Source organism: Rutidosis leptorrhynchoides, chromosome 4 (genome assembly GCF_046630445.1).
Source record: "Rutidosis leptorrhynchoides isolate AG116_Rl617_1_P2 chromosome 4, CSIRO_AGI_Rlap_v1, whole genome shotgun sequence".
Lineage (NCBI taxonomy): Eukaryota > Viridiplantae > Streptophyta > Magnoliopsida > Asterales > Asteraceae > Rutidosis > Rutidosis leptorrhynchoides.
Genome location: NC_092336.1, coordinates 25,101,259 through 25,389,616, shown reverse-complemented (window position 1 = coordinate 25,389,616; position 288,358 = coordinate 25,101,259). Strand labels below are relative to the sequence as shown.

Genomic DNA, 288,358 nt, shown 5'->3' with positions numbered 1-288,358 from the left:
TGCATTCGTTTTTTGAAAAGACAATCTTTCATTACAACGAAAGTTGATGGCATGCATACCATTTTATAATATATCTATCTATAACGGATTTAATAATAATCTTGATGATCTCAACGAATCGAATGCAACGTCTTTTGAAATATGTCATGAATGACTCCAATTAATATCTTTAAAATGAGCAATTACACAGCGGAAGATTTCTTTCATACCTGAGAATAAACATGCTTTCAAGTGTCAACCAAAAGGTTGGTGAGTTCATTAGTTTAACATAAATAATCATTTCATAATTTTAATAGACCACAAGATTTCATATTTCCAATTCCCATAAACAAACGTCCCATACATAGAGACAAAAATATCATTCATATGGATTGAACACCTGGTAACCGACATTCACAATATATATATATAAGAATATCCCCATCATTCCGGGATCCTCCTTCGGACATGATATAAATTTCGAAGTACTAAAGCATCCGGTACTTTGCATGGGGCTTGTTGGGCCCGATAGATCTATCTTTAGAGTTCGCGTCAATTAGGGTGTCTGTTCCCTAATTCTTAGATTACCAGACTTAATAAAAAGGGCATATTCGATTTCGATCATTCAACCATATAATGTAGTTTCGATTACTTGTGTCTATTTCGTAAAACATTTATTAAAGCGCATGCATTCTCAGTCCCAAAAATGTAAAGAGTAAAAGGGAGCAAATGAAACTCACGCATATATATATTGTAAAACAGTAGTAAATCATTTGCATGTATTCTCAGCCCAAAAAATGTAAAGAGTAAAAGGGATTCAAATGAACTCACCATACTGTATTTTGTAGTAAAAATACATATGACGACATTGAACAAAATGTAGGTTTGGCCTTGGATTCACGAACCTATATCATTTGTTTATATATTAACACACATAATCGTAATTAAATAAGTTATATTTTTAAATTGTTAATATGCTCATTATATTAATAATTTATTAACTATATTCATTTGTATATTTTTAATACTTAAAAACTTATATTTACTTATATTTTTAAAGTATATGTTAAGTCATCTATTATAAATATTCTATTTTTGATATTTAGAAGTATCATCTCATGCGTTAAGATTTAATATATATTTATTTTCAGTATTAGAAATAAGTAGTTAATATTTATTTATTTTAAAAAAATAGATTATCAATGTTAATATATTTAGTTAAAAATATTTTTGTATTAGTAATAAGAATCATAAAATAATGATATTAGTATTAATATTAATAGTTGTGATAATAATGGTAGTCATAATATAAAATTTCTAATAATAATATGGTTAGTTTTAATGATAACAAAATATCAAGTTTTGTAAAGATGATAATAATTTTTAATATTACAATACTAATAATGATAATCATTTTATTAATACTTTTAATAATAATAATAATAATAGTACTAAAAATGATACTAATACAATATTAGCGATAATAATAATAGTGATAATAATAATGATACTATCATTTGTAATTATATTGATATTACTACTATTTAATGATAACATTAATAAATTGTAGTATGTTAATAATCATAATAACTAACTTGACAATAATAATAATAATTATAATATTCAATTTTATATTTACTCATAATAATACTAGTAATGATAATTAATATTAACAATAAATAATAATAATAATAATAATAATAATAATAATAATAATAATAATAATAATAAAAATAATTAGAAAATGAAATAGAAAGATATACCCTTTAATAAGTCATTCTAAAAAAATTTGCTCCGAACCAGGCTCGAACCCGAGACCTCCCGTATACTTCTTAACACCTCGACCAGTGAGCTGTTGCCCGTTTTTCAGTATTAATACCCCTTTTAATTTATATAAACCGAAATCATTTATTTCCTTTCTTCTTCAATTGTACAATTCGACCAGAGATCGATTCAACCACAATCATAATTGAACCTACGACATCAAAATGATTTCGAATTTTAATGAAGAACATATTCGTTGACTTTTAAGAATTACCTTTGACATTCAAAATTTGAGCTCGATATATTGAATTGGAACTTGATATCTTGCAGATAGATTCACTAGAGGATTCCTAACGTAATTGCATTCTTACATTTTGAAGTTTGATTTGTATTTGTGCTATTGATGAAAAGGTTGTACGAACAGAGGGAGTCGAGCTGCACTTTGATTTTTCTATTTAATTTCAATTAAACAAAACTGATAAAGGTAATTGTGATTGGTAATTCCTAATGTAAGATCGATTGGGATCCTCTAATAACTGGGTTTGATCTAGTTTTAATGAGAAGTCTATGGATTTATTTATGCAGACAAAAACAAAAAAAATAATATTGATAGTGATCTGTAAATAACTCGTACACTTATTTGGTATGGATTTCAACTAAATTTTTGGTTTTGTATATGTGACACTCGACAGGATCCTAATCAGGATCAAGAAAATTTGTAAAGTAGATAGAGACTTTAAATCAAACTTTTCCTTTTTGTAGTTTAGTTTTATAATTAATTATATTAATAACTAATAAATATATAAATAATAATAATATAAAAAAAATATTAATACTAATAGTGATAGTGATAGTAATAACAATAATGTTAATAATGATAATATCAAAATACTAATAAAGATAATGATAAAAGTAAATAAGATAATAATAATAATAATCATCTTAAATAAAAATGATGATTTTTAGTAATAAAAATAGTAATATAATAATCTTAATAATAACTAAAATTATAGTTCTATTATTAATTATCATATTAATAATGATAACAATAATATTAGTAAGGGTTACAAATTAAATATACTAAATTTCATATTATAATTTTATTAATCTTAATAATACTAATATTAATATTAATAATAACGAATGTAATAATAATATAACAATTATAATTGAACTTGTAATTACATTATATTAGTATTACAATTTATTAATTATGTAATATTATGATAACATTTATTGAATATTTAATATTTATTTATTTATATATATATATCTCTCAATATATTCATAATTATTAATATAAAGGATATCCTAGATATATTTATATTTATATATATATATTCATTTTAATAGTAACGTAATTATTCTGTATATTATTTTACATTCTTAATTCCAATTGATTAGAGGGTATTTTATTAATTCAAAATATTATATATACACTTATGTTTATACTTATATATTTATATATATGTATACATATTTATTTACACACAATTGTTCGTAAATCGTCAGGAATGGTCAAAAGTTAATTGAATATTTAAACATAGTTCCAAAACTTTAGAGACTCATCATTACAGACTTTGCTTATCGTGTCGGTATTATGTAAAGATTAAGTTTAAATTTGGTCGAAAATTCCCGGGTCATCACATAAAGTGTACCACAATTTACACAAACTATACTCTCGCAATCATCCAATTGCTTTAGTTTGTCAAATTTCACCTAGTCACTCATGTACCTAAGGGTTTCGCTTCGGTACCTTAAGTACAATGTAACCGCAACACAATCGGAGTCGAACACCATGCTAGTAGGTATAAGAGAGGCACCTAATGTCGCGTCATGTAGACTCAATTACCAACATACATCGAGGTCCAAAACACTCGATCTCAATGGTTCCAACCACCCGACTGAAATGTCCCGTTCATACTGATTATAAACGTTCCATATTAATTGATTTTGTTGCGAGGTTTTGACCTCTATATGAGACGTTTTTCAAAGACTGCATTCATTTTTAAAACAACCATAACCTTGGATTTAGTTTCCCCCGTTTACCAAATCGAACAACGCCTTTCCAAAGTGAAACCTTAAGCATGACCATTTCTCCAATTTCAAATTCTATATTTTTTCTTTTAGTGTCCGCGTAGCTCTTTTGTCGACTCTGGGCGGTTTTCAATCGTTGTTGAATTTGGATGATTTTCTCGGTAGTTTCTTGTATTATCTCCGGACCCGTAATCTGTCTATCCCCCACTTCATTCCAACAAATCGGAGACCTGGACTTTCTACCATAAAGTGCCTCAAACGACGCCATCTCAATACTAGAATGATAACTGTTGTTGTAGGAAAATTCTGCTAACGGTAGGTGTCGATCCTAACTGTTTCCGAAATCAATAACGCATGCTCATAGCATGTCTTCAAGCGTTTGTATCGTTCTTTCGCTCTGCCCATCAGTTTGTGGATGATAGGCAGTACTCATGTCTAGACGAGTCCCCAATGCTTGTTGCAACGTCTGCCAGAACCTTGAAACAAATCTACCATCCCTATCAGAGATAATAGAGACGGGTATTCCATGTCTGGAGACAACCTCCTTCAAATACAATCGCGCCAACTTCTCCATTTTGTCATCTTCTCTCATTGGCAGAAAGTGTGCTGACTTGGTGAGACGATCAACTATTACCCAAATAGTATCATAACCACTTGCAGTCCTTGGCAATTTAGTAATGAAATCCATGGTAATGTTTTCCCATTTCCATTCTGGGATTTCAGGTTGTTGTAGTAGACCTGATGGTTTCTGATGTTCAGCTTTGACCTTAGAACACGTCAAACATTCTCCTACATATTTAGCAATATCGGCTTTCATACCCGGCCACCAAAAGTGTTTCTTGAGATCTTTATACATCTTCCCCACTCCAGGATGTATTGAATATCTGGTTTTATGTGCTTCTTTAAGTACCATTTCTCTCACATCTCCAAACCTTGGTACCCAATAAAGTTGTTTTCATGACGAATATGAGTTGATAACTTGAGTTTTATCATCATTGAGTAATATAGATAAAAATAATTCGATTATTCGAAGAGTACGAATGAAACTATCACGGCAGAGTGAAATAAGAAAGACATGTTTCATCATATCTTTTGGCTAGTCATGGCTGAATCTAGAAAATAAGGTGCGTCTTATCTTTTGACGTAGTCTGGTTTGAATTCCGGAATTCGAGGGATTTAAAGAAAATTTCGAAATCTAAAAGATTTGATTCTTCGGCGAATAAGGTAATTAAGATCTCTATAATTAAATACGGTGATCTGCCTCGATTACTCTGTCAGATATTTGCATTATAAATTTACCTTTTCCATTCCATTAGTTTCCACCACTTCTATACCTTCTTTCTCAGTTCATATATCTAAAAGATCATAATAATGCTTAATCCGGTTCTAATCCTTGTTCTTATTCTGACTATCGCAATAATCGTTCTTCTTTTCCAACTCCCACTGGAAGAATCTGTTTATTTCTACTATGCTCTAGGGATCATTGTAGTTATAATCCTCCCGTGTCTTTATATTGCTATACGCACTGATATCCACAGTTTGTAATTTCGGTGTTGTTGTTGGGCTGTATATTCTCCCTTATTTTGGATCTCTTTGCCTTTTTATTATTTTCCCGACCTCTTGTAAAGCGAGCAACGGTCCAGAATTCATAGATATGAACTTCGAAATGAACATAGTTAATGTTCTAAGAAAGAAATGGTAATAGCACGATCTTGATTTGCCAAATTACCAGAATATCCGGAAAAGATAGAACTATCAAGAAAATATGTCCTTGATATGTTTATATATCAGATAAAATGTAAGAGTCGTGTAACATGGCGCATGATGACATTATAATCTGTGAATCATCATATCTCATTTAGAAACTCAGCATGACTTACTGTAATATAATCACGTTGATCAAGTGTCATTATATGATACTAACTCATGCATCAGTTCCCAACATTACTTCAATAACATTCATATTTTAAGCTCGAAATTTTACAGAATATAGAAACTAACAGTTTCTATATGATGTAATACTGATAGCACAAAGAAATTAATGATTTCAGATAAGAATAGTTATAAGAATATCTCCAGAAATATGGAGGATATTTATAATGAAAGATACGATAATATCTCGAAATATCTAAGATCAGAGGATGATAGAAACTATTGTCTGCAAGAGTTTAGAGTAAGGAGCAAGATATACGCTAAAGATTTCAGCATGCATTGATTCATTTGGATTCTTTGAAGTCAAACTTATTCTTTGTGATTTGTCCACGGCTTTCTTCATAGTTTCGCATAATCTGCTTTTCGATACTAAATTTTCTATTAAATGTTTCCAATATAATGATACACAGAAAGCACGAAGAGGTATATAATTTCGGACGAGAATATTTATGAAAATATCCTCAGAAATATCGAAGATATTGATGATGATATTTTGGAATTTCTAAGTTCGATGGTTGATGAAGAAAGATTTTCCGCAAGATTTTAACATGATTTCGGAGTAAGATATTCTATAAAGATTTCAACGGATCCAGAATTATCTGGATTCTTTGAATATAGGGTATGGTCTTTGTATTTGGCCTTGGTCTCCTTCATAGTTTGCTCAATCTGTTTTTCAGTACCAAATTTTCTATCGACCGTTCCTAACATTCCCTTCTTTATTATCAAAATTTTGACCGTTTAGACCATCTACCATTTTTCTGTTTCCTCTGCATTTAATGCTACGATATTTGAATCATCGGTTATCAATCCGAGGTGGTTTCAGGAGAATTGTATTTTTAGATGATTAAACGCTGATGGTACTATGGTGGAATATAAAAGGTTCCCCGGTAACAATAAAAGAGCGCACATATATATATCAAGGTTATAATAAGGTTGTTTCGAACGAAAAGTCAAAGTTGACTTGTTGAAGCTGTGACAAAATTGGCTACTTTGAAAAGGGATCGCAAAGTTATTTTTGGGTAATAATAACACTAAAGGAAATAGCACAACTACGTGTTAAACGTTTACTCAGTTTCTTAGATTTTTTCAGATGCATAACTAAATGCATCAATCTCTTCTTACGGAGATGAAGTGCGGTTGGTTTCTCCTCCCGATTGAGGTGTTTTCAATAATTACGAAAGGTTTGAACGCAGATTGTAATCATCAAGATACAAATGAGGTTTAAAATGAAATCAAGTGGCAAACTTGAAAAATTGTTTAGTTTCATATATTATAATCAATATTATAATTCATTTTAATTGTCCACTGTTGATAGTCCATAGTTCAAAGTCCACAGTTGACAGTCCAATAATTCATATATAGTTTAATATATAATATTTAAATTAGTTAATACATATCATGACCCGTGTACATGTCTCAGACTCGATCACAACTCAAAGTATATATATTATTGTAGAATCAACCTCAACCCTGTATAGAGAACTCGATCATTACTGCATATAGAGTGTCTATGGTGATTCCAAATAATATATATAGATGCGTTGATATGATATGTCAAAACCTTGTATACGTGTCCCGATATTTAAATTGCGTATAATAAATAACAGAATTTAAATGACGATAAATTAAATGCGTAAAGTAAATAACAGAAATTAAATAACGATAAATAAAATTGCGATAATTAAATTGCGATAAATAAACTGCGATAACTAAAATGTAATCAGTTAGCTAGGAATAGTTTGCTAGGAACAATTAGCGTGGATTCTTAACAAAATTTCAATTAGTTAATTCGTTTGTTTCTAATAACTTTTATTTTGTCCAATGTTTTCTTCATTATGCCACTTGTTGGATTGTGGTAAATCAAAATCCAAATATGAAATTGAAATAAAAAAATGGTTATTCTGCGGTGAACGGATTTGTATCTCTGTAGATGTAAGTAGGATAGTAAATGGATGTTGAATTAGATTCGAAGAATGTACAGTATAACCTATTAAAGTGAAATCTAAATATTCCTCGGGTATTACCTACCCGTTAAAATATTTTCACCATTAACAGTTTATACGAAAGAATTTTTAATTACAATCTTTATGAAAATATACTTACAGATATATTTTTCTTCAAATGTAATCATAGATTTAATGAGTTAATATAATATTAATCTCATTTGATTTACCGTTAGAACTAGAATATATAATCTCTAAAACATTGAAGATTACATAATCGTCATGTCGAACAAAGATAAATGATGTAGAACGATTCGCAGATTGTTGATTATGCTCGAGGTACATAATTAGATGTTGAGGTGTATGATGTGAACTTGAGTTGTTGGTGGTACTGGTATTGATGTTGGTGCTGGTGATGTTGCTGAAGCTGGTACGTTTTGTACCATATTCTCCAAATTGATTACTAGAGCGCGAAGTTCATTGACTTCTTGTATTACTCCGGAATGATTGTCGGTCGGAACGAGCGGATGAATAAGGTTTAGAATCTGAGTTATGATATAGTCGTGGTGAGATATTCGAGAAATGAGGGTGAAAATGGTGTTACGAACAGGTTCCCAGGTAAGTGCTTCAGGTTCTTCGCCAAAAGGTGAATTCGGTTAGTGGAAGGGATCGCCTTCTGCGCGTCTCCATTGATTAAGTCGACTACGAATCCATCAGATGAATTGGGGATGGATGATTGGTTGATTCATTCTGCTGACGTTGCTTCCGGAGCTTAGATGACTATCCATTCAGAATAACTATCGGGATAACTATCGGAATAGCTGTCGGAATCCGAGGGACTCGAACTAGTTGAAGGATTCATCTCATACGATCAGATGAAGGATTTTCGATAAGAAATATATTATAGGATGTAGATTAGTATCCTGCAATACATAATTTACATATGCATATGTAATACTAAAATCTCATAAGTTACGGAGGAATCTACGGAAGCTGTCAGGTAAAGATAACAATAACAGATACGCTAAGATATGAATTAGCAGATACGCTAAGATATGAATTTTGTCTATACACTATTCATGCAGTCAATGCAATAAGATGTGTCTAGACTAAGAATAATAAGCAGGTAATTTACTAAGGATGATAAACAAATGATTTCTAAAAAAAAATGATAAGCAAAACTTTTGACATGCAGACACGGTCGAAGTCCAGACTCACTAATGCATCCTAACGACTTATCAGTTAGACACACTAATGCAGACCCGGTTCACTAAGACCACCGCTCTGATACCAACTGAAAGGACCCGTCCTAATCCATCCGGACGAAGTCCATATCGATTATAAACGATTCACAACAGTTGATTACATCGCGAGGTATTTGACCTCTATATGATACATTTCACAAACATTGCATTCGTTTTTGAAAAGACAATCTTTCATTACAACGAAAGTTGATGGCATGCATACCATTTTATAATATATCTATCTATAACAGATTTAATAATAATCTTGATGATCTCAACGACTCGAATGCAACGTCTTTTGAAATATGTCATGAATGACTCCAATTAATATCTTTAAAATGAGCAATTACACAGCGGAAGATTTCTTTCATACCTGAGAATAAACATGCTTTCAAGTGTCAACCAAAAGGTTGGTGAGTTCATTAGTTTAACATAAATAATCATTTCATAATTTTAATAGACCACAAGATTTCATATTTCCAATTCCCATAAACAAACGTCCCATACATAGAGACAAAAATATCATTCATATGGATTGAACACCTGGTAACCGACATTCACAATATATATATAAGAATATCCCCATCATTCCGGGATCCTCCTTCGGACATGATATAAATTTCAAAGTACTAAAGCATCCGGTACTTTGCATGGGGCTTGTTGGGCCCGATAGATCTATCTTTAGAGTTCGCGTCAATTAGGGTGTCTGTTCCCTAATTCTTAGATTACCAGACTTAATAAAAAGGGCATATTCGATTTCGATCATTCAACCATATAATGTAGTTTCGATTACTTGTGTCTATTTCGTAAAACATTTATAAAAGCGCATGCATTCTCAGTCCCAAAAATGTAAAGAGTAAAAGGGAGCAAATGAAACTCACGCATATATATATTGTAAAACAGTAGTAAATCATTTGCATGTATTCTCAGCCCAAAAATGTAAAGAGTAAAAGGGATTCAAATGAACTCACCATACTGTATTTTGTAGTAAAAATACATATGACGACATTGAACAAAATGTAGGTTTGGCCTCGGATTCACGAACCTATATCATTTGTTTATATATTAACACACATAATCGTAATTAAATAAGTTATATTTTTAAATTGTTAATATGCTCATTATATTAATAATTTATTAACTATATTCATTTGTATATTTTTAATACTTAAAAACTTATATTTACTTATATTTTTAAAGTATATGTTAAGTCATCTATTATAAATATTCTATTTTTGATATTTAGAAGTATCATCTCATGCGTTAAGATTTAATATATATTTATTTTCAGTATTAGAAATAAGTAGTTAATATTTATTTATTTTAAAAAAATAGATTATCAATGTTAATATATTTAGTTAAAAATATTTTTGTATTAGTAATAAGAATCATAAAATAATGATATTAGTATTAATATTAATAGTTGTGATAATAATGGTAGTCATAATATAAAATTTCTAATAATAATATGGTTAGTTTTAATGATAACAAAATATCAAGTTTTGTAAAGATGATAATAATTTTTAATATTACAATACTAATAATGATAATCATTTTATTAATACTTTTATTAATAATAATAATAATAGTACTAAAAATGATACTAATACAATATTAGCGATAATAATAATAGTGATAATAATAATGATACTATCATTTGTAATTATATTGATATTACTACTATTTAATGATAACATTAATAAATTGTAGTATGTTAATAATCATAATAACTAACTTGACAATAATAATAATAATTATAATATTCAATTTTATATTTACTCATAATAATACTAGTAATGATAATTAATATTAACAATAAATAATAATAATAATAATAATAATAATAATAATAATAATAATAATAATAAAAATAATTAGAAAATGAAATAGAAAGATATACCCTTTAATAAGTCATTCTAAAAAAATTTGCTCCGAACCAGGCTCGAACCCGAGACCTCCCGTATACTTCTTAACACCTCGACCAGTGAGCTGTTGCCCATTTTTCAGTATTAATACCCCTTTTAATTTATATAAACCGAAATCATTTATTTCCTTTCTTCTTCAATTGTACAATTCGACCAGAGATCGATTCAACCACAATCATAACCTATGGAATTTGTTTTTGGATTTAAAATTATAAACCGAAAGCTTACACGATTGCTCAATCCTATTAAAATAATCAAAGAACGAAAATCAGAAGCTGAAACAGACACTGTAGGGTTCGTATAAACTTGGAATCGAATTTGAAATTTTTGGAAGTTTCAGCTCAAGATTTCTAAATGAAGTAAGTTCTAAATCATAGTTAGAAACTGTCTGAATCCTTAATTGAACCTACGACATCAAAATGATTTCGAATTTTAATGAAGAACATATTCGTTGACTTTTAAGAATTACCTTTGACATTCAAAATTTGAGCTCGATATATTGAATTGGAACTTGATATCTTGCAGATAGATTCACTAGAGGATTCCTAACGTAATTACATTCTTACATTTTGAAGTTTGATTTGTATTTGTGCTATTGATGAAAAGGTTGTACGAACAGAGGGAGTCGAGCTGCACTTTGATTTTTCTATTTAATTTCAATTAAACAAAACTGATAAAGGTAATTGTGATTGGTAATTCCTAATGTAAGATCGATTGGGATCCTCTAATAACTGGGTTTGATCTAGTTTTAATGAGAAGTCTATGGATTTATTTATGCAGACAAAAACAAAAAAAAAAAAATATTGATAGTGATCTGTAAATAACTCGTACACTTATTTGGTATGGATTTCAACTAAATTTTTGGTTTTGTATCTGTGACACTCGACAGGATCCTAATCAGGATCAAGAAAATTTGTAAAGTAGATAGAGACTTTAAATCAAACTTTTCCTTTTTGTAGTTTAGTTTTATAATTAATTATATTAATAACTAATAAATATATAAATAATAATAATATAAAAAAAATATTAATACTAATAGTGATAGTGATAGTAATAACAATAATGTTAATAATGATAATATCAAAATACTAATAAAGATAATGATAAAAGTAAATAAGATAATAATAATAATAATCATCTTAAATAAAAATGATGATTTTTAGTAATAAAAATAGTAATATAATAATCTTAATAATAACTAAAATTATAGTTCTATTATTAATTATCATATTAATAATGATAACAATAATATTAGTAAGGGTTACAAATTAAATATACTAAATTTCATATTATAATTTTATTAATCTTAATAATACTAATATTAATATTAATAATAACGAATGTAATAATAATATAACAATTATAATTGAACTTGTAATTACATTATATTAGTATTACAATTTATTAATTATGTAATATTATGATAACATTTATTGAATATTTAATATTTATTTATTTATATATATATATCTCTCAATATATTCATAATTATTAATATAAAGGATATCCTAGATATATTTATATTTATATATATATTCATTTTAATAGTAACGTAATTATTCTGTATATTATTTTACATTCTTAATTCCAATTGATTAGAGGGTATTTTATTAATTCAAAATATTACATATACACTTATGTTTATACTTATATATTTATATATATGTATACATATTTATTTACACACAATTGTTCGTAAATCGTCAGGAATGGTCAAAAGTTAATTGAATATTTAAACATAGTTCCAAAACTTTAGAGACTCATCATTACAGACTTTGCTTATCGTGTCGGTATTATGTAAAGATTAAGTTTAAATTTGGTCGAAAATTCCCGGGTCATCACATAAAGTGTACCACAATTTACACAAACTATACTCTCGCAATCATCCAATTGCTTTAGTTTGTCAAATTTCACCTAGTCACTCATGTACCTAAGGGTTTCGCTTCGGTACCCTAAGTACAATGTAACCGCAACACAATCGGAGTCGAACACCATGCTAGTAGGTATAAGAGAGGCACCTAATGTCGCGTCATGTAGACTCAATTACCAACATACATCGAGGTCCAAAACACTCGATCTCAATGGTTCCAACCACCCGACTGAAATGTCCCGTTCATACTGATTATAAACGTTCCATATTAATTGATTTTGTTGCGAGGTTTTGACCTCTATATGAGACGTTTTTCAAAGACTGCATTCATTTTTAAAACAACCATAACCTTGGATTTAGTTTCCCCCGTTTACCAAATCGAACAACGCCTTTCCAAGGTGAAACCTTAAGCATGACCATTTCTCCAATTTAAAATTCTATATCTTTTCTTTTACTGTCCGCGTAGCTCTTTTGTCGACTCTGGGCGGTTTTCAATCGTTGTTGAATTTGGATGATTTTCTCGGTAGTTTCTTGTATTATCTCCGGACCCGTAATCTATCTATCCCCCACTTCATTCCAACAAATCGGAGACCTGCACTTTCTACCATAAAGTGCCTCAAACGACGCCATCTCAATACTAGAATGATAACTGTTGTTGTAGGAAAATTCTGCTAACGGTATGTGTCGATCCTAACTATTTCCGAAATCAATAACGCATGCTCATAGCATGTCTTCAAGTGTTTGTATCGTTCTTTCGCTCTGCCCATCAGTTTGTGGATGATAGGCAGTACTCATGTCTAGACGAGTCCCCAATGCTTGTTGCAACGTCTGCCAGAACCTTGAAACAAATCTACCATCCCTATCAGAGATAATAGAGACGGGTATTCCATGTCTGGAGACAACCTCCTTCAAATACAATCACGCCAACTTCTCCATTTTGTCATCTTCTCTCATTGGCAGGAAGTGTGCTGACTTGGTGAGACGATCAACTATTACCCAAATAGTATCATAACCACTTGCAGTCCTTGGCAATTTAGTAATGAAATCCATGGTAATGTTTTCCCATTTCCATTCCGGGATTTCAGGTTGTTGTAGTAGACCTGATGGTTTCTGATGTTCAGCTTTGACCTTAGAACACGTCAAACATGCTCCTACATATTTAGCAATATCGGCTTTCATACCCGGCCACCAAAATGTTTCTTGAGATCTTTATACATCTTCCCCACTCCAGGATGTATTGAATATCTGGTTTTATGTGCTTCTTTAAGTACCATTTCTCTCACATCTCCAAACCTTGGTACCCAAATTCTATCAGCCCTATATCGGGTTCCGTCTTCCCGATTATTAAGATGTTTCTCTGATCCTTTGGGTATCTCATTCTTCAACTTTTCTTCTTTTACAACCCCCTATTGCGCCTCCTTTATTTGAGTAGTAAGGTTAGTACGAATAATTATATTCATAGCTTTTACCCGTATAGGTTCTCTGTCCTTTCTACTCAAAGCGTCGGCTATCACATTCGCCTTCCCCGGGTGGTATCGAATCTCAAAATCATAATCATTCAACAGTTCAATCCACCTGCGTTGTCTCATATTCAGTTGCTTCTGATTAAATATATGTTGGAGACTTTTGTGGTCGGTATATATAATACTTTTGACCCCATATAAATAATGCCTCCAAGTCTTTAATGCAAAAACAACATCACCCAATTCCAAATCGTGAGTTGTATAATTTTGCTCGTGAATCTTCAATTGTCTAGATGCATAAGCAATCACCTTCGTTCGTTGCATTAATACACAACCGAGACCTTACTTTGATGCGTCACAATAAATCACAAAATCATCATTCCCTTCAGGAAATGACAATATAGGTGCCGTAGTTAGCTTTTTCTTCAATAACTGAAACGCCTTCTCTTATTCATCCTTCCATTCAAATTTCTTCCCTTTATGCGTTAGTGCAGTCAAGGGTTTTGCTATTTTGGAGAAATCTTGGATGAATCTTCTGTAGTAACCAGCCAATCCTAAAAATTGACGTATATGCTTCGGAGTTTTTGGGGTTTCCCACTTTTCAACGGTTTCGATCTTTGCCGGGTCAACCTGGATACCTTCTTTGTTCACTATGTGACTGAGGAATTGAACTTCTTCCAACCAAAATGCACACTTTGAAAACTTACCGTACAGTTTTTCTTTCCTCAATATACTTCTAGCAGTTTTCTCAAATGTTGTTCGGCTGTTGATCATTATTTGAGTAAAAAAGTATGTCATCGATGAAAACAATGACAAACTTGTCAAGATATGGCCCACACACTCGGTTCATAAGGTCCATGAACACAGCTGGTTTTTGGAATATCATCCTCCTTAACTCGTAATGACCATAACGCGTCCTAAAAGCAATTTTTGGAATATCATCCTCCTTTACTCGCATTTGATGATATCCAGAACGTAAATCGATTTTCGAATAAACCGACGAGCCTTGTAGTTGATCAAATAAGTCGTCAATTCTCGGCAGTGGATAATGGTTTTTGATGGTAAGTTTATTTAACTCTCTGTAGTCAATACACAACCTAAATGTACCATCCTTCTTCTTGACAAACAAAATAGGAGCTCTCCATGGTGATGTGCTTGGTCGAATGAAACCACGTTCTAATAGTTCTTGCAGATGGCTTTGCAGTTCTTTCATCTCGCTGGGTGCGAGTCTGTAAGGAGCACGAGCTATTGGTGCAGCTCCTGGTACAAGATCTATTTGAAATTCAATAGATCGATGTAGAGGTAGTCCCGGTAATTCTTTCGAAAATACATCGGGAAATTCTTTTGCGACGGGAACATCATTGATGCTCTTTTCTTCAGTTTGTACTTTCTCGACGTGTGCTAGAACAGCATAGCAACCTTTTCTTATTAGTTTTTGTGCCTTCAAATTACTAATAAGATGTAGCTTCGTGTTGTCCTTTTCTCCGTACACCATTAAGGGTTCTCCTTCTTCTCGTACAATGCGAATTGCATTTTTGTAACATACGATCTCTGCTTTCATCTCCTTCAGCCAGTCCATGCCAACTATTACATCAAAACTCCCTAACTCTACTGGTATCAAATCAATCTTAAATATTTCGCTACCCAGTTTAATTTCTCGATTCCGGCATATATAATCTGCTGAAATTAATTTACCGTTTGCTAATTCGAGTAAAAATTTACTATCCAACGACGTCAATGGACAACTTAATTTAGCACAAAAATCTCTACTCATATAGCTTCTATCCGCACCCGAATCAAATAAAACGTAAGCAGATTTATTGTCAATAAGAAACGTACCCGTAACAAGCTCCGGGTCTTCCCGTGCCTCTGCCGCATTAATATTGAAAACTCTTCCGCGGCCTTGTCCATTCGTGTTCTCCTGGTTCGGGCAATTTCTAATAATGTGGCCCGGTTTTCCACATTTATAACAAACTACATTGACATAACTTGCTCCGACACTACTTGCTCCGCCATTACTCGTTCCGACACCATTTTTTCCTTTCGTTCTGTTAATCCCTGGTCCGTAGACCTCACACTTCGCCGTGCTATGACCATTTCTTTTACACTTGTTGCAAAATTTGGTGCAGAACCCCTAGTGATACTTTTCACACCTTTGGCATAGCTGCTTCTGATTGTTGTTGTTGTCGTTGTTATTGTTATTGGGATGATTGTTGTAGTTGTTGTTGTTGTTGTTGTTGTTGTGCCGTTTGTTATTGTTGCGATTGATGTTGCGATTGTTGGGATAGTTGTTGTTGTTTTGGTGACTCTTATCACCGTTTTCCTCCCACTTTCTTTTGACTAACTTCACGTTGGCCTCTTCGGCCGCCTGTTCTTTAATTCTTCCCTCAATTTGGTTCACTAGTTTGTGAGCCATTCTACATGCCTTTTGTATGGAGGCAGGATCGTGTGAACTTATATCTTCTTGGATTCTCTCCGGTAACCCTTTCACAAACGCGTCGATCTTCTCTTCCTCATCTTCGAACGCTCTCGGACACATTAGGCACAATTATGTAAATTGTCTTTCGTACGAAGTAATATCGAATCCCTGTGTTCGTAACCCTATAAGTTCTGACTTGAGCTTATTGACCTCGGTTCTGGGACGGTACTTCTCGTTCATCAAGTGCTTGAATGCTGACCACGGTAGCGCGTAAGCATCATCTTGTCCCACTTGCTCTAGATAGGTATTCCACCATGTTAACGCAATACCTGTGAAGGTATGCGTAGCGTACTTCACTTTGTCTCCTTCAGCACACTTACTTATGGCAAACACCGATTCAACTTTCTCGGCCTACCGTTTCAATCCGATTGGTCCTTCGGTCTCATCAAATTCTGAAGGTTTGCAGGCAGTGAATTCCTTGTAGGAACATCCTACATGATTTCTTGCGCCGTTAGCTGTATTGCTAGATTCAGAGTTATTGTTGGTATGTAGCGCAGCCTGTACTGCGGCTATGTTTGAAGCAAGAAAGGCACAAAATTCCTCTTCGCTCATATTCAAGGTGTGTCGAGTAGTCGGTGCCATTTCCTTCAAAATAGTCAAATGAAACAATTTAATCATACAGAATATTAAGAGTAGTCAATAGTATCTCGTAGCATAATATGAACTCATTTATAAAAGCTTTTTCTTCATATTAGCGTTTTATAAGTTTAAATTCGGGTACTACCTACCCGTTAAGTTCATACATAGTAGCTAATATACAATTCAACTACTACAGTTTCATATGAAAAACTGATTATAATAATATATCACATACAAATATTCTTCAAACTTACAACTTCGCTATATTACATATAACATGAAATATAGTACACTATGATACAGGACAGTTTTAAAGATAAATCTAGTTAATACGCAAGTTGTTCAGCAAAGGAAATAAAGACACGTAATTCATAAGTCCAGAAACAAGTCATGCATTCTGGTTTTACTAAGACGACTTCCCATCCTTGGTCTTGTAGAAAATAACCGTTATGACCATTAGCTAGGCAGCATGTTGTAATGTCATCAAAAGGACGAGGGTTTCGTAATGTCCAACAGCCCCGTAATAATCTAAAAACCTTGTTTCTCACCCCAACTACTGAATCCGTCACTTGTGGGAAAGTTTTATTTAAAAGCTGCAATTCGATGTTCTTTTTCTCACTTTGGTAAGAAGCGAACATCACTAACCCGTAAGCATAACATGCTTCTTTATGTTGTATGTTAGAAGCTCTTTCTAATTCTTGAAATCCTATGTTGGGATATGTTGAGTCAAAATAGGTTCTTAACCTGTAACGTAAAATTGCATTTGGGTTCCCTGCATTTAACGCTTTAAAGAAAATACGGCGTAACTTAAAGTCTCCCTAATGTGATATACCACACCTATCAAAGGAAAGCCTTTTATAAACTAAGGCATTTCTGGAAAGTCTTTCAAATGTTTGACAAGTTAATTTCGCCATAACTAAATGTGCTGATGAATTCTGACCGACTCTAGACAAGATTTCCTCAATCATATCCTCTGGTAGGTCTTCTAAAATATTCGATTGTCTATCGTTAACGTCCATTTTGTTTTTATACTGTAAAATATACAAGGATTAGATTCGTAATAACAAACAATACAAGCAATTTTTACATAGAACATAAAAGTACAAGCACACTACAATACATTTACTACACAACATGCTCACACCCCTCTAATCTGAATCACTGGTTTCTTCTTCTTCGGACTTGGTTCTTTTTCCTAATCTTCTAGGGATATATGATGTTCCTCTAATACGAGTCATCATTTTCCACATTGGTTTAGAAAAACCTGGTGGTTTAGAGGTTCACGGGATATTGTCACGATATTGAAAATACGGGTGTTGACGGTACATATAAAGTTCATCGGGGTCGGAATCAAATTTCTCTATTTTGATGCCTTTTCCCTTATTATTTTCTTTTGCCTCATTAAATTGGGTCGGTGTAATTTCTATAACATCATCGGAATCCTCATCAGGATCCGATTCATCGGAAAATTGGTAATTTTCCCAATATTTTGCTTCCTTAGCGGAAACACCATTGACAATTATTAACTTTGGTCCATTGGTTGAGGATTTTCTTTTATTTGACCGATTTTATGTGGTTCCTACTATTCCCCCCTCCGGAACCTCTTCTTCTTCCAGTTCCTCTTCTTCTGGTTCCTCTTCTTCCGGTTCCTCTTCTTCCGGTTCCGTTTCCTCTTCTTTCGGTTCTTCGGGAACTTGTGAATCATGCCAATATATATTCGACTCTTCGTTATTATTAGGTGAGTCAATGAGATTTGTGCTATAGGTAGACATCTATCACATAATATCAAACATGTTAAGAGATTAATATATCACATAATATTTACATGTTAATAATATATAGTTTCCAACAAAAATGTTAAGCAATCATTTTTAAAGAAAACACAGTCTAAGTCCAGACTCACTAATGCATCCTAACAAACTCGATAAGACACACTAATACAAATTTTCTGATTCTCTAAGACCAACGCTCGGATACCAACTGAAATGTCCCGTTCATATTGATTATAAACGTTCCATATTAATTGATTTCGTTGCGAGGTTTTGACCTCTATATGAGACGTTTTTCAAAGACTGCATTCATTTTTAAAACAACCATAACCTTTATTTTATCAATAAAGGTTTTAAAAACATTACGTAGATTATCAAATAATGATAATCTAAAATATACTGTTTACACACGACCATTACATAATGGTTTACAATAGAAATATATTACATCGGCATATGTTTCTTGAATGCAGTTTTTACACAATATCATACAAACATGGACTCCAAATCTTGTCCTTATTTTAGTATGCAACAACGGAAGCTCTTAATATTCACCTGAGAATAAACATGCTTTAAACATCAACAAAAATGTTGGTGAGTTATAGATTTAACCTATATATATCAAATCGTAACAATAGACCACAAGATTTTATATTTCAATACACATCCCATACATAGAGATAAAAATCATTAATATGGTGAACACCTGATAACCGAAATTAACAAGATGCATATATAAGAATATCCCCATCATTCCGGGACACCCTTCGGATATGATATAAATTTTGAAGTACTAAAGTATCCAGTACTTTGGATGGGGTTTGTTAGGAACAATAGATCTATCTTTAGGATTCGCGTCAATTAAGGTGTCTGTTCCCTAATTCTTAGATTACCAGACTTAATAAAAAGGGGCATATTCGATTTCGATAATTCAACCATAGAATGTAGTTTCACGTACTTGTGTCTATTTTGTAAATCATTTATAAAACCTGCATGTATTCTCATCCCAAAAATATTAGATTTTAAAAGTGGGACTATAACTCACTTTCACAGATATTTCCTTCCTCGAAAATAAGACTAGGCCACAGATCGATTCACGAACCTATACAAATATGTACATATATATCAAAGTATGATCAAAATATAATTACAACCATTTTTATTATGTTTTAAAGATTTGAGTGTATTAAGTCAGCTGTCCTCGTTAGTAACCTACAACTAGTTGTCTACAGTTAGATGTACAGAAATAAATCGATATATATTATCTTGAATCAATCCACGACCCAGTGTATACACGTCTTAGGCTAGATCACAACTCAAAGTATATATATTTTTGGAATCAACCTCAACCCTGTATAGCTAACTCCAACATTACTGCATATAGAGTGTCTATGTTTGTTCCAAATAATATATATACATGGGTCGATATGATATGTCAAAACATTTGCATACGTGTCTATGGTATCTAAAGATTACATAATATATTAGAATACATGTATAATACAATATAAGTTAGCTAGGATATGATTTGTATAGATTTGTTAAACATTTCCCGTAGCTAAAAAGATCAAAAATATCCAATCTTGTTTTACCCATAACTTCTTCATTTTAAATCCGTTTTGAGTGAATAAAATTGCTATGGTTTCATATTGAACTCTAATTTAAGAATACAAACATAAAAAGTATAGGTTTATAGTTGAAAATTTATGTTACATGTCAATTACTAAAGAGGTAGTCATTTCCGTCGAAAGAACGACATCTTGATGACCATTTTGAAAAACATACTTTCACTTTGAGTTTAACCAAGATTTTTGGATATAGCTTCATGTTCATATGAAAAATCATTTTCCCAGAAGAACAACTTTTAAATCAAAGTTTATCATAGTTTTTAATTATCCAAACCAAAACACCCCCCGGTTTCACTACGATGGCGTATATCAGATTTTATGGTGTTCATCGTGTTTCTAGGTTTTAAATCATTAAGTTAGCATATCATATAGATATAGAACATGTGTTTAGTTGATTTTAAAAGTCAAGTTAGAAGGATTAACTTTTGTTTGCGAACAAGTTTAGAATTAACTAAACTATGTTCTAGTGATTACAAGTTTAAACCTTCGAATAAGATAACTTTATATGTATGAATCGAATGATGTTATGAACATCATTACTACCTCAAGTTTTCTGGATAAAACTAATGAAAATGAAAAAAATGGATCTAGCTTCAAAGGATCCTTGGATGGCTTGAAAGTTCTTGAAGCAGAATCATGACACGAAAACGGTTCAAGTAAGATTTTCACTCGAAATAAGATTGTTATAGTTGTAGAAATTGAATCAAAGTTTGAATATGAATATTACCTTGAATTAGAAAGATAACCTACTATAAATAACAAAGGTTCCTTGATCTTAGATGATTACTTGGAATGGATTAGAAAGCTTGGAAGTAAACTTGCAAACTTTGTAGTATTCTTGATTTTAATGAAACTATACTTATGGAATTTATGAAGAACACTTAGAACTTGAAGATGGAACTTGAGAGAGATCAATTAGATGAAGAAAATTGAAGAATTAAAGTGTTTGTAGGTGTTTTTGGTCGTTGGTATATGGATTAGATATAAAGGATATGTAATTTTGTTTTCATGTAAATAAGTCATGAATGATTACTAATATTTTTGTAATTTTATGAGATATTTCATGCTAGTTGCCAAATGATGGTTCCCACATATGTTAAATAACTCACATGGGCTGCTAAGAGCTGATCATTGGAGTGTATATATGATGTTTTAGCAGAGTAGTATATAAAATAGCTATATTTTTACAAGGAAATACTATTAAATACGATACAATTTTACACAAGATATTTATTTATTTAGAGAATGGATATACTTAAACCTTGCTAAAACACTTATAGGCAGTGTACCTAATCGTACAGTAGTGTAGTTTTTAGTAAGTCCGGTTCGTTCCACAGGGAATCTTTTTAAACAAAACTTAACGCTATATTAGTTTAATTTTATAAAAATACAAATATATATATAAGTAATATTATTATTATAAAGGGGAGTTTTTACCATTTAATGACCGGTTTGTCGATTTTAAAACTTTAGTCGCAGTTAAAACCAAATGTAAAATAATAAATAAATACAAGACTTAATTTAAAGCGTAAAGTAAATAACGATAATGAAATTGCGAATAATAAAAGTGCGATAAAATAAACTTGCGATAATTAAAAAGTACGATAATTAAAAGTGCAATTAAATACAATAACAATAAATAAAAATGCGATAATTAGAAGTGCAATTAAATATAAAATAAAGGAAATTAAATATGAAATAAAAGAATTATGCTTATTTAAACTTCCGTAATCATGATGGTTGACGTGTTGATTTTAGTTTTATGCCCATGGGTTAATTGTCCTTTGTCCTGGATTATTTAATATGTCCGTCTGGTTTTTGTCCATAACAGTCCATCAGTCATAAATATAAAGTGCGAGTATCCTCGTCAAATTATCCTTATACCCGAAGTTAAATATTCCAACTAATTGGGGACTTAAACTGTAACAAGATTTTAATACTTTGTTTAATAATTACACCAGGATGTCGACTGAGTGTAATCCAAGGTTTTAATATTTTGTTATCAATTATACCAAGTGTCCTTGTACATAATTTCACCCCTGTTTTAATTATTCTAGTGGCTATTAATCCATTCCCGTGTCCGGTTAAATGAACGATTATTCGTACATATAAATACCCCGCCCATCGTGTCCGATCGAGTGTATATGGTAATTTATAGGGACGCCCAATTGTAAATCTTTATATTAACATTAACAAACTATCATTTAGTTAAACAAATATAAAGCCCATTAATAGACCATAGTCTAATTTCCACAAGTGTCGTTCTTTTGTCCAAACCCCAATTATGGTACAAAGCCTAATTACCCAATTTTAGTAATTAGCCCAACATCATGATTACTTCGTTTTAAATAAGCATAATAATAACTTAGCTACGAGACATTAAATTAAAAAGGTTGAACATAACTTACAATGATTAAAAATAGCGTAGCGTTACACGGACAGAATTTCGACTTACACCCTTACAACATTCGCTAACATACCCTTATTATTAGGATTTAAAATTAAAACTAAAATTAAAATATAAATTATATATATATTTTTAAGTATATGAGAGAAGAAGAAAAAGGATGGATTTTGCGATCAGAATTCGGTTGCTTTTATAGGGAGTTTCAGAAATTGGGGCTCCGCGACTCGCGGCCCTTTTGGCCTTCAAACTCCGCGAGTCGCGGAGTTTGTAAATACAGCTCACACAAGTTTGGCTCTTTGTTTACCGACGGTTTTATAAATAAATATAATATATTAAATAATTATAAGAATTATTTAAATATTATATTATATTTATGTGCATAGTTGACTTGTAATTTTTAGTCCGTTGCGTCGAGCGTTGAGAGTTGACTCTGGTCCCGGTTCCGGATTTTTGAACGTCCTTGCGTACAATTTAATATCTTGTACTTTGCGTTTTGAATCTTGTACTCTTGTAATTTCGAGACGTTTCTTATCAATAATTGGAACCTCTTTGATTGTATTTTGTACTTTTGAGCTTTTTGGTCGTTTGCGTCTTCAATTCGTCGAATCTGTCTTTTGTCTTCACCTTTTATTATTTAAACGAATATCACTTGTAAATAGAACAATTGCAACTAAAAGCTTATCTTTCTTAAGGAATAATGCTATGAAATATATGTTCGTTTTTAGCATTATCAAATATTCCCACAGTTGAGCGTTGCTTGTCCTCAAGCAATATCGTCTTGAAATACTAGAATCGCTTCTTTATTCTTCACACTTTGTACGTCAGTGATTTCTATACGGCGGTATAAACAATGGTAGTAACGATATGGTTTACAGTCCCACATGACTATAAAAATTTAGATCCATTAAGAAAATTGGATCTTTATGAAAACATTTGATCTTTTGAAAATTAAATCTAGTTATTACCCTAGATAAGTTTTCCGGAATAACCCTTTACCGGTGTTTGCAAAATATTTTTGTGGGTTTGGTGGGTTTCATATTTGAAAATTTTAGCTCAAAACTTATGGTTTTGTGTCACCCACTTGCTAACCTTGTATTTGGGAAGCAACACATCCAGTTTACTTGTCCCGTATATTACCTTTCGGTAAACTACCGTCCGGTTGTAAAGGAAAGCGTTGAACAAGCAACTGTTAAGGCAATGTCTAATGACATGCATTTGATTATGGTCTATAACGTGTCGGGCGCAATTACTATCCTTGGTAGGAGCAATAGTAAAGCTCACCCTTATGATTTTTCGGTCTTGCACAAGGTCCTGTCTTTGACCATGCTATGCAACCACCGTTCTTACGGTTGACACCCGATTTAGTTCAGGTGACCTAATGAATTCCAGGTGAATTCCTAGGATTTTACGTTCAATGGTAATGAACGCATTGAAAATAGGGTTTTCAGAAAACAAATCGGTTTGTAATTTTGATCAAAATATTTTCTCGTTCAAGCTCGAGTTTAGATATCATTGAATTCCATGAGTTTGTAATTCTCAATCTTTAAGGTCAATCTCAAGGATTGAGTAATATCAGGCTTAAAAGATGATTTTTAATCTTTAAGGAGATTATCCTTTCTGGGGATCTGATTCATTAGTCTTATCCAGCTAATTTGCATGGTGCCCCCCCCATTGTACGAGATAAATCCTTCTCATGGTTAGGATAAATCTGACCACTTGGCGACCCTGTTTAATGCTGAGGTCCGTGGATTTCCTGCTGATTTTAGTGATGACTTTTCTAGATTTTTCGTCAACCTACAGCTGGTCTGGACGACAACTTCATGACCTAAATCAAGAAGCGCGTGTCTTTTTCGGAAGACTTTACTTCCTTTTAATGATGGAATTGATTCATCGTGTAGATCCATCTCTTCTTTTCTTTCATCGGGTAAAACAGTTTAGTTTAGTCCAAAGCAAAAGTATTTTCAGTTATTTGTTACAGATATATGTGACATATGTTTAAGATAACTTGGTAAATTTTCCCACACTTGGCTTTTATTTTCCTTTTTATCGTCCTCTATTCCATTTTAAATGAATTTTAACATTTTGGTTTGTTTCTCAATTTATGTCCTTTCTGAGGTAACAATAATTTCGGTGTTAAAACCTAGTTTTATTGTTCATAAATATGTATAAACATGATTTTGAGTTCATTTAATTGAAAAATTTTAAAAATTTTACTAGAATTGGGTAGTCAGTATATAAGACTAGGGCTGTTCTTTATTATCAGAGAGCACTAGATTCTAATACAACTACTGCTTTACTAGTATTTTTAATGGTAACCAAGTGTATAAAGTAAAAAATTTTAAAATTCGAAAGAATTTAACCCCTTCCCACACTTAAGATCTTGCAATGCCCTCATTTGCAAGAAATCAGTAACAATTTAAATTATTGAGGGTGATTTGTGTGAAATTGATTAAATTTTACCAAAGTTTCCAAACATATTGGCGTTTGTTTGCTGAATGATAAATGGTGCACATCATTTGTTCATTCCGTCTTGTTGTTATTTCACATATATTTTGCATCTTGTCGTCAAAATTAGTTGCTTTTACTGAACTTAATGCCAGTCTTTGAAAATGCGTTGTTTTATCCTGTTGTGTACATAAGATAAACTGCAAAGATATATACATATTTTTGAAGTTTGGTATATTACCCCACATTCAAAAATTATTAAAATCTAAGAATAAAAGTTAGAAAATTATAAAAACTATTACAATATTAACATAAGTATTAAACGTATCAATATTACAAATTACAAAATAAATAAAACTAAGTAGACTAGGGATGATACTGGTACCAATAGGGGTTCCATGCATAACCATAGGTGCTATAAAATGCTTCGGTAGGGTTATACGTAGGATACGGTGGTTGCATCTCTATAGACCAGGGAGGGAATATGGGTTTTGGAGTAGGAATATAGTTTCTACCTATATGTTGGCAATGAGCTATGATTTGGTTTTGATGAACTTGCCAATCTTCAAATGCTCTCTGTCTAGCATTTTTGTACTCCTGTGAAGCTATAAACCTTTGCATTTCTTGCATTTCATTTCCCCCTCCTACATTACCTTGCTGTTGGTTTCTCTCAACCTGTGGATGTCTACCATGGTATTGTACTGCGGCGTTATTTCGCCTCTTCAAAACTTTCGCACCATGGTATACATTTAAACCTATAGTATCGCGGGGTTCTGGTTCTTCGACTAATAATCCCCCCCGACTTATATCCACACCGAGATATTCAGCAATCAAAGTAATAAAAATACCACCTCCTATTATGCTATGTGGTCTCATCCCCCTAACCATAGCTGATAAATAATAACCCACACAATAAGGTATACTTACAGCGCTTTGTGGGTCTCGAATACACATATGGTAAAACAAATCCTGTTCATTTACCTTTTCCTTGTTCTTACCTCTTTGTGTAATCGAATTAGCTAAAAACCTATGAATCACTCTTAATTCAGCTCTATCTATATCCAAATAAGAGTAATTTCCCCCTTTGAATCGGTGATGGCTTGTCATTTGACTCCATACACCGTGTGTATCAAAATTTTCATCTATCTTTCTACCATTTAGTATCAACCCTCTACAATCGGCAGATGCTAACTCCTCAGGCGTATATATACGTAAAGCCTGAGCCATGTCTAGTAAAGACATGTGGCGCATCGAACCTCCTAACAAAAATCTAATAAAAGATCGATCGGTTAAACTAGCTACCCGATCATTTAATTCTATACTACATAACAATTCTTCACACCATACTTTATATACAGGTCTACGCATGGTGAATAAACGTACCCAGTCATTAAAAGTAGAATTACCATACCTCTGTACAAGTAATTCCCTAATTGGCCCGGCCAATTCTACAGCTTTTAATGGTCCCCATTCTATGACCCTAGGTACCTCAACAACCTTAGAATGAAGAGTATGCAAACCCCTTTGGTATTTTGGATAATCTATCCAAAGTCTGTCAAATCTTAGGTTCGGGTGCAAATCTTCCAAGTGCATATCAGAAAAGGTCATGACTGGATGAGGTATATCTTGCTTGTAGTAGTTATCCACCTCCTGTTGTTCTGCATTCTCAGCAGGAGCATTGCGAGCTTGGGATGAAAATTCACCCCTTTCAGTCTGCAAAACACATCAAACACAATTTTTGTGCATCCAAATATGCATTAGTGTCAGCAAAATCATCAATCAAAATAATTACAATGACATGATCAATTTATATCAAACTTAAGCTTATTTTCACATTTTTATCAAATCTACACCTTTTCAAATAAGCATATACGAAAATGTTCGCCAAGTTCATAAGCATTCAACTCAAATAACATGTCAAAATAATCATTACTAGCAATTAAACAAGTTTCAAATGGCATTATCTCTCAAAAATCAAGTTCATGAATTTTAGACTTGAAAAAGTCCACTTTAATTCTCAAAATCATGTTTAGGCTCAAAGTTTGGATCATTTAACTACCTAAACATGTTACACTACTTAATTTAGCAACAATTCATGACAAAAATCGGCCATAACCTGTTTATATCAAAAAGCCCCAAATTTGCTCAAGAACACAAACCCTAGATTACTTAAAATTTGAAGTTTAAGGCTTCTAATCATGTTAAATAGCATCAATCTAGGTTATACAAGCATAATACATAAACAATTTAAGCATAATTACACTAAAAAGCATCAAAATCAAATTGGGGAAAAAATTGCTCAAGAACACTAATTTTAGGATTAAATGGTGTTTAAGTGTAGAAATTTACCGTTTTTCTTGAGTAATTCCTTGATAGCATTCTTCTCAACATGATTTTAGTAAAAGATTTGATGATTAACGGTTAAAAATTGTGATTTTGGGGTGTTTTTGCGTGTATTTTCGGCAGTATTTCGCTGTATGTTCTGTTTTTGTGGTGTGGACTGATCAGTTCCTTGCGATATATTTTTTTTATGTATTTCGGTCCCTCCGCGAGTCGCGGAGATTTCCCCTTCAAACTCCGCGAGTCGCGGAGTTTTTTTTTTTTTTTTTTTTTTTATATATATCTTATACTAATTCAAACAATTGAGTAATTAATTTTAAAATTTTGTTTCCCTTGTTATTTAGGACGAGGTCGTTTCGGATCGATGTCCTAGTCCGTCCTTCGACAAAATTTTAAAATTTGTCTTTTTGTAGCGATTGTTTTTAAAGCTAAGATTTTTGGTTTTTTTTTTATGTTTTTGGCATACTTTAATTCAATAAGATTAAAAATAATGATAATAAAAGTTCTCGTCCCTCCCTCGGGTAAAGCAATTTCGGTTCAAAGACCTAGTCTTCAACTTACGACGAATTTTAAAAATCATATTTTTAACTTAATGAGATAAAGTAAATTTTTGTTTTTAAATTCACACAATTTAAATGTAAAATTCAAAATTAATATTAAAAATTCACACCAAACTTACAATTTAAAATGCATAAAATTAAAAATTCATATTTTATAAATTAAAAATTCTCACCAAACTTAATTTAAAAATTCATATTATAAATTCACACCAAACTTACAATTTAAAATGCATAACATTAAAAATTCACACCAAACTTATATTAATTTTTTTCAAATATTTACAATTTTAAAAATATTGTTTTTACAAAGTTTACAATATTAATTTAAGATTTATTTATTAATTTTAAAAACATGGTAAAAATAAAATTAAAAATCTTTTTGGCTTTTTATCCCACTTTAATCAATCAAATATTATCAAAAATATGCGCCCCTCTTTTCGGTAAAGTAATTTCGGTTCCAAGACCTAATTTAACTCATGACGAATTTTTGAAATATTTTGGGTTGATTGATTAAAGATATTTATACCTTAAGAATAAACGTTAAATTTCGCAGTGATGTAATAAATTTTTGAATGATATCAATAATTTCGGTCGCCAAACCTAATTTTATTCAATACCAATTTAATACTTTATAGCGAACAAATTAGCGTTTATTATCAACAGGTTAAAAATAAAAATTGAGACTGTACAGACTTACCTGTGAGATAGTATTCTTAGTTATATGATCTATCCCATTCATAAGATAGTCAGTTTAATTGGTTTTCCATAGCTACATAGGCGTAACCTCGAGCATTTAGTGTCTTTTCTTCTAAACATATGAACGGTCCGTCTCTGCATAAAGTAACAAATTCGGTGTTTGAATAGGTTTGATTATTTGAACATTTACCTCCATGTGACCATTTTCCGCATTTGTGACATCTTTCTAGGTGTCGTGCTCTTCTTTTCGCTGCGGATTTTGATTTTCCTTTACCAAATTGTAACTTATTATCTACGCATCTGGATTCTTTTCTAACTCCGTCCATTCTTTCTCTGATTACTGATACTATTTCACTCGGAAGTGTGTCATTATTACGTTTAGTGATCAAAGCGTGTAGCATTAGACCATGGTTTAGTTCACAGGTAGTCTTCATTTTGTAAAAACCTAAAAAAAATAAAAATTCAGAATGGGGGGAGAAGACTAGTTCTTTAGGGTCTGCTAGGGAAAGACCATTCGGATTCCATTTTCGAGAACTACACGAAAACAGATAATCTAACTCTAACAGAAATACATATTATCCTTTAAAGACTTGATTCTCCCCACACTTAGTTAGCTGTGGTGTCGAAATTATGATTAACTTCGTTGTCGACTTCCATCGGACTATCTATGTAGTGTTTAACTCTGTGACCATTAACTTTAAATTCAATCCCATTTGAATTTATTAATTCTATTGTTCCGTATGGGAAAACTCTTTTGACTATGAATGGTCCAGACCATCTTGATTTCAATTTTCCAAGAAATAGCTTGAATCGTGAATTGAAAAGAAGAACTCTGTCTCCTTCTTTAAATTCTTTTGAACTTCTGATTCTTTTATCATGCCATTTCTTCGTTCTCTCTTTATATATTAACGAATTTTCATATGCTTCATGTCTTAATTCTTCTAATTTGTTTAGTTGACTTAATCGTAGACGTCCGGCTTCATGTAAATCAAGATTACATGTCTTCAAAGCCCAAAATGCTTTGTGTTCAATTTCTACTGGAAGATGACATGCTTTTCCATAAACAAGTCTAAAAGGTGTGGTTCCAATTGGAGTTTTGTAGGCTGTTCTAAAAGCCCAGAGTGCATCCTCCAATTTAATGGACCATTCCTTCGGATTTGATCCTACGGTTTTCTCTAGAATTCGTTTTAAAGCTCGGTTGGTATTTTTAACTTGTCCACTTGTTTGTGGATGATATGCGTTGGAGATTTTATGAGTTACTCCATATCTTTTAAGAACTTTCTCAAGTTGATTATTACATAAATGAGTTCCCCGATCACTTATTAAAGCTTTCGGTGTTCCAAACCTTGCAAAAAGACGTTTTAAAAAGTTGACTACAACTCGTGCATCGTTAGTTGGGAGAGCTTGTGCTTCCGCCCATTTAGATACATAATCAATGGCTACGAGTATATATAGATTATTATGAGATTTTGGAAATGGACCCATAAAGTCAATACCCCAAATGTCAAATACTTCACATACTTGGATGACATTTTGTGGCATTTCATCACGTTGACTTATTTTTCCGGCCCTTTGACAAGCATCACAGGATTTGCAAAGAAGGTGTGCGTCTTTGTAAATTGTATGCCAATAGAATCCAGCATCATAAACTTTTCTTGCTGTTAGTTGAGGCCCATAATGCCCTCCTGTTGGTCCTGTGTGACAATGGTTTAAAATTTTACTAGCTTCATCTCCAAATACACATCGGCGTATTATTCCATCGGGACAACTTTTAAACAGATGTGGATCTTCCCAAAAATAGTGTTTTATATCACTGAAGAATTTCTTTCGTCTTTGGTACGATAATCCTTTTTCAAGGAATCCACAAACTAAGTAGTTTGCATAGTCTGCAAACCATGGAATTTCATTATAATCTATCTTCAATAGATATTCATCAGGAAAGTTGTCTTGTATGGCCGATTCATTTAGAACTTCTAATTCAGGATTTTCAAGACGAGAAAGATGATCAGCGGCGAGATTTTCTGCTCCTCTTTTATCTCGGATTTCAATATCAAACTCTTGTAAGAGTAAGATCCAACGGATTAATCTTGGTTTAGCATCTTGTTTCGAAAATAGGTATCTAAGAGCAGAATGGTCGGTATAGACCACCGTTTTTGCTAGAACGAGATATGATCGAAATTTATCAAAAGCAAAGACAATAGCAAGGAGTTCTTTTTCAGTAGTTGTATAGTTCGTTTATGCTCCTTGTAACGTCTTACTAGCATAATATATAGGTTGAAATCGTTTTTCAATCCTTTGTCCTAAAACTGCTCCCATTGCAAAATCACTTGCATCGCACATTAGTTCAAATGGTAGATTCCAATTTGGTGTTATCATGATCGGCGCATTAGTGAGTTTTTATTTAAGAATATTAAAAGATTTGATACACTCATCTGAAAAGATGAATGGAGCATCCTTTTCTAGAAGTTTATTCATAGGAGTGGCAATTTTAGAAAAATCTTTTATGAAACGTCGGTAAAAACCGGCATGCCCTAGAAAACTCCTAACTCCTCTAACATTGGTGGGATGTGGAAGTTTAGCAATTACATCTACTTTAGCTCTATCCACTTCAATTCCTTCTTTTGAAATTTTATGACCAAGAACGATGCCTTCTTTAACCATAAAATGGCATTTCTCCCAATTAAGAACTAGATTTGATTGTTCGCATCTAATAAGCATTCGTTCCAGATTAACTAGACATGATTCAAATGTATCACCGAAGACTGAAAAGTCATCCATGAAAACTTCCATGCATTCTTCTATCATGTCGTGAAAAATCGCCATCATGCACCTTTGAAAGGTTGCAGGGGCGTTGCAAAGTCCAAATGGCATGCGTTTGTAAGCAAAAGTACCATAAGGGCACATGAATGTGGTTTTCTCTTGATCTTCAGGTGCTATTGGAATTTGAAAATATCCAGAAAATCCATCTAGAAAATAATAGTAACTATTTCCGGCTAATCTTTCCAACATTTGATCTATGAAAGGTAAGAGAAAGTGATCTTTTCTGGTGGCGTCATTTAATTTTCTATAATCAATACACACACGCCATCCTGTTACAGTCCTAGTAGGAATAAGCTCATTTTTCTCATTTGTAATGACAGTCATGCCACCCTTCTTAGGCACGCATTGAACTGGGCTTACCCATGGACTATCAGAGATTGGATAAATTAGACCTGCGTCTAGCAGTTTAATAATCTCTTTCTTAACTACATCTTGCATATTAGGATTTAGTCTTCGTTGGCGTTGCACATACGTTTTATGACCTTCTTCCATAAGGATTTTATGTGTGCAATACGAAGGACTTATTCCTTTAATATCATGAATCTTCCATGCAATGGCTGGTTTATGAGCTTTCAACACAGAAATGAGTTGTGATTTCTCATTTTCAGTAAGAGAAGATGATATTATTACAGGTAATTCAGATTCACCATGTAAATAAGCGTATTCCAAATGGTTTGGAAGTGGCTTTAATTCTAATTTCGGAGGTTCTTCTATCGATGATTTGTATCGATATCTGTCTTCTTCTTTTAGCATTTGAATTTCTTCTGTTGTTGGTTCATATCCATTAGCTATAAGTGTAGCTAACATTTCAGCTTCATCAATTGGTTCATTACCTTCTCCTAAAGAACATTCTCCTGTTCCTTGTAATTCTGGAAATTTTTCTAATAATTCTGCATGTGCATCTATAGTTTGAATATAATAACATGTATCATCTGCAGATTGTGGTTGTTGCATTGCTCTATCAACTGAAAAGGTAACACTCTCATCCTCTATACTTAGGGTCAGTTTCTTACCGAACACGTCTATCATTGCTTTAGCCGTGTTTAAGAATGGTCTTCCTAATATGAGAGGAACTTGAGAATCTTCTTCCATGTCCAGAACAACAAAATCTACTGGAAATACTAAAGTACCAACTTTAACTAGCATGTTCTCCATTATCCCTCTAGGATATTTTACTGATCTATCGGCTAGTTGTATGCTTATTCTGGTTGGTTTCAATTCTCCAAGGTCTAGTTTAGCGTATAGTGAATATGGCATTAGATTTATACTAGCACCTAAGTCTGCCAATGCTTCTATTGAACTAAGACTACCCAGAAAACATGGAATTGTGAAACTTCCTGGATCAGATAGTTTTTCTGGTATCTTATTCAACAGCACTGCTGAACAATTAGCATTCATGGTAACAGCCGAGAGTTCTTCCATTTTCTTTCTATTTGAGATTAGATCTTTCAAGAATTTAGCATATCTAGGCATTCCTGAAATCACATCAATGAAAGGAAGATTTACATTTATATGTTTAAACATATCCAAGAATTTGGATTGCTCGGCTTCAAGTTTCTCTTTCTTCATTTTACTCGGGTAAGGAAGTGGTGGTTGGTATGGTTTAACATAAGGTTTAGCCTTAACTGTGTTATCTTCATTAACCTTTTCAACTACCGGTTCTTTTTCCTTATCTTGATTAGGTTGTGGTTCTTGTGGAGTAGGAATAGTTTCATCAGAAGTTACAGGTATTTCAGGTGGTTTAAGTGTTGTACCACTTCGTGTGCTAATGGCTTTAGCTGTTTCATTCAGGGGGTTAGCATTTGTATCACTAGGTAGACTTCCCGGTTTTCTTTCACCTATTAACCTTGCTAGGTTACTTACTTCTTGTTCCAGATTTTGAATAGAAGCTTGTTGATTTCTAAATGATTGAGCATTTTGTTCATTAGTTTGTTTCTGAGATGTGAAAAATTGCGTTTGAGTTTCAACTAGCTTCGTCATCATATCTTCTAAATTCGGCTTTTTATCATCGGTTTGTTGTGGTGGTTTGTTTTGAAAATTAGGTCTTTGCTGATTGTAAGTATTATTGGATACTTGTTGATTGCTAGGACCTTGTTGGTTGTTGTATGGAATATTTCGGTTATAATTCTGGTTTTGATTGTAAATCGGTCTTGGTGGTTGATAATTATTCTGATAATTATTTCCAGGCCTTTGGTTTATGTATGAAATATTCTCTCTTTGTTCCATTGTTAATTCAATACTGAGACAATCTTTTGTCAAATGTGGTCCTCCACACTGCTCACAACTAATTCGTATTGAGTGAATATCTTTAGTCATCTTTTCCATTCGTCTCTCGACAGCATCTATCTTTGCGGAAATGGAATCTAAGTCATGGCTAGAATAGGCTCTAGCTGCTTTAGATGATCTAACGATATCTTTTTCTTGGTGCCACTCATGTGAGTGGGAAGCAGTGTTATCAATAATTTTGTAAGCATCAGTTTTGGTTTTCTTCATAATAGAACCACCAGCTGCTATATCTATGTCTTTCCTTGTAGTGATGTCGCATCCTTGGTAGAATATTTGTACTATTTGACAGGTGTCTAAACCATGTTGCGGACATCCTCTTAACAACTTTCCATATCTAGTCCATGCCTCATATAGAGTTTCATTCGGCTTCTGTGTAAACATAACAATTTCTGCTTGAAGTCTTACGGCTTTAGATGCAGGAAAGAATTGTTTAAGAAAATTTTCAACTAAAACATCCCATGTATCAATCACCCCTTCAGGTAACGATTCCAACCAATCTTTGGCTTCTCCCTTTAAAGTCCAGGGAAATAACATGAGATATATCTGTTCATCCTCCACTTCTCGGATTTTAAATAGTGTGGAGATCCTATTAAAGGTACGTAGATGTTCATTTGGATCTTCCTTCGGCGCACCACTAAATTGGCATTGATTAGTCACCATGTGTAGAATTTGTCCTTTGATTTCATAATCTGGCGCATTAATGTCTGGATGAGTAATTGCGTGACCTTGGCCAGTGCGTTTAGCTCTCATTCGGTCTTCCATACTTAAAGGTTCCAGATTCTCCATAATTGAATTTGTTGAATCGGAATCACTAGAGGATTCTGATTTAATGGTTCGTTCCTCAACAATCTCTGTTTGAATGATTGGTGGTTCCGGATGAAAATTTAGTGGTTCAGGATCTACGAATCGTTCCTGAATATTCTCCGTATTCTCAATTGTGAGGTCGGGTTCAAAAAATGGATTATCGGAAATTTGAACTGAAGTACTTGGTCGACTGGATGACGATTCTAAAGAAAAATCAACGGTGGTAATATTTGCTAAATGTCTTGATCTAGTTACAGGTGGTGAACGTACAAAAGGTGGTGAACGTCTTGCTCGGTGCATTCACTGAATATCCTATTAGTTTTTAAAAGGAAAGAAAAATTATAATAAGTTATCCAATCAATAGACTTTTCTGATTTTGCCCACGTTTCGAATAGCCAAAAGATGCAGCAGAGGGGCAGGATTCGTTTGGTCTCAATATAATTGAGGACTGTTTGGCTCCAATAACCCGGTCCACGTACAAATCCAACTATTACTACGAACCAGAAAATTTTAATTTCTATCAATTTAACCACTTAAAATAAATTTTCGTAATTTTAAGAAATTTAGATAAGAAGTAGAATAAAACTCTATGTCCTAAAAACTAGAATAGCGAGAAATAAGAAAGAAAAAGAGTTCGTCGAAAAAGGTCGAAAAAGAAAAATGGTTAAAACATAAAAGGTGACGGAAAAATAAAAGAAACTTATAAAACTTAAAAATACTTGACTAACCTAACCTTATTACTACAACTAACTTAAAATTATAATCGCAAATTGAGATTACTAATTGGAATGATAATTGATACATAGGTAAAAGTCGTCTAAAAATATTAAAGCTTACAGGAAAAACTAAATCCCAAATGGAAATAACTTAAAAAGAAACTAAAACTTAAAAAGGCGTCGCAAAATTCTAAAGCACCTAAATCTTAGTCTAAAGAAAAAGCACTTAAGGAATTCTACGGCAAAGCCTAAAAATCTAGAAGTAAAAATAACTATGGCAAAAACAAAGTTTAAAACTAAATATGAGCGAAAAATACAAATATTACGCTAAAACAATTAAAAAGGGATAAAATATAAAAATATACAAAAAGTTGTAAAAAGTACAATTTTTTTATAAAAATATTATTTTTATATTATTTATTTTATAAAACTATTAATTTTACAATTTAATTAAACTAATTTAACTAAAATATAAATTAAATAAAAAGTAAAACTTTAAAATAAAACTAATTATAATAATAATAATAATTAGGGTTAATAATTATAATAATTAATAATTACCCGTAATAAATGCAGAATTAGGGTTCTGTCGCGTGTCAGAGTATCTCCGCGACTTGCGGTATTTCAAGCAGTAAACCCCGCGAGTCGCGGGGTTTCAAAATTCAACCGTGGAACAGTTTAAAACTGACGCGTTTTTTTTATTATATATTTTCTGTTTTATATTTTATGTTTATATCAAAATATTTGTATAAAAAAAACTTATATTTAAAAACTTAAATAAAAATAGAACTTCTTTATAAATTTAAAAATATCTTAAAAATATATTTATATATATAAAAATATTTTTTTTATATTTTCGAATATTTAAAAACGTATTTTTATAAAAACGGATTTTAATAAAAGTAAACTAAAAATTTTGTTTTTTTTTTTATATTAGCGTTGCGCTTCCGGCTTTTAAGCGATTCCCCGGCAGCGGCGCCAAAAATAACTTGATGTTTTAGCAGAGTAGTATATAAAATAGCTATATTTTTACTAGGAAATACTATTAAATACGATACAATTTTACACAAGATATTTATTTATTTAGAGAATGGATATACTTAAACCTTGCTACAACACTTATAGGCAGTGTACCTAATCGTACAGTAGTGTAGTTTTTAGTAAGTCCGGTTCGTTCCACAGGGAATCTTTTTAAACAAAGCTTAACGCTATATTAGTTTAATTTTATAAAAATACAAATATATATATATAAGTAATATTATTATTATAAAGGGGGGTTTTTACCGTTTAATGACCGGTTTGTCGATTTTAAAACTTTAGTCGCAGTTAAAACCAAATGTAAAATAATAAATAAATACAAGACTTAATTTAAAGCGTAAAGTAAATAACGATAATGAAATTGCGAATAATAAAAGTGCGATAAAATAAACTTGCGATAATTAAAAAGTACGATAATTAAAAGTGCAATTAAATACAATTACAATAAATAAAAATGCGATAATTAGAAGTGCAATTAAATATAAAATAAAGGAAATTAAATATGAAATAAAAGAATTATGCTTATTTAAACTTCCGTAATCATGATGGTTGACGTGTTGATTTTAGTTTTATGCCCATGGGTTAATTGTCCTTTGTCCTGGATTATTTAATATGTCCGTCTGGTTTTTGTCCATAACAGTCCATCAGTCATAAATATAAAGTGCGAGTATCCTCGTCAAATTATCCTTATACCCGAAGTTAAATATTCCAACTAATTGGGGACTTAAACTATAACAAGATTTTAATACTTTGTTTAATAATTACACCAGGATGTCGACTGAGTGTAACCCAAGGTTTTAATACTTTGTTATCAATTATTCCAAGTGTCCTTGTACATAATTTCACCCCTGTTTTAATAATTCTAGTGGCTATTAATCCATTCCCGTGTCCGGTTAAATGAATGATTATTCGTACATATAAATATCCCGCCCATCGTGTCCGATTGAGTGTATATGGTTATTTATAGTGACGACCAATTGTAAAGATTTATATTAAAATTAACAAACTATCATTTAGTTAAACAAATATAAAGCCCATTAATAGCCCATAGTCTAATTTCCACAAGTGTCGTTCTTTTGTCCAAACCCCAATTATGGTACAAAGCCCAATTACCCAATTTTAGTAATTAGCCCAACATCATGATTACTTCGTTTTAAATAAGCATAATAATAACTTAGCTACGAGACATTAAATTAAAAAGGTTGAACATAACTTACAATGATTAAAAATAGCGTAGCGTTACACGGACAGAATTTCGACTTACACCCTTACAACATTCGCTAACATACCCTTATTATTAGGATTTAAAATTAAAATTAAAATTAAAATATAAATTATATATATATTTTTAAGTATATGAGAGAAGAAGAAAAAGGATGGATTTTGCGATCAGAATTCGGTTGCTTTTATAGGGAGTTTCAGAAATTGGGGCTCCGCGACTCGCGGCCCTTTTGGCCTTCAAACTCCGCGAGTCGCGGAGTTTGTAAATACAGCTCACACAAGTTTGGCTCTTTGTTTACCGACGGTTTTATAAATAAATATAATATATTAAATAATTATAAGAATTATTTAAATATTATATTATATTTATGTGCATAGTTGACTTGTAATTTTTAGTCCGTTGCGTCGAGCGTTGAGAGTTGACTCTGGTCCCGGTTCCGGATTTTCGAACGTCCTTGCGTACAATTTAATATCTTGTACTTTGCGTTTTGAATCTTGTACTCTTGTAATTTCGAGACGTTTCTTATCAATAATTGGAACCTCTTTGATTGTATTTTGTACTTTTGAGCTTTTTGGTCGTTTGCGTCTTCAATTCGTCGAATCTGTCTTTTGTCTTCACCTTTTATTATTTAAACGAATATCACTTGTAAATAGAACAATTGCAACTAAAAGCTTGTCTTTCTTGAGGAATAATGCTATGAAATATATGTTCGTTTTTAGCATTATCAATATACCAATAGTACATACATCTAAAAGCTGTGTATTGTACGAGTACGAATACGGGTGCATACGAGTAGAATTGTTGATGAAACTGAACGAGGATGTAATTGTAAGCATTTTTGTTAAGTAGAAGTACTTTGATATGTGTCTTGAAGTCTTTCAAAAGTGTAAGAATACATATCAAAACACAACATGTATATACATTCTAATGGAGTCGTTAAGTCTTCGTTAGTCGTTACATGTAAGTGTTGTTTTGAAACCTTTAAGTTAACGATCTCAATTAATGTTGTTAACCCAATGTTTATTATATCAAATGAGATGTTAAATTATTATATTATCATGATATTATGATGTATGAATATCTCTTAATATGATATATACATTAAAATATCGTTACAACGATAATCGTTACATATAAGTCTCGTTTCGTAATTCTTGAGTTAGTAGTCTTGTTTTTACATATGTAGTTCATTGTTAACACACTTAATGATATATTTAAATATCATTTTCTCATGTTAAATATAGTGTATCAATATCTTAATATGATACATATGTATTTAGTAGACATTATCATAACGATAATCGTTATATATATCATTTCGAGTTTCTTAACTTAGTAATCTCATTTCTTATGTATATCACACATTGTTAATATATTTAGTGAGATACTTACTCATCATAATCTTATTTCAACCATATATATATGTCTATATATACCACAACATGTAGTTTTTATAATTTTGTAACGTTCGTGAATCGCTGGTCAACTTGGGTGATCAATTATCTATATGAAACTTATTTCATTTAATCAAGTCTTAAAAAGTTTGATTGCTTAACACGATGGAAACATTTAGTCATGTAAATATCAATCTCAATTAATATATATAAACATGGAAAAGTTCGGGTCACTACACCAACGAACCTCCCGGTTCATCAACTTTAACACGAGAGCGAACACGCTCTAACATCCGAACACCTAAGCCCACCCACATGGCTTGGTAGAAACATTTCCCAATACTAAGGAATGCTTGGTTGCACCAAGTCTTACGCCCTTCGCCCAACAATCAAAACGTTACCATAGGGTACTTCCATTAGGAACGTCACCCATGACGATAACATGCACAACACGATGCATTTAACATACTCCAACTCAAACGGCACATAATAAATAATCAAAGGTCATATTTATTAAAACCAAACGTACCTTAACGTCTCCTTACCACCCCCGTCCCCACTAACTCGGGACATTCGGACTTACGATGTCCCTCTTCTTGGCAATTGAAACATACTGTGTCATCTGTAGTGACCCGAACTTTTCCATGTTTATATATATTAATTGAGATTGATATTTACATGACTAAATGTTTCCAACGTGTTAAGCAATCAAACTTGTTAAGACTTGATTAAATGAAATAAGTTTCATATAGACAATTGATCACCCAAGTTGACCGGCGATTCACGAACATTACAAAATTGTGAAAACTACATGTTGTGGTATATATAGACATATATATATATATATATATATATATATATATATATATATATATATATATATATATATATATATATATATATATATATATATATATATATATATATATATATATATATATATATATATATATGGTTGACATGAGATTATGATGAGTAAGTATCTCACTAAGTATATTAACAATGTGTGATATACATAAGAAATGAGATTACTAAGTTAAGAAACTCGAAATGATATATATAACGATTATCGTTATGATAACGTCTACTAAATACATATGTATCATATTAAGATATTGATACACTATATTTAACATGATAAAATGATATTTAAATATATCATTAAGTGTGTTAACAATGAACTACATATGTAAAAACAAGACTACTAACTCAAGAATTACGAAACGAGACTTATATGTAACGATTATCGTTGTAACGATATTTTAATGTATATATCATATTAAGAGATATTCATACATCATAATATTATGATAATATAATAATTTAACATCTCATTTGATATAATAAACATTGGGTTAACAACATTAATTGAGATCGTTAACTTAAAGGTTTCAAAACAACACTTACATGTAACGACTAACGAAGACTTAACGAATCCATTAGATTGTATATACATGTTGTGTTTTAATATGTATTCATACACTTTTGAAAGACTTCAAGACACTTATCAAAATACTTCTACTTAACAAAAATGCTTACAATTACATCCTCGTTCAGTTTCATCAACAATTCTACTCGTATGCACCCGTATTCGTACTCGTACAATACACAGCTTTTAGATGTATGTACTATTGGTATATACACTCCAATTATCAGCTTTTAGCAGCCCATGTGACTCACCTAACACATGTGGGAACCATCATTTGGCAACTAGCATGAAATATCTCATAAAATTAAAAAAATATTAGTAATCATTCATGACTTATTTACATGAAAACAAAATTACATATCCTTTATATTTAATCCATATACCAACGACCAAAAACACCTACAAACACTTTCATTCTTCAATTTTATTCATCTAATTGATCTCTCTCAAGTTCCATCTTCAAGTTCTAAGTGTTCTTCATAAATTCCATAAGTATAGTTTCATAAAAATCAAGAATACTTCCAAGTTTGCAAGTCTACTTCCAACCTTTCTAATCCATTCCAAGTAATCATATAAGATCAAGGAACCTTTGTTATTTATAGTAGGTTATCTTTCTAATTCAATTTAATATTCATATTCAAACTTTGATTCAATTTCTACAACTATAACAATCTTATTTCGAGTGAAAATCTTACTTGAACTGTTTTCGTGTCATGATTCTGTTTCAAGAACTTTCAAGCCATCCAAGGATCCTTTGAAGCTAGATCCATTTTTCTCATTTCTAGTAGTTTTATCCAGAAAACTTGAGGTAATAATGATGTTCATAACATCATTCGATTCATACATATAAAGCTATCTTATTCGAAGGTTTAAACTTGTAATCACTAGAACATAGTTTGGTTAATTCTAAACTTGTTCGCAAACAAAAGTTAATCATTCTAACTTGACTTTTAAAATCAACTAAACACATGTTCTATATCTATATGATATGCTAACTTAATGATTTAAAACCTGGAAACACGATGAACACCATAAAATCGGATATACGCCGTCGTAGTGAAATCGGGGGCTGTTTTGGTTTGGATAATTAAAAACTATGATAAACTTTGATTTAAAAGTTGTTCTTCTGGGAAAATGATTTTTCATATGAATATGAAACTATATCTAAAAATCTTGGTTAAACTCAAAGTGAAAGTATGTTTTTGTAAAATGGTCATCAAGATGTCGTTCTTTCTACGAAAATGACTACCTCTTTAGTAATTGACATGTAACTTAAATTTCTGACTATAAACCTATACTTTTTCTGTTTGGATTATTAAATTAGAGTTCAATATGAAACCATAGCAATTTGATTCACTCAAAACGGATTTAAAATGAAGAAGTTATGGGTAAAACAAGATTGGATATTTTTGATCTTTTTAGCTACGGGAAATGTTTAACAAATCTATACAAATCATATCCTAGCTAACTTATATTGTATTATACATGTATTCTAATATATTATGTAATCTTGGGATACCATAGACACGTATGCAAATGTTTTGACATATCATATCGACCCATGTATATATATTATTTGGAACAACCATAGACACTCTGTATGCAGTAATGTTAGAGTTAGCTATACAGGGTTGAGGTTGATTCCAAAAATATATATACTTTGATTTGTGATCTAGCCTGAGACATGTATACACTGGGTCGTGGATTGATTCAAGATAATATATATCGATTTATTTCTGTACATTTAACTGTGGACAACTAGTTGTAGGTTACTAACGAGGACAGCTGACTTAATACACTCAAATCTTTAAAACATAATAAAAATGGTTGTAATTATATTTTGATCATACTTTGATATATATGTACATATTTGTATAGGTTCGTGAATCAATCCGTGGCCAAGTCTTATTTTCGAGGAAGGAAATATCTGTGAAAGTGAGTTATAGTCCCACTTTTAAAATCTAATATTTTTGGGATGAGAATACATGCAGGTTTTATAAATGATTTACAAAATAGACACAAGTACGTGAAACTACATTCTATGGGTGAATTATCGAAATCGAATATGCCCCTTTTTATTAAGTCTGGTAATCTAAGAATTAGGGAACAGACACCCTAATTGACGCGAATCCTAAAGATAGATCTATTGTTCCTAACAAACTCCATCCAAAGTACTGGATGCTTTAGTACTTCAAAATTTATATCATATCCGAAGGGTGTCCCGGAATGATGGGGATATTCTTATATATGCATCTTGTTAATGTCGGTTACCAGGTGTTCACCATATGAATGATTTTTATCTCTATGTATGGGATGTGTATTGAAATATGAAATCTTGTGGTCTATTGTTACGATTTGATATATATAGGTTAAACCTATAACTCACCAACATTTTTGTTGACGTTTAAAGCATGTTTATTCTCAGGTGAATACTAAGAGCTTCCGCTGTTGCATACTAAAATAAGGACAAGATTTGGAGTCCATGTTTGTATGATATTGTGTAAAAACTGCATTCAAGAAACATATGTCGATGTAATATATTTCTATTGTAAACCATTATGTAATGGTCGTGTGTAAACAGTATATTTTAGATTATCATTATTTGATAAACTACGTAATGTTTTTAAAACCTTTATTGATAAAATAAAGGTTATGGTTGTTTTAAAAATGAATGCAGTCTTTGAAAAACGTCTCATATAGAGGTCAAAACCTCGCAACGAAATCAATTAATATGGAACGTTTATTATCAATATGAACTGGACATTTCAGTTGGTATCAGAGCGTTGGTCTTAGAGAACCAGAAAATTTACATTAGTGTGTCTTATCGAGTTTGTTAGGATGCATTAGTGACTCTGGACTTCGACCGCGTTTTCTTTAAAAATAATTGCTTAACATTTTTGTTGGAAACTATATATTATTAACATGTAAATATTATGTGATATATTAATCTCTTAACATGTTTGATATTGTGTGATAGATGTCTACCTCTAGCACAAATCTCATTGACTCACCTAATAATAACGAAGAGTCGAATATATATTGGCAAGATTCACGAGTTCCCGAAGAACCGGAAGAAGAGGAAACGGAACTGGAAGAAGAGGAACCGGAAGAAGAGGAACCAGAAGAAGAGGAACCGGAAGAAGAAGAGGTTCCGGAGGGGGGAATAGTAGGAACCACACAAAACCGGTCAAATAAAAGAAAATCCTCAACCAATGGACCAAAGTTAATAATGGTCAATGGTGTTTCCGCTAAAGAAGCAAAATATTGGGAAAATTACCAATTTTTTGATGAATCGAATCCTGATGTGGATTCCGATGATGTTATAGAAATTACCCCGACCCAATTTAATGAGGCAAAAGAAAATAATAAGGGAAAAGGCATCAAAATAGAGAAATCTGATTCCGACCCCGATGAACTTTATATGTACCGTCAACACCCGTATTTTCAATATCGTGACAATAACCCGGGAACCTCTAAACCACCAGGTTTTTCTAAACCAATGTGGAAAACGACGACTCGTAGTAGAGGAACATCATATATCCCTAGAAGATTAGGAAAAAGAACCAAGTCCGAAGAAGAAGAAACCAGTTATTCAGATTAGAGGGGTGTGAGCATGTTGTGTAATAAATGTATTGTAGTGTGCTTGTACTTTTATGTTCTATGTAAAAATTGCTTGTATTGTTTGTTATTACGAATATAACAAATCTAATCCTTGTCTATTTTACAATATAAAAAACAAAATGGACGTTAAGGGTAGACAACCGAATATTTTAGAAGACCTACCAGAGGATATGATTGAGGATATCTTGTCTAGAGTCGGTCAGAATTCATCAGCACATTTTGTTATGGGGAAATTAACTTGTCAAACATTTGAAAGACTGATGTTATGCGAGGTGTATATAAAATAGCTTATATTTTACAAGGAAATACTATTAAATACGATACAATTTTACTCAAGATATTTATTTATTTATTGAATGAATATACTTAAACCTTGCTACAACACTTATAGGCAGTGTACCTAATCGTACAGTAGTGTAGTTTTTAGTAAGTCCGGTTCGTTCCACAGGGAAAATCTTTTAATCAAAGCTTAACGCTATATTAGTTTTATTTTATAAAAATACAAATATATATATAAGTAATATTATTATTATAAAGGGGGGTTTTTACCGTTTAATGACCGGTTTGTCGATTTTAAAAACTTTAGTCGCAGTTAAAACAAAATGTAAAATATTGAATAAATAAAAGACTTAATTTAAAGCGTAAAGTAAATAATGATAATGAAATTGCGATAAATAAAAGTGCGATAAAATAAACTTGCGATAATTAAAAAGTACGATAATTAAAAGTGCAATTAAATACAATAAAAAAAATAAAAGTGCGATAATTAGAAGTGTAATTAAATATAAAATAAAGAAAATTAAATATGAAATAAAAGAATTATGCTTATTTAAACTTCCGTAATCATGATGTTTGACGTGTTGATTTTAGTTTTATGCCCATGGGTTAATTGTCCTTTGTCCTGGATTATTTAATATGTCCGTCTGGTTTTTGTCCATAACAGTCCATCAGTCATAAATATAAAGTGCGAGTGTCCTCGTCAAATTATCCTTATACTCGAAGTTAAATATTCCAACTAATTGGGGACTTAAACTGTAACAAGATTTTAATACTTTGTTTAATAATTACACCAGGATGTCGACTGAGTGTAACCCAAGGTTTTAATACTTTGTTATCAATTATGCCAAGTGTCCTTGTACATAATTTCACCCCTGTTTTAATAATTCTAGTGGCTATTAATCCATTCACGTGTCCGGTTAAATGAACGATTATTCGTACATATAAATATCCCGCCCATCGTGTCCGATTGAGTGTATATGGTTATTTATAGGGACGTCCAATTGTAAATCTTTATATTAAAATTAACAAACTATCATTTAGTTAAACAAATATAAAGCCCATTAATAGCCCATAGTCTAATTTCCACAAGTGTCGTTCTTTTGTCTAAACCCCAATTATGGTACAAAGCCCAATTACCCAATTTTAGTAATTAGCCCAACATCATGATTACTTCGTTTTAAATAAGCATAATAATAACTTAGCTACGAGACATTAAATTAAAAAGGTTGAACATAACTTACAATGATTAAAAATAGCGTAGCGTTACACGGACAGAATTTCGACTTACACCCTTACAACATTCGCTAACACACCCTTATTATTATAAATTAAAATTAAAATTATAATATAAATATAAATATTATACGTTGAATGAGGAGAAGAAAAAGATGTGTTTTTGTGGTGCACCAAAGCTCGATTTTTATAGGCATGTGGGCTGGAACTGTGCACCATGCGATCGAATGGATTTATGCCTTCCAGGCTATGCGATCGCATGGCCAGCTGGGGAGACTCAAAAGTCTTTGTTTTTTTATGCCGACGGTTTTTAAATATAATATAATATATATATATTAATTTTAAGAATTAATTATATATTATATTATATTCATGTGCATAGTTGACTTGAAATTTTTAGTCCGTTGCGTCGAGCGTTGAGAGTTGACTCTGGTCCCGGTTCCGGATTTTCGAACGTCCTTGCGTACAATTTAATATCTTGTACTTTGCGTTTTGAATCTTGTACTCTTGTAATTTCGAGACGTTTCTTATCAATAATTGGAACCTCTTTGATTGTAATTTGTTCTTTTGAGCTTTTTGGTCGTTTGCGTCTTTAATTCGTCGAATCTTTCTTTTGTCTTCACCTTTTATTATTTAAACGAATATCACTTGTAAATAGAACAATTGCAACTAAAAGCTTGTCTTTCTTGAGGAATAATGCTATGAAATATATGTTCATTTTTAGCATTATCAAATATTCCCACACTTGAGCTTTGCTTGTCCTCAAGCAATATAGTCTTGAAATACTAGAATCACATCTTTATTCTTCACACTTTATACATCAGTGATTTCTTTACGGCGGTATAAACAATGGTAGTAACGTTGTGGTTTACAGTCCCACATGACTATAAAAATTTAGATCCTTTAAGAAATTGGATCTTTATGAAAACATTTGATCTTTTTGAAAATTCAATCTAGCTTTTACCCTAGATAAGTTTTCCGGAATAACCCTTCACCGGTGTTTGCAAAATATTTTTGTGGGTTTGGTGGGTTTCAGATTTGAAAATTTTAGCTCAAAACTTGTGGTTTTGTGTCACCCACTTGCTAACCTTGTATTGGGAAAGCAACACGTCCAGTATACTTGCTCCGTATATTACCTTTCGGTAAACTACCGTCCGGTTGTAAAGGAAAGCGTTTGAACAAGCAACTGTTAAGGCAATGTCCCCTGACATGCTTTTAATTATGGTCTATAATGTGTCGGACGCAATTACTATCCTTGGTAGGAGCAATAGTAAAGCCCACCCTTATGATTTTTCGGTCTGGCACAAGGTCCTGTCTTTGACCATGCTATGCAACCACCGTTCTTACGGTTGACACCCGATTTGGTTCAGATGACCTAATGAATTCCAGATGAATTCCTAGGATTTTACGTTCAATGGTAATGAACGCATTGAAAATGGGTTTTCAGAAAACAAATCGGTTTGTAATTTTATCAAAATATTTTCTCGTTCAAGCTCGAGTTTAGATGTCATTGAATTCCATGAGTTTGTAATTCTCAATCTTTAAGGTCAATCTCTAGGATTGAGTAATATCAGTCTTAAAAGCTGATTTTTGATCTTTAAAGGAGATTATCCTTTATGGAGATCTGATTTATTAGTCTTATCAAGCTAATTTGCACGGTGCCCCCATTGTACGAGATAAATCCTTCTCATGGTTTGGATAAATCTTACCACTTGGCGACCCTGTTTTATGCTGAGGTCCGTGGATTTCCTGCTGATTTTAGAGATGACTTTTCTAGATTTTTCATCAACCTACAGCTGGTCTGGACGACAACTTCATGACCTAAATCAAGAAGCGCGTTTCTTTTTCGAAAGACTTTACTTCCTTTTAACGATGGAATTGATTCATCGTGTAGATCCATCTCTTCTTTTCTTTCATCGGGTAAAACAGTTTAGTTTAGTCCAAAGCAAAAGTATCTTCAATTATTTGTTACAGAAATATGCGATATATGTTTAAGATAACTTGGTAATTATTCCCACACTTGGCTTTTATTTTCCTTTTTATTTTCCTCTATTCCATTTTAAATGAATTTTAACATTTTGGTTTGTTTCTCAATTTATATCCTTTCTGAGGTAACAATAATTTCGGTGTTAACACCTAGTTTTATCGTTCATAAATATGTGTAAACATGATTTTGAGTTCATTTAATTGAAAATTTTGAAAAAATTTACTAGAATTGGGTAGTCAGTATATAAGACTAGGGCTGTTCTTTATCAGAGAGCACTAGATTCTAATACAACTACTACTTTACTAGTATTTCTAATGGTAACCAAGTGTATAAAGTAAAAATTTTAAAATCCGAAAGAATTTAACCCCTTCCCACACTTAAGATCTTGCAATGCCCTCATTTGCAAGAAATCAGTAACAATTTAAATTATTGAGGGTGATTAGTGTGAAAATGATTAAATTTTACCAAAGTTTCCAAACATATTGACATTTGTTTGCTGAATGATAAATGGTGCATATCATTTGTTCATTCCGTCTGTTGTTACATCACATTTATCTTGTCGTCAAAATTAGTAGCTTTTGCTGAAGTTAATGCCAGTCTTTGAAAATGCGCTGTTTTACCCTGTTTTGTACAATTTACAATATACATACATACAAATATAAACATGCATGGCAATTTGAAATGGGACTTAATATCCCACTTTCAAATCCTAAATGTGAAATATTAGTACACAATAATAATAAAAATGATAAAGATTACATAAGTATATTCAATAACATAAGTTTAAACATGAATAAGTAAAAAGATAAAAACAAAAAAATCATATAAATAACCAAATGGAACCAAATCAGTCTGGATAGGGGTTCCAGTTCATCTCATCAGGTGGGTTCCATTATTGGTTATAGGTGTTCTGATAGGCTTGGTTATAGTCATACCGGTTAAAGGGTGGTCGGATATCGGGGCTGTGTGGCGGAAAATGAGCAGGTCGAGTAGGTACATAGTTATTTGGTACCTGATATGATAGCTGGCTCATGATTTGGTGCTGATGAACTACCCAACTATCGTGTTGGCGTCGCCTATAATCCTCGTATACTCGCTTGGAGTTCCACTGCTCATACATACTATGTCTGGCCGCGTTCGTCATTGCTTCCTCATCTATACGAACGTGGACGTCAAGAATAGCATCTCGAAAGACATCCCTAATGTCTTCCGCCTCCTCCATTTCCTCGTCTGAGCCTCTCTCTACCTGAGGATGAGATCCCTCATAGGGTACTGCCTGGTTACGTCTACTTTTCAATACCTTAGCACCCACATAAACTTTCAATCCTAAGGGCTCAACCTATTCTCTACAAAGCTGTAATGGACCCCCTTGGTTCCTATCAACACCTAAATACTCTCCAATGAGAGTAACAAAAATACCTCCTCCTATTATACTCCCGTCCTGCATTCCCTCTACCATTTTAGATAAATAAAAAGCAACACAGTAAGGGATAGTGACAAAGCTTCTAGGATCCTGAATACACTTTAGGTAGAATAAATCATGTAAGGTAATTTTTTCTTTATTGTGACCTCTCTGTGTAATTGAGTTAGCCAAAAATCTATGAATAATACGAAGCTCGGCTCTGTCAATATGTGTATAGGAGTGTCCTCCTACTCGTGTAAAAACATCAAAATGTGACATACGCCTCCAAATGGCGTCAGCGTCAAAGTTTCTATCTACCCTTTCACCATAATGAATCAAATTTGTACAATCGAGTAATAGCAACTCACCAGGAGTATATATCTGTAAGGCCCTAGCCATGTCCAGCATGGACATTCTGTACATCCTACCGCCAAGGATAAACCTAAGAAATCTTCTATCATCTATTCTAACTATATTTGTATCAAGTGATACAGTACTCATCAACTCAATACACCATTCCTTATATACAGGTCTACGAATGGTGAAAAGATGTTCCCAATCTGTAAAAGAAGAACTGCCATACCTTTGTACCAAAAGCTGTCTAACATGGTCAGCTAGATGGACCGTTTCCAAAGGGGCCCAATCGATTACCCTTGGCACCTCTACATTTTTTGTTACTAATTTGAATTTGTTCCTTTGATATGTCTCGTAATCTCTCCATCTCCTATCAAATCTTAGATTAGGATGCAGAGTGTGCTCAGGAATCGTTGGGAATTCTACTGGCGGCCTCATTGGGAATACTATGAATTCATCAACAAACTGTACCGGATCATAATAAGGTATGTGCTGATCAGGCTGTTGTTGTGGTTCTTGTTGTGGTTCTTGTTGTGGTTCTTGTTCGTGTTGCATTTCTGGTTCTGGTTCTGGTGCTGGTGTTGGTCGTCTAGATGATGATGCTCCTGAACCTCCCGTATCGGCTTTCTGCAAAACACATTAAACACAAAATTTGTGCATCCAAATATGCATTAGTGTTAGCAAAATAACAACTTAAAACAATCACTATAACATGTTAAATCAAAATTAAACTTATACACATTTTCACAATTTTTCACAATTCTACACTTTTCAAATAAGCACATATGAAAATGTATACAAAATTCATAAGCATTTAACTCAAATAACATGTCAAAATAGTCATTACTAATAATTAAACAAGTCTCAAATGGCAAATATATCAAATTAATCAAGTTCATGAATTTTGGACTTAAAAAGTCCACTTTAATCTCTAAAAATCATGTTTAGGATCAATGTTTGGATCATTTAACTATCTAAACATGTTACACTACTCAATTTAGCAATAATTCATGACAAAAATCGGCCATGACCTGTTTATATCAAAAAGTCCCAAATTGCTCAAGAACACAAACCCTAGATTTCTAAAAATTTTGAAGTTTTTGGCTTCAAATCATGTTAAATAGCATCAATCTAGGTTATACATGCATAAAATACTAACAATTTAACACTAATTACACTAGAAATTAACAAAATTGCATTAGGTAAAAAATTAGAATTTATCACAAAAACTAGCAAATTTATGAGTTTAGGGGTGTAATTTTTACCATTTTGCTGAAGAATGAGAATCTAGGCATGATTAGAGCAAGAAAAATGATGAATTACGGTGAAAAATGGCGAATTTTAGAGAGGATTTTGGGGTTGGTTCGTGTAAATGTGTGTGTTTGTGTTGAAGAACAGACTCGCTGTCTGTTTTGATCTGGCCAGAAATTTGCCTCCATGCGATCGCATGGAGGTATAGGGTGATTCCCAAGCGATCGCATGGGTACCCGGCTACAGTGTTTTGCCCTTTTTTTTTAAATATAACCTTATACTTTATAAAACTTATAATTAATTAAATTTTAAAAATTTATTTTTTCCTTTAGGAGCGAGGGTGTTTCGGATCGATGTCCTAGTCTGTCCCTTGACAAAATTTTTAAAATTTGTCAAATCAAAGCGCGGTTTTAAAAGTAAAGATTTTTGGGTTTTTTAATGTTTTTGGCATACTTTAATTCAATAAGATTAAAAATAATGATAATAAAAGTTCTCGTCCCTCCCTCGGGTAAAGCAATTTCGGTTCAACGACCTAGTCTTCAACTCACGACAAATTTTATGAAACATATTTTTAACTTAGCGAAATAAAGTAAATTTTTGTTTTTAAATTCACACCAAACTTAAATTTAAAATGCATAAAATTAAAAATTCACATCAAACTTAAATTTAAAATGCATAAAATTAAAAATTCACACCAAACTTAATTAAAAATTTATATTATAAATTCACACCAAACTTATATTATATTTTTGTTTTTATACATACAAACTTATATTAAAAAGATTAATTTTTCAAATATTCACAATTTTAAATATATTAATTTTAAAAAGTTTACAATATTATTTTAATTTTTATATATTAATTTTAAAACATGGTAAAAATAAAATTAAAAATCTTTTTGGCTTTTATCCCACTTTAATCAATCAAATATTATCAAAAATATACGCCCCTCTTTTCGGTAAAGTAATTTCGGTTCCATGACCTAATTTAACTCATGATAAATCTTTAAAATATTTTGGGTTGATTGATTAAAGATATTTATACCTTAAGAATAAACGTTAAATTTCGCAGTGATGTAATAAATTTTTGAATGATATCAATAATTTCGGTCGCCAAACCTAATTTTATTCAATACCAATTTAATACTTTATAGCAAACAAATTAGCGTTTATTATCAAAAGGTTAAAAATAAAAATAAAAAATAAAAACTGTACAGACTTACCTGTGAGATAGTATTCTTAGTTATATGATCTATCCCATTCATAAGATAGTCGGTTTAATTGGTTTTCCATAGCTACATAGGCGTAACCTCGAGCATTCAGTGTTTTTTCTTCTAAACATATGAACGGTCCGTCTCTGCATAAAGTAACAAATTCGGTGTTTGAATAGGTTTGATTATTTGAACATTTACCTCCATGTGACCATTTTCCGCATTTGTGACATCTTTCTAGGTGTCGTGCTCTTCTTTTCGCTGCAGATTTTGATTTTCCTTTACCAAATTGTAACTTATTATCTTCGCATCTGGATTCTTTTCTTACTTCGTCCAATCTTTCTCTGATTACTGATACTAGTTCACTCGGAAGTGTGTCATTATTACGTTTAGTGATCAAAGCGTGTAGCATTAGACCATGGTTTAGTTCACAGGAAGTCTTCATTTCCTAAAAAAATAAAAATTCAGAATGGGGGGAGAAGACTAGTTCTTTAGGGTCTGCTAGGGAAAGACCATTCGGGTTCCATTTTCGAGAACTACACGAAAACAGACAATCTAACTCTAACTGAAATACATATTATCCTTTAAAGGCTTGATTCTCCCCACACTTAGTTAGCTGTGGTATCGAAATTGTGATTAACTTCATTGTCGATTTCCATTGGACTATCTATGTAATGTTTAACTCTGTGACCATTAACCTTAAATTCCATCCCATTTGAATTTATTAATTCTATCGTTCCGTATGGAAAAACTCTTTTGACTATGAATGGTCCAGACCATCTTGATTTAATTTTTCAGGAAATAACTTGAATCGTGAATTGAAAAGAAGAACTCTGTCTCCTTCTTTAAATTCTTTTGAACTTCTGATTCTTTTATCATGCCATTTCTTTGTTCTTTCTTTATAGATTAATGAATTTTCGTATGCTTCATGTTGTGACGACCCCGTCAAAACACTTAACGGATCCGTCAGTTGGTCCCACAGCTTGATCGGACTTAAATGAATTAAATAAACAAAGTTGCATTCTTTTATTTCAAAAGTTTCCCAAAAAGGAAACAAGCCAAAATATGTAGTTTTAAACAACCAACCATAGTAATAAACCAAAAGTTGACACAAAACCTTGCCAACAAACCCACAAGTTTAAATTATCCAAAAATAGAATGCAAGCTTAAGTTTCATAAAATGTTTCATAAAATCTGCCCCAAATGCATGCAGACTCTTCTAAACACAGCGGAAGCATCACAAAACTCAAGTACCTGTAAAAACATGCAAGTAAACTGTCAACACAAAGGTTGAGTGAATTATAGGTTTAAATAAATAAGTAAACTTTAGACCACAAGATTTAAAAATGTTAGAAAACATTAAATATTATTCCATTATCAATGAGCCACCTGGTAACCACTTAACCATTTATTTACCCTTGCCAAACACAATAAAAATATACACTTGGACAGTGTATCTACAACAAATTACGAAGTACTAAACATTTCAATTATAAATTGCTAGCGCGACTAGCTCGAAATGGGGTTGTCAAACCCGATAGATCTATCCGTAGGATTCGAGTTCACCGGTAAAAACCAATGATTACAGTTACCAGACTAGGGAATATTTTTGTCCAACTCACAATGAATAATTAAATTTAACTGTTACTTGTGTCTAAACGTAAATGAAAATTCATGTAATCACATCCCAAAAATATACTTTGAAAAGTATGTAAAAACGGGACTATAACTCACCTTAAAAGCAATTGAAGAAACCACACAAACAAACGAACAGCAAATACAATAAAGTGATCAGGAACGATCACAACACCGACCTATAAATAAAGCAGATCGATATAAATAACTAACTTAGGTCAAGTCTTAGTATGATAGCTATTGTACATGTTGCAAGTTGACATAGAACAATACTCGACAAGCATCGGTTTGACTGGAACAGCGTACGGACACATACATTCTATTTATAGAAAGTTTCTATTTTTAGCAGGTTTCCATTTTTGGGAAGTTTCTATTTTAGGAAAGTTTCTATTTTTGGAAAGTTTCTATTTTGGAAAGTTTCTATTTTTGGAAAGTTTCCAAATTTAGAAAGTTCTATTTTTAGAAAGTTTTTAGGTTAGGAAAGTTTCCTTATTTAAAAAGTCAACAAAAGTCAACTGAAAGTCAAAGTCAACCGAAAGTCAACTCAAAAGTCAAACTTGGTCAAACATAGTCAACGTTAATTTGAAAAGTGTAAGTTATAATAATAACATAAGTTATAATGTTTATTAAAGTTAAAAGTGTATAATTATGTCATAACATAAGTTTAATTAAATAAAATGAATTATTAAAGTTAATATAAGTTGAAATGATATAATTAATATAACATAAGTATTTAATTAATTAATTAAATATTAGTCATAATATAAATATTATTAATTAATAATAAATTTTAAATCATATCATAAGTATTATTAATTAATAATGAATTATTAATCATATCATAAGTTTCTAAATATAATTATTAAATCATAAGTATTTAATAATTAAATCATAATTAAATAATAATTAAGTCTTATAATAATTAAATAATTATTTAATCTTCATTATAAGTCTTATAATAATATTCTTATAAAATAAATTTAATACTTATCATAAGTATTTTCCATTAATAATAAAAGTGTCATTAATCATAAGTTAAATTAAAATGTTAATTAAATCATAAATAATAATTAAATGATATAATAAATATTTATATCATAATTCTTAAATAATAATAATTACTTCTTTTATCATAAGTAATTAATTTATAATGAGTTTCATTATTTTTATCATAAGTTTTAGAATTAATCATAAGTTTTAATTCAAAAGTTCATCGGGTCGTATTTTGAGCCCCGGGTGTCGATTTCTGGCGAGCCTTATATGCATCTCCGCCTATTCAAACCACCCGACACAATGGTGCACTCAAGAACTCACCAAGAATAGTCTACAAGTCATGGTAATCAGCCATGACACCACTTGGACTTTCAATTTACTCAAAACCGTGTTTTAGTCGTACCGGGTGAACCGTGGCTCAGATTTAGGTGACCCGAACATGAAAGTTCGTCCCACCATCAGTCCTAACACACTAGCACACCCTAAAGACACCAACGAAGGTCACAAAGTCTGACCAAAACCTGTTTCATGTCAATCCACAATTCAATTTTAACAAAATAGTAATTTGATCATAACTAGGGCTCCGGGAATCAAAACGACATGAATCCGGAGTCTAAAATTAATGTCTTGATGAGAGGAACTCATTTACATACTTTATTTTAACATTTATCTCAGTCACAAACCCAGAATACACAAAATAGCTGCTGTCCAGAATTTAATAAACCGAAAACATGCAATTATGAGTACATCTATGCATACAAACACCATTACAATAATCCACAAACATCATACTACTAAATAAACATCAAAATACAGAAAATAAATGAAAAATTGAAAGTTCTAGGGTTAGGGTTTATACCCTAATCGAGAAACAAACAACGTAGTCGCGTAGAGAAAGACGAGAGGAATCCGATTATACTAGTTATCTCTTGATCCAAGCTTGAAAATTGATGAAGATGGTGGTTTATGGTGGTGATGGTGATGGCACAAAGAGGGAGAGGGAGGAGAAGGAAAGCAAAATTAATAAGTTTAGATTTTTAGGGAGATTTGCAAGTGTAAATGAAAAATAATAAAATGGAAAACAAAACACTCCCCCCCTCTAAGGGGATTCGGCCGAAAATATTAGTGGGGTGGGCCTCACTTGGTCCATCTCACTTAAATGTATATTCCTTGTGGCCCGAAAGCCCGAACGAGTCCCGAAACCCGAAAACGCACTTACGCGATTAAAAATTCGGAAAGATAACAAACGCGCGACGAAAAATAAATATAAATACACTATATAATAATATGATCTTAAAATATCATATTTAAAATATTTAGGATTTAAAAATCCCGAAAACGATTCCGTTGGTTTAAAAACCGAAAAGATTCGCCGGATGGAAATCCGCGAGACGTAGACACGTATAAATTAAAATATGAATACAAATATTCACATAACACATAATAATTAATATATATATATATATATTATTACAAAAATAATAATATTGGTCATAGAAATGACGTGGCACACTAACAGTTAACGGTCGTTAAATAATTAACTGAAAAAGATAACGGAAAAAGTAGGGTCGTGACAGTACCTTCCCGTTACGGAAATTTCGTCCCGAAATTTAAGCAGGCGCAGGGGTTGACTCGACATCTGAGAAAAAATGCGGGTATTTCTGCTTCATCTGGTCTTCACGCTCCCAAGTGAACTCGGGACCGCGTCTAGCGTTCCATCTGACCCGAACAATAGGAATTCTGCTCTGTTTAAGAGTCTTAACCTCTCGGTCCATGATTTCAACAGGCTCCTCAATAAAATGCAATTGCTTATCAACTTGAAGTTCCACCAAAGGAATAGTCTGATCAAATTCAGCCAAGCACTTCTTTAAATTCGAAATATGGAAAACATCGTGAACAGCACTGAGTTCTTGTGGCAATTTCAAACGATAAGCCACCGGTCCAACTCTTTCAATGATCTCAAAAGGTCCCACGAAACGAGGACTTAACTTCCCTCTTTTACCAAAACGGATTACGCCCTTCCAAGGCGAAACCTTTAACATAACACGATCACCAACTTGAAATTCAACATCTTTCCTTCCCTTATCGGCATAACTCTTTTGCCGACTTCTAGTAGTTCTCAACCTTTCTTTAATTTGTACAATCTTCTCAGTAGTCTCGTGAATAATCTCTGGACCTGTAAGTTGAGCATCCCCAACCTCATTCCAACAAATAGGAGACCTACATTTCCTACCGTACAAAGCTTCAAACGGTGCGGCTTTAATACTTGCGTGGTAACTGTTGTTATAAGAAAACTCAGCTAGCGGCAAATATTTATCCCACCCATTTTCAAAATCAATGACGCACGCTCGCAACATATCTTCTAATGTCTGAATGGTCCTTTCACTTTGACCATCCGTTTGAGGATGATAAGCGGTGCTCATATCCAACCTAGTACCCAAGGCTTCCTGTAAAGATCGCCAAAACCTCGACACAAATCGACTGTCTCGGTCGTAAATAATGGAAACAGGAACACCATGCCTAGAAACAATCTCTTTCAAATACAAACGGGTGAGTTTCTCCATCGAATCCGTTTCCCTAATCGACAAAAAGTGAGCTGACTTAGTGAGTCGATCTACAATCACCCAAATCGCATCATAGCCACCCGAAACTCTTGGTAACTTAGTAATAAAATCCATAGTGATACCTTCCCACTTCCACTCGGGAATTTCTGGTTGCACCAAAAGTCCAGACAGTTTTTGATGTTCAGCTTTGACCTTAGCACAGGTCAAACACTTAGTCACATACTTAGCTACATCACCTTTCAAATTATGCCACCAATACAGCTCCTTAAGATCCTGATACATCTTTCCTGAACCAGGATGAATAGAGTATCTAGACTTATGAGCCTCATCCAAAACAAGTTGTCGAAGACCTCCAAATTTCAGAACCCATAGACGTCCCGCAAAATACCTAGTACCATCAGCTCGTACTTCAAACTTCTTAGCTACCTTTTCTACATTCTCCTTCACGAAATTCTCCTCCTTTAAGGCTTCTTGTTGTGCCTCAAGAATCTGCCTAACGAGGTTTGATCTAACTGTCATATTCAAGGCCCTAACCCTGCGAGGTTCAGTCCTTTCTTTACGACTCAATGCTTCAGCCACAACATTGGCCTTACCCGGGTGATACAAAAGGTCACAATTATAATCATTCAACGTCTCAATCCATCTTCGTTGTCTCATGTTCAACTGTTTCTGATCGAGGATATGTTGAAGACTCTTGTGATCGGTGTACACAGTACTCTTAACAACATAAAGATAGTGTCTCCAAATTTTAAGCGCAAAAACAACAGCCCCCAACTCTAAATCATGAGTTGTATAGTTCTGTTCGTGAATCTTCAACTGTCGTGACGCATACGCAATAACCTTCTTTCATTGCATCAAAACGCAACCATAGCCTTGTCGCGATGCATCACAATAAACAACAAAATCGTCATTACCCTCCGGTAGTGACAAAATCGGAGCGGTAGTCAACTTCTTCTTCAAAATCTTAAAAGCATTCTCTTGTTCATCCTTCCACTCATACTTCTTCCCCTTATGCGTTAAAGCAGTCAGAGGTTTCGCAATACGAGAGAAATCCTGGATGAACCTTCGATAGTAACCTGCCAACCCTAAGAACTGACGAATCTGAGTAGGAGTTTTCGGGGTTTCCCACTTTTCAATCGCCTCAATTTTAGCAGGATCAACTTGTATTCCCTGTTTACTAACAATATGACCAAGGAACTGAACTTCTCTTAACCAAAAAGCACACTTAGAGAACTTAGCGTACAACTCTTCTTTCTTTAACAAATCAAGCACTAACCTCAAGTGTTCTTCGTGCTCTTCATCACTCTTGGAATAGATAAGGATGTCGTCGATGAAAACAATAACGAACTTGTCCAGATAGGGTCTACACACACGGTTCATGAGGTCCATGAACACAGCAGGTGCATTTGTCAATCCGAACGGCATAACAAGAAATTCAAAGTGACCGTAACGGGTGCGAAAAGCAGTTTTCGAAACATCAGATTCTTTAACACGCAACTGATGATAGCCAGAACGAAGATCAATTTTTGAATAAACAGACGAACCCTGAAGTTGATCGAACAGATCATCAATTCTCGGAAGAGGATAACGATTTTTAACAGTGAGCTTATTCAGTTCACGGTAATCAATGCATAAACGAAAAGAACCATCTTTCTTCTTAACAAACAGAACGGGAGCTCCCCAAGGGGACGAACTAGGACGAATAAAACCTTTGTCTAACAACTCACGGAGTTGACTCGACAATTCTTGAAGTTCGGAAGGCGCAAGACGATAAGGAGCACGTGCTACAGGAGCAGCGCCAGGAACAAGATCAATCTGAAATTCTACCACGCGTTGCGGCGGAAGGCCAGGTAAGTCATCGAGAAACACCTCGGGAAAATCCCTAACAATGTGAACATCATCAACGTTCTTTACTTCCTTACTAGGATCAACAACATGAGCAAGAATAGCATGACAGCCTTTGCGAAGATGTTTACGAACTTTCATACAGCTAATAAGGTTTAACTGTGTGCATTTCTTATCTCCAAAGACCATCAGTGGCTCTCCAATCACATCAGTAATACGAATAGCCTTATCATAACACACGATCTCAGCACGGTTTGCGGACAACCAATCCATACCAATAACAATATCAAAACTGCCAAGTTCAATCGGTATCAAATCTATCTCAAAATCCCTACCACCCAGATTAATGTTACACTTGCGATGTACAGTCTTAGCAGTAAGTTCCTTACCATTAGCTACTTCAACAACATAAGTATTGTCTAAGGGAGTTAACGGCGTTTTGATTCTCGGACTTAATTTACTCGACACGAAACTTAAATCAGCCCTCGAATCAAATAGTACATAAACTGATAAATCGTTGACTGAGAACGTACCAGTAACAAGCTTAGGATCTTCCTCCGCATCCTTAGCATTAATGTTGAACGCTCGGCCGCGTGCAGTCTCTGCAGTCTTCTTGTTGGGACAAGCATCTCGGAAATGCCCCGGCTTCCCACACTCATAACAAACCCTTTGATTACCTCCATTATTCGATTTCCCATTACCGTTACCGTTACCACCTCTATTACCAACATTATTATTATTACCACCAGTCGCGGGAGTAGCAGACCCCGGCAAAAGCACTGTACAATCTTTAGCAATGTGCCCTTGCTTAGAGCACCTCTTACAAGTAACTGTGCAGTAACCATCATGAGCTTTATAGCAATGAGGACACACACGCTGATTCTTGTTATTAGCACCTGAGGTATCCTGTTTCTTCTGCTGACCCTGGTTTTGATTGCGGTTGTTATCCCACTTTCGTTTCCCATTATCAGCCTTCTTGACAACCTCCTCACTAGTTTCAACAACTGTAGTCTTGCTTCTTCTCAACACCTTGTCATTAAGTTTGTGGGCCATAGACATAGCCGCCTCAATAGTCTGGGGTTCACTAGACTCAACCCCGTGTTCAATCTTCTCGGACAAACCATCAATGTAAGCCTCAATTTTGCGGTCCTCATCCGCATAAACCCTAGGACACAGCAAAGTTAACTCCAAAAACCTTCGTTCATAGGCATCTAACTCGGTGCCATGCATTTTCAAATTCTTGAGCTCAACCTCTAGCTTCTTAAGCTCACCCCGAGGTCTATAGCGGGTGATCAATCTTTCCTTAAAATCATTCCAGGCCAACCCATAAGCTATATCGCTTCCCAAACTACTAACCAGATTGTTCCACCATGTCAAGGCACTATCCTTGAGAGTGCAACTAGCGAAACTAACTTTGTCCTCTTCACGGACCCGACTGACCCTGAAAATAGATTCGATTTTCTCGAACCAACGAGTAAGCCCTATTGGTCCTTCCGTACCACTGAATTCTTGGGGTCGACCAGCCATAAAAGTTTTGTGTGAGCATCCCACGTTGTTGTTCAAATTGGCGTTAACATTAGCATTTGCTGCCATAGCAGCAACAATTTCTTCATTGATCAGGCGTTGCATACGCGCTTCAGTGGACTCTCTTGGGGGCATGATCTTCAAAATAGAATAACACATCCGTTAGTACCAAGAATAATACTAGTTTCATAAAGGAATAGATCAAAACACGAAAAGATTAACCATCATAAATAATGGTTAACAAACACTATGAGTAATAACATGACAGTTATGATTGTTATAGAAATAACCATCACATGCATACATATTTTATGATAACATCATACAACATACATAGCACCTAACATACATGAACATATATTACGCATAATATAACATGCCAAGAGCCACAACATCGGAAATAAAACATGATAATGATAATAGATGTCATAAAAATAACCATCCATACATACTGAAAAATATCCCATAACAAAATCTTAATAAAATCCTCGGCAAAACGCCGTACATAACCCACAATGTATGTATAAAAAGGACATTAAGTCTGATGAAATAGATAATCAATATGAATAATCACATCACATTCACTTAGAGCAGGTGTGATAAGCTGGTCCAGCATGAGTCTCGGCAGGATCCTCATACTTACGCAACTTCCCTTTCACAACATCCAACTCTTCTTTCAACACACGAACAGTGCTTTCGAGAGCCTCGAACTTAGCATTAACTTCTCGATCATGCTAACGGTTCTCATCCTCAACCCTATGCTTAAAAGTGATAAAGTTACCCATGTCGGCACGGATCTCGTCCATAACTTCATTATGTGGCAAAGTGCGCAAACAATCACTAAGGGCGTTAATATGTGTCACCTCATTATAAGCCCGGTTCATATGAGTAATGGTAGAAAAATAGTAATGAACAGGATCATCAATCTCTGGTTGATTAGCACGGCGTCTAGCAGGAGACGGTGAAGCAGGAGCAGCAACAGAGTTATCGCTCGAAGTCGACATCTGCAAACAGCAAAACCGCAAACCACATACCAAAAAGATATAAAAGCTAATAATATAACTTATACGAAATGAAATGCATATTAATGCTATAGCAAAAAGGTCGGGCTGTAGACTAGACTCTAATGCACCCTAAAAACCACGGGTTGACCACATTAAGACCGCCTAGTACCATACAACCAACGCTCTGATATCACATGTGACGACCCCGTCAAAACACTTAACGGATCCGTCAGTTGGTCCCACAGCTTGATCGGACTTAAATGAATTAAATAAACAAAGTTGCATTCTTTTATTTCAAAAGTTTCCCAAAAAGGAAACAAACCAAAATATGTAGTTTTAAACAACCAACCATAGTAATAAACCAAAAGTTGACACAAAACCTTGCCAACAAACCCACAAGTTTAAATTATCCAAAAATAGAATGCAAGCTTAAGTTTCATAAAATGTTTCATAAAATCTACCCCAAATGCATGCAGACTCTTCTAAACACAGCGGAAGCATCACAAAACTCAAGTACCTGTGAAAACATGCAAGTAAACTATCAACACAAAGGTTGAGTGAATTATAGGTTTAAATAAATAAGTAAACTTTACACCACAAGATTTAAAAATGTTAGAAAACATTAAACATTATTCCATTATCAATGAGCCACTTGGTTACCACTTAACCCTTTATTTACCCTTGCCAAACACAATAAAAATATACACTTGGACAGTGTATCTACAACAAATTACGAAGTACTAAACATTTCGATTATAAATTGTTAGCGCGACTAGCTCGAAATGGGGTTGTCAAACCCGATAGATCTATCCGTAGGATTCGCGTTCACCGGTAGAAACCAATAATTACAGTTACCAGACTAGGGAATATTTTTGTCCAACTCACAATGAATAATTAAATTTAACTGTTACTTGTGTCTAAACGTAAATGAAAATGCATGTAATCACATCCCAAAAATATACTTTGAAAAGAATGTAAAAATGGGACTATAACTCACCTTAAAAGCAACTGAAGAAACCACACAAACAAGCGAACAGCAAATAGAATAAAGTGATCAGGAACGATCACAACGCCTACCTATAAATAAAGCAGGTCGATATAAATAACTAACTTAGGTCAAGTCTTAGTATGATAGCTATTGTACATGTTGCAAGTAGACATAGAACAATACTCGGCAAGCATCGGTTTGACTGGAACAGCGTACGGACACATACATTCTATTTATAGAAAGTTTCTATTTTTAGCAGGTTTCCATTTTTGGGAAGTTTCTATTTTAGGAAAGTTTCTATTTTTGGAAAGTTTCTATTTTTGGAAAGTTTCTATTTTTGGAAAGTTTCCAAATTTAGAAAGTTCTATTTTTAGAAAGTTTTTAGGTTAGGAAAGTTTCCTTATTTAGAAAGTCAACAAAAGTCAACTGAAAGTCAAAGTCAACCGAAAGTCAACTCAAAAGTCAAACTTGGTCAAACATAGTCAACGTTAATTTAAAAAGTGTAAGTTATAATAATAACATAAGTTATAATGTTTATTAAAGTTAAACGTGTATAATTATGTCATAACATAAGTTTAATTAAATAAAATAAATTATTAAAGTTAATATAAGTTGAAATGATATAATTAATATAACATAAGTATTTAATTAATTAATTAAATATTAGTCATAATATAAATATTATTAATTAACAATAAATTTTAAATCATATCATAAGTATTATTAATTAATAATGAATTATTAATCATATCATAAGTTTCTAAATATAATTATTAAATCATAAGTATTTAATAATTAAATCATAATTAAATAATAATTAAGTCTTATAATAATTAAATAATTATTTAATCTTCATTATAAGTCTTATAATAATATTCTTATAAAATAAATTTAATACTTATCATAAGTATTTTCCATTAATAATAAAAGTGTCATTAATCATAAGTTAAATTAAAATGTTAATTAAATCATAAATAATAATTAAATGATATAATAAATATTTATATCTTAATTCTTAAATAATAATAATTACTTCTTTTATCATAAGTAATTAATTAATAATGAGTTTCATTATTTTTATCATAATTTTTAGAATTAATCATAAGTTTTAATTCAAAAGTTCATCGGGTCGTATTTTGAGCCCCGGGTGTCGATTTCTGGCAAGCCTTATATGCATCTCCGCCTATTCAAACCACCTGACACAATGGTGCACTCAAGAACTCACCAAGAACAGTCCACAAGTCGTGGTAATCAGCCATGACACCACTTGGACTTTCAATTTACTCAAAACCGTGTTTTAGTCGTACCGGGTGAACCGTGGCTCGGATTTAGGTGACCCGAACATGAAAGTTCGTCCCACCATCAGTCCTAACACACTAACACACCCTAAAGACACCAAGGAAGGTCACAAAGTCGGACCAAAACCTGTTTCATGTCAATCCACAATTCAATTTTAACAAAATAGTAATTTGATCATAACTAGGGCTCCGGGAATCGAAACGACATGAATCCGGAGTCTAAAATTAATGTCTTGATGAGAGGAACTCATTTACATACTTTATTTTAACATTTATCTCAGTCACAAACCCAGAATACACGAAATAGCTGCTGTCCAGAATTTAATAAACCGAAAACATGCAATTATGAGTACATCTATGCATACAAACACCATTACAATAATCCACAAACATCATACTACTAAATAAACATCAAAATACAGAAAATAAATGAAAAATTGAAAGTTCTAGGGTTAGGGTTTATACCCTAATCGAGAAACAAACAACGTAGTCGCGTAGAGAAAGACGAGAGGAATCCGATTATACTAGTTATCTCTTGATCCAAGCTTGAAAATTGATGAAGATGGTGGTTTATGGTGGTGATGGTGACGGCACAAAGAGGGAGAGGGAGGAGAAGGAGAGCAAAATTAATAAGTTTAGGTTTTTAGGGAGATTTGCAAGTGTAAATGAAAAATAATAAAATGGAAAACAAAACACTCCCCCCCCTATAAGGGGATTTGGCCGAAAATATTAGTGGGGTGGGCCCCACTTGGTCCATCTCACTTAAATGTATATTCCTTGTGGCCCGAAAGCTCGAACGAGTCCCGAAACGCGAAAACGCACTTACGCGATTAAAAATTCGGAAAGATAACAAACGCGCGACGAAAAATAAATATAAATACACTATATAATAATATGATCTTAAAATATCATATTTAAAATATTTAGGATTTAAAAATTCCGAAAACGCGTCCGTTGGTTTAAAAACCGAAAAGATTCGCCGGATGAAAATCCGCGAGACGTAGACACGTATAAATTAAAATATGAATACAAATATTCACATAACACATAATAATTAATATATATATATATATATTATTACAAAAATAATAATATAGGTCAAAGAAATGATGTGGCACACTAACAGTTAACGGTCGTTAAATAATTAACTAAAAAAGATAACGGAAAAAGTAGGGTCGTGACACATGTCTTAATTCTTCTAATTCGTTTAATTGACTTAATCGTAGACGTCCGGCTTCATGTAAATCAAGATTACATGTCTTCAAAGCCCAAAATGCTTTGTGTTCAATTTCTACTAGAAGATGACATGCTTTCCCATAAACGAGTCTAAAAGGTGTGGTTCCAATTGGAGTTTTGTAGGCTGTTCTAAAAGCCTAGAGTGCATCCTCCAATTTAATGGACCATTCCTTCGGATTTGATCCTACGGTTTTTTTCTAGAATACGTTTTAAAGCTCGGTTGGTATTTTCAACTTGTCCACTTGTTTGTGGATGATATGCGGTGGAGATTTTATGAGTTACTCCATATCTTTTGAGAACTTTCTCAAGTTGATTATTACAGAAATGAGTACCACCGATCACTTATTAAAGCTTTCGGTGTTCCAAACCTTGCAAAAAGACGTTTTAAAAAGTTGACTACAACTCGTGCATCGTTAGTTGGGAGAGCTTGTGCTTCCGCCCATTTAGATAGATAATCAATGGCTACGAGAATGTAGAGATTATTATGAGATTTTGGAAATGGACCCATAAAGTCAATACCCCAAATGTCAAATACTTCGCATACTTGAATGAAATTTTGTGGCATTTCATTACGTTGACTTATTTTTCCGGCCCTTTGACAAGCATCACAGGATTTGCAAAGAAGGTGTGCGTCTTTGTAAATTGTAGGCCAATAGAATCCAGCATCATAAACTTTTCTTGCTGTTAGTTGAGGCCCATAGTGCCCTCCTGTTGGTCCTGTGTGACAATGTTTTAAAATTTTACTAGCTTCATCTCCAAATACACATCGGCGTATTATTCCATCGGGACAACTTTTAAACAAATGTGGATCTTCCCAGAAATAGTGTTTTATATCACTGAAGAATTTCTTTTGTTTTTGGTACGATAATCCTTTTTCAAAGAATCCACATACTAAGTAGTTTGCATAGTCTGCAAACCATGGAATTTCATTATAATCTATCTTCAATAGATATTCATCAGGAAAGTTGTCTTGTATGGCCGATTCATTTAGAACTTCTAATTCAGGATTTTCAAATCGAGAAAGATGATCAGCGGCGAGATTTTCTGCTCCTCTTTTATCTCGGATTTCAATATCGAACTCTTGTAAGAGTAAGATCCAACGGATTAATCTTGGTTTGGCATCTTGTTTCGAAAATAGGTATCTAAGAGCAGAATGGTCGGTATAGACCACCGTTTTTGCTAGAACGAGATATGAACGAAATTTGTCAAAAGCAAAGACAATAGCAAGGAGTTCTTTTTCAGTAGTTGTGTAATTCGTTTGTGCTCCTTGTAACGTCTTACTAGCATAATATATAGGTTGAAATCGTTTTTCAATGCTTTGTCCTAAAACGGCTCCCATTGCAAAATCACTTGCATCACACATTAGTTCAAACGGTAAATTCCAATTCAGTGTTATCATGATCGGCTCATTAGTGAGTTTCTCTTTAAGAATATTAAAAGATTTGATGCATTCATCTGAAAAGATGAATGGAGCATCCTTTTCTAGGAGTTTACTCATAGGAGTGGCAATTTTAGAAAAATCTTTTATGAAACGTCGATAAAAACCGGCATGCCCTAGAAAACTCCTAACTCCTCTAACATTGGTGGGATGTGGAAGTTTAGCAATTACATCTACTTTAGCTCTATCCACTTCAATTCCTTCTTTTAAAATTTTATGTCCAAGAACGATGCCTTCTTTAACCATGAAACGGCATTTCTCCCAATTAAGTACTAGATTTGATTGTTCGCATCTAATAAGCATTCGTTCAAGATTAACTAGACATGATTCAAATGTATCACCGAAGACTGAAAAGTCATCCATGAAAACTTCCATGCATTCTTCTATCATGTCGTGAAAAATCGCCATCATGCACCTTTGAAAGGTTGCAGGGGCGTTGCAAATTCCAAATGGCATGCGTTTGTAAGCAAAAATACCATAAGGGCACGTGAACGTGGTTTTCTCTTGATCTTCGGGTGCTATTGGAATTTGAAAATATCCGGAAAATCCATCAAGAAAACAATAGTAACTGTGTCCGGCTAATCTTTCCAACATTTGATCAATAAAAGGTTAGGGAAAGTGATCTTTTCTGGTGGCGTCATTTAATTTCTATAATCAATACACACACCCTTCTGTTACAGTCCTAGTAGGAATAAGCTCATTTTTTTCATTTGTAATGACAGTCATGCCACCCTTCTTAGGCACGCATTGAACTGGGCTTACCCATGGACTATCAGAGATTGGATAAATTAAACATGCATCTAGCAGTTTAATAATTTCTTTTTTAACTACATCTTGCATTTTCGGATTTAGTCTTCATTGGCGTTGCACATACGTTTTATGACCTTCTTCTATAAGGATTTTATGTGTGCAATACGAAGGACTTATTCCTTTAATATCATGAATCTTCCATGCAATGGCTGGTTTATGAGCTTTCAACACAGAAATGAGTTGTGATTTTTCATTTTCAGTAAGAGAAGACGATATTATTACAGGTAATTCAGATTCACCATGTAAATAAGAGTATTCCAAATGGTTTGGAAGTGGCTTTAATTCTAATGTCGGTGGTTCTTCTATCGATGATTTATATCGATATCTGTCTTCTTCTTTTAGCATTTGAATTTCTTCTGTTGTTGGTTCATATCCATTAGCTATTAGTGTAGCTAACATTTCAGCTTCATCAATTGGTTCAATTCCTTCTCCTAAAGAACATTCTCCTGTTCCTTGTAATTCTGGAAATTCTTCTAATAATTCTGCATGTGAATCTATAGTTTGAATATAATAACATGTATCATCTGCAGATTGCGGTTGTTGCATTGCTCTATCAACTGAAAAGGTAACACTCTCATCCTCTATACTTAGGGTCAATTTCTTACCGAACACGTCTATCATTGCTTTAGCAGTGTTTAAGAATGGTCTTCCTAATATGAGAGGAACTTGAGAATCTTCTTCCATGTCCAGAACAACAAAATCTACTGGAAATACTAAAGTACCAACTTTAACTAGCATGTTCTCCATTATCCCTCTAGGATATTTTATTGATCTATCTGCTAGTTGTATACTTATTCTTGTTGGTTTCAATTCTCAAAGGTCTAGTTTAGCGTATAATGAATATGGCATTAAATTTATACTAGCACCTAAGTCTGCCAATGCTTCTATTGAACTAAGACTACCCAGAAAACATGGAATTGTGAAACTTCCTGGATCAGATAATTTTTCTGGTATCTTATTCAACAGCACTGCTGAACAATTAGCATTCATAGTAACAGCCGAGAGTTCTTCCATTTTCTTTCTATTTGAGATTAGATCTTTCAGAAATTTAGCATATCTAGGCATTCCTGAAATCACATCAATGAAAGAAAGATTTACATTTATCTGTTTAAACATATCCAAGAATTTGGATTGCTCGGCTTCAAGTTTCTCTTTTTTCGTTTTACTCGGGTAAGGAAGTGGTGGTTGGTATGGTTTAACATAAGGTTTAGCCTTAACTGTGTTATCTTCATTAACCTTTTTAACTACCGGTTCTTTTTCCTTATCTTGATCAGGTTGTGGTTCTTGTGGAGTAGGAATAGCTTCATCAGAAGTTACAGGTATTTCAGGTGGTTTAAGTGTTGTACCACTTCTTGTGGTAATGGCTTTAGCTGTTTCATTCCGGGGGTTAGCATTTGTATCACTAGGTAAACTTCCCGGTTTTCTTTCACCTATTAACCTTGCTAGGTTACTTACTTTTTGTTCCAAGTTTTGAATAGAAGCTTGTTGATTTCTAAATGCTTGAGCATTTTGTTCATTAGTTTGTTTTTGAGATGTGAAAAACTGCGTTTGAGTTTCAACTAGCTTTGTCATCATATCTTCTAAATTCGGCTTTTTATCATCGGTTTGTGGTGGTTTGTTTTGAAAATTAGGTCTTTGCTGATTGTAAGTATTATTGGATACTTGTTGATTGTTAGGACCTTGTTGGTTGTTGTATGGAATATTTCGATTATAATTCTGGTTTTGATTGTAAATTGGTCTTGGCGGTTGATAATTATTCTGATAATTATTTTCATGCCTTTGGTTTAGATATGAAACATTCTCTCTTTGTTCCATTGTTAATTCAATACTGAGACAATCTTTTGTCAAATGTGGTCCTCCACACTGCTCACAACTAATTCGTATTGAGTGGATATCTTTAGTCATCTTTTCCATTCGTCTCTCGACAGCATCTATCTTTGTGGAAATGGAATCTAGGTCATGGCTAGAATCGGCTCTAGCTGCTTTAGATGATCTAACGATATCTTTTTCTTGGTGCCACTCATGTGAGTGGGAAGCAGTGTTATCAATAATTTTGTAAGCATCAGTTTCGGTTTTCTTCATAATAGAACCACCAGCTGCTATATCGATGTCTTTTCTTGTAGTAATGTCGCATCCTTGGTAGAATATTTGTACTATTTGACAGGTGTCTAAACCATGTTGCGGACATCCTCTTAATAACTTTCCAAATCTTGTCCATGCCTCATATAGAGTTTCATTTGGCTTCTGTGTGAACGTAACAATTTATCCTTGAAGTCTTACGGCTTTAGATGCCGGAAAGAATTGTTTAAGAAATTTTTCAACTAAAACGTCCCATGTATCAATCGCCCCTTCAGGTAACGATTCCAACCAATCTTTAGCTTCTCCCTTTAAAGTCCAGGGAAATAACATGAGATATATCTGTTCATCCTCCACTTCTCGGATTTTAAATAGTGTGCAGATCCTATTAAAGGTACGAAGATGTTCATTTGGATCTTCCTTCGGCGCACCACTAAATTGGCATTGATTAGTCACCATGTGTAGAATTTGTCCTTTGATTTCATAATCTGGCGCATTAATGTCAGGATGAGTAATTGCGTGACCTTGGCCAGTGCGTTTAGCTCTCATTCGGTCTTCCATACTTAAATGTTCCAGATTCTCCATAATTGAATTTGTTGAATCGGAATCACTAGAGGATTCTGATTTAATGGTTCGTTCCTCAACAATCTCTGTTTGAATGATTGGTGGTTCTGGAGGAAAATTTAATGGTTCAGGATCTATGAATCATCCCTGAATATTCTCTGGATTCTCAATTGTGAGGTCGGGTTCAAAAAATGGATTATCAGAAATTTGAACTGGAGTACTTGGTTGACTGGATAACGATTCTAAAGAAAAATCAACGACGGTAATATTTGCTAGATGTCTTGATCTAGTTACAGGTGGTGAACGTACAAAAGGTGGTGAACGTCTTGCTCGGTGCATTCACTGAATATCCTATTAGTTTTTAAAAGGAAAGAAAAATTATATAAGTTATCCAATTAATAGACTTTTCTGATTTTGCCCACGTTTTGAATAGCCAAAAGATGCAGCAGAGGGGCAGGATTCGTTTGGTCTCAATATAATTGAGGACTGTTTTGCTCCAATAACCCGGTCCACGTACAAATCCAACTATTACTACGAACCAGAAAATTTTGATGTCTATCAATTTAACCACTTAAAATAAATTTTCGTAATTTTAAGAAGTATAGATAAGAAGTAGAAAAAAAATCTATGTCCTAAAACTAGAATAGCGAGAAATAAGAAAGGAAAAGAGTGCGTCGAAAAAGGTCGAAAAAGAAAAGATCGAAAAAAATAAAAGGCGTCGAAAAATAAGAAATAATAAAAAAAATGACTTATAGAACTTAAAAACACTCGACTAACCCAACCTTATTACTATCACTAACTTAAAATTATAATCGCAAATTGAGATTACTAATTGGAATGATAATTGATACATAGGTAAAAGGCGTCTAAAAATATTAAAGCTTACAAGTAAAACTATATCCCAAATGGCAATATCTTAAAAAGGTACTAAAACTTAAAAAGGCGTCGCAAAACTCTAAATCACCTAAATCTTAGTCTAAAAAAAAAAGTACTTAAGGGATTTTACGGGAAAGCCTAAAAATCTAGAAATAAAAATAACTATGGCAAAAACTATGAATTAAAAATAAATACGAGCGAAAAATACAAAAAATTACGCTAAAACAATTAAAAAGGGACAAAATATAAAAATATACTAAAAGTTGTAAAAAGTACAATTTTTTATAAAAATATTATTTTTATATTATTTATTTAATAAAACTATTAATTTTACAATTTAAATAAACTAATTTAACTAAATATAAAATAAATTAAAAACTAAAATTAAACTAAATAATAAAATATTAAAACCTAATTAGGGTTTATTAAATAATAATAATAATACACCGTAATTAATGCAGTTAGGGTTTCCTGTTGGCGTGTCAGACACTCTCATGCGATCGCATGAGTTTATGCCTTCGGGCTCATGCGATCGCATGAGCCAGGATTTTGGGCCAGGTTACGGGCTGCTACAGTAGCAAGCCCGAGAGTTTTTTTTTATTTTTTTTATTTTGCTGTGTTTATTTTTTCTGTTTTAAATATTTTTATAATATATTTTTATAAATTAAATAAAACTTATATTTTTATAAAATAAATATAAAGAAACTTTTATAGAACTTAAATATTTAACAAACTCTTAAAAATATTTATATTTTTGTTTTTCTTTTTATATTTTCGAATATATTAAAACGTATTTTTACAAAAGCGTATTTTAATAAAAGTAAATTAAAAATAAAAATCTTTTTTTTATTTAGCGTTGCGCTTCCGGCTTTTAAGCAAGAAAAATCCCCGGCAGCGGCGCCAAAAATACTTGATGTTATGCGAGGTGTATATAAAATAAATGTCGTGTGTAAACAGTATATTTTAGATTATCATTATTTGATAATCTACGTAATGTTTTTAAAACCTTTATTGATAAAATAAAGGTTATGGTTGTTTTAAAAATGAATGCAGTCTTTGAAAAACGTCTCATATAGAGGTCAAAACCTCGTAACGAAATCAATTAATATGGAACGTTTATTATCAATATGAACGGGACATTTCAGTTGGTATCAGAGCGTTGGTCTTAGAGAACCAGAAAATTTACATTAGTGTGTCTTATCAAGTTTGTTAGGATGCATTAGTGAGTCTGGACTTCGACCGTGTTTTCTTTAAAAATAATTGCTTAACATTTTTGTTGGAAACTATATATTATTAACATGTAAATATTATGTGATATATTAATCTCTTAACATGTTTGATATTGTGTGATAGATGTCTACCTCTAGCACAAATCTCATTGACTCACCTAATAATAACGAAGAGTCGAATATATATTGGCAAGATTCACGAGTTCCCGAAGAACCGGAAGAAGAGGAAACGGAACCGGAAGAAGAGGAACCGGAAGAAGAAGAGGTTCCGGAGGGGGGAATAGTAGGAACCACAGAAAACCGGTCAAATAAAAGAAAATCCTCAACCAATGGACCAAAGTTAATAATGGTCAATGGTGTTTCCGCTAAGGAAGCAAAATATTGGGAAAATTACCAATTTTTCGATGAATCGAATCCTGATGTGGATTTCGATGATATTATAGAAATTACCCCGACCCAATTTAATGAGGTAAAAGAAAATAATAAGGGAAAAGGCATCAAAATAGAGAAATCTGATTCCGACCCCGATGAACTTTATACGTACCGTCAACACCCGTATTTTCAATATCGTGACAATAACCCGGGAACCTCTAAACCACCAGGTTTTTCTAAAACAATGTGGAAAACGACGACTCGTATTAGAGGAACATCATATATCCCTAGAAGATTAGGAAAAAGAACCAAGTCCGAAGAAGAAGAAACCAGTGATTCAGATTAGAGGGGTGTGAGCATGTTGTGTAATAAATGTATTGTAGTGTGCTTGTACTTTTATGTTCTATGTAAAAATTGCTTGTATTGTTTGTTATTACGAATATAACAAATCTAATCCTTGTCTATTTTACAATATAAAAACAAAATGGACGTTAAGGGTAGACAACTGAATATTTTAGAAGACCTACCAGAGGATATGATTGAGGAAATCTTGTCTAGAGTCGGTCAGAATTCATCAGCACATTTAGTTATGGGGAAATTAACTTGTCAAACATTTGAAAGACTGATGTTATGCGAGGTGTATATAAAATAGCTTATATTTTACAAGGAAATACTATTAAATACGATACAATTTTACTCAAGATATTTATTTATTTATTGAATGGATATACTTAAACCTTGCTACAACACTTATAGGCAGTGTACCTAATCGTACAGTAGTGTAGTTTTTAGTAAGTCCGGTTCGTTCCACAGGGAAAATCTTTTAATCAAAGCTTAACGCTATATTAGTTTTATTTTATAAAAATACAAATATATATATAAGTAATATTATTATTATAAAGGGGGGTTTTTACCGTTTAATGACCGGTTTATCGATTTTAAAAACTTTAGTCGCAGTTAAAACAAAATGTAAAATATTGAATAAATAAAAGACTTAATTTAAAGCGTAAAGTAAATAATGATAATGAAATTGCGATAAATAAAAGTGCGATAAAATAAACTTGCGATAATTAAAAAGTACGATAATTAAAAGTGCAATTAAATACAATAACAAAAAATAAAAGTGCGATAATTAGAAGTGCAATTAAATATAAAATAAAGGAAATTAAATATGAAATAAAAGAATTATGCTTATTTAAACTTCCGTAATCATGATGTTTGACGTGTTGATTTTAGTTTTATGCCCATGGGTTAATTGTCCTTTGTCCTGGATTATTTAATATGTCCGTCTGGTTTTTGTCCATAACAGTCCATCAGTCATAAATATAAAGTGCGAGTGTCCTCGTCAAATTATCCTTATACCCGAAGTTAAATATTCCAACTAATTGGGGACTTAAACTGTAACAAGATTTTAATACTTTGTTTAATAATTACACCAGGATGTCGACTGAGTGTAACCCAAGGTTTTAATACTTTGTTATCAATTATGCCAAGTGTCCTTGTACATAATTTCACCCCTGTTTTAATAATTCTAGTGGCTATTAATCCATTCCCGTGTTCGGTTAAATGAACGATTATTCGTACATATAAATATCCCGCCTATCGTGTCCGATTGAGTGTATATGGTTATTTATAGGGACGTCCAATTGTAAATCTTTATATTAAAATTAACAAACTATCATTTAGTTAAACAAATATAAAGCCCATTAATAGCCCATAGTCTAATTTCCACAAGTGTCGTTCTTTTGTCCAAACCCCAATTATGGTACAAAGCCCAATTACCCAATTTTAGTAATTAGCCCAACATCATGATTACTTCGTTTTAAATAAGCATAATAATAACTTAGCTACGAGATATTAAATTAAAAAGGTTGAACATAACTTACAATGATTAAAAATAGCGTAGCGTTACACGGACAGAATTTCGACTTACACCCTTACAACATTCGCTAACACACCCTTATTATTATAAATTAAAATTAAAATTATAATATAAATATAAATATTATACGTTGAATGAGGAGAAGAAAAAGATGTGTTTTTGTGGTGCACCAAAGCTCGATTTTTATAGGCATGTGGGCTGGAACTGTGCACCATGCGATAGCATGGATTTATGCCTTCCAGGCCATGTGATTGCATGGCCAGCTGGGGAGACTCAAAAGTCTTTGTTTTTTTATGCCGACGGTTTTAAATATAATATAATATATATATTAATTTTAAGAATTAATTATATATTATATTATATTCATGTGCATAGTTGACTTGAAATTTTTAGTCCGTTGCGTCGAGCGTTGAGAGTTGACTCTGGTCCCGGTTCCGGATTTTCGAACGTCCTTGCGTACAATTTAATATCTTGTACTTTGCGTTTTGAATCTTGTACTCTTGTAATTTCGAGACGTTTCTTATCAATAATTGGAACCTCTTTGATTGTAATTTGTTCTTTTGAGCTTTTTGGTCGTTTGCGTCTTTAATTCGTCGAATCTGTCTTTTGTCTTCACCTTTTATTATTTAAATGAATATCACTTGTAAATAGAACAATTGCAACTAAAAGCTTGTCTTTCTTGAGGAATAATGCTATGAAATATATGTTCGTTTTTAGCATTATCAAAGACTTTCCAGAAATGCCTTAGTTTATAAAAGGCTTTCCTTTGATAGGTGGGGTATATCACATTGGGGAGACTTTAAGTTACGCCGTGTTTTCTTTAAAGCGTTAAATGCGGGGAACCCAAATGCAATTTTACGCTACGGGTTAAGAACCTATTTTGACTCAACATATCCCAACATAGGATTTCGAGAATTAGAAAGAGCTTCTAACATGCAACATAAAGAAGCATGTTATGCTTACGGGTTAGTGATGTTCGCTTCTTACCAAAGTGAGAAAAAGAACATCGGATTCTAGCTTTTAAATAAAACTTTCCCACAAGTGACGGATTCAGTAGTTGGGGTGAGAAACAAGGTTTTTAGATTATTACTGGGCTGTTGGACATTACGAAACCCTCGTCCTTTTGACGACATTACAACATGCTGCCTAGCTAATGGTCATAACGGTTATTTTCCACAAGACCAAGGATGGGAAGTCGTCTTAGTAAAACCAGAATGCATGACTTGTTTCTGGACTTATGAATTACGTGTCTTTATTTCCTTTGCTGAACAACTTGTGTATTAACTAAATTTATCTTCAAAACTGTCCTGTATCATAGTGTACTATATTTCATGTTATATGTAATATAGCGAAGTTGTAAGTTTGAAGAATATTTGTATGTGATATATTATTATAATCAGTTTTTCATATGGAATTGTAGTAGTTGAATTGTATATTAGCTACTAAGTATGAACTTAACGGGTAGGTAGTACCCGAATTTAAACTTATAAAACGCTAATATGAAGAAAAAGCTTTTATAAATGAGTTCATATTATGCTACGAGATACTATTGACTACTCTTAATATTCTGTATGATTAACTTGTTTCATTTGACTATTTTGAAGGAAATGGCACCGACTACTCGACACACCTTGAATATGAGCGAAGAGGAATTTCGTGCCTTTCTTGCTTCAAATATAGCCGTAGTACAGGCCGCGTTACATACCAACAATAACTCTGAATCTAGCAATACAGCTAACGGTGCAAGAAATCGTGTAGGATGCTCCTACAAGGAATTCACTGCCTGCAAACCTTCAGAATCTGATGGGACCGAAGGACCAATCGGATTGAAACGGTGGACCGAGAAAGTTGAATCGGTGTTTGCCATAAGTAAGTGTGCTGAAGGAGACAAAGTGAAGTACGCTACGCATACCTTTACAGGTATTGTGTTAACATGGTGGAATACCTATCTAGAGCAAGTGGGACAAGATGCTGCTTACGCGCTATCGTGGTCAGCATTCAAGCACTTGATGAACGAGAAGTACCGTCCCAGAACCGAGGTCAATAAGCTCAAGTCAGAACTTAGAGGGTTACGAACACAGGGATTCGATATTACTTCGTACGAAAGACGATTCACAGAATTGTGCCTATTGTGTCCGAGAGCGTTCGAAGATGAGGAAGAGAAGATCGACGCGTTTGTGAAAGGGTTACCAGAGAGAATCCAAGAAGATATAAGTTCACACGAGCCTGCCTCCATACAAAAGGCATGTAGAATGGCTCACAAACTAGTGAACCAGATTGAGGGAAGAATTAAAGAACAGGCGACCGAAGAGGCCAACGTGAAGCTAGTCAAAAGAAAGTGGGAGGAAAACGGTGATAAGAGTCACCAAAACAACAACAACTATCCCAACAATCGCAACATCAATCGCAACTACAACAAACGGCACAACAACAATCATCCCAACAACAATAACAACCGCAACAACAACAACAACAACAACAATCAGAAGCAGCTATGCCAAAGGTGTGAAAAGTATCACTCCGGGTTCTGCACCAAATTTTACAACAAGTGTAAAATAAATGGACATAGCGAGGCGAAGTGTGAGGTCTACGGACCAGGGGTTAACAGAACGAAAGGAAAAAATGGTGTCGGAACGAGTAATGGCGGAGCAAGTAGTGTCGGAGCAAGTTATGCCAATGTAGTTTATTATAAATGTGGAAAATTGGGCCACATTATTAGAAATTGCCCGAACCAGGAGAACACGAATGGACAAGGCCACGGAAGAGTTTTCAATATTAATGCGGCAGAGGCACAGGAAGACCCGGAGCTTGTTACGGGTACGTTTCTTATTGACAATAAATCTGCTTACATTTTATTTGATTCGGGTGCGGATAGAAGCTATATGAGTAGAGATTTTTGTGCTAAATTAAGTTGTCCATTGACGCCGTTGGATAGTAAATTTTTACTCGAATTAGCAAACGGTAAATTAATTTCAGCAGATTATATATGCCGGAATCGAGAAATTAAACTGGGTAGTGAAATATTTAAGATTGATTTGATACAAGTAGAGTTAGGGACTGGCTGAAGGAGATGAAAGCAGAGATCGTATGTTACAAAAATGTAATTCGCATTGTACGAGAAGAAGGAGAACCCTTAATGGTGTACGGAGAAAAGGGCAACACGAAGCTACATATTATTCGTAATTTGAAGGCACAAAAACTAATAAGAAAATGTTGATATGCTGTTCTAGCACACGTCGAGAAAGTACAAACTGAAGAAAAGAGCATCAATGATGTTCCCGTCGCAAAAGAATTTCCCGATGTATTTCCGAAAGAATTACCGGGACTACCTCCACATCGATCTGTTGAATTTCAAATAGATCTTGTACCAGGAGCTGCACCAATAGCTTGTGCTCCTTACAGACTCGCACCCAGCGAGATGAAAGAACTGCAAAGCCAACTGCAAGAACTATTAGAACGTGGTTTCATTCGACCAAGCACATCACCATGGGAAGCTCCTGTTTTGTTTGTCAAGAATAAAGATGGTACATTTAGGTTGTGTATTGACTACAGAGAGTTGAATAAACTTACCATCAAAAACCGTTATCCACTGCCGAGAATTGACGACTTATTTGATCAACTACAAGGCTCGTTGGTTTATTCGAAAATCGATTTACGTTCTGGATATCATCAAATGCGAGCAAAGGAGGATGATATTCCAAAAACTGCTTTTAGGACACGTTATGGTCATTACGAGTTTATGGTTATGCCGTTTGGATTGACTAACACACCAGCTGTGTTCATGGACCTTATGAACTGAGTGTGTGGGCCATATCTTGACAAGTTTGTCATTGTTTTCATCGATGCCATACTTATTTACTCAAAGAATGATCAAGAGCACGAAGAACAATTGAGAAAAGTGCTAGAAGTATTGAGGAAAGAAAAACTGTACGCTAAGTTTTCAAAGTGTGCATTTTGGTTGGAAGAAGTTCAATTCCTCGGTCACATAGTGAACAAAGAAGGTATCCAGGTGGACCCGGCAAAGATCGAAACCGTTGAAAAGTGGGAAACCCCAAAAACTTCGAAGCATATACGTCAATTTTTAGGATTGGCTGGTTACTACAGAAGATTCATCCAAGATTTCTCCAAAATAGAAAAACTCTTGACTGCATTAACGCATAAAGGGAAGAAATTTGAATGGAAGGATGAACAAGAGAAGACGTTTCAGTTATTGAAGAAAAAGCTAACTACGGCACCTATATTGTCATTGCCTGAAGGGAATGATGATTTTGTGATTTATTGTGACGCATTAAAGCAAGGTCTCGGTTGTGTATTAATGCAACGAACGAAGGTGATTGCTTATGCGTCTAGACAATTGAAGATTCACGAGCAAAATTATACAACTCGCGATTTGGAATTGGGTGCTGTTGTTTTTGTATTAAAGACTTGGAGGCATTATTTATATGGGGTCAAAAGTATTATATATACTGACCACAAAAGTCTCCAACATATATTTAATCAGAAGCAACTGAATATGAGACAACGTAGGTGGATTGAACTATTGAATGATTATGATTTTGAGATTCGATACCACCTGGGGAAGGCGAATGTGGTAGCCGACGCTTTGAGTAGAAAGGACAGAGAACCTATACGTGTAAAAGCTATGAATATAATTATTCGTACTAACCTTACTAATCAAATAAAGGAGGCACAATAGGGAGTTGTAAAAGAAGGAAAGTTGAAGAATGAGATACCCAAAGGATCAGAGAAACATCTTAATATTCGAGAAGATGAAACCCGATATAGGGCTGATAGAATTTGGGTACCAAGGTTTGGAGATGTGAGAGAAATGGTACTTAAAGAAGCACATAAAACCAGATATTCAATACATCCCGGAGCGGGGAAGATGTATAAAGATCTCAAGAAACACTTTTGGTGGCCTAGTATGAAAGCCGATATTGCTAAATATGTAGGAGAATATTTAACGTGTTCTAAGGTCAAAGCTGAACATCAGAAACCATCAGGTCTACTACAACAACCTGAAATCCCAGAATGGAAATGGGAAAACATTACCATGGATTTCATTACTAAATTGCCAAGGACTGCAAGTGGTTATGATACTATTTAGGTAATAGTTGATTGTCTCACCAAGTCAGCACACTTCCTGCTAATGATAGAAGATGACAAAATGGAGAAGTTGGCGCGATTGTATTTGAAGGAGGTTGTCTCCAGACATGGAATACCCGTCTCTATTATCTCTGATAGGGATGGTAGATTTGTTTCAAGGTTCTGACAGACGTTACAACAAGCATTGGGGACTCGTCTAGACATGAGTACTGCCTATCATCCACAAACTGATGGGCAGAGTGAAAAGACTATACAAACGCTTGAAGACATGCTACGAGCATGTGTTATTGATTTTGAAAACAGTTGGGATCGACACCTACCGTTAGCAGAATTTTTCTACAACAACAGTTATCATTCTAGTATTGAGATGGCGCCGTTTGAGGCACTTTATGGTAGAAAGTTCAGGTCTCCGATTTGTTGGAATGAAGTGGGGGATAGACAGATTACGGGTCTGGAGATAATACAAGAAACTACTAAGAAAATCATCCAAATTCAACAACGATTGAAAACCGCCCAGAGTCGACAAAAGAGCTACGCGGACAGTAAAAGAAAAGATATAGAGTTTGAAATTGGAGAAATGGTCATGCTTAAGGTTTCACCTTGGAAAGGCGTTGTTCGATTTGGTAAACGGGGGAAACTAAATCCAAGGTACATTTGACCATTCAAGATTATAGATCGTGTCGGACCAGTAGCTTACCAACTGGAGCTACCTCAACAACTCGCGGCTGTACATAACACTTTCCACGTCTCAAATTTGAAGAAATATTTTGCTAAATAAGATCTCACTATTCCGTTGGACGAAATCCAAATCAATGAAAAACTTCAATTCATTGAAGAACCCGTCGAAATAATGGATCGTGAGGTTAAGAGACTTAAGAAAAACAAGATATCGATTGTTAAGGTTCGATGGAATGCTCGTAGAGGACCCGAGTTCACCTGGGAGCGTGAAGATCAGATGAAGAAGAAATAACCTCATCTATTTCCAGAAGATTCGTCAACACCTTCAACAGCCTAAAATTTCGGGAACGGGTAGGTACTGTAGTGACCCGAACTTTTCCATGTTTATATATATTAATTGAGATTGATATTTACATAACTAAATTTTTCCAACGTGTTAAGCAATCAAACTTGTTAAGACTTGATTAAATGAAATAAGTTTCATATAGACAATTGATCACCCAAGTTGACCGGCGATTCACGAACGTTACAAAATTGTGAAAACTACATGTTGTGGTATATATAGACATATATATATGGTTGACATGAGATTATGATGAGTAAGTATCTCACTAAGTATATTAACAATGTGTGATATACATAATAAATGAGATTACTAAGTTAAGAAACTCGAAATGATATATATAACGATTATCGTTATGATAACGTCTACTAAATACATATGTATCATATTAAGATATTGATACACTATATTTAACATGATAAAATGATATTTAAATATATCATTAAGTGTGTTAACAATGAACTACATATGTAAAAACAAGACTACTAACTCAAGAATTACGAAACGAGACTTATATGTAACGATTATCGTTGTAACGATATTTTAATGTATATATCATATTAAGAGATATTCATACATCATAATATCATGATAATATAATAATTTAACATCTCATTTGATATAATAAACATTGGGTTAACAACATTAATTGAGATCGTTAACTTAAAGGTTTCAAAACAACACTTACATGTAACGACTAACAAAGACTTAACGAATCCATTAGAATGTATATACATGTTGTGTTTTAATATGTATTCATACACTTTTTAAAGACTTCAAGACACTTATCAAAATACTTCTACTTAACAAAAATGCTTACAATTACATCCTCGTTCAGTTTCATCAACAATTCTACTCGTATGCACCCGTATTCGTACTTGTACAATACACAGCTTTTAGATGTATGTACTATTGGTATATACACTCCAATGATCAGCTCTTAGCAGCCCATGTGAGTCACCTAACATATGTGGGAACCATTATTTGGAAACTAGCATGAAATATCTCATAAAATTACAAAAATATTAGTAATCATTCATGACTTATTTACATGAAAACAAAATTACATATCCTTTATATCTAATCCATATACCAACGACCAAAAACACCTACAAACACTTTAATTCTTCAATCTTCTTCATCTAATTGATCTCTCTCAAGTTCCATCTTCAAGTTCTAAGTGTTCTTCATAAATTCCATAAGTATAGTTTCATAAAAATCAAGAATACTACCAAGTTTGCAAGTCTACTTCCAATCTTTCTAATCCATTCCAAGTAATCATCTAAGATCAAGGAACCTTTGTTATTTACAGTAGATTATCTTTCTAATTCAAGGTAATATTCATATTCAAACTTTGATTCAATTTCTAAAACTATAACAATCTTATTTCGAGTGAAAATCTTACTTGAACTGTTTTCGTGTCATGATTCTGTTTCAAGAACTTTCAAGCCATCCAAGGATCCTTTGAAGCTAGATCCATTTTTCTCATTTCTAGTAGTTTTATCCAGAAAACTTGAGGTAATAATGATGTTCATAACATCATTCGATTCATACATATAAAGCTATCTTATTTGAAGGCTTAAACTTGTAATCACTAGAACATAGTTTAGTTAATTCTAAACTTGTTTGCAAACAAAAGTTAATCCTTCTAACTTGACTTTTAAAATCAACTAAACACATGTTATATATCTATATGATATGCTAACTTAATGATTTAAAACCTGGAAACACGATGAACACCATAAAATCGGATATACGCCGTCGTAGTGAAACCGGGGGCTGTTTTGGTTTGGATAATTAAAAACTATGATAAACTTTGATTTAAAAGTTGTTCTCCTGAGAAAATTATTTTTCATATGAACATGAAACTATATCCAAAAATCTTGGTTAAACTCAAAGTGAAAGTATGTTTTTTCAAAATGGTCATCAAGATGTCGTTCTTTCGACGGAAATGACTACCTTTTTAGTAATTGACATGTAACTTAAATTTCCGACTATAAACCTATAATTTTTCTGTTTGGATTCTTAAATTAGAGTTCAATATGAAACCATAGCAATTTGATTCACTCAAAACGGATTTAAAATGAAGAAGTTTGGGTAAAACAAAATTGGATATTTTTGATCTTTTTAGCTACGGGAAATGTTTAACAAATCTATACAAATCATATCCTAGCTAACTTATATTGTATTATACATGTATTCTAATATATTATGTAATCTTAGGATACCATAGACACGTATGCAAATGTTTTGACATATCATATCGACCCATGTATATATATTATTTGGAACAACCATAGACACTCTATATACAGTAATGTTGGAGTTAGCTATACAGGGTTGAGGTTGATTCCAAAAATATATATACTTTGAGTTGTGATCTAGCCTGAGACGTGTATACACTGGGTCGTGGATTGATTCAAGATAATATATATCGATTTATTTATGTACATCTAACTGTGGACAACTAGTTGTAGGTTACTAACGAGGATAGCTGACTTAATACACTTAAATCTTTAAAACATAATAAAAATGGTTGTAATTATATTTTGATCATACTTTGATATATATGTACATATTTGTATAGGTTCGTGAATCGATTCGTGGCCAAGTCTTATTTCTGAGGAAGGAAATATCTGTGAAAGTGGGTTATAGTCCCACTTTTAAAATCTAATATTTTTGGGATGAGAATACATGCATGTTTTATAAATGATTTACAAAATAGACACAAGTACGTGAAACTACATTCTATGGTTGAATTATCGAAATTGAATATGCCCCTTTTTTATTAAGTCTGGTAATCTAAGAATTAGGGAACAGACACCCAAATTGACGCGAATCCTAAAGATAGATCTATTGGGCCTAACAAACCCCATCCAAAGTACCAGATGCTTTAGTACTTCGAAATTTATATCATATCCGAAGGGTGTCCCGGAATGATGGGGATATTCTTATATATGCATCTTGTTAATGTCGGTTACCAGGTGTTCACCATATGAATGATTTTTATCTCTATGTATGGGATGTGTATTGAAATATGAAATCTTGTGGTCTATTGTTACGATTTGATATATATAGGTTAAACCTATAACTCACCAACATTTTTGTTGACGTTTAAAGCATGTTTATTCTCAGGTGAATATTAAGAGCTTCTGCTGTTGCATACTAAAATAAGGACAAGATTTGGAGTCCATGTTTGTATGATATTGTGTAAAAACTGCATTCAAGAAACATATGTCGATGTAATATATTTCTATTGTAAACCATTATGTAATGGTCATGTGTAAATAGTATATTTTAGATTATCATTATTTGATAATCTACGTAATGTTTTTAAAACCTTTATTGATAATATAAAGGTTATGGTTGTTTTAAAAATGAATGCAGTCTTTGAAAAACATCTCATATAGAGGTCAAAACATCGCAACGAAATCAATTAATATGGAACGTTTATTATCAATATGAACGGGACATTTCACCATCACCCTTTGGCACCGGACATTCCCAAGACTTGTGACCCCTCACGCCACAATTGTAACACCTAGATGCATTAGAATCCGATATACCCGTCCGTGTACCACCCGTGCTCACACTCGGACCCTTAGTCCTATTACTTGGAGCACCAAAAGAAACAACCCTTCTCTCACTTGAAGGTTCACCAACCTTCGATTGCGAATACGACTCGAAACCTCTAGCCGCGGTGAATAACTCCGCAAACGATTTCGCCTGAACTCTGCTAATCTTACTCCTCAAGTCATCATTCAAGGTTCGATAGAAATCTTGCATCAACAAATGAGCATTCCCCAAATACTCCGGGCAAAATCGAGCCTTCGTCATAAAGGTCGTCTTGAGAGTATTCAAGTCCATAGAACCTTGTTGCAAATTTCGCAACTCATTACGAATTTCCGACAAATCGGCTGAAATTCGAAACTCCTCGAAGAATTCCTTCTTAAATTCGTCCCACGACAAAGTCATAAACGTTTCGCCACCGACAAGATCAATCTTACCATTCAACCAATCCTTCGCCCTACCTCGCAACAAACTAGTAGCGAGTCTTGTCCTCTTCTCGGGAGGGCATTCAATAGTACGAAAACACCCTTCGACATCCGAGATCCAAGTTGTGCTCACCAAAGGATCCGGTTTCCCGTCATACATTGGGGGTTTAGTCCTCATGAAGCTCTTAAGACAACGCTCCATTTCACCACTACTTTGAAGTTCGGAATACTTCCTATCCATTTCTTCTCGAAACGCACTCATTTGCTCAGCAACGACGGCCGAAACTCTAGCGTTAAACTCCGCGTCGTTCGTCTCGATCCCATTTCCCATCGCCATTCTAAGGAATGCAAAGCGATTAGATCACGAACGTATAAAACCACACACACAACACCGCCCCATCTTCCTAAACACTCATCGTACATCACTTGTTAGACACGATTTGCACCCGTAATAAGGTTTGCAAGTCCTTATTACGCACACACACCGTATCAACTCGTTAGTACAACGACCGCCTCGCTCGATGATATAAATAAACACAAACAAAATTCTACGCGATATAAACATACGCGAGAATTATTATCACATCACAATAGCATATTAATAATATCCGCATTACTAATATAAACGTTAGTCAACCTATAAACATGGCACTAGCTAGAACCCATTCCGACCCGTAATCCTACAAGTCCCGCAACAAATTAAGCACACACAAAAGTCTAAGTCTAGACACCTATCTCAAGTCACCTAAATCCCTTAGACCATGCTCTGATACCACTTGTAACAACCTAACCCGATATACAAACGATCACGCGGAAATATCAATTAAAAAAAAATCTTTGTGCAGTAAATGGCGCGGCGCGCCATCCCCTTGCGCGGCGCGCAAAAGGGGCCTGGCAGCCCGCTGTCCAAAAAGTCCCAAAATGCGAAAATGTTTGACCACTTCCCGACGTATTTAGACAAAACGCTTTTCACAACATATTCATATATGAAAAACTAACACGTTCCATTCATAAAATAAGTTTTACGACACCGGGCCCACATATGCCCAATTTGCCCTTTTTGTACAAAATACAAACTTCGACCACATGACTTTTAATACAAAATGAAGCCGAGCATGGCGATTGGGGATACGCTACCCAATCCTAATTAATCTAAAAGCAAGCCTTCTAAAGCAACTACGCGAGCCACTAGTTCCCACGCTTACCCGATCCATCGTCTCCATGCAATCTATAAAAATGTAAACAACGAGAGGGTAAGCTAACGATTAGTGAGTGAGAATATACTACATACATATATATACATAAAATGGACACGCCACACAAATAACCAAATACCGCATACCGGAGCATCCAAGCATAAAGGCAAGCTAGTCTAAGCATACCGTAAGATCACTAAGCAACGAGCTAAAGATACATCAACAAAATATAAGTTCACCAAAAACGATGTGAACAATGCCAATAAGCTACACCCAGAGGGTTAGCTACATCATGACAATACAACATTATACGTATACAATATATATATATATATATATATATATATATATATATATATATATATATATATATATATATATATATATATATATATATATATATATATATATATATATATATATATATATATATATATATATATATATATATATATCGAATAACATAATTGCTTACGCTTACAACACAATAACCATGGTTAACCAAATCTTCGCAAGGGAATGACTTCGCAAAACAAGTCATCGATGTTCATAACAACCGTTAGCTTCCAAACACGGCTATGGCATGCTAACCCCCGAGGTATTCCAAAAACAGCTATGGCATCACCCCTAAGTGTTCCAAAAACGGATATGGCATCACTTGATCAATGTGTGAGTAAAACACGGCTATTACTCATAATCATGTGCACAAACACGGCTATGTGCAACAATTAATACGGGCAACAACGTGGGAGTAAAACACGGCTATTACTCACCACCATATGCACAAACACGGCTATGTGCATAATTATCAATTGGACAAAACGGCTATGTCCCACAACTATGGTCACAAAAACGGCTATGTGACACCATTACTACGGGCACATAAATCATATACATACATACATACATAGATATTCCACTCAGAATATTAACCCTTCGCCATTGGGGTTATATATTCCACATCACACGCCCATGTGATAACGTACACACAAAGTGTGCACCTCGCCAAGGTAGTCAACCAAAACGCACAACCGTGCCAATTGGACCTATACACAAGTCCAACAATTCCACCTATGTGAGAAGTGAGCTCTATAACCGAGAACCCCTTCACCCGACCCGCACCCATCCTACACATACATATGCATATAGGATATTAACACTCACCTTGTCGCCTTGAAGAATGCCACCGAATAATCCGCAATCGCCGATGGAATGTACCTATTCCATTTATCACATAACAAGTAACACAATTAGGGTGGATATACAAATCAACCCAAATTGACTACTAGTGCAATTTTAAACCCAAATGCACTTCCAACCATAAATCGCGCCCAAACTAATCAATAATCACTAACACAAGTAAGAATGGTCCTAATATGCCAAACAAACCCAATCATAGGTGTTAAACACCTATCTTGCCCAAAATGACACTTAAACCCTAATTTGACCCATAAGAAGTCAATATCACGCCATTAGCAAGTTTTGACACCAAAACATATTTAACTAGGTTTTATACTTCAACTTAATCCATTTTAAGTTTATAAACCTTATTAAATCGACAATTGGGTCATAATCATCACCAAACCCTAATTTTGACTCTAGTCAAAATTAGTCAACCCAAATTCACCTAAAGTGGTTCCAACACTTCCATAATCACTAAACCTAGTAATTAAACTCAAGATTAAAGCCTAATCAAGGCCAAATAGTCAACCAACCCAAAAACCACCAAGTGACAAGAATAACTAGTCACCATAAACCCATTTCATCATCTAAGAGGGTTTCACTACAAATCAAACTCAAACCCTAACTTGAATATCAAATCTAACAAATGTAATACGGAGTTTGAACTTACCAATACCACCAAAATGATGTCGTTGACGAGTAGAACAACTTTAAAACCCGAGCTTTGGTGAGAATCCAACTCCTTTTTCTCCAAATCAAGCTCTCTCTCACTAAAAGTGGGTTTCTCTTACTGGGGTTTGAAGAGAGTGTTTGTGTGGGTGAAATGTGATCCACAATGATCAATGGATCAGTTTTGATGACCCCAAACCGACCCCAAGAGAAAAGACCAAAGTACCCCTCATTTAAACCTTTTAAAAAAGCCGAAAATTGCATCAGACGGGATCGGAGCGCCGCTCCAACCTTCAGGTCAGTTTTCAGTAACTTGTTTTGGCCATAACTTTTTGACCGTAGCTCCGTTTTCGATGAATCAAATATCGTTGGAAACGTAATAAGATTTTCTTTCCAATGGTAAGGCATTGAAACATCAACACAAACTTTATTTAGGGTTGAAAAGATGCGTACACACCTTATCACTTCAGACAATGTCCAGTTTCCTTCGACGTTCGAGCAAGCAACACGTACGTGCTTCGTACACTTCATACACGCATCGTAAACCATAAATACATTATGTACAATAAATATTTGGGTCTTACAACTCTCCCCCACTTAAACTTGATCACGTCCTCGTGATCTTCACCACTTAACCAATCCGGACCTACTCAATGGTCCTCAATCATAAGTTCCAATCCGAACTTTCCTAGACAATTCTTCCCAATGAATCACCTTTAACAACTAAAATCGCCACCCGCGATTTATCAAAACCACCATCTGAGCACTAAAACCTGCTCTTTTCTCCATATCGGGAAAAACTCAACCAATCTCGTAACGAGATATCAATTCCTTAGCGTACCTTTACCAAGGACAACGCTAAAAGCGACCATGTCTCAACCTAAAGTCAACAATCTGAACGTTGAGGATCGAACCACATGAATCCTTACGGATTACACTTACCACTAAACATCCTTTGTAGTGCGCAATACAACCAATACGCCACTATCCTAACATCATAAGCAACGGTTAAAACCAAAAGCGTCCAAAACGACTATGGCAACGCAAATCCTAAGGTATACAAAATCGGCTATTGTCACACCCGTAACAACATGTGAGCGAAACAAGGCTATCGCATCACTAATCACACAACATGGTCCTCACGATCCCACCATTGGTGTATAAACCAACCGATAGATCACTCAACACCGGATGAAGTCAGCGGACCCCGTCAACGGTCATGCTTCACCGATATATCACTACTCCCATGATGAAGTCAGCGGATCCCGAACAGTCATGCTTCACCAATCACATACGCACTTTTAGCCTCGAACAATGAGTAGTGCAACATCGCGCTCTGCTACACTATAGTGAACCCAAACGGATACCACTAACCATCCACACAATCGAGCAAGAACTACCTATATCAAACATAGGTACAAATCAATAATTCTCTAAAAGAGAATCCGACACACACATCCCTTAACCGAGGGATTTCACCTTGCTCGCCAAACACGTCCATTATCTCTCAACGAGATTTACCACATTACCACCTCGGTGATAATTTCCAAATCCAAAATCATAAGTACAATTTAACCAAAATTGTACTCTACCACAAATCGACCAAAACTACGTCTCAACACAAGTTTCGGATTTACTAAAAGCGTCATCCGAAATCTCCCACCAAAACCTCCTCGTGCGGGAGTGTAACTCCCCCACTTGGAATTACGTTCCATAACCATATCTTGCTCCAACCTTGAGCCTACCAAGGATCTTAACCTATCCTTAAACACTTCGAACGAAAATTGTACCACAATTTACACAAACTATACTCTCGCAATCATCCAATTGCTTTAGTTTGTCAAATTTCACCTAGTCACTCATGTACCTAAGGGTTTCGCTTCGGTACCCTAAGTACAATGTAACTGCAACACAATCGGAGTCGAACACCACGCTAGTAGGTATAAGAGAGGCACCTAATGTCGCGTCATGTAGACTCCATTACCAGCATACATCGAGGTCCAAAACACTCTATCTCAATGGTTCCAACCACCTGAAGAACCTCCCGGTTCATCAACTTTAACATGAGAGCGAACACGCTCTAACATCCGAACACCTAAGCCCACCCACATGGCTTGGTAGAAACATTTCTCATCTAGTGTCGGGACCTAGGTTGGTCTAGTTAGTGTAAAGTATAAATTGGGTTTAGTGTGGGTTTGAATTACCACCCGAAGTGGTAATTGGGTTAAGCTCATTAGGAGATAAATGGGCGGGTCAAACGAGCATTATGTGATCCCTCGGCTAAGAGATGTTTGTGTCGGGTTCTCTTTTAGAGAATTATTATTTATATGCATATTGTGCCTATGTGTAATATAGGTGGTTACTTGCTCGGATTTGAGGACGGAGATCATGTTATACATGACTTGTGCGGGCATTCCAAGGTAAGTGGAATAATTATACGTGTATGTATATAGTGTATTTATTTGTGTACTATGGTATGAACTAAAGAGCCTGTAGTGCCATAGCATGTGCGAGTGTGTTATGATGTGAACCAAAGAGCCGGTAGCATCATGGTACGTGTGTTGTAGTGTGAACCAAAGAGCCAGTAGCACTATAGCACAAGTTGTTAAGGTGTGAACCAAAGAGTCGGTAGCACCTTAGCATGAGTATGACTCAGAGTTATGATGTGAACCAAAGAGCCAGTAGCATCATGACAAATGCATAGTGACGTGAACCAAAGAGCCGGTAGCGCCATAGCATGCGACGTGTGGTGTGAACCAAAGATCCTGTAGCACCATAGGGTGGGTATGGTTAACCATATTGTGTATGTGTAGTTTATTTAGCATTTTATATTGTGATGAATATATGTATATGTATAATTATTGCATTCACTAGTTGTTAGACTAGACGAGTAGGAGCACTTGGGCTCGATGGGGTAGCTTTTGGATGATTGGACATGGAATGGGAATTTGGTAGTCCCCGGGATTATGCTCTTGGTATTGGGTTGGGTTATTGAGTATTAACCCGTGTTTGTGTAATTGGATTATTATTACAAATGCTTTTGTAAGGTGTCATTTGGGTACCAAGGGCCATTGTAAGTTGTTAAACAAAATGTCACGATGTTATGTTTTTGGTTAAAACATAGTTGGAAATATTGTGTATTAATGTGACCTAACTTATAAAAAAAAAAAAAAAAAAGGTGCTTCGTTTTTGGTAAACGGATTTTGGGTTGTCACATAAAGCTTTGACCCCATAAAGATAATGTCTCCAAATCTTAAGTGCAAACACAACAGCTCCCAACTCTAAATCATGGGTTGTATAATTATGTTCGTGGATCTTCAACTGACGTGATGCGTACGCAATAACTTTCTTTCGTTGCATCAAAACACAACCAAAGCCCGGACGCAAAGCATCACAATAAACAACAAAGTCGTCATTACCCTCAGGCAGTGACAATATCAGAGCGGTAGTTAACTTCTTCTTCAGAGTTTGAAAAGCAGTCTCTTGTTCATCCTTCCACTCATACTTCTTCCCCTTGTGTGTTAAAGCGGTCAGAGGTTTCGCAATACGAGAGAAATCTTGAATGAACCTTCTATAGTAACCTGCCAACCCTAGAAACTGACGAACCTGAGTAGGAGTCTTCGGGATTTCCCACATCTTAATCGCCTCTATCTTGGCAGGATCAACTTGTATTCCCTGTTTACTAATAATATGTCTAAGGAATTGAACTTCTCTTAACCAGAAATCACACTTAGAAAAAAAATTAGCATACAGCTCTTCTTTTCTTAACAAATCATGCACTAATCTCAAATGCTCCTCGCGTTCTTGATCACTCTTGGAATAGATAAGAATATCGTCGATGAAAACAATAACGAATTGTCCAGATAAGGTCTGCACACACGGTTCATGAGGTCCATGAACAAAGCAGTGCGTTAGTCAATCTGAACGGCATAACAAGAAATTCGTAGTGACCATAACGGGTATGGAAAGTAGTTTTCAGAATATCAGTTTCTTTAACGCGCCATTGGTGATAACTAGAACGAAGATCAATCTTAGAATAAATGGACAAACCTTGGGGCTGATCGAACAGATCATCAATTCTCAGAAGAGGATAACAATTCTTAACAGTAAGCTTGTTCAACTCGGGATAACCAATACACCATCGGAACGAACCATCTTTCTTCTTAACAAACAAAACAGGAGCTCCCTAAGGGGACGAACTGGGATGAATGAAATATAGTTGCAATAATGAAGGAAGAAATATATGGAGTAGTTACATCGGTGGCATAGATATTTAAGGCAATTCTCTCAAAGGAGATAACGAGGATCATGGACTTCAAAATAAATTTTCATTACATTTCTGAAAGGAAGACGTACGAAAGGTGTGATATTTCAACGAGAGTGAACTTCCTTATACAATGAGCGAGGAAATCTAGGATTCATCCATATTCTTAAATTTATTTGCGGATGAAAAGAACACTATTCATGGGTTATAAAGAATGGCCGACTCCAGATGAGATGAATCTCCAAAAATAATTTCGTGCACCTCAAAGTATTGAATACTAGGATTGATGTTTATGAGGGTGTTGCGGTTAACAGCGAGTATTGAGAGTAGAAACTCCTCAAACGGTCTAGTGTAATATATATCCATGATACCCACTATAACAATAGTTGGGGTAGAAACCCACCTAGCACCTTTTCAACAATAGGGTGACCACCGAGTGTACCCCAAAAAATTGATTTATCGGTCCGCGTTTCGGCCATGTCCAACCATAAGAGGGAAAATTTTATGAGCGCAAAGACTTTCCAACAAATTTTATAAAACCGGCATCCAAAGTAGTGTAAGAGTTTCTATCAATGAACTTAATGGTAGGTTTCATCCTTAAATGGAGGATGAGAAGAACTGTGATCCAAACACTCTGTAGAGTGATGCGAAAATTTGATAAAATCAATCATAGGAGTTTTGAAAAAGCTTTAAACGTTTGATGTGACAACATAAACGGAACGAAGTTCTTAGTAAATTTAGAAGTATGTACAACGTGTACCATTTTATATAAAGCAAATTGACTTAGTCAAACAGCTCAATAAATGAGTGGTTTTTAAATAATTTTGAAGGTATGATTTAGTATATACTAGCCAAAATAGGTTAGGGTAAATTTATTCATTTGAGTCCATATGTACATATATGATTTTCTAAATTGTATGCATTACAAAATATTTCATTACTTCTATTCGCCCATAAATCTCGTGAGAACCGCCCAATTAAACAAATGTGTAAAACTCCCGATGATAAACAGAGTATCTGTATTTCAGAGGTTACAAGTTGAAGTAAGATCGTGGAAAATCGAGTAAAGGACTTGAATCGTCGTGCGACTTTTGACTAACAAATGTTACGAGGTCATGAAAACCAATGAATTAAATGTTGTTTTGAATATTATCAGGGCATAAGTCCTTGGGCTAAAACTGTTCCCGAGCGAAACTGTTGCTAACAAGCGAGTTAAGAAGGATAGAGCATGAGATAGATAATCTGGTTAGAATGAGCTTCTCGTATATCAACAAATAAGGTAATGAATATTTTCCTTACCCATGTAATAACATTGGAATTTTCTGAATGAGTGGTGTAAAAATTTTCTTTAACTCGCTTTCTATTCCTCATGTCACAATATTGGGACTTCTATATGAATTAACGTAATATAATCATGTTGGTCTGACGTCATTATATCATACTAATTCATAGTTCCATTCCAATAGCACTACATGAGGTCAGGACACGCGATCAACCTCAAATTTCCACACAATTTCTCTAAAACGACTTCTTAAACAATGTGCTAAGGATAGCACAAGAGACAAAAATATCAAAAGTAATGAATAAGAGTAACGATGATATAAAAATGTCTTTGAAGTATCAAGAGTCTTTATAAGTCAAGAATGACGTTTTTCGGTTCGAAAACCAAAGCACCAAGGCACAAAGGCACAAAGGCACGTAATATAACAAGAATGTTATATACCTAAACATAATTGCTGACATCGGAATGCCGAGCATTTAGAAGTCAAGGATAACATCTCGCGTGATATAACTCAAACGTTATATACATAACCATAATAGATGACATAGAAATATTGAGAATTTCAGAAGTCAAGAATGACATCCCTCGGTTCCACTATCCGAAGTGTTCTTATAAAGATAAACTCGCACGAGTCAGAGAATACGTTTAAATCGGAATGGGAGTTCCTCCCGTAATCAGAACATAAGGAGGAGATGTACGTATATGAAACAATATACATACCAATACGATACAAATAATCACATATAATAATATATTATAAGCCGTGCTGTAGACTAGACTCACTAATGCACCCTATTGACTCGGGTAACGACATCAATGCAGCCTAATTCCCTACAACCAAGGCTCTGATACCAACTGTGATGGCCCCGTCAAAACACTTAACGGCTCCGTCACTTGGTCCCACAGCTTGATCGAACTTTAAATGAATTTAATAAACAACATTGCATTCTTTTATTCAAAAAGTTTCCCTAAAAGGAAATTTAACAAAATATGTAGTTTAACAAACCCAACATATTAAATATGCAAAGTTGACATAAAACATTGTCAACGAAACACCCACAAGTTTAATTATTCAAAAAGAGAATGCAAGTTTAATGTTTCATAATTGTTTAACAAAATCTGCCCAAATGCATGCAGACTCTTCTAACACAGGTGAAGCATCAAACAAACTCAAGTTCCTGTGAAAACATGCGAGTAAACTGTCAACAAAAATGTTGAGTGAATTATAGGTTTAAATAATTGAATAAACTTTAGACCACAAGATTTAAAATGTTAGAAAACATTAAACATTATTCCATTATCAATGAGCCACCTGGTAACCACTTAACCCTTTGTTTACCCTTGCCAAACACAATAATAATATACACTGAACAAGTGTATCTACAACAAAATACGAAGTACTAAACATTCTGATTATAAATTACTAGCGCGACTAGCTTGAAATGGGGTTGTCAAACCCGATAGATCTATCCGTAGGATTCGCGTTCACCAGTAGAAACCAGTGATTATAGTTACCAGACTAGGGAATATTTTTGTTCAAATCATAACGAATAATTTAAATTTAATTGTCACTTGTGTCTAAACGTAAAATAAAATGCATGTAATCACATCCCAAAAATATACTTTGAAAAGTATGTAAAAACGGGACTATAAGTCACCTTAATAGCAAACGAAGTAACCACACAAATATGCGAACAGCAAATGAAGTAAAGTGATCAGGAATGATCACAACGCCGACCTATAAATAAAGCAGGTCGATATAAATAACTAACTTAGGTCAAGTCTTAGTATGATAGCTATTGTACATGTTGCAAGTAGACATAGAACAACACTCAACATGCATCGGTTTGATCGGAACAGCGTACGGACACACACTTTCTATTTTTATAAAGTTTCTATTTTTAGCAGGTTTCCATTTTTGGAAAGTTTCTATTTTAAGAAAGTTTCTATTTTTGGAAAGTTTCCATATTTAGAAAGTTTCTATATTTAGAAAGTTTATAAGTTAGGAAAGTTTCCTTAATTAGAAAGTCAACGCAAGTCAACTGAAAGTCAACTCAAAAGTCAACCTTGATCAAACATAGTCAACGTTAATTTTAAAAGTATAAGTTATATTAATAACATAGGTTATAATGTTAATTAAAGTCATATATGTATAATTATGTCATAACATAAGTTTAATTAAATTAAATTGAATTATTAAAGTTAACATAAGTTTAAATGATATAATTAATATAACATAAGTATTTAATTAGTTAATTAAATATTAGTCATAATATAAGTATTATTAATTAATAATAGATTTTAAATCATATCATAAGTATTATTAATTAATAATGAATTATTAATCATATCATAAGTTTCTAATTATAATTATTAAATCATAAGTATTTAATAATTAAATTATGATTAAATAATAACTAAGCCTTATAATAATTAAATAATTAATTAATCCTTATTATAAATCTTATTATGATAGTTTCATAATATAGGTTTAATACTTACCATAAGTATTTTTCATTAATAATAAAAGTATTATTAATCATAAGTTTAATTAAATCATAAGTAATTAATAAATGATATAATAAATATATATATCATAAGTCCTAAATTAAATTAATTACTTTTTATATCATAAGTAATTTATTAATAATTAAATTCATTATTTATATCATAAGCCATAATTAATAACCATAAGTTTTAATTAAAAGTTCATCGGGTCATAACTTGAGCCCCGGGAATCAGTTTTTGGCGAGTCTTATATATATCTTCGCCTAACCAACTCACCCGACACATTAGTGTGCTCAAGAACACCCCAAGAACAGCAAACAAGTCGTGACTTACAGCCATAAAATAACTTGTAGATTTAATCCGTTCAAAAACATGTTCTAGTCATACTGGTGATCCGTGGCTCGGATTTCGATAACCCGAACATGAAAGTTCATCCCATTATCAATCCTAACACACTAGTACACACTAAAGACTCTAAAAATTATCAAAAAGTCGGACCATACCTGTACCAATTCGTTTTCACAATTTAATCTCAACAAAACACCATTTTAAGCATATCTAGAGCTCCGGGAATCGAAATAACATGAATCCGGAGTCTAAAATTAATGTCGATGAGAGGAACTCATCTAACTACTTTAATTTCACTTTTATATTAGTTATATTTACTGAAAACAACAATCAAACTGGTGTCCCAAAATAATCAAACCGAAAACATGAATTAACGAGCACTTCTACGCATACAATCAACAATACAATAACATATAAGCATCATACTATCAATATAACATGTAAAAACAGAAAAATTAAAGAAAAATTGAAAAGCTAGGGTTAGGGTTTATACCCTAATCAAGAATCAAGATATATCGTTGCGTAGAGATCGAAGAGAGGAACGCGTTTATGTAATTGATATGATGATCCAAGCAATTTTAATTGATGATGATGTTGATGGTGTAGGGCGACAGCCAAAAAAAGAAAGGAGAAGAGGGATAGAAAATATTAGGGAATTAGGTTTTGTGAAAAGAATGGAATGGTGAAAATGAGAAACAAAGTGAGGCTCTCCCCCCCCCCTCTAATGGTTCGGCCGATTGGTGGGGTATGGGGTGGGCCCCATGGCCCAAAATTGAATAATGTGTAATTGCTTGTGGCCCAAAAGCTCGAACGAAACCCGAAACGCGAAAGCACGACTACGCGATTAATTATTCGGAGAGATAACAAATACGCGACGAAAAATATATATAAACGCTATATATAAATATATGACATTAAAATATCATATTTAGAATAATTAGGATTTAAAAATCCCAAAAGCTCGACCGTTGGTTTGAAAACCGAACAGATTCGCCGGATAGAAATCCACGATTCGTATAAACGTACGATTTAAAATATGAATACAAATATTCATTTAACACATAATAATTAATATATTATTACTAAAATAATAATATAGGTCATAGAAATGACGTGGCACGAATAACAGTTAACGATCGTTAAATAATTAACGGTAAAAGATAACGGAAAAAGTAGGGTCGTTACAGTACCTTCCCGTTACGGAAATTTCGTCCCGAAATTTAAACAGGTGCAGGGGTTAACTCAGCATCTGGGAACAAATGCGGGTACTTCTGCTTCATCTGATCTTCACGCTCCCAAGTGAACTCGGGGCCGCGTCTGGCGTTCCATCTAACCCGGACAATAGAAATTCTGCTTTGCTTGAGAGTCTTAACCTCTCGATCCATAATTTCAACAGGTTCCTCAATAAAATGAAGTTGCTTATCAACATGAAGTTCCTCCAGAGGAATAGTCTCATCGGCTTCGGCCAAACACTTCTTTAAATTCGATACATGAAAAATGTCATGAACAACACTGAGTTCTTGTAGCAATTTCAAACGATAAGCCACTGGTCCAACTCTCTCAATGATCTCAAACGGTCCAACAAAACGAGGACTCAACTTTCCCCTTTTACCAAAACGTATCACGCCCTTTCAAGGTGATACTTTCAACATAACACGGTCATCGACCTGAAATTCAATATCGTTCCTTCTCTTATTAGCATAACTCTTTTGCCTACTTCTGGCAGTTCTCAATCTTTCCTTAATCTGTACGATCTTCTCAGTAGTCTCATGAATAATTTATGGACCTGTGAGTTGAGCATCCCCAACCTCATTCCAACAGATAGGAGACCTACACTTCCTACCATACAGAGCTTCAAACGGTGCGGCTTTAATACTCACATGATAGCTGTTATTATAAGAAAATTTAGCTAGCGGCAAATATCTATCCCACCCATTACCAAAATCAATAACACACGCTCACAACATGTCTTCTAACGTTTGAATGGTCCTTTCACTCTGACCATCCGTCTGCGGATGATAAGCGGTGCTCATATCTAACTTAGTTCCTAAAGCTTACTGTAAGGATCGCCAAAACCTCGATATAAATCGACTGTCTCGGTCTGAAATGATTGATACAGGAACACCATGTCTAGAAACAATCTCCTTCAAATATAAACGAGTAAGCTTCTCCATCGAATCTGTTTCCTTAATCGAAAAAAAGTGAGCTGACTTAGTGAGTCGATCTACAATCACCCAAATGGTATCATAGCCACCCGTAACTCTCGGTAACTTCGTAATAAAATCCATTGTAATACCTTCCCATTTCCACTCGGGAATCTCAGGTTGCACCAACAGTCCAGACGGTTTTTGATGTTCAGCTTTAATCTTAGCATAAGTCAAACACTTAGCCACATAAGTAGCCACATCAGCTTTCAAATTAGGCCACCAATTGTAAGACCCAAATATTTATTGTACATAATGTATTTATGGTGTATGATGCGTGTATGAAGTGTACGTGTTGCTTGCTCGAACGTCGAAGGAAACTGGACGTTGTCCGAAGTGACAAGGTGTGTACGTATCTTTTCAACCCCAAATAAAGCTTGATTTGATGTTTCAAAGCCTTACCATTGGATAGAATATCTTATTACGTTTCCAACGATATTTGATTCATCGAAAAAGGAGTTACGGTCAAAAAGTTATGGCCAAAACAAGTTGCTGAAACCTATTTTGGGCTCGACCACAATTTCCAGTTATTTAGAGCGGCGCTCCACCTTCTGGCACGGCGCGCCGATTGCTGCAGAGGCAATTTTCAGCCTTTTTAAAAGGTTTAAATGAGGGGTACTTTGGTCTTTTCAATTAGGGTCAGTTTGGGGTCATCAAGACTGACCTAGAACTCCATTGGAGCTCATTTCTCACCCACACAAACACTCCCATCCTCAAACCCTAGAGAGAGATTGAGTTCTAGTGAGAGAGAACTCCATTTGGAGAAGAAGGAGGTTGTTTCGGGTCAAACCTCAAGCATTAAAGTTGTTCTACTCGTCAACGGCATCATTTTAGCGGTATTGGTAAGTTCTAACTCCGAATTTCATTGTTGATTTTGCTATTCAAAGTTAGGGTTTGAACTTGATTTGTTGATAAACCTATTTAGACTCATGAAGTGGGTTTATTGATGCTAGTAATCGGGTTTATTGTTAGTGTTGGTGGATTTTGGGTTGGTGAACAAATTGGTTATGTTTAGAACTTGAATTTGGGTTTAATCACTAGGTTTAGTGATTATGGAAGTATTGGAACCCATTTAGGGTTATTTGGTTGACTAATTTTGACTATGGGTCAAAATTAGGGTTTGGTGACGGTTATGACCCAATTGTCGATTTATAAGGTTTATAAACTTAAAATGGATTAAGTTGAAGTATAAAACCGAGTTAAATATGTTTTTGTGTCAAAACTTGCTAATGGCGTGTTATTGACTTCTTATGGGTCAAATTAGGGTTTAAGTGTCTTTATGGGAAAGATAGGTGTTTAACACCTATGATTGGGTTTAATTGGCGTATTAAGACCATTCTCACTTGTGTTAGTAATTATTGGTTAATTTTGGGCGCGGTTTGTACTTGGAAGTGCATTTGGGTCAAATTTGCACTAAGTGTCAAATTGGGTTGGTTTGTAAATCCAATCTAAGTGTGTTGTTAAATTTGTGATAATGGAATAGGTACTTTCCATTGACGAGTTGCAGATTATTCGGTAGCATTCTTCAAGGCGACAAGGTGAGTCGAATAATTATATGCGTATGTATATAATGTATCTATTTGTTGTAGCGTGAAAGGTGTAGTTGTGACGACCCGACCAAAACCGTTATTGACGGCGCCGTTAACTTAGGTCCCGTTGCGTGGTCGTAGTCCCTATATGAGACTCGTTTGACCAAAATTATGTCGCATTCATTTGAAAGGTACAAGACTTGCAAGTTTAGTTTACAAAACCGTTCGACAACAAGTCTAAGTTTACAAAAGTCATAAAGTATAAATGAAATAACTTGCGACATAATATAAGTTGAAAAACACAGTTGCTATAAATAGCGTAAGTATGTAAACAAAAGTTTGAATCCAAAAGTGCTATCCCTAGCGTATGTATGTATGTATGCTTGACCCCAAGCAAGAAATCAGAGTGTATGCATGTATGCTCGACTCCAAGCAAGTATGAGTGTACGCGGAAGCATGTATCAAATAGCCATGTATGAACCTGAGAAACATATAGAAAACTGTCAACGAAAAACGTTGGTGAAATCATAGGTGTATTAGTAAATGTTATATTTTGAACCACAAGATTTAGTATTCCCATAGTTGATTATCAAAATCGTTGCATTCCAAAAGTATTGTTCGCGAGCACCCAATTATCAAGACTTAACATTCCTTCCATTGTATACCCCATCACTTAGTGCTAGAACAAACACTGATTCTCGAAAATATATTTCATCCGTAGACGGTAGCGAACCGTCAGAGATGAGGGCTGTCAAACCCATATGGCCATATAACATAAGTTCTCGCTTACACCCGGCAAGTGTAACTAATGATAATCGAATTGAGGATTTTTGTTCTAACTCGCTGTGGAATGTTTGTTTTCCTTGTACTTGTGTTCAAAGTATAAAAGTAAGTAGTACAAAATGTAACAAAGTATATGTTTCTCAGCCCACAATTTAAAAGTATAAAAAGTTGTTGAAAAGGTGGGACTATGATCTCACCTCGAGTGCACGAGTATAAAAGTACTTCACAAAGTAACGTATGCATGAAAGTTGCTTAGCCTTGACCTAAACAAGTAAGTTGTGTCAATTAACCGATTACGACACAAGGTCGGGTGAAACGTGTTCAATTAGTCCTATGGCTCGTTACGACTCGATTAAGTATAGCATGTGAATCACGTTGTCAAGTTTCATACAAGAAACAAGTATAAAAGCATGTTAGAATGATTGTATAAAAGTTTGGTTAAGTTTGACTAAAAGTCAAACTTGGTCAAAGTCAACGAAAAAGTCAACGCGTTCGGGTCGGACCCCGAACTATTTTTCTGAGGTTTTTAATCATATATAAGCATGTTAGAACAAGTTACATGTGAATCGGAGGTCCATAGCATAGCAAACATTTTTCATAAAATGGAAAAGTTGGACAGAAGCTGGACGCGGCTTATGTCGCGCCGCGACCAGGGTTGCCGCGCCGCGGCCTTGGTCGTGGTCTGGTGTCTGTCAGTTACAAATGTTCAAGACTTGGTAAAACTTCAAACAAACGCAAAACGCAAACCGCAAACAATTAGAAGACGTATCTTATACCGTTGGAAAGCTCTTTTGACAAGGAACACAACTAAACACAAATCATCACACAAAAACATCATTTACAATAACCGAAAACTCGTCAATTGATCAAGAAAGGTTTATTTTCAAAGTTTCAAGTTCGTAAAACGTATTTTATGATTCGGGAATCCAATTTACACATACGATATGCCGTTTTGAAGGTAATGAAGCATACATTACTACTAAACACTAACAATTAACATTCCATGGCATTTAAGCATCCAAAAGTTCATGTCAAGAACTATCAAACCCTAGTCAAACATCACAAAATCATTAATCGGGTTTTTGAAGTTTTCTTAATCAACCTACGCATCAAAACGAAGCTAGTGATACTAGTAACACAATTAAAACATGCACTTTAACAATCTAACAACATTAACTCATCCCAAAATCAAGGATTAAGCACACCCATTTCAAGTTCATGCTAGTTACTCCAAAAACAACAAATCGAGCAAACCAAACATATATTCATGTTAGACTTGAGCCATAGACACTAACTAACACCATTTCAAATTAAAAACACGAATTTAGAGAAATCTAGAGTTTTAGAAATGTTACCCAAACGAGATGAAGTTGGTATCAAATTGTAGAGGATGAAGAGAGGATTCCAAATATGTAATTTGTTTTGAAGTTTGCTTCCAATCCCGAATTTAGATGATGATTCTATGAAGTTGGGGTTTGTGTGTGTTCTTGCTAGAGAGAAAAAGAGAGAGATGGAGGGATTGAATGGTGGTGAAATGGGTTGACTAGTTGACCTAGTCAACTAGTTTGCCCATTTGGCAACTCCGGTCCCTCGAGTTTCAAAGCGGGTGCGGGATTTAACCGATCGAATATTTTTAAAACGCTCGAGTAAATGTGTGATGTCAAAATTAAATAGCGGAAATATAATGAACGTTACTCACGGAAACTATTAATTTAAATACGAAAGATTATGTTTTAAAAAAAAAAAGACGGTGTTAAAATTAAATTTAACGGAAAAACGCGGGATGTTACATTATCCACACCTCAAAAGAAATTTCGTCCCGAAATTTAGTTGGAAGTAGTAGTTGTTGAATCTTACTCGAGACCTTGCGTTGTAAATTCTACGAATAAGTGAAGGTACGTCCTTGAGTATTTCCACGAATTTTGACGGTCGGGATCATATGTTGTTTTAAGGTTTGGCTTCCATGATTCATGGTTTCAACCGGTCCTCCTAGGAAGTGAGGTTTATCGTCGATAGTGAGTTCATCAAAGGAGATAACAAGTTCTCGTTTCGCAAAACACGTCTTTGAGTTGATACATCGAATGTAGGATAAACGGAGACCCAAAATGAGTCGGAAAAGTCTAAACGGCTAGCGACGGGTCCAAAACACCCCAAGAATTTAAAGGATCAAAATATCGCGGATTTAGCTTCCTACGTTTTCCCGAAACGGATTGCACCTTTCCAAGGTGCGACTCTTAACGTGACGCGGTTTTCCCACGTGGAATTTGAAATGTTTACGTCTAACATCGGCGTAGCTCTTGGTGATTACGAGTCGCGTAGGGTTTTACCTGAATATGAATAAATTTTCTCGGTTGCTCATGAATAACCTCGGCCCCGGTGAATTGATCATCGTTTACTTGGTTCGACAAAGGAGAATGACGTTTCCGGTCACATGTGGTTTCAAAAGGAGTGACGTTTAAAGCTCGAATGAAAATCATTGTAGTACGAGGATTCGGTCAAAGGAAAATACTTTTCTCAAGTAAATTTGAAGTTGGTAATACAAACTTGTATTATGGTTTCCAAGGTTTAAATCACATGTTTGTTCGGTCCGTCGGGTTGTGGATGGTACGCGGTACTCATGTCTAAACGCGGTCCCGAGGCTTTTTGTAAGTCTAGAAATGAAACGAGGATCTCGATCCGAAACGAGGTACATTTCCTTAAAGCATATCGAACAAGTTTGCTAGGAATGGAAAGCGTTAGCTAGGAAAAGTTTCTCAAGACATTCGCGTCGCGGAAGATTCGTCGGTTTCCAAAAACGTTCGTCGGAACTATTCACCCTCGAGGTGAATACTAGTATAACGTGGCGAGTCTCCCTCCATTGAGAATTTAAAATGAAAGATTTCCTGAACCAGAATTACGAGTATAAGGCGAGAGAAGTTTCCGCCTCGATGCGAGCATAACGAGTAAATTGTAGTTAGTCAACAAGACTGCGCGAGGACGAGCTAGTATACCCGTGTGACATACGGTTGAAGTCGAATGGAATCGGTAATTCATTCGGAAGCATAAATATAATTTGACAATAATTGAAGGTGTGTCCTCGGTATGGTTGTTATAAATATTCTCGGAGTTTTCGGATGTCCAAACCTGAAAAGATGAAGTCATGTACATGGCACATGGTGGTGTTTAGGTTGATCGAGTCTAACCACCATCACGCGTCACTAGAACTTTGGTATGTCTTACCGTAATATAACTACGTTGATCGAGTGTAGTTATATTATGCTAACTCATAACTCCATTCCCACATCACTCCATAGATTCAAGTTCGTGTCATCGCGAAAATCTAAAATGAACAAAATGTAACGACGTCTCAAACGTGACTCGTATTAAATCGAAATAGTTTCTACAACTCTAAAGAAGCGTTTCCCCGCGGGAAGTGTATAAATGATTGTTAACGTCAAATCGGTTCGAGTCAGACAATATTGTACTCAGGTATAAAAAGAGTAACGAATCATGATAACGAGTAGCACGCAACCGTAGCGATAAATGGTGATGACGATACTCACCTAGAGTAGTGATGGTAGTAACACCAAAAAGTAGATAGTAAGAAACACCAGTGGAGAACCGATAGTAAGTTGAAACGGTGGCAAATAACAATCCGGGAGACAGAGTTCCCGAACAAGTATGACTAATGAAGTCGTCGTCATCCATACGTGTATGAATCATGAATTTACGTGTGTTACCAAAAAGTGGCGGAATACGAGTTCGTACGATGAAGGTTGGGTACCATTAAAAAGTTTGCCTAAGAATGATTCAAGTATAATGCACAAGTAGTCAAGTAAGTGCTATCTATAGCAAATGTATGTCAGAATGCAAATGCTAACTATCCGGTTGTAGTCTAGACTCACTAATGCGTCCTAACGACTCTGTTAGACACACTAATGCACGTCCTAGTTCCCTACAACCAACGCTCTGATACCACTTGTGACGACCCGACCAAAACCGTTATTGACGGCGCCGTTAACTTAGGTCCCGTTGCGTGGTCGTAGTCCCTATATGAGACTCGTTTGACCAAAATTATGTCGCATTCATTTGAAAGGTACAAGACTTGCAAGTTTAGTTTACAAAACCGTTCGACAACAAGTCTAAGTTTACAAAAGTCATAAAGTATAAATGAAATAACTTGCGACATAATATAAGTTGAAAAACACAGTTGCTATAAATAGCGTAAGTATGTAAACAAAAGTTTGAATCCAAAAGTGCTATCCCTAGCGTATGTATGTATGTATGCTTGACCCCAAGCAAGAAATCAGAGTGTATGCATGTATGCTCGACTCCAAGCAAGTATGAGTGTACGCGGAAGCATGTATCAAATAGCCATGTATGAACCTGAGAAACATATAGAAAACTGTCAACGAAAAACGTTGGTGAAATCATAGGTGTATTAGTAAATGTTATATTTTGAACCACAAGATTTAGTATTCCCATAGTTGATTATCAAAATCGTTGCATTCCAAAAGTATTGTTCGCGAGCACCCAATTATCAAGACTTAACATTCCTTCCATTGTATACCCCATCACTTAGTGCTAGAACAAACACTGATTCTCGAAAATATATTTCATCCGTAGACGGTAGCGAACCGTCAGAGATGAGGGCTGTCAAACCCATATGGCCATATAACATAAGTTCTCGCTTACACCCGGCAAGTGTAACTAATGATAATCGAATTGAGGATTTTTGTTCTAACTCGCTGTGGAATGTTTGTTTTCCTTGTACTTGTGTTCAAAGTATAAAAGTAAGTAGTACAAAATGTAACAAAGTATATGTTTCTCAGCCCACAATTTAAAAGTATAAAAAGTTGTTGAAAAGGTGGGACTATGATCTCACCTCGAGTGCACGAGTATAAAAGTACTTCACAAAGTAACGTATGCATGAAAGTTGCTTAGCCTTGACCTAAACAAGTAAGTTGTGTCAATTAACCGATTACGACACAAGGTCGGGTGAAACGTGTTCAATTAGTCCTATGGCTCGTTACGACTCGATTAAGTATAGCATGTGAATCACGTTGTCAAGTTTCATACAAGAAACAAGTATAAAAGCATGTTAGAATGATTGTATAAAAGTTTGGTTAAGTTTGACTAAAAGTCAAACTTGGTCAAAGTCAACGAAAAAGTCAACGCGTTCGGGTCGGACCCCGAACTATTTTTCTGAGGTTTTTAATCATATATAAGCATGTTAGAACAAGTTACATGTGAATCGGAGGTCCATAGCATAGCAAACATTTTTCATAAAATGGAAAAGTTGGACAGAAGCTGGACGCGGCTTATGTCGCGCCGCGACCAGGGTTGCCGCGCCGCGGCCTTGGTCGTGGTCTGGTGTCTGTCAGTTACAAATGTTCAAGACTTGGTAAAACTTCAAACAAACGCAAAACGCAAACCGCAAACAATTAGAAGACGTATCTTATACCGTTGGAAAGCTCTTTTGACAAGGAACACAACTAAACACAAATCATCACACAAAAACATCATTTACAATAACCGAAAACTCGTCAATTGATCAAGAAAGGTTTATTTTCAAAGTTTCAAGTTCGTAAAACGTATTTTATGATTCGGGAATCCAATTTACACATACGATATGCCGTTTTGAAGGTAATGAAGCATACATTACTACTAAACACTAACAATTAACATTCCATGGCATTTAAGCATCCAAAAGTTCATGTCAAGAACTATCAAACCCTAGTCAAACATCACAAAATCATTAATCGGGTTTTTGAAGTTTTCTTAATCAACCTACGCATCAAAACGAAGCTAGTGATACTAGTAACACAATTAAAACATGCACTTTAACAATCTAACAACATTAACTCATCCCAAAATCAAGGATTAAGCACACCCATTTCAAGTTCATGCTAGTTACTCCAAAAACAACAAATCGAGCAAACCAAACATATATTCATGTTAGACTTGAGCCATAGACACTAACTAACACCATTTCAAATTAAAAACACGAATTTAGAGAAATCTAGAGTTTTAGAAATGTTACCCAAACGAGATGAAGTTGGTATCAAATTGTAGAGGATGAAGAGAGGATTCCAAATATGTAATTTGTTTTGAAGTTTGCTTCCAATCCCGAATTTAGATGATGATTCTATGAAGTTGGGGTTTGTGTGTGTTCTTGCTAGAGAGAAAAAGAGAGAGATGGAGGGATTGAATGGTGGTGAAATGGGTTGACTAGTTGACCTAGTCAACTAGTTTGCCCATTTGGCAACTCCGGTCCCTCGAGTTTCAAAGCGGGTGCGGGATTTAACCGATCGAATATTTTTAAAACGCTCGAGTAAATGTGTGATGTCAAAATTAAATAGCGGAAATATAATGAACGTTACTCACGGAAACTATTAATTTAAATACGAAAGATTATGTTTTAAAAAAAAAAAAAGACGGTGTTAAAATTAAATTTAACGGAAAAACGCGGGATGTTACAGTAGTGTCGAGGTGTTAAGACACCACGTTTCACGTGAAGAGTGTAGCATCGAGGTGTTAAGATGCCACTCGGGTGTAGCATCGAGGTGTTAAGATGCCACCTAGGAGTGTAGTGTCGAGGTGTTAAGACACCACTGCGTAAAATAATGAGTGTTGCATCGAGGTGTTAAGATGCCACTCGGGGTGATGTGCCGAGGTGTTAAGGTGCCACCCTAGGGGTTAGTGGTGCGAGGTGTTAAGTGCCCTAACGGATGTTATGAACACCGATGGCGTTTTCGCGAGCGCCGTTCCCTTGTACTATTGGTCAACCATGGTTATTTGTGTTGTAAGCGTATTATATTATTCGAGTTATATTCATATGCGGTTGTTATGCTAGCTTGTGGTATTGGAGATTTATAGCTTGTTATTGTGGCGATAAGCTAAATGTGTATGCTAGCGTATTTGCGGTTTGGTGTGTAAGTGTATGCAAGTAGGTATAATTATATATGTATTCGTATAATTATTGCATTCACTAAGCTTTGCTTACCCTCTCGTTGTTTACCATTTTATAGGTTCGGTTTTGGACAAGGGTAAGGGCATCGTTTTGGACTAGAGATCCCGCTTGATGCTAGGGAACGCTTTTGGCTTTAGTAGCTATTGGAGTTTGACCGATAGTTGGGTAGTTTAATCCCAAACGTCATGCTCATTGTGTAGTTTGGAACTTAAACTTTTTGGTGGTCGAAACTCGTAAATTGTATTAAACTCGTAAAACGGCCGATGTGGGGCCCGCTTGTAAAACATTGATTTTATATTTGAAACAGGTTAGTTTTACATATTTGGATGTATGGTAAAAAGCGTTTCGTCTAAAAGTGTCGGGAACTAGTCAATCTTTTTCGCATTTTGAGACTTTCCGGACAGACCCGAATGGCGCGCCGCGCGGCCATCCTGGCGCGCCGCGCCAGTTCACTGTGCAGTAATTTTTTTTTTTTATTTTGTATTTTCACGTGGTTTGTTCGCGGGTTGGTTTGGGTCGTTACAAGTGGTATCAGAGCATGGTCTAAGGGATTTAGGTGACTTGAGATAGGTGCCTAGACTTAAACTTTTGTCTGTGCTTAATTTGTTGTGGGACTTGTAGGAGTACGGGTCAGAATAAGTTATAGTTAGTGCCTTGTTTATAGGTGGACTAACGTTTATATTAGTAATGTGGATATTATTAATATACTTTTGTGTTGTGATAATAATTCTCGCGTGTGTTTATATCGTGTAGAATTTTGTTTGCGTTTATTTATATCATCAAGCGAGGCGGTCGTTGTGCTAACAAGTTGATACGGTGTGTATGCGTAACAAGGACTTGCAAACCTTATTACGGGTGCAAATCATATCTAACAAGTGATGTACGACGAGTGTTTAGCAAGATGGGACGGTGTTGTGCGTATGGTTTACACGCTCGTGATCTAATCGTTTGCATTCCTTAGAATGAAAACGGAAGATGGATGTGGAACGAGTGAGCCTATTCACGAAGGGAAGGATGAGTTAACGTTAAGGATTGAGGCTGAGTTCGAACGCTATATTTCGATTTTCGCCGACAAGGTTAAACAAGTTCTCCAAGAGTCATTCGAGGGAATAGTGACCGAGATGGTCCGAGACCAAGTGCCTAAGGTCGTGAAGGGAGAGTTAGAAAAGAGGTTTCCTAAACCTCAAGGTGTCGGTGACAAAGGAGCAACTATGGGGATTAAATATCATGCTCCAAAATTTGCGGATCACTCTTTGGGTAAGAGAAAGTTGGAATCAAGAGGTGCTCCTAGTAAGAGGGCGAGAAGTACGCCCGAAGGTGTTGAAAAAGTGAAGAAGAGGATTAAGGGAGGTTATGGGCCTACGTGCTTTAGGTGTGGAGGACGAGGTCATTTGGAACGGGATTGTACGAGTGTACCTTTAAGCACAATCAAGTGCTTTATTTTCCAAAAGAAGGGACACTGTAAGTCGGAGTGCTCCGAATCGTTTGTTGATCGGGTTAGGAGGTTAGAGCGTGACTATCTGAGGGTCAGTGAAGCGCAAGGGTCCAACGATGATGTTTCAGGTATTTTCGTCTTTGGTACAAATATGCCTTATTATTGTTTATTGTGTGCCGATGGATTCATGTATGTATTAGAGACTTAAACTTTGTTTCGTGGTCTAATTAGTCTCAAGTGAGTGTATGTTTCAAAGGTACCCATAAGGGTGCGGGATTAGTGAACTCGGTGAAGATTCGGTTTGTTAGCGATTTTGATGATAGTGCATTGGGATAGCTTTTGAGTCATTGACTCGTGGAAATGCGCCCTGGGGACGAATGCTTGGCGGTAATACGTAGTATTAGTATGGGTGGCATTCCTAATGGAAACACCCTATGATGACGTTTGTATTGATGGACAAGGGCGTAAGACTTGGTGCAACCAAGCATTTATTAGTGATGGGGTAAATGATTCTACTAGGCCATGAGAACGGACTTTGATATTAGGTTGTGAGCGCGGGTTCGCTTTTGTAGTGAAAGGGGTGAAACCCTTGAGAGCATGTGTGTATCGTTGACCGGATGCTTTCGTAGTGGTAACGGGTAGAAAGGATTTGATAGTTGGAAAAGTCTACCTTGCGGGTAGCGGTAATTTCGTTCTAAAAGGATACGTGTTATGTTGACATTGTGTCATCACTTTAGTGGCGCAATTGGGTGACGGTAGACGTTAGTATTTATTATTATAGAATTGAGCTCTCGAGAATTCAGGAAGAGGGACCGACGCCAAGTATGGTCGTGTACGACGGTAAATGGCGAAATCGTTTGACTTTGTAATCTTGACGATTTGATTTAGGAACGAGGTTCTACGTTGGGAAGTTGGTAGTGTTACATCAAAGAAATTGTGTCGACTTTATTAGGATTTATATTCCTACCGAGGAAATGTAATGGGATTTGAGAAAGGGTACGATGCCTCATTGTCGTATACTTTGGGTAGTAGTTACAAAATAGCCATTTTGTGTACTACGAGGAAATTAGATATATGTGTTTATCGTCGGGATTTATTGTTAAGGACGAATTCGCGAGAATTCAAGGACTATGACCAATGAGGATATTGGTTGTGTATGTTGATAAGTGGTCATTCCACGAGATGCTATTATTCGATGATGTGGTTACGAAGCGGAGTCCTAAGTGGGGGAGTTTGTACTCTTGCACGAAGGTGTTCTATTGCAGTGATATTTGGACGATGCTCGTAGGGATTCGAAGCTAGTGTTGAGACCTACATTGGTCTATTGTGGTAAAAGTACGATTTGGAATAAATTGTACTTATGGTTTTTGGATTTAAATTATCACCGCGGTGGTAAGGTGGTAAATCTCATTGGGAGATAATTTACGTGTTCGACGAGCAAGGTAAGATCCCTCGGTAAAGGGATGTGTATGCCGGATTCTCTTCTAGGGAATTATTGTTGTGTCTATGAGTAATGTGGGTGGTTCTTGGCTCGATTGTGATAGCCGTGTGGTTACCTTTGGGAATAGAGTAATGGGACTTTGAGAAAGGTTACGATGCCTCATTATCGTATACTTTGGGTGGTAGTTACACAATAGCCATTTTGTGAACTACAAGGTGATTATGTGGTGTTTATTTGGGGTTATCTCTATGTTGACCGCGTTTGACTTAAGATAGGTGATGAGGGTTATCCGAAAGGATTAGCTCTTCGTTAACCACTCGTGGTTGTGAGTGATAGCCGATTTTTACTCACACGTTGGTAAATAGTGATACGATAGCCGTGTTTCGCTCACATATGGTTGGTAGTGTTGCAATAGCCGTTTTTGCACACTACGGATATATCACGATAGCCGTTTTTGTACACCATGGGTTTCGTGTGAACTAACCTTCGCGTTGTTGGACTTGAGAACCACTGGTTGTTTTAAGCTCTGATGGTTCGGTCGTAAGGACCATGTTGTGTGATTAGTGATGTAATAGCCGTATTTTGCTCACGTAATTGGGTAGTTGCATATTAGCTATGTTTGCGCACTACTAAGTGTGTTAGATCGTAAGGATTCGTCTTTACTTGGTCTTCATCGTTTGGGTTGTTGACCTTAGGTCGATATTTGGTTGTTTTTAGCATTGTACTTGGAAAGGGTACGCTATAGGGTTGATATCTCGGTACGAGATCGGTTGAGTTTTTCCTGATGTATGGGGGATTGAGCAGGTTTTAGTGCTCGGATTTTAGTTTCGATAAAATTGCGGGTGATGATTTTAGTTGTTAAAGGCGATTCATTGGGAAGAATTGCTTAGAAAAGTCGGATTGGGACTTATAATTGAGGACCGTTGAGTAGTTCCGGATTGGTTAAGTGGAGAAGATCATGAGGACGTGATCGAGTTTAAGTGGGGGAGAGTTGTAAGACCCAAATATTTATTGTACATAATGTATTTATGGTGTATGATGCGTGTATGAAGTGTATGTATTGCTTGCTCGAACGTCGAAGGAAACTGGACGTTGTCCGAAGTGACAAGGTGTGTACGTATCTTTTCAACCCCAAATAAAGTTTTAGTTGATGTTTCAAAGCCTTACCATTGGATAGAATATCTTATTACGTTTCCAACGATATTTGATTCATCGAAAACGGAGTTACGGTCGAAAAGTTATGGCCAAAACAAGTTGCTGAAACCTGTTTTGGGCTCAACCACAATTTCCAGTTATTTGGAGCGGCGCTCCACCTTCTGGCGCGGCGCGCCGATTGCTGCAGAGGCAATTTTCAGCCTTTTTAAAAGGTTTAAATGAGGGGTACTTTGGTCTTTTCAATTAGGGTCGGTTTGGGGTCATCAAGACTGACCTAGAACTCCATTGGAGCTCATTTCTCACCCACACAAACACTCCCATCCTCAAACCCTAGAGAGAGATTGAGTTCTAGTGAGAGAGAACTCCATTTGGAGAAGAATGAGGTTGTTTCGGGTCAAACCTCAAGCATTAAAGTTGTTCTACTCGTCAACGGCATCATTTTGGCAGTATTGGTAAGCTCTAACTCCGAATTTCATTGTTGATTTTGCTATTCAAAGTTAGGGTTTGAACTTGATTTGTTGATAAACCCATTTAGACTCATGAAGTGGGTTTAGTGATGCTAGTAATCGGGTTTATTGTTAGTGTTGGTGGATTTTGGGTTGGTGAACAAATTGGTTATGTTTAGAACTTGAATTTGGGTTTAATCACTAGGTTTAGTGATTATGGAAGTATTGGAACCCATTTAGGGTTATTTGATTGACTAATTTTGACTATGGGTCAAAATTAGGGTTTGGTGACGGTTATGACCCAATTGTCGATTTATTAAGGTTTATAAACTTAAAATGGATTAAGTTGAAGTATAAAACCGAGTTAAATATGTTTTGGTGTCAAAACTTGCTAATGGCGTGTTATTGACTTCTTATGGGTCAAATTAGGGTTTAAGTGTCTTTATGGGAAAGATAGGTGTTTAACACCTATGATTGGGTTTAATTGGCGTATTAAGACCATTCTCACTTGTGTTAGTGATTATTGGTTAATTTTGGGTGTGGTTTGTACTTGGAAGTGCATTTGGGTCAAATTTGCACTAAGTGTCAAATTGGGTTGGTTTGTAAATCCAATCTAAGTGTGTTGTTGAATTTGTGATAATGGAATAGGTACTTTCCATTGACGAGTTGCAGATTATTCGGTAGCATTCTTCAAGGCGACAATGTGAGTGGAATAATTATATGCGTATGTATATAATGTATCTATTTGTTGTAGCGTGAAAGGTGTAGTGTCGAGGTGTTAAGACACCACGTTTCACGTGAAGAGTGTAGCATCGAGGTGTTAAGATGCCACTCGGGTGTAGCATCGAGGTGTTAAGATGCCACCTAGGAGTGTAGTGTCGAGGTGTTAAGACACCACTCCGTAAAATAATGAGTGTTGCATTGAGGTGTTAAGATGCCACTCGGGGTGATGTGCCGAGGTGTTAAGGTGCCACCCTAGGGGTTAGTGGTGCGAGGTGTTAAGTGCCCTAACGGATGTTATGAACACCGATGGCATTTTCGCGAGCACCGTTCATTTGTACTATTGGTCAACCATGGTTATTTGTGTTGTAAGCGTATTATATTATTCGAGTTATATTCATATGCGGTTGTTATGCTAGCTTGTGGTATTGGAGATTTATAGCTTGTTATTGTGACGATAAGCTAAATGTGTATGCTAGCGTATTTGCGGTTTGGTGTGTAAGTGTATGCAAGTAGGTATAATTATATATGTATTCGTATAATTATTGCATTCACTAAGCTTTGCTTACCCTCTCGTTGTTTATCATTTTATAGGTTCGGTTTTGGACAAGGGTAAGGGCATCGTTTTGGACTAGAGATCCCGCTTGATGCTAGGGAACGCTTTTGGCTTTAGTAGCTATTGGAGTTTGACCGATAGTTGGGTAGTTTAATCCCAAACGCTATGCTCATTGTGTAGTTTGGAACTTAAACTTTTTAGTGGTCGAAACTCGTAAATTGTATTAAACTCGTAAAACGGCCGATGTGGGCCCCGCTTGTAAAACATTGATTTTATATTTGAAACAGATTAGTTTTACATATTTGGATGTATGGTAAAAAGCGTTTCGTCTAAAAGTGTCGGGAACTAGTCAATCTTTTTCGCATTTTGAGACTTTCCGGACAGACCCGAATGGCGCGCCGCGCGGCCATCCTGGCGCGCCGCGCCAGTTCACTGTGCAGCAAATTTTTTTTTTTTATTTTGTATTTTCACGTGGTTTGTTCGCGGGTTGGTTTGGGTCGTTACACCAATACAGCTCCTTAAGATCATGATACATCTTTCCTGAACCATGATGAATAGAGTACCTAGACTTATGAGCCTCATCTAAAAAAAGTTGTCACAGATCACCATACTTCGGAACCTAAAGACGTCCCACAAAATATCTAGTACCATCTGCTCGTACCTCAAACTTCTTAGCCATGCCTCTGACATTCTCATTCACAAAATTCTCCTCCTTTAAGGCTTCTTGTTGTGCCTCAAGAATCTGCCTTGCGAAGTTAGTTCAAATCGTCATATTCAAAGCTCTAAATCTGCGGGGTTCAACCCTTTCTTTACGAATTAACGCATCAGCCACAACATTGGCCTTTCCCGGATGATATAAAAGTTCACAATCATAATCATTCAATGTCTCAACCCATCTTCGTTGCTTCATATTCAACTGTTTTTGGTCAAGAATATGTTGAAGACTTTTGTGATCAGTGTACACTGTACTTTTCACCCCATAAAGATAATGTCTCCAAATCTTAAGTGCAAATACAACAGCTCCCAACTCTAAATCATGTGTTGTATAACTCTGTTCGTGGATCTTCAACTGACGTGATGCGTACGCAATAACTTTCTTTCGTTGCATCAAAACACAACCAAAACCCTGACGCGAAGCATCACAATAAACAACAAAGTCGTCATTACCCTCAGACAGTGACAATATCGGAGCAGTAGTCAACTTCTTCTTCAGAGTTTGAAAAGCAGTCTCTTGTTCATCCTTCCACTCATACTTCTTCCCCTTGTGCGTTGAAGCGGTCAGAGGTTTCACAATACGAGAGAAATCTTGAATGAACCTTCTATAGTAACCTACCAATCCTAGAAACTGACGAACCTGAGTAGGAGTCTTCGGGATTTCCCACTTCTCAATCGCCTCTATCTTGGCAGGATCAACTTGTATTCCCTATTTACTAACAATATGTCCAAGGAATTGAACTTATCTTAACCAGAAATCACACTTAGAAAAAAAATTAGCATACAACTCTTCTTTTCTTAACAAATCAAGCACTAATCTCAAATGCTCCTCGCGTTCTTGATCACTCTTGGAATAGATAAGAATATCGTCGATGAAAATAATAAAGAATTTTCCAGATAAGGTCTACACACACGGTTCATGAGGTCCATGAACAAAGCAGTGCGTTAGTCAATCCGAACGGCATAACAAGAAATTCATAGTGACCATAACGGGTACGGAAAGCAGTTTTCAGAATATCAGTTTCTTTAATGCGCCATTGGTGATAACCAGAACGAAGATCAATCTTAGAATAAATGGACAAACCTTAGGGCTGATCGAACAGATCATCAATTCTCAAAAGAGGATAACAATTCTTAACAGTAATCTTGTTCAACTCGGGATAACCAATACACCATCGGAACGAACCATCTTTCTTCTTAACAAACAAAACAGGAGCTCTCCAAGGGGACGAACTGGGATGAATGAAATATAGTTGCAACAATGAAGGAAGAAATGTATGGAGTAGTTACATCGGTGGCATAGATATTTAAGGCAATTCTCTCAAAGGAGATAACGAGGATCATGGACTTCAAAGTAAATTTTCATTACATTTTTGAAAGGAAGACGTACGAAAGGTGTGATATCTCAACGAGAGTGAACTTCCTTGTACAATAAGCGAGGAAATCTAGGATTCATCCATATTCTTAAATTTATTTGCAGATGAAAAGAACGCGAATCATGGGTTATAAAGAATGGCCGACTCCAGATGAGATGAATCTCCAAAAATAATTTCGTACACCTCAAAGTATTGAATCCTAGGATTGATGTTTACTAGGGTGTTGCGGTTAACAGCGAGTATTGAGAGTAGAAACTCCTCAAACAGTCTAGTGTAATATATATCCATGATACCCACTATAACAATAGTTGGGGTAGAAACTCACCTAGCGCCTTTTCTACAATAGGGTGACCACCGAGTGTACCCCAAAAAATTGATTTATCGGTCCGTGTTTCGGCCATGTCCAACCATAAGGGGGAAAATTTTATGAGCGCAAAGAATTTCCAATAAATTTTATTAAACCGGCATCCAAAGTAGTGTAAGAGTTTCTATCAATGAACTTAATGGTAGGTTTCATCCTTAAATGGAGGATGAGAAGAACTGTGATCCAAACACTCTGTAGAGTGATGCGAAAATTTGATAAAATCAATCATAGGAGTTTTGAAAAAGCTTTAAACGTTTGATGTGACAACATAAACGGAACGAAGTTCTTAGTAAATTTAGAAGTATGTACAACGTGTACCATTTTATATAAAACAAATTGACTTAGTCAAACAGCTCAATAAATGAGTGGTTTTATAATAATTTTGAAGGTATGATTTAGTATATACTACCCAAAATAGGTAAGGGTAAATTTATTCATTTGAGTCCATACGTACATATATGATTTTATAAATTGTATGCATGACAAAATTTTTCATTACTTCTATTCGCCCATAAATCTCGTGAGAACCGCCCAATTAAACAAATGTGTAAAACTCCCGATGATAAACAGAGTATCTATATTTCAGAGGATACAAGTTGAAGTAAGATCGTGGAAGATCGAGTAAAGGACTTGAATTGTCGTGCGACTTTTGACTAACAAATGTTACGAGGTCATGAAAATCAATGAGTTAAATGTTCTTTTGACTATTATCAGGGCATAAGTCCTTGGGCCAAAACTGTTCCCGAGCGAAGCTGTTGCTAACAAGCGAGTTATGAAGGATAGAGCATGAGATAGATAATCTGGTTAGAACGAGCTTCTCGTATATCAACAAATAAGGTTATGAATATTTTCCTTACTCATGTAATAACATTGGAATTTTCTGAATGAGTGGGGTAAAAATTTTCTTTAACTTGCTTTCTATTCCTCATGTCACAATATTGGGACTTCTATATGAATTAACGTAATATAATCACGTTGGCCTGACGTCATTATATCATACTAATTCATAGTTCCATTCCAATAGCACTACATGAGGTCAGAACACGCGATCAACCTCGAATTTCCACACAATTTCTCTAAAACGACTTCTTAAACAATGTGCTAAGTGAAATGTCCCGTTCTTATTGATTAAAAACGTTCCATATTAATTGATTTCGTTGTGAGGTTTTGACCTCTATATGAGACGTTTTTCAAAGACTGCATTCATTTTTAAAACAAACCATAACCTTTATTTCATAAATAAAGGTTTAAAAAGCTTTAAGTAGATTATCAAATAATGATAATCTAAAATATCCTGTTTACACACGACCATTACATAATGGTTTACAATACAAATATGTTACATCGAAATCAGTTTCTTGAATGCAGTTTTTACACAATATCATACAAACATGGACTCCAAATCTTGTCCTTATTTTAGTATGCAACAGCGGAAGCTCTTAATATTCACCTGAGAATAAACATGCTTTAAACGTCAACAAAAATGTTGGTGAGTTATAGGTTTAACCTATATATATCAAATCGTAACAATAGACCACAAGATTTCATATTTCAATACACATCCCATACATAGAGATAAAAATCATTCATATGGTGAACACCTGGTAACCGACATTAACAAGATGCATATATAAGAATATCCCCATCATTCCGGGACACCCTTCGGATATGATATAAATTTCGAAGTACTAAAGCATCCGGTACTTTGGATGGGGCCTGTTGGGCCCGATAGATCTATCTTTAGGATTCGCGTCAATTAGGGTGTCTGTTCCCTAATTCTTAGATTACCAGACTTAATATAAAGGGGCATATTCGATTTCGATAATTCAACCATAGAATGTAGTTTCACGTACTTGTGTCTATTTTGTAAATCATTTATAAAACCTGCATGTATTCTCATCCCAAAAATATTAGATTTTAAAAGTGGGACTATAACTCACTTTCACAGATTTTTACTTCGTCGGGAAGTAAGACTTGGCCACTGGTTGATTCACGAACCTATAACAATATATACATATATATCAAAGTATGTTCAAAATATATTTACAACACTTTTAATATATTTTGATGTTTTAAGTTTATTAAGTCAGCTGTCCTCGTTAGTAACCTACAACTAGTTGTCCACAATTAGATGTACAGAAATAAATCGATAAATATTATCTTGAATCAATCCACGACCCAGTGTATACGTATCTCAGTATTGATCACAACTCAAACTATATATATTTTGGAATCAACCTCAACCCTGTATAGCTAACTCCAACATTCACATATAGAGTGTCTATGGTTGTTCCGAAATATATATAGATGTGTCGACATGATAGGTCGAAACATTGTATACGTGTCTATGGTATCTCAAGATTACATAATATACAATACAAGTTGATTAAGTTATGGTTGGAATAGACTTGTTACCAATTTTCACGTAGCTAAAATGAGAAAAATTATCCAATCTTGATTTACCCATAACTTCTTCATTTTAAATCCGTTTTGAGTGAATCCAATTGCTATGGTTTCATATTGAACTCTATTTTATGAATCTAAATAGAAAAAGTATAGGTTTATAGTCAGAAAAATAAGTTACAAGTCGTTTTTGTAAAGGTAGTCATTTCAGTCGAAAGAACGACGTCTAGATGACCATTTTAGAAAACATACTTCCACTTTGAGTTTAACCATAATTTTTGGATATAGTTTCATGTTCATAATAAAAATCATCTTCTCAGAATAACAACTTTTAAATCAAAGTTTATCATAGTTTTTAATTAACTAACCCAAAACAGCCCGCGGTGTTACTACGACGGCGTAAATCCGGTTTTACGGTGTTTTTCGTGTTTCCAGGTTTTAAATCATTAAGTTAGCATATAATATAGATATAGAACATGTGTTTAGTTGATTTTAAAAGTCAAGTTAGAAGGATTAACTTTTGTTTGCGAACAAGTTTAGAATTAACTAAACTAATGTTCTAGTGATTACAAGTTTAAACCTTCGAATAAGATAGCTTTATATGTATGAATTGAATGATGTTATGAACATCATTACTACCTTAAGTTCCTTGGATAAACCTACTGGAAAATAGAAAAATGGATCTAGCTTCAACGGATCCTTGGATGGCTCGAAGTTCTTGAAGCAGAATCATGACACGAAAACAAGTTCAAGTAAGATCATCACTTGAAACAAGATTGTTATAGTTATAGAAATTGAACTAAAGTTTGAATATGATTATTACCTTGTATTAGAATGATAACCTATTGTAATAAACAAAGATTTCTTGAGGTTGGATGATCACCTTACAAGATTGGAAGTGAGCTAGCAAACTTGAAAGTATTCTTGATTTTATGTAACTAGAACTTGTAAAATATATGAAGAACACTTAGAACTTGAAGATAGAACTTAAGAGAGATCAATTAGATGAAGAAAATTGAAGAATGAAAGTGTTTGTAGGTGTTTTTGGTCGTTGGTGTATGGATTAGATATAAAGGATATGTAATTTTGTTTTCATGTAAATAAGTCATGAATGATTACTCATATTTTTGTAATTTTATGAGATATTTCATGCTAGTTGCCAAATGATGGTTCCCATATGTGTTAGGTGACTCACATGGGCTGCTAAGAGCTCATCATTGGAGTGTATTTACCAATAGTACATACATCTAAAAGCTGTGTATTGTACGAGTACGAATACGGGTGCATACGAGTAAAATTGTTGATGAAACTGAACGAGGATGTAATTGTAAGCATTTTTGTTAAGTAGAAGTATTTTGATAAGTGTATTGAAGTCTTTCAAAAGTGTATGAATACATATTAAAACACTACATGTATATACATTTTAACTGAGTCGTTAAGTCATCGTTAGTCGTTACATGTAAATGTTGTTTTGAAACCTTTAGGTTAACGATCTTGTTGAATGTTGTTAACCCATTGTTTATTATAATAAATGAGATGTTAAATTATTATATTATCATGATATTATGATATATAATATATCTTAGTATGATGTATATACAGTTAAATGTCGTTACAACGATAATCGTTACATATATGTCTCGTTTCGAAATCATTAAGTTAGTAGTCTTATTTTTACATATGTATTTCATTGTTAATACACTTAATAATATATTTACTTATCATTTAACATAATTAGCCAAGTGTATCAATATCTTAATATGATTCATATGTACCTAGTAAGACGTTGTTATAACGATAATCGTTATATATATCGTTTTCGAGTTTCTTAAATTAATAGTCTCATTTTTATGTATATAACTCATTGTTAAAATACCTAATGAGATACATACTTATAATAAAAACATGTTAACTATATATATAACCATATATATGTCATTGTATAGTTTTTACAAGTTTTAACGTTCGTGAATCACCGGTCAACTTGGGTGGTCAATTGTCTATATGAAACATATTTCAATTAATCAAGTCTTAACAAGTTTGATTGCTTAACATGTTGGAAACATTTAATCATGTAAATATCAATCTCAATTAATATATATAAACATGGAAAAGTTCGGGTCACTACAGTACCTACCCGTTAAATAAATTTCGTCCCGAAATTTTAAGCTGTTGAAGGTGTTGACGAATATTCTGGAAATAGATGCGGGTATTTCTTCTTCATCTGATCTTCACGCTCCCAGGTGAACTCGGGTCCTCTACGAGCATTCCATTGAACCTTAACAATTGGTATCTTGTTTTGCTTAAGTCTTTTAACCTCACGATCCATTATTTCGACGGGTTCTTCGATGAATTGAAGTTTTTCGTTGATTTGGATTTCATCTAACGGAATAGTGAGATCTTCTTTAGCAAAACATTTCTTCAAATTCGAGACGTGGAAAGTGTTATGTACAGCCGCGAGTTGTTGAGGTAACTCAAGTCGGTAAGCTACTGGTCCGACACGATCAATAATCTTGAATGGTCCAATATACCTTGGATTTAATTTCCCTCGTTTACCAAATCGAACAACGCCTTTCCAAGGTGCAACTTTAAGCATGACCATCTCTCCAATTTCAAATTCTATATCTTTTCTTTTAATGTCAGCGTAGCTCTTTTGTCGACTTTGGGCGGTTTTCAACCGTTGTTGAATTTGGATGATCTTCTCGGTAGTTTCTTGTATAATCTCCGGACCCGTAATCTGTCTATCCCCCACTTCACTCTAACAAATCGGAGACCTGCACTTTCTACCATAAAGTGCTTCAAACGGCGCCATCTCAATGCTTGAATGGTAGCTGTTGTTGTAGGAAAATTCTGCTAACGGTAGATGTCGATCCCAACTGTTTCCGAAATTAATAACACATGCTCGTAGCATGTCTTCAAGCGTTTGTATCGTCCTTTCGCTCTGCCCATCAGTTTGTGGATGATAGGCAGTACTCATGTCTAGACGAGTTCCTAATGCTTGCTGTAATGTCTGCCAGAATCTTGAAATAAATCTGCCATCCCTATCAGAGATAATAGAGATTGGTATTCCATGTCTGGAGACGACTTCCTTCAAATACAGTCGTGCTAACTTCTCCATCTTGTCATCTTCTCTTATTGGCAGGAAGTGTGCTGATTTGGTGAGACGATCAACTATTACCCAAATAGTATCAAAACCACTTGCAGTCCTTGGTAATTTAGTGATGAAATCCATGGTAATGTTTTCCCATTTCCATTCCGGGATTTCGGGTTGTTGAAGTATACCTGATGGTTTCTGATGCTCAGCTTTGACCTTAGAACACGTCAAACATTCTCCTACGTATTTAGCAACATCGGCTTTCATACCCGGCCACCAAAAATGTTTCTTGAGATCCTTGTACATCTTCCCCGTTCCAGGATGTATTGAGTATCTAGTTTTATGAGCTTCTCTAAGTACCATTTCTCTCATATCTCCAAATTTTGGTACCCAAATCCTTTCAGCCCTATACCGGGTTCCGTCTTCCTGAATATTAAGATGCTTCTCCGATCCTTTGGGTATTTCATCCTTTAAATTTCCCTCTTTTAAAACTCCTTGTTGCGCCTCCTTTATTTGAGTAGTAAGGTTATTATAAATCATTATATTCATAGATTTTACTCGAATGGGTTCTCTGTCCTTCCTGCTCAAGGCATCGGCTACCACATTTGCCTTCCCCGGGTGGTAACGAATCTCAAAGTCGTAATCATTCAACAATTCAATCCACCTACGCTGCCTCATATTCAGTTGTTTCTGATTAAATATGTGTTGAAGACTTTTATGGTCGGTATATATAATACTTTTGACCCCATATAAGTAGTGCCTCCAAGTCTTTAATGCAAAAACAACCGCTCCTAATTCCAAATCATGCGTCGTATAATTTTGTTCGTGAATCTTCAATTGTCTGGACGCATAAGCAATCACCTTCGTTCGTTGCATTAATACACAACCGAGACCTTGCTTTGATGCGTCACAATAAATCACAAAATCATCATTCCCTTCAGGCAATGACAATATAGGTGCCTTAGTTAGCTTTTTCTTCAATAACTGAAACGCTTTCTCTTGTTCATCATTCCATTCAAATTTCTTCCCTTTATGCGTTAATGCAGTCAAGGGTTTTGCTATTCTGGAAAAATCTTGGATGAACCTTCTGTAGTAACCAGCTAGTCCTAAAAACTGGCGTATGTGTTTCGGAGTTTTCGGGGTTTCCCACTTTTCAACAGTTTCTATCTTTGCCGGATCCACCTTAATACCTTCTTTGTTCACTATGTGACCGAGGAATTGAACTTCTTCCAACCAAAATGCACACTTTGAAAACTTAGCGTACAATTCTTCCTTCCTCAATACTTCTAACACCTTTCTCAAATGTTCACAGTGTTCTTGGTCATTCTTTGAGTAAATAAGTATGTCATCAATGAAAACAATGACAAACTTGTCAAGGTATGGTCCACACACTCGGTTCATAAGGTCCATGAACACAGCTGGTGCATTAGTTAAACCAAACGGCATGACCATAAACTCGTAATGGCCGTAACGTGTTCTGAAAGCAGTCTTTGGAATATCATCTTCTTTCACCCGCATTTGATGATACCCGGAACGTAAGTCAATCTTTGAATAAACAGACGAGCCTTGTAGTTGATCAAATAAGTCATCGATTCTCGGTAGTGGGTAGCGGTTCTTGATGGTAAGTTTGTTCAACTCTCGGTAGTCGATACACAACCTGAATGTACCATCTTTCTTCTTGACAAACAAAACAGGAGCTCCCCACGGTGATGTGCTTGGTCGAATGAAACCACGCTCTAAAAGTTCTTGTAATTGGCTTTGCAGTTCTTTCATCTCGCTGGGTGCGAGTCTGTAAGGAGCACGAGCTATTGGTACAGCTCCTGGTACAAGATCTATTTGAAATTCAACAGATCGATGTGGGGGTAATCCCGGTAATTCTTTCGGAAATACATCGGGAAATTCTTTTGCAATGGGAACATCATTGATGCTCTTTTCTTCAGTTTGTACTTTCTCGACGTGTGCTAGAACAGCATAGCAACCTTTTCTTATTAGTTTTTGTGCCTTCAAATTACTAATAAGATGTAGCTTCGTGTTGCCCTTTTCTCCGTACACCATTAAGGGTTTTCCTTTTTCTCGTATAATGCGAATTGCATTTTTGTAACAGACGATCTCTGCTTTCACTTCTTTCAACCAGTCCATACCGATTATCACATCAAAACTCCCTAACTCTACTGGTATCAAATCAATCTTAAATGTTTCGCTAACCAGTTTAATTTCTCGATTCCGACATATATTATCTGCTGAAATTAATTTACCATTTGCTAATTCGAGTAAAAATTTACTATCCAAAGGCGTCAATGGACAACTTAATTTAGCACAAAAATCTCTACTCATATAGCTTCTATCCGCACCCGAATCAAATAAAACGTAAGCAGATTTATTGTCAATAAGAAACGTACCCGTAACAAGCTCCGGGTTTTCCTGTGCCTCTGCCGCATTAATATTGAAAACTCTTCCGCGGTCTTGTCCATTCGTGTTCTCCTGGTTCGGGCAATTTCTAATAATGTGGCCCGGTTTTCCACATTTATAACAAACTACATTGGCATAACTTGCACCGACACTACTTGCTCCACCATTACTCGTTCCGACACCATTTGTTCCTTTCGTTCTATTAACCCCTGGTCCGTAGACCTCACACTTCGCCGCGCTATGACCATTTCTTTTACACTTGTTGCAAAATTTGGTGCAGAACCCCGAGTGATACTTTTCACACCTTTGGCATAGCTGCTTCTGATTGTTGTTGTTGTTGCGGTTATTATTGTTGTTGGCATGATTGTTGTAGTTGCTGTTGTTGTTGTTGTTGTTGTTGTTGGGCCGTTTGTTGTAGTTGCGATTGATGTTGCGATTGTTGGGATAATTGTTGCGATTATTGTTGTAATTGCTGTTGTTGTTGTATTGGTGATTCTTATCACCGTTTTCCTCCCACTTTCTTTTGACTTGCTTCACATTGGCCTCTTCAGCAGTCTGTTCTTTAATTCTTTCTTCAATCTGGTTCACTAGTTTGTGAGCCATTCTACATGCCTGTTGTATAGAGGCGGGCTCGTGTGAACTTATATCTTCTTGGATTCTTTCCGGTAATCCTTTCACAAACGCGTCGATCTTCTCTTCCTCATCTTCGAATGCTCCCGGACACAATAGGCACAATTCTGTGAATCGTCTTTCGTACGTGGTAATATCAAATCCTTGGGTTCGTAACCCTCTAAGTTCTGTCTTGAGCTTATTGACCTCGGTTCTGGGACGGTACTTCTCATTCATCAAGTACTTGAATGCTGACCACGGTAGTGCGTACGCATCGTCTTGTCCCACTTGCTCTAGATAGGTATTCCACCATGTTAACGCAGAACCTGTGAAAGTATGCGTAGCGTACTTCACTTTATCCTCTTCAGTACACTTACTTATGGCAAACACCGATTCAACCTTCTCGGTCCACCGTTTCAATCCGATCGGTCCTTCGGTTCCATCAAATTCCAAAGGTTTGCAGGCAGTGAATTCTTTGTAGGTGCATCCTACACGATTTCCTGTACTGCTAGATCCAAGGTTATTGTTGGTATGTAGCGCAGCCTGTACTGCGGCTATGTTTGAAGCTAGAAAAGTACGGAATTCTTCTTCATTCATATTCACGGTGTGTCGAGTAGTAGGTGCCATTTCCTTCAAAATATTCAAATGGAACAAGTTAATCATACAGAATATTAAGAGTAGTTAGTAGTATTTCGTAGCATAATATGAACTCATTTATAAAAGCTTTTTCTTCATATTAGTGTTTTATAAGTTTAAATTCGGGTAGTACCTACCCGTTAAGTTCATACTTAGTAGCTAATATACAATTCAACTACTACAATTCTATATGAAAAACTGATTATAATAATATTTCGCGTTCAAACTTTTATACAATATTTTACAAACTTACAATACCGCTTATTTTACATAAAGCATGAAATATAGCACGCAATAACTTTGATACAAGATAGTTGTGAAGATAATTCTAGCTAGTACACAAGTCGTTCAGCAAAGGCAATAAAGACACGTAATTCATACGTCCAGAAACAAGTCATGCATTCTGGTTTTACTAGGATTACTTCCCATCCTTGGTCTTGTGGAACATAACCGTTATGGCCATTGATAAGACAGCGTGTTGTAACGTCGTCAAAAGGACGAGGGTTACGTAATGTCCAACAGTCCCGTAACAATCTAAAAATCTCATTTCTTACCCCAATTACCGACTCCGTCACTTGTGGAAACGTTTTGTTTAATAGTTGTAGCCCGATGTTCTTGTTCTCACTTTGGTGAGAAGCGAACATTACTAATCCGTAAGCATAACATGCTTCTTTATGTTGCATGTTAGCCGCTTTTTCTAAATCACGAAGTCCAATATTCGGATATATTGAGTCAAAATAATTTCTTAACCCGTTGCGTAAAATAGCATTTGGGTTCCCCGCAATATATGCGTCAAAGTAAACACATCGTAACTTATGGGTTTCCCAATGTGATATCCCCCATCTTTCAAACGAAAGTCTCTTATAAACCAAGACATTCTTGGAACGTTCTTCGAATGTCTTACAAACTGATCTCGCCTTAAATAGTTGTGCCGAGGAATTCTGACCGACTCTAGACAAGATTTCATCAATCATGTCTCCGGGTAGGTCTCTTAAAATATTGGGTTGTCTATCCATTTTGTGTTTTTAAACTGTAAAATAGACAAGAGTTAGATTCATAAAAAATACCTTATTAATACAAGCAATTTTTACATATATCATAAAGCATAAGCACACTATATTACATATATTACACCACACGAATACAACTATCTTATTCCGACTCGCTCATTTCTTCTTCTTCGGTTTTGGTTCGTTTTGCCAAGTTTCTAGGGATATATGATGTTCCCCTAATACTAACTGTCGTTGTCCACATTGGTTTAGAAAAACCTGGTGGTTTAGAGGTTCCCGGGTCATTGTTACAACTTAAGGACTTCGGGGGTTGACGATACATATAAAGTTCATCGGGGTTGGAATTAGATTTCTCTATTTTTATGCCCTTTCCCTTATTATTTTCTTTTGCCTTTTTAAATTCAGTTGGGGTAATTTCTATAACATCATCGGAATTCTCGTCGGAATCCGATTCATCGGAGAATTGGTAATCCTACCAATATTTTGCTTCCTTGGCGGAAACACCATTGACCATAATTAACCTTGGTCGGTTGGTTGAGGATTTTCTTTTACTTAACCGTTTTATTATTTCTCCCACCGGTTCTATTTCTTCATCCGGTTCCGATTCTTCTTCCGGTTCCGATTCTTCTTCCGGTTCCGACTCTTCTTCCGGTTCCTCTTCGGGAACTTGTGAATCAGTCCACGAATCATTCCAATTTACATTTGACTCTTCATTATTATTAGGTGAGTCAATGGTACTTGTTCTAGAGGTAGACATCTATCACATAATGTCAAACACGTTAAGAGATTAATATATCACATAATATTCATATGTTAAAAATATATAGTTTCCAACAAAAATGTTAAGCAATCATTTTTTAAAGAAAACACGGTCGAAGTCCAGAATCACTAATGCATCCTAACAAACTCGATAAGACACACTAATGCAAATTTTCTGGTTCTCTAAGACCAACGCTCGGATACCAACTGAAATGTCCCGTTCTTATTGATTAAAAACGTTCCATATTAATTGATTTCGTTGCGAGGTTTTGACCTCTATATGAGACGTTTTTCAAAGACTGCATTCATTTTTAAAACAAACCATAACCTTTATTTCATAAATAAAGGTTTAAAAAGCTTTACGTAGATTATCAAATAATGATAATCTAAAATATCCTGTTTACACACGACCATTACATAATGGTTTACAATACAAATATGTTACATCGAAATCAGTTTCTTGAATGCAGTTTTTACACAATATCATACAAACATGGACTCCAAATCTTGTCCTTATTTTAGTATGCAACAGCGGAAGCTCTTAATATTCACCTGAGAATAAACATGCTTTAAACGTCAACAAAAATGTTGGTGAGTTATAGGTTTAACCTATATATATCAAATCGTAACAATAGACCACAAGATTTCATATTTCAATACACATCCCATACATAGAGATAAAAATCATTCATATGGTGAACACCTGATAACCGACATTAACAAGATGCATATATAAGAATATCCCCATCATTCCGGGACACCCTTCGGATATGATATAAATTTCGAAGTACTAAAGCATCCGGTACTTTGGATGGGGCTTGTTGGGCCCGATAGATCTATCTTTAGGATTCGCGTCAATTAGGGTGTCTGTTCCCTAATTCTTAGATTACCAGACTTAATATAAAGGGGCATATTCAATTTCGATAATTCAACCATAGAATGTAGTTTCACGTACTTGTGTCTATTTTGTAAATCATTTATAAAACCTGCATGTATTCTCATCCCAAAAATATTAGATTTTAAAAGTGGGACTATAACTCACTTTCACAGATTTTTACTTCGTCGGGAAGTAAGACTTGGCCACTGGTTGATTCACGAACCTATAACAATATATACATATATATCAAAGTATGTTCAAAATATATTTACAACACTTTTAATATATTTTGATGTTTTAAGTTTATTAAGTCAGCTGTCCTCGTTAGTAACCTACAACTAGTTGTCCACAATTAGATGTACAGAAATAAATCGATAAATATTATCTTGAATCAATCCACGACCCAGTGTATACGTATCTCAGTATTGATCACAACTCAAACTATATATATTTTGGAATCAACCTCAACCCTGTATAGCTAACTCCAACATTCACATATAGAGTGTCTATGGTTGTTCCAAAATATATATAGATGTGTCGACATGATAGGTCGAAACATTGTATACGTGTCTATGGTATCTCAAGATTACATAATATACAATACAAGTTGATTAAGTTATGGTTGGAATAGACTTGTTACCAATTTTCACGTAGCTAAAATGAGAAAAATTATCCAATCTTGTTTTACCCATAACTTCTTCATTTTAAATCCGTTTTGAGTGAATCCAATTGCTATGGTTTCATATTGAACTCTATTTTATGAATCTAAATAGAAAAAGTATAGGTTTATAGTCGGAAAAATAAGTTACAAGTCGTTTTTGTAAAGGTAGTCATTTCAGTCGAAAGAACGACGTCTAGATGACCATTTTAGAAAACATACTTCCACTTTGAGTTTAACCATAATTTTTGGATATAGTTTCATGTTCATAATAAAAATCATCTTCTCAGAATAACAACTTTTAAATCAAAGTTTCTCATAGTTTTTAATTAACTAACCCAAAACAGCCCGCGGTGTTACTACGACGGCGTAAATCCGGTTTTACGGTGTTTTTCGTGTTTCCAGGTTTTAAATCATTAAGTTAGCATATAATATAGATATAGAACATGTGTTTAGTTGATTTTAAAAGTCAAGTTAGAAGGATTAACTTTTGTTTGCGAACAAGTTTAGAATTAACTAAACTATGTTCTAGTGATTACAAGTTTAAACCTTCGAATAAGATAGCTTTATATGTATGAATCGAATGATGTTATGAACATCATTACTACCTTAAGTTCCTTGGATAAACCTACTGGAAAAGAAAAAAATGGATCTAGCTTCAACGGATCCTTGGATGGCTCGAAGTTCTTGAAGCAGAATCATGACACGAAAACAAGTTCAAGTAAGATCATCACTTGAAATAAGATTGTTATAGTTATAGAAATTGAACCAAAGTTTGAATATGATTATTACCTTGTATTAGAATGATAACATACTGTAATAAACAAAGATTTCTTGAGGTTGGATGATCACCTTACAAGATTGGAAGTGAGCTAGCAAACTTGAAAGTATTCTTGATTTTATGTAACTAGAACTTGTAAAATATATGAATAACACTTAGAACTTGAAGATAGAACTTGAGAGAGATCAATTAGATGAAGAAAATTGAAGAATGAAAGTGTTTGTAGGTGTTTTTGGTCGTTGGTGTATGGATTAGATATAAAGGATATGTAATTTTGTTTTCATGTAAATAAGTCATGAATGATTACTCATATTTTTGTACTTTTATGAGATATTTCATGCTAGTTGCCAAATGATGGTTCCCACATGTGTTAGGTGACTCACATGGGCTGCTAAGAGCTGATCATTGGAGTGTATTTACCAATAGTACATACATCTAAAAGCTGTGTATTGTACGAGTACGAATACGGGTGCATACGAGTAAAATTGTTGATGAAACTGAATGAGGATGTAATTGTAAGCATTTTTGTTAAGTAGAAGTATTTTGATAAGTGTCTTGAAGTCTTTCAAAAGTGTATGAATACATATTAAAACACTACATGTATATACATTTTAACTGAGTCGTTAAGTCATCGTTAGTCGTTACATGTAAATGTTGTTTTGAAACCTTTAGGTTAACGATCTTGTTGAATGTTGTTAACCCATTGTTTATTATAACAAATGAGATGTTAAATTATTATATTATCATGATATTATGATATATAATATATCTTAGTATGATGTATATACAGTTAAATGTCGTTACAACGATAATCGTTACATATATGTCTCGTTTCGAAATCATTAAGTTAGTAGTCTTATTTTTACATATGTATTTCATTGTTAATACACTTAATAATATATTTACTTATCATTTAACATAATTAACCAAGTGTATCAATATCTTAATATGATTCATATGTACCTAGTAAGACGTTGTTATAACGATAATCGTTATATATATCGTTTTCGAGTTTCTTAAATTAATAGTCTCATTTTTATGTATATAACTCATTGTTAAAATACCTAATGAGATACATACTTATAATAAAAACATGTTAACTATATATATAACCATATATATGTCATTGTATAGTTTTTACAAGTTTTAACGTTCGTGAATCACCGGTCAACTTGGGTGGTCAATTGTCTATATGAAACATATTTCAATTAATCAAGTCTTAACAAGTTTGATTGCTTAACATGTTGGAAACATTTAATCATGTAAATATCAATCTCAATTAATATATATAAACATGGAAAAGTTCGGGTCACTACACTAAGGATAGCACAAGAGACAAAAACATCAAAAGTAATGAATAAGAGTAACGATGACTTAAAAATGTCTTTGAAGTATCAAGAGTCTTTAAAAGTCAAGAATGACGTTTTTCGGTTCGAAAACCAAAGCACCAAGGCACAAAGGCACGTAATATAACAAGAATGTTATATACCTAAACATAATTACTGACATCGAAATGCCGAGCATTTAGAAGTCAAGGATGACATCTCGCGTGATATAACTCAAACGTTATATACATAACCATAATAGATGACATAGAAATGTCGAGAATTTCAGAATTCAAGAATGACATCCCTCGGTTCCACTATCCAAAGTGTTCTTATAAAGATAAACTCGCACGAGTCAGAGAATACGTTTAAATTGGAATGGGAGTTCCTCCCGTAATCAGAACATAAGGAGGAGATGTACGTATATGAAACAATATACATACCAATACGATACAAATAATCACATATAATAATATATTATAGGCTGGGCTGTAGACTAGACTCACTAATGCACCCTATTAACTCGGGTAACGACATCAATGCAGCCTAATTCCCTACAACCAAGGCTCTGATACCAACTGTGATGGCCCTGTCAAAACACTTAACGGCTCCGTCACTTGGTCTTACAGCTTGATCGAACTTTAAATGAATTTAAAAAACAACATTGCATTCTTTTATTCAAAAAGTTTCCCTAAAAGGAAATTTAACAAAATATGTAGTTTAACAAACCCAACATATTAAATATGCAAAGTTGACATAAAACATTGTCAACGAAACACTCACAAGTTTAATTATTCAAAAAGAGAATGCAAGTTTAATGTTTCATAATTGTTTAACAAAATCTGCCCAAATGCATGCAGACTCTTCTAACACAGCGGAAGCATCAAACAAACTCAAGTACGTGTGAAAACATGCGAGTAAACTATCAACAAAAATGTTGAGTGAATTATAGGTTTAAATAATTGAATAAACTTTAGACCACAAGATTTAAAATGTTAGAAAACATTAAACATTATTCTATAATCAATGAGCCACCTGGTAACCACTTAATCCTTTGTTTACCCTTGCCAAACACAATAATAATATACACTGAACAAGTGTATCTACAACAAAATACGAAGTACTAAACATTCTGATTATAAATTGCTAGTGCGACTAGCTCGAAATAGGGTTGTCAAATCCGATAGATCTATCCGTAGGATTCGCATTCACCAGTAGAAACCAGTGATTATAGTTACCAGACTAGGGAATATTTTTGTTCAAATCATAACGAATAATTTAAATTTAATTGTCACTTGTGTCTAAACGTAAAATAAAATGCATGTAATCACATCCCAAAAATATACTTTGAAAAGTATGTAAAAACGAGACTATAAGTCACCTTAATAGCAAACGAAGTAACCACACAAATATGCGAACAGCAAATGAAGTAAAGTGATCAGGAATGATCACAACGCCGACCTATAAATAAAGTAGGTCGATATAAATAACTAACTTAGGTCAAGTCTTAGTATGATAGCTATTGTACATGTTGCAAGTAGACATAGAACAACACTCAACATGCATCAGTTTGATCGGAACAGCGTACGGACACACACTTTCTATTTTTATAAAGTTTCTATTTTTAGCAGGTTTCCATTTTTGGAAAGTTTCTATTTTTGGAAAGTTTCTATTTTAGGAAAGTTTCTATTTTAAGAAAGTTTCTATTTTGGAAAGTTTTCAAATTTAGAAAGTTTCCATATTTAGAAAGTTGCTATATTTAGAAAGTTTATAAGTTAGGAAAGTTTCCTTAATTAGAAAGTGAACAAAAGTCAACTGAAAGTCAAAGTCAACCGAAAGTCAACTCAAAAGTCAACCTTGGTCAAACATAGTCAAAGTTAATTTTAAAAGTATAAGTTATATTAATAACATAGGTTATAATGTTAATTAAAGTCATATATGTATAATTATGTCATAACATAAGTTTAAATAAATTAAATTGAATTATTAAAGTTAACATAAGTTTAAATGATATAATTAATATAACATAAGTATTTAATTAGTTAATTAAATATTAGTCATAATATAAGTATTATTAATTAATAATAGATTTTAAATCATATCATAAGTATTATTAATTAATAATGAATTATTAATCATATCATAAGTTTCTAATTATAATTATTAAATCATAAGTATTTAATAATTAAATTATGATTAAATAATAACTAAGCCTTATAATAATTAAATAATTAATTAATCCTTATTATAAGTCTTATTATAATAGTTTCATAATATAGGTTTAATACTTACCATAAGTATTTTTCATTAATAATAAAAGTATTATTAATCATAAGTTTAATTAAATCATAAGTAATTAATAAATGATATAATAAATATATATATCATAAGTCTTAAATTAAATTAATTACTTTTTATATCATAAGTAATTTATTAATAATGAAATTCATTATTAATATCATAAGTCATAATTAATAACCATAAGTTTTAATTAAAAGTTCATCGGGTCATAACTTGAGCCCTGAGAATCAGTTTTCGGCGAGTCTTATATATATCTTCGCCTAACCAACCCACCCGACACATTAGTATGCTCAATAACACCCCAATAACAGCAAACAAGTTGTGACTTACAGCCATGAAACAACTTGTAGCTTTAATCCATTCAAAAACATGTTCTAGTCATACCGGGTGATCCGTGGCTCGAATTTCGATGACCCGAACATGAAAGTCCATCCCATAATCAATCCTAACACACTAGTACACCCTAAATACTCCAAAAATTATCAAAAAGTCGGATCATACCTGTACCAATTCGTTTTCACAATTTAATCTCAACAAAACACCATTTTAAGCATATCTAGAGCTCCGGGAATCGAAATAACATGAATCCGGAGTCTAAAATTAATGTCTTGATGAGAGGAACTCATATAACAACTTTAATTTCACTTTTATATCAGTTATATTTACAGAAAACAACAATCAAACCGCTGTCCCAAAACAATCAAACCGAAAACATGAATTAACGAGCACTTCTACGCATACAATCAACAATACAATAACATATAAGCATCATACTATCAATATAACATGTAAAACAGAAAAATTAAAGAAAAATTGAAAAGCTTGGGTTAGGGTTTATACCCTAATCAAGAATCAAGATATATCGTTGCGTAGAGATCGAAGAGAGGAACGCGTTTGTGTAATTGATATGATGATCCAAGCAATTTTAATTGATGATGATGATGATGTTGATGGTGTAGGGCGATGGCCAAAAAAAAAGAAAGGAGAAGAGGGAGAGAAAATATTAGGGAATTAGGTTTTGTGAAAAGAATGGAATGGTGAAAATGAGAAACAAAGTGAGGCTCTCCCCCCTCTAAGGGTTTGGCCGCTTGGTGGGGTATGGGGTGGGCCCCATGGCCCAAAATTGAATAATGTGTAATTGCTTGTGGCCCGAAGGCTCGAACGAAACCCGAAACGCGAAAACAAGACTACGCGATTAATTATTCGGAGAGATAACAAATACGCGACGAAAAATACATATAAACACTATATATAAATATATGACATTAAAATATCATATTTAGAATAATTAGGATTTAAAAATCCCAAAAGCTCGACCGTTGGTTTGAAAACCGAAAAGATTCGTTGGATAGAAATCCACGATTCGTATAAACGTACGATTTAAAATATGAATACAAATATTCATTTAACACATAATAATTAATATATTATTACTAAAATAATAATATAGGTCATAGAAATGACGTGGCATGAATAACAGTTAACGGTCGTTAAATAATTAATGGTAAAAGATAACGGAAAAAGTAGGGTCGTTACACACTACAACACACGTACCATGATGCTACCGGCTCTTTGGTTCACATTATAACACACTCGCACATGCTATGGCACTACCGGCTCTTTGGTTCATACCATAGCACACAAATAAATACACTATATACATACACGTATAATTATTCTACTCACCTTAGAATGCCCGCACAAGTCATGTATAACACGATCTCCGTCCTCAAATCCGAGCAAGTAACCACCTATATCACACATTGACACAATATGCATATAAATAACAATTCTCTAAAAGAGAACCCGACACAAACATCCCTTAGCCGAGGGATCACATAATGCTCGTTTGACCCGACCATTTATCTCCTAATGAGCTCAACCCAATTACCACTTCGGGTGGTAATTCAAACCCACACTAATAAGTACAAGTTAACCCAATTTGTACTTTACACTAAATAGACCAACCTAGGTCCCGACACTAGATTACTACTTAGGTAGTGATCATTTCAAACCGTTATTAACACCAAAATCACAACACGTGCAATATTGACCCAAATTGCGGTTGACCACGTTTGACTTATGTTAAAGTACCATTTTAACCCAAAAATCACTTCCCATGATTACTTTCATTCAAAAACGCCATTTAACCCTTAACAAAAGTGTTTAACATCCATTTGACCAAAACTAGTGTCAACATCAAGTTTGACCCAATTCAATTTACCCATTTTGACGAAAGTCATAAAACGCCCCATAATCACTAATGGCTAGAGATTATATTTCCAAAACACCAATTAGCATCTAAATCAAGTATTTACATACCTGGTTCACCAAAACTTGACCCAAAACATAATTTGACACAAATCAAAGTCAATACCCATTTTGACTAGTGCACAAGTTCTTATGAACATCCCAAATCACCAATACACTTCCAATCTAGTGATTAAATACCCAAACCATGACAAATACTTCCAAATTCGTCATCAAACCCTAAACCCTCAATAATCGGGTTCACTTATACTAACAATACAACAAAACCCCCAATTTCATGAGAAATGGGGTTTATAACCCTAACTAGCTCAAACCCCAAACATGAACAAGAATCATAAACAACGAAATTCGGAGTTAGAACTTACCAACACTACCACAACGTAGCTGTGAATGAGGAGAACAACTTTAACTCTTGCACTCTAGACCGAATCACTCTTCTTCTTCCTCAAAACCCCAAATCTCTCTCTAAAACCTCATGTTTCTCACTCTAGGGTTTGGTGTGTGTGATGAGAATAAAAAGGAAGAAAATGAGGTTTGGATAAGGTTGAGATCAGTTTTATGGCCAAAAACCCGTTCATATGCGAAAAGATAATTATACCCCTCATTTAACCCTTTTTAAAATGTTGAAACATCACTTTCTGCAGTTATAGGCCGCAGCGCGGCTAAGTAGGTCGCGGCGCGGCTTAACACTAAAAATCAACATCGACACTTTTCAACAAACAGACCCTCAACTCACGCTTTAGCCCGCGGCGTGGCCTTTTGGCCCGCGGCGCGGCTCAGTGCTGGGTCTGATTCTGATTCTAAAGTACAGGGACTGAAATTGTCTAAGTCTGATTCTGATGTAAAATTTGAAAATGCACAAGTGTTAGGTTCACTTTTAGTGGCGCTTTTTGCTGCGCACATTTACTGACACTTTCAGAAACATTTTCTGATGTACAAAATTCAGGATCTTACACTTTATCACTTTCCTTGAGATATGGGAGTAACTCCTTTATGTTAGGATAAAGCCTACCAATTCAAAATTTTGAATACAAAATTGTTCAAATCACATTTGATGTGGTAAAGTTTGAAAAATATATATTGATGCTTAATATCAAATATATTGCAACTAAACACCGGCATGCTTAATATCAATTAATAAGACTCAAGTACATATTCCGTTTAAAACTTCTTAATTTATCTTCACAAGCTTTTGCCTCCACACCACCTTCGCTATTTGACTTTCAAACAAACAATATGATGTGGTACCATACTTATATCTTCAATACGTACATCAGCTTTTAATCCTATAAAGACTACCCCAACAATTACCTATTATCATATGCCTCGTTGATTGATAAATACATAATAATATACTTCATAATCATAATACATTATAAACAATAAAAAAACCATAAACTGTGACACCGCTAAAATTTTTTTTTTTTAATACGTGGCGGAAGCATTTATTTATTAATTACAAAATAAACATTAACTATTGCTAAGACAACCAGTGTCACGTGTCATTACAAAATACATGTTTATACGGAGAAGATGTAGTTACAATCAGTTTACAAAAGATTATTATTTTCATAAAGCAAGACAACATCAGAGTTGACTCCTGTCAAACATAACATCACCATGCCCGTCTTCTCCCAAAAGCAATATCTACAAGCTACAACCTGCAGGGAGGAGATGGAGGGGAGTTAGCACGAAGTTAAGTGAGTACGACTAACTACAGGCCATAGCATACAGAAGTGGTATAATAATCATGTCACATAGTCTAACACTCAAACATCACCCAGTAATGCAGTCTACAGAGACTCCGGCAGTTCGGCCAAACCATTAACCTCCAGTTGATCGGGCTGGGGTTTACCGGAAGTTCCTCCTACATATCGTGCTGCATAAATCATCCACACGCGACGAACGCGTCATTCAAACATATACTACACGGATGCAAATAGGCTACCACATGAGGAACCCAACCCGCAGGTTGATCTCTCCTATCGAATTAGGCTACCACAAGATAGGGACGCACTGGGTTCTAACAGACAAGCATCAACCAACATGCAGTCATCACAGGGAACTAACTAATTACAACAATAAGTATATTTAACAAGCATGTCAATCATAATATAACATGCTACTATATACTATATTCTCCAGTTAGTCCCACTCACCGATTACCAGCAAACGAGAAGGTATTCAGCTATCTAATCACTGAACCTTCTCTTTCTCCTTTTCTCCTGAGAAAACCATATACACAAGTTAGTTTCTGTTCGTTAACATCAAATAACACAATATAAAAATTTTCGTATCAAAAACTGTCAGCTAAAATTTTTTGCTTAACACTTGTGCACTTTCAAAATTTACATCATAAACATAAAAATACAAACGGGCAGCATAACGGCTAAAAATCAACACTTGGTAAAATATTCTGCCCTAAACACTCAGTCGGTCAACTGACTCTGACAGTCGGTCGACTGTAGACACAACCGGTCGACTGACCCTCCCAGTCGGTCGATTCATTTGGTATTACATCAATCGGACGAAGGTAAATCTCAGTCGGTCGGTTTACTCAACAGTCGGTCGGTTGTCTTCGTCGATCGGTCGTTCAACCCTCAGTCGGTCGACTGTCGACCGACAGTCGGCCGAGTGTGTTCATCTTCATCAGAAACTGAACAAAGGCTACGGACTTCACGATGAAATCCTCAAATCTCGATCTAGAGCTCGTTTTAAACACCAAAATCGACCACAACTTGTTCACTACTTGTTATAGACTCAAAACCCACAACAATTTGACCATAACAACACTTAAATCACTTGTTTTGATACAAATCTACACTTTTATGAAAACTAACACAAAACCTTAAATTTCTCAAAGATTAGAGCATGGAAGCTTGTGATTCTTACCTTAAAAGAATCAATGAATCACAAGGAACACAAAGATATGAACAATTTGAGCTCTAGCTAAAGATTAAGGATTAGGGTTTGATTGGTGGAGAAGATGAAGAACGGGTGTGGTTGGGAAGAGTCTGGAAAATGCAAGAAAGTGGATAGCACTAGTCACTTAATTTAGGATAATTCCCACACTGTGCAACACACGGGTATTTATCAGTTATCTGATATCTTTCGTACGTCGTTTGGCAACCCAAACGGAGTCCAAATTAAATAAACAAACTTGTTCTGTGACCCTTGTCACAAACTGGTCCTAACCACATCATCAATTAATCTTAAACATTAGATAAAAATAGAAGCATATAATAACACTACACTAACTTAAGGGCAAAATAGTAATCTTACAACTAGGCCGAATTAAGGATGTTACAAATCTACCCCCTTAAGAAGATTCCGTCCTCGGAATCTGGTCAAGGTCAAACAAATGGGGATAGCGCGCCCTCATTAACTCCTCGGTTTCCTACGTCAAGTTAGAACCTAAATTGTGCCGCCACTCCACTAATACCATTGGAATCTGTTTCTTTCTTAGCTTTGTGACTTTCATGTCCACTATTCTAACCGGATCTTCTACTAGTTTCTTAGTCAAGTCAACTTTCAAATCTTTCAATGGAAGAATCTGACTTTCATCGTCTACTTTGCACTTTCTCAGATAGCACACGTTGAACGTGTTGTGAATTCCTGCTAACTCTGATGGAAGATCTAAAACAACAGTTTGATCATTCAAAATTTCTTTGATAGGGAATGGTCCAATAAATCTCGGTGCTAGTTTACCACGTTTACCAAATCTGATTACCCCTTTTCACGGTGAAACTTTCAAGTATACACGATCACCTACATTAAATGTTACCGGACGTCTGCGCGGATCAGCATACATCTTTTTCCGGTCTCTGGCTGCTTTTAAATTCTCTCATGCAATTTCAACCTTTTCTGCAGTTAACTGAACAATTTCGGGACCTGCAAATTGTTTCTCACTTGCTTCTAACCAACATGTCGGAGTTCTACACTTACGACCATACAACATTTCATATGGCGGCATTCCAATACTCGAATGATACAAATGTTGTAAGCAAACTCTATCAGTGGAAGATACGAATCCCAAGAGCTACCATATTCTAAGACACACGCTCTCAACATGTCTTCTAATGTCTGAATCGTCCGTTCACTCTGACCGTCTGTCTGTAGATGATATGCTGTACTTAGATTCACACGTGTACCCAAATTCTATTGTAAATTGTTCTAGAAGTTCGATACAAACCTAGTATCTCTATCGGAAACTATTGACAATGGTATACCATGTCGACTAACGATCTCTTTCAGGTACAATTCTGCCAAATCACTTAACGAAGCTGTTTCACGAGTAGCTAAAAAGTGAGCACTCTTTGTTAAACGATCCACAATCACCCAGATCATGTCGTGTCCTTTCTGGGTTCGGGGTAACTTGGTTACAAAATCCATCGTTATATGATCCCATTTCCACTGAGGAATTTCTAACTGTCTTAGAGATCCATAGGGTTTCTGATGTTCTGCCTTAACTTGCGCACAAATATGACATTTTTTGACAAAATTTGCAACATCTGTCTTCATTGTCGGCCACCAATACAATGTTTTTAAGTCTCTATACATCTTTGTACTACCTGGATGCACTGATAATCTCGATTTATGCGCTTCGGTAAGGATTAATTCCCTCAAATCTCCAAGCATAGGCACCCAAATTCGATCTTTATAGGTCTTTAATCCTCTAGAATCATTGCATAGGTGAAATTTTCTTTTAGTCATTTGTTCAGTCTTTAGGTTTTCGTCATTCAAAGCTACTAACTGAACGGTTTTCAATCGATCAATCAAGTCTGAAACTATTTCAATTCTCATAAATCTAACATTTTCGATGGTTTTTTTGCGACTCGGAGCATCTGCGACCACATTTGCTTTACTCGGATGGTACTTAATCTCACAATCGTAGTCTTTAATCAATTCTAAACATCGACGTTGACGCAAATTTAATTCTTTCTGCAAAAAGATATATTGAAGACTCTTATGATCTGTATAGATTTCACAATGTGTACCATACAAATAATGTCTCCAAAGCTTCAAAGCAAACACAACTGCAGTTAACTCTAAATCGTAAGTAGGGTAGTTTCGTTCATGATTCTTCAACTGTCGTGAAGCATTGCATCAAAACACAACCCAGACCTGCACATGACGCATCGCAGTAGACCACAAAATCTTCTGTTCCCTCTGGTAAAGCTAAAACCGGCGCTTGACATAACAACTATTTGAGAGTCTGAAAAGCCTTTTCTTGTTCGTCAGTCCATCGAAAGGCGACATCTTTTCTAGTTAACTTATTCAACGAACCTGCTATTTTAGAGAAGTCTTTGATAAATCGGCGGTAATAACCTGCTAAACCCAGAAAACTCTTGATTTTTGTCGGCCTCTATCTTAGACTGATCTACTTTGATACCCTGTTCACATATCACATGACCCAGAAACTGTACTTCTCGCAACCAAAATTCACACTTGGAGAACTTAGCGTACAATTGTTCCTGTTTCAGAAGTTCTAACACCAACCTTAGATGCGTAGCATGATCTTTCTCGGTTTTTGAATATATTAAAATATCATCTGTAACGACCCGTCCTTATCCACCTACAACGAAGTCATCATCATCTGGTCCCATTGCGAGGTACTGACCTAAATATGCCATGAATGACTCCAAATAATATCTTTCAATTGAGCAAATGCACAGCGGAAGACTTAATTTGTACCTGAGAATAAACATGCTTAAAAGTGTCAACCAAAAGGTTGGTGAGTTCATAGGTTTATCATAACAATCATTTCAATATCTTAATAGACCACAAGATTTCATATTCATAAACGTTTTAATAAAAAAATTCTAAGTGGTTGAGCACTTGGTAACCATACTTAACAATTAATCAACGTCGCATATTCCCTTTATTATGAAATCTCACTACACCGTACCAAGTGTAGTCACCGAAACGAAGTACTGTGCAATCGTTGAATACTGGTCGTCCAGTCCGGTTGGGGTTGTCAGGCCCGATAGATCTATCAACAGGATTCGCGTTTATAATACCCATGTAAATAGTAGTTACCAAGCTACAGGGAAGTATGCCAGTGGTACAACTCAACGTAGAATATATTTTTAAGTACTTGTGTCTATTTCGTAAACATTTATAAAAGCAACGCATGTATTCTCAGCCCAAAAATATATATTGCAAAAGCAATTAAAAAGGGAGCAAATGAAACTCACCATACTGTATTTTGTAGTAAAAATACATAGGACGACATTGAACAAGTATAGGGTTGGCCTCGGATTCACGAACTTATATCATTTGTATATCTATTAACACACATAATTGAAATTGAACAAATTTATATCTTTTTTTATTAGTCATATCTTCTTTATATTAATAACTTATATGTTTCCTAAATATATTCATTTTATATATTTTAAATAAAAATATAGTTATGTTTTATGTATTAAGTATAGTTTTATATATCTAGTAGGTATTTGATAAAATAATATTAATAAATAATAAGTAAGATGTGTATCTTTTTATGATAATAATAATAATACTAGTAAGAATAATTATAATAATAATGACCATAATAACAATAATAATGTTAAAAATAATGATAATAATGATAATAATATTTTTAATGATAATACTAATACTTATAATAATAAAAATGATAATTTTTAATAAAAATACTTTTATCAATAATAATAATAATAATAATAATAATAATGATTTAAAAATGATAATTTTTATATAATAATAATAATAATAATAATAATATTACTACCTTAAAAGAGATTATAAGCTTCCATAAAAATAAAACATCTCTGCCCAGGTTCGAACACACGACCTCCCGTTCCCCTAGCATGTTACTGACCATCGATCTGTTTGTTTCTTTCTGTTTTAAATGACAGATTACTTTTATTTAACCCGTATGAAGCTGTTGCCTTTGATAACATACTAAACCCATTCTTATTTCGGCCCAACCGAATAAATTACGGCCCAAGTATGAAACTTCGGCCCAATTCGAAAATCCAAATAAAACAGTAGCCCAAATACAAAGAGATCCAAAAGGGAATCAAGGTTTACGGTTTAAAATAATTTCGTAACAGGAAAATAAATTGCAGCAGCCATGAATGACCTCACCCATCGTCTATATCGTATTTATCATTATAATCACATCATTTTCATCATCGTTATCATTATTATTTACCACATAAAATCATGATCCATTTATCCTTCCTTCATCATCATCATCCTAATCCTTATCATCAAAGTATCATCATCATAATCCTTAAGTTGGTTTCGTTTGTTGTGGGTTTCATACAGCAGCAATGAAAACAGCCCAATTAAACATAAAGGAGCCCAACAGAAACAAAAGGACTCGTCCCATTTTAATTCTTGTGGCTGTTTGATTCCCTCGTCAAAAACCCGTACAGGATCAACAATAATAATTGTGATATTCTTATGAAAGGAAATTATCACGTGGAAAAAGTGGGAGAGGTAGGGTTAGAATTTAGAAGATGTCGGCCAAAAAGGGAATAAAAGAAACCATGAAATCATCATTCCCATTTATCAATTCGTTATTATATTAATTACTCATTATCATCCTCATCTTTGTTATCACTTTTATCTATTATCCTCAATCATAACTCGCAGAAGAAAGAAGAGAAAAAGAATACAGCACCCATGTACAGCGGTTTGGTTTTTAATGATGGTGTTTAGTTTGATCAAAACAGAAAAGAATAAACTGCAGTTTGGTAGTGGTGAAGATGACCGGAATAATAGCAGGTTTTCATTGGGTGGGTTTCGAATAAAATAAAAGCATAACAGCAGAAACAGATGGTTCGTGATGGTTCTTGGTTTGGTTTGGCAAACGAATCATGAAACAAACAACAAAAATTAAATGGTTCAATGGTGGTACTCTAATGTGGTAGCGTGGGGGTACGTGATAGTACTATATTTTACTACGATATACGTTACAAATTACACAAGTTTTAATTATTTATTTACAAAATGAATATACCTAAACCTTGCTACAACACTATAGGCAGTGTACCTAATCGTAGAGTAGTATAGTTTTTAGTAAGTCCGGTTCGTTCCACAGGGAGCGGGCTTATTGCACACTATATTTTTAAACAATTATATTTGTACAAAATATATTATATTGATAATATATAAAAGGGGGTTTACCGTTTAATGACTGGTTTGTCGATTTTATATTTTAAGTTACAATTAAAACCTAATGCAAAATATAAATGACGATAATTAAAGTAGCGAAAAATAAATGACAATAAATAAATGACGTTAAATAAAATAGCGAGTAAATAAAAGTACAATGAAATATGAAATAAAATATATTATGCTTATTTAAACTTCCGTAACCATGATGGTTGGCGTGTTGATTTTAATTTTTTTTGCTCATGGGTTAATTGTCCTTTGTCCTGGATTATTTAATATGTCCGTCTGGTTTTTGTCCATAACAGTCCATCGGTCATAAATTTAAAGTGCGAGTGTCCTCATCAAATTATCCTTATACCCGAAGTCAAATATTCCAACTAATTGGGGACTTAAACTGTAACAAGGTTTTAATACTTTGTTTAATAATTACACCAGGATATCGACTGCATGTAACCCAAGGTTTTAATACTTTGTTATCAATTATGCCAAGTGTCCTTGCACATAATTTCACCCCTGTTTTAATAATTCCATAGATTATTAATCCATTCCCGTGTCCGGTTAAATGAACGATTATTCGTACATATAAATATCCCACCCATCGTATCCGATCGAGTGTATATGGTTATTTATAGGGACGTCCAATTGTAAATCTTTATATTAAAATTAACAAACTATCATTTAGTTAAACAAATATAAAGCCCATTAATAGCCCATAGTCTAATTTCCACAAGTGTCGTTCTTTTGTCCAAACCCCAATTAAGGTACAAAGCCCAATTACTCAATTTTAGTAATTTTTAGTCCAACATCATGATTACTTCGTCTTAAATAAGCATAATAATAACTTAAGTACGAGACATCAATTTAAAAAGGAGAACATAGCTTACATTGATTATTTATCACGTAGTGTTACACGGACAGAGCTCCGACTTTAAAACCCGTAAAATAACCTTTACATAACTCAAACTAATCTAATATAAAACTACCCTATACTATATTATATATATATATATATATATATATATATATATATATATATATATATATATATATATATATTTATTATTATTAGAGGAGTATTATTATTATTTTTTATGGCCAAAACTCGTTGCCTTTTATAGATGTGGTCTGATCCTGAGGCCCATGCGATCGCATGGGTTCTCAGTGTTAATCTCATGCGATCGCATGGCCAGTCTGGCCATGCCCAATTGCTTTGTTTGCTAGCTTGTCGACGTTATATTTAATTATATAATATAATATATATAATTTTATATAATTATATATATATTATATTATATTCTTGTGCATAGTAGACTCATAATTTTTGGTCCGTTGCGTCGGGCGTTGATAGTTGGCTCAGGTCCCGGTTCCGGATTTTTGAACGTCCTTTCGTATAATTTAATATCTTGTACTTTGCGTTCCGCAACTTGTACTTTTATCATTTTTAGACGTTTCTTATCAATAAATTGAACCACTTGGATTGTATCTCGTACATTTGAGCTTTTTGGTCATTTGCGTCTTCAAATTGTCGTTTTCGCCTTTTGTCTTCGCACTTATTTAATATAAACGATTACAACTTAAAATAGGACAATTACAACTAAATAATTTACATATTGGGAGGATATTGCTATTAAATATATGTTCATTTGGAGCACTATCAAATATCCCCACACTTGAACTTTGCTTGTCCTCAAGCAATACAGAACTTGAAATTAAATCACACTTCACTCGAATCACTTTTTTTTTTCTCACACTTTATACATCAGTGATTTTGATACGTCGGTATAAACAATGATAGTAACGATGTGGCTTACAGTCCCACATTACTATGAAAATTTAGATCCTTTAAGGAAATTGGATCTTTATGAAAACATTTGATCTTTTGAAAATTCAAGCTAGATTTTACCCTAGACAAGTTTTCCGGAATAACCCTTCACCAGTGTTGCAAAATATTTTTGTGGGTTTTGTGGGTTTCATATTTGAAAATTTTAGCTCAACATTTGCGGTTTTGTGTCACCCACTTGCTAACCTTGTATTAGGAAAGCAACACGTCCAGTTTACTTGTCCCGTATATTACCTTTCGGCAAACTACCGTTCGGTTGTAAAGGAAAGCGATGAACAAGAAACTGTTAAGGCAATATCTAATGACATGCATTTGTTCATGGTCTAAAACGTGTCGGATGCAATTACTATCCTTTGTAGGAGCAATAGTAAAGCTCACCTTGTAGTTTTCGGTCTGGCACAAGGTCCTGTCTTTGACCATGCTATGCAACCACCGTTCTTACGGTTGACACCCGATTTGGTTCAGGTGACCTAATGAATTCCAGGTGAATTCCTAGGATTTTACGTTCAATGGTAATGAACGCATTGAAAATGGGTTTTTAGAAAACAAATCGGTTTGTAATTTGATCAAAATATTTTCTCGTTCAAGCTCGAGTTTAGATATCATTGAATTCCATGAGTTTGAATTCTCAATCTTTAAGGTCAATCTCAAGGATTGAGTAATATCAGGCTTAAAAGCTGATTTTTAATCTTTTAAGGAGATTATCCTTTCTGGGGGTCTGATTCATTAGTCTTATCAAGCTAATTTGCACGGCGCCCTCCCCATTTTACGAGACAGATCCTCTCATGGTTAGGATAAGTCTGACCACTTGGCGACCCTGTTTGATGCTGAGGTCCGTGGATTTCCAGCTGATTTTTGAGATGACTTTTCTAGATTTTTCGTCAACCTACAACTGGTCTGGACGACAACTTCTTGACCTAAATCAAGAAGAGCGTGTCTTTTTCGGAAGACTTTACTTCCTTTTAATGATGGAATTGATTCATCGTGTAGATCCATCTTTTCTTTCAAAAGTATTATAATAAATCGGGTAAAACAGTTAATTTAGTCCAAAACAAAAGCACCTGCAATAAACTTTACAGAAACATGTGATAGATAGTTTTTAATTGAATAACTTGGTACATTCTCCCCACACTTGGCTTTTTTCATGCGTCTTTTTATATCTTAATAAATAAATTCAAGCGTTTTAGTTGTTTCTCAATTTATGTCATTTCCGAGGTAACAATAATTTCGGTATTAACACCTAGTTTTCATCGTTCATAAATATGTATAAACAAGATTTTGAATTCATTTATTTGAAATTTTTTTAAAATTTTCACAAAATTTGGCAAATAAACTAAGTGCAAACCCGAGAGAATTTATAACCCTTCCCCACACTTGAGATCATGCAATGCCCTCATTTGCATGAAATCAGACTCTAATTATAAATTCATGAGGGTGATTAGTGCAGAAAAGTAGTTAAAGATACCCAGTTTTGTAATTGCAAAGCTCGTCGAATGATAGATGGTGCACCTCATCGTTCATTCCTTCTTGTTTTATCACACATATTTTTCTTCAAAAACAGTTGCTTTTCTGAACTGTTTGCTAATTTTTGAAAATGCGTCTTTTACCCTAATCGTGCATTTTTATTAATGAGTTATGCACTAACCCGAACCCCTAATTTAACGTTAAGTGGGGTTAGACTTCCCCACACTTAGCTGACGACATGTGAAGTCGGTAGAATAAGTTCCACGAATTAGAATAGTGAGCCAGTTATTTACATCTCGGGTGGTATAAAATATATCAATGGGTTTAAAGTTTAGACCCACCCGATCGTCACTACTTAATTCTTTTTTAAGTGTAGCTTTTAGTAAATGGATATGTCTCTTTTCTGGTTCTTGGTCAAATGGATCGATATACACCGGCATACATATTTTTATTTGGTGGACAAATTCTAACATTTCCTTCCGTTCATTTTCGGGATCAAAGTGTTCACCTCTATTACCCAATTGGGTAAAATTTGAGATGTCATTATCTATTACAGCTCTTAGTTCATCTTCGGTGGATGACTCGTCTATTGAGAATATTGGGTTGGAAGGTTGTGGAATTGTGAATTTCGGGATCGAAGTAAATTCTTCTTCATTAATCGGTCCCACCATTTTGGTCTCGGGGGTAAAATTTTCAACGTTATCGTTTTCCCAAGAGTACCAATTTGTCACCCTTACTTCTTCTTCTTCATCCATTGATGGATCAATGATTTTGTCGGTAGAGGCTAATGTGTCGATATGTTGTGAAATTGGTAAAGCTGAATAAAAAGTATCATCGGGATAATTGGTGATTTCGGAGCTCTCGAATTCATCAAAATTCGATGATATGAGATTTTCTTGCACAATACTCCTCAGATCAACAGGTGTGTAATCTGATAGAGTTTCAGCTTGCCTATTTACAAACTCTCTCATTTGTTCATTTTGAGCATCAAGTTCTTCGAGTTTGATTTTCATATAATCTAAAGAATTTTCAGACACATAATTTTCCTCATCTTCTGGTTGTGGAGTTTGGAAATATTCTTGGGAATAATCCCAATTTGAATTGTATTCTTCATAATCGTTCCATTCAGGTTCCGTGGGTTCATAATTTTCCATAGAAACGTAATAATAACATTCCCATGTTGAGTGATAATCTCCACAGATTTCACAACCAGTTATTGTTTCGTCATTCGTGATCCAAGATTGACCGAACGAATTGTCATCAACACCCGTTTGAGAGTATTGATTAAATTGATTTCGGATGTCATAAAGAGTTTCCAAAATATTCTCGAGATTTTCCATAATGCGCTTATTACCAAATTTTAGCTACAATGTGGTGCATTTACTTAATTATCCTATTAGTTATAAAAATAAAAATTATATAAGTTATCAAATTAATAGACTTTTCTGCTTTTACCCACGTTTCGAATAGCCAATAGATGCAGCAGGGAGCCGGGACCCTTTAAATCGGAAGCTCACAACTCAGCCACTAACAAATCCAACTATTACTACGAAGTAGAAAATTTGGATGTCTATCAATTTAACCGCTTAAAATAATTTTTCGTTTTTGAAATTTTAGAGAAGAAATAGAAAATTCTATGTCCTAAAAACTAGATCGTCGAGAAATAAGAAAGAAAAAGAGCGCGTCGAAAAAGGTCGAAAAATAAAAATGTCGAAAAATAATAGGCGTCGAAAAATAAAAATAAGAAAGTAGTGCGTCGAAACTTAAAAAGGAACTAAAAACTAAGAATTAAAAGTTGCGTCTAAAAATATTAAAGCTTAAAAGAAAAACTATATCCCAAATGGCAATAACTTAAGAAGGTACTAAAATATAAAAACGGCGTCGCAAAATTCTAAAGCACCTAAATCTTAGTCTAAAGAAAAAGCACTTAAGGGATTTTACGGCAAAGCCTAAAAATCTAGAAATAAAAATAACTACGGCAAAAACTATATCTTAAAACTAAATACGAGCGAAAAATACAAAAATTACGCTAAAACAAATAAAAAGGTACAAAATATAAAAATAATCTTAAAGTTGTAAAGAGTACAATTTTTATAAAAATATTATTTTTATATTATTTATTTTATAAAAGTATTAGTTTTATAATTTATTAAAACTAATTCAACTAAAAATACAAATTAATTAAATAAAACTAAAACTAATAATTAAATAAACTAACCTAATTAGGGTTATAATAATAATAATTATAAATTAATTAAAACCCTAAACTATCGGCTGAGGTTACCAGGCCTGTCAACTCAAGCCATGCGATCGCATGGTTTGGAAGTTAAAATCTCATGCGATCGCATGAGGTAGGGTTTCGGGCCAGGAGCTGGGCTGCTACAGTGTTCGGGCCCGAGAGTTTTTATTTAATTTTTTTTTTCTAATTTTCTATTTTTATATAAATACAAAATATTTAAATAAAACTTATATTTTTATAAACTAAAATAAAAATAAAGAAACTTTATAAAACTTTTAACAAACACTTAAAAATATATAAATTTTTGTTTTTCTTTTTATATTTTTGGTTTTTTTTTGTTTTTTTTTATATTGTTTTTCTAAAAATGATATACAAATATATTTATAAAATATAGTGTTTCGCCGAATCCCCGGCAGCGGCGCCAAAAACTTAATGTGGTAGCGTGGGGGTACGTGATAGTACTATATTTTACTACGATATACGTTACAAATTACACAAGTTTTAATTATTTATTTACAAAATGAATATACCTAAACCTTGCTACAACACTATAGGCAGTGTACCTAATCGTAGAGTAGTATAGTTTTTAGTAAGTCCGGTTCGTTCCGCAGGGAGCGGGCTTATTGCACACTATATTTTTAAACAATTATATTTGTATAAAATATATTATATTGATAATATATAAAAGGGGGTTTACCGTTTAATGACTGGTTTGTCGATTTTATATTTTAAGTTACAATTAAAACCTAATGCAAAATATAAATGACGATAATTAAAGTAGCGAAAAATAAATGACAATAAATAAATGACGTTAAATAAAATAGTGAGTAAATAAAAGTACAATGAAATATGAAATAAAATATATTATGCTTATTTAAACTTCCGTAACCATGATGGTTGACGTGTTGATTTTAATTTTTTTTGCTCATGGGTTAATTGTCCTTTGTCCTGGATTATTTAATATGTCCGTCTGGTTTTTGTCCATAACAGTCCATCGGTCATAAATTTAAAGTGCGAGTGTCCTCGTCAAATTATCCTTATACCCGAAGTCAAATATTCCAACTAATTGGGGACTTAAACTGTAACAAGATTTTAATACTTTGTTTAATAATTACACCAGGATATCGACTGCGTGTAACCCAAGGTTTTAATACTTTGTTATCAATTATGTCAAGTGTCCTTGCACATAATTTCACCCCTGTTTTAATAATTCCATAGATTATTAATCCATTCCCGTGTCCGGTTAAATGAACGATTATTCGTACATATAAATATCCCACCCATCGTATCCGATCGAGTGTATATGGTTATTTATAGGGACATCCAATTGTAAATCTTTATATTAAAATTAACAAACTATCATTTAGTTAAACAAATATAAAGCCCATTAATAGCCCATAGTCTAATTTCCACAAGTGTCGTTCTTTTGTCCAAACCCCAATTAAGGTACAAAGCCTAATTACCCAATTTTAGTAATTTTTAGTCCAACATCATGATTACTTCGTCTTAAATAAGCATAATAATAACTTAAGTACGAGACATCAATTTAAAAAGGAGAACATAGCTTACATTGATTATTTATCACGTAGTGTTACACGGACAGAGCTCCGACTTTAAAACTCGTAAAATAACCTTTACATAACTCAAACTAATCTAATATAAAACTACCCTATACTATATTATATATATATATATATATATATATATATATATATTTATTATTATTAGAGGAGTATTATTATTATTTTTTATGGCCAAACCTCGTTGCCTTTTATAGATGTGGTCTGATCCTGAGGCCCATGCGATCGCATGGGTTCTCAGTGTTAATCTCATGCAATCGTATGGCCAGTCTGACCATGCCCAATTGCTTTGTTTGCTAGCTTGTCGACGTTATATTTAATTATATAATATAATATATATAATTTTATATAATTATATATATATTATATTATATTCTTGTGCATAGTAGACTCATAATTTTTGGTCCGTTGCGTCGGGCGTTGATAGTTGGCTCAGGTCCCGGTTCCGGATTTTTGAACGTCCTTTCGTATAATTTAATATCTTGTACTTTGCGTTCCGCAACTTGTACTTTTGTCATTTTTAGACGTTTCTTATCAATAAATTGAACCACTTGGATTGTATCTCGTACATTTGAGCTTTTTGGTCATTTGCGTCTTCAAATTGTCATTTTCGCCTTTTGTCTTCGCACTTATTTAATATAAACGATTACAACTTAAAATAGGACAATTACAACTAAATAATTTACATATTGGGAGGATATTGCTATTAAATATATGTTCATTTGGAGTACTATCATACTCGGACATAAAACAGAAACAAAAGTGGTTTTCGTTGTGGGGTTTAAAGATGTTTTGGTTTAATTATGTTTGAGTCGAACAGAAAGTTCGATAGTGGTAGTGATTCTTGATAGTTAGTGAGTTTAGGTTTGGCCGGAATATAATAAAATAGTCGTACGTATAGTTTGATCGAGAAAAGTTAATTGTTTGGGAGGTCTAGCTGTCGACAGAGACAAGAAGGCAGATAGGGTTTTGAGTGGTGGTTTAAGGTTGCAGTGGTGGTCATAGGTGGTTTGAGGGTTCATAAATGAGGATGAGAGAGGGATAGTAATGGTTGTCGTGAGGATACACGAAGAAATCTTGAATTCCAGTTATGAGTATGATCGAATATGAGTATGATTGAATGGGTTGTTGGTTTAAGTATCAAGTAAGAAAGAGGAAAAAGAAAAACAACAGTAGCAGATGATAGAGGTGATGATCATGGCTCTCAAAGTGCATGTATATATGTATATTATATACTTAGAGATAGTAGAAAGAATCAATCACATAACAAGATTCAAAAAGTTAGATTAAGACGTTGCTTTTTGAAACATAAGGTCACGAGTAGAATAGGAAGACAACAAAATCAGATAGTGATTTGTAACAACTTACTTGATATTATCCTATCTGTGTTCTTCCGGGTGTAGTAGAAGTATTACTTAGGTTGGTGATGGACTAACCTTACATACATATACTATATATATGTTAGATATTTTAGATTGAAAACAGTGACATGCCACTCAAATAATTTAGTTCACGAGATAGATTACTATGTCAAACAGTAAAGCCATCATTATCATTAAGGGTAAATAACTTTTGAATTGTTTAATGAACGTTCACACATGCATTGACAGAAATGTTTCGAGAATTCAATCTATGTCATACATGTTTTAAAAGGTAGAAGAATGTTGTTACACATGTGATGTTTTGTCACTATAAAAAGTTTTAATTAATCAATCAATTAATATTACACATTACAAGTCAATGTTACCAGTACTTTTCATTAGTTGCCTATGTTTTCGAGGTGTTAAAATTTGCATTTTTAAAAATTTGGTATTCCTATACTGACATTGATTAGTGTATAAAACTAATTTTAAAAAGTGGATCTGTAATTAGAGCTCAGTCCCAAATAATATGTACGGATTTTTAAAATTTAATTAATAGATTCCAAATATATATATATAATAAGGCTATATCTTATATAACTTATTTTCGAATCAACCTTTATTTTTAAGTTCTTATGAACTTTTATTACAACCTGATTAGAAATGATCGAACCCATATACTAGTATTATAATCGTTTAAAATACTTTATATATATATTATATATATATATATATATATATATATATATATATATATATATATATATATATATATATAGATTCATTTAAAATAACAACTTAATTATATCGTTTATTATTTTTCAATTTAGTTCTTACAATTAAATCCTATATAGTATTTCAAATTATAATTCAAATTACCTTATATATTTATATATATATATATATATATATATATATCTATTTACAAATAGTAGTTCGTGAATTGTCAAGAACAGTCGATGATCAATTGAATGTATGGAATAGTTCAAAACTTTTGAGACTCATCCTAACAGACTCTTCTTATCGTGTCGAAACTATATAAGATTAAATTTAAATTTGGTCGGAAATTTCCGGATCGTCACATCATCTATGAAAACAATTACAAACTTGTCGAGATACTGGCGACACACCCTATTCATTAAATCCATAAACACCGCTGGCGCGTTTGTTAACCCGAATGGCATAACTAAAAACTCATAATGACCATATCTTGTTCTAAACACTGTTTTCGGTATGTCGGTCTCTGCAACACGTACCTGATGATACCCTGAAATTAAATCAATCTTTGAAAAGTAAGAAGCACCCTGTAACTGATCGAATAAATCATCTATTCTCAGTAAGGGATACTTATTCTTTATTGTTCTCTTATTCAAATCACGGTAATCTATACACATACGAAGCGACCCATCTTTCTTTTTCACAAACAAAACAGGAGCACCCCACGGTGAAGAACTTGGTCGGATAAACCCTTTATCTAACAGTTCCTGAATCTGAGACATCATTTCTCGGATTTCTGACGGCGCTAATCTGTAAGGAGCTTTTGCAACTGGCGTAGCACCTGGAACCAAATCAATTTTATACTCTACTTCACGTACTGGAGGTAACCCTGGTAAATCATCTGGAAATACTTCTGGAAATTCTGACACAACGGGAATATCGGTCACCTGCTTCTTCTCTTTCTTAACATCAATCACATCGGCTAAGAATGAATCACACCCTTTCGTTATTGCCTTCTGAGCTTTCATTAGGGAAACCATAGAAAAGTTAAATCCACTGTGCTCTCCCCTGGCTATCACTCGGGATCCATCGGCCAAACGGAAAGAAATCATATTCTTATCACACTTAATATTAGCCCTATTAGCTCTTAACCAATTCATACCTATGACTACATCAAAGCTAGGTATAGGCATCAACAAACAAGTTAAAGGGAAGGAATGGCCGTCAATTTCGATGGCAATTCCAGACACAGATGATGTGCATGGAACCATTTTACCATCAGCTACTTCTATTCCCAAAGGCTCATCTAACATCCTAATAGGCAACTTCAACTTATCACAGAAGCCTAAGGACATAAAAGAACGATTTGCTCCAGAATCAAATAACACACGAGCTGGCAAGGAATTAACCAAGAACATACCGGTAATGACATCATCGGTAGCGGTTGCAGCGTCTACCGTCATCTGAAACGCCCTTGCCTCTGCTGTTGGAGGATTCTTTCTCTTCTGCCCGGCAGTAGAAGCAGAAGATCCCCCGGAAGTAACTGACCTCGCCCCTGACCCTGCCCCAGAACCGGCTCTTGACGTAGATGGACAATCCGCCGATCTATGACCTTCCTTATGGCAACTCCAACAAACATTTGACTTAAAAGAACAAGTTGTTGCTTCATGACCTTTCACTCCACATTTCAAACATCTTCGGGTCATTGGAGAACACGGTCCGGCATGAGTCGACTTACAAACATTACACCAATCAGGCTGACTTGAACCCGATCCACTTATTCCAGACTTACTCTTCTGTTTAAACCCACCTGACTTCTTACCAAGAAATCCTGATTGCTTACTTGACTGCTGACCAGACTGACCACCTGTTTGACCTTCTGATTTTCCTTCAAAAGATCCACCTTTTGAACTTTCTCTTTTCGCTGCCATTATATCACCTTCAGTAACTTTAGCCATCTCATGATCATGTGCCAATGTGGTTGCAAATCTCGCAAATGTTCTATATTCTAGCTTAATCACCCGCATAAAATGCTTAATCTTATCCTTTTCAGTCGGTACCCACTGTTGAACAAACCTTAACTTCTATGTAAAATCTCTGAAAACCTCATCAATTATCATACTTTCGGTCATTTTCATACTCAGGAACTCAGTTTTCAATCTTTCTATCTCATACTCAGAACAATACTGCTCACGAACCTTAGCAGCGAACTGTTCCCAAGTTATCTGACTGATCTGTTCTTTGGGTAAATATGCAGTAATAGAATTCCACCACTCCATTGCTTCACCTTTGAGAAGCCTACTAGCAAACAGTACCATAGATTCAGGCTCACAAAAACATGCTTCCAACGCTCTTTCTACTTCTCTTAGCCAATTAAGGGTCATTGTAGGGTTTGTGTGACCACTGTACTCAGGAGGTTTGCAGTCCATAAACTGTTTATAGGTACACTTCCTTCTTGTCTCAGGGACTTGAAATGGGTACATCATTTGATTAGGAAAAGTCTGGTTAAACGGAAATGACATTTGATAGCTTTGATAGGTATTTTGTGGAAATTGTGACTGAGAACTGCCACCGGCTTGATTATAAAAGTTAGGAGGAAAGGTTGTATTTAACGCATTGGTATTCGGGTTCCATTGCGCCCGTTCTTGTTCCAATTCCTTAATTTTCTCCTGAGCTTCTAGTAACCGACTTTGAAGTTCTATTACTTCTTGAGAAGTTTCTTCTTCTGAAGACACATGTCCATCTTCTTCAGGGGCTCTGAATGTACCAGTTCCAGGGGCAGCAGGGCCAGTAGCGTTAGCTTCGTTATCTGTCATTGTTGCACTACCACAACACTCACACCAAAGCTTAGTATAAATTCTGTTAGTACTAACAACTAACACATATCCTGTCCTAATACTCACTTAACCCATCCCCAGCATGTTATGTTTGACATGACTCTTCTAAGTTTGGGAACATGACATGTAGATCACAATGCACATACTGCCAAACTCAGCTCTGATACCAACTTGTGACACCGCTAAATTTTTTTATTTTTATTTTTTTAATACGTGGCGGAAGCATTTATTTATTAATTACAAAATAAACATTAACTATTGCTAAGACAACCAGTGTCACGTGTCATTACAAAATACATGTTTATACGGAGAAGATGTAGTTACAATCAGTTTACAAAAGATTATTATTTTCATAAAGCAAGACAACATCAGAGTTGACTCCTGTCAAACATAACATCACCATGCCCGTCTTCTCCCAAAAGCAATATCTACAAGCTACAACCTGCAGGGAGGAGATGGAGGGGAGTTAGCACGAAGCTAAGTGAGTACGACTAACTACAGGCCATAGCATACAGAAGTGTTATACTAATCATGTCACATAGTCTAACACTCAAACATCACCCAGTAATGCAGTCTACAGAGACTCCGGCGGTTCGGCCAAACCATTAACCTCCAGTTGATCGGGCTGGGGTTTACCGGAAGTTCCTCCTACATACCGTGCTGCATAAATCATCCACACGCGACGAACGCTTCATTCAAACATATACTACACGGATGCAAATAGGCTACCACATGAGGAACCCAACCCGCAGGTTGATCTCTCCTATCGAATTAGGCTACCACAAGATAGGGACGCACTGGGTTCCAACAGACAAGCATCAACCAACATGCAGTCATCACAGGGAACTAACTAATTACAACAATAAGTATATTTAACAAGCATGGTAATCATAATATAACATGCTACTATATACTATATTCTCCAGTTAGTCCCACTCACCGATTACCAGCAAACGAGAAGGTATTCAGCTATCTAATCACTGAAACTTCTCTTTCTCCTTTTCTCCTGAGAAAACCATATACACAAGTTAGTTTCTGTTCGTTAACATCAAATAACACAATATAAAAAATTTTGTATCAAAAACTGTCAGCTAAAAATTTTTGCTTAACACTTGTGCACTTTCAAAATTTACATCATAAACATCAAAATACAAACGGGCAGCATAACGGCTAAAAATCAACACTTGGTAAAATATTCTGCCATGAACACTCAGTCGGTCGACTGACTCTGACAGTCGGTCGACTGTAGACACAACCGGTCGACTGACCCTCCCAGTCGGTCGATTCATTTGGTATTACATCAATCGGCGGAAGGTAAATCTCAGTCGGTCGGTTTACTCAACAGTCGGTCGGTTGTCTTCGTCAATCGGTCGTTCAACCCTCAGTCGGTCGACTGTCGACCGACAGTCGGCCGAGTGTGTTCATCTTCATCAGAAACTGAACAAAGGCTACGGACTTCACGATGAAATCCTCAAATCTCGATCTAGAGCTCGTTTTAAACACCAAAATCGACCACAACTTGTTCACTACTTGTTATAGACTCAAAACCCACAACAATTTGACCATAACAACACTTAAATCACTTGTTTTGATACAAATCTACACTTTTATGAAAACTAACACAAAACCTTAAATTTCTCAAAGATTAGAGCATGGAAGCTTGTGATTCTTACCTTAAAAGAATCAGTGAATCACAAGGAACACAAAGATATGAACAATTTGAGCTCTAGCTAAAGATTAAGGATTAGGGTTTGATTGGTGGAGAAGATGAAGAACGGGTGTGGTTTGGGAAGAGTCTGGAAAATGCAAGAAAGTGGACAGCACTAGTCACTTAATTTAGGATAATTCCCACACTGTGCAACACACGGGTATTTATCAGTTATCTGATATTTTTCGTACGTCGTTTGGCAACCCAAACGGAGTCCAAATTAAATAAACAAACTTGTTCTGTGACCTTTGTCACAAACTGGTCCTAACCACATCATCAATTAATCTTAAACATTAGATAAAAATATAAGCATATAATAACGCTACACTAACTTAAGGGCAAAATAATAATCTTACAACTAGGCCCGATTGAGGATGTTACATAAACCATTTAAACAATAAATAGCATAAATACATTATAATATACAGATACAAATTTTAATGAAGAGGTAAAAGAAATAAGAAGATAGAAACAAAAGGGATTAGGTTATCCCGTATTCTTCAACCTCCGTCGTTGTTTCGATTATTCCGTCAACACCGGCGCCGATTAAATCGTCTTCTTCAACCTCCGCCGTGGAAGAAGTCTGGTTTTTCTTTTATGCCGCGAATGAATGATTTTGTGAAACCCCTATTTCATTTTTAAAGACCTGCTGGTTTCGTGGGTTTTACTGAATTATGATATTTTAAGAGAATATTAAACTATGATAGTACAGATAAACAATATTACACTGCCAAATTTTAAATGTTTAAAAATATAAATTAAAAAATCTTATTTAAAACCTTGGATTCCATTTATGCCAGTTGATGGTTAATAAAGTTAATACTCTTATAACAAACTTATAATGTAATCACACATGACACATATAAACTGTTCGATGTACATTTGTCTCAAATACAATTGTAAAAGTTCAAGTCATATGACTACTCGTTTACATAATTCACGCCAAAAATGAGTAAACGGATAACGCTTACATAACTCACACCTAAAATCCACATAAAAAAACTTAGGAAAAAACAACTCAAACGCTCATCTTTCAACAAACAAAATAGAAATGAGTCACTCAAAATTGGCTAGGTATACTGAATCAGTAGCTACTGGAAGCAGATGATAAAACATTGTATTCACAAACGTTTTTGAAAATTATTCAATCTCGTCTGCAATTGCTGGATCCCAGCTGCCTTTTTACAGAGAATAACATTCAATTTTGCAATATATTCATCAAGTTTTTTTTTTTTTTTTTTTTTTTTTTTTTTTTTTTTGAAAGGCAAGCCCCCCAAAGTGTAGCAAGTGAGGATTGAACTTGGGTCCCTTTGGAACTTTCCAAGCATCCTACCACCAAGCCAACCCCTTGGGGTTAATATATTCATCAAGTTGATTTCCTAGTTGATCTACTTCCACTAGCAAGTACATTTACTACACAAATGTATCTGACAAATTAAACATGGTAATAACGAAACTATTATAATAACAATAATCTAATAATCTGATTTTATTAAACAAAATGTGTAAGAGGCTGTAGGCATTTTTATACCCTTTAAGCTATTTTCAACCCATTGTACATTTGTAGATATTTCAGTTACCCAGGCCATTTGATCAATTTGTCTATTAATAACCCAAATCCACCCAAATTTGAGATTTGTCAAACACAAAGCCAACTCAAGGAAGCAAGTTCAACCCATTTAGTAAGTGGCCCAGTTCAAGTTACGTTTTTTAGCAGGATAACTTAAGTTAAAAAGTCAAATGTTATGTTGAATGCTAGAAAATCCCGAAAGAAGTTAAAAATTGAAAATGTGTGCTTTGACCCAATGCCTACGACCTGCTAAATTTTCCACCTCTAGAATAAACGGATGAATGGCTTACACCTCTAACGATATCCAGTCTCCTCTACATGTTTCCGGTGAGCAAAAACAGGATTTTCTTCTTCCTAATGTAAACCAAATTGGTCACACAATAATATAATTATAATATAATTAAATTAGGTATGATTTGCTTGCAACTTGTTATCAAATTTTGGATAAAAGAAGCTGAAAGTTACCTAGAGAAGGGCATTTAGATCATCGACAGCCTCAACAATAGGTTTCATCATAGTGGTTAAGCTTATATATGAATATACATAAAGATTTCCACGTGAACCCTGGAGCCTAAAGAAATAAAAGTCTAATAACGTACCAGCGTGTTCTCAAGTCAACCTCACTCGACCCGACCCATATGGCCATATCGCCACATAATCATTAACCTATTACCAACACACTAAGGTGTCTTCATGTTTTCATACTAAAATGACTAAACCCGACCCATATGGCCATATTGCCACAAACCCATTAACCTATTACCAACACACCCAAGTTGTCACTTCCACAAACTGCACAAGCCAATATGTAAACATTTAAGTAAACATTCAAAAACTTTTAACCCGTGTGATACATTCAGCTCTGACATGAGACAAACGGAGCCGTAAAATATTTTAATTTTGCCTGTCACACAAATTTTTTTTTTAAACTTTCCTTAACGTCTAACCAAACTGTTTTTCTAAGCCATAATACGTCTTAATATGAAATGAGCTATTTGTCACATTTTTAGATTTAATTCGATAGAATAAGATTATAGAGAATAAGGATAATGTGACTTCAAGAGGTGCTCCCAATGCCATTTGAAATTTATATCTACGAACAAGCATCGAGACTGCTACTATGGCCTGCAGACACAAGTATCTTAAAACGATTAAACTTTGATTTCCCACTATGAACTTTTAGAAGCATAAATCAGGGCATAGATAATTGGTCACCGTATATATAAATATTATTACCTCAAACGAAGCAAACATGTCGCCGACACCTTTCTTTTGTCCGTCACCAAAGGGCAAGTAACTGAAACAGGTCATAACAACGAACTTCTTAAGTTTGGAGACAAATTAACACAAGTACCTTTGAAGACAAGATTACATTAATGAATACCTGAAGTTTTTGTTGGTCTCGTTGGAATTAGGTCCATCCAAAGGCCACCTTTCGGGATTAAATTTATCCGCATCTACCCAAGGTGTCGGAGAACGATGAAGATTCCAAACAGAAATAAACAGGTCTTCACCCCTATCAATACATAAATAAGAAATTTAAGTTAATTTAATATTGTAATGACCCTAAAAAGTAAACATGGCAATTCTGACCCATTTACTTAAACATTATCAATTCCAATTATCTATTATCTCTAACAAGTCAAATGGGTAAAAACATGAAAATAGCTTAATTATGATATATTTGGGGGAAAAAGTTGTACGCACCTTACATGTTTCAACACATATGATAATGTAGTGACCCGAATTTTTCCATGATTATATATTAAACGAAAACTATATTTACATGATTAAATGTTTCCAACATGTTAAGCAATTAAACTTGTTAAGACTTGATTATTTGAAATAGGTTTCATGTAGACAATTGACCACCCAAATTGACCGGCGATTCACGAACGTTAAAAACTTGTAAAAACCATATGATATATATATATATATATATATATATATATATATATATATATATATATATATATATATATATATATATATATATATATATAGTTAACATGATATTATGATAAGTAAGTATCTCATTAGGTATATTAACAATGAGTTATATACATAATAATGAGACTACTAAGTTAAGAAACTCGAAACGATATATATAACGATTATCGTTATAACAACGTCTTACTAAATACATATGTATCATATTAAGATATTGTTACACTATATTTAACATGATAAAATGATAATTAAATATATTAGCAAGTGTGTTAACATTGAACTACATATGTAAAACAAGACTACTAACTTAAGAATTTCGAAACGAGACATATATGTTACGATTATCGTTGTAACAACATTTTAATGTATATATATCACATTAAGATATATTCATACATCATAATATCATGATAATGTAATAATTTAATATCTCATTAGATATAATAAACATTGGGTTAACAACATTAAATGAAATCGTTAACTTAAAGGTTTCAAAACAACACTTACATGTAACGACTAACGATGACTTAACGACTCCGTTAAAATGTATATACATGTAGTATATTAAGATGTATTAGTACACTTTTGAAAGACTTCAAGACATATATCAAAGTACTTCTACTTAACAAAAATGCTTACAATTGCATTCTCATTCATTTTCATCAACAATTCTACTTGTATGCACCCGTATTCGTACTCGTACAATACACAACTTCTAAATGTATTTACTATTGGTATATATACTCTAATTATCAGTTCTTAGTAGCCCTTAATGAGTCATCAAACATGTGGGAACCATCATTTGGAAACTAGCATGAAATATCTCACAAAATTATAAAAATATTATAAATCATTCATGAATTATTTACAAGAAAACAAACTCACACATCCTTTATATCTAATCCATATACCAACGACCAAAAATACATACAAACACTTTCATTCTTCAATTTTCTTCATCTAATTAATCTCTCTCAAGTTCTATCTTCAAGTTCTAAGTGTCCTTCATAAATTTTATAAGTTCTAGTTAAGTTCTAGTTTCATAAAATCAAGAATACTTTTAAGTTTGGAAGTCTACTACCAAGCTTTCTAATCCATTCCAAGTAATCATCTAAGATCAAGAAACATTTGTTATTTACAGTAGGTTATCATTCTAATTCAAGGTAATACTCATATTCAAACTTTGATTCAATTTCTATAACTATAACAATCTTAATTCGAGTAGAAATCTTACTAGAATTTGTTTTCGTGTCATGATTCTACTTCAAGAACTTTCAAGCTATCCAAGATCCTTTGAAGCTAAATCATTTCTTGTCACTTCCAGTAGATTTACCTACTAAACTTGAGGTAGTAATGATGTTCATAACATCATTCGATTCATATATATATAACTATCTTATTCGAAGATTTAAACTTGTAATAACTAGAACATAGTTTAGTTAATTCTAAACTTGTTCGCAAACAAAGTTAATCCTTCTAATTTGACTTTTAAAATCAACTATACACATGTTCTATATCTATATGATATGTTAACTTAATGATTTAAAACCTGGAAACACGAAGAACACCGTAAAACCGGACATACGCCGTCGTAGTGAAACCGGGGGCTGTTTTGGGTTAGATAATTAAAAACTATGATGCCAATGGGGCTTTGCCTCATTGGTCACCATGTTAACATGGTGTTCGAGGAGATCAAGGGTTCGAGTCTCGGGGGGGGGGGGGGGGGGGGGGGGGGATTTTCGTGAATTAACTCTAACCACTAACATTGCCTTTCAAAAAAAAAAAAATTAAAAACTATGATAAACTTTGATTTAAATGTTGTTCTTCTGGGAAAATGATTTTTCTTATGAACATGTAACTATATCCAAAAATCATGGTTAAACTCAAAGTTGAAATATGTTTTACAAAATGGTCATCAATACGTCGTTTTTTCGACTGAAATGACTTCCTCTACAAAAACGACTTGTAACCTGTATTTCCGACTATAAACCTATACTTTTTCTGTTTAGTTTCATAAAATACAGTTCAATATGAAACCATAGCAAGTTGATTCACTCAAAACGGATTTAAAACGAAGAAGTTATGGGTAAAACAAAATTGGTTAAAAATGGTTAATTTGACTACGGGATGAATTGACAAAAATTTATACTAACCATATCCTAACTAACTTATATTGTATTATACATGTATTCTAACATATATTATGTAATCTTGGGATACCATAGACACGTATACAATGTTTTGACATATCATATCGACCCATCTATATATATTATTTGGGAACAACCATAGACACTCTATATGCAGTAATGCTTGAGTTAGCTATACAGGGTTGAGGTTGATTCCAAAATAATATATATACTTTGAGTTGTGATCTAGCCTGAGACTTGTATACACTGGGTCGTGGATTGATTCGAGATAATATATCCAGATTTATTTCTGTACATCTAACTGTGGACAACTAGTTGTAGATTACTAACGTTGGACTGCTAACTTAACAAACTTAAATCGTTAAAACATAATAAAATTATTGTAAATATATTTCGATCATACTTTAATATATATGTATATATTTGTTATAGGTTCGTGAATCGACTCGTGGCCAAGTCTTATTTTCGACGAAGGAAAAATCTGTGAAAGTGAGTTATAGTCCCACTTTTAAAATCTAATATTTCTGGGATGAGAATACATGCAGTTTTATAAATGTTTTACAAAATAGACACAAGTACTTGAAAGTATATTCTATGATTGAATCATTATACCAGATATCACCCTTTCAGCTTGGTAGACTAAGAATTTGAGAACAGACCCCCAAATTGACGCGAATCCTGAAGATAGATCTATGGGCCTAACAAACCCCATCCATGTTATGGATGCTTTAGTACTTCGATTTTATATACAGATGAGTGTACCTGTATATTTGGGATATTCTAGATGCATTTGTTAATGTCGGTTACCAGGTGTTCATCATATGAATAATTTTTATGCAGATTGCATGTTGTTTATGAGAAATGGAAATAAAATCTTGTGGTCTATTATTACGAATTGATAAATATATAGGTTAAACCTATAACTCACCAACATTTTTGTTGACGTTTTAAGCATGTTTATTCTCAGTTGATTATTAAGAGCTTCCGCTGTTGCATGCTAATTTATGGACAAGAGTTGGAATCAGCATGCTTGTATAATATTGTTTAAAAACTGCATTCGAAGACATATATTGTTGTGTAATATTATTATAAACCATTATGTAATGGTCATGTGATAACGCTATATTTTAGATTATCATTATTTGATAATCGTCGTAATGTTTTTAAAACCTTTAACGATAAAATAAAGGTTATGGTTGTTTTAAAAATCGAATTTAGTCTTTGAAAAACGTCTCATATAGAGGTCAAAACCTCGCAACGAAATCAATTAATATGAAACGTTTATAATCATTATGAACGGAACATTTCAGATAAAAGTTTTCATTTTTAGCTCGTTACACAATTTGCCCTACCCGCTCTTATTGGACGAATACCTACTTCATTTGTTGAAAAATTATTGGCTGAAAATAGCGAACAAAACTCAATAAGACTATATCTTCCAATTTGCCCGTAAAGGACATACCCCAACCCAAACTTCAATAAATAATGCAGAGAACTGAAATATTGTTTAAAACAAGATTATTAACATAACATACTAAACAAAACAGAAGATAAATAATAGTGACAAAGACTATTTAATGGCCTATGGCTAACAACCCACAAAAAATCCAATTTTAGTGAGATTTGAAAGAAAAAAAAAAAAAAAACACTTAACCGTTGTTGACCACACAAACTGGATCCCCGGTTACTCAAGTGTCGTCAATACGCCTATCGAATTCTGGAAGTCCATTTGCTTTTCTCTCTTTTAGTTTCTTCCTCTCCTCATCCCTTTCTTTCCTAAGTCATTGTTCTACTGTTCTCTGAAACCATTATCTATCTATTAAACATGGAACCAACATCCACTTACCATAATTTTTTTTTTTTTTTTTTTTTTGAAAAGTAAACACATTATATATAGGAAAAATGTACAATATACGACATTAATGTTACAATTTGAACCAGATTCTACAGCTTCATTTTACAGTACATCGAATATATAGAATTTGAATACCATGAAACTTTACATTAATGTTTTCCATCTTATGACTGTTAACCTGGTTATCAAATTTGTATTAAAAACGAAACGTGTTGCATCGACTTTGTGAGTCAAATTGATCTTTTGAGCTTAAAAGTCAAACTCAAAATACAATATGCAAGCTAGCCCACAATAGATACACAAATGTAGGAACTTTGTGACGATCTCAAAGGTCTAACGAACTGCATAATAAGCAACAATTTAGAAATATAAACAAAGAATATAAATATATTTTCACCTATTAAAATAAATAATCCAAATCCAGATAATTCTCCATGCTTTCTATCTTGTGAAAAAGCTCTATCAATCAACAATCATACCTTCCGTATTCGATCTTGCTGCTGCATCTTTAACCTCTCACACAATCAATAGATCATATACAACATTCATATAGATTGATTATATGATGAGTAATCTACTTCACGATTCAAATATTCAAAAACAAATTAAGTTAAAAGATGAGAAAAGTACCTTAATTAGGGTTTTTTTAAGTGAATACATTAAATAAACTAAGAAATCAAAGACATACCAAATTACCAACTGATTTGATTTACTGAATCCAACAAATTATGTTGATGTGATTTCATTAACGGATTTATCATATTTCTAGGGTTTGCGTATCAACAATTGGGACAATTTAGGATTATCGTGAGACATAATTGGGGAAGAATTTGATGCGGTGCGTTTGTGGAGTATTGAACAAAAACCCTTCAATTTCAGAGGAACCCTAATTTTGTTGAAAGCATACAATTGGGACGATTTAGGATTATCGTGACACATAATTGGGGAAGAATTTGATGCGGTGCGTTTGTGGAGTATTGAACAAAAACCCTTCAATTTCAGAGGAACTCCTAATTTTTAAATGATCTCATTATTTCTTTAAGACTAATAGATACCAACACACTCATATAGGCATCTGCATCAAATCAATAAAGCACAAGTCAACAACTTTATGCAGGTCCACCTAGCGATGCCAACAAATAATCCCAATGTTAAAACACATTTCAATAACATTAATTACATAAAGAAAATCAACGTACCATCAAGTTAACCTCCTCATCTTTAAAATCAGTTTCATCTACATATGAAACCTTATATGAAGCTTTTGGTTATTTATTTGCACAAAGTTGTTAGTAGCGTGCAATCTAATTATAACCATCTTGTGGTGCATTGAAGAAACGACTTTGGAAGAAAAGAAGAGAGATGCGTTTTTTGATTGTTTATGTGGAACCCTAAAAACTGAGATAACTCCTTACGGGATACCCTAAAAACTGATGCGTTTTTTGTTGGTAAATTTTGGGTAAGTATCCAGTATTTTTTTTAAAAATTTAATTGTGTTATATTTCAGTAGGCTTATAACTACCTTTAGTGGTCTAGTTCAATATATTCAAATTGAAAGAACTAATAAAAGAGAGATGTGTTGTAGAAGATATAGGAGAGAAAGAGGTTGAAAAGAGGTGTGATGTATTTAATGTATATGTGTATTTTTGTAACTTACATTATGCACATATATATAGTACAAATTTTACTATCCATATTTGACTAATTACCATCCATATTTAACTACTAAATTTACAACACTCCCCCTTGGATGGTAATTTTTTTTTTTTTTAAAGAGCAATTAATACTGCCTCGTTAAAAACCTTGCTAAAGAAAACTCAGTGGGATAAAACTTTAGCTAATGGAAAAAGAGTGCAGCATAGAGTTGACTCCCCCTCAAGTAGACAACGCTGAGTCGTCACATCTTTTGAACTTGCCTCATGCCAATATTGTGAACGTATGTTTTGAAAACAGCGATTGACAGTGCTTTGGTATAAAGATCAGCAGAGTTGTTGATTGAACGTATCTCATTTTAATCTGGTTGTCTTTTACGAGATCTTGAGTATATGAGAAGAATCTGAGGTTTTCATCTGAAACTGTATCATCTAAATCTTTTATGTACAAGTTTGACCCATGTGATTTGTCTACAGTCTCCTTCATGGTTTGCTCAAACTGTTGTTTCAATTCCTATTCCCTTTCAGTCTTTTTCTGAGCCTTACCAATATACCATTCTTTTCCATCAAACTTATGACCGTTAAGACCGTTTATAGCTTTAGCGCCTCGTCAGCATTTATGTTTTGTTCTGTCATTTTTGATACTCTTCTTTCATTTGTACTATGTAAGCTGTATTATCTTCATAGATAGTTGTTGGGCTTTTATAGCGTTCTAGTCCACAAGAATCAATAATGATTTGTATCATTGATCTTAACTAAAATCATTCCCGAGTAGCTTCATGTAATGCAATCACTTCGGCATGATTTGATGATGTTGCAACAAGTGTTTGTTTTGAGAACGTCATGATATTGCGGTGCCTCCATTTAGGAATACATATCCAGTTTGAGATTTAGCTTTATGTAGATCAGATAAATAATCTGCATCTGTATAATCAAACAAATCTTGTTTCGAGTTGTTAGAATAAAATAATTATAAATCAGTAGTTCCCCAAAGGTATCAAACTATTTGTTTGATCCCATTCCAATGTCTTTTGGTAGGGGCTGAGCTGAACCTTGTCAACAAATTAACTGCAAAAGAAATGTCAGATCTTGTATAATTTGTAAGATACATAAGAGCCCCAATTGCACTAAAATATGGAACTTCTGAACAAAGAAGATCTTCATGATCTTCTAGAGGATGAAATGGATTAGTATCAATATTAAGATCTAACAACCATATGAGTACTTAATGGTTTTTGTCTTGTCCATATTAAAATATTTTAAAATCTTTTCGGTATAAGTTGTTTGATGTATAAGTAAGTCATTAGTTATATTCTCAATATGTAAATCAACGTAATACTTGATTTTTTTTTTATTTTAAAATCTTTCTTTAGAAGTTGAATGGCTTCATAGATTTCTTTATTTAAGATAATTGATATAAACAGCTATGATCACATATCCGAACATTATTTTTATAAAACACACGTGCAAATAAGTTTATATGTATACCCTTTTCTTATCAAGTAGTAATTTAATCGATTATACCACATACGTCCCGATTGTATAAACCCATTTAGAAATCTTTGTGATTTAATGGAATATATTCCCTTGGGTTTTGCATTAGATGCTTATGATACCTTAACCCTTCAGGTATATTCATATATATATCACTATTAAGTGATCCATACAGATAAGTAGTAACAACATCCATGAGATGCATTTAAATAACTACCAGGTTGATTAAGTATCTAATAAGTAATTATATTCATTATAGGAGGATAAGTTTTTCTCCTAATTCATTTCTGGTCTTTGTGGGAAATCTTGAGTTACAAGTCTAGTTTTGCCTTGTAACTTCATTTGCACATTTCTTTTCGGATAAAAATTCATTTGTATCCCATTGTTTCACATCTTTAAAAGTGATAACGATTGATCCAAAAACTTTTCTTTTATTGAGCGATTCTAATTCAGCTCGTATTGCTCCTTTCTGTTGAGTTCAATCACGTCTATTTTGATATTCAATGACAGATTTTGGTTCCAGATCATCTTCTTTATTCATGATGTCATTGTAACATTATATGAAAATATCTCATCAAGATTTTTCATTTCATTTCAGTTTCATAATATTGCATAATTTATTGTAATTTATGTATTTACATTTATCAATATCCTCTGCAGAAGGAGTATTGATTTGTGGTTCTTGTTGAACACTTTCTTTTACCTCATTATCAGTTGATTTTCTTTTTTGAGGATTTTTATCTTTGGAACCAATTGGTCTCCCACGTTTCTGCCGTAGCAAAGACTCATGAGTGACATTATTGCCAGCTTTTGTAATTTCAATTCTAGCTGAAGCATTTACTGCTGGTATATATGATTTAGTCACTTATTTTTTTGTATCTTTAAATGCATAAAGTAATTAATTTGTAAGTTCTTGCATATGCATTATATTTGAACTTTCTTTTCGCATTCTTTTGTGCGATGATCAATATTCCTTAATTGATGTTCACACCATGAAACATCATTTTATTTATATTTCATTTCTCCCCCTAATATAGGGAACAATGTTTCATTAAAGTGACAATCGACAAAACTTGCTGTAAAAACATCACCCGTCATGGGTTCAATATATCTTATGATTGAAGATGTTTCATATCTAACATATATTTCAATCCTTCTTTGAGGAACCATTTGTTGTGGTTGTTCAATTAAAAATACACTGCACAACCAAATGTTCTAAGATGGAAAATATTTGGTCTCCACCAAAATTAAGTTGGTAATGGAGAATATTTATAACTTGCACTTGATTTAATGCGAATTAATGTCACATCATGTAAATTTACATGTCCCCATATAAATATTGAGAGTTTTGTACTCATTTCTAATTGTCTAGTTATTAGCTGTAAGCGTTTATCTATTGATTCAGCTAAATCAATTTTGTGTATGCACATGAGCAACTGGATGTTCAACAACAATCCTTGTAGACATATAATAATCATTAAAAGCTTGAGATGTTAACTCACCAGCATTATCAAGTCTCATCCTTTTAATGGTGTAATCAGAATAATGTGTTCTTAATTTAATAATTTGTGCAAGAAACTTTGCAAATGCCATATTATGGCTTGATAACACACAAACATGAGACCATGCGTTAGATGCGTCTATTAGAAAAATGATCCACATGATGGATGAATTGGTCCATATATATACTCTTGAATTCTTTCAAGAAACATTGGTGATTATTTCTCAATGTGCTTTTCATTAATCGCCATATGTGATTTTCATTAATCACCATATGTGTTTTTCGTTAATCACTATATGTGCTTTTCATTAATCACTATATGTGCTTTTCATTAATCACCATATGTGATTTTCATTAATCACCATATGTGCTTTTAATCATATGTGCTACGCTTTTCGTCATATGCACTTTTTATTATATGCGCTTTTAATTATATGCGCTGCGCTTTTCATCATATGCGCTTTTTATCATATGCGCTTTTAATCATATGCGCTGCGCTTTTCATCATATGCGCTTTTTATCATATGCGCTTTTAATCCTATGCGCTTTTCGGTGCTACATAGATATTTCTCATTTTCGATTATCATTGACTGATAATCATATCCATTATGATATATATCAGAGAAACTTAACAAATTTCTCTTTGATTTGGGAGAAAACAAGACATTGTTTACCAAAAAATTCGTACCATTTGATAATATGAAATTTTTCCTTTTTCGTTCCTTATATCAAGTTTGCAAGAGCTGATATAGTATTTATAATTCCTTCATTTGATTTAAATCAATGAAATATTTCTTAGATTTGATCATAGTGTGTATGTTACTACTATCTGTAATACATAGGTCTTTACCATTTAATTGATGTTGTATTTCAGCAGGATTCATACTAAAACTTCAAATAAGATAAGCAAATAATGAGTTATATTTCAGCAAGATAATCAAATTATATTACCTGCAAACAAGTTATAATCTGAAGTACATAAAAGATAACACTTAATAAAACATATGCGTTATGGTCTAAAACCATTTATTTATGAGTGATACATAAAAAACAAAAAAAAACTAGGCATCTTAGAAAATTCAAACCATTCAAGTCTCAAGGTAGCTCAGGGTTAATTTAATCAAGATTTGTCAACAGATTCACTCTCGTTTTCTTTTCTTTTGGGACTTATTTGTAGAGCTAAACAAGATGTTCATGTATTCAAGAAATACTAGACTGATGATCCACGTTACCAGATCATTAATAAGAATCTCCGGAATTCTTATAAGAGCGTCTACTAATATCTTTAATTTTATTCTTTCATGGATCACCGTTATTATTATTATTTTTTTTTTTTTTGATAATTAATATCATATCTATCTTTGAGTATTTTCCATAATACACTTGGATTTTTGATCATATAATATGTAGATTCTAAGGACTCGTCAATATGTTTGCTAAGAAAAATACTTACTATTGCTTTCTCTTGTTCGGAATAATTGTTATTTTCATTCAGGGTTTCTAAAATACCGTTTGATTCGAGATGTTTTTCTACATTCATAACCCATGTTAAGTAGTTGTTCTCACTTGTTCTAAATGAGCAAATTTAAGCCTTTTCAAATTCGACATTTTCTATTATCAAAAAGATGAATAACATAAATTATAATCATAATCAACTTCTATTCATAGATAAATAATAAAATGAAATTAGAATCATTTTAAATTCATAAGTAGCAAACAACAGAATAATGGTATGATTACAAATAATAAAACCACAAGGGCAGGATAGAATATAGGTTCACCCGGTGGTATATTAGCAACAATGATGATAGTTAATATGACCAATACAATAGGAAAAATCATCCTTGTGTGAATCATTTTTACAAAAACTTTTTGAGAGTAGTAATCTGAAAAATGAAGATTGATTTGTGAAAATGTGAAAACGGAGATGTTTATTTTATATTTGAAAAAGATAGTTGTTGTAACGTCGTCAGTTGACGTTAACAACCGTTATGTATATATGACCGTTGTAACGTCGTTAGTTGACGTTAACGAATAAAGTCACTATATCAAAACGCGTATGAGTAATATAAAGGACAAGATTTTTTTTTCTTATTTTAACTTTTAAGATTTACTTTTAATAAAAATACAAACTACTTTTTCTTATTTTAACTTTTAAGATTTATACTTTTAATAAAAATACAAACTACTTTTTCTTATTTTAACTTTTAAGATTTACTTTTAATAAAAATACAAACTACTTTTTCTTATTTTAATTTTTAAGATTTACTTTTAATAAAAATACAAACTATTTTTTCTTATTTTAACTTTTAAGATTTACTTTTAAGAATAAACATTAGTATGCATGAAATAAATAATGATTAATTGCATAAGTAATCATAAATGTTAGATAACATATAAAGACCCCATCGTATTCGTATTGATCGGAATTAATCTCGACCCATGGTACCGTGTTGTCAAATGACGTGTTGCGTACATAAAGTACCGTGTTGTCAAATGACGTGTTGCGTACAATCATGAGGTCTTATTAACATAAATATAAATGTTAGTGAAGTTAATAAGAGTTAGATTACAGAAAATATAATTCAGGCGGTATAACCGACCATATATAACTTAAATAACATAAATATAAATGTTAGTGAAGTTAATAAAAGTTAGATTACAAAAATATAATTCATGCGGTATAACCGACCATATATAACTTAAATAACATAAATATAAATGTTAGTGAAGTTAATAAAAGTTATATTACAGAAATATAATTCAGGCGGTATAACCGACCATATATAACTTAAATAACATAAATATAAATGTTAGTGAAATTAATAAAAGTTAGATTACAGAAATATAATTCAGGCGGTATAAGCGACCATATATAACTTAAATAACATAAATATAAATGTTAGTGAAGTTAATAAAAGTTAGATAATTTCTTACCTTGATTAGTGACGTGTGCGTGCTTAGATAAACCTTGATTATACGGAGCACTTCGTGCTGATAACGTGTTATATTTCAGTAGGCTTATAACTACCTTTAGTGGCCTGGTTCAATATATTCAAATTGAAAGAACTAATAAAAGAGAGATGTGTTGTAGAAGATATAGGAGAGAAAGAGGTTGAAGAGAGGTGTGATGTATTTAATGTATATGTGTATTTTTGTAACTTACATTATGCACATATATATAGTACAAATTTTACTATCCATATTTGACTAATTACCATCCATATTTAACTACTAAATTTACAACAAATTGAAGTTATATGGGTATTTTAGGAATGGAGTGTATGTAAAATTGATTTATTAGTTAATATTATTAGTGGATGATTAATGATCGTTGGATTAAGGGGTATTGTAATGTAATTTTCTAATCTAACGGTTATTAAGGAGGTTTTGAAAACATTTATTAGCTAATCAAGACTCTCTTTTAATGTATAATATAGTGATTTAGAAGTTGAATGCATATAATAAGATATTTAAAAGTTAAATTCATATAATAAAAATTTACTAAAAGTTGCATTTTTAAACAATTTTTCCTATTTTCAATTTATTATAGGGTAGATTTATTATTCGATTTTGTAGCTTGTTTAATCTTAAAATTTGTTTTATGCAATATTATTGTTTTTTTTTTTCATTATAAAAATCTGAATTATTTCACAAACTTTTCAAATTAAAATTTTGATCTATTTTATCCGACCTTACATTATAGTATATAACGCTTTTCTATCAATCCATTCCCAAACAGGTAACCTAGCTGTACCTCCCATAGTTTTCTCTCAATTTTTTTTTTTTAAAGGCGTTTTCTCTCAATATTGATCGCTAGTTCTGTAATCAATGGACACACACGTATTGATCTTATTTATTGATGCTCCTAATTTTTATTCATGAATGTTTTTTTTGAAAGGCAATAAGAATTATATTAATAAATACTAGCAAGATGCTAGGATATTACATATCACACGACTCACCGACTACAAACTCGAATCGACTAACACATAAAACTAAACACGAATCTAACACGACTAGGTTAACTCATAAAACTAAACACGAATCTAACACGTCTAGGTTAACTGAGAGCCTACAACAACCACGATTCTAAAATCTCACATTCGAACCATACATCAAAGGAAACCACCTTGATAACCACGAACATATAACATGACCACTTCAGGGCAAGCACACGAAAGAAAGCGCGGAAACGAACTACAACTCAAATACCAGCATACCACACCATCGAACCCACGAAAATCTAAACCAAAAATCCAATCACGCAATCAAATCGAGTGGTGATAATGTCAAATGTCAAGTGATTAACAAAGAAATAACCCACGATTAAATTGACCACAACATGCTGCAGAATCAAAAACTTACGACTTGAACCAAAATACACACGATCTGAAACATATGTAAACAAACAGAAACCACCGTCGCAAGATCACCACCGTCTGCACCCACATGAACCCACGAGAGCTTGTTTGACTTTGATGAATGGTTCGTACCAAAAAACCCAAACCACGAAACAGAAACCGCGAATCGGCAAACAGAAACCACGAATCAGATACCACACCACTGAACCATTCATCAAACTTAAACCACGATTATGCAAACAGAAGCCACGAATTAGCAACCACAACCTGAAAGCGCGAACCTGCAAACACGAAACTCATGATGTTTCGCGAGGTGTATATAAAATAGCTTATATTTTACGCAGAAAATACTATTAAATACGATACAATTTTACACAAGATATTTATTTATTTATAGAATGGATATACTTAAACCTTGCTACAACACTTATAGGCAGTGTACCTAATCGTACAGTAGTGTAGTTTTTAGTAAGTCCGGTTCGTTCCACAGGGAAATCTTTAAGCAAAGCTCAACGCTATATTAGTTTACTTTTATAAAAATACAAATATATATATAAGTAATATTATTATTATAAAGAGGGGTTTTTACCGTTTAATGACCGGTTTGTCGATTTTAAAACTTTAGTCGCAGTTAAAACCTAATGTAAAATATAAAATAAATACAAGACTTTAAATTAAAGCGTAAAGTAAATAACGATAATGAAATTGCGAATAATAAAAATGCGATAAAATTAAATTGCGATAATTAAAAAGTACGATAATTAAAAGTGCGATAAAATAAAATAACAATAAATAAAAGTGCGATAATTAGAAGTGCAATTAAATATAAAATAAAGGAAATTAAATATGAAATAAAAGAATTATGCTTATTTAAACTTCCGTAATCATGATGTTTGACGTGTTGATTTTAGTTTTATGCCCTTGGGTTAATTGTCCTTTGTCCTGGATTATTCAATATGTCCGTCTGGTTTTTGTCCATAACAGTCCATCAGTCATAAATATAAATTGCAAGTGTCCTTGTCAAATTATTATTATACCCGAAGATAAATATTCCAACTAATTGGGGATTCGAATTGTAACAAGGTTTTAATACTTTGTTTAATGAATACACCAGGTTATCGACTGCGTGTAAACCAAGGTTTTACTACTTTGTTAACAATTACACCAATTACCCTTGAATGTAATTTCACCCCTGTTTTAATTATTCTAGTGGCTATTAATCCATTCCCGTGTCCGGTTAAATGAACGATTATTCGTACATATAAATACCCCGCCCATCGTGTCCGATCGAGTGTATATGGTAATTTATAGGGACGCCCAATTGTAAATCTTTATATTAACATTAACAAACTTTCATTTAGTTAAACAAATATAAAGCCCATTAATAGCCCATAGCCTAGTTTCTACAAGTGTCGTTCTTTTGTCCAAACCCCAATTATGGTACAAAGCCCAATTACCCAATTTTAGTAATTATCCCAACATCATGATTACTTCGTTTTAAACAAGCATAATAATAACTTAGCTACGAGACATTAATATAAAAAGGTTGAACATAACTTACAATGATTAAAAATAGCGTAGCGTTACACGGACAGAATTTCGACTTACACCCTTACAACATTCGCTAACATGACCTTATTATTAGAATTATAATTAAAATTAAAATATAAATTATAAATATAAATATATTACTTCGTATGAAGAGAAGAAAAAAAATGATGATGATATTTTGATCAGAATTCGGGTTGATTTATAGCCAGAGTCGAATTTTAGGGCTCCGCGACTCGCGGCAAAAAGCCCTTCAAACTCCGCGAGTCGCGGAGAGGTATTTTCATTTCACACCCCTGGAGTTTCTGGCTGCCGACGGTTTTTATTATATATATATAATATATATATAATTAATATAATTAATTATATATTATATTATATTTATATACATAGTTAACTTGTAATTTTTAGTCCGTTGCGTCGAGCGTTAAGAGTTGACTCTGGTCCCGGTTCCGGTTTTTCGAACGTCCTTGCGTACAATTTAATATCTTGTACTTTGCGTTTTGAATCTTGTACTCTTGTGATTTCGAGACGTTTCTTATCAATAATTGGAACCTTTTTGATTGTCTTTTGTTCTTTTGAGCTTTTTGGTCGTTTGCGTCTTCAAATCGTCGAATCTGTCTTTTGTCTTCACCTTTTATTATTTAAACGAATATCACTTGTAAATAGAACAATTGCAACTAAAAGCTTGTCTTTCTTGAGGAATAATGCTATGAAATATATGTTCGTTTTTAGCATTATCAAATATTCCCACACTTGAGCGTTGCTTGTCCTCAAGCAATATCGTCTTGAAATACTAGAATCACTTTTTTTTTTATTCTTCACACTTTGTACATCAGTGATTTCTATACGGCGGTATAAACAATGGTAGTAACGATATGGTTTACAGTCCCACATGACTATAAAAATTTAGATCCATTAAGGAAATTGGATCTTTATGAAAACATTTGATCTTTTGAAAATTTAATCTAGTTTTTACCCTAGATAAGTTTTCCGGAATAACCCTTTACCGGTGTTTGCAAAATATTTTTGTGGGTTTGGTGGGTTTCAGATTTGAAAATTTTAGCTCAAAACTTGCGGTTTTGTGTCACCCACTTGCTAACCTTGTATTTGGAAAGCAACACGTCCAGTTTTACTTGTCCCGTATATTACCTTTCGGCAAACTACCGTCCGGTTGTAAAGGAAAGCGTTGAACAAGCAACTGTTTAAGGCAATGTCCCGTGACATGCTTTTGATTATGGTCTATAACGTGTCGGACGCAATTACTATCCTTGGTAGGAGCAATAGTAGAGCTCACCCTTATAATTTGTCGGTCTGGCACAAGGTCCTGTCTTTGACCATGTTATGCAACCACCGTTCTTACGGTTGACACCCGATTTAGTTCAGGTGACCTAATGAATTCCAGGTGAATTCCTAGGATTTTACGTTCAATGGTAATGAACGCATTGAAAATAGGGTTTTCAGAAAACAAATCGGTTTGTAATTTTGATCAAAATATTTTCTCGTTCAAGCTCGAGTTTAGATATCATTGAATTCCATGAGTTTGAATTCTCAATCTTTAAGGTCAATCTCAAGGATTGAGTAATATCAGGCTTAAAAGCTGATTTTTGATCTTTAAGGAGATTATCCTTTCTGGGGATCTGATTCATTAGTCTTATCCAGCTAATTTGCACGGTGCCTCCCCATTGTACGAGATAAATCCTTCTCATGGTTAGGATAAATCTGACCACATGGCGACCCTGTTTAATGCTGAGGTCCGTGGATTTCCTGCTGATTTTAGTGATGACTTTTCTAGATTTTTCGTCAACCTACAGCTGGTCTGGACGACAACTTCATGACCTAAATCAAGAAGCGCGTGTCTTTTTCGGAAGACTTTACTTCCTTTTAATGATGGAATTGATTCATCGTGTAGATCCATCTCTTCTTTTCTTTCATTGGGTAAAACAGTTTAGTTTAGTTCAAAGCAAAAAGTATTTTCAGTTATTTGTTACAAATATATGTGGCATATGTTTAAAATAACTTGGTAAATTTTCCCACACTTGGCTTTTTATTTTTCTTTTTATCGTCCTCTATTCCATTTTAAATGAATTTTGACGTTTTAGTTTGTTTCTCAATTTATGTCCTTTTTGAGGTAACAATAATTTCGGTGTTAAAACCTAGTTTCATCGTTCATAAATATGTATAAACATGTTTTTGAATTCATTTAATTGAAAATTTTGAAAAATTTTACTAGAATTGGGTAGTCAGTATATAAGACCAGGGCTGTTCTTTTTTATCAGAGAGCACTAGATTCTAATACAACTACTGCTTTACTAGTATTTTAATGGTAACCAAGTGTTTAATAAAAATTTTTAAAATCCGAAAGAATTTAACCCCTTCCCACACTTAAGATCTTGCAATGCCCTCATTTGCAAGAAATCAGTAACAATTTAAATTATTGAGGGTGATTTGTGTGAAAATGATTAAATTTTTACCAAAGTTTCCAAATATATTGGCGTTTGTTTGCTGAATGATAAATGGTGCACGTCATTTGTTCATTCCGTCTTGTTGTTATTTCACATGTATTTTGCATCATTGTCGTCAAAATTACTTGCTTTTGCTGAACTTAATGCCAGTCTTTGAAAATGCGTTGTTTTACCCTGTTGTGTACATAAGATAAACTGCAAACATATATACATATTTTTGAAGTTTGGTATATTACCCCACATTCAAAAATTATTAAAATCTAAGAATAAAAGTTAGATAATTATAAAAATGATTACAATATTAACAAAAAATATTAAACATATCAATAATTACAAATTACAAAATAAAAATAAAAATAAGTAAACTAAGGATGATATTGGTACCAATAGGGGTTCCACGCATAACCATAAGTGCTATAGAATGCCTCGGCAGGGTCATACGTAGGATATGGTGGCTGCATCTCTATCGACCAAGGAGGGAAGACGGGTTTCGGAGTAGGAATATAGTTTCTACCTATGTGTTGGCAATGCGCTATGATCTGGTTCTGATGAACTTGCCAATCTTCAAATGCTCTCTGTCTAGCATTTTCGTATTCCTGAGAAGCTATAAACCTTTGCATTTCTTGCATCTGGTTCCCCCCTCCTACATTACCTTGTTCCTGGTTTCTCTCTACCTGTGGATGTCTACCATTGTATCGTACTGCGGCGTTATTTCGCCGCTTCAACACTTTCGCACCATGGTATACATTTAAACCTATAGTGTCGCGGGGTTCCGGCTCTTCTACTAATAATCCCCCCCGACTTATATCCACACCGAGATATTCACCAATCAAAGTAATAAAAATACCACCTCCTATTATGCTATGTGGACGCATCCCTCGAACCATAGCTGATAAATAATAACCCACACAATATGGTATACTTACAGCGCTGTGTGGGTCTCGAATACACATATGGTAAAACAAATCTTGTTCATTTACCTTTTCTTTGTTTTTACCCCTTTGTGTAATCGAGTTAGCTAAAAATCTATGTATTACTCTTAATTCGGCTCTATCTATATCCAAATAAGAGTAGTTTCCCCCTTTAAAACGGTGGTGGCTTGTCATTTGACTCCACACACCGTGTGTATCAAAATTCTCATCTATTTTCCTACCGTTTAGTATCAATCCTCTACAATCGGCAGACGCTAATTCCTCAGGCGTATATATACGTAAAGCCTGAGCCATGTCTAGTAAAGACATGTGGCGCATCGAACCGCCTAACAAAAATCTAACAAAAGAACGATCGGTTAAACTGGCTACCTGATCATTCAACTCTATACTACATAACAACTCTTCACACCATACTTTATATACAGGTCTGCGTATGGTGAATAAACATATCCAGTCATTAAAAGAAGAATTACCATACCTCTGTACCAGTAATTCCCTAATTGGCCCGGCCAATTCTACAGCTTCCAAGGGTCCCCATTCTATGACCCTTGGTACCTCAACAACCTTTGAATGAAGAGTATGCAAACCCCGTTGATATTTTGGATAATCTATCCAAAGTCTGTCAAATCGTAGGTTCGGGTGCAACTGTTCCAAGTGCATATCTGAAAAGGTCATGACTGGATGAGGTACATCCTGCTTGTAGTAGTTATCTACCTCCTGTTGTTCCAAGTTCTCAGCAGGAGCATGTCGGGCTTGGGATGAAGATTCACCCTTTTCAGTCTGCAAAACACATCAAACACAAATTTTGTGCATCCAAATATGCATTAGTGTCAGCAAAATCATCAATCAAAATAATTACAATGACATTATCAATTTATATCAAACTTAAGCTTATTTTCACATTTTTATCAAATCTACACTTTTTCAAATAAGCATATACGAAAATTTTCGCCAAGTTCATAAGCATTCAACTCAAATAACATGTCAAAATAATCATTACTAGCAAATAAACAAGTCTCAAATGGCATTATCTTTCAAAAATCAAGTTCATGAATTTTGGACTTGAAAAAGTCCACTTTAATTCTCAAAATCATGTTTAGGCTCAAAGTTTGGATCATTTAACTACCTAGACATGTTACACTACTCAATTTAGCAACAATTCATGACAAAAATCGGCCATAACCTGTTTATATCAAAAAGCCCCAAATTGCTCAAGAACACAAACCCTAGATTCTAAAGATTTTGAAGTTTTTGGCTTCAAATCATGTTAACAAGCATCAATCTAGGTTATACATGCATAATATACTAACAATTTAACACTAATTACACTAAAAATTAACAAAATTCAAATTATGAAAATATGCTCAAGAACACACTAAAATTCGGATTTAAAGGTGATTTGGGGTGTAATTGTACCTGTTTTCTTGAGTAGTTCCTAGATATCATCCTTCTCAACATGATTGTAGTGAAAAATTTGAAGATTAACGGTGAAAAATTGAGTTTTTGGGATGATTTTTGTGGGTTTTTTCGGGTTTTTTCGCAGCTATTTCGGGTGTTTATGTGTGTGTGTGAGTGATCAGTTCGAGCAGCTAGTTTTATTTTTTTTTCTGTAATTTGGTCCCTCCGCGAGTCGCGGAGGTTTTCACTGAAAACTCCGCGAGTCGCGGAGTTATTTTTTTTTTTTTTTTTTTTTTTTTTTTTTTTTTTTTTTTTTTTTATAATCTTTAACTTATAAAACAATTAAGAAATTAATTTTAAAATTTTGTTTCCCTTGTTATTTAGGACGAGGTCGTTTCGGATCGATGTCCTAGTCCGTCCCTCGACAAAATTTTAAAATTTGTCTTTTTGTAGCGATTGTTTTAAAAGCTAAGATTTTTGGGTTTTTTTAATGTTTTTGGCATACTTTAAATCAATAAGATTAAAAATAATGATAATAAAAGTTCTCGTCCCTCCCTCGGGTAAAGCAATTTCGGTTCAAAGACCTAGTCTTCAACTTACGACGAATTTTAAAAATCATATTCTTAACTTAATGAGATAAAGTAAATTTTTGTTTTTAAATTCACACAACATAAATATAAAATTCAAAATTAATATTAAAAATTAAAAATTCACACCAAACTTAAAATTTGAAATGCATAAAATTAAAATTTCATATTTTAAAAATTAAAAATTCAAACCAAACTTAATTTAAAAATTCATATTATAAATTTACACCAAACTTATATTAATTTTTCAAATATTTACAATTTTAAAAATATTGTTTTTATAAAGTTTACAATATTAATTTAAGGTTTAAATATTAAGATTAAAAACATAATAAAATTAAAAATCTTTTTGTCTTTTTATCCCACTTTAATTAATCAAATATTATCAAAAATATGCGCCCCTCTTTTCGGTAAAGTAATTTCGGTTCCAAGACCTAATTTAACTCATGACGAATTTTTGAAATATTTTGGGTTGATTGATTAAAGATATTTATACCTTAAGAATAAACGTTAAATTTCGCAGTGATGTAATAAATTTTTGAACAATATCAATAATTTCGGTCGCCAAACCTAATTTTATTTAATACCAATTTAATACTTTTTAGCGAACAAATTAGCGTTTATTATCAAAAGGTTAAAAATAAAAATAAAAATAAAAACTGTACAGACATACCTGTGAAATAGATTTCTTAGTTATATGATCTATTATATTCATAAGATAGTCGGTTTAATTGGTTTTCCATGGCTGCATAGGCGTAACCTCGAGCATTCATTGTCTTTTCTTCTAAACATATGAATGGTCCGTCTCTGCATAAAGTAACAAATTCGGTATTTGAATAGGTTTGATTATTTGAACATTTACCTCCATGTGACCATTTTCCGCATTTGTGACATTTTTCTAGGTGTCGTGCTCTTCTTTTCGCTGCGGATTTTGATTTTCCTTTACCAAATTGTAACTTATTATCTTCGCATCTGGATCCTTTTCTAACTCCGTCCATTCTTTCTCTGATTACTGATACTAATTCACTCGGGAGTATGTCATTATTACGTTTAGCGATCAAAGCGTGTAGCATTAGACCATGGTTTAGTTCACAGGCAGTCTTCATTACGTAAAAACCTAAAAAAAAAAAAATTCAGAATGGGGGGAGAAGACTAGTTCTTTAGGGTCTGCTAGGGAAAGACCATACGTGTTCCATTTTCGAGAACTACACGAAAACAGACAATCTAACTCTAACAGAAATACATATTATCCTTTAAAGACTTGATTCTCCCCACACTTAGTTAGCTGTGGTGTCGAAATTGTGATTAACTTCGTTGTCGACTTCCATCGGACCATGTATGTAATGTTTAACTCTGTGACCATTAACTTTAAATTCAATCCCATTTGAATTTATCAATTCTATCGTTCCGTATGGGAAAACTCTTTTGACTATGAATGGTCCAGACCATCTTGATTTCAATTTTCCAGGAAATAGCTTGAATCGTGAATTGAAAAGAAGAACTCTGTCTCCTTCTTTGAATTCTTTTGAACTTCTGATTCTTTTATCATGCCATTTCTTCGTTCTTTCTTTATATATTAACGAATTCTCGTATGCTTCATGTCTTAATTCTTCTAATTCGTTTAGTTGACTTAATCGTAGACGTCCGGCTTCATGTAAATCAAGATTACATGTCTTCAAAGCCCAAAATGCTTTGTGTTCAATTTCTAATGGAAGATGACATGCTTTTCCATACACAAGTCTAAAAGGTGTGGTTCCAATTGGAGTTTTGTAGGCTGTTCTAAAAGCCCAGAGTGCATCCTCCAATTTATTGGACCATTCCTTTGAATTTGATCCTACGGTTTTCTCTAGAATACGTTTTAAAGCTCGGTTGGTATTTTCAACTTGTCCACTTGTTTGTGGATGATATGCGGTGGAGATTTTATGAGTTACTCCATATCTTTTAAGAACTTTCTCAAGTTGATGATTACAGAAATGAGTACCCCGATCACTTATTAAAGCTTTCGGTGTTCCAAACCTTGCAAAAAGACGTTTCAAAAAGTTGACTACAACTCGTGCATCGTTAGTTGGGAGAGCTTGTGCTTCCGCCCATTTAGATACATAATCAATGGCTACGAGTATATATAGATTATTATGAGATTTTGGAAATGGACCCATAAAGTCAATACCCCAAATGTCAAATACTTCACATACTTGGATGACATTTTGTGGCATTTCATCACGTTGACTTATTCTTCCGGCCCTTTGACATGCATCACAGGATTTGCAAAGAAGGTGTGCGTCTTTGTAAATTGTAGGCCAATAGAATCCAGCTTCATAAACTTTTCTTGCTGTTAGTTGAGGCCCATAATGCCCTCCTGTTGGTCCTGTGTGACAATGGTTTAAAATTTTACTAGCTTCATCTCCAAATACGCATCGGCGTATTATTCCATCGGGACAACTTTTAAACAGATGTGGATCTTCCCAGAAATAGTGTTTTATATCACTGAAGAATTTCTTTCGTCTTTGGTACGATAATCCTTTTTCAAGGAATCCACAAACTAAGTAGTTTGCATAGTCTGCAAACCATGGGATTTCTTTATAATCTATCTTCAATAGATATTCATCAGGAAAGTTGTCTTGTATGGCCGATTCATTCAGAACTTCTAATTCGGGATTTTCAAGACGAGAAAGATGATCAGCGGCGAGATTTTCTGCTCCTTTTTTATCTCGGATTTCAATATCGAACTCTTGTAAGAGTAAAATCCAACGGATTAATCTTGGTTTAGCATCTTGTTTTGAAAATAGGTATCTAAGAGCAGAATGGTCGGTATAGACCACCGTTTTTGCTAGAACGAGATATGATCGAAATTTGTCAAAAGCAAAGACAATAGCAAGGAGTTCTTTTTCAGTAGTTGTATAGTTCGTTTGTGCTCCTTGTAATGTTTTACTAGCATAATATATCGGTTGAAATCGTTTTTCAATCCTTTGTCCTAAAACGGCTCCCATTGCAAAATCACTTGCATCGCACATTAGTTCAAATGGTAGATTCCAATTTGGTGTTATCATGATCGGCGCATTAGTGAGTTTTTCTTTAAGTATATTAAAAGATTTGATACACTCATCTGAAAAGATGAATGGCGCATCCTTTTCTAGGAGTTTATTCATAGGAGTGGCAATTTTAGAAAAATCTTTTATGAAACGTCGGTAAAAACCGGCATGCCCTAGAAAACTCCTAACTCCTCTAACATTGGTGGGATGTGGAAGTTTAGCAATTACATCTACTTTAGCTCTATCCACTTCAATTCCTTCTTTTGAAATTTTATGTCCAAGAACGATGCCTTCTTTAACCATGAAATGGCATTTCTCCCAATTAAGTACTAGATTTGATTTTTCGCATCTAATTAGCATTCGTTCCAGATTAACTAGACATGATTTAAATGTATCACCGAAGACTGAAAAGTCATCCATGAATACTTCCATGCATTCTTCTATCATGTCGTGAAAAATCGCCATCATACACCTTTGAAAGGTTGCAGGGGCGTTGCAAAGTCCAAATGGCATGCGTTTGTAAGCAAAAGTACCATAAGGGCACGTGAATGTGGTTTTCTCTTGGTCCTCGGGTGCTATTGGAATTTGAAAATATCCGGAAAATCCATCTAGAAAACAATAGTAACTATTTCCGGCTAATCTTTCCAACATTTGATCTATGAAAGGTAAGGGAAAGTGATCTTTTCTGGTGGCGTCATTTAATTTTCTATAATCAATACATACACGCCATCCTGTTACAGTCCTAGTAGGAATAAGCTCATTTTTCTCATTTGTGATAACAGTCATGCCACCCTTCTTAGGCACGCATTGAACTGGGCTTACCCATGGACTATCAGAGATTGGATATATTAAACCTGCATCTAGCAGTTTAATAATCTCTTTCTTAACTACATCTTGCATATTAGGATTTAGTCTTCGTTGGCGTTGCACACACGTTTTATGACCTTCTTCCATAAGGATTTTATGTGTGCAATACGAAGGACTTATTCCTTTAATATCATGAATCTTCCATGCAATGGCTGGTTTATGAGCTTTCAACACAGAAATGAGCTGTGATTTCTCATTTTCAGTAAGAGAAGACGATATTATTACAGGTAATTCAGATTCACCATGTAAATAAGCGTATTCCAAATGGTTTGGAAGTGGCTTTAACTCTAATTTTGGAGGTTCTTCTATCGATGATTTATATCGATATCTGTCTTCTTCTTTTAGCATTTGAATTTCTTCTGTTGTTGGTTCATATCCATTAGCTATAAGTGTAGCTAACATTTCAGCTTCTTCAATTGGTTCATTTCCTTCTCCTAAAGAACATTCTCCTGTTCCTTGTAATTCTGGAAATTCTTTTAATAATTCTGCATGTGCATCTATAGTTTGAATATAATAACATGTATCATCTGCAGATTGTGGTTGTTGCATTGCTCTATCAACTGAAAAAGTAACACTCTCATCCTCTATACTTAGGGTCAGTTTCTTACCGAACACGTCTATCATTGCTTTAGCCGTGTTTAAGAATGGTCTTCCTAATATGAGAGGAACTTGAGAATCTTCTTCCATGTCTAAAACAACAAAATCTACTGGGAATACTAAAGTACCAACTTTAACTAGCATGTTCTCCATTATCCCTCTAGGATATTTTATTGATCTATCGGCTAGTTGTATGCTTATTCTGGTTGGTTTCAATTCTCCAAGGTCTAGTTTAGCGTATAGTGAGTACGGCATTAGATTTATACTAGCACCTAAGTCTGCCAATGCTTCTATTGAACTAAGACTACCCAGAAAACATGGAATTGTGAAACTTCCTGGATCAGATAGTTTTTCTGGTATCTTATTCAACAGCACTGCTGAACAATTAGCATTCATAGTAACAGCCGAGAGTTCTTCCATTTTCTTTCTATTCGTGATTAGATCTTTCAAGAATTTAGCATACCTTGGCATTCCTGAAATCACATCAATGAAAGGAAGATTTACATTTATCTGTTTAAACATATCCAAGAATTTGGATTGCTCGGCTTCAAGTTTTTCCTTCTTCATTTTACTCGGGTAAGGAAGTGGTGGTTGGTATGGTTTAACATAAGGTTTATCCTTAACTGTGTTATCTTCATTAACCTTTTCAACTACCGGTTCTTTTTCCTTATCTTCATCGGGTTGTGGTTCTTGTGGAGTAGGAATAGTTTCATCAGAAGTTACAGGTATTTCAGGTGGTTTAAGTGTTGTACCACTTCTTGTGGTAATAGCTTTAGCTGTTTCGTTCCGGGGGTTAGCATTTGTATCGCTTGGTAGACTTCCCGGTTTTCTTTCACCTATTAACCTTGCTAGGTTACTTACTTCTTGTTCCAGATTTTGAATAGAAGCTTGTTGATTTCTAAATGCTTGAGCATTTTGTTCATTTGTTTGTTTTTGAGATGTGAAAAACTGCGTTTGAGTTTCAACTAGCTTCGTCATCATATCTTCTAAATTCGGCTTTTTATCATCGGTTTGTTGTGGTGGTTTGTTTTGAAAATTCGGTCTTTGCTGATTGTAAGTATTATTGGATACTTGTTGATTGCTAGGACCTTGTTGGTTGTTGTATGGAATATTTCGGTTATAATTCTGGTTTTGATTGTAAATCGGTCTTGGCGGTTGATAATTATTCTGATAATTATTTCCAGGCCTTTGGTTTATGTATGAAATATTCTCTCTTTGTTCCATTGTTAATTCAATACTGAGACAATCTTTTGTCAAATGTGGTCCTCCACACTGCTCACAACTAATTCGTATGGCATGAATATCTTTAGTCATCTTTTCCATTCGTCTCTCGAAAGCATCTATCTTTGCGGAAATGGAATCTAAGTCATGGCTAGAATCGGCTCTAGCTGCTTTAGATGATCTAATGATATTTTTTTCTTGGTGCCACTCATGTGAGTGGGAAGCAGTATTATCAATAATTTTGTAAGCATCAGTTTCGGTTTTCTTCATAATCGAACCACCAGCTGCTATATCTATATCTTTCCTTGTAGTGATGTCGCATCCTTGGTAAAATATTTGTACTATTTGACAGGTGTCTAAACCATGTTGCGGACATCCTCTTAACAACTTTCCATATCTTGTCCACGCCTCATATAGAGTTTCATTTGGCTTTTGTGTGAACGTAACAATTTCTGCTTGAAGTCTTACGGCTTTAGATGCAGGAAAGAATTGTTTAAGAAATTTATCAATTAAAACGTCCCATGTATCAATCGCCCCTTCAGGTAACGATTCCAACCAATCTTTGGCTTCTCCCTTTAAAGTCCAGGGAAATAACATGAGATATATCTGTTCATCCTCCACTTCTCGTATTTTAAATAGTGTGCAGATCCTATTAAAGGTACGTAGATGTTCATTTGGATCTTCCTTCGGCGCACCACTAAATTGGCATTGATTAGTCACCATGTGTAGAATTTGTCCTTTGATTTCATAATCTGGCGCATTAATGTCTGGATGAGTAATTGCGTGACCTTGGCCAGTGCGTTTAGCTCTCATTCGGTCTTCCATACTTAAAGGTTCCAGATTCTCCATAATTGAATTTGTTGACTCGGTATCACTAGATGGTTCTGATTTAATAGTTCGTTCCTCAACAATCTCTGTTTGAATGATTGGTGGTTCCGGAGGAAAGTTTAATGGTTCAGGATCTATGAACCGTTCCTGAATATTTTCTGGATTCTCAATTGTGAGGTTTGTTTCAAAAAATGGATTATCGGAAATTTGAACTGAAGTACTTGGTCGACTGGATGACGATTCTAAAGAAAAATCAACGGCGGTTATATTTGTTAAACGATGTCTTGATCGAGTTACAGGTGGTGAACGTACAAAAGGTGATGAACGTCTTGCTCGGTGCATTCACAGAATATCCTATTAGTTTTTAAAAGGAAAGAAAAATTATAATAAGTTATCCAATTAATAGACTTTTCTGATTTTGCCCACGTTTCGAATAGCCAAAAGATGCAGCAGAGGGGCAGGATTCGTTTGGTCTCAATATAATTGAGGACTGTTTGGCTCCAATAACCCGGTCCACGTACAAATCCAACTATTACTACGAACCAGAAAATTTTGATGTCTATTAATTTAACCACTTAAAATAAATTTTCGTAATTTTAAGAAATTTAGATAAGAAGTAGAATAAAATTCTAAGTCCTAAAAACTAGAATAGCGAGAAATAAGAGAGAAAAAGAGTTCGTCGAAAAAGGTCGAAAAAGAAAAATGGTTGAAAAATAAAAGGTGACGGAAAAATAAAAGAAACTTATAAAAACTTAAAAATACTTAACTAATTTAACCTTATTACTACAACTAACTTAAAATTATAATCGCAAATTGAAATTACTAATTGGAATGATAATTGATACATAGTAAAAGGTCTAAAAATATTAAAGCTTACAGGAAAAACTAAATCCCAAATGGAAATAACTTAAAAAGAAACTAAAACTTAAAAAGGCGTCGCAAAATTCTAAAGCACCTAAATCTTAGTCTAAAGAAAAAGCACTTAAGGAATTCTACGGCAAAGCCTAAAAATCTAGGAGTAAAAATAACTATAGTAAAAACTAAGTTTAAAATTAATTATGAGCTAAAAATTCAAAGGTTACGCTACAACGATTAAAAAGGTACAAAATATAAAAATATACAAAAAGTTGTAAAAAGTACAATTTTTATAAAAATATTATTTTTATATTATTTATTTTACTAAACTATTAATTTTACAATTTAATGAAAACTTATTAAAACTAAATACATAGATATAAAGTAAAAAGTAAAAAACTAAAATTAATAATAATAATAATAATAATTAAGTAATTAATAATAATAATAATAAATTAAAACCCGTGATTAGGGTTTTGTCCGTGTGTCAGAGAGCCTCCGCGAGTTGCGGCAAATAAAGAGGAAAACCCCGCGAGTCGCGGGGATCCAGAAATCAGTTGACAGGTAGTACTTTTTACGCGTTTTTCTTTTTTTATTTTTATTTATTTTTCTGTTTTCTGTTTTTTTTTTTTTATAAACGATTTTTAATAAAATTTATATTTTTATAAATTAAAATAAAGATAAAGAAACTTATAAAACTTAAATATTTAACAAAATCCTAAAAATACTTATATTTTTGTTTTTCTTTTTCTATTTTTGAATGATTAAAACGTAATTTTACAAAAATGACTTTTAATAAAAGTAACTAAAAATTTTTTTTTTTTTTTTATATTAGCGTTGCGCTTCCGGCTTTTAAGAGTAGGTCCCCGGCAGCGGCGCCAAAAATACTTGATGTTTCGCGAGGTGTATATAAAATAGCTTATATTTTACGCAGAAAATACTATTAAATACGATACAATTTTACACAAGATATTTATTTATTTATAGAATGGATATACTTAAACCTTGCTACAACACTTATAGGCAGTGTACCTAATCGTACAGTAGTGTAGTTTTTAGTAAGTCCGGTTCGTTCCACAGGGAAATCTTTAAGCAAAGCTCAACGCTATATTAGTTTACTTTTATAAAAATACAAATATATATATAAGTAATATTATTATTATAAAGAGGGGTTTTTACCGTTTAATGACCGGTTTGTCGATTTTAAAACTTTAGTCGCAGTTAAAACCTAATGTAAAATATAAAATAAATACAAGACTTTAAATTAAAGCGTAAAGTAAATAACGATAATGAAATTGCGAATAATAAAAATGCGATAAAATTAAATTGCGATAATTAAAAAGTACGATAATTAAAAGTGCGATAAAATAAAATAACAATAAATAAAAGTGCGATAATTAGAAGTGCAATTAAATATAAAATAAAGGAAATTAAATATGAAATAAAAGAATTATGCTTATTTAAACTTCCGTAATCATGATGTTTGACGTGTTGATTTTAGTTTTATGCCCTTGGGTTAATTGTCCTTTGTCCTGGATTATTCAATATGTCCGTCTGGTTTTTGTCCATAACAGTCCATCAGTCATAAATATAAATTGCAAGTGTCCTTGTCAAATTATTATTATACCCGAAGATAAATATTCCAACTAATTGGGGATTCGAATTGTAACAAGGTTTTAATACTTTGTTTAATGAATACACCAGGTTATCGACTGCGTGTAAACCAAGGTTTTACTACTTTGTTAACAATTACACCAATTACCCTTGAATGTAATTTCACCCCTGTTTTAATTATTCTAGTGGCTATTAATCCATTCCCGTGTCCGGTTAAATGAACGATTATTCGTACATATAAATACCCCGCCCATCGTGTCCGATCGAGTGTATATGGTAATTTATAGGGACGCCCAATTGTAAATCTTTATATTAACATTAACAAACTTTCATTTAGTTAAACAAATATAAAGCCCATTAATAGCCCATAGCCTAGTTTCTACAAGTGTCGTTCTTTTGTCCAAACCCCAATTATGGTACAAAGCCCAATTACCCAATTTTAGTAATTATCCCAACATCATGATTACTTCGTTTTAAACAAGCATAATAATAACTTAGCTACGAGACATTAATATAAAAAGGTTGAACATAACTTACAATGATTAAAAATAGCGTAGCGTTACACGGACAGAATTTCGACTTACACCCTTACAACATTCGCTAACATGACCTTATTATTAGAATTATAATTAAAATTAAAATATAAATTATAAATATAAATATATTACTTCGTATGAAGAGAAGAAAAAAAATGATGATGATATTTTGATCAGAATTCGGGTTGATTTATAGCCAGAGTCGAATTTTAGGGCTCCGCGACTCGCGGCAAAAAGCCCTTCAAACTCCGCGAGTCGCGGAGAGGTATTTTCATTTCACACCCCTGGAGTTTCTGGCTGCCGACGGTTTTTATTATATATATATAATATATATATAATTAATATAATTAATTATATATTATATTATATTTATATACATAGTTAACTTGTAATTTTTAGTCCGTTGCGTCGAGCGTTAAGAGTTGACTCTGGTCCCGGTTCCGGTTTTTCGAACGTCCTTGCGTACAATTTAATATCTTGTACTTTGCGTTTTGAATCTTGTACTCTTGTGATTTCGAGACGTTTCTTATCAATAATTGGAACCTTTTTGATTGTCTTTTGTTCTTTTGAGCTTTTTGGTCGTTTGCGTCTTCAAATCGTCGAATCTGTCTTTTGTCTTCACCTTTTATTATTTAAACGAATATCACTTGTAAATAGAACAATTGCAACTAAAAGCTTGTCTTTCTTGAGGAATAATGCTATGAAATATATGTTCGTTTTTAGCATTATCAACTCACCACCACGAACCTAAACCACGAACCAAACCACAAAAGTACCTGAAGTCAAAGGCAGGAAGACGGTGGAGGAGGAAAAGCTTGAACCAGACGGCAGCCGGATAAAGGAAGACGGATCACCAGCGAATCAAAAACCTCCGGCGAACAAGGTAAGGTCACACATCGCAAAGACCATACACTCGATTGGAACAAAAACCTAGAAAGATTATTACACGAGTAAAACAAAAGAGAAAAAAACAAAGAAGGGAAAACATGGAAAAAGAGGGAAGGAGAGAGTCCTCCGGACCGCCGGAGCAAACCGACTGCCGGAGGAGAGAAATTTGTGATGGCGGCGGCTAAGTTAAGCTAGGGTTTTTCTTGTTGAGAGAGAGAGGGGAAAGGTAAGAAAGTTATTCATGAATGTTTGTTGATTCAGAAATTATTAATGCTTCTAAATTTTTTTAACAATAATTTAAAATCACCCATGGAACTAAACCATCCACACGATCATCTCCTGCAGTTGCATAACCCGCCGTCAACTGTTGCTCTATAGGAAATCCGGACCAATCCGAAAACGGACAAAAATGTTTACAAAAGAGGGAGTTGACTCAAGATCCAAGTAACAATTAGAGATCATCTACAAGTCGTACTGAACTGGCAACAAACGCATCACCAAAAACTAATTATGCTTTCACAAACTTTAATGTTTTGTTATTCCTTTATTTAGCAGCAAGTTAGGATTCACTGACGGGGATCCATTACATGTGGAACCACCTTGTTATTCTTATATTTATTTCATTCAAAAGACTTCAATTGACTCCTCAACTTTGTTGGGTGAAAAGAAGGAACGTTATATTTCTAGCTCCAAATTTGAATCGTCTGATGGATTTATTGGTTGACAATAAGGGAAATTCATCAAGATACACTTTTTCAAAGTTTTTTTTTTAAACAAAATGCACTTGTTAAAATTAATTGCAAAAATACGTCAAAGGTTTCAACAATGTCGAGTTCCGGCTCAAAAATAGATTGGATTCATTTTATTTTCAGCCCAAAAAGAAAAAAAAGGTAGTAAAATTTGATTTGTTTTTGTGACCTAATAAAGTGTAGCCCCTTTTTTCTTCATATATGTGGTCACCATTTTTATTCAAGAAAAAACCCAATCAAGTGGAATTAAACCAAAACCAACATATCTCAACCAAGCGAGACGTAACACATAATTATGCATATTTGTGCTCGTCGGAAATAAAACTGACTCCCACTTGGCGTTAGATTGGACGCCCTGTAACAATTATTACGGATGTCAAATTTGGCCAAAGTGAAATCCCATTTCCATTTGAAGCGCTGCAATGGATGGTCTAAAGGATTTTATAAAAATATTTTGAATCGCTTGTGGGTGTAGTTTGCCGCATATTCATTTGTTTCGGAGGGGTCCGGTCCAACAACAATGCTCCTTATTTGGGTTCCGGTTTAAATGGGCTGCATAACTCTTTTGGGGAGCATTGGGCCAATTCCTTGGAGCGCAAGATAGGGTTTAGAAGTCCTAATCCTTTCCCAATTTGTTTTTATATTTTCTAGCTTTTGTTTTAGTATTTACATTCGATTGTTATTAATTGTTTTGAAATTAAGTTTTTACAGATTACGTTTATTAAATAAAGGGTTAAGGTTAATCAATAGCCTTATACTTTCATTTTTGTTCAAATGTAGACTATAATCTATATACCCAGGAAAATACTATTGTAGACTATGTACTTTGAAAAAGTGTGTTGATGTAAACCAACTTAAATTACTAACCTGATAAATAAGGCATTTGTTATATATGCTAACGTTGTTAATTTTTTCCGTAAAAATAGTCATGTGCAAAGAATGTGAGGGCATTTTATCCAAACCAGAAACATCAAACAACCAAATCGAAGATATGGCGGTTTCAAGCTCAAGATCTTGTGGGTTTCGTTCAGAAAGAGAGAGAAACGAAGATGGGAAGAGAACCCGAAGCCCCAGTGGGGCGGTGGTAGCATCGGAGGTGAAGATCGGAAATAAGAGAGAGAAACGAAGGGGTAGTGGTCTGATTCTGAAAACGAGGTGAATAATCAGTGGTTTTCGGTGATTCGATTATGATGAGGTTAGTTTCTGTTTTCTGGTGATCTGATTACACCCATCTCTTGCCGAATACCGATGAGGTTAGTTTATGTTTCCCAGATCTGTCCCTAATTTCGGCGATGTTTGAAAGGACCCGTCCTAATCCATCCGGACGAAGTCCATATTGATTATAAACGATTCACAACAGTTGATTACATCGCGAGGTACTTGACCTCTATATGATACATTTTACAAACATTGCATTCGTTTTGAAAAGACAATCTTTCATTACATCTGAAGTTGACAGACATGCATACCATTTCATAATATATCCAACTATAATTGACTAAATAATGATCTTGATAAACTCAACGACTCGAATGCGACGTCTTTTGAAATATGTCATGAATGACTCCAAGTAATATCTTTAAAATAATCAAATGCACAACGGAAGATTTCTTTCGTACCTGAGAATAAACATGCTTTAAAGTGTCAACCAAAAGGTTGGTGAGTTCATTAGTTTAACATAAATAATTATTTCCATCATTTTAATAGACCACAAGATTTTCATTTCTCATAAATAAACGTCCCATGCATAGAGACAAAATTATCATTCATATGGGTTGAACACCTGGTAATCGACATTCACAATATGCATATAAGAATATCCCCATCATTCTGGGATCCTCCTTCGGACATGATATAAATTTCGAAGTACTAAAGCATCCGGTACTTTGGATGGGGCTTGTTGGGCCCGATAGATCTATCTTTAGAGTTCGCGTCAATTAGGGTGTCTGTTCCCTAATTCTTAGATTACCAGACTTAATAAAAAGGGGCATATTCGATTAGATAATCCAACCACAGAATGTAGTTTTAAGTACTTGTGTCTATTTCGTAAAACAGTTATAAAAACAGCGCATGTATTCTCAGTCCCAAAAATATATATTGCAAAAGCATTTAAAAAGGGATTAATGAAACTCACCTAATGTATTTTGTAGTAAAAATACATATGACGACATTGAACAAGTATAGGGTTGGCCTCAGATTCACGAACCTATATCATTTGTATATTTATTAATATATATAATCGCAATTGAACAAATTCATATATTATAACTTATGTTACATATTATTTATATTCAATTTTGTGTACAAAAGTGATTAGTGTTTAGATAGTTTTATCAATATATATTTTCAGTTAGTTTTATAAAAATATACTTGATTTGTTATATATGAATATTTGCATAACATTCGTTAATATAATTAATACATACATTTATATAATATTACCTATAAATGTATTTTTATAGACATAATATTTATTTAGTAAACATATTAATAATGGTAATTAAAGGTTGTATTTGATCATAATAATATTAATAATAATCATAATAATAACGATAATAATAATAATAATAATAATAATAATAATAATAATAACAATAACAAAATTTATAAATAAAACTACCTTGAGAACTCCTCTAAAAAGAGAAAAACTGCCCAATACCGGGATTGAACCCGAGACCTCTCGTAACCGGACACAATACCCTGACCACTCTTCCGTCCCATTCCTTTTCTGATTCAAACTCAGTTTTATTAATTATAACCCGTTTTACTCTTTTTATCCTTTCTCTTCTTCTTCTTCGGGTATAAATCGAGTCAATCACACAATACTTTACAGGTTTTATTTGAATACGGATTTGAAACAGAGTTAAACTTCAACTGTGATTGGAATGATTCAGAGGAAAAGAATAACAGAGAAAAAAAAATAAAATAAAAAAATTAAAAACTGCTACTGCAGTAGCGTAGCCAAAAAGAAGAAAAAAAATATTGATTTTGATTTAGAGAAAGTTTTAGACAATATGTATAACATGAAAAAGATCTTAAATCACTCATGTAAACTTTCTCTATCATCAATTTAATCTAAAACACAAAATTGAAAACGAATTTCTTGATGAACACTTTCGTTGACTTTGAAAACTCGAAACTTTGACTCAACAATTCTAGCTCGTTTTGAAAAATTGGATCCTGAGATTTTGAAGAAAGATTTAGTAATATAATCCTAACAAAACTGCAGTTTTAGTTTTTGAAATTGGATTCAAATTCGAAGTTTTGGATGATTAAGTCACGTACAGGGGTGTCGACCTATTTTTAAAAATAAAGAAGTGAATTTCATCGATTTAACAGCTGTGAGTTATTGTAATTGATATTAGTAGTGAAAGGAAATTCGTCTGAATACATTACTACATGATTTGATCGATTTTATATGAAGATTGCAGTCGACATATGGAATCATCAGGTACACAAAGAAAAAGAAAAAAAAAATGAAAAGCTGAAAGAGATATCTAACTGATTCTTGTTTGTATATTGAATTAGATTGGTACGAATTGGAATTAGTTTACAGACAAGAACAAAATTGAACACCAGCAAGATCACGACTGCAAACAGATTGTGTCCTTTTTCTATATTCATATATTTATTAGTAGTATATATATATATGAATATTTATATATGTATTTATATATATAAATGTATATCTGTAATATATATATATATATATATATATATATATATATATATATATATATATATATATATATATATATATATATATATATATATATATATATATATATATATATATATATATATATATATATATATATAATCTGTATTAATAATACACATGTATTTATGATAATTTTATTACCACTAATAAGTGTATAAATAATAATAATAATAATACAATTTATAATATTGATAATGATATCAATCATTCTAATAATTAATAATTAATAATTAAATAATTTTAATAGTAATACTTAATAATATTAATACTAATTTTATTAATAATTATAATGAATAAATAATAACAATACTGATAATATTAATTATTAATGACATTGTTCATTGAAATATTAATAATAACATTTGATAATATTATAAATAGAATACTTAATAGCAATACTAATAATAATACAACACCAATAATATTAATGATAATAATAATGTTTAATAAAAATACTAGTATTGATCATAATTATTAACATTAGATAATAATAAATCAAATGCGTTATAATTTCAATGATAGTAATAATATTCTTACAACAACTATATTTTAATTTTTGTTTTATATTTATATATACTATTACTTATGTAATATTTAATATTCACATAATATTTTATATAGTAACTTTTATTGAATATTTATTATTTATACATTTCATATATATTACAATGTTTATTTAATAATAATTATACATAGAAGTCATATCTATTTATATATAGATTCATTTTAAATTACAACATAATTATTTGGTATTTTGTTTTACATATTCAATTTAAATTATGTTTTATTATTTCCAATATCATATATCCTTGCATTTACATATATATACATATTAATGTTCGTGAATCGTTGAGCATAGTCAAAAGGTAATTGATTACATGAATACAAATTTCAAAACTTTCGAACTCAACATTAAAGATTTTGCTTATCGTGTCGGGAACATATAAAGATTAAAGTTTAAATTTGGTCGGAAATTCCCGGGTCATCACAGTACCTACCCGTTAAAGAAATTTCGTCCCGAAATTTGAGTGAGGTCGTCATGGCTAACAATAAATATGTTTTCCTGACGATTAGGAGTTGATACATTGAGTTTTATCATCATTGAGTAGTATGGATACAAATAATTCGATTTTTTTTCGAAGAGTACGAATGAAGCTATCATCAAAGAGTGAAATAGGAAAGTAAATATTTATCTTAATTTTTGACAGAGTCAGGGTTGAATTTAGAAAATAAGGTGCGTCTTAACTTTCGACGTAATCTTGGTTGAATTCCGGAAATCAAGGGATTTAGAGAAAATCTTCTAAATCTAAAAGATTTGATTCTTCGGCGAATAAGAAAATTTAGATTTCTATAATTAAATGCGGTGATCTGCCTCGATTCCTCTGTCTGATATTTTCACTATAAATTTTACCTTTTCCATTCTATTAATTTTCACCACTTCAATACTCAATTCCCAAATTCAAAAGATCGTGAAATGCTTAATCCAGTTCTGATCCTTGTCCTTATCTTGATTATCGCAACAATCATTATCCTTTTCTAACTTCCACCGGAGGAATTCGTGTATTTCTACTATGCTTTAGGGATTATTGTATTTATAATCCTCCCGTGTCTTTATATTGCTATACACACTGATATCCACGATTTGTAATTTCGGTGTTGTTGTTGGGCTTTATATTTTCTCTTATATTTTGGAGCTCTTTGCCTTTTTATTATCCTCCCGACCTCTAGTAAAGCGAGTAATGGTCCAGAATTCGTAAGTATGGAGTTTCGAATAAACATCGTTTTCTAAATAAGAACTAATGTATTAGCACGATTTGATTTATCAAATTACCAGAATCACTGAGAATAGAACTATCAAGAAAATACTTTCTTGATATGTTCAGAAGTTAAGCATAATGAAAGAGTTATGTAACATGGCACGTGATGACGTTAGAATCTGTGAATCATCACGTCTCATTAGAAACTCTGCATGACTTACTGTAATATAATCACGTTGATCAAGTGTCATTATATTATACTAACTCATGCATCAGTTCCCAACATTACTTCAATAACATTCATATTTTTAAGCTTGAAAATTTACAGAATATAGAAACTAACAGTTTCTATATGATGTAACACTGATATCAGGAAGAGATTAATAATTTCATATAAGAATAGTTATGAAAATATCTTCAGAAATATGGAAGATATTTATAACGAAAGCTACGATGATGACTTGGAATATCTAAGATCAGATGATGATAGAAACTATTGTCTGCAAGGGTTTAGAGTAAGGAGTAAGATATTCACTAAAGACTTCAGCAGACATTAAATCATTTATTTTCTTTGAAGTCAAACTTATTCTTTATGATTTGTCCACGGCTTTCTTCATAGTTTCGCATAATCTGCTTTTTGGTACTAAATTTTCTATTGAATGTTTCCAATATAATGATACACAGGAAGCACGAAGAGGTATATATTTTCGTACGAGAATATTTATGAAAATATCCTCAGAAATATCGAAGATATTGATGATGATATTTTGGAATTTCTAAATTCAATGGTTGATGGAGAAAGATTTTCCGTAAGATTTTAACATGACTTCGAAGCAAGATATTCTCTAAAGATTTCAACGGATCTAGAATTACCTGAATTCTTTGAATATATGGTATGGTCCTTGTATTTGTCCTTGGTCTCCTTCGTGGTTAGCTCAATCTGTTTTCCAGTTCCAACTTTTCTGAGCTTTTCCAACATACTATTCTTTATCATCAAACTTCCGATGGTTAAGGTCGTTTACGGTTGTCTATGGTTTTTGCTGCTTCATTCAGCTTTTTCAACATTCAGAGTATTGATTTGTGACTGAGTGCTTTTCAGAATTTCAAAATGAGAGATCGTAATTCTAAGAGATAAATGTCATACATATAACTGTTGATGTAGATATGCTGTGAGTTTTCAAAGTACTGATTACTGATTCCTGGTAATTGTTATGGCAGTTCTCGTTACAAGATGCGGATGAATATATAATAAGGTTTCAATGAATAAATATAACGATTTATCGGAGAGATTTAAACCAAGAAGCAACGAGATTGCTGGTACGTCGGCTGGTAATATGGTAGAATATGAAAGGTTCTCCGGTAACAATAAAAGAGCACACATATATATCAACGTTATAATAAGGTTGTTTCGTACGAAAAGTCAAAGTTGTCTTGCTGGAGCTGTGACAAAATTGGCTATTTTGAAGAAGAACTGCAAAGTTATTTTGGGTGATAATAACACTAAAGAAATTAGCACAGCTATGTGTTAAACGTTTACTCAGTTTCCGAGAGTTTTTCAAGTGCATAACTATATGCATCAATCCTTTTCTTTCGTAGATGAAGTGCGGTTGGTTCATCATATCGATTGAAGTGTTTTCAAGAATCATGAAAGGTTTGAACGCAGATTGTAATTGTCAAGATACAAATGAGGTTTAAGATGAAATCAAGTGGCAAACTTGAAGAATTGTTTAGTTTCATATATTATAATCAATATTTTTAATTCATTTTAATTGTCCAATGTTATTAGCCCACAGTCGATAGTCCACAGTTAATAGTCTAATAATTTATATATAGTTTAATATATAATATTCGAATTAATTACTAAATATCGTGACCCGTATACATGTCTCAGACTCGATCACAACTCAAAGTATATATATTATTTGAGAATCAACCTCAACCCTGTATAGAGAACTCGATCATTACTGCATATAGAGTGTATATGGTGATTCCAAATAATATATATAGATGCATCGATATGATATGTCAAAACCTTGTATACGTGTCCTGATATTTAAAGTGCGTAAAATAAATAACAGAAATTAAATGACGATAAATAAAGTGCGTAAAGTAAATAACATAAATTAAATGACGATAAATAAAATTGCGAGAACGTAAATTGCGATAAATAAACTGCGATAAATAAATTGCGATAATTAAATGGTAATACGGAATTAACAGTTAGCTAGGAACAGTTAGCTAGGATTTTGTTAGCGTGGATTCTTAATAGAATTTCATATTGTTAATTAATCTGTTTCTAATCAATTTTTATTGTGTCCATTATTTCTTCGTTATGCCACTTGTTGGATTCTGATAGGTCAAAATCCAAATATGTAATTGGATGAATATGATTATTCTGTGGTGAACGGATTTGTATATCGGTGGATGTAAGTAGGATAGTATATGACTTGTTGAAACAGATTCGAAGAACGTACAATGTAACTTATTAATGTGAAATTTAAATAGTCCTCGGGTATTACCTACCCGTTAAAATATTTTCACCATTAACAGTTTGTACAAGAGAATTTTAAATTACAATCTTTATGAAAACATATATACATATATATTTTCTACAGATGTATTCATGGATTTAATGAGTTAATATGATATTAAACTCATTTGCTTTACCGTTAGAACAAGAATATATAATCTTTAAAACATTAGAGATTACATAATCGTCATATATAACGAAGATAAATGATATAGAACGTCATGTAGAACGATGATTATGCTCGAGATATAGGATGAGATGTTGAGGCATGGATTGTTGATGGTACTGGTGCTGTTACTGGTGGTACTGTTGGTACCGGTGATGTTGCTGAAGCTGGTACATTTTGCACCATATTTTCCAAGGCTACAACTCGGGCGCGAAGTTCGTTGACTTATTACTCCAGGATGATTGTCGGTCGGAACGAGCGGATGAATAAGGTTCAGAATTGTGGATAGAATATGATCTTGTCGAGTTACCCTGGAAATGAGACTGAAAATGGTGTCTCGAACAGGTTCGCCGGTAAACGCTTCAGGTTCATTGTCAAGAGGTGAATTCGGTTGATGGAAGGGATTGCCTTCTGTGCGTTTCCATTAATTAAGTCAACTACGAACCCATCAGATGAATTGATAATGGCTGATTGGTTGATTCATGCTGATGACGCTATTTTCGGAGCTTAGGTGAACATCTATGTCGGAATAGCTGTCGGAATAACTATCGGAATAGCTATCGGAATCTGAGGAACTCGAACTGGTTGCAGGATTCATCTCGTACGATCAGATGAAGGATTTTCGATAAGAAATAGATTATAGGATGTAGATTAGTACCCTGCAATACATAATTTACATATGCATATATAATACTAAAATCCCATAAGTTACGGAGGAATCTACGGAAGTTTTCAGTCAAAGTTACAGTAACAGATACGCAAGATATGAAGTAGCAGATACGCTAAGATATGAATTTTGTCTATACACTATTCATGCAGTCAATGCAGTAAAACGTGTCTAGACTAAGAATGATAAGCAAGTGATTCTCTAAGAATGATAAGCAGGTAATTTTTGACACCAAATGATAAGCAAAACTTTTGACATGCAGACACGGTCGAAGTCCAGACTCACTAATGCATTCTAACGACTTATCAGTTAGACACACTAATGCAGACATGGTTCGCTAAGACCACCGCTCTGATACCAACTGAAAGGACCCGTCCTAATCCATCCGGACAAAGTCCATATCGATTATAAACAATTCACAACAGTTGATTACATCGCGAGGTACTTGACCTCTATATGATACATTTTACAAACATTGCATTCGTTTTGAAAAGACAATCTTTCATTACATCTGAAGTTGACAGACATGCATACCATTTCATAATATATCCAACTATAATTGACTAAATAATGATCTTGATAAACTCAACGACTAGAATGCGACGTCTTTTGAAATATGTCATGAATGACTCCAAGTAATATCTTTAAAATAATCAAATGCACAGCGGAAGATTTCTTTCGTACCTGAGAATAAACATGCTTTAAAGTGTCAACCAAAAGGTTGGTGAGTTCATTAGTTTAACATAAATAATCATTTTCATCATTTTAATAGACCACAAGATTTTCATTTCTCATAAATAAACGTCCCATGCATAGAGACAAAATTATCATTCATATGGGTTGAACACCTGGTAATCGACATTCACAATATGCATATAAGAATATCCCCATTATTCCGGGATCCTCCTTCGGACATGATATAAATTTCGAAGTACTAAAGCATCCGGTACTTTGGATGGGGCTTGTTGGGCCCGATAGATCTATCTTTAGAGTTCGCGTCAATTAGGGTGTCTGTTCCCTAATTCTTAGATTACCAGACTTAATAAAAAGGGGCATATTCGATTAGATAATCCAACCACAGAATGTAGTTTTAAGTACTTGTGTCTATTTCGTAAAACAGTTATAAAAACAGCGCATGTAATCTCAGTCCCAAAAATATATATTGCAAAAGCATTTAAAAAGGGATTAATGAAACTCACCTAATGTATTTTGTAGTAAAAATACATATGACGACATTGAACAGGTATAGGGTTGGCCTCAGATTCACGAACCTATATCATTTGTATATTTATTAATATATATAATCGCAATTGAACAAATTCATATATTATAACTTATGTTACATATTATTTATATTCAATTTTGTGTACAAAAGTGATTAGTGTTTAGATAGTTTTATCAATATATATTTTCAGTTAGTTTTATAAAAATATACTTGATTTGTTATATATGAATATTTGCATAACATTCGTTAATATAATTAATACATACATTTATATAATATTACCTATAAATGTATTTTTTATATACATAATATTTATTTAGTAAACATATTAATAATGGTAATTAAAAGTTGTATTTGATCATAATAATATTAATAATAATCATAATAATAACGATAATAATAATAATAATAATAATAATAATAATAATAATAATAATAATAATAATAATAATAATAATAACAATAATAATAATAATAATAACAATAACAAAATTTATATATAAAACTACCTTGAGAACTCCTCTAAAAAGAGAAAAACTGCCCAATACCGGGATTGAACCCGAGACCTCTCGTAACCCGACACAATACCCTGACCACTCTTCCGTCCCATTCCTTTTCTGATTCAAACTCAGTTTTATTAATTATAACCCGTTTTACTCTTTTTATCCTTTCTCTTCTTCTTCTTCTGGTATAAATCGAGTCAATCACACAATACTTTACAGGTTTTATTTGAATATGGATTTGAAACAGAGTTAAACTTCAACTGTGATTGGAATGATTCAGAGGAAAAGAATAACAGAGAAAAAAAATAAAAAAATAAAAAATTAAAAACTGCTACTGCAGTAGCGTAGCCAAAAAGAAGAAAAAAAAATATTGATTTTGATTTAGAGAAAGTTTTAGACAATATGTATAACATGAAAAAGATCTTAAATCACTCATGTAAACTTTCTCTATCATCAATTTAATCTAAAACACAAAATTGAAAACGAATTTCTTGATGAACACTTCCGTTGACTTTGAAAACTCGAAACTTTGACTCAACAATTCTAGCTCGTTTTGAAAAATTGGATCCTGAGATTTTGAAGAAAGATTTAGTAATATAATCCTAACAAAACTGCAGTTTTAGTTTTTGAAATTGGATTCAAATTCGAAGTTTTGGATGATTAAGTCACGTACAGGGGTGTCGACCTGTTTTTAAAAATAAAGAAGTGAATTTCATCGATTTAACAGTTGTGAGTTGTTGTAATTGATATTAGTAGTGAAAGGAAATTCGTCTGAATACATTACTACATGATTTGATCGATTTTATATGAAGATTGCAGTCGACATATGGAATCATCAGGTACACAAAGAAAATAAAAAAAAATGAAAAGCTGAAAGAGATATCTAACTGATTCTTGTTTGTATATTGAATTAGATTGGTACGAATTGGAATTAGTTTACAGACAAGAACAAAATTGAACACCAGTAAGATCACGACTGCAAACAGATTGTGTCCTTTTTCTATATTCATATATTTATTAGTAGTATATATATATATATATATATATATATATATATGAATATTTATATATGTATTTATATATATAAATGTATATCTGTAATATATATATATATATATATATATATATATATATATATATATATATATATATATATATATATATATATATATATATATATATATATATATATATATATATATAAACTGTATTAATAATACACATGTATTTATGATAATTTTATTACCACTAATAAGTGTATAAATAATAATAATAATACAATTTATAATATTGATAATGATATCAATCATTCTAATAATTAATAATTAAATAATTTTAATAGTAATACTTAATAATATTAATACTAATTTTATTAATAATTATAATGAATAAATAATAACAATACTGATAATATTAATTATTAATGACATTGTTCATTGAAATATTAGTAATAACATTTGATAATATTATAAATAGAATACTTAATAGCAATACTAATAATAATACAACACCTATAATATTAATGATAATAATAATGTTAAATAAAAATACTAGTATTGATCATAATTATTAACATTAGATAATAATAAATCAAATGCGTTATAATTTCAATGATAGTAATAATATTCTTACAACAACTATATTTTAATTTTTGTTTTATATTTATATATACTATTACTTATGTAATATTTAATATTCACATAATATTTTATATAGTAACTTTTATTGAATATTTATTATTTATACCTTTCATATATATTACAATGTTTATTTAATAATAATTATACATAGAAGTCATATCTATTTATATATAGATTCATTTTAAATTACAACATAATTATTTGGTATTTTGTTTTACATATTCAATTTAAATTATGTTTTATTATTTCCAATATCATATATCCTTACATTTACATATATATACATATTAATGTTCGTGAATCGTCGAGCATAGTCAAAAGGTAATTGATTACATGAATACAAATTTCAAAACTTTCGAACTCAACATTAAAGATTTTGCTTATCGTGTCGGGAACATATAAAGATTAAAGTTTAAATTTGGTCGGAAATTCCCTGGTCATCACAATGTTGGTTGTAAAATCATATTTCCAGATCTGTTACCACCATCTCATCTTTGATTTATGCTACTGCTATTCTTCTATTTCTAATTTTTTTTTTAATATTGTTGTTGCGTACCCGATCTGAAGAATTTGGTTATGAATTTTAATGAAGTTGATGAATTGTGGTTTATGCGTTTTTACTTTGATGAATATGAATGTCAGATACTTGGTATCTGATTCGATTTAACGGACTTTTTAATATCCGTTAACTTTAGGGACTGCACATGTAAATTGAACAAACCACATGGACTGCAAGTGTATTGTTTTCAATTTTAAAAAATGACACATAATCAGTTTAACCGATCCGGCAGGTAATCAGTCACCTTTTGTTTACATTAGCACACTTTTCAAAGTATATAGCCTACAATAATATGTTTCTGAATATATAGTCTATACTATAACAAAAATGAAAGTATAAGACTATTTAGAAGTTTTAACTCTTAAATAAAAGAGCTGCATGCTTATGAGGTTACACAATATTCGTGAACCTGTTACAATTTCGATTGATTAGCTGCTTTAATTATTCCATTATCTGGTATCAATATTTATTTGGGTTTGGTAATTTTAAAGCAAATGATAAGAACGTGGACAAATGGGTCGGGCCAGACTCTTTAGGCAGCTAAACATATGTGTAAGTAGTGAATGTTATTTTTCATAGTACCAAATCTAACATACATGTTCAAATCAGATGTCACAATTTTTATTTTTTATTTATTTATTTTTGCATTATGGTACTCGGGGTTTGTAGTGGGTTTTTCTACCCAACCCATTCTAATATTTGAATTTTACACCATCGAATTTTCTGTGTACACCGGTACACCACCTTTTAATTTATGACTGCATTTTACAATATTAATTATAGAATACAATTAATAGATTAATGTTGTATAGTCATAGTCATATAGATTATTTGTCTTTCGTCGACACTATCTGTTCCAATATGTAGTGTTGGTGTTAAAAGTGTTGAGATCATCTTTTTATTTCATGCAACTAGATCTGCCGCAACCTTATGGAGTAGTAACTGTAAGCGAAAATACGGATCTTTGACTAAATGTAGACTCAATCAAGAGGCGGAAAATACTAAAACAAGCTTTAATCCAATAAACTATGCCTTTCGAGATCGAAGAATCAAACATGTACAATAGATTAGATCAACACCTAGAGTTGTTATTCGTGTTGGCTATGATTAGGAACGATTACCGATGATTATACGCGGATAGGGTATCTATATATGGAGTGTGTAACCTAACAATGCAACCCGTAACCAATATTTATATTGTTTGCTGTAACTGTGTGTCGGTCAACTACCATTGATAGATAGTTGATTAACTATTGATTAAACATTAACAAACCAGACATTTATCCAATAGTCAAAGCACAATCACAATAATGTTCGATAGCTAATGACTGAATTAACGTACAAAACATATAGAACTAGAGATTTACAATTATGCACCAACATCGAGTTTGGGCGGGTGTAGATTGGCCTTCATTTAGCCTGGTTGACGACATTTTTGTTTGGTTGGATTCATATTCGGGTTCCAGAAAAAGGTCTAAACTACCTTGCATATTATCTATTACTCTTTCATGGATATGGAGTCTACGAAATGATACCTTTTTTTGCACTAATTCCATTGAGAAAAGTGACTTGTATGATAATATTTGGCTCTTTGCTTTTTCTTGATTACAAGCTAGAAGTAAAGGGCACATTTTTACTAGTTGGTTGTTTGATTCAAAGTAATTTTCTTTGTTGTATTTGCTAGCTTCTTGTTACTTCTTTTTGTTTTTTAACAAGATCTTTTGCTAGGTCTGGACCGTTTCAATTCCACCTCGCATTTTTCAACATTGCTTGTAACTTCTTTACACGGGAAAAAAAAAAAAAAAAAGACCTTGCTTGTAACTTATAACGTGATGGGCCGGCTCAGTCTTTTGCCCTGATTTTTTTTTTTTAAAGAAATAGCATACACCATTAAAATGTTGCTACTCCGTAATCAACAAGAAATAATGATAAATAAACAAATAATCTTACGCATTTTATCTTATCTTTATGCATTTGATTATTGTTGCGTGTGAAAATTTAATCACTCCAAATTCAAACACAATGTTGGAAAAATATAGCAACGAAGGATAAAACAAATACATCAGCGGAGGATTAGATAACCACTCTCTTTCTTTGTTTTTTCTTCTAAATAAAAATTAGAATATTTTTTCTTCATGCTTGCCATGAAGTATCCACCAATGACACATTTCTCATATCGTTTGGGGTAAAGAGGAGGAGGTTTTACTTGGCCGTGCCCTTGAATCGGTTTCAAGGTTTCCTCCCGGGCAGCGATGGGAGCGGGGATATTATCGCTGCATCGGCATAGTCGAAACGAGAGATGATCGCAACGGGTGGTTTAGTCCCCCTCGGGTGATCCCAATCACTGTTCAAAAAAAAAAAAAAAGAATATTTTAAAATGTTGTAGATATTGTCGCCAACACGTAAAAAGGTACCCTTTATAATTTTTCTTATGCCTCGCTAACTTCAATATCTTTCAAAGAAAAAATTGAGTATCACTTTAAAATTAATATTCAACTGCTATTACATTAGTTAACTACAACCCACCAACATCTTCGCCACGACGCCACCACACTGGCTGGCCTGGTACGTTGCTCCTTTAAGTGAGTAAGAGAAGCGCTTTGCATATGTAGTTTTCTTTCATCGTGTTTGTCACCTCACCCTAGATTTGACTTCATTCGATTAATTATATACCTATATCTAAAAGACAAAATAAAATGAATAGTATTATTTCTTTTTCCACTTCTCGCAACCTTAACCCCCAACTTTTATTAAAATACAAATCGACCCCCACTTTAGACTCTTATATTATATATTATATACCTATATCTAACATACAAAATGGAATGAATAGCACTATTCCTTTTCCCACTTTTCACTTTTCACAAACTTAACCCCCAACTTTTATTAAAACACAAAACGACCCCCACTTTAGACTTATATTATATATTATATATTATATATTACATACCTATATCTAAAATACAAAATGGAATGAGTAGTACTATTCCTTTTCCCGCTTTTCGCAAAATTAACCCCCAACTTTTATTAAAATACAAATCGACCCCCACTTTATACTCTTACTAAAATATACAAATCGCACCCCCACTTTATCTTATACACCTATATCTAAAATGCAATATACCTATATCTGAAAGACAAAATGGAATGAATAGCACTATTCCTTTTCTCACTTTTCGCAAACTTAACCCCCAACTTTTATTAAAATACAAATCGACCCCCACTTTAGACTCTTATATTATATACCTATATCTAAAATACAAAATGGAATGAACAGCACTATTCCTTTTTCCACTTTCCGCACAATTAACCCCCAACTTTTATTAAAATACAAACCGACCCCCACTTTATACTCTTACTAAAATACAAATCGCACCCCCACTTTATATTATATACCTATATCTAAAATGCAATATACCTATATCCTAAAATACAAAATGAAATGAATAGTACTATTTCTTTTTCCACTTTTCGTAAAATTAACCCCCAACTTTTATTAAAATACAAATCGACCCCCACTTTATACTCTTACTAAAATACAAATCGCACCCCCACTTTATATTATATACCTATATCTAAAATGCAATATACCTATATCTAAAATACAAAATGGAATGAATAGTACTATTTATTTTCCCACTTTTCGCAAAATTAACCCCAACTTTTATTAAAATACAAATCGACCCCCACTTTATACTCTTACTAAATACAAATCGCACCCCCACTTTATATTATATTATATACCTATATCTAAAATGCAAAATGAAATGAATAGTACTACTCCTTTTCCCACTTTCCGCAAAATTAACCCTCAACTTTTATTAAAATACAAATCGACCCCCACTTTATACTCTTACTAAAATACAAATCGCACCCCCACTTTATACCTATATTTTTCCCCAAATTTCACAAACTTAACCCCTAACTTTTATTAAAATACAAATCGAACCCCCACTTTACTAACTTTTTTTTTACTAATATAAAATGCAAAATGAAATGAATAGTACTATTCCTTTTTCCACTTTTCGTAAAATTAACCCTCAACTTTTATTAAAATACAAATCGACCCCCACTTTATACTCTTACTAAAATACAAATCGCATCCCCACTTTATACCTATATTTTTTTCCCAAATTTCACAAACTTAACCCCTAACTTTTATTTAAATACAAATCGAACCCCCACTTTACTAACTTTTTTTTTACTAATATTCAATTTTCACAAACTTAACCCCCTAACTTTTATTAAAATACAAATCAAACTCCCACTTTATATGTATATTTTTTTTCAAATTTCACAAACTTAACCCCCTAACTTTTATTAAAATACAAATCAAACCCCCACTTTACTAACTTTTTTTTAAATAAAACCCGAACGCTAAAAGAAGCAACTTTCACAAAAGGAACAACCCTTCAATGTTAGATGTCGAAAAAAAATTCTTTTTTACAAAATAGATCAAGACTTTTTTTTTAACTCGCATTCAAAACGGAGCCCCCGGCTCGAAGCGAGGGCTCCACAACTAGTTTATATATCTAAAAGACATCTTAGAAATGAATAGTAACTTTTATAATTTTCACAAACATATCCCAAACTTTTTATTTTTTAATAATTATAATTCACACACACTCTTTCTAATATTTAAGTTTATAGTTTTTATAAACTTACCACAAACTTTTCTCATTTTATAAGTTAACCATTAAACTTCTCATTCATTATAAATCGATCACATAATTTTTCCTATCTAATAACCATTTATTATTATTATTATTATTATTATTATTATTATTATTATTATTATTATTATTATTATACCTTATATTTAAAAGGCATAGCACAAGTGAATAGTACCTTCAAAAGTTTTACAAACCACCCCCACTCTTTCACTTACTTACATTTTAATAGTAACCTCACAAGTTTCACAAACCACCCCCACTCTTTTACTTACTTACATTTTAGCCCCCAAAAAAAATATATAATAGTTACCTTTATGGTTTTTTACAAACATATCACAAATTTTTAACATTTTATACTTTAACCATTAAACTTCTCATTCATTATAAATCGACTACATATAATATCTAAAAGGCATAGCACAAGTGAATAGTACCTTCAAAAGTTTTACAAACCACCCCCACTCTTTTACTTACTTACATTTTATACTTTAACCATTAAACTTCTCATTCATTATACATCGACTACATTATATACCTATATCTAAAAGATAACGTGGAAATGAATAGTACTATTCCTTTTTCAATTTCCCCAAACTTAACACCCTAACTTTCAATATAATACAAATCGATCCCCCCACTTTATACGTATATTTTTTCCCCAAATTTCACAAGCTTAACCCCTTAACTTTTATTAAAATACAAATCGAACCCCCATTTTACTAACTTTTTTTTCCTTTCTAATATTCAATTTTCACAAACTTAACCCCCTAACTTTTATTAAAATACAAATCGAACCCCAACTTTATACGTAAATTTTTTTCAAATTTCACAAACTTAACCCACTAACTTTTATTAAAATACAAATCGAACCCTCACTTTACTAACTTTTTTTTAAGTGGAAATGAATAGTACTATTCCTTTTTCAATTTTCACAAACTTAACCCCTAACTTTCATTATAATACAAATCGAACCCCCACTTTATACGTATATTTTTTTCCCAAATTTCACAAGCTTAACCCCCTAACTTTTATTAAAATACAAATCGATCCCCCACTTTACTAACTTTTTTTTTTTTTACTAATATTCAATTTTCACAAACTTAACCCCCTAACTTTTATTAAAATACAAATCGAACCCCCACTTTATACGTAAATTTTTTTCAAATTTCACAAACTTAACCCACTAACTTTTATTAAAATACAAATCGAACCCCCACTTTACTAACTTTTTTTTTATAAATAAAACCCGAACGCTAAAAGAGGCAACTTTCACAAAAGGAACAACCCTTCAATGTTATGTCGAAAAAAATTCTTTTTTACAAAATAGATCAAGACTTTTTTTTTAACTCGCATTCAAAACGGAGCCCCCGGCGCGAAGCGAGGGCTCCACAACTAGTTAGTTCTATCTGAAAAGAACATATACATAGATGTATGCCGACTTAGCTATGTTTAGAATTTTTTTGATAAAAGTTGCAATATTTGTGTAAGATATACTTTGATTTTTAACAAAACATCTTAAATTGTAAGAAAATCTACTATATTCTATATTTAAAGGAAAGAAATGAATCTGGATATAATGAAGAGGCGTTTAAATAAGTAGAATTTGTTCTCATTATATATTACAATTATATCATTTGAGAACATGGAGTTAATGTTCACGAAAATATTATATTGGTTAAATGGTATTTTAGTCTTTTTATACCCCGGAATAGCTTCACGCTCTTCATTTCGCTAGAAGGTTCTGGCGATTTTAAGCGCCACCATCGTCTCCCTCGCCACCAATCATCTTCTCCATCGTCTCCATCTAGCTCCACCGTTCGAGACTACTCCCTCCGACAATTTTTGTTGTGTTTCCAACGATTTGTGCTTTTTTTTTGCGATTGTTTTCACCCTAGATTTTTTGCGATGGTTTATCTATGAGGTTTCTACCGTTTTCCTTTTTCCGATTCTCATATGCATGTTAACATCTAAATTTGTGTTTCAATTTCCGTATGTTTTTTTTGCTGCCAAATGTGTTTACCGAATTTTTGTTCGTCGTCAGTTGTTCTTATAACTCAAATCAACAATCAATAATCATTAATGATAAAAACCTTGAAAAGATAACACATATAAACCCCGAGTCAAACATTATAATTGAGCATCATTGTTCTAATGTTGACCTTGACTCAAAACTAAGAATAATTGTCATCATCATTATAAATGAATAAAAATAATATATATATATATATATATATATATATATATATATATATATATATATATATATATATATATATATATATATATATATATATATATATATATATATATATATATATATATATATATATATATATATAATTAAGTTAAAGATTTGCAAATGATAGACGACATCTTAGTGAGTGTATTGTTCAAAGTTTTTAAAAAAATTCAAGTATCTTTATTCTCTACCAATAAAGTAATATATATCTATTAAATCTTTTGATTGGTTAAAGGGTTTTGCTTAATAAACTGGTAATTTCTAAAAAAATTAACATTTTAATATCTAAGAAAATTTTATATTTATTAAACATAGTTTAATGTATGTTGCGTGAGCATACATTAACCAATTACTCATTTAAAGTACATATGAAATGGATAATTTATCTGAATAACATAAAATAAAATTATGAACATTCATTATTTATTTGAAGTATGGGATGGGATGTACTAAATAATACTCCGTATGAATATAATTATAATTATATATTATATTATGGATTTTATTTGTGTTTAAGTTTTTGTTTTTTCCCGACAAAAAAAAAATTATGATGCTTTTATTCGTAATGGAAACGCTTTTAAGTTAATTTGTTGTTCGTTACATAATGCCAACATCGAATACGACAAATTTCTCCACCCACTTTTTTTTCTTTTTCACACTTGTCCTCTTTTCTCCCACAACACAACAACTATAACACATCCCCTCAATTTCCGCCGTTGAAACAGCCGGAAAACCCCTTCATCGGACATAACAAACACAAATAAAAATCGAAACAGAATATCGCTACAATTTGTTTTGTCCGTTCTAACAAAATCAAATAAGAACTAAATATTCGTAAAAAACAACCCAAAACAAGTACACGAAATTACATAATCAGTGAATGAAATATATCTAGTTTCTTGACAAATCCTAATACAATGGACTAAAAAAAATAGGATTAACTAAGAAACTAAATATACGTCTTAATTAGAGACAACTAAAACGACAAATTACAATCCGTTTCAATCGAATTATATCATTTTTTTCCGACCATTGTAATCCAACTTTTCAAAGTAACGTATCGACAAAAGAGATAAAGATAGTTGTAACTCATCTTTTCCCCAACTACTTTTCACCGAATTATTAGTCTTCACCGGAACAACCGTAGACGGCTGTGTAGGCAAACACGACCACATGGATGTCGATGTAGCAGCCGCAACAGTCGAAGAAGACGACAATTTAGCAACAAAAACCGACGGTTTAGATAACGGTAATAAGTATTGAGAATGAAGACACTTGAAACCACCGAGTGCAAGTACAACCAAACGTAGTTGGTTAATGTTACACCCGAGGTTTACTGATGGTTGTGTACAGATCATCTCCCATAAACGTTCATCCCCGCTCGTCTTATGCCATATTTTACTCACGCATGCCGCCGTAGCTAATGTTTTCGCGTCAGCATGTTTAAATATTTCATGTAACAAGTTTTCGTCTAATAGAACCGATGCGATGTGATCGATAGGATCGTGTGTTTTGATCTTTTTGAGCATGATCGAATTGTTAAAACTCGCCGGAGCTGATCTTTTGACCATTTTGTTTATGAGGTTTTGATGTGAATGAATGAGATGGAGAAACCGAGGGTTTAAAAAGATTTAAGAAAATTGAAGGTTAACGAAGAGGACAACAATAGAAATGAATGCGTTTTGGTCGTCGGTGTGGTTTCGAGAAACTTAGTATTATGTCGTTTCTCTCTATTTCTTTTGTTTGTTTCTGGCAAAAGTCAAATTAACCATCGGTGGACAAACAATTATACTTGTTTTCTTTTCTAGTGATATTAAATTTAGCACTTTAAACAAAGTTATACCTAAGCATATAATCTTTCAAATGATTTATTTCATTAAATTAATATTTCTGTTTTGTTTACTTAAATGATAAGACACGCATCATACGTTATTTAATTATTAAAACTGTAGGATCGTGTAAAGAGGATTAAACGATCTTAGATTCAATAATGAGTGCGGAAAATCTCGTTATTGAATTTTATACTCAAAATCCAATGTAAACCTTTGATCTTAATGATAAAATCGACTTAGATATGTTAAAGATCGACTAATATGAATGCTAGAACACCAGGGTATCGAATTGTACGTGTAGGATATGTTAGGATTCGTAACCCTAACAATAAACCCATAATACCCAATATATACTCACAGCACGTGCAACCGTGCGGTTGCATCTTGCAACCGTGCGGTTGCCTGTTTAACCGTACGGTTGCATTCCTGCAATCGTGCGGTTGCAAATCAACAGAGAAAGTTTAAACGATAAAACATTTTAACATGACCATAATGAACTCGGGGACTAAATATGCACCAACAAAAACACTCGCAAAGATTGATAAATATTAGTTTTACCTTAAATTGAAATTACTTTTGAGAATTTATTCAAACGTAAAGGATTATGAGCTAAATTGAAATTAAGTTTGAGAATTTATTCAAAAGTAAAGGATTATGAATTAGTTTATGGCGAGATTTGGGATTATTTAGCTTTAAATCGGGTTTTGTTGTTGGGGTTAGTCGCTATTTTCGAGCCTTTGTCCATATTTTTTTGTATCTTTTTTCATTTTTTCTTTCCGAGAAAAAAAGTTATTATAAAGTTTTTATTTTTTCGCCAAAATAAAAAATAATACGAGTTTACAAATTAGAGTAAACTGAAAGGTTTAATATTTATTGGTTATTTTTTTCTACAATAAGAATTATTTTCAAAAGGTTAAGATGTCTCCATTTTTTAAAGCGTTTAACAAAGTGCCTTTAAAAAATCGTAAGTACAAAATGCTCCCATAGCATTTACCACGCATCCATGCTTGGTGCGTGATATTGCTCAATTTATATATTTATTCTCTCGCAATACCAGTCCTAGTTTACATGTTTGAGGTTCAATTGATGACTAATTTGAGGTTTAAGTAGTTATATTGGTGGAAGTTTGTGACAACCCGGAAATTTCCGAGTTAATTTAAACAAAAACTTTATATGATTTTCATTAAACTTCAACTGTTACCGACGATTCACGAATAACTGGTTATAAAAGATATGTAAATATAATTGTGTGTGTATATATATCATTATTTTTATCAGTATTATAATTATTATTATTAATAATAATCATTATCATTAACATAATTACTAATATATTATTAATATTATTAGTATTATCACTTTTACTTAAAGTGATAAAATTATTGATAAATTAATACAACTTACTATTAATAATATTGTTTTGATTATCAACATTATTATTAATAATTATCATTAACCTTGTTATTAATATTAATATTATTATTATTATAAGTATTATTGTTATATTTATCAATACTACAATCTATTGTTATTATAATCATTATTATTATTAATATCATTAATAATATTATTATTATCATGTTTATAATTAATATTATCAGTATTATAATACAATCTATTATTATTATCATTAATAATATTATTGTTAATACCATTTTTATAATTATTATTATCATTTTTATTATTATCATCATTATTATTAATTATTAATAAACTTATTACAATTATCATTATTATTAGGTTTATCATTATTATTATCATCTTCATTTACTATTATTAATATAATAACTATTAATTAGTATTATTATCATTAATATATATAAAAATATAATAATAATAATCAGATACCTAAATTAGGTATTATCTGCTTTTTTTTTCTGTTTCTCAATCGTGATCTTCCACAACCATTAAACAAACAATTAGGTCTACTGCATTACACGTTCGATTTACATTATCATCATCATTTATATATCTGGTATTTGCTGCAAATTGGAAATCAAAACAAGAAACCATAAAGAAATAAAAGCCGTCGGTCACTGTGTTGTTCCATTTTTTCAAAAGCTTCAAAACGAATCCCATTTTAAAATCTATAATTGCAGTCTTGTTAGGAATCATTTACTCAATCTATCTACAAAGTTTCACGATCCAATTCTTCAAAACGAGTTCGAATTTCAGAGTCAAACTTTAATTTTAAAAAGTCAACTGATTTGTTCTTCGTAAAATTCGAGTTCTTGTTGCAGTTTTCGGTTCAATTGATGATTGAGAAACATTCTAGGTGTGATTTAAAACATAGTTGGTGTTGAAATCTTTGGCCAAAACGTACAAAAAATTAAAATCAAATTTTTTTTTTCCATTTACGAAGCAGCAGCAGCTACTGCTATATTTTTTTTTTTGTTTTAATTAATTCAAATACCCACTAATTAATTCTGTATCGTTTTAAAATCCTAAAATCAATTATGTGTTCAAGTTTTGGCTAATGGATTTATTTTAGTCTACTTTAAAAAGAATAAGAAGAAGGTGAATCATATACAGAAAATAAATACGGCTTATAAGTAATAAAAGGGGGGGTTTAAATTAGAAAAGAGAAGCAGAGGGAATGGTTAAGGTGTTGGTTGTGTGAACGAGAGGTCTCGGGTTCGAGTCCCGTCTTGGACAATTTTTTTTAGAAGAAGCTCATTAAGGTAGTTTTCTCATTTATTATTATTATTATTATTATTATTATTATTATTATTATTATTATTATTATTATTATTATTATTATTATTATTATTATTATTATTATTATTATTATTACTACCAAACATCATTAAAGGTATTATTATTAATATCATTAGGATTATTAGTATTATTATTAACTATCATTTTACTTTTTAATTATTAGTAAAACTGTCATTTGTATTAAAATTATTATTATTACCATTATTATTATAATTATTAGTAAATCATTATTATGATTAAAATTATTATTATTATTATTTTGAAAACAATACAAACTATTATGATTATCATCGTTATTAGTATTAGTATCATTCTTAATAAATACTATTATTATCATAAGCATAATTAATATTATTAGTATGGTTATTATTAAAATTATTATCATTATTATCATTTTTACAAAATTATTATTTTTGCTATCATTAAAACTATATTATTATTATTATTATTATTATTATTATTATTATTATTATTATTATTATTATTATTATTATTATTATTATTATTATTATTATTATTTTAAAACCTTATTATTATTATCATCATTTCTACTACTAGTATTATTATTGTTATTACAAAACAATACAACTCTTTATGCATTATCATTATTTAAAATCATTTTATCAAACAAATACTTATACATAGAATATATATATATATATATATATATATATATATATATATATATATATATATATATATATACATATATATATATATATACATATATATATATATATATACATATATATATATATACATATATATATATATATATATATATACATATATATATATATATATATATATATATATATATATATATATATATATATAGAAATATATAACAAGTGAAATAACATATATAAACTTGTTTAATTACGATTACATGTTTTAATATATATGAAACTGATATAGGTTCGTGAATCCGAGGACAACTCTTTACTTGTTCAGTTTTATCATACGCATATCATACAAACTATCATATCGTGAGTTTTCATAGCTCCCTTTTTATCTATATTTTTGGGCTGAGAATACATGCGTAACTTTTATAACTGTTTTATACGTTAGACACAAGTACCAACTATTAAACTGTGATATGTTGGGCTATGACCAGCAAGTCCCCAACCAACAAGTATAAACGATAACTTGTTACGGGACAAACATGAAAGTCTAGTCTAAATATCAGTACCAACTATTAAACTATGCTATACCCGGCTATGTCCGACTAAGTCCCTACAGTGATATTTTTAATTGCTGCGGCATTCTTAATTATTGGGGATAGGCCTATCGGGAGTAATGTCCCCGATACATTTGACTAAGTCTTTGTATTACTTGATAATGAAATTAAACGACAAGGACAGAACAACTTGTCACGGGGCAAACAACGTTTAGTCTAAATATCACGCACTGGCATAACTTTTTGATCCTGCGGGAGATCAACTTGACTGGATCTGAGTGATCTACTTATGAAAACAAATCTTGTGGTCTAACACTATTACTGAAATCATTATTTATGACAAACCTATGAACTCACTCAACCTCGTGTTGACCTTTTTAAGCATGTTTATTCTCAGGTACTTAAATATTGCTTCCGCTGTATATCTACTGCTTTGATGATGATTGATTGCTATGCTTGGAGTCTTCATTACATATCATATCAATTAAAGACATATTTATCTTCCGCTGCGAAACTCAACAAAACGTCTCATGTAGAGTCGTTCTCGTTTATACAACTGTGATTTGATATAATTAGACACAAATACCCCAGGCCCTATTTGGGGGTGTCAAAGATTGGTATCAGAGCAGGTTGTTGTAGAGAACCAGGATTGCATCTTATGTGTGCCTTATACAATTAGGTACCTTAGCAATGTAGGACTACAACTTTTTCTGATCATAGTTCCTTTAATTGTTGCCTTTAACTATTAAATGCTACACTATGCCTTAGAAACTATGCTTATTAAATTCTTTAATATTTCTTAGAATGCCGAGCCAATCCGAGAACTCTGTCTACTCTCCAATTATGCCACCACATTCAAATGCGACACCTATTGATTCTGCTGACTCTGGCTCTAATCACTCACCGGTATATAAACCAACGAGTACTTCTGAATGGGAAGCTATTCAAAGCCTTCCTAACTACAATGGTGACTACTCAGGCTACGAGCCCAAAAAAGAGCTTATTGAGGAATCATCTAAAAACTTATCTCTAAAGAGAAAGCAAACCGAAACCGCTACTGCTGATGAAGCCGGTCCATCAAAAAGGGCTAGCTCACCATCTCGTGAAAACATCGCTCAGATAGAGGCGCGTCTAAATAACCTGGAGAAAGAAAACAAAATCTTGAAAGAGATCATCATAGAATCCTTCAAAACTCAAACCGAAAGGCTAGAAAAACTTGTAAAGTATAACACAGAAAAAGTGATGGAGAAGGTGATGAAAGTGAAGGACGATGAAGAACGCAATACCCGCTGGGGAAAACAATCTCTTGCCTATTTGAGAGAAGATGTTGACCTTAGATTTAAGATGGAGGAAGACCACATGAATAATCAACTTTCCATGAGGGACTACATGTACCATGTAATCAACAATGATGTTTCCAATCTTTATGATAACCTCGAGTATCTTTATGAGGAACAAAAGGAGAAGAATGAGAAAGTTGAAAAGTTTATGAAGAAGGTTGAGGACGAGAAAAAGAAATATGAAGACTACTTCAATCTTAATATTTCCTAGTTATTTTTTTTTCCTATTTTCTATCTATGCAAAGACTAGGCCTTAAACTATTTCTATCCCCGAATTGTGTAATAAGAAGGCTTGTTTAAAGCCTCGTTCTTAATAAAATAAAGTGTTTTGTTTATATCATATTCATCTTTATCCCACTTAATTTTTTTTTTCAAAGTTATGACCTATCAGATTTATCAAACTTCTATACACCCTTATGTTATTGAAGATAATGGTTTGTCCACCAACTCCTGCTACTACTCCAAACATTCACGTATCTTATGCCTTTATGCATCGGTTTGCGAACCGGAAAATGTCACTGGGTTATCACAGTATACGAATTAAAATTCTTTAATCAATATCTGGTTACAAACTTATTATTTATAATCTCAACACGTCATACCACCATTATTACATAAATGGAGGACACATCATACCTTATCATATCTTATCATATCTATCCCAATAGACCTTGTCTACCACTTTTCCTAAATTTCCTTCATAAATTACGGAAATTTTTTTGCTATAAATACGTATTCAAGGAGACGAATATATCATTCATTATTCAATACCCATGTCATATCAAACCCTATTCCAAACACATAATATGAATTTCTCGAACTCCTCGAGCTCCAACGGCAGCGTAACCGGAACAAACGAACCAATCAGCCATCATCTATTCTGGATGAATTGGGGATGGGTTCGTAGCCGACTCAATCAATGAAGGGAAGAAGAAGGTGATCCCTTCCACCAACCGAATTCACCTCTTGGCGAAGAACCTGAAGCACTTACCGGCGAACCAGTCCGAAACACCATTTTCTCTCTTCTTTCCAGGGTATCCCGTCACGAATATATAATATCGAAGATTCTAGATCTTATTCACCCCCTTGTTCTAACCGCCAATCATCCCGAAATAATAGAAGAAGTCAACGAGCTTCGCGCTCGAGTAGTGGCTCTGGAAAATCTGGTGCGAAACCTACGAACACCAGCAGTAGCACCTGCAGAATGACCAGTACCACCAGTACCATCATCACCACCAACAACAATATCCGCATCCCACGCCTCAACATCACACTCGGTACCTCGGATATCAACATCATACGCCCCAAAGATACCAAGGAATATTAGCAATAAAGAGTTAAAGATGTATTGACTCATTCTTCGTGAAGAATTATATATGCATACCTTATATATATATATATATATACATATATATATATATATATATATATATATATATATATATATGATTTGGAACAATAATAAATCTTGTCGTAATAAGCAATTACGTGAGAATCTCAACTAGTATGTACTACTTGGTTAATTCATATCACTAATATGCTATGATGTACACCCTTTATTAATGACTTAACAATTGTTAATCACTGCTTCAACACAATAAACTCCATTTCATAATAAATCAAGTGTAACGATGAATGTATTGATTCATAACTTCATTAGCGAAATATTTCGCGACAATTATGAAATCTCTAAGGTTTTGGAGATTATTTACTCTCGTTCCAAACTGCAAATCAGATGAGTTTAATATATATTAACTCATTAAATCCATGATTATATCTGAAGAATACATATATGAACGTATATCTTCATAAAGATTGTAAATTCTGTTGTACAAACTGTTAATTGTGAAAATATTTTAACGGGTAGGTAATACCCGAGAAATATTTACATCTCACATTAATACACTGTACATTCTTCAATTTCGATTCATAAATCATTAATTATACGCACTACCTTCACAATGATACACAATCATCTTCATACAAAATCAATTACACATTCTGAAATTAACATATCGGAATTCAAGTAAAGCTTTAGCAGGTGTTATCTTCCCAAAGATTACTACATTCATGAATTATATTCATTCGTATTCTGCAATGAATTATCACATCAAACCACCGAAATTATCATTCATCACTTTTAAAATCAATAACGCCTATTCGTTAACCATTAGATCCGTTGACGATTACAATCAGCGTTTAATCATCTAAAAATAAAATTTCTTGAAACCATCTCGGATTGATAACCAATGATTCAGAAATGGTCACATTAAATGCAGGGGAAACAAAAGAATTGTCCTCGTCATTGGATCTTAGAAATTCTAAGATATCATCGTATCCTTCGTTATAAATATCCTCTATATTTCTGACGATATCTTCATAATGATTCTTGTCCGCAATTAATTATCTCTTTCCGATATCTTTATTACATCATAAAGGAAACTGTATTAGTTTTTATATTCTGTAAAATTCAAGTTTAAATGATGAATGATTTGAAGTGGTGTTGGGAATTAAAGCACGAGTTAGTATAATATAATGACGTCAGGCCAACGTGATTATATTACAGTAAGTCATTCTAAATTTTTAAAGAAAGATGATGATTATAGACTTTATAATCATCATTTGTCATGTTATACGACTCTTACATTCTACTTAAATCTCTAAACATATCAAGAACATATTTTCTTGATAGTCCTATTTTTCCGGATGATAGTGCTCCAAACGAACATATATTTAGTCGTAATATCATCCCAATATGTAAAGTTTTTAGTTGTAATTATTCTATTTTTAAGTTGTAATCGTTTAAATAAATAAATGTGAAGACAAAGCACGAAGATTAAAGAATTGAAGAAAAAGTGCCACTAAAGCCTGAAAAGTGCCACTAAAGCCATAGTGCACTCAAAAGTGCCACTAAAAGTGAGCTAAAGACTTGCGCGGATTTTGGGAGTTAAGGAAAATAATTTTCTGTGCAAATTACAAATTGCAAAATGCAAAGTACAAGATATTAAATAGTACGAAAGGACGTTCGAAAATCCGGAACCGGGACCTGAGCCAACTATCAACGCCCGACTCAACGGACCAAAAATTACAAGTCTACTATACACAAGAATATAATATAATATTTAAATAATTATATAAATTATTTATATATTATATTAAATAACGTCGACAAAGAAGAAAACAAAGCAATGTGGCTGGATCCAGCTGGCCATACGATCGCATGGCCTGGAAGAGCAAATTCCATGCGATCGCATGGCTTCAGAAATCAGGCCACATCTATAAAAGGCGACGAGTTTGGCCAGTTTAAAGACACCAATTTTTATCATACTCCCTCTGTAATATAATAAATATAATATATATATATATATATATATATATATATATATATATATATATATATATATATATATAGTATAGTATAGGTTAGTTTTATATTAGATTAGTTTGGGTTATGTAAAGGTTATTTTACGGGTTTTGAAGTCGAAGCTCTGTCCATGTAACACTACGCGATAAATAATCAATGTAAGCTATGTTCTCCTTTTTAAATTAATGTCTCGTACTTAAGTTATTATTATGCTTATTTGAGCCGAAGTAATCGTGATGTTAGGCTAAATATTAAGATGGGGTAATTGGGCTTTGGACCATAATTGGTGTTTGGACAAAAGAACGACACTTGTGGAAATTAGACTATGGGCTATTAATGGGCTTTATATTAAATTAACGATACCTCATTAATTTAATATAAAGGTTACAATTTGACGTATCTATATATAACCACATACGCTTAATCGGATACGATGGGCGGGATATTTATAAATACAAATTATTGTTCATTTGACCGGACACGGGGATGGATTAATAGTCAATGGACTCATTAAAACAGGGGTGGATTACATCCAAGGATAATTGGTGTAATTGTTAACAAAGTATTAAAACCTTGGTTTACACACAGTCGATAACCTGGTGTATTCATTAAACAAAGTATTAACACCTTGTTACAGTTCGAATCCCCAATTAATTGGAATATTTGACTTCGGGTATAAGGTTAAATTTGCCGAGCATTTTATAATTATGACCGATGAACTATTATGGACAAAAACCAGATAGGTTTCAAATACATCCAGGACAAAGGACAATTAACCCAGGGTAATAAATAATCAAAACGTCAAACATCATGGTTACGGAAGTTTAAATAAGCATAATTATTATATTGTTATTTATTTTACGCACTTTAATTATTGTCATTTATATTTACGCTTAAGTTTTAAAATCGACAAACCGGTCATTAAACGGTAAACCCCATTTTATATATTATTACTACATATAATATATTTTGTACAAATATAATTGTTTAAAAATATAGTGTAAAATAAGTCGCCTCCCTGTGGAACGAACCGGATTTACTAAAAACTATACTACTCTATGATTTGGTACACTGCCTATAGTGTTGTAGCAAGGTTTAGGTATATCCCATCTTTAAATAAATAAATAACTTGTGTAAAATTGTATCGTATTTCGTCGTATTTCGTAGTAAACAATAATAGTATTTCGTATACACCTTGCAACACATCAAGTTTTTGGCGTCGCTGCCGGGGACTCAGCGAAACGCTATATTTTTAATATATATTTGTGTAAATATATTTATATATAAATTTTAGAAAAACAATATAAAATTAAAAAAAAAAAACCTGAAACCCAGGCCCATGCGGTCGCATGAGCTGGGTGCCTTAAAACCATGCAGTCACATGGCCTGATCTGACACGCTAGAAACCCTTATTCAGCATTTATTACGGGGTATTATTTATTATTATTATTATTTAGGGTTATTTATTTTAATATTTAGTTTTAGTTTTAATTTAATTTGTAATTTAAGTTTTAATTAGTTTTATAATTATAAAAAAATTAATACTTTTATAAAATATATAATATAAAAATAATATTTTTATAAAATTTGTATTTTTATCATTTTAAATACAATTTGTATTTTTACCGTTTATTCGTAATATTTGTATTTTTCGCTCGTAATTAGTTTTAAGTCATAGTTTTTGCCATAGTTATTTTTATTTCTAGATTTTTAGGCTTTGCTTTAAAATCCCTTAAGTACTTTTTCTTTAGACTAAGATTTAGGTGCTTTAGAATTTTGCGACGCCGTTTTATAAGTTTTAGTACCTTTTTAAGTTATTGCCGTTTTGGACATAGAATTTCTTTTAAGCTTTAATACCTTTATACGCAACCTTTAATTCTTAGTTTTAGACTTTTAAGTTTCGACGCGCTACGTTCTTTTTATTAATTTTCGACCTTTTATTTTTCGACGTTTTTCGACGCGATCTTTTTCTTTCTTATTTCTCGCCGCTCTAGTTTTTAGGACATAGAATTTTCTATTTCTTCTCTAAAATTTCTTTAAATTCCAAACAAAAAATTATTTTAAGCGGTTAAATTGATAGACATCCAAATTTTCTGGTTCGTAGTAATAGTTGGATTTGTTAGTGGCGAGTTGTGGGCTTCCGATTTAAAGGGTCCTGGCTACCTGCTACATCTATTGGCTATTCGAAACGTGGGCAAAAGCAAAAAAGTCTATTAATTTGATAACTTATATAATTTTTAGTTTTATAACTAATAGGATAATTAGTAAATGCACCACATTGTAGCTAAAATTTGGTAAAAAGTGTATTATGGAAAATTTTGAGAATATGTTGGAAACTCTTTCTGACATGCGAAATCAATTAAATCAATACTCTCAAACGAGTGTTGATGAAAATTCATTCGGTCAATCTTGGATCACGAATGACGAAACGATAACTGGTTATGAAATCTGTGGAGATTATCACTCAACATGGAAATGTTTTTATTACGTTCCTATGGAAAATTATGCACCCATAGAACCTGAATGGAATGATTATGAAGAATACAATTCAAATTGGGATTATTCCCAAGAATATATCCAAACTCAACAACCAGAAGACGAAGAACATTATGTGTTTGAAAATCTTTTAGACAATATGAAAATCAAACTCGAAGAACTCGATGCTCAAAATGAACAAATGAGAGAGTTTGTAAATCGGAAAGCTGAAACTCTATCAGATTACACACCTGTTGATCTGGGGAGTATTGTGCAAGAAAATCTCATATCATCAAATTTTGATGAATTCGAGAACTCCGAAATCACCAATTATCCCGATGATACTTTTTATTCAGCTTTACCAATTTCACAACATATCGACACATTAGCCTCTACCGACGAAATCATTGATCCATCAATGGATGAAGAAGAAGAAGTAAGGGTGACAAATTGGTACTCTTGGGAAAACGATAACGTTGAAAATTTTACCCCCGAGATCAAAGTGGAGGAACCGATAAGGACAGTTAATGAAGAAGAATTTGCTTCAATCCAGCCACAACCTTCCAACCCAATATTCTCAATAGACGAGTCATCTACCGAAGATGAACTACGAGCTGTAATAGATAATGACACCTCGGATTTCACCCAATTGGGTAATAGAGGTGAAAACTTTGATCCCGAGAATAAAAGGAAGAAAATGTTAGGAATTGTCCACCCTATAATATGTATGTCGGTGTATATCGATCCATTTGACCAAAAACCAGAAAAGAGACATATCCATTTACTAAAAACTACACTTAAAAAAGAATTAAGTAGTGATATTCGGATGGGTCTAAACTTTAAACCCATTGATATATTTTATACCACCCGAGATGTAAATAAGTGGCTCACTATTTTAATTCGTGGAACTTATTCTACCGACTTCACATGTTGTCAGCTAAGTGTGGGGAAGTCTAACCCCACTTAACGTTAAATTAGGGGTTCGAGTTAGTGCATAACTCATTAATAAAAATGTATGATGAGTTAGGGTAAAAGACGCATTTTCAAATATTAGCAAACAGTTCAGAAAAGTAACCGTTTTTGAAGAAAAACATGTGTGATAAAACAAGAAGGAATGAACGATGAGGCGCGCCATCTATCATTCGACGAGCTTTGTAATTACAAACTGGGTATTTTCAGTCACTTTTCTATACTAATCACCCTCATAAATTTATAATTAGAGTCTGATTTCATGCAAATGAGGGCATTGCATGATCTCAAGTGTGGAGAAGGGTTATAAATTCTCTCGGGTTTATACTTGGCTTATTTTCTAAATATTGTGAAAATTTTAAAAATTTTCAACTAAATGAATTCAAAATCATGTTTATACATATTTATGAACGATAAAACTAGGTGTTAATGTCGAAATTATTGTTACCTCGGAAAGGACATAAATTGAGAAACAAATAAAACACTTGAATTTATTTATTAGGATATAAAAAGACGCATGAAAAAAGCCAAGTGTGGGGAGAATGTACCAAGTTATTCAATTAAAAACTATCTATCACATGTTTCTGTAAAGTTTATTGTAGGTGCTTTTGTTTTGGACTAAATTAACTGTTTTACCCGATTTATTGTAATACTTTTAAAAGAATAGACGGATCTACACGATGAATCAATTCCATCATTAAAAGGAAGTAAAGTCTTCCAAAAAAAGACACGCGCTTCTTGATTTAGGTCAAGAAGTTGTCGTCCAGACCAGCTGTAGGTTGACGAAAAATCTAGAAAAGTCATCTCTAAAATCAGCAGGAAATCCACGGACCTCAGCATCAAACAGGGTCGCCAAGTGGTCAGACTTATCCTAACCATGAGAGAATCTGTCTCGTAAAATGGGGAGGGCGCCGTGCAAATTAGCTTGATAAGACTAATGAATCAGACCCCCAGAAAGGATAATCTCCTTAAAGATAAAAAAATCAGCTTTTAAGACTGATATTACTTAATCCTTGAGATTGACCTTAAAGATTGAGAGTTACAAACTCATGGAATTCAATGATATCTAAACTCGAGCTTGAACGAGAAAATATTTTGATCAAAATACAAACCGATTTGTTTTCTGAAAACCTATTTTCAATGCGTTCATTACCATTGAACGTAAAATCCTAGGAATTCACCTGGAATTCATTAGGTCACCTGAACCAAATCGGGTGTCAACCGTAAGAACGGTGGTTGCATAGCATGGTCGGAGACAGGACCTTGTGCCAGACCGAAAAATCATAGGATGATCTTTGCTATTGCTCCTACAAAGGATAGTACTAGCATCCGACACGTTTTTGGACCATAATCAAATGCATGTCATTAGACATTGCCTTAACAGTTGCTTGTTCAACGCTTTCCTTTACAACCGGATGGTAGTTTACCGAAAGGTAATATACGGAGCAAGTATACTGGACGTGTTGCTTTCCTAATACAAGGTTAGCAAGTGGGTGACACAAAACCATAAGTTTTGAGCTAAAATTTTCAAATCTGAAACCCACCAAACCCACAAAAATATTTTGCAAACACCGGTGAAGGGTTATTCCGAAAAACTTATCTAGGGTAAAAGCTAGAAAGATCAAATGTTTTCTAAAGATCCAATTTCCTTAAGGATCTAAATTTTTATAGTCATGTGGGACTGTAAACCACATCGTTACTATCATTGTTTATACCGCCGTATCAAAATCACTAATGTATAAAGTGTGAAGAATAAAGAAGTGATTCGTGTGATTTAATTTCAAGTTCTGTATTGCTTGAGGACAAGCAACGCTCAAGTGTGGGGATATTTGATAGTGCTCTAAACGAACATATATTTAGTCTCAATATCATCCCAATATGTAAAGTTTTTAGTTGTAATTATTCTATTTTTAAGTTGTAATCGTTTAAATAAATAAATGTGAAGACAAAGCACGAAGATTAAAGAATTGAAGAAAAAGTGCCACTAAAGCCTGAAAAGTGCCACTAAAGCCATAGTGCACTCAAAAGTGCCACTAAAAGTGAGTTAAAGACTTGCGCGAATTTTGGGAGTTAAGGAAAATAATTTTTTGTGCAAATTACAAATTGCAAAACGCAAAGTACAAGATATTAAATAGTACGAAAGGACGTTCAAAAATCCGGAACCGGGACCTGAGCCAACTATCAACGCCCGACTCAATGGACCAAAAATTACAAGTCTACTATGCACAAGAATATAATATAATATTTAAATAATTATATAAATTATTTATATATTATATATTATATTAAATAACGTCGACAAAGAAGAAAACAAAGCAATGTGGCTGGATCCAGCTGGCCATGCGATCGCATGGCCTGGAAGAGTAAATTCCATGCGATCGCAAGGCTTCAGAAATCAGGCCACATCTATAAAAGGCAACGAGTTTGGCCAGTTTAAAGACACCAATTTTTATCATACTCCCTCTGTAATATAATAAATATATCTATATATATATATATATATATATATATATATATATATATATATATATATATATATATATATATATATAGTATAGGTTAGTTTTATATTAGATTAGTTTGGGTTATGTAAATGTTATTTTACGGGTTTTGAAGTCGAAGCTCTGTCCATGTAACACTATGCGATAAATAATCAATGTAAGCTATGTTCTCCTTTTTAAATTAATATCTCGTACTTAAGTTATTATTATGCTTATTTGAGCCGAAGTAATCGTGATGTTAGGCTAAATATTAAGATGGGGTAATTGGGCTTTGGACCATAATTGGGGTTTGGACAAAAGAACGACACTTGTGGAAATTAGACTATGGGCTATTAATGGGCTTTATATTAAATTAACGATACCTTGTTAATTCAATATAAAGGTTACAATTTGACGTATCTATATATAACCACATACGCTTAATCGGATACGATGGGCGAGATATTTATAAATACAAATTATTGTTCATTTGACCGGACACGGGGATGGATTAATAGTCAATGGACTCATTAAAACAGGGGTGGATTACATTCAAGGGTAATTGGTATAATTGTTAACAAAGTATTAAAACCTTTGTTTACACACAGTCGATAACCTGGTGTATTCATTAAACAAAGTATTAAGACCTTGTTACAGTTCGAATCCCCAATTAATTGGAATATTTGACTTCGGGTATAAGGTTAAATTTGCCGAGCATTTTATAATTATGACCGATGAACTATTATGGACAAAAACCAGATAGGTTTCAATTACATCCAGGACAAAGGACAATTAACCCAGGGTAATAAATAATCAAAACGTCAAACATCATGGTTACGGAAGGTTAAATAAGCATAATTATTATATTGTTATTTATTTTATGCACTTTAATTATTGTCATTTATATTTACGCTTAAGTTTTAAAATCGACAAACCGATCATTAAACGGTAAACCCCCTTTTATATATTATTACTATATATAATATATTTTGTACAAATATAATTGTTTAAAAATATAGTGTAAAATAAGTCGTCTCCCTGTGGAACAAACCGGATTTACTAAAAATTATACTACTCTACGATTAGGTACACTGCCTATAGTGTTGTAGCAAGGTTTAGGTATATCCCATCTTTAAATAAATAAATAACTTGTGTAAAATTGTATCGTATTTCGTCGTATTTCGTAGTAAACTATAATAGTATTTCGTATACACCCCGCAACACATCACCGGATATTCTGGTAATTTGACAAATCAAATTGTGCTATTACCTTTCCCCCTGCTTTGTATATTATGATCATTCAAAACTTCATGCCTACGAATTCTGGACCGTTGCTTGCTTTACAAAAGCATGAAGCTTCGACATATAAGGGAAAATATAAAGCCCGATAACAACACCGAAATTACAAACCGTGTATATTAATGCGTATAGCAATATAAAGACACGGGAGAACTAAAAATACAATAAATCCTAGAGCATAATAGAAGTAAACAGACTCCTCTGGTGGGAGTTGGAAAAGAAGGATGATTGTGGCGATAACCAATATAAGGTCAAGAACAAGAACTGAATTGAGCATATTAACAAAACTTTTGGAAGTATGAATTGAGAAAGAAAGTATAGAAGTGGTGAAGATAATGAAACGGAAGAAGCTAATTTATATCAAAAATTCCAGACACAGCAATCGAGGCAATTCACCGCATTTAATTAAAGAAAATCCTAATTTTCGTAATTACCGGAGAATCAAATCTTATAAAGATTTCGAAGATTTCTTTAATTCCTTGAAATCTGAAAATCAATCGTAACTACGTCAAAAGTTAAGGTGAACATTTAATTTTCTCATTTACTCTTTTACAATAACTTCGTTTATACTCTTTCTATAATCGAATTACTTTATCCATATTATTTAATGTCGATAAAACTCTAATTCATCATTCTTGTTGTAAAGAATGACGATCTCTATCAAATTTCATGACTATGATTTTCATGAACTCCTCTCTGTTTTGTCTACCCTAATATTGCAGCATAAACGCTCAAGGTTTTAAATAAGCTCACAATTATTCATAACACATTTCATGTGTATTGAAATGCTTATATAGCGTCATCATTCCTTCTAAGGATAACCAAGTCAAATAACACTCTTATTAAATCCTTTAGATAACCTCCGCATTAATAATAAAATGCACTTCGTAAAATTTATGGATTTGTATGATTTAAACTCTTGAAACAAAACAATATTCTATCCGTTGGAATTCACGCAAGGCCCCGAGCATACCTGGGAACGTGTGTAGTGACCCGAACTTTTCCATGTTTATATATATTAATTGAGATTGATATTTACATGATTAAATGTTTCCAACATGTTAAGCAATCAAACTTGTTAAGACTTGATTAATTGAAATATGTTTCATATAGACAATTGACCACCCAAGTTGACCGGTGATTCACGAACGTTAAAACTTGTAAAAACTATACGATGACATATATATGGATATATATATAGTTAACATGATACTATGATAAGTAAACATATCATTAAGTATATTAACAATGAACTACATATGTAAAAACAAGACTACTAACTTAATGATTTTTAAACGAGACATATATGTAACGATTATCGTTGTAAAGACATTTAATGTATATATATCATATTAAGAGATATTCATACATGATAATATCATGATAATATAATAATTTAAAATCTCATTTGATATTATAAACATTGGGTTAACAACATTTAACAAGATCGTTAACCTAAAGGTTTCAAAACAACACTTACATGTAACGACTAACGATGACTTAACGACTCAGTTAAAATGTATATACATGTAGTGTTTTAATATGTATTTATACACTTTTGAAAGACTTCAATACACTTATCAAAATACTTCTACTTAACAAAAATGCTTACAATTACATCCTCGTTCAGTTTCATCAACAATTCTACTCGTATGCACCCGTATTCGTACTCGTACAATACACAGCTTTTAGATGTATGTACTATTGGTATATACACTCCAATGATCAGATCTTAGCAGCCCATGTGAGTCACCTAACACATGTGGGAACCATCATTTGGCAACTAGCATGAAATATCTCATAAAATTACAAAAATATGAGTAATCATTCATGACTTATTTACATGAAAACAAAATTACATATTCTTTATATCTAATCCATACACCAACGACCAAAAACACCTACAAACACTTTCATTCTTCAATTTTATTCATCTATTTGATCTCTCTCAAGTTCTATCTTCAAGTTCTAAGTGTTCTTCATATATTCTACAAGTTCTAGTTACATAAAATCAAGAATACTTTCAAGTTTGCTAGCTCACTTCCAATCTTGTAAGGTGATCATCCAACCTAAAGAAATCTTTGTTTCTTACAGTAGGTTATCATTCTAATACAAGGTAATAATCATATTCAAATTTTGGTTCAATTTCTATAACTATAACAATCTTATTTCAAGTGATGATCTTACTTGAACTTGTTTTCGTGTCATGATTCTGCTTCAAGAACTTCGAGCCATCCAAGGATCCGTTGAAGCTAGATCCATTTTTCTCTTTTACAGTAGGTTTATCCAAGGAACTTAAGGTAGTAATGATGTTCATAACATCATTCGATTCATACATATAAAGCTATCTTATTCAAAGGTTTAAACTTGTAATCACTAGAACATAGTTTAGTTAATTCTAAACTTGTTCGCAAACAAAAGTTAATCCTTCTAACTTGACTTTTAAAATCAAATAAACACATGTTCTATATCTATATGATATGCTAACTTAATGATTTAAAACCTGAAAACACGAAAAACACCGTAAAACCGGATTTACGCCGTCGTAGTAACACCGCGGGCTGTTTAGGGTTAGTTAATTAAAAACTATGATAAAATTTGATTTAAAAGTTGTTATTCTGAGAAAATGATTGTTATTATGAACATGAAACTATATCCAAAAATTATGGTTAAACTCAAAGTGGAAGCATGTTTTCTAAAATGGTCATCTAGACGTCGTTCTTTCGACTGAAATGACTACCTTTACAAAAATGACTTGTAACTTATTTTTCCGACTATAAACCTATACTTTTTCTGTTTAGATTCATAAAATTGAGTTCAATATAAAACCATAGCAATTTGATTCACTCAAAACGGATTTAAAATGAAGAAGTTATGGGTAAAACAAGATTGGATAATTTTTCTCATTTTAGCTACGTGAAAATTGGTAACAAATCTATTCCAACCATAACTTAATCAACTTGTATTGTATATTATGTAATCTTGAGATACCATAGACACGTATACAATGTTTTGACCTATCATGTCGACACATCTATATATATTTCGGAACAACCATAGACACTCTATATGTGAATGTTGGAGTTAGCTATACAGGGTTGAGGTTGATTCCAAAATATATATAGTTTGAGTTGTGATCAATACTGAGATACATATACACTGGGTCGTGGATTGATTCAAGATAATATTTATCGATTTATTTCTGTACATCTAACTGTGGACAACTAGTTGTAGGTTACTAACGAGGACAGCTGACTTAATAAACTTAAAACATCAAAATATATTAAAAATGTTGTAAATATATTTTGAACATACTTTGATATATATGTATATATTGTTATAGGTTCGTGAATCAACCAGTGGCCAAGTCTTACTTTCCGATGAAGTAAAAATCTGTGAAAGTGAGTTATAGTCCCACTTTTAAAATCTAATATTTTTGGGATGAGAATACATGCAGGTTTTATAAATGATTTACAAAATAGACACAAGTACGTGAAACTACATTCTATGGTTGAATTATCGAAATCGAATATGCCCCTTTTTATTAAGTCTGGTAATCTAAGAATTAGGGAACAGACACCCTAATTGACGTGAATCTTAAAGGTAGATCTATTGGGCCTAACAAACCCCATCCAAAGTACCGGATTCTTTAGTACTTCGAAATTTATATCATATCCGAAGGGTGTCCCGGAATGATGGGGATATTCTTAAATATGCATCTTGTTAATGTCGGTTACCAGGTGTTCACCATATGAATGATTTTTATCTCTATGTATGGGATGTGTATTGAAATATGAAATCTTGTGGTCTATTATTATGATTTGATATATATAGGTTAAACCTATAACTAACCAATAATTTTGTTGACGTTTTAAGCATGTTTATTCTCAGGTGATTATTAAGAGCTTCCGCTGTCGCATACTTAAATAAGGACGAGATTTGGACTCCATGCTTGTATGATATTGTGTAAAAACTGCATTCAAGAAACTTATTTTGTTGTAACATATTTGTATTGTAAACCATTATATAATGGTCGTGTGTAAACAGGATATTTTAGATTATCATTATTTGATAATCTACGTAAAGCTTTTTAAACCTTTATTGATGAAATAAAGGTTATGGTTTGTTTTAAAATGAATGAAGTCTTTGAAAAACGTCTCATATAGAGGTCAAAACCTCGCAACGAAATCAATTAATATGGAACGTTTTTAATCAATAAGAACGGGACATTTCAACGTGAAGACCAAATAAAATGAAAATATCCTCACCTGTTTACAAACAACGCCGATAGATGGCAACAACTAAAATTTCGGGACGAAATTTCTATTAACAGGGGGATACTGTGACAACCGGGAAATTTTCGAGTAAATTTAAACAAAAACTTTATATGATTTCATTAATCTTCAACTGTTACCGACGATTCACGAATAACTGGTTATAAAAGATATGTAAATATAATTGTGTGTGTATATACATCATTATTTTTATCAGTATTATAATTATTATTATTAATAATTATCATCATCATTAACATAATTACTAATATATTATTAATATTATTAGTATTATCACTTTTACTAAAAGTGATAAAATTATTAATAAATTAATACAACTTACTATTAATAATATTGTTTTGATTATCAACATTATTATTAATAATTATCATTAACCGTGTTATTAATATTAATATTATTATTATTATAAGTATTATTGTTATATTTATCAATACTACAATCTATTGTTATTATAATCATTATTATTATTAATATCATTAATAATATTATTATTATCATGTTTATAATTAATATTATCAGTATTATAATACAATCTATTATTATTATCATTAATAATATTATTGTTAATACCATTTTTATAATTATTATTATCATTTTTATTATCATCATCATTATTATTAATTATTAATAAACTTATTACAATTATCATTATTATTAGGTTTATCATTATTATTATCATCTTCATTTACTATTATTAATATAATAACTATTAATTAGTATTATTATCATTAATATATATAAAAAATATAATAATAATAATAATCAGATATCTAAATTAGGTATTATCTGCTTTTTTTTCTTTTCTGTTTCTCAATCGTGATCTTCCACAACCATTAAACAAATAATTAGGTCTACTGCATTACACGTTCGATTTACATTATCATCATCATTTATATATCTGGTATTTGCTGCAAATTGGAAATCTAAACAAGAAACCATAAAGAAATAAAAGCCGTCGGTCACTGTGTTGTTCCATTTTTTCAAAAGCTTCAAAACGAATCCCATTTTAAAATCTATAATTGCAGTCTTGTTAGGAATCATTTACTCAATCTATCTACAAAGTTTCACGATCCAATTCTTCAAAACGAGTTCGAATTTTAGAGTCAAACTTTAATTTTAAAAAGTCAACTGATTTGTTCTTCGTAAAATTCGAGTTCTTGTTGCAGTTTTCGGTTCAATTGATGATTGAGAAACATTCTAGGTGTGATTTGAAACATAGTTGGTGTTAAAATCTTTGGCCAAAATGTACTAAAAATTAAAATCAAATATTTTTTTTTCCATTTACGAAGCAGCAGCAGCTACTGCTATATTTTTTTATTTTTGTTTTAATTAATTCAAATACCCACTAATTAATTCTGTATCGTTTTAAAATCCTAAAATCAATTATGTATTCGAGTTTTGGTTAATGGATTTATTTTAGTCGACTTTGAAAAGAAGAAGAAGAAGGTGAATCATATACAGAAAATAAATACGGCTTATAAGTAATAAAAGGGGGGGTTTAAATTAGAAAAGAGAAGAAGAGGGAATGGTTAAGGTGTCGGTTGTGTGAACGAGAGGTCTCGGGTTCGAGTCCCGCCTTGGAAAATTTTTTTTAGAAGAAGATCATTAAGGTAGTTTTCTCATTTTTTATTATTATTATTATTATTATTATTATTATTATTATTATTATTATTATTATTATTATTATTATTATTATTATTATTATTATTATTATTATTATTACTACCAAACATCATTAAAGATATTATTATTAATATCATTAGGATTATTAGTATTATTATTAACTATCATTTTACTTTTTAATTATTAGTAAAACTGTCATTTGTATTAAAATTATTATTATTACCATTATTATTATAATTATTAGTAAATCATTATTATGATTAAAATTATTATTATTATTATTATTATTATTTTGAAAATAATACAAACTATTATGATTATCATCGTTATTAGTATTAGTATCATTCTTAATAAATACTATTATTATCATAAGCATAATTAATATTATTAGTATGGTTATTATTAAAATTATTATCATTATTATCATTTTTACAAAATTATTATTTTTGCTATCATTAAAACTATATTATTATAATTATTATTATAATTATTATTATTATTATTATTATTATTATTATTATTATTATTTTTATTATTATTATTATTATTATTATTATTATTATTATTATTATTATTATTATTATTATTATTATTATTATTACTATTTTAAAACCTTATTATTATTATCATTTCTACTACTAGTATTATTATTGTTATTACAAAACAATACAACTCTTTATGCATTATCAATATTTAAAATCATTTTATCAAACAAATACTTATACATAGAATACACACATATATATATATATATATATATATATATATATATATATATATATATATATATATATATATATATATATATATATATATATATATATATATATATATATAACAAGTGAAATAACATATATAAGCTTGTTCAATTACGATTACATGTTTTAATATATATGAAACTGATATAGGTTCGTGAATCCGAGGACAACTCTGTACTTGTTCAGTTCTATCATACGCATATCATACAAACTATCGTATCGTGAGTTTTCATAGCTCCCTTTTTATCTATATTTTTGGGCTGAGAATACATGCGTAACTTTTATAACTGTTTTATACGTTAGACACAAGTACCAACTATTAAACTGTGATACGTTGGGCTATGACCAGCAAGTCCGCAACCGACAAGTATAAACGATAACTTGTTACGGGGCAAACTTGAAAGTCTAGTCTAAATATCAGTACCAACTATTAAACTATGCTATACTCGGCTATGTCTGACTAAGTCCCTACAGTGATATTTTTAATTGCTGCGGCATTCTTAATTATTGGGGATAGGCCTATCGGGAGTAACGTCCCCGATACATTTGACTAAGTCTTTGTATTACTTGATAATGAAATTAAACGACAAGGACAGAACAACTTGTCACGGGGCAAACAACGTTTAGTCTAAATATCACGCACTGGCATAACTTTTTGATCCTGCGGGAGATCAACTTGACTGGATCTGAGTGATCTACTTATGAAAACAAATCTTGTGGTCTAACACTATTACTGAAATCATTATTTATGACAAACCTATGAACTCACTCAACCTCGTGTTGACCTTTTTAAGCATGTTTATTCTCAGGTACTTAAATATTGCTTCCGCTGTATATCTACTGCTTTGATGATGATTGCTTGCTATGCTTGGAGTCTTCATTACATATCATATCAATTAAAGACATATTTATCTTCCACTGCGAAACTCAACAAAACGTCTCATGTAGAGTCGTTCTCGTTTATACAACTGTGATTTGATATAATTAGACACAAATACCCCAGGCCCTATTTGGGGGTGTCAAAAAGTTGGAGAATAGTGTTCAAAGTTTAGTTCGCACGTAATTTCATCAATTTGTGGATAATTATTTGTCTATTGAAGATATAGTTTGTAATGGTTTTCTTGAAAGTTTAGTTGAATATTATCGAGCTCGGTACAAAATAATTAGGAGTTATCAATATCGTCATGGCATTTGGTGATTCGTTTTAGGGAAGTTTATAATTGTTTTGTGCCTTTTGTTGTGTTTTATCATTCCTGGAATTTAACAGAATTAGAGTGGTCCTCCTCTCCAAATGGTCCGTCGGGACTCTACCCCATCTGGACTTAGCTACTTTGATCATGCTCCAGAAAATTACAGAAGGCATATGGATCGGCGGTCCAGGTTGGTTCGACGGGACAAACAATACTCAATCATTAACAGAAGTCACATGGCCCAGCGATCCAGATTGGTCTGGCGGTCTAACATCTGTTTTCAAATTCAGCAGGTGGATTGTGGACCGGTGCTCAACGACGGGTTCCAGCAGTATATAAGGTAGTTTTATGGGTCATTTGAAGGGACAAGTTGTATTTTTTTTCCCACCACTTCGAGCTCCAGGCGATTTTTGGACGATTTTTAGGGTTTATTTGCATTTCCTTTTCATCTTGTAATCATAGTTAACAACATCTTGTGAGATTTGATCTTTATAACGATTGGTACTCTTGTTTATCTTTTCTTATTTACTTAAGTATGGGATCTACTTGTATTGATCATCTTTTTCATTTTTATTGCACTGTGCTAGGCTAAATATTTTGTGTGTTCACTTGATTGTGAACCTTTGATTGTGGATTGCTAATCATATGTAATATTATTGCGTTAATTTGACTTTTGATTGTTGTGTTCGACCAAAGACTCATCGTTGCTATCTTTGATATTTTACTCCAATCACATAGATTGTTGAGCGGTTAATGAGAGTAAATCCGTAATATACGGTTTGTGCTTCAACACATCTGGTGATCTAGACAGTTACGCGAGTATTTCCAAGAGATTGGTATATAAGTGTGATTGGTGATTAGTTGGTACTGAAACCCTAGAAATTATGTAATCATTTACGGGAGACCCTTGTGATTTGTGGTTCTACGAGAGTGGAACTGGGTTGAGTCTCACAGTCATTAGTCATGTATAGTTTGACTGACAAGGAAAGATCGATCAGAGTTGGTGGATTCTTGTTAGTTGAGGTTTCGTGATTATTTGGCCAGTAGTCATAAGACTATATACCTTATCAACAAAATAATCGGTTAAATTGTCATGCAATCCACGTTGAGGAGAATTATTTGAGTGAGCACCGTTGTTATCATTGTTTATTTCTTATTCTCTCATTTATGCTTTTCAAAACCACTCTTTCATTATTGAGAAAATTACCCCCTTATAGCTTAATTAATTGTGATTCAATCTAATAAACACATTACTTCTTGTGGATCAACTGGACTTACTTTTAACTAGCTACATATGACTGTAATTTGTTGCCCATTTGTGTGTTAGTAAATTGAACTTAATAAGTATAATAAACGCACATCAGTGCGTGATGCGTGTTAGCAAGATACTGACCAAAACAACTATTTTCCTCGCGAACAAACATCACGCACCGTGTGTGGGGGGTGTTACCCATATATACAACCACACCTTATTTACAAAAAAGCACACACCGTATCATATACGCATCATCAACTAAAACCTCATACACCCATCATCAACTTACCATCATCATCAACATACAATCATCATCAACAAATAGTTACGAACTTAAAATCATATACCCATCATCAATTAATCAACGTATTTATGAACCATTTGATATGTGGTTGGCCAGTATGTACAACAGTATTGTCTTATAGATATGTTCTTACAAACATTAGTGATTAAAAAACATATATGATTTTTTGTTCAAGATTTTCTGCCACCCTAACATATGATATCGTGTTAAAGTTTGAACTGAGGGTATTAGGATTTGGAACTATCAAACTATTTTTTAGAATGATTAACATTATAGATTAATGAAATGCGATATGGATTTACTAATCAAGTCAACAACAAGTGTCGATTTATTGGCGTCTTAACTGTCACTTAGAGCCTCACACTTTTTTTTTGTAACATACTTATTGGCCGAAGGTCCATTTGAAAGCAATCTCTCTATCCATAAAACATTTAGAGGAAAACCTTTCTCTACTGTTGGGGTGTTTCACTCTGGTTGAAGAAATGGATACTTTTTATTCTAGGATAGGGGAAAGATCGTCTACATCTTACCTCCTCCATACCTCACTTTCGTAGAATTGGATTTTGTTGTTGTTCAAATGCGAACACAGGGTTAATAAAAAACAACTTAACAATCTTTATTTATGACTGATTTTTTTTTTTTTTTTTTTTTGAAAGGCAAGGTTAGTTGTTAGACTCGAACCTGGGTCACTCTCGAATCCATAAAACATGGATACCAATGAAGCAAGGCCTCATTGGCTATTTATGACTGATATGGGATTTAGGAACTTAAAACGTGATGAGTACAAAACGGAAACAATGATATACATAAAACGATTGATAAATGATTTCAATCTTTCACAATTTCCAAAGACAAAATAATCTTACTGTGAATAAGCTCAAAGTTTTGTTCTCTAATCGATCATCATTCTTTGTTTTGAGGGTTTCAGGGTGATGATATTTATTGAAATTGTTTGGTTGCCAATTTAGAAACATATTATTAGTTATTACTAGGCAGGTTCAACATAGTTTTTAAAACAAATATGTGTTATTTACCTTTTTATTTTTTTTGAAAAGCAAACATATTTTAAAACTTTGAAAGAGTAAAGAAATACAACCATGAAATATAATACCTGACTCAGAACAAAATCTCATCTGGGACTCACACAAGATCCACGAATGTACAAGTAATGACCCAGAACCATCAAGAGGTAATACAAGCATTGTTTCAGTGGTACCCGGCCCATATGATCCTAGGCCCCACGCTTGCAAAGATGGAAAAGGAAAACCATGCAGGCTCGAATCCGAGTTCTGGCAAGCTGTAGGGGTTTATGGTGATGGTGTTTCGCTAGGCTCCAGGGGGCTACGGGGGACCACTGAATGGGTTGACAAAGTCAACACAGGGCTTGCATATCCCTGCCGAAACATATGTTTAGGAAAAGGAAGGAAGAGGTAATACACAATAGCAGATGCAGACTTAGCATCTAGCGACTCCTACCACCACTCCTTAATTTAAGTATGTTTCTGGATTCGTAAGCCACACATGCCACTCGATCTTTTTCAATTTCAACCTGCTTGCAATCTACTCGAAACTCTTCACTTGTATATTTCATTAAGGGCCGAATGGACATTCCAACATTTGTTACTAAAAACCTTTTTCTTTCGGTAGCTCCAAGTTAAATACCCAGATGACCACTCGAGCGCTTGCCATATTTTCGAGCCAATTTCAAACGCGGTATGGTTGATGTTACCTCAAAAAGCTTCACTTATGCTAAAGATTTGTTACATTTTCTAGACTCCACCACTTATACACACGAACCCAAACATTATACGCATACTTACAGAAGATTAACGCATGGTTTGGTGTTTCAACAACATCGTCACATAGGCTGCAACGGACCGAGTGTAAGTCCACTCCACGCTTATCCAATTCGGCAAGAATAGGGATTCTTCGCTTCCTTGCACGCCATATGAACACTTCGATCTTCTTGGGACTAAGTTATTCCTTCATCTTTCCAAATCGCCTCTTCCAAACATAAGTAACTTTTTCTCGATTAGCTTGGTTAATGCTCGAGTGGTTTCATCATAGTTTTTGATCTTTATTAATTGCTCCACCTACACACCAACACTAGTCCATATTTATTTACAAGAGTTTTTCCAGATGTCACAGAGGGTTGCGAAAAGAAGCAAAGTAAAGAGGAAAGTGTTAGCAAGTCATATCCACCTGGGTTCACTAATGTTCATAATGAACGAATGGGTCAAGAGTGTTCATTTGGATCGGTTAATTGCTGCACGTCTTTGAAAGGCATCGATGGTTCTCTTGTTAATGATCAACCTCCAAACGTCAGTAGCACTTTTGAGGACATTTTTGGGATTGGCGAGTTGTTGGGATACAATGTTAAAGGCTGTCAAAAGTTTCATGAATCGAGAAGGCGATATGTTCGGTTTTAAATGAAGATCATGTCTATTAATAGTTGCGGTTCCAAGCTTTTTTTGAAACGACAATGGATCAGGGAATTGTGTACGTCTTCAAATATTCAGTTCCTTGGTCTGCAAGAATCAAAAATGACTCGGTTGAAAATGACACGGTTAAGGTCTCTATGGGGTAATCATAATTTTGACTATGCGGTTAGTTTGGCTCGTGGTTTTTCTGGAGGTATTATTTCATTATGGGACCCTAATATGTTTATTAGAAGTGGTATTTGGTGTGACGAGAATTTCATAATTGTTAAAGGAAGATGGGTTCGGGAAGATTTAGAGGTGTTTATGGTGAACGTTTACGCTCCACAAAGTGTGAATGATAAGGCATTGTTATGGCAAAGGTTAACGAATTTTATGCAATCGAATGGTGGTAATTTCATTCTTTTTGGGGATTGGAACGCTGTGAGGGTTGAGAGAGAAAGATGTGGTTCGGAATTTTGTCCGAGAGATGCTCGTGGTTTCAATGATTTCATAGAGGATAATGCCCTTTATGAATTACCTCTAGGAGGTTTACAATTCACTTGGCGTAACAAAGCGGGAAATAAATTTAGTAAACTTGATCGTTTTTTCTTTACTAATAATATTCTTCACAACGTTGACGACATTATAGGTACAGTCTTACCACGTGGATACTCTGATCACTCCCCTATTTTGTTGTCTCAAAATACGATTGACTTTGGTCCTACTTATTTTAAAGTCTTTGCTTCCTGGTTCGCTCGAAAAGATTTTGGTGATTATGTTAGAAGTGTTTGGGATGCCATTAATTTAGACCAACAGTTAAACGTGGTTTTTAAGCTTCGGTTGTTAAAATTCAAACTAAAGGAGTGGATACATAAGACGCGGTCCGAAGAATCGAGTAAATTGATGGAGCTGGAGAAAAAAGTTAATGATCTAGATGAGCTTATTGATGCAGGACAGGCTGATAGTGTTAATGTTGACTTGCGAAATAAATTGTTTATTGAGAAAGAAGAGCTTATTAAGATGGGTGGTATTGATAAACTTCAGAAATCTCGGGTTATATGGGACGTAGAGGGCGACGAAAACACCAAATTTTTTCATTGCTCTTTAAAACACAAACGTCGACAGCAATCGATCAAGGGTTTTATGGTGGATGGTAATTGGGTTGTAGAGCCGAATGTCATCAAGAACATGCTCTTTGATTATTACAAATCTAAATTCGATAGAGTCGATTCGGGTGCTGAGTTCATGACGATTGAGCCTAATTATGTTTTAAATGTTTCCGAAGCTAATTTTATCGAAAGAGAAGTAGACGATGAGGAAATTAAAAGAGCCGTGTGGGATTGTGGTAGCTCAAAAGCTCCTGGTCCGGATGGGTTTACATTCAAATTCATTAAGGAATTCTGGGAGTTATTACACACGGATATTTGCAGGGACGTTCGAAATTTTTTCATTACTTCCACTCTACCGAATGGGTCGAATTCAGCCTTTTTTTCACTAATTCCTAAAGTAAAAAATCCAGCCCTCATCACTGATTTCCGTCCCATTTCGTTAGTCGGTTTTTTTTACAAGATTGTCACAAAGATCCTCACAAACAGATTACTTTTTGTTATTGATAAAATCATTAGTCCTGTTCAGTCTGCTTTCATTTCAGGTCGACAGATTCTAGATGGCCCTTTGATGCTTAGTGAAATCATGGCTTGGTTCACAAAGATGAAGAGAAAGATGCTGTTATTTAAAGTGGATTTCGAAAAGGCGTACGACTCTGTAAGTTGGGATTATTTATTGTTCATGTTACACAGCTTTGGTTTTGGTGACAAATGGTGCGGGTGGATTCTTGGCTGTCTTAATACTGCTAGAGCTTCGGTCCTTGTGAATGGTAGTCCGACTCGAGAATTCCCTCTTAAAAGAGGTTTAAGGCAAGGCGACCCGTTAAGCCCGTTTCTTTTCATCATGGTCATGGAAGGTCTCCATTTATCTTTTAAACGTGCTTTGGAGAGAAATTTAATTCGCGGTATAAAAGTGGGTAACGAAGAGATTCATCTTTCTCATTTTATGTACGCGGATGATGTTATTATCTTTTCGGATTGGAGTAGACGTGATCTTCACCGTATCATTCAAATTTTGGAGGTCTTTTACCTTGTTTCAGGTTTGAAGATTAATTTGGTCAAATCTCATGTTTTTGGTATAGGGGTGGACGATATTGAGGTTACTTCATTTGCTAATGAGGTAGGTTGTCGTGCGGGGTCGTTTCCTTCTACTTATCTTGGAGTTCCGATTGGTACAAAGATGAAGTTGGTAAGAAATTGGAACACTTTAGTTGATAAGTATAGAGCTAGACTTTCGTCTTGGAAAGCTAGTTTGATTTCATCGGGTGGGAGATTGACTCTTATCAAATCGGTAATGGGTAGCCTTGGTATTTATTTCTTGTCCTTGTTTAAATGTCCCGAAACTATTCTGAAGCGATTGGAGGCCATCCGGTCTAGATTTTTTTGGGGAGGTAACACATCTACTAGAAAAATGGCGTGGGTTAAGTGGAGTTTAATCTTGGCACCTTTCGATAAGGGTGGGTTGAATGTTGGTAGCCTTAAAGCTTTCAACCTAGCTTTGCTTAACAAATGGAGATGGAGATATCTTGTTAACCCGGGTGATCTTTGGGTTTCGATAATCAAAGCTATTCATGGGGTTCGGTTTGACATGTGTTCAGGAAGTTCGAGCAGCCCTTGGGCTGCAATTGTTTCGGCCTGTAATGATGCATCGTCTACTTCTTTACTTCCGAATGATTCGTTCCGCATGGAAGTCGGTAATGGTAGAGTGGTTAGTTTTTGGTTTGATACATGGTGCGGAAACTCCTGTTTTTTCTCTCGTTTCAATCGTTTATTCCATCTTGATTTAAATAAAAATGATACTATAGCCGATAAATGGAGTAATGGTGAGTGGGTTTGGACCTGGTCCAGAGCCGATTTAGGTGCACGAAATCGTCAACTTCTTGAAGAAATGCAAGTTCTGTTAAGTTCGTACCAGGTTAGTGATCGTGAAGATTTTTGGAAGTTTAGTCTCTCTTCGGATGGTTTGTATTCAGTTAAGGTGGCGAGGGAGTACATGGATCGCAACCTGTTGTCATCATCAAATGTGGATACGTTATGGTTCAAGTTCATTCCGAGAAAGGTAAATATTTTTTTGTGGCGATTGAGATTAGACACGCTTCCTATTCGTTGGAATCTTTCCGCAAAAGGAATAGATATTAGCTCCATTGTGTGCCCGATTTGTCGTAATGGGACGGAGACTAATGACCATCTTTTCTTTCATTGTTCGTTTGCAAAGGAGATTTGGGTCAAGATTCGAGTTTGGTTAAATTGCAATATGCCTACCTTTGTTTCTTGGGAGTCTTTTTTAAGCTGGATAGAAGGATTTCAGATTGGGAAGGGCAAGAAGGAGCGGATTATTGGGATCGTCGCTACGTTGTTATGGGCTCTTTGGTATTTTCGGAACGGTATTGTTTTTAATGATTCTTTTTGTACTAGAAGTAGCCTGTTTGATGTAATTAGATCTTTTTCTTTTCGTTGGATTAATAGTAGAGGCCATTTAGTTTCTAATTGGAACTTATGGTTATCTACGCCGTTGTAATATCCTTTAGCGCCTTGCTAAGGATCGTTTTTTTAATGTTATTCAGCTGTTTGCCGTTAAAAAAAAAAAAAAAAAATAAGCATAATAATTTTTAAATTTAAATTTGAATTTTTAATTTCACATTTTTAATTTAATACAGTACTTAACATTATAGAGGTATATATTTGCATAAGCAAATATATTTCATCATAGTTTTTAAGCTTTCAACCTTATCTTTATTTTTATACCGCCACATCAATAACTTATTATTAACATATTATCTATTAGACAAAATTAATCTTATATGCGATGAATAGTACTACTTGCATTTTCGCTTTTTACAAAACTAACTCCATAACTTTCATCAAAATACAAATCAAACCCCCACTTTATACCTATATTCTAAATTCTAAATTATTATTTATCCCATTACTAAAATTAAAAATACTGAATAATAACACCCAACACGCTTTACCGACTTGTACGCTGCTCTCAAACAGTTGGACCCACAGGGGCCACTACTGTGCTACAGTTAATATTTTTTTTTTTGGTCTCCAACGATAAAAGAAGCAACTTTCGTAAAAGAATCAACCCTTCAATGTTACCAAAAGATGTCGGAAAAAATTCTTTTTACAAAAGAATCAACTAACTTTTTTTTTCTTTTCTTCCTCAACGATAAAAAAGGCAACTTTCATAAAAGGAACAACCCTTCAATGCTACCAAAAGATATCGAAAAACATTATTTTTTACAAAATAGATCAACTAACTTTAAAAAAAAAAACCCGAACGCTAAAAGAATCAACTTTCATAAAAGGAACAACCCTTCAATGTTAGATGTCGAAAACAATTCTTTTTTACAAAATAGATCAACATTTTTTTTTAACTCGCATTCGTAACGAAGCTCCCGACACGAAGCGAGAGTTTCACAACTAGTTAACAAGTAATTATTACTCACTAAGCAATATTTTGGAAAAACACAAATGTTTTATTGAATGAATAGGACGTCTAACTTTTCAACCTTATTATCAAATACTTTTCAATAGAGAAAACTTAAAAGTGAATAATTAGTCAAAAAGTAATTTTGTCTACAATATCGTAAGCATGATGTCGATGTTACCTAAATTTCATACAATTTTCCTTTCGATATTATTTTGAGATGATATAAAATTTTGACTATTGAAAAACAATATTATTTTGAGATGATATTATTAGTGATGTGGGTTATTGCTCACTAAAAACATTAAATTGGTCGTTAAATTAACTTTGCCGAGTTAATGATCAAAATAGATTGGTCACTTCTCGTCCCTATAAAACTATCAGAGAATCTTATTAGAGGCCAGAATACTAAAATTGATCACTATAATGACAATCTCTTTGTTCACCAATATCGTATAGTGATCAAAATTTAGTGACAGCTTTTTAGTGGTAACTACATAGTTTATTAGTGACCAGTTAATAAGTCATTAAAAGATCGTCACAATAACCATTTTTTTATAGTGAAAATGGCGCTATTTATTCTATTTCTATTAGCTAGTCGTAATAAAATCCTACTATCTTTCAATCGATTCAGTTTATTCAAGTTAAGAATTTTCTTGTCTAAATTGACAACTAAACCTTATTCACATTGTGATTCGTAGAACCGAACCGAAAGTATATTATGTTTTCAGTTGGAATTTAGAATACGATTTTTATATTTCTCTAGTTTTGAATTTGGTTATGTTTTAACTCAAATTAACTTTCCATGTTGATACAATATTTATTCAAAAACGCACCAAAATTTAATCCACATTACATTGTCCCATTTTTACTTTTAAAAAGTTTGTTACCGGTAGTTGGTTATTTGCTTGCAAAACAAGTTTCACCTGACATGCATTTCGAATTCTGTTTTCAATGCATAACGGATCTATTAAATGAGGCAACAACAAACGTCGATTTATTGGCGACTTAATCGTCGTTTAGAGCCTAATTTGAACTATGCAGACTTTCAAATCCATGTAAATTTGATTACTCCATTTTCGTGGCGTCTTTTATAATTATTTTTATATTTATTTTTAATTTTTTAGTTTTTATTTTTATTTTTAGTATTCCTTATTTTTTTATTTATCTATTCATTATCCTTTATTTATTATCCATCGTTCTTTATTTATTACCCTTTATTTTTATTTTTTATCTTTTATATTTTGATTATTTTTATTTTTGATTATTTTTTATTTTCTCGGCCGGAGGTCCTCACGGTTAGAGAAACAACTTCTCTTCTATTCGAGGGTATAGAAAGAATTATCTACATCTCACCTTGTGATACCTCGCATGTAATACCCCAGCTTAACATGACCACAATATTGTCCGCTTTGCCCGCAGGCGCACGGATGTTTCTTGACAACCACACACGAGAAGCACTTTCTCAGGAGGTCACCCATCCTGGTAGTGCTCTTGCCTGAGCACGCTTAACCACAACGTACTCGTCCGCTCTGCCTGTGGTCCCAAAACGTATTGTGTCATTTAAGTGTGAGTATTACCTTATAATCACATGATCACTCATGTCTGTGGGCGATGTGGAATTTGCCTAGGGTGTTACATTCACCCCCCCTCGGGGACTCTTTGTCCTCGATGAGGTTTGCCCCACCATCCCCAACGGCAAATGAGTGGCTCTGATACCATTTGTAATATTCCAGCTTAATATGACCATAATATTTTCCGCTTTGCCCGCAGGCGCACGACTTTTTCTTGACAACCACACACGAGAAGCACTTTTCCAGGAGGTCACCCATCCTGGTAGTGCTCTCGCCCGAGCACGCTTAACCACAACGTACTCGCACATCTGCTCTGCCGTTGGTCCCAAAACGCGTTGTGTCATTTAAGCATGAGTATTACCTTATAATCTCATGATCACTCATGTCTGTGGGCGATGTGAGATTTGTCTAGAGTGTTAAATCGCATGTGCGAGATTGAGTATTGTTACTGTTGTTGTAATCCTTGATAAAATTAATATGAATAGAATAGTTTAAATATGTTTTTATTGTTATAATCTTATTAATTATTATATATCATAAATAAAATATTCACAGACAAGTTGAAAATGAATAATTTTTGTAAGTAAAAAATAGACAATAATTTTAGAAGAAAATAGTATATAATAAAATAAAAAAGAAAAAAAAACATTATATTGAAATCATTTTCAATTAAATTAAATTGTAGACATGTAATTTATTTATTTATTTATTTATCTATCTATGTACTAAAACTCACGGCCAAAATCGTCGTTTCAGTTCTATTTGATTGGCGTTTTGAGTTTGCGTTCACACTACATACGGTCCCTCAATTTTGGCTTAATTTACACAACGACCCCTCAAATTTCCACTTTTTTAGGGGTAGAAAACGTAAATATATAATTTTATTAAAATAAAAGAAAATAATTTCACCCAAATTTTTAACGGGCCTTATCTTCTCGCTCGGTCCGAGTTAAATTTTTCCGAGATCAACGTTCAACTCGAAAAAATCAAACGGAACCAACGGGACTAACTATATGCGAAACGGACATCGTTAAAAAAACACTAAATAGCGGGCCCTATATTCTCGCTCGATGCGAGTTAAATTTTTCCGAGACCACCGTTCAACTCGAAATAATTTTACGAACACAACGCGATTAACTATACGTGAAACGGACATCGTTAAAAAAACATTAAATATTTCGGGCTATATTTCATACATATACATACATGTCCAACAAACAACCCAACCTACTAGATATATTATGTAGTGACCCGAACTTTTCCATGTTTATATATATTAATTGAGATTGATGTTTACATGATTAAATGTTTCCAACATGTTAAGCAATCAAACTTGTTAAGACTTGATTAATTGAAATAGGTTTCATATAGACAATTGACCACCCAAGTTGACCGGTGATTCACGAACGTTAAAACTTGTAAAAAACTATATGATGACATATATATGGTTATATATATAGTTAACATGATATTATGATAAGTAAACATATCATTAATTATATTAACAATGAACTACATATGTAAAAACAAGACTACTAACTTAATGATTTTGAAACGAGACATATATGTAACGTTTATCGTTGTAACGACATTTAATGTATATATATCATATTAAGAGATATTCGTACATCATAATATCATGATAATATAATAATTTAAAATCTCTTTTGATATTATAAACATTGGGTTAACAACATTTAACAAGATCGTTAACCTAAAGGTTTCAAAACAACACTTACATGTAACGACTAACGATGACTTAACGACTCAGTTAAAATGTATATACATGTAGTGTTTTAATATGTATTTATACACTTTTGAAAGACTTCAATACACTTATCAAAATACTTCTACTTAACAAAAATGCTTACAATTACATTCTCGTTCAGTTTCATCAACAATTCTACTCGTATGCACCCGTATTCGTACTCGTACAATACACAGCTTTTAGATGTATGTACTATTGGTATATACACTCCAATGATCAGCTCTTAGCAGCCCATGTGAGTCACCTAACACATGTGGGAACCATCATTTGGCAACTAGCATGAAATATCTCATAAGATTACAAAAATATGAGTAATCATTCATGACTTATTTACATGAAAACAAAATTACATATCCTTTATATCTGATCCATACACCAACGACCAAAAACACCTACAAACACTTTCATTCTTCAATTTTCTTCATCTAATTGAACTTTCTCAAGTTCTATCTTCAAGTTCTAAGTGTTCTTCATAAATTCCAAAAGTTCTAGTTTCATAAAATCAAGAATACTTTCAAGTTTGCTAGCTCACTTCCAATCTTGTAAGGTGATCATCCAACCTCAAGAAATCTTTGTTTCTTACAGTAGGTTATCATTCTAATACAAGGTAATAATCATATTCAAACTTTGGTTCAATTTCTATAACTATAACAATCTTATTTCAAGTGATGATCTTACTTGAACTTGTTTTCGTGTCATGATTTTGCTTCAAGAACTTTGAGCCATCCAAGGATCCATTGAAGCTAGATCCATTTTTCTCTTTTCCAATAGGTTCATCCAAGGAACTTAAGGTAGTAATGATGTTCATAACATCATTCGATTCATACATATAAAGCTATCTTATTCGAAGGTTTAAACTTGTAATCACTAGAACATAGTTTAGTTAATTCTAAACTTGTTCGCAAACAAAAGTTAATCCTTCTAACTTGACTTTTAAAATCAACTAAACACATGTTCTATATCTATATGATATGCTAACTTAATGATTTAAAACCTGGAAACACGAAAAACACCGTAAAACCGGATTTACGCCGTCGTAGTAACACCGCGGGCTGTTTTGGGTTAGTTAATTAAAAACTATGATAAACTTTGATTTAAAAGTTGTTATTCTGAGAAAATGATTTTTATTATGAACATGAAACTATATCCAAAAATTATGGTTAAACTCAAAGTGGAAGTATGTTTTCTAAAATGGTCATCTAGACGTCGTTCTTTCGACTGAAATGACTACCTTTACAAAAACGACTTGTAACTTATTTTTCCGACTAGAAACCTATACTTTTTTGTTTAGATTCATAAAATAGAGTTCAATATGAAACCATAGCAATTTGATTCACTCAAAACGGATTTAAAATGAAGAAGTTATGGGTAAAACAAGATTGGATAATTTTTCTCATTTTAGCTACGTGAAAATTGGTAACAAATCTATTCCAACCATAACTTAATCAACTTGTATTATATATTATGTAATCTTGAGATACCATAGACACGTATACAATGTTTCGACCTATCATGTCGACACATCTATATATATTTCGGAACAACCATAGACACTCTATATGTGAATGTTGGAGTTAGCTATACAGGGTTGAGGTTGATTCCAAAATATATATAGTTTGAGTTGTGATCAATACTGAGATACGTATACACTGGGTCGTGGATTGATTCAAGATAATATTTATCGATTTATTTCTGTACATCTAACTGTGGACAACTAGTTGTAGGTTACTAACGAGGACAGCTGACTTAATAAACTTAAAACATCAAAATATATTAAAAGTGTTGTAAATATATTTTGAACATACTTTGATATATATGTATATATTGTTATAGGTTCGTGAATCAACCAGTGGCCAAGTCTTACTTCCCGACGAAGTAAAAATCTGTGAAAGTGAGTTATAGTCCCACTTTTAAAATCTAATATTTTTGGGATGAGAATACATGCAGGTTTTATAAATGATTTACAAAATAGACACAAGTACGTGAAACTACATTCTATGGTTGAATTATCGAAATCGAATATGCCCCTTTTTATTAAGTCTGGTAATCTAAGAATTAGGGAACAGACACCCTAATTGACGCGAATCCTAAAGATAGATCTATTGGGCCTAACAAACCCCATCCAAAGTACCGGATGCTTTAGTACTTCGAAATTTATATCATATCCGAAGGGTGTCCCGGAATGATGGGGATATTCTTATATATGCATCTTGTTATTGTCGGTTACCAGGTGTTCACCATATGAATGATTTTTATCTCTATGTATGGGATGTGTATTGAAATATGAAATCTTGTGGTCTATTGTTACGATTTGATATATATAGGTTAAACCTATAATTCACCAACATTTTTGTTGACGTTTTAAGCATGTTTATTCTCAGGTGATTATTAAGAGCTTCCGCTGTCGCATACTTAAATAAGGACAAGATTTGGAGTCCATGCTTGTATGATATTGTGTAAAAACTGCATTCAAGAAACTTATTTTGTTGTAACATATTTGTATTGTAAACCATTATGTAATGGTCGTGTGTAAACGGGATATTTTAGATTATCATTATTTGATAATCTACGTAAAGCTTTTTAAACCTTTATTGATGAAATAAAGGTTATGGTTTGTTTAAAAATGAATGCAGTCTTTGAAAAACGTCTCATATAGAGGTCAAAATCCTCGCAACGAAATCAATTAATATGGAACGTTTTTAATCAATAAGAACGGGACATTTCAGTTGGTATCCGAGCGTTGGTCTTAGAGAACCAGAAAATTTGCATTAGTGTGTCTTATCGAGTTTGTTAGGATGCATTAGTGAGTCTGGACTTCGACCGTGTTTTCTTTAAAAATGATTGCTTAACATTTTTGTTGGAAACTATATATTTTTAACATATGAATATTATGTGATATATTAATTTCTTAACGTGTTTGATATTATGTGATAGATGTCTACCTCTAGAACAAGTCCCATTGACTCACCTAATAATAATGAAGAGTCAAATGTAAATTGGAATGATTTGTGGACTGATTCACAAGTTCCCGAAGAGGAACCGGAAGAAGAGTCGGAACCGGAAGAAGAATCGGAACCGGAAGAAGAATCGGAACCGGATGAAGAAATAGAACCGGTGGGGGAAATAATAAAACGGTTAAGTAAAAGAAAATCCTCAACCAACCGACCAAAGTTAATTATGGTCAATGGTGTTTCCGCCAAGGAAGCAAAATATTGGAAGGATTACCAATTCTCCGATAAATCGGATTCCGACGAGAATTCCGATGATGTTATAGAAATTACCCCAACTGAATTTAAAAAGGCAAAAGAAAATAATAAGGGAAAGGGCATAAAAATAGAGAAATCTAATTCCAACCCCGATGAACTTTATATGTATCGTCAACCCCCGAAGTCCTTAAGTTGTAACAATGACCCGGGAACCTCTAAACCACCAGGTTTTTCTAAACCAATGTGGACAACGACGGCTCGTATTAGGGGAGCATCATATATCCCTAGAAACTTGGCAAAACGAACCAAAACCGAAGAAGAAGAAACGAGCGAGTCGGAATAAGATAGTTGTATTCGTGTGGTGTAATATATGGAATATAGTGTTCTTATGCTTTATGATATATGTAAAAATTGCTTGTATTAATAAGTATTTTTTTTTTTATGAATCTAACTCTTGTCTATTTTACAGTTTAAAAACACAAAATGGATAGACAACCCAATATTTTAAGAGACCTACCCGGAGACATGATTGATGAAATCTTGTCTAGAGTCGGCCAGAATTCTTCGGCACAACTATTTAAGGCGAGATCAGTTTGTAAGACATTCGAAGAACGTTCCAAGAATGTCTTGGTTTATAAGAGACTTTCGTTTGAAAGATGGGGGATATCACATTGGGAAACCCATAAGTTACGATGTGTTTACTTTGACGCATATATTGCGGGGAACCCAAATGCTATTTTACGCAACGGGTTAAGAAATTATTTTGACTCAATATATCCGAATATTGGACTTCGTGATTTAGAAAAAGCGGCTAACATGCAACATAAAGAAGCATGTTATGCTTACGGATTAGTAATGTTCGCTTCTCACCAAAGTGAGAACAAGAACATCGGGCTACAACTATTAAACAAAACGTTTCCACAAGTGACGGAGTCGGTAATTGGGGTAAGAAATGAGGTTTTTAGATTATTACGGGACTGTTGGACATTACGTAACCCTCGTCCCTTTGATGACGTTACAACACGCTGTCTTATCAACGGCCATAACGGTTATGTTGCACAAGACCAAGGATGGGAAGTAGTCCTAGTAAAACCAGAATGCATGACTTGTTTCTGGACGTATGAATTACGTGTCTTTATTGCCTTTGCTGAACGACTTGTGTACTAGCTAGAATTGTCTTCACAACTATCTTGTATCAAAGTTATTGTGTGCTATATTTCATGCTTTATGTAAAATAAGCGGTATTGTAAGTTTGTAAAATATTGTATAAAAGTTTGAACGCGAAATATTATTATAATCAGTTTTTCATATAGTATTGTAGTAGTTGAATTGTATATTAGCTACTAAGTATGAACTTAACGGGTAGGTACTACCCGAATTTAAACTTATAAAACGCTAATATGAAGAAAAAGCTTTTATAAATGAGTTCATATTATGCTACGAAATACTATTAACTACTCTTAATATTCTGTATGATTAACTTGTTCCATTTAACTATTTTGAAGGAAATGGCACCGACTACTCGACACACCGTGAATATGAATGAAGAGGAATTCCGTACTTTTCTAGCTTCAAACATAGCCGCAGTACAGGCTGCGCTACATACCAACAATAACCTTGGATCTAGCAGTACAGGAAATCGTGTAGGATGCACCTACAAAGAATTCACTGCCTGCAAACCTTTGGAATTTGATGGAACCGAAGGACCGATCGGATTGAAACGGTGGACCGAGAAGGTTGAATCGGTGTTTGCCATAAGTAAGTGTACTGAAGAGGACAAAGTAAAGTATGCTACGCATACCTTCACAGGTTCTGCGTTAACATGGTGGAATACCTATCTAGAGCAAGTGGGACAAGACGATGCGTACGCACTACCGTGGTCAGCATTCAAGCACTTGATGAACGAGAAGTACCGTCCCAGAACCGAGGTCAATAAGCTCAAGACAGAACTTAGAGGGTTACGAACCCAAGGATTTGATATTACCACGTACGAAAGACGATTCACAGAATTGTGCCTATTGTGTCCGGGAGCATTCGAAGATGAGGAAGAGAAGATCGACGCATTTGTGAAAGGATTACCGGAAAGAATCCAAGAAGATATAAGTTCACACGAGCCCGCCTCCATACAACAGGCATGTAGAATGGCTCACAAACTAGTGAACCAGATTGAAGAAAGAATTAAAGAACAGACTGCTGAAGAGGCCAATGTGAAGCAAGTCAAAAGAAAGTGGGAGGAAAACGGTGATAAGAATCACCAATACAACAACAACAGCAATTACAACAATAATCGCAACAATTATCCCAACAATCGCAACATCAATCGCAACTACAACAAACGGCCCAACAACAACAACAACAACAACAACAACAACAACAATCATCCCAACAACAATAATAACCGCAACAACAACAACAATCAGAAGCAACTATGCCAAAGGTGTGAAAATAATCACTCGGGGTTCTGCACCAAATTTTGCAACAAGTGTAAAAGAAATGGTCATAGCGCGGCGAAGTGTGAGGTCTACGGACCAGGGGTTAATAGAACGAAAGGAACAAATGGTGTCGGAACGAGTAATGGCGGAGCAAGTAGTGTCGGAACAAGTTATGCCAATGTAGTTTGTTATAAATGTGGAAAACCAGGCCACATTATTAGAAATTGCCCGAACCAGGAGAACACGAATGGACAAGGCCGTGGAAGAGTTTTCAATATTAATGCGGTAGAGGCACAGGAAGACCCGGAGCTTGTTACGGGTACGTTTCTTATTGACAATAAATCTGCTTACGTTTTATTTGATTCGGGTGCGGATAGAAGCTATATGAGTAGAGATTTTTGTGCTAAATTAAGTTGTCCATTGACGCCTTTGGATAGTAAATTTTTACTCGAATTAGCAAATGGTAAATTAATTTCAGCAGATAATATATGTCGGAATCGAGAAATTAAACTGGTTAGCGAAACATTTAAGATTGATTTGATACCAGTAGAGTTAGAGAGTTTTGATGTGATAATCGGTATGGACTGGTTGAAAGAAGTGAAAGCGGAGATCGTTTGTTACAAAAATGCAATTCGCATTATACGAGAAAAAGGAAAACCCTTAATGGTGTACGGAGAAAAGGGCAACACGAAGCTACATCTTATTAGTAATTTGAAGGCACAAAAACTAATAAGAAAAGGTTGCTATGCTGTTCTAGCACACGTCGAGAAAGTACAAACTGAAGAAAAGAGCATCAATGATGTTCCCATTGCAAAAGAATTTCCCGATGTATTTCCGAAAGAATTACCGGGATTACCCCCACATCGATCCGTTGAATTTCAAATAGATCTTGTACCAGGAGCTGCACCAATAGCTCGTGCTCCTTACAGACTCGCACCCAACGAGATGAAAGAACTGCAAAGCCAATTACAAGAACTTTTAGAGCGTGGTTTCATTCGACCAAGCACATCACCGTGGGGAGCTCCTGTTTTGTTTGTCAAGAAGAAAGATGGTACATTCAGGTTGTGTATCGACTACCGAGAGTTGAACAAACTTACCATCAAGAACCGCTACCCACTACCGAGAATCGACGACTTATTTGATCAACTACAAGGCTCGTCTGTTTATTCAAAGATCGACTTACGTTCCGGGTATCATCAAATGCGGGTGAAAGAAGATGATATTCCAAAGACTGCTTTCAGAACACGTTACGGTCATTACGAGTTTATGGTCATGCCGTTTGGTTTAACTAATGCACCAGCTGTGTTCATGGACCTTATGAACCGAGTGTGTGGACCATACCTTGACAAGTTTGTCATTGTTTTCATTGATGACATACTTATTTACTCAAAGAATGACCAAGAACACGGTGAACATTTGAGAAAGGTGTTAGAAGTATTGAGGAAGGAAGAATTGTACGCTTAGTTTTCAAAGTGTGCATTTTGGTTGGAAGAAGTTCAATTCCTCGGTCACATAGTGAACAAAGAAGGTATTAAGGTGGATCCGGCAAAGATAGAAACTGTTGAAAAGTGGGAAACCCCGAAAACTCCGAAACACATACGCCAGTTTTTAGGACTAGCTGGTTACTACAGAAGGTTCATCCAAGACTTTTCCAGAATAGCAAAACCCTTGACTGCATTAACGCATAAAGGGAAGAAATTTGAATGGAATGATGAACAAGAGAAAGCGTTTCAGTTATTGAAGAAAAAGCTAACTACGGCACCTATATTGTCATTGCCTGAAGGGAATGATGATTTTGTGATTTATTGTGACGCATCAAAGCAAGGTCTCGGTTGTGTATTAATGCAACGAACGAAGGTGATTGCTTATGCGTCTAGACAATTGAAGATTCACGAACAAAATTATACGACGCATGATTTGGAATTAGGCGCGGTTGTTTTTGCATTAAAGACTTGGAGGCACTACTTATATGGGGTCAAAAGTATTATATATACCGACCACAAAAGTCTTCAACACATATTTAATCAGAAACAACTGAATATGAGGCAGCGTAGGTGGATTGAATTATTGAATGATTACGATTTTGAGATTCGTTACCACCCGGGGAAGGCAAATGTGGTAGCCGATGCCTTGAGCAGGAAGGATAGAGAACCCATTCGAGTAAAATCTATGAATATAATGATTCATAATAACATTACTACTCAAATAAAGGAGGCGCAACAAGGAGTTTTAAAAGAGGGAAATTTAAAGGATGAAATACCCAAAGGATCGGAGAAGCATCTTAATATTCGGGAAGACGGAACCCGGTATAGGGCTGAAAGGATTTGGGTACCAAAATTTGGAGATATGAGAGAAATGGTACTTAGAGAAGCTCATAAAACCAGATACTCAATACATCCTGGAACGGGGAAGATGTACAAGGATCTCAAGAAACATTTTTGGTGGCCGGGTATGAAAGCCGATGTTGCTAAATACGTAGGAGAATGTTTGACGTGTTCTAAGGTCAAAGCTGAGCATCAGAAACCATCAGGTCTACTTCAACAACCCGAAATCCCGGAATGGAAATGGGAAAACATTACCATGGATTTCATCACTAAATTGCCAAGGACTGCAAGTGGTTTTGATACTATTTGGGTAATAGTTGATCGTCTCACCAAATCAGCACACTTCCTACCAATAAGAGAAGATGACAAGATGGAGAAGTTAGCACGACTGTATTTGAAGGAAGTCGTCTCCAGACATGGAATACCAATCTCTATTATCTCTGATAGGGATGGCAAATTTATTTCAAGATTCTGGCAGACATTACAGCAAGCATTAGGAACTCGTCTAGACATGAGTACTGCCTATCATCCACAAACTGATGGGCAGAGCGAAAGGACGATACAAACGCTTGAAGACATGCTACGAGCATGTGTTATTGATTTCGGAAACAGTTGGGATCGACATCTACCGTTAGCAGAATTTTCCTACAATAACAGCTACCATTCAAGCATTGAGATGGCGCCGTTTGAAGCACTTTATGGTAGAAAGTGCAGGTCTCCGATTTGTTGGAGTGAGGTGGGGGATAGACAGATTACGGGTCCGGAGATTATACAAGAAACTACCGAGAAGATCATCCAAATTCAACAACGGTTGAAAACCGCCCAAAGTCGACAAAAGAGCTACGCTGACATTAAAAGAAAAGATATAGAATTTGAAATTGGAGAGATGGTCATGCTTAAAGTTTCACCTTGGAAAGGCGTTGTTCGATTTGGTAAACGAGGGGAATTAAATCCAAGGTATATTGGACCATTCAAGATTATTGATCGTGTCGGACCAGTAGCTTACCGACTTGAGTTACCTCAACAACTCGCGGCTGTACATAACACTTTCCACGTCTCGAATTTGAAGAAATGTTTTGCTAAAGAAGATCTCACTATTCCGTTAGATGAAATCCAAATCAACGAAAAACTCCAATTCATCGAAGAACCCGTCGAAATAATGGATCGTGAGGTTAAAAGACTTAAGCAAAACAAGATACCAATTGTTAAGGTTCGATGGAATGCTCGTAGAGGACCCGAGTTCACCTGTGAGCGTGAAGATCAGATGAAGAAGAAATACCCGCATCTATTTCCAGAAGATTCGTCAACACCTTCAACAGCTTAAAATTTCGGGACGAAATTTATTTAACGGGTAGGTACTGTAGTGACCCGAACTTTTCCATGTTTATATATATTAATTGAGATTGATGTTTACATGATTAAATGTTTCCAACATGTTAAGCAATCAAACTTGTTAAGACTTGATTAATTGAAATAGGTTTCATATAGACAATTGACCACCCAAGTTGACCGGTGATTCACGAACGTTAAAACTTGTAAAAAACTATATGATGACATATATATGGTTATATATATAGTTAACATGATATTATGATAAGTAAACATATCATTAATTATATTAACAATGAACTACATATGTAAAAACAAGACTACTAACTTAATGATTTTGAAACGAGACATATATGTAACGTTTATCGTTGTAACGACATTTAATGTATATATATCATATTAAGAGATATTCGTACATCATAATATCATGATAATATAATAATTTAAAATCTATTTTGATATTATAAACATTGGGTTAACAACATTTAACAAGATCGTTAACCTAAAGGTTTCAAAACAACACTTACATGTAACGACTAACGATGACTTAACGACTCAGTTAAAATGTATATACATGTAGTGTTTTAATATGTATTTATACACTTTTGAAAGACTTCAATACACTTATCAAAATACTTCTACTTAACAAAAATGCTTACAATTACATTCTCGTTCAGTTTCATCAACAATTCTACTCGTATGCACCCGTATTCGTACTCGTACAATACACAGCTTTTAGATGTATGTACTATTGGTATATACACTCCAATGATCAGCTCTTAGCAGCCCATGTGAGTCACCTAACACATGTGGGAACCATCATTTGGCAACTAGCATGAAATATCTCATAAGATTACAAAAATATGAGTAATCATTCATGACTTATTTACATGAAAACAAAATTACATATCCTTTATATCTGATCCATACACCAACGACCAAAAACACCTACAAACACTTTCATTCTTCAATTTTCTTCATCTAATTGAACTTTCTCAAGTTCTATCTTCAAGTTCTAAGTGTTCTTCATAAATTCCAAAAGTTCTAGTTTCATAAAATCAAGAATACTTTCAAGTTTGCTAGCTCACTTCCAATCTTGTAAGGTGATCATCCAACCTCAAGAAATCTTTGTTTCTTACAGTAGGTTATCATTCTAATACAAGGTAATAATCATATTCAAACTTTGGTTCAATTTCTATAACTATAACAATCTTATTTCAAGTGATGATCTTACTTGAACTTGTTTTCGTGTCATGATTTTGCTTCAAGAACTTTGAGCCATCCAAGGATCCATTGAAGCTAGATCCATTTTTCTCTTTTCCAGTAGGTTCATCCAAGGAACTTAAGGTAGTAATGATGTTCATAACATCATTCGATTCATACATATAAAGCTATCTTATTCGAAGGTTTAAACTTGTAATCACTAGAACATAGTTTAGTTAATTCTAAACTTGTTCGCAAACAAAAGTTAATCCTTCTAACTTGACTTTTAAAATCAACTAAACACATGTTCTATATCTATATGATATGCTAACTTAATGATTTAAAACCTGGAAACACGAAAAACACCGTAAAACCGGATTTACGCCGTCGTAGTAACACCGCGGGCTGTTTTGGGTTAGTTAATTAAAAACTATGATAAACTTTGATTTAAAAGTTGTTATTCTGAGAAAATGATTTTTATTATGAACATGAAACTATATCCAAAAATTATGGTTAAACTCAAAGTGGAAGTATGTTTTCTAAAATGGTCATCTAGACGTCGTTCTTTCGACTGAAATGACTACCTTTACAAAAACGACTTGTAACTTATTTTTCCGACTAGAAACCTATACTTTTTTGTTTAGATTCATAAAATAGAGTTCAATATGAAACCATAGCAATTTGATTCACTCAAAACGGATTTAAAATGAAGAAGTTATGGGTAAAACAAGATTGGATAATTTTTCTCATTTTTGCTACGTGAAAATTGGTAACAAATCTATTCCAACCATAACTTAATCAACTTGTATTATATATTATGTAATCTTGAGATACCATAGACACGTATACAATGTTTCGACCTATCATGTCGACACATCTATATATATTTCGGAACAACCATAGACACTCTATATGTGAATGTTGGAGTTAGCTATACAGGGTTGAGGTTGATTCCAAAATATATATAGTTTGAGTTGTGATCAATACTGAGATACGTATACACTGGGTCGTGGATTGATTCAAGATAATATTTATCGATTTATTTCTGTACATCTAACTGTGGACAACTAGTTGTAGGTTACTAACGAGGACAGCTGACTTAATAAACTTAAAACATCAAAATATATTAAAAGTGTTGTAAATATATTTTGAACATACTTTGATATATATGTATATATTGTTATAGGTTCGTGAATCAACCAGTGGCCAAGTCTTACTTCCCGACGAAGTAAAAATCTGTGAAAGTGAGTTATAGTCCCACTTTTAAAATCTAATATTTTTGGGATGAGAATACATGCAGGTTTTATAAATGATTTACAAAATAGACACAAGTACGTGAAACTACATTCTATGGTTGAATTATCGAAATCGAATATGCCCCTTTTTATTAAGTCTGGTAATCTAAGAATTAGGGAACAGACACCCTAATTGACGCGAATCCTAAAGATAGATCTATTGGGCCTAACAAACCCCATCCAAAGTACCGGATGCTTTAGTACTTCGAAATTTATATCATATCCGAAGGGTGTCCCGGAATGATGGGGATATTCTTATATATGCATCTTGTTATTGTCGGTTACCAGGTGTTCACCATATGAATGATTTTTATCTCTATGTATGGGATGTGTATTGAAATATGAAATCTTGTGGTCTATTGTTACGATTTGATATATATAGGTTAAACCTATAATTCACCAACATTTTTGTTGACGTTTTAAGCATGTTTATTCTCAGGTGATTATTAAGAGCTTCCGCTGTCGCATACTTAAATAAGGACAAGATTTGGAGTCCATGCTTGTATGATATTGTGTAAAAACTGCATTCAAGAAACTTATTTTGTTGTAACATATTTGTATTGTAAACCATTATGTAATGGTCGTGTGTAAACGGGATATTTTAGATTATCATTATTTGATAATCTACGTAAAGCTTTTTAAACCTTTATTGATGAAATAAAGGTTATGGTTTGTTTAAAAATGAATGCAGTCTTTGAAAAACGTCTCATATAGAGGTCAAAACCTCGCAACGAAATCAATTAATATGGAACGTTTTTAATCAATAAGAACGGGACATTTCATATTAGGTACCAAACAACGTATATCCACATTCGACCGCGCGTTGAATACAACGGCAGCAACGTGCGATTGAATTTTTTCTAGTTAAAGAATCAAAGCAAAATCAAACGTATAACTTCGAATCAACTAAAAGAAAACCGAAACTTCATAATCACAATAAATTAACTTCAACGAGTACAAAAATCTGACTAATTATTAATCTGTTCATATAATTTATGAACTAGTTTATAACCCGCAAATTCGCGGAACTTAAACATAAAAATTATGCAAAGGACATCAATTTTGCAAATTGTTAATTTATTTGGCATGGTTCATTTTAATGTGCGAAAAGAAAACTGTGTATACTATAGGCCGAATCTTTTTGCCCGTACAATTCTTAGACAACGATTCATGTAGTCACTTTAATGTTGCTAGGATCTTTTATAAGTTGACTTTGTCGGTCACGATAATTCACAAGAACTCCAAAGGACCTTGCTGGGAACCATACTCGTTTAACTTGCAAAACTTATACATTTTCTGCTAACATTGTTTCAAATTTGTTGTTGTTGATGAAGTATTGTTTCACATTTATGTACAAATATTTTAGGAGTCAGTCACCCGCAATCTGTCCAAGCAATAAACCATAAGGATAGAATATCAAGCAAAACGGAGATTACAATTCATCAAAATACCTTTATTAAATTGTCTCTAATATCGAAGGTCAATGGATGCAACCCTGGGGTTTTTTATTTAGTACTACCAAAACTAATAATAACTAATGAGCACAAATCAAAAGTAGATCAAATTATAAATAAAGTTATTAAACAATATTTCGTTTAACAGAAAAACATCTCAAAAGCAGATCAAAAATTATGAATGCTTATTGTATTTACCTGCTCAATGTTGGTTGAGAATTCAAATTCTCCCCAGCATGCATCTTTATCAACAATGGTTACAAACTACCCTTTAAGATTAAAAGTGACATCTTACAACTGTCATTTACCAGGTCCTTTATAGAGGACACCAGAAAGACTTTCCGGAACCATCTTCAAATAATGAACATTCTCACACAGCAAGACCACCAAATTTTAGGAGAGCTAGTCTAGTAACAAAATAAAGTTAAAATTGAAGTAACAATGTCGACCCTCTTACCTGGAAACAGGTTGTTCTGAGATTACACTCCAAAAAGGTTAAATATATAATTTTGAGAACTTAAATAATGATGTAAAAGGCCATAGAGATGCATCCTTAGTGTGGCGCATTGTAATACCCTATAAGAATCGATTAACGGCATATTAACTCTGGTTCCACAGTTAACGGTCACGCCCTCTATATGAGACGTTTTCGAAAAACATTCGCATTATATTTCAAAAAGCAATGTCATTAAATGTAAAGTAATTTCCAAAAACAATTGTACTTAATGACCAACATAAATAATCTCAAATCATTATTTAAAGTAATAGTTTTCAATGCGAATGTAAATTCTTGAAATAAGAAATGAAAAATCATGCTCGACTTCAGTCCAGTGTATGCATCAAGCCAGCATATAAACATCAGATAGCGGAAGCAATACCTCTAAGGACCTGAGATAAAAACATGCAAAAGTCAACAAAAATGTTGAGTGAATCTACAGGTTTAGTAAAACATTTATCGTAAGTTAGGCCACGATGTTTCTTTGAAAGCATCGTAAAAATTATAGATTTATCATGAGCACTTGATTATAAGACTTTAACCTGCGGATAGCTCATTCGCTACGCGTCTTCCTTTTACCCTTTCTAAGCATACACCAATTAAGTGTACAAGTTACAAAAGAATAAGCACCCCGTGCGTTGGGGCGAGGTTTGTCAAACCTAACGGTACCGTCCCTATAAGTCGAGCTTACTAAAAGTAATTAATATAATCAAGCTAAGGGATTTTTGATCTGAACTCATATGTATATTCGTTTAAGTTACTCGTGCCTAATATGTAAAACATTTTAAATAGCATGTTATCTCATCCCACATGAAAAGTAAATTGGGACTGTAGACTCACCTTGAAAATGCACAGTAAACTCTTAGTAAAACAGTTCGGTAGTCGGACGATCACGACCGTAAAACGTAACCTAATTAAATAAGTTACCTTAAGTAAATACATAAGTCACACTATGTCAACCCATAGCGTACGCATAGTCCTAGTGCTCAGACTGACTCAACAAGTAAGCAAAAGTCAACTAGTCCAAGCAAGTCAACAAAAGTCAACCAAAGTCAAACCAAAAGTCAAACTTGGTCAAAGTGGTCAACTAAAGTCAATCATATCAGTAGGTCATGCAATCTTAGTCAACATGTCAATCCTAAGTCAACTAACATATTTTAGCTCACAGTTTGTCCAATACGCGTTCACAGTTTTATCGTTTAGCATAAAATTCATGCACAAGTTGCAAACAACGCACATAATTCAAAGCACACTGATATCGGTCAAAAAGTCACATTTTTACCCCCAATATTAAGCCCTAGAAGAATAAAGATTCAAACTTTGTCGGCAAAATTATCGCTTTTTCGGTTGATTTTGTAGATTAAGTAATTACGAAGGCGATGCAAAAAGAATCAAGTAAAACAGAGCTAAAACGAAAATTCTAGAGCGAAAATGGTGAAAGACAAGAAATTAAGTTACGATCCAGTGAATATCAGCTGACCAGGCAGACCAAACGGCTTGCCAAATGGCCTGCCAAACGGCCTTCCTGGCTCACAAACGGCCTGCCATACGCCGTGACCAAACGGCCTCTGTAAACGGCTTGAACGGGTAAACAGCCCCTGCAAACGGCCTGCCAAACGGCTTGCCAAACGGCCTGCCAGCCGTTTGCAGGCAAAATCCAAGTCTATTTAAAGGGCTTTCTCCATCCATTTCAACACACACTCAATTTGTAATTCACTTTATATTTTCAAGCTATTAGTTAGTTTTTAGTAGTAGTTAGCTTAGCTTTTTTTTTCGGAGGATATCCCGGCGAGTCCCTGCGATCTCGGGCAGATTTCTTCGGCCTTTTCAGGTTTTTATCCGAAATGCTTGTCTTTTGTATTAAACATGTGTTCTTACTTTTTATGTTTAATAATGCGTTCCGATATTACCATGATAGCTTAATTAATCTGTATGTTGCTATGATAGAAGTTTGGGTTAGCGTAATTATGTTAATTTAGTACGATTACTGTCGTATTACTGAACTAGGAAGTCTGATAGATTTGTATGCTAGCATCTTAAGGATTGACCAACCTAGGTTGTGATCAGGACTTGTCCACCTATATGAAATTAGCTACTTCATAGGATTAAGAACCCTGGTTATACTGTATCTGAAGATTCTATGAACTCGGTATGGCCGGAGTTCCCGAGAGGCATCTAATGCGCTTTTAGGACACGGAACTTAGGAATTGAGACATGAATGACCTAGTATGCCTATTGACTGTTCCGAAGAGACTTCTTAGGAGCTGTTAAGATCTAGTAAGTGCCTTCACTGTGTGACCCAAGCCTATTGCATGTTCTTGTTTGATTGTTGCCTTAGGAATAAGTCATATCAACTGATTAGGTATTTGTTAGGTTTCTATCTGCTTTACTTTCAGTATATCAACTGTAATGTTGTATAATGCTTGAACTGATATGATCTCATTAGTATGATGGAACGGTTGTTAGTTTTCATTTAAGGTTTTGCCAACTTAAACCGGCGGACTCCTTCCGTTTGTGATCAGTGTTCAATCAACACGGCACGTTGTTATTCAGTTAACCAAACTGATAATGAGGGTTAGGATTAGAGCTCAACTCACTAATAAACCTAGTACTTTACTGAGGATAACCTCCGAGGTATAGCTACCTTTCAATTATACAACCAAGTGACATACTTTTCACTGCTCAAAGAGAACTCTGAGAGTTCAGAGACAAGTAGGTTTGTGTAATTGGCTCATCCAACCTGATCTACATCATTTCAAACATAACCTTAACATAAAGCATAATTACCTTTCCCTAACCCAACACCGATATCTTGGTCAACATTTCCTTGATCTGCATACTCCGGATATCCTTTCACTTATTTACTTTTCCGCACTTAGGACTTTTAGCTTAAACCAACTACTATCCTTATCTAGGTAATTAAAATAAAAGACAATTATCCACTTGATTTTCAATTCGTTAATCTATTCAAAAACACGACACTAGGCTAACTTACACCTTCTACACCTTAGAAAGTAAAAGTAAATTTAGGCCACGCATAATATAAATAAACAAAACCACTGTGTGCTACCCTGATCAACTGAATCTGATGTCCTGCGGCCTAAGGACACCGCACGAATAAAACCGTCCATTTCAACCGTACCTTTGTAGTCACATCAGAGTTTTCTGGCACCGCTGCCGGGGATCGAATATTTTGATTGAGAAATATTTTAAACAGACAATTATACACGGACTTGGTTGTTGGATTTTTCGAACAGTCTCCAATTATATTGGAACCAAAAGGATCCTGCCTCTCCGTAGTCGGCCTGGCCACCTAGATACAAGTAATCTGTGAGAAATCCTATCAGTTGAAATATCCGATAAGGTTAGTGACCGAATTTCAAGAATAATTTTTTTTGTTAAATTATCGATCCTTTTAGTCAATTAATATTTTCTAAAAGTTACTTTTAAGTCTTTTTAAACAGAAAATCTAAAAAAATGGAACAACAAAATATCCTTGCTTCAATGCATAAGTCATGCTTGGAGGGAAGAGGAGGACCAATCACTTTAGGAACCGAAGGAATTCCTGAAATCAGTTCACACATGATTAAACTAGTCAGTATGATCTGTAAATTTCAAGGATTACCGACTGATGATCCGAACTTTCACTTAAACAAATTTATCAGTCTGGTTGACTCTTTTAAGGATGAAAACGAGAAGAATATTTTGAAACTTCATCTTTTTCAATATTCGCTGTCTGCACACGCTTTAGCATGGTTTGACGAACTTAACCCGAATTCAATACATTCATGGGAGGAACTAGCCACTAAATTTCTAAACAAATTTTATTCACCCTCTCTACAAACCTATTTAAGAAATGACATCACAAACTTTTCCAAAAAGAAAATGAGTCATTGTGTCTAGCATGGAATAGAGTAAAGATGATGCTTAAAAGATGTCCGAATCATTCGTTAAGTCGGACATACATAATCTGTATGCTTTACAATGGTTTGACCAAAGATGACAAGTCTCTCCTAGACATGGCCTCGCAAGGCAATTTCATGTCCCGAACAGCAGACGAAGCATGAAATCTCTTGGATACAATAGCCGCATAACAGGAAGATTGAAGCAATGAAGCTGCTGAGAAAGATGACATCTTCGCGCAAACAGTAAAAATGCTGGAAACCAGGTTACAAGATCTCACCCTCACTCTTCAAAGTTTACGAATTCCTAAAAACTCCGATGCTACTAGAACCAATTTAAGGTATCCTTACCCTAAATAAGCATATAAACAACAAAATAGCTTGGATCATAATATAATCTTCCCATTGCACAAACTTACTCTCCACTCTAAGAAAATATTAGTTGAATTTATGAAAAAACAATACATGATAAACTTTCAAGTCATAGAATGTCAAAATATGTTCGACACTTTGATAAAGACTTTTGAAGAATTAATAACCAATTTTCAGCTTACGCTTAAACGTTTAACCACTAAAGTTGATATAGAGTGTAGTGAGTTTGATACCCTAGTAATCACTAGAGGTGGAAAAGAAACAACTGTTAATATACCCATACAAGATTTTTTCGATAAGGAACCTGTGTCAATTGTAATGACCTGCCTTTTTCTGTTTACTTTCCGTTTAATTATTTTAAAGTCCGTTATTTAATTATAACATCTCCCGTTTACTCTACGTATTTAAGGTAATTCGTTTGGTTAATTTACGCACTCGTATTTAAACTTGAGGGACCAATGTTGCCAAGAGACCAAAGATTTGAGTAGGTCAACTAGTCAAACCCTTTCTCCTCCATTCATTCATCACCTCCTCTTTCTCCTAATACTTCCACTTTATGCTCTCAAACCCTCAAACATAAATTCATCATCTAAATTCAATCTAGCAAGTGTTCTTCAAAACAAATTACATAATTGGAATCCTTGCATCTTCCTCTTTGAATCCATACCAACTTCATCTCGTTTGGGTAACTTTCTAAAAATACTAAATTTCATGTTCTTGATCTTTTAAACTTAAAAGTGTGTTAATTAGTTTCTATGGCTCAAGTCTAACATGAATATGTGAATTATATGCTTGTTCTTGTCATTTTTGATGTAACTAGCTTAAACTTGAAACGTGACTTGATTATTCTTGAGATTTGGTTGATTATATGTTGTCAGATGTTAAAAGTGCATGTATTAAATGTGTTACTAGTATCACTAGCTACAATTTGATATGTAGGTTGACTTGGAAAAGCCTCATTAACATGATTAAGGATTTTATGATTGTTAGTTAGGGTTTGGTAGCCTTGAATGTGATTTTTTGATGCATTAAAAGCCTTGCAATGTTGTTTGTAAGTGTTTAGTAGTATTGTATGCGTAATTACCTACGAAATGGCGTATTATATGTGTGCATTTAATTCCCGAATCATCAATGTGCATTTATGATCTAGAATGCAATAAATGATGAATATTTAATGCGCATTTGGTTGTTGTAAATGTTGGATTGATTGATGAAATGTGCTTAGTTGTTTTCCTCGTCAAAATACCTTTCCAATAATATAAGATACATGTTTTAAGTGCTTTAGGTTCACAATTTATGTTTGATTGAAGTTTGGTTCGTGCACTTATGAAATTTCAGCAAAGCAGAACCTGTATACCAATTTGAACGCCATCCCAATCTTTGGACGCTGTCCAGACCTTCATTGTTGGACACCGTCCAGACATTTTGGACGCCATCCAAATGAACTGCAGAATTCTGATCAACTTGGTCATTTACCGTTTAATTCTAACTATGCTACGCACCTCCGATTAACATGTAACTTGTTCTAACATGCTCATATATGATAATATAACTCAGAGTAATTGTCCGAGACCCGACCCGAACGTGTTAATTTTTTCGTTGACTTTGACTTGACCAAAGTTGACTTTTATTCAAACTTAACCGAATACTTATGCAACTGTTCTAACATACTTTTATACTTGTATCTTGCATGAAACTTGACAATTTGACTCACTTGCTATATTAATCGAGTCGTAACAAGCCATAGGACTAATTGAACACTTTGACCGACTTCATGCTTTACCGATATTGATACAACCTATTGTTTAGGTCGAGACTAGCTTTCATTCTTGCACACGTTTACTTTGTGAAGTACATTTACATTCGTGCACTCAAGGTGAGATCATAGTCCCACTTTTAACTCTTTTATACTTATACTTGGGATGAGAAAAACATAAACATTTCGTTATACAAAGTGAACACAAGTACGAAAACAAACATTCCACGTACGAGTTAGAACAAAAATCCTCAAGTCCAATTATCATTAGTTACACTTGTAGGGTGTAAGTGAAAACTTATGTTGTGTGGCCATATGGGTTTAATGAACCCTCATTCGGATGAATGAAACGTATTTTCGGGATATAGTGTAGGTTCTAACTTCTAACACTATGATGCAGAGGTAATATTCAGTTAAGCCTTGGTAATTGGGTGCTCGTGATACAAACAACAACTTTTGGAATGTAAACGATTTGGATAATCACTTTATACTAAATCTTGTGGTTCAATACAATATACTTACTAAACCTATGATTTCACCAACGTTTTTGTTGACAGATTTTCTATGTTTTTCTTAGGTCCTTGAATGCTAAGTGATACATACTTCCGCACTCTCTTTTGATACTTGCTTGGATGTCGAGTATACATGCATACATGGAGCGTCTTTTGACTTTACTTAAAAATTGTGTCGCATAAGTTTCATTTGTACTTAAAACATTGTAACATAACTAGTTGTCAAGCTACACTTGTAATCCTTTAAACATCCTTACATTTGAAATGAATGCGACATTCTTTGGTCAAACTTTATTTTAAAGACTTATGACCACGTTACGAGACCTAAGTAGACGGCGCCGTCAATGACGATTTTGTCGGGTCGCTACAGATGGTAGCAGAGCGTTGGTTGTAGGGATTTAGAGCTCATTTGTGTCAACCCCTAGTCATAGGGTACATTAGTGAGTCTAGACTACAACCGGCATATAGACTTGAAGTAGGACTTGCTTGACTACTTGTGCATTTATACTTGAACTCTTCTATTCGTATCTAACTCTTACTTTATCTTAATCTCACGTTGTTTAATTTGATTGACACACCATCTTGACCTTCTGAGGTAATGTCGAATGCACATATGAATTAGGGTAATATAATTGCCGGGATTATATTACGGTGACTCATATGGACGTTCCGACATTATAACATAAAGAATTTAGGGCGAGTCAAGGAAAATTTCTATCTATCTTTATTCCATATCATGATTAGTATTATTGAGAATACTAATCAACGATATTCTTGTGTCTTGAAGGAACAATACCTCCTCACCGAGTTCCACGCAATGAAACTCCCGAACAAGCTCTTCAACGAATGATAGCCACCGCCGTAGATGCGGCCATGGCCGGTCACTCTTCCAACAACAATAACAACAATCACAACAATAACAACAATCATGGAGCCGGAAATTCAAATGAGGGATGCTCCTACAAAGCTTTCATCGGGTGCAAACCTCACACTTTCGATGGGACTGGAGGACCGGTTGCTCTTACCCGATGGTTTGAGAAAACGGAAGCTGTTTTTAGCATAAGCGGTTGCCGGGACCAAGACAAGGTCAAATATTCCACCCACACTTTCGCCGGTATCGCTCTCACATGGTGGAGTACGTATGTACAATCGGTGGGTACCGATGAAGCTCACGCTCTCTCTTGGTCCGATTTAAAAGAAAAGATGTTCACCGAATACTTTCCGCGCGAAGAGACCCGAAGGCTCGAAAGCGAGCTATGAAGTTTGAAAGCAGTCGGAAACGACCTCAAAGCTTATAATCAACGGTTTGCCAAGCTAGCTCTAATGTGTCCAAACCTTGTAAATCTCGAGCCTCTACGAGTTGAACTTTACATGGATGGCCTTCCTAAGGCATCAAACACGGGGTAATATCATCCAAACCCGTCAACCTACAAGAAGCTTTAAAGATGGCCTGCCAATTGATTGAAACGGTGGATGAAATCGTAGTATCGGCACCTAAGGCCGAGGATAAATCGGGTGGCAACAAAATAAAATGGGAAGCCACTCAATCAAGCAACAACAACAACAACAATAACTTCACCAAGAAACCCTTCACCTCGGACGGCAAGAAAGGTTATGCCGGAAATCTACCTTATTGCAACAAGTGCTACTAACATCATTTGGGTGAATGTGGCAAGCCATTTTGCATCAAGTGTCAAAGGAGTGGCCATGTGGCCCACGATTGTAGAAACACCGCTCCCGTCACTCAAAAGGGGCCCAATGCACCAAAACCGGGTGTTTGTTATGAATGTGGCCAACCGAGTCATTATAAGAACGCATACCCAAAGAAGAAAGCTAACTCCAATGCACGCAACCGAGCTTTCAACATTAACAACGAGGATGCCCGGGATGACAATGAATTAGTCACAGGTACGTTTCTTCTCAACAACTCATATGTCTCTTGCTTATTCAATTCGGGTGTCGATAAGAGTTTTGTATCCAAGACCTTGACTCATTCTTTTTGCACTCCACCACTTCCACTAGATACTACTTACACCATTGAAGTGGCCAACGGGAAACTATTGAGTGCCGAAAAATTTTATCGGGGGTGTACGTTAAACTTAATGGGTAAAGAGTTTGAAATTGACTTAATACCTATAGAACTAGGGAGCTTCGATGTAATAATTGGTATGGATTGATTAGCCAAAACAAAATCTCACATCCTTTGTGATCTCAAAGCAATTCAAATTCCTATCGAGAATGGTGAACCCTTGATTGTCTATGGCGATAAGAGTTGCACCGGACTCAACCTCGTCTCGTGCCTTAAAGTTGAAAAATACCTTCGTAAAGGTTGTTTCGCGATCCTAGCCCACGTTAAGAAATTCGAGACCGATGAGAATCATATCGATGATGTGCCAATTGTTAGTGACTTTTTCGATGTATTCCCCGACGAATTGCCGGGTCTTCCACCTCATCGACCGGTTGAATTCCAAATCGATCTAATTCCGGGAGCCACACCCGTAGCATGTGCACCGTATAGACTTGCTCCATCCGAAATGCAAGAATTGCAAAGTCAAATTCAAGAACTACTTGACCGTGGTTTTATCCAACCTAGCCATTCACCTTGGGGTGCTCTGATTTTATTCGTTAAGAAGAAAGATGGATCCCTACGAATGTACATCGATTGTCGTGAACTAAACAAATTAACGGTTAAGAACCGATATCCTCTTCCTCGCATCGACGACCTTTTCGATCAACTACAAGGATCTCGTGTATATTCAAAAATCGATCTCCGCTCGGGTTATCATCAACTAAGGGTTAAAGGGGAAGATGTCTCCAAAACTGCTTTTCAGACTCGTTATGGTAGTTACGAATTCCTTGTCATGCCATTTGGTCTAACTAATGCACCGGTGGTGTTCATGGATCTTATGAACCACGTGTGCAAACCGTATCTCGACAAGTTCGTTATTGTATTGATCGATGATATCTTGGTCTATTCTAAAAGCGAAGAAGAGCACGAACAACACCTTCGACTTGTGCTTGAACTCTTGAGACAAGAACGACTCTATGCCAAATTCTCCAAGTGTGAATTTTGGTTGAAGGAGGTTCAATTTCTTGGTCACGTTGTAAGCGATCAAGGTATTAAGGTCGATCCCTCAAAAATTGAAGCCATTAGCAAATGGAAAACCCCTACTACTCCTACTCACATTCGTCAATTCTTATGCCTCGCCGGGTACTATCGTAGATTCATCGAAAACTTCTCTTTGGTTGCACGTCCTCTAACCGCGTTAACTTACAAGGGAATGAAATTCATTTGGTCAACCGAGCAAGAATCCGCATTTCAAATCTTGAATAAAAAGTTAACCACTGCCCTATCTTGTCGCTTCCCGAAGGCAATAATGATTTTGTTGTATATTGCTGATGTGTGCGAGGTGTAGTACGAAATACTATTATATTTTATTACGAAATAATATTAAATACGATACAATTTTACACAAGTTATTTATTTATTTATAGAATGGATATACCTAAACCTTGCTACAACACTTATAGGCAGTGTACCTAATCGTAGAGTAGTGTAGTTTTTAGCAAGTTCGGTTCGTTCCACAGAGAGCTAGTGATTACGTACTATATTTTTATAGAACTATTTTTTTACAAAATATATATAATTATATATAGGTAGTAATATTATAAAAGGGGGGTTTTACCGTTTAATGACCGGTTTGTCGATTTTATATTTTAAGCGTAAAGATAAATGAAAATAATTAAAGTGCGTAAAATAAATAACAATGACGATATATAAAATTGTGAATAATAAAATGACAGTAATTAAAAGTACGATGAGAAATACGATAAAAGAATTATGCTTATTTAAACTTCCGTAATCATGATGTTTGACGTTTTGATTTTAATTTATTACTCTGGGTTAATTGTCCTTTGTCCTGACTTATTTGATACCTATCTGGGGTTTGCCCATAATAGTCCATCGATCATAATTATAATATGCTCGTCAAATTAACCTTATTCCCGAAGTTAAATATTCCAACTAATTAGGGATTCGAACTGTAACAAGGTTTTAATACTTTGTTAATAATTACACCAGGTTATCGACTGCGTGTAATCCAAGGTTTTAATACTTTGTTAACAATTACACCAATTATCCTTGTATGTAATCCACCCCTATTTTTATTAGTCCATGATATATTAATTTATTCACTTGGCCATAATGAATAATCAATTACCCAATCCAATTGATTAATTAAATAATTGTAAACGATGTCGTATAAATGTCACTAAATAGGACATTCGTAATCAATTTAATAATTATTAGATTAACTAATTTGAAGATAGGTTCGACATGTTCCAATGAGTTGTCATTCGATTAGACAATACCCCCCATCTATTAATAGTCCATAGTCCAATGTCCACAAGTGTCGGTCTTTTATCCAAACCCAAATTATGGTACAAAATCCAATAACCCCGTCTTAATATTTAGCCCAACATCACGATTACTTCGGCTCAAATAAGCATAATAATAACTTAGTTACGAGACATTAATTTAAAAAGGAAGAACATAGCTTACAGTGGTGATTAATAGCGTAGCGTTACACGGACAGAACTCCGACTTTAAAACCCGTAAAACATTCTTACAATAACCTTATGATTATTATTAAATTAAACTTAAAATTATAAATATAAATATATATATCGATAGATTGAAAGAAAGGATAAGAAAAAGGTGTGTCGAATTCGAGCAGAATGCGTGAGCTTTTATAGGCCCACTTTGAACTGTACAGCTCCGCGAGTGCGGTACTTTTGTGCCTTACAGCTCCGCGAGTGCGGAGCTTCGGATTCCAGCTTACCAAATTGAGTTAAACGTGGGCTGCTGAATATTATAATATATAATATAATAATATATAATTTTATATAATTATATATATATTATATTATATTCTTGTGCATAGTTGACTTGTAATTCTAGCTCCGTTGAGTCGTACGTTGATAGTTGGTTCATGTCTAGGTTCCGTATTTTCGAATGCCTTTTTGTATGATTTAATATCTTGTACTTTACGTTTCGCGACTTGTACTCTTGTCATTTTTAGGCGTTTCTCATCAATAAATTGAACCACTTGGATTGTACTTTGTACTTTTTAGCTTTTTGGTCATTTGCGTCTTCAAATCGTCATTTTCTTCTTTTGTCTTCGCACTTATTTATTTAAACTAATATTACATAAAAATAGAACAATTGCAACTAAAAGCTTTACATATTGGAAGGATATTGCTATGAAATATATGTTCATTTTTAGCATTATCAAATATCCCCACACTTGAACGTTGCTTGTCCTCAAGCAATACAGAACTTGAAATTAAAATCACACTTCACTCGAATTACTTTTTTTTATTCTCACACTTTGTACATCAGTGATTTTGATACGGTGGTATAAATAATGATAGTAACAATAGAACTATGGTTAAAGGTGGGTGTGCCATCCACAGTTGCCCCGGGTTCAGGTCAACGACACTTGTAATCAAATAGCCGATTTACTTTCGGTTTCCAAAGAAAAGTGCACATTTGAAAGGCGGTTTAAAGTCCCACGTGACTATGAAAATTTAGATCCTTAAAGAAATTGGATCTTTATGAAAATATTTGATCTTTTGAAAATTTAAGCTAGATTTTACCGTAGACAAGTTTTCCGGAATAACCCTTTACCGGTGTTTGCAAAATGTTTTTTAGGTTGTGTGGGTTTCAGATTTTAATATTTTAGCTCAAAACTTGCGGTTTTGTGTCACCCACTTGCTAACCTTGTATTGGGAAAGCAACACGTCCAGTATACTTGCTCCGTATATTACCTTTCGGTAAACTACCGTCCGGTTGTAAGGGAAAGCGTTGAACAAGCAACTGTTAAGGCAATGTCTAATGACATACTGATGTTCATGGTCCACAACGTGTCGGATGCAATTACTATCCTTTGTAGGAGCAATAGTAAAGATCACCCTATAGTTTTTCGGTCTGGAACCGTTCTTACGGTTGACACCCGATTTGGTTCAGGTGACCTAATGAATTCCGGTGAATTCTTAGGATTTAACGTTCAATGGTAATGAACACATTGAAAATAGATTTTTAGAAAACAAATCGGTTCTATGTTTGATCAAAATATTTTCTCGTTCAAGCTCGAGTTTAGATATCATCGAATTCCATGAGTATGAATTCTCACTTTTTAAGGTCAATCTCAAGAATTGAGTAATATCAGTCTTAAAAGCTGATTTTTAATCTTTAAGGAGATTATCCTTTCTGGGGGTCTGATTCATTAGTCTTATCAAGCTAAATTGCATGTTTAACAACCCGTCAAAGTACACTTGACGACCATCGTTATCTTGGTCCCACAGCTTGATCATAACTCTATATGAATTTAATAAATAACCTTGCATTCTTTATTTAAAAATGATTTCCTATAAAGGAAACCTACCAAAATATGTAAGTTTAGAGAAACCGTACATTATTACTTAACCAAAAGTTGACCAAAACAAAGTCAACAGCATCCACTATTAAATGTATCAAAATAGAATGCAAGTTAATGTTTAACAAAAGCTGCCATCATAAATATGCAGACTCTCTAAGCACAGCGGAAGCAATCTATCATGAACCTGAGAATAAAACATGCGAGTAACTGTCAACAAAAATGTTGAGTGAATTATAGGTTTAATATTGCAAACAATATTTAATTTAAACCATAAAAATTTATGTTTGAAAACATAAAAACTCCCTTTTGGACCACAAAATTATATGCTAGAAAACATATAAAAACATTATTCCATTTACCGTGAGCCACCTGGTAACCACTTAACCATTTATTTACCCTTGCCAAACGCAATAAATAATATACACCAAACAAGTGTATCTACAACAAATTACGAAGTACTAAACATTCCGATTATAAATTGCTAGCGCGACTAGCTCGAAATGGGGTTGTCAAACTCGATAGATCTATCCGTAGGATTAGCGTTCACTAGTAGAAACCAGTGATTACAGTTATCAGACTAGGGAATATTTTTGTTCAACTCACAATGAATAATTTAAACCAACTTCCACTTGTGTCCAAAATATAAAATAAATTGCATGTATTCTCATCCAAAAAGATTTAAAATAGGAAATGGGACTATAACTCACCTTAATAGTAATGAAGTACCCAACACAATTAAACGAACAACAAATGTAGTACAGTGATCAGGAATGATCACAACGCCGACGTATAAATAAAGCAGGTCGATATAAATAACTAACTTAGGTCAAGTCTTAGTATGATAGCTATTGTACATGTTGCAAGTAGTCATAGAACAATACTCAATATGCATCGGTTTGATCGGAACAACTTACGGACACACACTTTCTATTTTTAGAAAGTTTCTATTTTTAGCAGGTTTCCATTTTTGGAAAGTTTCTATTTTTGGAAAGTTTCTATTTTTGGAAGGTTTCTATTTTTGGAAAGTTTCTATTTTTTGAAAGTTTCCAAATTTAGAAAGTTGCTATTTTAGGAAAGTTTATAAGTTAGGGAAGTTTCCTTAATTAGAAAGTCAACAAAAGTCAACTGAAAGTCAAAGTCAATCGAAAGTCAACTCAAAAGTCAACCTTGGTCAAACATAGTCAACGTTAATTTTTAAAAGTGTAAGTTATAATAATAATGTAAGTTATAACGTTTATTAAAGTTAAATATGTCTAATTATGTCATAACATAAGTTTAATTAAATTAAAATGAATTATTAAAGTTAATATAAGTTTAAATGATATAATTAATATAACATAAGTATTTAATTAATTAATTAAATATTAGTCATAATATAAGTATTATTTATTAATAATAAATTTTAAATTATATCATAAGTATTATTAATTAATAATGAATTATTAATCATATCATAAGTTTCTAATTATAATCATTAAATCATAAGTATTTAATAATTAAATTATAATTAAATAATAACTAAGCCTTATAATAATTAAATAATTAATTAATCCTTATTATAAGTCTTATTATAATAATCTCATAATATAAGTTTAATACTTATCATAAGTATTTTCCATTAATAATGAAAGTATTATTAATCACAATTTTAATTAAAATGTTAATTAAATCATAAGTATTAATTAAATGATATAATAAATATATATCATAAGTCTTAAATAATAATAATAATAATTACTTTTTATATCATAAGTAATTAAATGATAATGAAATCCATTATTTATATCATAAGTTTAATAACAAATCCCAAGTTTTAAATCAAAAGTTCATCGGGTCGTATCTTGAGCCCCGGGTGTCGGTTTTCGGCGAGCCTTACATATATCTCTGTAACGACCCGGATTTTTCCGATCGTTTTATACTTATGAGATTAATATTTACATAAAATAAACCTTACCAACATGATAAGCAATCCAAACTGTTGAGACTTATGTTTTTGAAAAGAGTTTCACACAACGTTTGACCGTCCAACTTGACCGATGATATCACGAACTATATAACACACGATAATTATACGATTATGTATATGTACATATCTATACATATTTAACATGATTTAAGGATGGTTTAAAATTTCATTGTGAACTAACAACAATGAGTTATAAGTATACTTTGAGACCACTAACTTAAGTTTTCAAAACGATAACTATATGTAACGTTCTTTGACATATATACTTACGATTATGTGGAGTGCACACTTGTTTGAACTTATGTTGATTATGACGGGGGTTCGGGGGCAGCGCCCCCGATAAGCAGGGTCCAAGGGGTGGCAACCCCTGGAGGGGTCCAAGGGGCAGAGCCCCTGGCTGGGGTCGAGCTGCCAGGTCAGCTTGGAAATTTTTTTTTTGGGCTAACATTTGCTTTATTAAAAATGTCTTAAAATTTTATTTTGGCCCGGTTTGACCCAAAAATAAAAGCCCAGTTTTGAGCCTCTTTTACAGTTATAAACCCGTCCATATTTGAATTCTCGTTCCGATTCCTCAAAATTTCTACAAGTATATCTAGGGTATATGTAACCGTATCATACCCAGCTTCTATACGTATTTACTATTGGTATATACCAACAATAAACTTCAATGATCAGCCACTAGACATGATGTTACATGTGGGAACCAGCCATTTAACCTCATGTGTGACTTTTGTGCAAGAAAACAAACTAAATCTCCTATATATCCATCCCATAATCATGCTATTTTGCACACACACACACATACAATTTCATTTCCAATTTTATTTCGAGTTAATTCACTCCCTAATCTCTCTTCATTTACCTATTCAAGAACGTATCAATATAGTCATCCGATTTCAAGGAGATTACTTCCAATCTTTCAATCCCACTCCACCACTCTTTTGATTCCAAGATTTTTCTTACCTTTTCCAGTAGCTTTGTCCAAGTAACTTGAGGTAGTAACCTTATTCATAACCTTATTCGATTCATATTTATATAGCTATCTTATTTTGTGTTGTAAAATTTTAACAACAAGAACATAGTTTGAGTGATTTCAAACTTGTTCGCAAACTAAATAGATCCTTCTAATTTGATTTTAAAAAAAAAACACTTCAAGACCTGTAATATATCATATTATGACAAAATCGGATTAATCATATCTTGGCTAATTAACATAATATTTAATATATATTTACTTATGATTTGATTTTATATATTTCAGGACCACCCGTAAACAACACGAGAAGATTAATCATAAGACCTCATGATTGTACGCAACACGTCATTTGACAACACAGTACTTTATGTACGCAACACGTCATTTGACAACATGGTACCATGGGTCAAGATTAATTCTGATCAATACGAATACGATGGGGTCTTTATTTATTTTATTTAAGCAACTAATTGTGGACCACTAACATCGGACTGCTAACTACGGACTAAGAAAATATTAAAAGTATATATATATATATATATATAACGATTACTTGAAAAGAAAATATGTTGATATATTATATATATGGTTAGGTTTGTGATATCAATCGGAGACCAAGTCGTGATAAATACCTTCAAGGCAAAAGTGAGTATATAGTCCCACTTTTAAACTCTAAATATTTCGGGATGAGAATACATGCATTTTATGATTTACGTTATGGACACAAGTGATTAAAAATATATATTCTACGTTGAGTTGTACCACTGGCATACTTCCCTGTAACTTGGTAACTATTATTTACATGAGGTATTGTAAACGCGAATCCTGTTGATAGATCTATCGGGCCTGACAACCCCAACCGGACTGGACGACCAGTATTCAACGGTTGCACAGTACTTCATTTCGGTGACTACACTTGGTACGGTGTAGTAAGATTTAATAATAAAGGGAATATGCGACGTTGATTAAATGTTAAGTATGGTTATCAAGTGCTCAACAACTTAGAATATTTTTATTAAAACGTTTATATATGAAATCTTGTGGTCTATATTTATAACGCTGCCGGCATTAAACCTATATCTCACCAACTTTATGTTGACGTTTTAAGCATGTTTATTCTCAGGTGATAACTAAAAGCTTCCGCTGCAACATGTTGAATTTAAGCAAGATCTTGAGTATGCATATTTGTGTCAAAAATAAAACTGCATATCGGAGGATTTGTAATGTAAAATATGTTGGAGGTCGTATTGTTATTATCACATGTAAAGTTTGTAAGTCTAAGATTATCGCTAAACGATAATAATTATTAAGTTGTTTAAACCTTGTATATGTAATAAAAGCTATGGTTTGTATTGTAAAAACGAATGCAGTTTTTGAAAAATGTCACATATAGAGGTCAATACCTCGCGATGAAAGCATATGTTATTGTATTCGTCCTTATGGTTAAGGTCGGGTTATGACATGTGGTATCAGAGCGTTGGTCTTAGAGAACCAAGAAATTTGCATTAGTGTGTCTTATCGAGTTTGTTAGGATGCATTAGTGAGTCTGGATTTTGACCGTGTTTGATTTCGAAAACTATTGCTTATCCTTGTTGGTTAAAAATTAATATGTAAATATTATGTGGTATTAACGTGCTAGTTGTTATGTGATAGATGTCTCGCTTAGAACTTATTATCACATTCAGCGACTCCGAACCAGAATCTTCAGATGGTGTTCCAGTCATTAACCTATCCGATGATGAAAACGACACCTTTGGGGAAGACTCACAAGTTCCGGATGAACCAATTGAAGAGGAACCAGAAAGTGATCCTGAGGAGGAAGAAATACAGGAAATTACGAAAGACAAGTTCGAACGAGGAAAGAAACGAAAGGCTACTGAAATGGAAAATTCAAATCCCGAGTCTAGAGAGAATGTTGTTGCACCAACTCCACCAGATACTTCCACACCTATTCCCGCTATTCCTATTAGTTCTATCCCGACATCCAGTTCTTCGGTTCCTCAGCCAAAACACAGGGAGACAACCAGGATAACCTTTGAGCGATTTCTTTGAACACAAACGCTTTGGGTTAAATGATGCGCTGTTGTTTTAAACCATGGGATAATATAATGTTTTGTATATTATTACTAGTGTGGTTTGCTTAATGTTTGATGTAAGATAAGCATATGTAAAATAGTGAAGTGTGAAATGCAATAATTTTCCATGGTTAAGTATTATTTGGGTGGTAGTAATTGATTTTCGTACTAAGCTATTAAGTATGAACTTTAACGGGTAGGTACTACCCTAGATATAATTATAAAACGCTAATAAGAAGAAAAGGCTTTTATAATAATAACTGGTTCATATTATTAATAAGCTACGATGTACTGTAAATACATACTACATCTATAATATTCCATGTGAATAATTATTTTTTTTCATTCTTGTTGAAGATTATGGCGCGATTGAACCGAATGACGGAACAAGAAATCCAGGAACTCATCAATCAGCGAGTGAACGACAGAATGTTATGGGTCGAGGCTGCAAGAGGTGCTGCAGTTAACCCAAATCCTCGTGTGGGGTGCACTTACAAAACTTTTCAAGGTTGCAAGCCCTCATCATTCAGTGGAACAGAAGGACCGGTTGGTTTAACCCGGTGGATCGAAAAGATTGAGTCTGTGTTTAAAATCAGTGGTTGTATTGAGAAGGACATGGCCAAGTATGCATCGTGCACCCTACAAGATAGTGCACTCATGTGGTGGAAAAACTATGTGAAGGCCGTAGGAGGAGATGTAGCTTATGATACTCCTTGGGAAGAATTCAAAACAATGCTAATCAACGAATATTGTCCAAGGAACGAGGTTAGGAAGTTGGAAGCTGAATTACGAAGCCTGAAAGTTGTTGGTACTGAACTCACCAACTACAATCAGCGATTCATGGAATTAGCTTTGCTATGTCCCGAATTGGCACCAACCGAAGAACGAAAGATTGAACTGTACAAAGACGGGTTGCCTAAAAAGGTCAAGGCAAATGTTACAGCATCCAAACCCAAGACTATTCATGAAGCTATCACCATGGCGAACGAGTTGATGGACCAGATTATTCTGGATAAGAACACCGATGTCAAGACATCGGGAAACAAAAGAAAGTGGGAAGGTAATCATCAACAATCCAACAAGAAACAAGAAACCACGCAAGGTGTGGGTAGCGGTTCGAACTCAGGTTACAAGGGACGAAATCCTTTATGTAACAGATGCCACAAACATCACTCTGGTTATTGTAATGTGGTGTGCAACAATTGTAATTGAAAAGGTCATATTGCTGAAGATTGTAGGGTTCCCGCTACAAATACAAACGGTACCAAGACTCCTACCACCAATGCAAATAGAACTGCCTTGGCTACTGTTACTTGTTATGGGTGTGGGAAACAGGGTCATTATAAGAGTCAGTGCCCGAATCCATAGAAGAATAATGGATCTGCACTTGGAAGAGCATTTGTTATTAATGCTAGAGAGGCGTATAAAGACCCAGAGCTTGTTACGGGTACGTTTACCATTAATAACTTATCCGCATCTATTATATTTGATACTGGTGCCGATAGAAGTTATGTGTGTAGAGACTTTCACGCTAAATTGAATTGTTCATTATTACCTCTAGATGCTAAGTACATGATTGAGTTAGCTAATGGTAAACTAATTAAAGCCGATAAAATTTGCCATGATTGTAAAATAAATTTAGCCGGAGAAACATTTAAGATTGATTTGATACCCGTAGAATTAGTAAGTTTTGATGTAATAGTCGGCATGGACTGGATGTCCAAAATAGGAGCTGAAGTTGTGTGCGCCAAGAAGGCAATTCGCATTCCTCGTAAGGATAGAACGCCATTAATGATTTATGGAGAGAAGGGTAACTCAAAGCTAAAACTCATTAGTTGTTTGAAAGCTCAAAAGTGCTTGAAGAAAGGGTGCTATGCTATCCTAGCACATGTTAATAAAGTCGAAACGAAGGAAAAAGTGAAGAGCATCAACGACGTGCCTGTGGCAAGAGATTTTCCTGAAGTATTTCAGGAAGAGTTGCCAGGATTACCTCCATTTAGATCTGTAGAATTTCAAATAGATCTAGTACCAGGAGCTGCACCAGTGGCTCGTGCTCCATATAGACTTGTACCATCTGAGATGAAAGAGTTACAAAGCCAGTTACAAGAATTACTGGACCGTGGTTTCATTCGACCGAGCACTTCACCGTGGGGAGCTCCGATTTTATTCGTCAAGAAGAAAGATGGATCTTTCCGAATGTGTATAGATTATCATGAATTAAATAAGTTAACTATCAAGAATCGGTATCCACTACCGAGAATTGATGACTTATTTGATCAATTGCAAGGATCATGTGTGTACTTGAAAATCGACTTAAGATCGGGCTATCATCAATTACGTGTCAAAGAAGAAGATATTCCGAAAACTGCTTTTTGGACACGCTACGGTCATTATGAATTTTTGGTCATGCCGTTTGGGTTGACTAATGCGCCAGCTGTATTCATGGACCTCATGAATCGAGTTTGTAGTCCGTATTTAGATAAGTTTGTTATCATTTTCATTGACGATATTCTTATCTATTCCAAGAGTGAGCAAGAGCATGAGCAGCATTTAAGGTTGGTATTAGAATTGTTAAGAAAAGAACAGTTATACGCCAAATTTTCTAAGTGTGCATTTTGGTTGAAAGAAGTGCAATTTCTTGGCCACGTTGTTAGTAGCAAAGGAATTCAGGTTGATCCAGCTAAAATTGAGGCCATTGAAAAATGAGAGACTCCTAAGACACCAACGCAGATACGCCAATTTTTGGGTTTAGCTGGTTATTATAGAAGGTTTATTCAAGATTTTTCCCGAATAGCTAAACTATTAACAGCGTTAACGCAAAAAGGGAAGAAGTACGAATGGACTTCTGAGCAAGAGAGTGCATTTCAATTACTGAAGAAGAAGTTGACTACAGCACCTATTTTATCATTATCTGAAGGGAACGATGATTTCGAGATATATTGTGACGCTTCGCGACAAGGTTTTGGTTGCGTCCTTATGCAACGGAAGAAAGTTATAGCATACGCATCCCGATAATTGAAGATTCACGAGAAGAATTATACGACGCATGATTTAGAATTGGGAGCAGTAGTGTTTGCATTGAAGATATGGAGACACTATTTATATGGGGTTAAATGCACTGTGTTTACTGATCATAAAAGCCTTCAACATATTTTTGATCAGAAACAGCTGAACATGAGGCAACGTAGGTGGGTCGAGCTGATAAACGACTATGATTGTGAGATTCGCTATCATCCCGGGAAAGCGAATGTAGTGGCCGACGCTCTAAGCAGAAAGGAACGAGAACCAATTCGAGTACGAGCAATGAACATAAAAATTCGCATGAATCTCAACTCACAAATCAAAGAGGCTCAACGAGAAGCTCTTACTAAAGAAAACATAGGAAATGAAATAATGAAGAAGTATGAGAAGCAACTCGTTATGCGGGAAGACGGAATTCGATATTTTGCAAACCGTATTTGGGTACCGAAGTTGGGTAGATTAAGGAAGTTGATATTGAATGAGGCACATAAGACAAGATACTCGATACATCCTGGAGTTGGAAAGATGTATCAAGATCTTAAGACGCATTATTGGTGGCCTAATTTAAAGACAGATGTTGCAACATATGTTGGGGAATGTTTAACTTGTTCCAAAGTCAAAGCAGAACACCAGAAGCCATCAGGGTTACTTCAACAACCAGAAATCCCAGAATGGAAATGGGATGGTATTACCATGGATTTCATCACAAAGTTACCTAAGACTGCCTGGGGTTATGACACCATTTGGGTAATAGTTGATCGTCTCACCAAATCTCCACATTTCTTGCCTATAAAGGAAACGGATAGAATGGAGAAACTATTACGATTATACATAAAGGAAATTGTTTCAATGCATGGAATACCTATTTCCATTATATCCGATCGTGATAGTAGATTTACATCAAAGTTTTGGCAATTACTACAGGAGGCCCTGGGAACCCGTTTGGATATGAGCACCGCATACCATCCGCAAACTAACGGGCAGAGTGAAAGAACAATTCAGACTCTTGAAGACATGCTCAGGGCATGTGTGATCGATTTTGGAAATGGATGGGATAAATATCTACCATTAGCAGAATTCTCGTATAATAATAGTTATCATGCGAGCATTAAAGCTGCACCATTCGAAGCACTGTATGGAAGGAAGTGTAGATCCCCTATCTGTTGGAATGAAGTAGGAGATCGACAATTAACAGGTCCCGAGATCATCCATGAAACTACTGAGAAGATAGTGCAAAACAAGGAGAGATTGAAAACAGCCCGTAGTCGCCAAAAGAGCTACGCGGATGTCCGAAGGAAACCATTAGAGTTTCAGATCGGTGACATGGTTATGCTAAAGGTGTCACCTTGGAAAGGTGTAATACGTTTTGGAAAAAGGGGTTAATTGAACCCAAGGTATGTAGGCCCGTTCAAGATCATCGAACGCATCAGACCGGTAGCTTATCGACTCGAGTTACCACAACAACTCGCCGGAGTACATAATTCATTTCACGTCTCAAACCTCAAGAAATGTCTTGCAAAGGAAGATCTCACCATTCCTCTTGAAGAAATCCAAGTCGATGAGAAACTACAATTCATAGAAGAACCAGTCGAAATCATGGACCGTGAAGTTAAACGGCTCAAGCAGAGCAACATACCAATCGTTAAGGTTCGTTGGAATGCTCAAAGAGGTCCCGAGTTTACTTGGGAACGAGAGGATCAGATGAAACAAAAGTACCCATATTTGTTTCCCGACAACGCAAAATAGGTACAACTTTAAAATTTCGGGACGAAATTTATTTAACGGGTAGGTACTGTAACGACCCGGATTTTTCCGATCGTTTTATACTTATGAGATTAATATTTACATAAAATAAACCTTACCAACATGATAAGCAATCCAAACTGTTGAGACTTATGTTTTTGAAAAGAGTTTCACACAACGTTTGACCGTCCAATTTGACCGATGATATCACGAACTATATAACACACGATAATTATACGATTATGTATATGTACATATCTATACATATTTAACATGATTTAAGGATGGTTTAACATTTCATTGTGAACTAACAACAATGAGTTATAAGTATACTTTGAGACCACTAACTTAAGTTTTCAAAACGATAACTATATGTAACGTTCTTTGACATATATACTTACGATTATGTGGAGTGCACACTTGTTTGAACTTATGTTGATTATGACGGGGGTTCGGGGGCAGCGCCCCCGATAAGCAGGGTCCAAGGGGTGGCAACCCCTGGAGGGGTCCAAGGGGCAGAGCCCCTGGCTGGGGTCGAGCTGCCAGGTCAGCTTGGAAATTTTTTTTTTTGGGCTAACATTGCTTTATTAAAAATGTCTTAAAATTTTATTTTGGCCCGGTTTGACCCAAAAATAAAAGCCCAGTTTTGAGCCTCTTTTACAGTTATAAACCCGTCCATATTTGAATTCTCGTTCCGATTCCTCAAAATTTCTACAAGTATATCTAGGGTATATGTAACCGTATCATACCCAGCTTCTATACGTATTTACTATTGGTATATACCAACAATAAACTTCAATGATCAGCCACTAGACATGATGTTACATGTGGGAACCAGCCATTTAACCTCATGTGTGACTTTTGTGCAAGAAAACAAACTAAATCTCCTATATATCCATCCCATAATCATGCTATTTTGCACACACACACACATACAATTTTATTTCCAATTTTCTTTCAAGTTAATTCACTCCCTAATCTCTCTTCATTTACCTATTCAAGAACGTATCAATATAGTCATCCGATTTCAAGGAGATTACTTCCAATCTTTCAATCCCACTCCACCACTCTTTTGATTCCAAGATTTTTCTTATCTTTTCCAGTAGCTTTGTCCAAGTAACTTGAGGTAGTAACCTTATTCATAACCTTATTCGATTCATATTTATATAGCTATCTTATTTTGTGTTGTAAAATTTTAACAACAAGAACATAGTTTGAGTGATTTCAAACTTGTTCGCAAACTAAATAGATCCTTCTAATTTGATTTAAAAAAAAAAACACTTCAAGACCTGTAATATATCATATTATGACAAAATCGGATTAATCATATCTTGGCTAATTAACATAATATTTAATATATATTTACTTATGATTTGATTTTATATATTTCAGGACCACCCGTAAACAACACGAGAAGATTAATCATAAGACCTCATGATTGTACGCAACACGTCATTTGACAACACGGTACTTTATGTACGCAACACGTCATTTGACAACATGGTACCATGGGTCAAGATTAATTCTGATCAATACGAATACGATGGGGTCTTTATTTATTTTATTTAAGCAACTAATTATGGACCACTAACATCGGACTGCTAACTACGGACTAAGAAAATATTAAAAGTATTAAAAGTATATATATATATATATATATATATATATATATATATATATATATATATATATATATATATATATATATATATATATATATATATATATGTAACGATTACTTGAAAAGAAAATATGTTGATATATTATATATATGGTTAGGTTTGTGATATCAATCGGAGACCAAGTCGTGATAAATACCTTCAAGGCAAAAGTGAGTATATAGTCCCACTTTTAAACTCTAAATATTTCGGGATGAGAATACATGCATTTTATGATTTACGTTATGGACACAAGTGATTAAAAATATATATTCTACGTTGAGTTGTACCACTGGCATACTTCCCTGTAACTTGGTAACTATTATTTACATGAGGTATCGTAAACGCGAATCCTGTTGATATATCTATCGGGCCTGACAACCCCAACCGGACTGGACAACCAGTATTCAACGGTTGCACAGTACTTCGTTTCGGTGACTACACTTGGTACGGTGTAGTAAGATTTCATAATAAAGGGAATATGCGACGTTGATTAAATGTTAAGTATGGTTATCAAGTGCTCAACAACTTAGAATATTTTTATTAAAACGTTTATATATGAAATCTTGTGGTCTATATTTATAACGCTGCTGGCATTAAACCTATATCTCACCAACTTTATGTTGATGTTTTAAGCATGTTTATTCTCAGGTGATAACTAAAAGCTTCCGCTGTAACATGTTGAATTTAAGCAAGATCTTGAGTATGCATATTTGTGTCAAAAATAAAACTGCATATAGGAGGATTTGTAATGTAAAATATGTTGGAGGTCGTATTGTTATTATCACATGTAAAGTTTGTAAGTCTAAGATTATCGCTAAACGATAATCATTATTAAGTTGTTTAAACCTTGTATATGTAATAAAAGCTATGGTTTGTATTGTAAAAACGAATGCAGTTTTTGAAAAATGTCGCATATAGAGGTCAATACCTCGCGATGAAATCATATGTTATTGTATTCGTCCTTATGGTTAAGGTCGGGTTATGACAATCTCCGCCTAAGAAAACCACCCGACACTTTGGTACACTCAAGAACACACCATGAACAGCCCACAAGTCGTGATATACAGCCAATACACTACTTGGAACTTCAATTCAATCAAAAACGTGTTTTAGACGTAACGGGTGATTCGTGGCTCGGATTGAGATGACCCGAACATGAAAGTTCGCCCCACCATCAGTCCTAACATACTAACACACCCTAAAGTCACCAAATATGGTCACAAAGTCGGACCAAACCGGTTCATACCAAAATCACATTTCAATCTTAACAAAATACCACTTTGCTCGTATCTAGGGCTCCGGGAATCGAAACGACATGAATCCGGAGTCTAAAATTAATGTCTTGATGAGAGGAACTCATTTATATACTTTATTTTATGATCAACATCAGTTACAATATCAGAAACACACGAAAAAGCTGCTGTCCCAATTTTATCAAACCGAAAAAATATGCAATCGAGCAATTCTACGCATACAATCAACAATACAATAACATATTATCATCATACTATCAATATAACATGTAAAAACAGAAAAATAATTGAAAAATTGAAAATCTAGTGTTAGGGTTTATACCCTAATCAACAATCAAGTAATATGAACGCGTAGAGATCGTTGTGTAGAATCAGATTATGTTGAAAGCCTCTTGAAATGATTAACAATTTTGTGAGATGATGATGATGTTCTTGGTGGTAGGTGACGGCAAGGAGAGCAAGGGGAGGAGGAAACAAAAATTAAAATGTGAAAATGGGGAAGAATGAAGTAGTGAT

The 288,358-nt window shown here is 33.6% G+C and overlaps 1 protein-coding gene and 2 long non-coding RNA genes across 3 annotated transcripts; all 3 read right to left on the bottom strand.

The window, feature by feature from the left end:
• Nucleotides 1-159,008: 159,008 nt before the first annotated feature.
• Nucleotides 159,009-159,866, bottom strand: LOC139904432 (uncharacterized). The gene is made up of 3 exons (XR_011778792.1): nucleotides 159,668-159,866; nucleotides 159,520-159,580; nucleotides 159,009-159,408 (listed from the first exon to the last, which is right to left on the bottom strand). It is a non-coding gene; the product is annotated as an uncharacterized lncRNA (long non-coding RNA).
• A 4,149-nt stretch (nucleotides 159,867-164,015) lies between these two features.
• LOC139844061 (uncharacterized) lies at nucleotides 164,016-165,663 on the bottom strand. The gene is made up of 3 exons (XR_011757802.1): nucleotides 165,438-165,663; nucleotides 164,636-165,313; nucleotides 164,016-164,182 (listed from the first exon to the last, which is right to left on the bottom strand). It is a non-coding gene; the product is annotated as an uncharacterized lncRNA (long non-coding RNA).
• Nucleotides 165,664-212,053: 46,390 nt separating this feature from the next.
• On the bottom strand, nucleotides 212,054-212,628 carry LOC139840509 (F-box protein GID2-like). Its single transcript, XM_071830772.1, has one exon. It carries the CDS (start codon nucleotides 212,612-212,614, stop codon nucleotides 212,054-212,056), a length of 561 nt encoding a protein of 186 aa, XP_071686873.1. The 5' UTR covers nucleotides 212,615-212,628.
• Nucleotides 212,629-288,358: the final 75,730 nt, after the last annotated feature.

Excerpts from the sequence above, each read along its gene's own strand:
- LOC139840509 (XM_071830772.1), bottom strand. The coding sequence starts at position 212,614 with ATGGTCAAAAGATCAGCTCCGGCGAGTTTTAACAATTCGATCATGCTC.